Genomic DNA, 257,079 nt, shown 5'->3' with positions numbered 1-257,079 from the left:
TTAACCTCGTTGTGGTTAATGAGATCTGTGGGCGAAGTGCGGGTTTGCATTTCACTTCTCACCGTATAATCGTTTCACCAACGCCAACCAATCACATTGCGCCATTGTGACGCAACGACAACCACACTGCAATATAATTGGTTCGCTGCGTCTCACTTCGAATCGATTCGATAGTGAGAAGTGAAATGCAAACCCGCAATTCGCCCTCAGATAGGTATTCTTTTACGAGTTTGTTTTGTTTTTACACGTTTTTATTTACTGTCATCTGTCCCGATGTATGTCTGTCTGTAATCAAATCGTACAAGTAAAATTTCACCTACTTTCGCTTGTTTTACAGAGTTGAAGTTTTTCCCGTCGCTTCAGTGTTAATGACAATGCTTTATTAAGATAAACACGACCTGATAATGCAGCCAGAATCGGCTTCCATTGAGGGAACTTGTTAGCGGTTTACTGCACGAACATGATTACGATTCTCTGACAATAATAAAAGCTTGTGTCAAAAATGTCATTTTTTTTAAAGCTAGACACTTTAGTACTTAAAGTACATATATATTTAACAAATGTACGAATTTAAAGTTGTAGATTTCAACAATAAATGTTCAATTGAAGTACAGCATTTGAATTCGTAGTAGTTCGCTAGAATAATTATGTACCCAAACCTCATTTCAATCACAATGCAGCTTTGCAGAATTAGTGTTGTAGCAATGGTTCCCTATATTATCGATATCGATAGTTTTTTTTTCAGACAACACTGAACGGCCAACACTAAGCACTAAGCTTGTGTTCCAACTCCGATTGACACAAACACTTAAACGGACACAACACACCCAGAACCGCAAACAAATATTTATATACAAATATCTTTAATATAGATCACAGGGGAAAATGCGCCTGCGTTGGAAATCGAACTCAGGAGCTCCAGATAGCGGTTTTATAATTTCAGTATTTTTAATTCACTTGAACAATAATCGAAGTTTGAAGCAGAAGGGGCTATAAAGATTGTGTATCACTTTTGATCCTGAGTGCTTCTGTCATATTCTTATAAACTGAGAACTAAACCTATTGAATTCTTAATACGTCATTTAAACCTAAGAAATAGTACAAATGGCTTCATTGGTGTATAACAATTAGCACTGTTAAGGCTGTTGTTTATTACTGATGAGACAGATCTATGAATGTCTGTCTAATGTCTGACCAATCTGGTAATCAGAACGATAAATGTGGAGGCGACTATCGACAGCCCACGATAAGGGTAAACAAACGATGACTTCCAAGCACGTTCCCATCACTACTCTAAAGCGCTATCAGGAGTTACTAAAACTAGTTTATTTTGAGCAAAGACTAACAAACATTATATTAATGACGCGGTGAATGGGGCACAGACAATGGGAGCGCTGTTTTGCCGGCTTAACTTACATCTCGACGTCGCGGATAGTATGTAAATGAAATGAATAAAATGATGGATGATCCAACTTCCTATGTTTATAATTAATTATTTTATTTCAAGGAAATTTGGCCGGCTTAGATAGTAGCGACCATAGATACACGCGAAAAGACAATACCTGCTTTCTGTTTTCTTTCTCATAATTAATCATGTGAATTTCTTGTAGGTATGTATGTAACGGTACCTAGGTATTTTAATGATTTCTTTCACCGTTAATTTCTGTTAGATGGACAGAACGGTTTAATTTATCCATTATTTACTAATAGAACTTCATAGTAGAACTAAGCGGACAAATTGTTTGAATTTACTACGTCCGAAATGTAACTTTGATGAAACATTTTAACACTTTTTTTCATAATCGGAGATCGAAACGTTTTATTGAATCTTAAAGTGTACGGAACCATAAACATCTATAAACAAACAAAACTTCGAGCTTATGGGCCATTAAGTAAAAAAGGTACCATTTAAGAAATATTTTTCTAAACAAAGTGGTCTTTAAGAGGCACATTCTGGGAAGGGCGTTCCGAAATTATATTATTATTTTGACGACCTCAACACCGTTTTATATCACGGGTAAGCACAGAGAATTTTCCGAGACACTGTCGGCTATTCTGTCACAAATGAAAGAAAATACAGAAGAAATACAAGATTAAGTAAGATTTCAAGTTTAAGAGTCGGTTGCACCATCATCCTTGACTTTAACTTACGCTAATTTAGAAAGTCTGCGCACGGCTCTACGTTGTATGCGCCTGCGCCAGTATGTTTAAGCGTTGTCGGCGAGGCGTGCAGGTTAAAGTAAACGTTAAAGTTGACTGGTGCAAATTAACCTAAATAGACACATTCCTTTAATCAAATTTTCTAAAGTTATTTAAATGAATGGTCATTAAAATAGAGTCGTAGTTATACGTTGGTAAGAATCATTCAAATTTAAACAAATGCTTTTATTATTAAAATGTTTTAACATCAAAATGATTTTTCATTACGAAAATAAATTAGTAATTTAAAAAGGGTTTGTTAAGAAAAAAAAAACATTCCCCAAATATTATGGGGGTGAAAGTTATTATGATAATCGTGTCTGTCCCGCATTCGTACAGAAATTCTCGCAAGCGAAGTCGCAGGCAAAAGGTAGTTTATTATAAAACTAAGATGTTTTCCAATATTTCCATAATTTACGTACAGCAATTTAGACACTAAGCGTAATAGGTTTGGTAGTTGTTCTAGCCAATTAACTAAGTTCTTATTACGGTACCTTATACAGCTTATTTAAGAATGTTAACTGATATTCAGAACTTATTCGCAGAATTTTCTCTCTCTCACCTGAGCGTTTTACCAGTTTCTTCCTCAGCCATTGAGCGTCGGAGCCCAGGGTCCGCTTTTCTGCTTTTCGTCTCCATTATCGCTAGTTCTCCGATCATTGATTGGCACGCATATCATCTTTGTCGACATATTCGCAGACTTGTGATACTTTGTTACATGTTAATTAGAATTTATTTCATAACTTTATACTAGACCGGCCCCGGCTTGGTTCGAATAACATCATAATTAAAAAGTAGCAGGAGTAACGACTCCTGAAGGTTTCTTCTATCTCTTTGCCAAATTTCATTAAAATAGGCCCAGTAGTTTTCGAGTTTATTTATTACAAAGAAAAATATTTATGTATATAAATTCTAATCATTGTGTAACTGTGGCATTGAAGATCAAACCACAGACAATATTGTAAAGCGATGTCCTAAAAGGCGATATCGGGTGACCCGGGGGACCTTTATAAATTAACTCCAGAAGCTGTAGATTGGTTGGTCAACCTGGATCTTGATAAATATATAGATAGACTACCTTTTGCATGCGGTTTCACCCGCGCTAATTTACCTTCCAAAAAATAATCGAAGTAAAACTTGCAACCCCTATTTCACCCCAAAAGAGCTGGAATTTCCAAAAGTCCTTTCTTAGCGAATAACTCCTAGTCACAATTTATTTTCCTGTCAAATTTTATCTTTATTGGCTTAGTAGTTTTCGAGGTATCGTGACGTGGGAGTGAGTGTTCTTCGCTTTTATATATTAGAACCGCAAAAAAAAACAATATTCCCGAATATTATTGATGCCAGGTGGCCAGTCGAAAAATTACAGCTAAACCTTTAAAAATAAAAGTTTACTTTTAAGCTGATCGCGGACTTTGTAGGCGAAAAACTCGAGGTTGATTTAAAAATAAACATTTAAAAGTATTTTTTACCATTTCGCTTACCTACCTATTACATTGCTAGGAAAATCCTTATAAATATTACCATTTATTATTATCTGAGTACAGAGACTACAATATTCCACTACTTCAACCAAAAGCATTGTTACCTGTATTTGCAGGGCTGGCCATAGAGTGAAGCAATTTCCCGGTGGCAAGTCTAAGAGGGGCGTCACAGTGCTTATGTATCGGTGGCGTCTTCATAGATGTGATTTGCCACTGTGACACACTTAGAAGAAAAAGTGGTTAGGAAGATCAATATCTCACATAGTCATTTTCTTGATTTTCCAGTTCTTGATACGAGCTATATTCTTTCAATCGTAATATTTCTAAAAAGTCCCTCATGGTTTTGTTGAGATCTCCATAGATGATAAAGTGTGTGTTTGCAATTCATGTCGCACTATCGAGTCGATTCGCAGTGAGACGCTAACCAATCACATTGCCGTGAGATTGTCGACGCGTCACAATCTCGCATTGTGATTGGTCAACTGCGTCTCATTGCAAATCGACTTGATAGTAAGATGTTAATTGCAAAACCACACTTCGCATTCAGTGTCATGTTTTATGTGCACGCTCAAACTGTACAATTAGAAGGAAGTCTGGAAGAAGAAGTACACAATGGATGCCGCTCCATTCTAAAACTCATATCGGGCCGGCACTGTGTGTTTCGTACAGTATTAGACACACATATATAAAATACACCTTGTATCTATAGTAAATTAACTACATGCGACCAGAAGATCCTTTCAATCAAAACAGCCCAAGAGAACTCGAGTGGAATAAGTGGGGTATTGTATTAATGTCTGCTATGTTCTGAGTCTGAGGTACGGCAAATTACGAATCTGTGTCCTGAAATTCAGAGGAAGTTGTAACGTTCTAGATAATTCGAATTCGGTATTGAGGTATTAACACCAGTTTCAATGTTGTTTGCAATAAAATGATTTAAATTAATTTGAAAACTGATGCAGTATATATTCCATAGATTAATTTAATCGCTATGTACGATCACTTTTGTTATTTTATGCCATAGATCAAAATAAACATACCCTGTCTCGAGTCACGTTCAAAATATACTTAAAATTTTAAAGATACGGCTGTAATTTCACTACCGGCCGCCTGCCTGCCGTCAACTCTCTTTGGGAATGCTATAGTTACTCTGTCTACGCTATGTGTCCCTTACTTGCCTCGTAAGACATTCATGGAGGATATGGAATGGTCCTATTATAGGGCGGCCTAATATAGCTATTATAGTACAGAAAACATCTGCTGCATACGAGTATAATACATACCACAATCACGTAATCATTGCCGACCCCAAGTTTACTATTTAACACCAATTTAACGTGTCAAATTGAACAATGACAGAATACAGACTTTCAAAGATAAGTCGTGTTTTAACTCCATTGTAAGCACTACATAATTACCAAATAATCTATAATGAACTATAAGAGCAATGTATGATGTCATGTGTTTAATCTTCTTTGTGTCTGGACTGTGGTTTGGATACACCTGTTTGACATTTGATCCGTGAATCATATCAGTTCAATGTCTCTTTGCGGTCATTGCATATGAGCAGTTGAGATGGATAGCTGTACAACTATTCATAAGTTAGGTTTGGAAGACTATATTCACATACGTACATTCATCGGTTAGTATTCTAATATACACTCATGTCATCTATGATATGGTGAGTAATTCTTGGTATAATCCATATGTGCATCCATACGTGCATTGTAAAACTTGTCTACATCGACATCGTTAGAATTGAAAAAAAAAAAAGTTTAAAAAACACATTTAAAAGATTAAATATTCTTTTTTTTAAACTTCTTCTTGCTGGTGTCAAAATATTAATACATATTCGTTTTGTTGCTTAAAATTGCTTAAAGGCATTTGACATGACCTTTAGGATTATTATTATTATTATTTGCGAATGGTTTTTTTCTCATACAACACAAAATGGGACTAAAAATCGAGAGGCAAGCCATCAATCTATTTTTGGACAAAATTGTCGGCTTCGTAGATCCTGGCAATGCCGCCTTCAATAGAGTATAATGGGCAGAGGTTAGTGACGTGCCGCATACTTTGGACCTCCTCGCAGGGACACAGAGGATTATCCGAGAAGTTCCATCTGCACAGCAATTCGGCGCATCTTCCTTGCGAAGTTCGACACCTATTTATTTGCGTCCAGTATTTTCGCGGAAGATCAAAACTAGGAAGGAACTGGCAAGTTCGGGTCGGAGATAAGAGTTTTGTTAACCGCTTCGGAGTTAATCCATCTATCCAACCATTTCTTATTAGGGATCATCCTGACGAACTATGGAAGAGGAGGAGGTCCAAAAGGTAGACGTGATTTTTGCCGTAAATCAGATTTTGTGTGTTCCAGGTCTTCGTGGATAGGAAGTTGCGATCTTTGACTTAATCTGTCGTATTCTTTTCTCAATGCCATCTCCCTCCGCAGGTCTGGTGGCAAGAGATAACAGAGTACTGGCAGCCAGATTGTTGGTGTAGGTTGTACTCGTTAAACCTTTAGGATGATCTGCCGCGTCTAGTTCCAAGTAATCGCATACACACTAATGAACTTAAACTGTCAACCAGTTTGCAGGTTTCGTCACGATGTTTTCTTTCACCGGAAGAATGTGGTGGTCTATGAAAATTACTATCATTAGTCAGATTGGTATAGAAACTTACGTGGCACGAGTAGGATTCGAACTCGGGACCTTTCGTTCACACGGGGATGGTCTTAGCCACTTGACCACTACTTATTTCTTTAATATTTACTTCGAAATAGTTTACACTGCAAATAGGTACTACTTTGAAAAATAATCCGTAAGGTTTTACAGGACTATGTATGATGCTTGCTTTAAAAATACACGGCACATTTGTTTGTTAACTTAAATTCTTTACGGCAAGCATTTCACTTAGTTTACAATTCAAACACCTTAGTTTGCACTGGGGATTTATTTCGTCCCAGTAAAAGTGCAACGTCGACGGTACGCCCACTTAAACTATAAAAAGGGCCACTTTGACTCTGGAGTTCTCGTTAAAATGATAACAATTAAAAATCCTTCGCGTGCTATCAATATAATATCGACAAAAAGATTGGGTTGCACCAGTCAACTTGGACGTTAAGTTTAACCTGCGCCGCGCCGTTTAGATAAAATGGTGTTTAGATAAACTTTGCGCATTTCTGCGCAGGATAAATTTCAGACTAACTTTATTTATATAACTATATATTTTTCTACCAAGGTTCACTGGCAGCATTGCTATTACTAATTCTATTTCTTGTATCTTTGTGTTTTTATATGCAATAAATTTAGGTATATCGAACAAACAAAAAAAGAACCCGAAAATGTTAAAATGTGTGATGTATGTGCGCGGGTAAAATATATGATATTCCAGCAGTACGTAATGCTTCGAGTATGTGACGTTGCTTCAGAGGTCATAAGAGCCATGTCCCATTGCTCAGTCGTGCTCCGTTGCGACGACGCAGCATGGGTTTCGATACTGACGTGCTTTGTCGTCCATCGAAATGTTATTATATAGTTTCTACGTCGTTCTGCATTATCTGTCGACGGACGTCAAAATGACGAAGCCTGCCTGAGCAATAGGTCAATTAGACGATTTTCTAGAGATATTTGTACCTGGTTTAATTAATATATTTTCTTGCTTTGCACACCGTAGCCAGAGAGCTAAACGACTATATTGCCGCGAGGTCCAGAGTTGATGTGGCCGAGTACACTACTAGAAATTTTTCATACGTTTTTACGGTGACTTTACTTTCTTAAAGTTTTGCACTAGCCTGGTTGCAGTAAATATTTAATGTGTTAAAAAGGTTTATTCACACATGACCACATGGAGCTTCACACTTGCATTAGTCAAATGGTTAACTCAAAAACAATATCCGAGGCTTCGCTCCCGTGGGAGTTTCGTGATAAAAATTACCCTATGTGATAAATCAGGTTATATTCTACCTGTGTACCAAAATTCATAACAATCGGTCCAGTAAATTTTGCGTGAAAGAGTAACAAACATGTGATAGACATAAAATCTTCACAAACTTTCGCATTTATAATATTAATAGGATTATGTGAACCTTATGTAAGTATTTTATTATAACTGTACTGGTAACAATAGTAATCTTTTTTATTTGAGATTTAAAAGGAGTTTGACAATTTGAACCCCGTGTGGTCCCATGTGTGAATAACCCTTTATATAGTTTCAAACAGTATATTCCATAGTACGCCTCTCTGCCGTGGTAATAAATGTTATATTGCTTTGCTGATTGGAACTTCTATTTACTTCGATATTTCATGAACAAGTAAACTTTTATTGTTTCTTATAATAACTTTTCCATTCAAATGTGTTCGTAATTTTTATAATACCAATCATTTATTTATTTACAATTATTATTTTAAATTATTAATTTACAATAATTATTAATTTACAATAATTTATTTTAAATTATATTTTTATTACTTTTTTAAAAGTATGGAATCGAATCTCGAAAGCTAATGTTTTACGGCGATATTTAGGTAAAATATTTAGGTGAGAAAAAAATAAGCAAAAACCTACAAGTTTCACGACACTATGCTCCGTCTAAAGACACGATAATGTATCTATATTTATTTATAAAAATATTCTTAATTGTAGTCATACGCATAATATTAAATTGCTACCATTTTATTATCAAATAAGTAAGGGTTATTCATTAAAATCTCAAGTAAGTTTATACAAAGGATATTAATTCTGGTAGAAGACAAGATTGCATTAAAATTTCAAATTGTGCCGCATTGGACTGCAGTATCCTATGCGATAAAGGTAATGTGGTATACTTACATATTTTTTACTAAAAACTTTGATGAAAATCCCCGAAAATAGCACCGTGGGAGTTTTACTAACACACACAACACATTTGTATTAACAACGTTATAATATAATATTCTAACTAAATGACTTTCTGTTCTATTTTTGTAATTTTTCGTCAAATATGCATGCAAAAAATGCATGCTCTAGTTTGAAAAGCGCACTTATATATTTTAACTTTTATAAAGTAATATTTTTTAAATTAATCGATATTTTTTTAAAAGTAAGCATTTCAAGAAATGTTTTTCTTTATCTACAATTTAAATCATGAATGGTCCTATAATTTTTAAATAGGTACCTTTTTCAAGTTGCCATTTACTGAATTGATAAAGGCCAGTTGATAAATTTCGTGGCCAGTTACTAATAAAAAGGCACATATTCTATTTTATTTGATTTGAAAACAAATATCGAATGCCTTGTTTTAATTACACAAGGCATTCGATGATAATTGTTTTATTTAAATCCGAAAGTAAAAAAAAAATCATACCGTATGTCACCAAACTCTTAAAGCGAGTTCTTGGTAGGTTTACTCTAGGTTTTTCCATAAGTTTAAACTAACGTAATCTTATCCTGGCCTCTCTATAATTTTCCTGGTTATTTCCTCAGCCGTTAAACGTCGGAGCACAAGATCCATGGACCATCTCATGGCTTCTCTTCCTATTCGATAAAATAAATACATAGCTGTAGTTTTAAATATTCACCACAGCTGAAATATTAAGTTCATTTCAATGGAGCAGAAATGATCGGATTAATCACACAATTATTATTTTGAATTACTCGGACATGTGAATGAATGAATAATCGGCTTTATGAGGTGGATGGTGAAATTAAATGAAATTTATATTCCAATTTATGTACTCTGAAACTGATCGTATTTTATATTTAAATTACATTTTACGAAGTATTAAATATTATAATTTGAACCGAAACAATTGCAAAAATAAGCAGTTCATCTAAAGGTTAAATAAAAAGATCGAATATCCAATATTCATCCACAATTTATACTAATATTATATTTTACCATAGTTTGACTTTGTCAAAATCAAGTAATGTATTAAGCTGATTGTATGGAGATGGAGAACTGGAGAATGACATATACTTTTTACCGCAGGCGTACAGATAGTCTGCTTAAAATTTTAATTCTAATTTCTGGACACGTTACATAAAGTATATAACATACTACCATTTCTAGTGTATTTAGTCACAAAAGTCACATAAAATGGTAATTTTTTTTCTGATCATACCTAAAATGAATTTTATTTATTGCCTAAAAATACAGTTTCTAACAAAAGGCGGCCTTAATGATAAATTATAATGATTTTAGTCAAAGACAAGGTTTGCCCTTGAAAATATCTCGAACGATATTGATTTTCCAAATTCAATCATAAATCACGAGAACAAATATTAGTCGGTCAATTCAATTTAATCGAATGTGAATGACCAACTTATGTCTGTTTATTTCGAACTAAGTAAACAACTTCGTCTGGTTATAATTTATGATGAATATTCGTAAAGGCAATTGATTTTTGAACTGTCCTAGACTAATAATACGGATTTGAAAATAAAAATCCGTCTTATTGTCACTTTTTCACCTATACAGTTGAACCCTTGTTTCTTTTATCTATGGTTGAACCTATTTTAATGAAATTTGTATGAACATAGCAATAATAATAAAATTTTAAAAAGGTACGAAAAAGCCTCTTCACTGTTGGCTTCGGCCCCTTAAATGCCTCTGTGGACTGTGTCCCTATGGATCCGTGGCTGACCAACATATAACAATAATGATTCAGAAATATACGTTTACTAGCTATTGCCCGCGAATTCGCGCGCAAGATTTTCCCACGGGAACAAGTATTTTCCCGGGATGAAAGGTACGCTATGTTCTTCTCCGCACTTCAAACTACATGTATGCACAATTTCCAGAAGATTGGTTGAGTGGATTTACAAATAAAATGATAATAAAATTAATTTTAGCGTAATTGATGCTCCCTATGCCGACCGAGCCCAAGACTGTCTTCGAACTCGACGCAAGTCTGTATCTCGTAAACAACCTTCCCGGGGACAGCGAGGAAGTATTCCTATTTGCTGAAATTTTTGAACAAATCCTCCATATTGGTCGAAAGATGAAATCAATTGTAGAACATCAAAAAATATATGACGATAAAAATATTGTATTTTATTGAAATCCAGCTCTAAATATTTTCGCAGCTGTAAATTAATTAATTCAATGGCAAAATTAATTATCACCAGAGAAATAATAATCGGTTAAATGTCAACTAACATAAAGCTATCCCGGGTTATGCTGGTTATAAACTAAATTTAAGGTCAACGTGAACAAACATAAGTAACCCCAGCTATTTGCACAGACAATAGTTCTATGCAAATGAGTTTAGACGTAGAATTAATTTAACTCCATTTAGTTATGTCTGAACGCGATTTTACTGGTTTTACTAAAGTCAAATACCTGAAAAGCGTTTATTAAAGTATGGTACCTCTAAATAGGTACCACATTCTTCTCTCACGTGTCTAATAGAAGAAATGAGTACCCTTGGAGCTTTGTTGCCATGCAATCTATATTTGCTACAAATCAGCTTGCGGCAAAAATATTTTTTTGTATGTATGTTTGTAACGCGATAACTTTTAAACCGTAGGTCTAATTTTGATGAAGTTTGAAAGGTATGTAGGATCTGTCAAAATATTTTTTAATTTTGTGGGGCAACATAATCGGTTAAGTAGTTATTGAAACATTCACAATTTTGTAAAAATGTATTGTGTTCGCGAGGTCTAAGTTCGCGGCGAACAACTAGTATAAGTTTCATGTGTAAATAGATAAATCCTTACTAATATTATAAATGCGAAAGTAAGTTTGTGTGAAGAGGTAACTTGACGCTCTATCTACTCAATTAACCTTCTAAAAATTTTGCACACATATAGTACGGAGAAGGACATAGTGACATAGGCCTTTCATTGTGGAAAAAATATTGCTCCCGTGGAAAATCACGCGAACAAAGCCGCGGGCTAAAGCTTGTAAATAAATAAAGTAGCAAGCTATGGTCGAATCCTAGTTGTATCATAAGTTGCTATACCAATCAGAATCTTGTATACGAAACGATTTTGTTTATATATAGTATCGTTACGTATAGAGTATTGGTATTGTTCGGCCACGCGAACGAAGTTGCAGGCATCAGCTGCTAGTTTGTAATATAGTAAAACAATAATCAATAAGAATCGGCTAAAATTATTCCTTAATGTTATTTTTATTAATTTGAATTATATCAAACATTTATTCTGCCAAACGTGACGCGGCCTTCCATTCATTCGGTAAATTAAAAAAACAATCTTCCTTCGACCGGTTATGTACTCGTAATATAATACCTATAGTACACTACCAGTCGTCCCGACCGACTCGGGTAATACCAAAATCTGGGGGCATGGCAGTGCCCCCCCAAGTCGAGCAAAAAAATAAATTATACACTTAAAGCTTCGTCAGGTTTTATTGCATCTATTAGTGAACACCGAACAAAAATCCATTCGATAACTTTTTACGGATATTGTACGTTATAACTGATGAAATAAAATTTTAACCGCCGATGCAAAAAGAGCAAAATATAAGTTTGACCGCTAAGTGTGTCTGACTATCTGTCTGAATGTCTATGTACGTGGCACCATAGCTCATCATCCGATTTGGATGCAGGTTTTTTACTTGATAGCTAATTTTTATGCGGTATTTCTTAGATATGTTTGATCAAAATGGTTCAGCCATTCAAAAATTGTAGCGAAATGAATAATGAAAGTCGGGAGTTTTTTAATTTGTTTAACAAACAAACTTGTTATACTTGAATTGAAGTTTATAAAATACCTCACCCTCATTTGAGCGTTTTGCTTGTTGCTTCCACCGCCACAGAGCGTCCGAGCCCTGGCTTTATACAAGGCCAAACCTACAATATAAAATTATTATGTCGACAATTATTCATTCAGGCGTGGCAATGTTATCAAGCGGTTATTTTTAATCATTCAGACGCGCCCGCCTCGCGTGTTATTACTCCCCTGATAGTACTGCTTGTGTTTTACGTAACACCTACCTATATAATGTACAAGATATATGACTGAATGAAATGAGCCAAGCGAAATTAAACAATATACCAATCATTAATAAGGTTAAAATTGTGCAACTAGGTTTTTATGTAAAATCGTTTATAACATTTTATTACAACAGTGAAATTTTCGGTAAGCGAGGTTTAATTGTAAATATATTTTTATATGGTTATACCTTCAGATATAGTATATACAAAGTCAAGAATTCTTAGGGCGGGTTGCTCCAACTGAGTTTAATTTTAACGTAAATAGAAAAAACGGAAAGTACACCTTTTTATCTTATAATATTTTAATGTCAATAAGCTATGTTTATCATGTTGAATATGTTAGGATCTTACGTGAACTGTTACTGTTTAATAATTTCAAAGTCGATTGCTGAATAATAATGTATTTTATTTTTCTACTTTTTGGGATACACACATAGATAAAAAAATGGATACACACGACAGATTTTTCGGAGACGAAGTTCAGAGTGACAACTTTATAAAAATATTAAAAATTATTTTGTGTTGCCCAGTAACAGAATAAAGAATTCAAATTTCGATTTAACTATCACATGAAAAACGTTAACAGAGTCTAAGGACAGTCGATGTAGGATCTATCACAAATGGAATACAAAGGATCTACATTAAGCCAAGGAGATTTTCGCAGTTCGATTTGCCAAACAGGTGGGTAATTTGTACTTATCTTCAGGATGGAGGCCAGGCCAGGCCTGAGGCCATCAATCTGAGCTAGCTGATAGTAAATGGCCAATGGTAATGGACCCTTTTGAAAGTATTATTACTGTGTTATATTTTATATTGAGCTGGCACTTTTCGCGGTTGGAGTAAAGTTGCTGATGGATAGTCACTGATCAATGATTGCATATTTTAGACTAGGTTTTGACCGCGGCTTCGCTCGCGTTAATCCCCATGGGTACAGTTATTTTTCCGCGATAAAAGTTAGCCTATGTCCTTCTCAATACTTCAATGTATGCAAAATTTCAAGAAGATTGGTTGAGTAGATAGAGCATGAAGAGGTAACAAACAAATTTACTTTCGCATTTATAATATTAGTTAGTGAAGGCCTAATTTCTGAATAAATGATTTGATTTTGATTTGATATAAATACAATTTTTACTTACAATACATTTGCATTATACATTACTTAGCTCATCTGTCTTATTGTATGTGTATTTCTATCTGAAGCGGTGGTGGTGTAATGGTTAAGACGCCCGCCTGTGGATCGAAAAGTCTCAAGTTCGAATCCTACTCGTGCCACATGAGTTTGTATACCAATCTGACTCATGTATAGCAATTTTCATCGACCACCACTTGCTTCCGGTGATGGAAAACATCGTGTGAAAATTTGCCTACTGTTTGATTCTTATTAACTTGTGTGTGAAATGGAGAAGGCAATGGCAAACCACTCCATTAATAATGCCAAGAAAGTTGTTGTGTGTGTTTCATTCCACGTCCACCTCAACTCTCAGCCATGAGTAAAACGACTATGAAGAAGATTTCTATGTAATTTCGCTAATTCTGCGACATACCTAACGTTTTTCTATCTGTTTAATCCCACCTGTCGGTTGCCTGTAAGAAATTGCTTTAGCGATAAGGCCACCATGGTACGTCTGCCACAGAGAAATTTGACCTCCCCACGATTTGAACACCATCTCTTAGGAGGTCAAATTTATCTGTGGCAGACTGTACTTCAGCCTTTTCTTTTATGTTTTTTTTTAAATATTTATTTCACATATAAAGAACAAATATATATAGTACATAATATAAGAATACTGACAAAAACCACAGAGGTCTATGTTTTTATGGTGCAATAAAGAGTTTATTATTATTATTATTTCTATTCATATTAGATTAGATACATTATAGATTAGATTTTGCCCGCGGCTTTGGCCGCGTTTATTTCGTGCGTCGCTCATAATTCATTAATTTTAATATCTCGGGTGCTAAGCAACGAATCGCTGTGAAACCTATATCAGATTTTAAGTTAGACCGTCCGCTATATATCTATGAATTGCATTTTCATATTCCATCGAGTGTTTTTTGCGTGATGCGCGAACGAACATAAAGACAGACAAAAATTGTAAGAACAAGTGGCTTCTGTTAGTCTCTTAAAATTAGTTTGATATTTTTCTTTAATATCTGCTGTGTAGACAAAGCCCTACTTTCAGTTTTAATATAATATGTATTTGTCGGTAACATACAATTTTATAAATACATTAAAATGACACAAAAATTACAAATAAAAAACCTCCTCAAAGGCACCGTGCCCAGATTACTGGCAGCATTTCCTCGCTATATATATGGATATAAATAGTTTATGTATAGTCCCGAGTCCGTGGTGTATTTGTCATTATTTAATTTATAACACATCTGAATTCTGTATGCTTTACCACATAAACTACAGTGCATAAATTAGGCGTTTTATATTGAACTTTTGCCATTTTTTTAAATCTCCACTCTCTTTACATGTCCTGTCTCTGGTCTTTTCCATCTAGCTTTCGTCGAAATTTCTAAGTTCCTCTGATCTTGGACGAGATGCCAATTTTTATAAAAGTAAAATTTTAAATATTGTCTAGTCTAAACCTAGAATTGTCTATGTCCCGGGTCCGTGGTATATTGTCAAAGTTCACAGCACGTCCGTGCAGCATGTGGTGGGGAGTCATTGCCAACTCTCGTTACCCATTGTATTGATCTCATATAACTGGAGTTGTGCACGTCATACTCCAACTTATGGCATGTGGAAGTAAATTGCATAGGAAAGGAAGGAATTTATAATGTGGGCTTTAGAATTTACTAAATCTGCTGTACGAAAGACCAAAAGAGTTATATCAGGTAATTAAAGGCAAATGTTAAAGTAAATTGCATAAGTGTTGTGTATATCAATGTATATAATGTGTGCGTGTGGCTGCGTCCACAATATTAGGTCTTTATTTGAGCTAATAAAGTCAGTGTAATCTCAACAGCACTCACGCGTTAACTGTATACGTAGTAAAAAGGAATAAATTGTTAATATGGGTTTTAGAATTTACAAAATCGACTACAAGAAAAGGTTAATGGAGAGTTACATCAGGCAAATAAAGAAGAAAATGAGCCTCGTGTTAATGGAAATGGAAAAAATTGAAAATAGTCCACCGATAATAGTGTCTTTCAAACATTAACAATGATTAAAAATTGATTGATTAATTAATCAATCAATCAATTGTTAATTAGAATGATGATGATATGACTCGAACGAAAATTGGCTCTTAAAAACTTAATTATGTACGCACGCGTTCGGTTTACTAAATCCAAAAACAGTCTTCTCTCAACTCAATAATTTTTAACAGACCAATCCAACCACACCCTGCACTATGAAAAAGATGAAAAAAATCCCAAGTATAGCGGAGGTACCGTAGAAATTTGTATGTCTTTTTTTTTTTTAAGACTTTATTTGACTACTTTGTCGGCGCGATTAATGTGCATATCCATACAAAATTATATCATTATATTAGTAATAGTTTTTGAGCTATACCGCAGATGGACGGACAGAAAGACATGCCGAAATTATAAGGGTTTCTTGTCTGTAGGACTACGAAACCAAAACAAAACGACAATGTAAATAAATAGACAATACTCAACGACCTCTCAAGTAGGCACTAAACTTGAACTGTGACTTCGATGGACACAAACACAGAAATATAACACTTAGAACCTAGCAAGCATATAAGTAATCATTAATACACCCAGAAATAGTGACACCCAGGTTCAGAAAGGCAAAAAAGATTTTTGAAATATTGAAAATAATATATAATTTTCTAAAACGACTTTTCCAGCACAATCTCAGTAAATACTTTCGGTATTTGCTGGAGCGCGACAGTGATACGTTTAGTTTCGGTCAGCTGACTGCTTCTTGCGAAGCTTTTCTGCGGAATGGACGACAATTCGCAGAAATCTCTAGAACACTAGGAAAACAGGGACACTTTTCACTTTAATTCAACGGCTACTTGAAATGTCTTAAAGTAAAAGCAAGTGTTGCATTTTGGTACAACATTTATGTAGGAAAATTTATATTTTATATACTTACCAGTCTGAAGTTTTTCTTAAGACCCGCTATAACAGTAACAATTATAGTTCTTCATCGTGGTAATATACCTTTGTCCCGTATCCTCATTGAATCATCATGTATCGAGTGTGTTATTGCCAACACTGTTGTCAGATTTATTCAAGTCGCCTAAAGGCATCTGACATGATTTCTTACGACTACCTACCACCGCCCCCCTCGCAATCTAGTGAATTGAATTAAAAGTTCACGATGCTATGCAATGCGATGTCATACGATGCGTTGTAGATTGTTAACAAACACTTAAACACACAAAGATTTAAAATTTAATTTACTAATAAAATATATTTTTGAAACGTGTTAAAAAAGCAACGTATGGTACCTATTAACAACACATGGGATACGCACCCCGGTTTTAATAAATAAATAATAAAATGTAGGCTCAGCTTGTATAACGGCCATTATTTATTAACGAGTGATTAAACAGATTATATATTGTTTTTCCGTGTGCCTTCAAACCCCGATAGGGCAATTTTTGGACGACATAATATTGAATTATTTTTTGGCCGTAATTTTTTAAGATGAATGTTTCGACGTGCGAATTTTTATTTTTATTTTTCATTGATAATTTTTGAAGACGCAAACACAGGTCTCCCAATAATTTTATTTATTTTACGATTGTAAAGAAGAGGTATTATGTAAGTTTATTTGTAGGTAAATTTTAAACTCCTTAACGATTTCTGAAATTATTTTAAGATAAGTCTTATCCTTCCTAGTAATATTATAAATGCGAAAGATTATGAGAATGTATGTGTATATGTTTGTTACTCTTTCACGCAAAATCTACTGGACGGATTGTTATGAAATTTGGTATACGGTTAGAATGTAACCCTAACCTATAAATAACACATAGAGTACTATTTATTTCGAAACTCCCACGCGAGAGAAATACTGAGAATTCACACATTTTGCTAAAATAAAAACACACAAGTATACATATGTATATGAATCGAAAAATGGGCGGCGAGCCAATATGCTAAATTATAAAGATCCATCCATTACATAGTTATATCTAAAAGTTGTGAGTTCGCAATGACCAAGTTGCTGTTTGCGAACATAATTACGTAGTAAGCGGCAGCGATTGGGCGAACTCTGCGTGAAATTGGTACACGCTACTTGGGGAGACCGCCACTGACACGTGGGACTTTAGACAAAAATATTCATTAAAACTACAAATCAACTTTTTTTTTTATATATATATGACGTTTGTGACGCAATAATTTTCGAAACGTTAGTCTGATTTTGATGAAATTTGAAAGGTATGTAGCATCTATCAATAGAATTTTCAGATTCGTGGGGCAACAAAATCGGTTAAGTCGTTTTTGAAATAGTTACAATTTTGTTAACAATTGTTTTTGTCACGGCGAACAACTAGTATTTCTGTTTCACATTTTTTTTCTGACTCGACTATCGCAATGTTGAAATTAAATTGGTAAATGCGATTTAGGAAAGCCCCCAATGATACGAGAGACTTGAGATTTTTTTTTTCTATGTTCTAGCAATATTGGAGTGACTAGTAATAGACTAGTGACTTGGAAATACCACTGACGCTGTTAAATCCACCTAATTATATATTTATGTATATAAACTTTATTTTATATATATATTCACGCTACTATATTACTACACGCAAGACAATTTCTCTTATTTTCTCGCTCCTTTCATTGTAATACATAATATATTTAAAACTTAATATTTACTTTTTTCTCCACAATTTTCAAATTATTTAACTTTTTTAAAGAATCTTATATTTATTTGTATCTAATAAAAGTCGTAAGAACTTGTAGATCAATTAATTTTTGTTCGTACCAAACGTGCCTTACGTGCTACTTAAAAACATTGTCTTCTTTTTGTCAATTCACTAAGAGTTATAACGTTTAAGAAAATTACATTATTAGTAAAAATATGTCTCAAGTCTCAGTGGTATCACAATTACCCCTACATCGGTAGCATGTTGGCGAGTGCCGATCAAACTAACACACTATTTCAAACAAACTTAAGTGTTTCCCCCCTAATTCTTAATTACCATCTTATTCCTCAAGAATAAGGCACATTTTCCTTTGAACTAGTTTCTTATTTATTTTGTTTTAATGCTAGTATTTTGAGTAGGTGAAAACCCCTTAATGCAGTATTACAAACCCATACGTATAACTTGGCATATATTCCGTTATCTGTGCAATTATTAATTACGAAACTATAGGTGTTCGGAATATTTGAGGCAATTTAACAGTTTCCAGTAAATTTCAAGGAATTTGTACTATGTCTTCGTTCAATATCGTTTATCAATAAATCGGTAAATATTATGATTTCAAAGTAGGTTAAATATTTCATCTTAAACAAAACGAATAAAATTTTAAAGAATTCGTTCTTGATCATATCACTGAATTATTTGAGGTATATGTAGATTTCTACTTGTAATTACCATATATATATATATATATATATATATATATATATATATATATATATATATATATATATATATATATATATATATATATATATATATATATATATATATATAAAGATGTTCGTGATATGACTGCTCTTCTTAGGAATACGACTATGTGAAGAGAGAGAAAGTTTTTGTGGAACCTGTCTAAACCATCTTGTTAAATAAATAAGCTAGAAAAGTGTAAGCTAAATTAAATACAAAGTAAAGCTGAACTGGAAATATCCAGAAGGAGTTCAGTTATGTGGCTAGTCTAAATACACAGCGGCAGCCGTAGAATCACGTTGGGTCCGCACACGAATGATGAATATGTATGAGCCTCCAAAGAAATATCTGCTCTGTAAATCTGACATTGTTTTAGCCCTCGTGCCTAAACGTGCTATAAATTCAATTTTCTGCCATAATTAGGGTTCACTTTAGACTTTAGTAACATATTTCGCACGCTTTGAGTGACTGGTGGTTAATAAAATGGATTTATTAAACAATACTAAATTATAATATTCCACGTGGATGTCGAATGTGTGATCGCAAAAGATGTCCCATTTTTGATATTCCCTATTATACAAATGTTGGTAAATGCTCATCGATTTATCGTTTAACAAAATGTTTTAATAATTACATTAATAGTATAGATATTACTTTTGTGACTGTTAGTGCCTTTAAATGAATAATTAAGAGAATTGTTAATGTAAGTGCAGCATTTAGTTTTGGCTAATTTTGTGTAACCATTATAACATATTAACATGTGGTAAGCGGTGTTAAGAGCACAATAATTTATAACATAAGAATTGTCATAGTACTATATATTGCCTTTATATTTATATATATATAACATTTTATTAGCGAAAGATTCAGCAAGAACGTTGTTTTAAATGTGTTATCGATTTCAGACCAGTAATTAGACCTTCACAAGTACTTTTTCATGGGAAATTTTATATTGTACTTTCTGATCTTTATTGAGATCTCATAATCATCGACCTAGCAACTCGGAATAGAGTATAATTTTACCTCACCTACTAAAATAACATAATTCAAGGCAAAATTTTCGTAAACAAACGCTGGCATATATTAAAGTAGATTCATGAAGCATTTTACCTTGTATTTCTAAGGAGGTGGAAAATAATTATTTTCATTTTGCGCCTGTATAAATTCAGACGAGATGGGAGCGGGTGATGAGTTGTAATTATAACTAAGTAATTATATTGTTTCCCAGCTCTGGATGTAACATTTCCATTATATCAAATCGCTCAAAAACTATTTGTATTGAATAAGCTGAAAAAGCACAGAGATAGACGATTTAATTTTCATATCTAGTCTGTTATGATGCATACTATATACCGAAAAATTATGTGACTGATTTTGATGAAATTTAGTAAAAGAAATAATTAAAGTAGATATAAATATTGTTTATAATATATTTTTAATGAAGTGAGTAACTGTTACTCACGCACGTTTCCTCTGTCTCTGTGCCAAATGTCATCAAATCTGTCCCATAATTTTTCACTTTATTCAATACAAACAAAAATATATTTATTGGTTCCGCATCATAACAGACTTGATAAGAAAATGAAGCCAATAAGTTAATAATTATAACTCTCTCTCGCTCTATTAACTTCACATGTTTCCAGTATAGTTAGAAGAACGTAACAACACATTCCCACGGGAATATGATTTCTACTAATAATTATGAATAATGAATAAAATATTGAAATAATTCGCACAAACATTATTATCGCCATTTAAATTTTATTTTCAACAATTTTCTGTTCGTTACAATAATATTTTGTGAAATGTGATTGATAATTTCATTTTGATGATCACGGATTAATAATTCAATCAGTATCAATATCGGTATTTATATTTCAATTACAATTTTACCCGATTTCAGATGTTGGCTTCTGTCCCACCCTCGTCAAAAAGCTGTATTATTAGTATTCGGTTCATTAGCTTCAACATTTGTACAGCCTGCCCCGTAGTTTTGTAATGAATAAAATATATTCATACCAAATTTAGTAACGAAGAGACAGACCTTTGCATTTATTATTAGGTATGTATTATTACTGCATCAATTATACGAATATTGTCTATAACTTGTGAAGGTTCTATCCTTGTAGCAAATTTTAGGAGGAATATTTTTGTCCTTAGTCTCTTAAATATTTGTTTTAAATAAAAAAATATTTATAACTAGCTTTTACCCGTGGCTACGCATGCATGATTTCCCATGGGTGCAGTTATTTTTCGGGATGAAGGTACCCTATGTCCTTCTCTGTACTTCAAACTATATGTGTGCAAAATTTCAAGAATATTTATTTAATAGATAGAGCGAGAAGAGGTAACAAACTAATTTACTTTCGCATTTATAATATTAGGTTAGGAAGTTAAGATTTGGTATTGCAGGCGTATCAACGCCTGCAACACCTATCAACCTATCAAGGTTGTGGTAACCACTTACCATCAGGTGGACTACATGCTTGTTTACCTGCTTGGCAGTATAAAAAAACGTACATGTACGTAAAAATAGAATACCATGTCATATTCTATTTCGTCAAGTTTTCTTTGTAAGACATCTACAGTAATATTTTCCTTAACTTTTGAAATAAAAACATTAAGACTATTCACTTTCTTCAAATTACTGGTGTGTAGATTGACCACACGCAAGTTAGTTTTTGGGATATTCTCAGATTTTGTTGGAACTCGACGAGAAGTCCACTGCTGGACATAAGCCTCCCCCAAAAACTTCCACAATGGCCGATTGGAAGCAGCTTGCTGTTGAGATAATGATTTATTTATTTATATTTTATTTAATTTAAGGAAAACCCACAGTAATTAAAAATGATGATAATTTGATAATTATCGCGGAAACGTTCCGAACTTTAGTGGATTCGACATGTAATTCTGGGTTTTCATTGTGTTAAATAAAATCTCTCATACAAACTACTCAATGTTCGTGCGTTCGAGTCAGCATCTTTCTGCTTTCGGCGATAGTGTAAGCTAGAATGCGCGAGTGTCTGACAATTAAAGAAGTTAATAAGAATGAAATTAATAAATAATTTAGAATATGACGTAAATATCATTTAATTTAGTATATGACATAAAAAAGTGCCTGTGAAGGCCTAATTTGTGAATAAATGATTTGATTTTGATTTTGAAAATTATACTTTTCAAGGCCACCATTTAACATCATCTATATATTAGCTATAATTGACAATAGATTACGAAACCTCTTAAGTCAAACATTTGAAAATATCTTGGAAAAGTACAGAAACTACTTCTTATAGATAATATAATTGAATAATAATGGTGTCCGAGTGAGGTGACCATTGCGCAGAAATTATTTTGGGTTTAATATATGCAGAGATTACTCTGAATGTGATTATATGAAACTACTATTTTTTCAAAACTATATACCTAAATACTTAATGATTAATACTGAAATACAACAAGTAGGAAGCACCGACGCCGTGTGGCTGAGGAACCGGAAAAATGCTCAAATGAAATTTCTAAAAGATTACATAAACCTACAAAGTGAGTGTTTGTAGGTTTTTGTGATGAAAAATATCGAAACAAATTTTATCTTACGTTTGCACTTTTCTGCATAACCTATGTGAATAGTTGCTTTTCTTTCCTATAGCCAGGGATAACAAAATAGGTGTGTATGACTCTACAAAACTGGGTGTAATGTAACTTGTACAGTCAAATTTGACGTTGCCGGCGCATTTTACATTTTAGCCGGCGCTCCGCTGACTACCTACCTATACCTTATATTAAATTTTTCACGCTCTTTTTGTAAAACTCTCAAGTTGAAGAATCTAGAGAAAACTATTGAATGGAGCTCATTACACAACATGACACAACAGAGTACGTGAAAAGAAGTTCCTATTGAAATACATTTTATGTGACACTTGGACTCCAATATTTCATCAATAGAGAGAGATAAAATAAAATTGATTTATTTTCATCAAACCCATGGAGACCTTACTTTTCTTATCTACCTGTATAGCTGAACTCCATTGTCACATCAGCTTTTGTCTTCATACAAAAGGCTTAGCTATAAAATAAAGTCTAAAAATCAGCTCCGTTTAATTATTTCAACCCCTTCTGTTGCCCTTTGTTAGGGGTCGTATTGACATAGCTATCAACTTATCAGTTAGTTTGTCAGTCCTTTCTGTTTGTGAATGGGAAGTTTAAAATTGTATTAGAAATGTTTAGTTAGGTTGAAATATTATGATGATGAAATATTAATAAGCTGTACTTGTTGCTCCGGCCGAAGCTTCCTCCGATAGTAAAGAAGAAGAATTAAACTGTTTAAAAAGTTTAAGATTAATTTTACAGTGACGCTTCGCAGGATCGCAGTTCGAACGGAGACAGGGAGATATCGGTTTTGGTGTCGGCAAATTGTAAATCAGTTTCTAAAATCACCAATATAATATAATTGATAAGAAAAAAATTCAAGATTTCTCCACTCAGAATGTCCTTCTTGATCTAACACGAAAACACCTTATCAATGTCACACTTTGAAGTAAAATTTTACAGGCTCATAAATTACAACATTTTAACATAATCGAACACAACGTATCCCTTTCACGCAAATTTCTGTTTCCTTTTTTTTTTCAAAGATCAAAGGCAATGACAATGAATTCTTTTGATCCCTCTGTGGGGGTTTGAAACTGGAGTTTCCGAGGTAGTTAGTTAGTCGGTTACTGTACTGTGCGGGTAGCCACAAGCTTTGCATTTGACACGTTCCCATTGAAAATTTAAATGCTTCCGAATTGACTTCAGCGGAAATTGGACGACAGTTAGAAGATTCTGTCAACATTTTACACGCACCCGGAAAATAGAATTAGTTTAGATATATACAATACATAAATTTATATTATAAAAAATATTTTTTTTAAGGCTTATACTCGTATGTAGGGTAATAGAAAATAGCGGCCCAAAGCGAAGGTTTCCGTATGCTGACCTCCAAACTTCAATTGGAAGATGGCAACCCATGATGATAATATGTAGGGTGATAATCTTAGGAAATACGTAACCGAATTCCAACATTATTTTACATGTAGGAAACTATTTGTTTGTAACCTAAACATTACTATGATCTATCCAAGTTACAGTCCACATTATTCATGCATATTAATTTGCACATCAGAATAAAAAATATTATGTGTTATACTATAATAAATTTTATTCTGATATGAAATATCCGTTAAATAATTAAAATGTTCAGGAACAACATTATAATTTTTGAAAGGCAAAGACACAAAGAAAAGATTTCGAATAGTTTTGTCCATTTTTGTTGATAGTGAAGTAGTATTTTCATCGAGTAAGATCTTACAAGTCAAGATAGGTATTATATTTTTATGGAAAAATAATAAGGACCGAGTTCCATCCATTGTTTGTATAAAATGTTTTTGTAATCAAAACATTTAGTCTAATATTATTTATCTAATTACTAACGTTCCTTCAGTTTAACTTTTCACTATTTTACCTTGTTCATTACTTTAGCGAATGACAGAGTAGACAGACATCAATAATACAATAAACAAGATATATTTCTGACCCAAATGAATTATTTTTACTCCCACAAAGCCAACACATACAAACCGAATGAAACATCAAAGAATAACATTTGACAATCGCCGTATTTTTTCCCGCCATCTGAGCGCACTCAAAGCAATAGGCGAATTAATTTCTGGAACGTTCCGAATACTCGCACTGAGGGTACTTGACACAAGTGCTGCCCTCTTGATCTATACGCTCTCAACCTGCTTCGCCTATATTAGCCGCAGCTGCTTCGATTAATACGTATTGGTTTAAATACTGTATAATTAATGAGCGTATTTTAAGCCTTTGGACGCACTGGATAATATAGACTTCAATTTTTTCTATATTATAAAGAGGTAATATTATTATAAAGCGGTAAGTATTTGTGAGTGAGGAGGGTAATCTCCGATACTACCGAACAGATTTCAAAAATTCTTTTACCATTAGAAAGGTACATCATCCCAGATTGCTAATATGATATATTTTATCTCAAAATTTCCACGGGAGCGAAGCCCAGGGCAACATCTAATATTATATGTTTTTTTAATAATGACTGCATTAGTTATCATACAATACTGTTATGTTTTTCTATAATTAGGAAAAATACGAGGAGGCATTAAAGGCAAACCTTATGGTTAATTTTTATTCCTACCCTGATACAAAACCCTGTAATTACAAAAATTACATCCTACACATACCCTAGTGAAACTTATATTATATTTAATGTTATCAATAAAAGTAAATGAAAAGGTATTTCATGTGACATTAAATAGTTTCTTATTCCTAATTTTAAAAATCATAAGTGTTTTTTGTTATCTTATTCTTAACATGGCAATTAATGAAAATGCTGTTGGTGTGGACCTAGCTTTATATTCTGCAAATAATGTTTCCATTATTAGCACAATACATAGACTATAAAGATATTTGTAATGCTGATATCTTCTTGAGCATACTGCATCTTATGTGTTTCCACTTAATAGTCCCACAAAATGTTGCAAAGGCGAAAGATTGTGAGTATGTTTGTTACTTATTTTTTATGAAATTTGGTATTGAGATATCTGATACCTACAAATATGCATTTCTGAATAGAGCGCTAAGGGTCCTAAATGAAGTTGCAATTAAAATCGACTTATTTAGTTGTCCATTGACAAAGTTCGCAAGAGCCACGGTGTATATAATGTGTTATTATATTGGGGATATATTGGGAAAAACAATGTGTAACCAAGTCTCTTGCATTGGGAGCACCTGTAATTATAGTGTATGATATAATATATGAAACAAATAAATATCTAAAATAAAAACTTTAGGTAACTCACTGACACAGGGTATTTTTATATCGAAACTACAGGCGATTTTCGTAGGATTTATTCAAAAAGTCTGATAGACAATGTTGCTTTGTAAAATAGATGGCGCTGAGCATAAAAACGTTCCCAAGGTGCAAACCCAATAAGCGCTGGCTTGATGGCATCAAGTGTCTCAACTCTCGACTCTGATTTGCTCGTAAATAATATAGACGTAAACTAAGTAATCAAAAGATTATTTTTTAACGCCACATGGTCGCCCACGTCGTTTTTTCCCCTGCGTTAAAAATATGTCAGTTAATTTGATAGACCGTCTAGTGGGCGGTAAAGAGCACTCACTTAATAAAGTAATCGTTTGATAACAACATTATTGTGTGTAATTTATTGACATCGAAAACGACAAACTCATTTCTCCTTAAGTGTCATTTAGTTACTCTCATCTCGTAATACAAAAAAATATGTATTTCTGTTGATTATTATATATGTATATTCCAAGTTACATTCTACCTATGTATCTAATTTTATAACAATCCGTCCAGAATATTTTGCGTTAAAGATTAACAATCACACATCCTCACCAACTTTCACATTTATATTATTTGTTATTTTTAAAATTATTTTAAAAATATTTACGTTTAATATATTACGTTTTACATTACGTTTAAATATTTACGTTTAAAATATTTACGTTTTTTAATGGCGTCAAGTATGAAAGCAAAGTCTGACATCTATTGATGCCAATGACCTAGCGAAGTGGAGACGGAAATCTAACCCTGGGCTCCAACGGTCAACGGCGGAGGAACAACTATGATAATACTCAAATGAGAGAGTTTATCATAATTATTGTTTGTAATTCAATAACACAAAAAATATATACATATTTCGCAGAGCAAAATCTAGTGGATTCAAATTGATTCCATCGCTTCAAATGAATGAACGCTACGAAACATTTGCTACGAACAGCTACGAAATGCTACGGTCGTAGAGCTCGTAGCATTGGCGTGTCTAACTAACAAATTGTAAGATTAGAATTGTTTTGTTTCGTATGAAATACACTGGCGATATTTTTTTTGTCGTGTCACTGACTGTTCGTGTCAGTGTTTGAGTGTCAAACACTGATAACTGACGAACGTGATCAGTCATTACAATTTTATTAAAATCGTATCGTATCTAAGTGTCCAAATTTGAAAATTTTAAATATTTTGTTATTCAAGAGTATTTACTGTCTCTCTCTGTATCTCTCGTCTGAGCGTTTTCCCGGTTTCTTCCGCAGCCGTTAAGCGTCGGAACCCAAGGTCCGTTTATATCTAAATAAAACAAAAATGGTTAAAAATCTAGTTTATTACTTCTATTATCGATAAAATTATAGGTAAGAATAATGAATAGAAAACATATTTTATACGAAAATTATTATTAGTGTATTTTTATTTAAAAGCTGTTCAAACAATACTAGTCTCTTAATATTCAAAGCTAATCACAGAACGGAACTGCGCGATACATCTAGCTGTACAATTGTACAACTTACTAATGTATTTACAGAGCAAACCGCCTTTAACCTGCTATAACCGGATTTGCACGCATCGATGCGATTTAGTTCTATCGTGTTTACAGAGATGGCGTTGTGCATAATTTCGTCGAGACGACGCGTTGAGTGCATTTGCGAATGATGCTTTTGTTCTATTGAAAGCCTTTTTAGCTTTCCTTTAGCGCTTTGATTTATGTGCTTTTCAGATTTCCAAGCTTTTTTCGAAAATAGTGACGGGTATGAGTTATACTAATAAAACATAGATAAGCAATTCCATTAGTTTTATTAAATTATATGGAATTTTGTGATGATGAATAAAAGTGGATGTTTTTGATCTTTGAAATTACTTGATAAAAGAAAATTCTTCTTTAATTAATACAAAAAAAAAAAAATTTCTTCTATTCTTGTTTTCGAGTGTCAATCTATACTTCCATTACTATTATAAAGAGAAAAGATTTGTATTTCTGTTTGGATGGAATAAACTCAAAAGCTACTTAAATTTTTAAATTCCAGAACTATTAATTGGAATAAAAAATATAGTTCAACCAACAAAATAAGTTCCGCAAATCAACGGCCACTTTTACCTTTACGGCTAACATATTCTAACTACTTAGTATTAAAATGCGAAAGTAAATTTGTTTATTTTTTACCTCTTCACGCTTTACCTGCTCAGCCAATCTTCTTGAAATTACGCATAAACGTAGTTTCAAATACGGAAAAATACATAGGATAATTTTTGTTCGGAAATTTTCACGGGAGCGAAGCCCCGGGGAACAGCTAGAAGAATATAATTTATTTATTTAGCTATCTATTGACATGACCAGAGTTTCAATCGCTTGGGGGGCCATAGATTAAATAATCTAATATATTACTTATAAGATACATTGTGTTATGATGCAATGGCCAAGTCGATCTATTTATTTAAAACCTAAAAGAATTTTAATATTGATATGATAATAACTTAAGACAGAAAAATAAATAAATCGACTTGGTAACATGAATCTCACAACTTTTTACGGTAGAAAAACTGAGCTGCGAGACTTGGGTTTTTTACAGCATGTTTTTGATGGTATTCGGATTTTTTCAAACCTAGATATGGCGCAATGAACATTGCATTGAGCCAAATTTAGTTTCAAATAAAATCTGAACCTTGTGTTACAAATAATTCATATTCGGTATCTAACCCGGCTAACGGCGGTAGTACGTTAATCTCTATCAAATTAGCTGTTTATCTGTGCTCCGTAATTACGGCGGGTATCCTGAAATTAATTTAGCTTGACTAATCACTGTAACCGAACTGGTAACGTATTATATTCAATGCGGAAAGTTAAGCATTAATTGAGCATCAAATTAGAGCCATGATAGTTCAAGTGGTCTAGTGATTTTGACCTTCCCCTAAAGGTCCCCGGTTCGAATCTTATTCGTTCACATGATGTTGTATATCAATCTGTATAGTAGATACCATAGCTCAAAAGAAAAAACCGTATAAGTTCACTAGTGTGTATATATGCGAGTACTTGGCATTAGATGTCGGTTGAGAGTCGTAACAGTTATGTCAGATGCCTTTAGGCGACTCGAATTTAATCTAAAACCAGTGTTACCAATAACACTCACGAAAATAAAGAAGAATCAGATATTAAATTAAAAATTAAATTAAATCTATGCGATTTTCGGGTTGCGCCGTATATTCATTTTATTTCTTCGCCCATTACAAACCACTATATTAATAATGCCATATATATAATGTCATATCATGGCGTTCCTTTTTTACATACTTTTTTTTTGTAATTTTGTGCAATTAAGTTCTTAAATAAATAAATGAACCAAACGGATTTTCGCAAGGATGAGCATAGCATATAAATCTATTGAAAACAAATAATCTGAGCGGCATTATGCATTTAAACTCAATTCTACCTTGCAATGTGTTTTCAAACTATGTTTCAAATTCGGCTGGGACGTCCCGAAGCCAACAATCAACATAAATTTTTAAATTCGATTTTGAACATTCAACTTTGATTTTATGACCGGCTGCCCGCATGACGTTAACTCTCAGGGCTGTTCTTAATCATTAGTAACCTCATACGGGATCCGATTTACGGATATCATATTCTAGGGCGGAAACCACACTTGCAAACGAATCCTACTAATAATATAAATGCGAAAGTTTGTGAGGATGTATGATTGTTACTTTTTCAAGCAAAATCTACTTGACCAATTTGTTATGAAGTTTGATACACGGGTAGAATATAATCTGTAAAAAACATAGGGAACTTTTTCTCGAAATTCCCAGGAGAGCGAAGCCCGAGGCGCAGCTAGTATTATAAATTAGTTCAATCATTAAACGTCGACAAAAGAAATGTCCGCTGTGTGTCCGGATACACATCGTAAAATCGCACAGAAACTTATTGGGGTACAACTTTATTGTTAATATCGCGACATCGCTGATCCCTCATAAAAATATGTATCGGTATTGTAAGAAAAATATGACAAGCAACTTATGTTAACGCAGCAAGAAACCGACAAACGAATATGGACTTTAGAAACATGGGTTTAAGAAGAATTTGAGAGTAATATTCCGTGTTATATTATTAGGGATGTCTAGTTCACATTGTGTAAAGGGGCGTGAAATAGTTGAGCGCCCATATAAGTTTGTACAGAATGTTAGGTGTCAAGTCCGGGTTTGTATTGAATTTTTGTCATTTTGGTACAATACTTTTTACTCACTTTGAAAATAAGGAATTATTTCCAAATACGAGCATTTGGAACATAGAAAAATATATTTTTCTCTATATATATTTAACTCTTTTCTTTATGTACCTAATGTGTTTATGGGCAATAAAGTTCATTTATTATTATTATTTTAAGAGTTCTTTTTATAAGAGCGTATTCCCATTGTTCAGTCGCGCTCCGTCGCAAGTTGACATCCGTCGACTGATCAACGCAGAAGAACTAAACATTTTATGAAATTTCGACGCATAGCATAATTATCATGTCGAGTTTGTTATTACTAACACTGGTGTCAGATTTTATTCAAGGCGCCTAAAGGCATCTGACAAGACGTTTACGATTGCTTACACAGCAGATATTCGCATACACACTAGTGAACTAAACTGTCCACGAGTATACAGATTTCCTCACAAAGTTTTCCTTCATCGGAAGCAGGTGGTGGTGGTGAGGAAGGTTTAATTTATTATGTATTTACCCGAGCCAAGCCAGGACGAGCCGCTAGTTTACAATTTAAATATTTTGATAAACTGACAGCCATAGAAAAAAGAAATATGCTGACAGCAATATATAACATTTTAATACATCATTAGCATATAGGTAAAACAAAGTCATAGTGGTGGTAGCGGCGAATTTGCAATGGTTGCTATGTCGATGTGCTGTAGACTGTACAAAGCAAACATCCACGATTACAATTAACACCCACCTTGTTTCTATCAAACAGTGGAATGCCTTAATTAGAATTGTTTCAGTGTTACGATCGAATCGCTGCTATAGCTTTAATTTCTCCTTTTGATATATTTAATCGACTGAAAACCGTCTGTAATTCAAATGATCCTTTGTTTCGATTCTCGATACGCATTGGATATTTATTAGGATTCTGTTGAGGCAAAGGAAACGTTGTTTGTTTGCTTTGTCATTATATTTTTTATTTGCAATTGATATTTTTATTGACGACGATCGGTGGCGTAGTGGTAAAGCGCTTGCCTCTGAACCGAGAATACCGAGAAGTCCCGGGTTCGACTCGGCCATGATGTAAAATGATCTTTTTCTGATTGGCCCGAGTCTTGGATGTTTATCTATGTATTGTATTGTTGTATTTGTTATAAAATATAGTATCGTCGAGTTACACAAGTCTCTAACTTACTTTGGGGCTAGCTCAATCTGTGTGATTTGTCCTAATATATATATATATATTTATTTTTCTGATGCCAAGTTATGTTTATCTGGTGGCACGGCCGTGACCCTTCTCCCAAGTCATGCAGATGGCCAAGTCGATCGTAAAAATGTAAAAGATTTTGAATATTGATATGATAATAACTTACGTAATGACTTAAGACAGAAAGTACTAAAGTAGGGACTAAATCAATTAACCGACTTGGTATTACATAAATATCACAACTTTTTACGGTAGAAAAACTGAGCTGCGAGACTTGGTGTTTTCTATAGCACGTTTTTGATGGCATCTATTTAACAGTTCATATAAACCGTGAACAGGTATTAAATAGGAAAATCATTATAAAGTGATGCTTATTTTATGATGCCGACTTGACAAGTTAAAAAAATAGCATAACAAACTTCACCGCAGCCTATTCGAGAAAAAGCGCTAATTAACATAAGTGGGCCTTGTAAGTGTTTTATTTTAACTTATTGCACGAATTTATTTATATTTATATCATAATATAAATATTATGTACGATATTTCTTTTTATGTTACCGAGCAAGCAAACAGTCATCCGCCTCATGGGAAGTGGTCACCGCACCCTAGGAATTCCTTGGCACCTGCAACAAAAGGTTTCATGTAACTATATATATAATATTATTATTGTATATATTATACAATATATATAATATATAGACCACCAATTTAATATTTTTACGCACCTTTTGAATATAAACTAGTTGTTCGCCGCGAACTTAGACCTCGCGAACACAATAAATTTTTGATGAGTTTTTACAAAATTGTGAATATTAATTACTACTTAACCGATTTTGTTGCCCCACGAACTTAAAAATTCTATGGACAGATACTACATACTTTTTAAATTTCATCAAAATCAGACCAAGGGTTCGAAAGTTATCGCGTTACAAACAAACATACATACTCTTGTGGCAAAAATACATTTTTTAAATGTATGTAATTAAAAAAATATATTTTTGCCCCGAGTTGATTTTTAGACTTAAATTACAGGTATTAGTAAGAAGTATTAGTAAATTAATTACAGGTATTAGTGTTGATTTGTAAATTACAGATATTAGGGTACTGCGCAACGACTGAGTTTTGATTGAGCAAACATTCTTGTCATTACATATGAAAACATACACGAAGAAAAGCCATTTCATTTAATCCTATCACGCGTCTTGCCATCATCAATTCACACTATCTGAATATTGCAATGCAGGATAAGATAAAACACCCATCGGGCTATTTCACCGTTTAAAAAGGCGTGCCTGTTTAGTCTGGCCCTGGGCGAAATTTCTTCAGCGCGCCCTACAAGTATTCGTAATATCTAAATGTGAATGTGTATCGTGACATGAACAAAAAAGGTCGTTTGTTAATTAACAAATTGATAAAAAAATTAACTGAGGAAACCTCGGCTCCTAACCTAAGGCGACAGGTGATACAGACCGCAAAATATTAGAACCCGATTACTCAAGTACTGTAGGCACCGTGGTTGAAGCAGTCCAATTAATAAAAATTGTTTTTTTTTTATGTGTAAGTGAGAACGTTGATGAAAATCATACTAAATCTATTATAAAAATTCCTATTCTTATGTGATTTAAACTTCGGACTCAATGAATCTATTCCGATATAGTACAGACGCTATGTACGTACCACGAAGCATTATAATATGCTATGTATACTACCAACTACCGCGTGCCTGTCGTTTTCATAGAAAGCGAAAAAGACAGCAATCATTCGTCGTAGCAAGAAATCTTGGCCACAAATAATGGCTCAGTATGAATTGACTGGAACCGAAATCCAAATTTAAATTTTGTTTTTTATTTATTTAGAATTCACATCGTTACGGTATATAGATAAATTTATGACTAAAATAATTTATGGCCAAATAATGAATTCACCGGGACTTATCATATCAAATGTCTCGCTGTCTCAATTCCCTAAATAGCTGAAGCGCCCTTTTGTATCCAACGCCCTGATCTAATGCCCAAACTCGCCCACCCGTTACGCCGGTACTGTAAGAGGGGCAGTGATTTATGTTAGGTGCCAGGCGATTACCATCGAAGAGGCTTCCCGTTGGCTTCTGTGCATTTCAATTACTACGCCCGAGGGTCTCCCACTGAATAATGTATGTCCACTTTGATTGAAACGTTCTGATCAGTGTTGCTCTTAATTTTTTAGTGTTTCGGACAATTAAACAGCGAAATGGTTGGGAAATTTTAAACGTTAATTAAATTTTTGATACTTAAAACAATCAAATCGAACACCATGCATTGCGGAAGAACAAAAAAATATCATCACTATTTTTATTTTATACCAGGCGCGCCCGAGGCTTCGCTCCGTAGGAATTTCAGGATAAAAATTACCACCAGTAAGTTATTCCAGAATGTATTCTACCCGTGTATCGAAATTCATAACAATCGGTCTAGTAGATTTTGCGTGAAAGTGTTACAAACATAAATACATACTTTCGCATTTATCATTTTAGTAGGATGTCATGCAGTAGATTATATATTATTAGAAAGAAAAAAAAACATTGTAAGAAACAATAATGGTAAGCCGATCTGGTATGATAGGGACCAACACTGTTCAAATGAGTTTCTCTCGGCATTTCTTCTCAGCAGTGGTCGTTCCGAAATGCCAGTAGTTTGTAGCTTGTGAGAAATAACTATAAATATAAAGATTGACGAGAAAAAGTGCCTGTGAAGGTCTAATTTCTGAATAAATGATTTGAATTTGAATTAGATATTTTGGTTTTACTTTTTTAGGCAAATTCAGCTCACAGCTTTCTTTATATTTATAAAGAAAAGAAAAAGCTAAAATGGTTATTCTAGACTTTAGATAAATGTGTATCGGACTTTAAAATTGCTGTTAAAACATTTAACAAACATACACATCGCAACCCACGTTCGAGCTTAAAACGTCGAAGATATGGCGTGCGCGTCGGGACCGGAAGTCGCGACGGATGTGGGGGAGCGACGACAAATAGTACTTCCGGTTGAACTTAACAATGTACGAATGTACGACGGTGGAGGTGGAAGTCTTACTAGACTCCGTATTTGAATTAGCGTAGAAACGGGAAATAAATTAGAGTTTTTTAGACTTTATTGACCAAGCGAGCGAAGCTAGCGAAATCTACATATCAACTTTAGCAAAAATATTTTTTGTTTGTGTTTATGTATGTATGTATATATGTATGTATGTGTGCCTGAGTGTGTGTTTGTGTGTGTGTGTGTATGTACATATGTATGTTTGTAACATGATAACTTTCAAACCGGTTGTTCTGATTTTGATGACATTGAAAAGGTATGTAGGATCTGTCAATAGAATTTTTATGTTCATGAGGTAAAAAAATCGGTTAAGTCGTTTTTGAAATATTCACAATTTTGTAAAAATATATTGTGTTCGCGAGGACTAAGTTCGCGGCGAATAAACTGTATGGTATATACCTGTCTCTCTCTCTCTCCACCATTCTCGCTTGTTCTCGGTTGCTATAACCTACGTAGTATAGTATATAGTCCGCGTAAAAATTAAACGACAAAATTGTATACATTTTGTGGATTCCATTGTATTCTGTTGTTGCCGATTAGTTGTCCTTACCTGACCGAGGAATGGAACTGCTCTATTTTTAGGCGGAAACCACAAGGCTGATGTATCTATCTTCACCTGAGAATATACATTTAAGTTATTGGTGGAGATTTTTGATTAAGCTGAATAACAAAAAACAGGCAAGGTAAAATGAAAGTTTTACTTAAAAATAAGTATATAGTATAATTTAAAAAAATATCGGTACTTCCATACTAATACAATAAATATCTTGAATATTATAAATGCAAAAGTCTGTCTGTTTCGCTTTCACGGCTAAACTGTAGTTCAGACCGCCGTTCAAACATAGACAACAATTTTCTCAAAAATCAACCGACAAGAGACTTTATTTGGGGGTGAAAATACATGCGGATGCCGCGAGAAAAATCTAGTTAGTTATTTTTGAGATCAACTTTAAATAATCATAAATAATTCTAGAGAGGACAATTAAGGGAAACCTGTTAAAAACCTTTATTAAATCATCAAAATGATATTGAATACGCCACGGTTTTTTTCCCTAAAACAAACTCGTTTCGGGCCGATTCTCATTGAATTTTGTCACAAAATGCGTACAAAATTCAGTCAGCATATTCAAGCGATAAGTGTAGCCGTTCAGAGGATATTCGGGCCAATAAGTGTAGTGGCCGTCCTGCTACTTTTTTTTGCAGTGGGGACGTTAAATGCCTGTTGATAATGATGTTGATCCAAGGCGGCACTTAGTTTTTCCGTAATTTTTCCGTGTTTTTATGTTAATTTACCGTAATTTCATCATTGAATACTTTGGCAGCCCGTAAGTTTTTACTTAACAATTTATTGCAAAAATGTTATGTATATGTTCCCTGTGGTAACTTTTTACGACGATTAAAGATTAGTAGGTCTTTAGTCGTTTCGCACCGCATGGGATTCGAACAACAGTGTGAATCGACCAAGAGCCCTTTGTATGGGTTCTTTCACACCACGGTGATTTTTGAATATTTCATCCATCCATCGCGAATCATTGAGACACATTGAATAAAAAATTGGTATCTTGTAGCCGGCTTTAGCGTATTACAGCTATACCACATTGTTACGTTGCGCTCCGTGCGACAACGCAGCACGTTTTAACTCGGTTGTTTTCCATCGTGCGTTGACGTATGTCGAATCTTTATGCAGTTTCTGCGTTATCCGCAAGTTGTCCGTCGACGGATGTCAACGGGATGGAGGACGACAGAGCGCAACGTACCAATGGGGCATGGCTCTTAGAGCGCGGTTTCATTGCTCCATTATTGCATCGGCGTCGACACATTAATGCAGAACAACGCAGAATCTGTATGAAGTTTTGATACCTGTCTCACATAGAAAAAACAACTTAAATGGATTTATTATCCATGTCACACTTGCTTTTAACTTAATTATAACTTTTAACTTTAGTTCCAACTGTTAACTAATTCCGGTCGAATCCAGATTTTTTAAAATATCATTATTATTTTTAAGAACATCGAAAACTGTTGATACGCGCGTGAATGACAAGTTACAGCGACGCTTTAGTAGCTCGTCTGCAACCACCAAATATCTAGGGCCATTTCAAATTTCAATTTGCCATATTTACGTTGACCATATGGCATGATACGTATAAACCGACATGTTGAATCGAATCGTGTTGACGTTTCGGAAAATAGACCAGTCTCTGATTTTGCGCGCAAATTGGAGAGGCGAATTTCGAATTCTGTCGATCTTATTGGCAAATAGCACGGAAGCTATACAATTCTATTTCGGATCGGCTATCTTGGAAACAACGAATTGCGTACACGTTAAATCAACATTTTGAGAAAATATCATGTAGAAATTGTAGGTACTAAACTTACTAAACTTAGTAGGCAGGTAGGTTTTGAACGCCGCCATGGGCTGTCATATGCACAGTAATCAATTTAATTGTCCTATTTTAAAAATAAGTAAAGTACTGGTACAATGTTAATTTTATAAATGTTTAATAAAAAATAATAATTCTTTAGTCAAAATCGTGAAATTCACCCGCGTATGCGTATTCTAAAGTGAACTTAATTTTATGTGTGTACGACGCTCATAAAATATTTTTGCCAATATCCCGGTTCTAAGCAACGTATCGAGATGAAACCTATACCAGATTTTAAGTTAGACCATATGCTATAGAAAAGTGAAACCTGCGGAAAATTCCATCCAGCAGTTTATGCGTGATGCGTGAACAAACATACAAACAGACAGGCAATAATTCTAAAATTGTTTTGGCTTTTAAATACTTAATATCTCCTACGTACAGTACAGACAAAGCCCAATCACTATTATATGTATAGATTATCTATATAGGAATTTGAATGCCTGTTGATGATGATGTTGATCTAAGTTCGCACTTAGTGTTGTTAATGATTAGATGACTTAATTTACATAATTTTATTGCCATTGGCAACTTTTGTAATTGTAATACTTTTACAGCCCGCTAGTGTTTACTTAAAACTACGTTTCAAAAATGTAACTTGAAGGATATACGTTCCCATTGGTAACTTGCTAGTTATACTATTTGTATTGTTATTATTGTGGCGTACTTGTAATATAACACCATATGAATAATTTAGCAGATATTTTGGTATATTTTGGTTACACCTTAGACAAGACAAAATAAACATTTTGAATTATGAATTAAACAACAAAATAAAATTAAAAATAAATAAATTATGAGACACTACATTTCCTCCTGTGGAGGTTATACGAGCAACTAAGAGACACATTGGTCTTGGCAGCTCGTGACAGGCAACAATATCACTTCTAAGTAGGATTAACGTAAGTCATGTTGTAAAATCACAAAAAATCTTCAATAATAGCAAAATTAAAAATCTTATTTTTTACCTCTGGATTCACGGCGTCACAGGTCCAAAATGCAACCGAGAACACGCAAGATGAGAGAGAGGTAGCTATTCGAGGATCCGGTTTCAAAGACAGTTTCCGATAAATGAACATGTTAAACTCGAGCGACGATGAATGTTCAAGAGCTCTAGTTACTAGACATTCCTACCAATAAATCAGTTCGTTAGACATCTTAGGTAATATCACAATTCACATTGTAGCTCGTATAATTCCACTTTAAATAGATTATAAGATAATTTAAGGTGGGTTGCACCAGTCAAGTTTGACGTTAAATTTAACCTGCATGGAAAAATGCAAAGTACTCCATTTTCTCTAAACGACGGCGGCGCTCAGGTATAAGTTTATGTCAAATGTTACTGATGCAAATTACCCTTATTGTTGTAGTAAATGATTTAGAGTTAGGTTGCACAGATTATTAACCGTTGAGGTGTTTTATTGTTCAGAGCCAATCCTGGGTGCACAATAGTCATGTTAAAAAAAGAACAGAAATAATGAGCATCATAAGAATGCATTCTCACATTGAACTGAAAAGACGTGAATAATTTTAGCACATTATGTGTGACGTGGAAATGTAGGTCAAATTTTGGACAGTAGAAACTAAAGAAAAGCTTGTAAATGGTATCAATTTTACAGATTTTCACCCTCGTTGTTCGTTATTTATGGATAAAGGGTTTAAATATAACAAAGGCATCTTCATGCCGCACTGTGAACACACTCCGAGCGTCGCATAGTTCCCACAAGTTATCGTAGACATTCCACAACTGTTTGCTTGTTACACATTCCATGCTTATGCATATCGATGCTTTGATATTTATGTCGTCTCTCTCTCTCTCTCATCCTAGGGTTCCAGGTTTCATCCCTGGTACCGGAAGTAAAAAAAAAAAACTTTAAATATCCCGTCGTAGTTCATAAGGTCAGAAAATTGAAAAAAATGTGTACAGTCTAAATAAAATAAATATATTTAGGATCATTACGATAATTCATAGATTTGAACAATGCAGCTGGATCTCAACACGAAGATTTAAAGTTGGTTGGAAACTCCATTTTCAAAAAGTATGAAATTATAAAAATATATTTAACCACCATAAAAAACATTTATAAAGAAGTCACCACCGTAAACGTAATATTTCATGTAGTTATCGAACAAACATAGCTTTCTTAGCGAACATTTTAGCAAGTTGAGACGTCATAATACACTACAGTCTCTAATATACTCTTAATTTACTAGTTCTCTCAGTCGTCTTCGCGTGTTCCCGTTTGCATTCGGGGCTATGATGCCTCGAAGTCCAGAGTAAGCTTAAAAATAAATCTTAAATTGTGAATATTTGGCTATGATTTTGCAACCGGTCGCCTGCCTGACGATAATCCTCCTTGGGAATGCTATTTTTGCTTAGCTACCAAGGCTATGTGTCCCATAGTCAAATTATTATTACCATAACCATATTTATAGGTAGACGCGGCCACATGGCCACACAAACAATACTGATTACTTTATAATAATAAAATAGGATTTGTTAGCATTTCTGATTAGCCAGTGATTACCCAAACAAATTACAAAACCCCGACTTTCAATATTCAATTCGTTACAACTTTTGAACGGCTGAACAGATTTTCATAATACGTGGCTAAAAACACTCGGGATAAAATTCTCTATGACACAAAAAAAAAACTTATCGATAATCGGTTCATCCGTTTGGGAGTTACGATGTCACTGACAGATACACAGACAGACACGTCAAACTTTTAACACCCCTCTTTTTGCGTCGGGGGTACATCTATCGATAAACAATTTGCTACATACCTTAATATTAGGTAAATAGCTAACAAACAGATGTACACACTAGTAGGATACCGGTCGGTTTGATATTAGTCTCAAGCACTAGACCCGAGCGAGTGATATTGAGGAAACTGTCAAACGTTACTAACGTTAACCTGAAGAGAATTAGACGACCTGAGGTAAGCCTCAATCTTGTACTATAAATAGATACCTATCTATTATAGGCTAACATACCTATGTTAGCTTTGTACCATTTAATTCTTACAGGCGAATGGCGGACATAGAACACTAGCAGCCATTACCGGCTTCGCTTGAGTATGACTTAATTAAAAAAGAACCAAGCATATGTTTCTCCTGAAGGCTTCGTCTGTCTCAATTCAAAATTTCATCTGAATCTGTATGCAATAGTTTTTGAAGTTACTATTAAAATTAGTTTAAAAGCATATGCATACATATATATGTATAAAGCATAGCTATTTAACTAATTTTGATAGTGTCATGTAAAAAAAAACATTTTAGGAATATATATATACAAATGGGTAAAAATGGTGTTAAAAGAAAACCTCAAGCTTACATGTAACAGGACTGTAAATTTCCTACTAAATATAATAAAAAAGAAAGTTTGTGAGGATGTATGTGTGTACTACTAAAGCAACTTCTACTGTTGTTTGTTGTTGTTCTACTGTTTTTTTTTCACGCAAAATCTACTGGACCGATTGTTATTGAAATTTGGTATACGGGTACAATATATAACCTGGATAATACGTAAGGTACTTTGTATCTCGAAATCCCACGGGAGCGAAGCCTCGAGGCACAACTCGTTTATATACCTATATATAGGTAAATACATAAATGTATAAAATGGTTGCTATCAAAATGCAAACATTGAATGTATCAATATTAACTCATGAATAAACATAATTATTCATTATAAAATTTATAAGTAACATTAATTTTATTCCCAAATGAGCAAATATCCAAACCAATATTTGCTTACCGTACTGACACTTCGTTTGATCCGTAACCCAATATTATACAACACAATCGCTTCATTTACGATGAAAACCATCGTGTTTACATATCCTCATAACCATACAACGACTTTGTTTATGTGTATGGAAAATACAGGTATGGTAACATTAATATCATCCAATTTAATCACAATTATCACGATAATCGACTGAGCCTTCGAAATGGAATAATTACTCATCGCGTGACCTATATTGTCGTGTACCTTTCAAATGGGGAGAGCTATTGCCTCTCTAAAATTGCGCAGTGGTAAAGTTCTTGCCACTGAACCGAGAGGTCCCGGGTTCGATCCTCGGTCGGGTCATGATGGAAAATGATCTTTTTCTGATTGGCCCGGGTCTTGTATGTTTATCTATATGTTTGTTATAAAATATAGTATCGGTGAGTTAATATCCCATAACACAAGTCTCGAACTTACTCTGGGGCTAGCTCAATCTGTGTGATTTGTCCTAATATATCTATTTATTTATTTACTTATTTATAAAGTTGAAACTTGCACTTGTTTTTGCTGCCATTTATTTTTATTTATTTATTTATTTATTATGTACATTCCTTGATTTTTAACTGATAATAAAATATTCATGTTAGAACTTAATGTAACTTTTACATATATAGTAATCTGATATTGTAATCTGTTCTATCTATAATCTATGCAGACAAACAGTTAATTAATATTCGTATATTGGGTGTCCCCTTTGAACTATAACTATTGTTCCATATTGTCGACCGCAGTACTACAGAAAATTAATATTTGATATTATTATATTACTATTGCTGATTAGGTGTTAAACCTTATCAGCAATTTGTCGATTTTTGAGAAAAAATGTAGCCACGCTTATACGTTGTCTCTATTAAAAACAAAACTGATTTAAGGAACTCGAGAGGTAATAATATATTTTTATTGTGTATATAATATTTTTATTTATTCAATACTATGGCTTCGCTAGGATATAAACATAATAATTTATACAACTAAATCTTCCTCAGGAACCATACTATTTATTGGTGAAAACCGCATGAAAATCCGTGCAGTCGGAGTTTATCGCGAACAGAGAGACAGACGGACGCGGCAAATGATTTTGTTTTATAATATGAAAGGATAACGATACATATATGTAATCAAACATGCCTTAATATTAATTTATAAATTACTTACTAATTAAATATACCAGAGACTATTTGATTTTGAACTTGAATAAAAAGAGACAGAGACATTTTATGAAACAAGATAACAGGAAATGAAGAAATCGTCAAAAAACATATCGCCCATTCGTAAAAAATAACGCAAGTCTAGAACTTACACTTTAAATAAAATTACATATTATATATAATCAATAAGATCGGCTTAGCAATTTTCGAACGTTATACATTCTAAACATCATAATCACAACAAAAAAGAGATCTGATAACTTTAAGGCGTATGCTGGGTTGCACCGTTAACTTTGACATTAACTTTAACGTGCGCAGAAAAACGCAAAGTACGCCATTTTGTCTAAACGTCTGCGACGCGCCTGTTAAAATCAACAGTTAATAAGATTGTACTTAGTTTTATAGTTAAATCGTAGAAAAAATATGATGATATGATAAGTAGAAAATAAGATGTAAACACCATATTAATAATGAAATGACAAGCTTCAGCCAGTAGTTTGTAGCTATTTGAGAAATGCGATGTAATTTAAAGTTAACCAAAAAATTGCACGTGAATCATAACTAATATATTATTATTATAATATATTAGTTATGATTCACGTGCAATTTTTTCGCGTTATTACGCGAAAGTAAGTTTTTATCACTACACGCTATATCTACTCAACCAATCTTGGTTGCATATATTTAGATTTAAGTATAGAGATATCTATTATATAGATTGCCTTTATACCGGAATAATAACTGTTCCTGTGGGGAATATACGCAGGCGAAGCCGCGGGCAAAAGCTAGTTTCTGCATAAATGCTTTGTCTTAAACTTGACTTTTAAAAAATGAACAAAATATTTTATGCATCAAACCTACCTTTTATATATTTTTTATTTTGTATAGCTCCACTGAAATGAGCAATGCAATTTCCTTTAGATCATTCGGGAAAATCTGGACATTACGGTCAAAACATCCACTGTATTGTTCAGTAGTTAATTTATTTTCTGTGTTAAAAGAGCACCAATATCCATACTCTAGTCTTATAAATGCCACTTTCACGGCTAAACCGCTGGACCGATTTTGATGAAATTTGGCATGCATATCTTTAAAGACCCACATGCAAACATAGGCTACTTTTGTTGCAAAAATCAACCATGTCTGATCCGTTTTCTCAAAGAAATGTTCTCCTCACAAATTATTGTGAGAGTTTAAAATAAGTACTTATATCTATCTACACGATTGCTTAACTTCTCTTAATTGTCTATTAATACAAACATCGCTCTTTCATCTTTGCGTTTTCACGATTGCATTCTGGGTTGTGGCGCCGCAAATTCAACAGTCTGGATTTTAATTTGCGAGGTTAAAAGGTAGGACACAACTATGGTTAAGTATTCTCGCATTCAATCGCCAGAGTTTAAGAAATACCTACTAAATATATGTTCGCTCAGTAAATAAAGTAAATCATTAAAAGAATCCGCATTCAGCGCCCGTTGCAAACAACGTGTCTACGAAAGCTGATGCAAATACTGCGAACTTAATTTCTGCGGATTTGCGGAGAGATGGACGCGAGAGTAATGTGTGAACTGTTCTGTGATGCGCGTTACTACGAATACTCGATGTATTTTCAAAAATTTCAGAAAAAATGGCTCGACTACCCATTATCATACTTTTATCGTACTTGTTTCCAAAATTTCACGGGAATCGGTTGAGAAATGCGACATCTAGACTAGAACATACAGAAATGCATTTTTTGGCCATGCCGAAACGGAGACTTCACTCGATTCGCTCGCTCGGTCAATTAGTAATACTAAACTACTAGTACTACCCGAAATGAGTCCTGGCCTCCAACATAAGGGCATGCCAACGTGATCGGTTCCGCGGTAGCACCCGCCAATCGCCACCAACTTACCTCAGATATCTGCCAATACTGGTGTTAGATTTGATTTAAGTCTACTAAAAGACTTTCACGAGTATCACTGATATTAGAATGAACAAATCTAACGTCAATTTTACGATCGAATGATCGGGAATTTATAAGGATTAATTCGTACCAATGGTAAGGCCCAATCCTTTGTTCTGAGCAATGTTTGAGATCCGCCGCGATATTTGCACCGTTGCAGCTAGATATGTTCGGAATGTGGAGCGGCTTGTGCGCAATCGCTTGTGACGATACATTCAGAGCATCTTGGTTTGAAACGGTGGTAGTCAAATGGTTAAGTTACTGTGGATCGAAAGGTCCCAGGTTCGAATTCTAAATGTGCCACATGAGTTTGTACAATCAGGCTCATGTATATATAGTTTTCATCGACCACCACTTGCTTCCACTGAAAGGAAATATTTAGAGTAAATCTGCACTCTATTTGATTTTATCATGTTGTGTGCAAAATTAAGATGGCAATGGCAAACTACTTTATTATTATTGCAAAGAAAGTCATTGTGTGTGATTTATTTTACAAAGGTACTTTGATAACCTGGTGGGCTTTGATAACCTTCAGGCGTCATCTATCCACCATCTTCTTTCTCACAATTTTCCTTCATTTAGGATCGAAGAGTTCGAGTATGTCTTATTTTTACATTCGCATAAAAAACGCAAAATATACGTCATGTTGCAATTTGTCTAAACGACGGCGGCGCGCGTGTTAAAGTTAACATCAAAGTTGACTTGTGCAATCAAGTCGTTATATGACAACCTAACATCAAAAACCATGAGTAGATTAAACTCATTCATTATCACATCATATACGAATATTTTTTGTCGATTATGTATTATGTAACTTCCGTGTCTACGACTTATTTTAGCAATCGTATAAATTTTTTATTTACTCTTCGACTGCTACCTTAACAGTCGGTCTAAACCTGTTTCCTTCCGCTCGTTTGCTCTGTGACAACTTTAAATCTCATAGGCGAGGTCCCCACTTGTTGACAGAGTAAATATGTTTAACTCAGTTCGCCCTGACTTCTGAATATTCAAATTGCTTTCAATAATGTTATTTCTAGAGCACCATTTGGAGATACACGAAGCATATTGGTTGATTCCAATTTTAACGCCATATTTGGACTCTGGAATTAGTTTTAAGATACATGGTCTAAAAACCTTTATAAAAATAATAATAAATGAATACCTAAAGTTGTAATAAAAATAATTCCAACGTGAAGATAAAAGTTTGTTCCTTATCTTTGAAACAGTCTGTATTTCTTTGCAGTTTAGGTGCGTTGCACCAGTCAACTTTGGCGTTATCTTTATCCTTGCGCAGAAAAACACAAAGTGTGCCATTTTATCTGAATGCCGCGGTGCAACAGGTTAAATTCAACGTCCGAGTTGACTGGTTAACTTTTTATATGTTGTCTGAAATGTTTCTGAAGTGAAAACTTCTTTAGCGACGTTGTGAACTTTTTGTGATGGGTAAAAAATGTTAAACTCGTGTCAGTGGGCGAAGTGCGGGTTTGCATTTCACTTCTCACCATCGAATCGATTCGAACCAATCACATTGCGCCATTGTGACGCAACAACTGCGATTGGTTCGCTGCGTCTCACTTCGAATCGCTTCGATGGCGAGAAGTTAAATGCAAACCCGCACTAAGCCCTTGCAGAACTATTAATATTAAAGTTTTCACTTCTTCCGGCTCTGCCGGAGTACAAACCGTTTTATTTTTATGCAGCAATCTTACTGTAATGCAAAATAAAGTGACGTTTTGACAGTAATTAGTAGAATTGGCAGAAATCTAATTACGTCAAGATGTCCATTCTCGGAGACCGTAATCATATGAAAATTGAATGTGCATGCATTAGTCAGGGAACAGTTCTCCTACTAGATTATCTGGGTAAATGAAATTATGGAATGCTTACCTTGTATTTTAAAACTAGCTGACTGAGCTATGACTCCACTGAATTATAAATATGAAAGAGTTTTTGTTTGTTTGTTACTTAGTTATGCCAAACGCTGGACAGATTTTATTAAAGACTAGCGGTCCGCTTCGCTTGGGTAAAACCATAATAACAAGCCTATGCCACTTCTGAAGGTTTTGTCTATATCTGTGCCAAATTTCATCAAAATCAATCCAGTAGTTTTTGAGTTTATTCCTTACAAACAAAAATACAAATCTTAATCTTAGTGTACTTTATGTATTTAAAGCATTTAATCTCAAACGTTGCTTAGATCCCGAGATATCTATAATAGTTACGAGGAGACGTACGAAATAAACGCGAGCGAAGCTGCGAGTAAAAGTTAGTTAAAAAGTTAGCTAAAATCCTCAAAAGATATTACGAGAAATTCTGAAATAAAAGAGCTCTCAGCTATAATTTTGTTTAATCTCCACTTATTAGCTTCAATTGGAAGCCAAGCACTCGAGTCGTTTAGTTGCTTAGCTAAAGTATCCAATATTGATCGTATTCCATTTACTAGATACTATTCTCTGCTATGCAGTTACAGACTAGCGATTTATTTTTAAAATGCAATTTAAAAATTCATGAATCCCTTTGTTTGATATTCTACACTTTGTGCTGCACTTTTATTATCAATTTCAATTACCTATGCTCGTAATGGTTGCAAATTTTTTTATAATCCATTTTATAATGATGTTGACGAGATTTTAAAATTACCTACGTGACATGGTGACTGATTTAATTCAAATTCACATGAGTTAAAAGTAAAATTAAAGAATACGAATATAATGATGTCATACAATTATAATAGTTACGATACACGCGAAAAATAAAAAATCTTATCTTTTTTCGATGTAAAAAGGCTATGTATCTAAATTTTTTGACTCAAGCTTTTGTTGTCGTCATAGAGATTTTGGTACAATCAAAGTGTGACAAAAAATCTTGCCCGAGCAGTAAACCGTTGAGGAGTTTCCTTGTCAGGTCTTGTTCTTGGGTGCACCATCAGGTCATGCTTACCATAATAATGCATTGTCATAAAAACTGAAGCTACGTAGAAAGCTAGGGCAAGCGGAAGTACCTAGGTAAAAAAACTTGTAATAAAAAACTGTTGATCGATCATAAGGTTTTTATTATTCCGAAATTCCCACGTGAGCGAAGCCACGGGGCGCAGTTAGTTACACATAAAAATAATAAATCTTTTCTCTTTATAATATTAACATGTACGTAGTACACATTTAATCAGTTCGAAGTGAGACGCAGCGAACCAATGACATTGCAGTGTGGTTGTCGTGGCGTCACAATGGCGCAATGTGATTGGTTCGCAGCGTCTCACTTCGAATAGATTCGATGGTGAGAAGTGAAATACTACCGCACTTCGCCCACAGATTGTCTAACTTCACGCCGTTATGTACATAATAAAAACTCAAATGTGACGTGAACACCATTCATTTGATTTTTCAATTAAAAACTCAAAGGGTGAAACAAAGGTGACAAGTAAACAAAGGTTAGACGCCGCGCTTTTTACAACGCTTTCATAATTTCCTTATTTGCGAATGCCAACTTATTTTAAAAGCCAGTTCACGACAAAGAATATGTAACGACATTCAGAAAGTACACTTCTAAATATATCTAAACACAATAACAATTTTATCAATTAATTTCACTTATTTATTGGCGAAATTTTAAAAGTAATATTATAAAAAATATGCTACTTTAGATGAAGAATTTTATTAAGTGTTTTAGTTTTCTTTTGGACACATTTGCCATCGTTTAACATGGATTTTTTCAGTCAACGTTTCGTCATCGTAAATTAATGAAATTTAAAATTAATGGCATGGCATTGATTGTTTTATATCAATTTAGGGCCAGCAAACGAAATCGAAACTTACCTTGGCATGAGCATTCAAATTCCATTATTTATTTCTTATCAAGTGTTTTATTGCAATTGGTGTCCCTGGTTTTATTCAATTCGCTTAAATAATATCTGCCATGAGTTTGTATAATATCTCCATTAGTGGCAACAGACGAATAGAAGCATACACATTGATGCACTTAAATATCTACTAGCCTACAGGGTTCTTCACGATGTTTTTATTCACCGAAAGCAAATGTTGTTCTGTGAAAATTTATATTTATTAGAAACAATACAATCACAGATATCAGAAACTATATAGTAAACGATAAATTATTATTTGAATACTGGCAACTTACCTTTGCTAATATGATTCAGATTAAATTCTACACATTACATTGAGCATGAAAGTAATTCAAAATTGGACCATACACCGCAATTGGCTATATTCCGTAGACGTCATATTAGGCGTTCCATACCCCTCGTGGGGTTTTATCGCGACCGTCGTCCCTCTACTTCGCAGTGGCCCCTCGGCCCCTCTTGGTCCCGACAAAGCATGGGTCGAGCCCGATGTTATTTACATAAAAATGGGACATTCTTTTTTCGAATTCGTGAGCGTATTATTCTGTGCGCACGACACCGCGTAGGTTTAGGTGTTGACGGATATAATTTTACGGACATTTGTACCTTTGTTTACGTATTTATGTTTTTCACGTCACGTCTTGTGAGTAAAACAGAGCCAAGAGATATGTTTTCTGTTTTCAAATGCTTATGAGTTGTAATTAAATGATTTATCTCCTATGCATAGTACATTAGATAATCTACCACCCGGCGCTTCGATATTTCTTCGAGCTGTTTTAAGTTACATTCTTTTCATGTTTCAAATATCATCGACATCAGCTGTTTAGTTGATTTCTAGCGTATTTGAGCAATAAACATTCTGACATACACCCAATCTTTCGCAAATATCATATTATTATTAGAAAAAGGCATACATAGTGGGTTAAAGTAAGTTGTTTTTGTATATTTTATAGTTAGCAACAACACACTCGATGAATTTAAAATAGTTAATGAAGTGAAATCTGGTTATACATTAAATTTTACCAATACCGCAAAATTCATTGACTAGTCAATCACTGAAAATTAATTGACTTGTATATAGGCTCTTCATTTACGAAAACAACACCATTATTTGCAGCGTATCATATAACGAAATGTAAATTATAAAAAAATTATAAATAAATATATTAGGACAAACATTACACACATTGAGCTAGCCCCAAAGTAAATTCTAGACTTGTGTTATGGGATACTAACTTAACGATACAAATATTTTATAACATATACATATATAGATAACATCCGAGACCCGGGCCAATTAGAAAAATATCATTTTCCATCATGACCCGACCGGGGATCGAACTCGGGATCTCTCGGTTCAGAGGCAAGCACTTTCCTACTGCGTCACCGAGGTCGTCAAATAATTCAAATGAAACCCTTTGCGTGTTAAAAATAAAAGAAGACTAAAAAGCCTTTATGTAACACTGGGATAAATTCACTCTCCTATATGGCAATACCATAATGGACTCGACAAATACGACAACGAACAAAATTGAATTTGCACTGGTTGAGAGTCCCGATGTCTCAAGGGAAAAATCGAAAGCCCCAGTTGACCTGATTGGCTCAATTCTCGGGCGAGATGGTAACATTTCGCGAACATTTCGATAATCGCAATACAATGAGGTTATTATTTTTTGTCTTTTCAACTTATTTTTTAATTTAAGTCTTTTGCAAAAAATAAATTTTTGACTCAACGTCGATGGTGATCCTATTGTGTTTATGGCGTGTGGTTCCGCCTTAGAATAGGACTACTCTATACTTCCCGTGGATGTCGTTTGAGACAACTAAGGAACACACAGCTTAGGCAGCTTGAACACAGCGGTCGAATCGCTCCTAGAAGTACCCATTTACGGAATCAGTAGAATAAAAAAAGAACTATGTTATTTGAGTATTATATTGATATTTTTCCAAAGATTTGACGTTCTTAAAACATTTAGTTGCACTTATTATTTCGATATTAGTTATATAATGTTTATATATGTACCCACCGAATGTGTGCATTTTCCATGAGTGCAATGTAATCCCCATGACAACATAATTACTTTATTTATTAACCATTTTATCGCCGTCCATAATTTACACGGAGCAAAACGAGTCCCTTTATTATTCCCGGGTTAGTGATAAAAACTTACCGTTTACACTTCGTTCACACGAGCGTTAAAAAGCTCCCGGCAGCGTTGGCGCATTTTTAACGCTTTCGACGCAAATAACATTCGACATTCAACTCGCCGTCCAAGACAGCTTGCCGTATGTCGAATACACTGTTTAATAAATAGATTTTATTCCATTTAATACTAGTCTGGGAGTGAAATAAAACATATAATGTGATAGATGCTATTCCTCCTAGGAAGATTGCAAAGTGAATATAAGAAAGGACTATAAAATGGTGATTCTTTTCAAAGGCGATTAGCTAACAACATGTCACTTTTTAATCTCCATTCCAACAATACCACACCGAACAGCTGAATGTGATCTTCTAACTTTGCAACTTAATAAACTATTAATAACGTTATTCCTTATAGGACATACGACGACGGCGATTTAGTGTCAATTTTTTAAATGAATTTACTATTTTAGTTTTAATTTTTTAATTTTAACTTATGTTGCAAATACTTTTATTATTTTAGTATATATTTTACTTTAAAAAAGTAACTATGTAATACTTTTTAATAAATCTCCCATTAATTTTATTACGAATTTATGACTTATGCTGAGATAATTAATATATATTTATATATATTGGCTAAATATCTATTGTTAACATATGTTTTTAAGATTAGACTGAGGGTTTGTGAATTAAAAAGTCTTTGTATCTATTTCAAAGCATTTAAACACGCGTTGAAACGCGTATATACGCCCATGCGAATAAGGGGTTATAATTTTGTCAGTGTAGTCCCTAGCTATACGACGAGGTCAATGTTGTATAGTATACAAGTCGTTTCTTACAGTTTCAAATAACTTTTCATTAAATTGTCGTATATGAAACGATGGATAACCATCATATCACGAACTATAAACCTTTGTAGTTAAAAGCTCGAAGCCTTTGTCACTGTCAATTTTGGAGAAAAGCGCTGTCAGACAAACACAACAGTTCAAGTTATTCGGATTATATGCTTAAATGTTTACAAAAAATAAAAGCTGAAAATTAGAATCAAATATGTTTTAAGTGTTATAATAATTTTGAATAAAAAACTTAAAGTTAATAAATACTTAACAAAAATAGATTTTTAATATCGCCCTCTTCTTCTTGTACAGTCCTTCTTCAGATATTTCGACTGAGTGTTAAAAATGTTAACTGGTGCAAAGTGCCCTTGGATACGCAGCTCCAAAGTCCAGTCGCTGACTAGCCAACGAGTCGCGCTCACACACTATATGCTTCATAGACTTCTCTGCTTCCACACATACCCTACACCGAGGGCTTTCAACAAGTTTCAGCTTGAAGAGGTAGCCATGACATTCAAAGTGTCAGAGCTCCAATTAGCAATCTTGTGTGTGTTCGTTTACAGATCTTTTTGTTTAATATTTATTGTTGACCGTTGAGCGTTGTCGATTTATATAAAAATAATAATAAATAAAAAAAGAAACAAAAATGAAAGCCATTATTTACAATTCAACAAAATGCCTAAAAACTCTTCCATTCAGCGAGAAACGACCCACGTGGGATGCTGTTGTACCTAGATCATAAAATTGTTGTCTAAGCCTACTAATGAAAACGAAGTGACCGTTGAGAGCAGTCCGATTGCAGGTGCCGCCTTGGGAATCGAACCTGGACCCTCATAAATATGGATCTAGCGGATCTAACTCAGCTGCAAGTTTAATGGTCACTGATGACTTTTTAAAATTTTATATTTTTTAAGATATTTTTTTTTTCCTTTTTTTTTAGCTATTTAATTCCCACAGCTGGGCGAAAACCTCGCTAACTTCTTCCACGCATTCCAAGTATTCGGTGTTCTCTTGACATTTCTTGTCGAATATTTTTAAGTCCGACCATATTGTCCTAAGCCATAAAAAAGTAAAATAAAATGTGAAAGAAATCAAATAAATATCTAAAATTGATAAATCAAACGCGAAAATTGATAAACGAAAAAGCTAAGAGCACTCACAATTAAATTCTCTTTCGAATACAAAAAACAAGATCAAAATCGATTCAGCCGTTTGGCTGATACTATCGTACATTTATAACTTAGAAAATTCAAATCGCAAAATTTTAGGACGTTTATCAATCAAAGCGTCATTCATTGTAATGAATGCACCTTTACGTGCTGTTGATTAAAATTTAACAACCATTATAATCAATAGTCATACAAAAATTACTTATTAGTATAAATTTAGACAGTAATGAAAGCAACCAATCCGAATCATGTGTATATTAATATTTCAATTCGATCAGTCACACGGCTGTTTACGTTAAATTCTAAAATGCAATTTACCCTGGCAACAGAGCCACAGTAAGAATGAATACAGTATGGTAACTTGATATTTTCTTCTCTTCAAAAATATAGATATAACACAACCTCACAACCCATTGGTTATAGTTATATCTATACATATAATTAAACTGTAAGTGGGCTATGTTTGTTCGTGCAACACTTGAATCTACTAGATGGAATTTAATGTGGTTTTTACAGTAGTATTGTGGATGGTCTAACTTAAAATCTGGTATAGGTTTAAGCGCGATATGTTGCTTTAGTACGTTACTTAATAATGGTGCACGTAAACAAAGTTTAGTAAAACTAGTTATATGAATATTATGTAAGTGGAGCAAATGAAACTAATTGTCTGTTGCACCATAGAAAGAGCAGGGCAATGGTGTATAAGATACAACGGGAACATTTTTTATAATTCTTGTTATGTCTGACTTGAATATACATCTTGAGATCTTGTAGCCAGTTTAGGTGATAAAACATGACTTTGTAAATGCGGTGGAATATGTAAAGTGATTTAAAAAATTGATTAAGTATTACAGACAGTCAGAAAAACAGATATACATAATATAACATCTGTATGAACCCTTATAAATACGCACAGAAACTTATTGTTTGTTTGTTTGTTTCTTTGTAAACTCTTTATTGCACGAAGAAAACATATACAAAGAAAGCAGTAAAATAAAGAAAGAACGTGTACAAAGGCGGACTTATCCCATAAAGGGATAACTTCCAGTCAACCAAGTATTTGAAAGGAAATAATTCAACGCACACAGCGTAAGATAAACGTGCAATGTGAAGAAAATAGAAGTACACGAAACATCAAGTAACAACAAACAATAAATTACTTAAATAAGTATACTTTATTAAAACTACACACAATAAGTATAAACATAAAATAATAAAAATATAATAAAACCATATATAAATACTAAATTACAATATAAATATAATACTTACTATTACTTATCAACATATTACTAAAAATGTAGAGACAAAGAATTTATCACGACCCTGACAAATCTCACTGACGTATAGAACAAGTGAAGCTAAGGTCGACCTTTGTTGTTAGCGTACTGGAATTTCTTGTATTTACACTATGGCATGGGGGAAAGCGGGGTGTGGGGGACACTCCATTAGAATTTATGATACATGGAGGGCCAGACAGTAATTAAAAGAGGCCACAGAGGGAAATAACAGTCTGAAATGTTGTGAAGTTATAACATTAGTGAGCTGCTACTTTGAAACTACAATATTTTGTTTTGGGTTCAATAATGGTTGGACTTTTAACGATTTTTTCCCCTGTATGATGTTTTAGTAAAGAAATAATCGCTTCGCTCGGGTACAAATATTATAAATTATACGCCTATACAGGAATCACCCATTTATTGGTGAAACCGCACGAAGATCCTTGCGGTAGTTTTTGCGTTTATTGTGAATATACAGACAGACATACGCGGCAGAGGACTTTGATTTATAATACGTAAGGATAAGGATAGAAGTACATGAAAATATTAAAGTTGAAAAAAAAATCTTTTGTTATAGGATCATTCTGTGTGTGATGGTAAACGAAATAATATTTTACCCATACTACCTAAGGACTAAAACCAAAAACAAAATAAAAATTTATAATTTGATATCAGAAATCGAATTCGAGACATACAGCATAGTGGATCACACAATTTATTTTATTTTTATTTTATTTTAATGGAAGATTATCGGGTAAACAGGTAATGTAATAACAAAAATAGCAACTATTAGCCATTTACAAATTTTCAATTATAGAAACTATTCAAACAATAATAAAACCGACATATTAAATAAATGCTAGATTTAGACATACACTAACACTAAAACATATAGACGAACAACCGACGAATCAGTTTTTTTAAATATTTTTTATACCCAAAATCAACGAACATATTAAAAAAAATCCCTCATTTGAAAAATGCATTATAAATAATAATTTTATAGCCACCGTTCAGAACAGTCAACAGTTCGTGGTGGTTTTAGGCTTAAAATCATAACGATAAACAAACAACCAAATTTAAATTGCACAAAATTTAAAGGAAGGTATAGAAGGTGGTGGTGTAATGGTTAAGACCTGTGGCCTGTGGCCTGTGGATCGAAAAGTCCCAGGTTCGAATCCTACTCGTGTCACATGAGTTTGTATACCAATCTGACTCATGTATAGTAGTTTTCATTGACCACCACTTGCTTCCGGTGAAGGAAAACATCGTGAGGAAACCCTGCACACCGGTTGATTCTTATTAACTTGTGTGTGAAATAAAGAAGGCAATGGCAAACCACTCCATTTGTAATGCCAAAAAAGTTGTTGTGTGTGTTTCATTCCACGTAATAACCACGACCCTCAGCCATGTGGAATACGACTATGAAGAAGAAGTGAAATATGCCGAAATCCCGAATCTGACTGGACCAAACCTAATTTACAGCTGACTATGTATCTGGGGAATCGAGCGCCGGCGCTGCCCGGAGTGTATGTAAAATTACATAATTATGTTATACCTACGCTATATTGGGTTCAATTTTCATAGAATAAAATACACGAATCTTCACCGAATATTGAATATTGTTTATTTTCGAAACTAACAAAACAAAAAAAAGGCAGTCTACAAGTAAGTACAGAATACATGTGCCCGAGAAAAATATTTAAACATAACTGTGTGGGCCGACGTGAACGCACAACGAGCAAACTGGTTCAACTGACTCCTCATCATCACCATATCGAGTGTGTCTACGCCAGTACACCACAACACTAGGCACGTCCCGCCCGCGACCCCTCGCGCGGCAGCCAATGGCTATCGAACACGACAATTTAAATTTTATTCCTGCGCGCGCACTACAAATCTAGTTTTTTCTATTGTTTTCGATTTGTATTCGATTCGATTTCTGTTTTTCATTATATCAATTTACAAATTGATGAACAAAGAAAAATATAATTATCTAATTCTTAGCTCCAAATATTTTATTTTAACTACCTATTAGTTCCGTAACGAACAGAGTGTGTTATTACTAACACTGGTGTCAGTATTTATTCAAGTCGCCTAAAGGCATCTGGCATGACTTTTACAGAAAGATACATTGTACAACGGCGGACTTGTCCCATGTAGGGATCTCTTATAGTCAACCGGCGATAGGTTGAGAGGACGTGTATACAGTAGCAGGCTAGTCAGAAATAATAACGTACAACATAAACAGAGAAGACTATAAATTGTAAGAAAATAAACAAATATACTTAGGAAAAGTAAAATACATTATATATAAATAACATAAATATTAACAATTTTAAAAAAATACATAAAATAGGTTATTTGTTGTTCATAAACCATTTGAAATTAATTGATTAAAATAATTGTTTTTGTGTTAAAATATATAAGTAAAAACAGAAGGAATAGCTATTATAAAATTTACGACCAATATGGTTACGCTTACTAAGCAACTGTACCACATGTTATACGATGAAGCAACTCAACGAGGACAACGACCGAACAATGAGACATGCCAATATATCTTATTTCGTTAGGTATATATATTGTTATAAAAATGATATTTTTTTAATTATACTCATTTAGCTTATTCTGTTATATCATTCTTCTGAAAACCTGTAATTTCAACAAATCATTCAGTTTCCGCGCGGTCCAATCGAATTGCGATTCTATTGTCGTTCAATTGTTTTTATTATCTCCAGGATCAAAGGTTTGTAAATTTATTCTACAACTGTACTTTTTATTACCATGATGAATTCCAATAACGTTCAATATTCAGCTTGATTAAAGGGGTAATTAAGTTACTTTTACAATGCACTTTCCTGTGTCGCGCTTGGAAAAATCAGGCTTATTAAATTCTAGAGGAATATGATGTTAAAATACGTTTTATTTTTACGGTGAAAATTAATCGTGTCGCAATAATTGACAAGGACGAATCAGCGCCATGCAGATAGTATCATATCGTAATTAATTATTTGTGTAATTTATTACGTGATTTTTTGATGATAATCATATACGAGTAAATTCGAAGCATTTTTTCATCAGAAAAACAGTTCTCATATATTATATGTATCTTCGTCTGGGTAAAATAATATTCTCAAATAAGACGTTCAATTTTTATTTTGATGTCGAAAAAAAAAAGTACTTAATTTATTGTATAGATTTTTTATTTCTCTTTAGTCTATCTGGTAAGGTCTAGGCCAAGGTTTAGGTCGAACTAAGAAGTGGGACATAATATTAGTCGACTTTTTTTCTTATTTGATGATCAATGATATTTTTACTTCTTCTTCATAGTCGTATTCCTCATGGCTGAGGGTCTTGGTCATTACGTGGAATGAAACACACACAACAACATTCTTGGTATTATTAATGGAGCGGTTTGCCATTGCTTTCTCCATAACAATAACACACAAGTTAATAATAATCAACCAGTGTGCAGGTTTCCTCACGATGTTTTTCTTCACCGGAAGCAAGAGGTCTATGAAAACTACTATATGAGTCAGTTTGGTATACAAACTCATGTGGCACGAGTAGGATTCGAACCTGGGATCTTTCGATCCACAGGCGGGCGTCTTAACCATTACACCACCATCGCTTCTTTTACCACCGCTATTTTTACTTACCTAAATTTAATTAATTTAAAGGGTAAAGTTTTTTCGGATATTTTACAAATTTTAAACCACTAAAGAATTACTTATTATAAAGTACACAATCCATAAGAGGAATCTCTCAAATCGCTGACCGCAAAAGAACCCACAACGAGTATAAGCAATTAAGATCCTTTTATAGCGATCGTATGGCCCTTTTTATTACGGAACGTTTAAATAATTTTATTAGATTGAGTCTCCGGAATGACCCATTTTCTTTTAAACAACCTTACTTTGCATTTGAGTCGTTTGCGAGATTTGTGAAATTGTTCAAGACTAACCACTTTGTGGGAGCAACTGATCTTTAAACAATGTCTGTTGTTTGTTTTTTATGTTTTATTTTTATATGTATATAAATATTTTTAAGTGAAAGCTTTTTAGCGGCATTTTGTGATGGGTAAAAAATGTTAAACTCGTGTCGGGACACGAGACCCGAGGGGTTAGTGCGGGTTTGCATTTCACTTCTCGCCGTCGAATCGATTCGAAGTGAGACGCAGCCAACCAATCACAATGCAGTGTGGTTGTCGTTGCGTCACAATGACGTACTGAGATGCAAGCTGCAAAATGCTGCTGCAAACGCACAATTCGCCCCCTTCAAATTACTTACAAAAGACTGGAATTTGGACGCTTTGAAAAAGAGAATGATTGGTAAGAAATGTAATGCAAACCCACAATAAGTCCACTGATCGAAAATTCGTGAGACGTCAAAAATGCTTATTAAAGTTTTCACTTCTGCCGGCATTCCCGGAGTGCAACCCGTTTCGTTTATATTTGAGAAAAAAACGTTAATGTTTTTATCTCAAAAATCGAGACAGACACACTTTCCCATTTATAATATTGTACTGAATAAAGATTTATTCGTTAAGCAAACAAGAAATAATAATTCTAAAATTAATATGGCTAGTACTCTCTCGTGTTTCGTGAGAACTTGTTGAAATTAATGAGGGTAGTCGTTAACGCGCCGATCGAAAATATTTCATTAAGAAGAGATAATGGCGACTCTTGCCAAAGAGTTTTATCATTATTTTGCTGAGGATTATTTCAATTAAGTATTAGATAGATCGGTAAAAATATAATTAAACAAAAAAATAATTAATAGAAAAAATTACTAAAAGATGAAAGCCAACTTGTCGATCACAATAAATCATTTTATTTTGTACAGAAAAATAGATAGCATAATTTGGAGACTTTTAAAAATACTTATCATTGACTTAATAACTAAAATAGTTCAATACGTGATATCTTCAATCTAACACTAGTTTCAGACAGTGGAATGCTCAAAAAATAAGCGTAAGATAAATTAATTACGTCTTAAGTATTTTTAATTTGAATTTTGTTTTACTTTCACGAACCTAACAATGCTTCAATCCATTAATCTTTACAACAATAAAAAAGTCTTCTCATTATATTTACATACAAAGTAAAAACGAAATGACTTGTTGTTGCAGAATATCTCACTTGCTAAGGACAGAGCCGCAGCATGCATTTGTCTCTAGTTTCATAGCGCCCGCAGTGACGTCACCACCGTGAAATATGCGATAAAACGTACATTTCTTTTCTAATCACAAGTTTATTTGATATTTCTTAAAATGTATAATTTAAACCAGCTTTCAATGTAAATTGTGTGAAAAATACTGTACTTCTATTTATTATTATTTACAGTCATTGGTAACTACTATTTGAAATCGGATCAATTAAAAAAAAAAAGTTGAACAATTGTATGCGGTACTTATAAAACACAATTTTAGCATAAACACAAATCTGTGTAACAGGCAGTCACTAGATTTATATCGTAGAACTGTAAAATGGTGGATTAATTCGCAAACAGCGATGTGAAAACAACTGGCCATAATATGTAAATACCTAGATATAATGTCCGATTTCAGTCCCAAGGATTTTAAGGAAAACTTGCTGTGACATTGAAAGGGAAGTAAAAATGGTTCTCCATACAATCTCACAAATATTATTATCTTTATAATTGTATGTTAGATAATCTAAGTATTATAATATGTACAGACATATTATAATATTTAGATTATCTAAAATTATACATTGGAGATATTAAATAATGTATTATGGGTGTCTTTGTAGGACAATAAGAGCCAAAACACTTTTTTAGAATTTTTGTCAATATTGTAAATTTGTTTTTTTAATGTAAAATTCCATCTGACATAGAATCATTCTATACAATACAAGGCAAAGTGAGTTTGAATTTCACTTCTCACTATAGAGTCGATTCGCAGTGAGATACAGCTACTAACCAATCACATTGCGATGTGGCCTGTCGTCGCGTATCAATGGCGCACTGAGATTGGTTAGTTGAAATGCAAACGCACAATTCGCCCCCTTCTATTACTTACAAAAGACTGGAATTGGACACTTTGAAAAAGACCATAACGACTTGGTTCGTGAAAAATATTTCAATACGCTGGTGGCATAATTTACGATCAACCTGTGTGAAGATTACGTAACCGCAATATTGGATTTTTAGGATGTAGGAAACGTATTGACTTTTAGCCCGACTTTCCTTAAGAAGTTATGTATTAATGAAAGCCATTTGAGTTTTGTCCTAAATTTTGCTGTACTTCTTTCTTTCATTTGAGCGTTTTCCCGGTCGCATCTCAACTGCTGAACGTCGGAGCCCAGGGACCGCTTTCCTACTTTTGCGTCTTCAGTTTGCACGGTCGTCGGCATCCCTGGGTATGAGGGGACGCATATATGACGACATCAAGCCAGCGTTTCTTGTGTTTGCCTCTTCTGTAGGACATTTGTTCCCAACGTAATTGGCCGTAATACTAACTAGTAGTTGTTGTACTACTAAGTTAGGATTGTATTCAAATTATCTAGTAGAAGATAAATTTAAATTAAAAACAAAACGCAAATATTTCTATTATACATATGAAACTCTTTGAACCTTTTGATCCATCAAAGATGTCTCTCTTTAATGACTACAGAATTGTAATTATTTTTGATTTGGCAAACGAAAAGGAATACGGATATGTATACTCGTGTATCGAATGTTTTCGCGATATTTTAATTTTGTTTGTTTTATCCGTATTTCGAATAAAATCATTTCAGTATTTATACATATGTATTACTTGATTTACATAATATTTAGCGTAAAATAGATATAACTGATGAAAAAGGATGTCTAATAGTAAATTTTAATGGACGTATATATTTTTAATGTTGAGTAAATGAAAAACAATCAAGCTTACATTACAGTATTTGTACGAGCAATGCAGTCACACACTCACTCGTCTTCGCGTGTCCGTGGTCGCATTCAGGGCTATGACGTCGCGAAGCCCAGTCAGCGTAAAAATAAGCCTTAAAATGTTTAAGATTTGGCTGTCATTTTACAACCGGCCGCCTGATGTTAAGCCTCCTTGGGAATGATATTGTTGCCTATCAGTTGCGATGGCTTTGTATCCCTTAGTCGCCCTGTATGACATTCACGATAAAATATGGCGGAACAACACGCCAGATCACGAGAATACTATACAGAAAAACTTTCCCAAAATTTCCACGGTGACACGGCACTGGTAAGAAATTAGTTCATAAATATTTCCGCCACCACCACAGAGTAAACAACCGTTCGTAGAGGTTGTAAAGCATGAACTAATTTGTCAAAGTTCTCGGCAGAAACAGTGAGAACAGATGGGACAGTTTTGTTGCGGACTCAGCGTTTGATGCTCACTTTATAGTTTTTGGTTATTTGTATTATGAAACTTATAAGTAACTGATTGCGTTATAATAAAAATAGTCACATAATCAAATTAATCAAATAAGTATCAAACATATATATTACATTCAGAGGATTATATTATAATATAAATGTTTGGTACATTTTGATTTTTTTAAACTGTGCTTTTTTGCAGCTAAAATAATTATTGTCAACATTTCCAAAACAGATATACTATTTATGTGTGAAGAATAAGAACGCATTTTTGACACTGGTAAAATAAAGAAAACAACCCCGAAACATATTATTTCATATTAATGGATATTAAATAAAATATTATATTTACTCGGTTTTGATGAATGATGATGGGTCATTGAAGTATATTTTCAACTTTCAACGTCTCCCCTTTCCGCTTCCTAAAACACCTATCCCAAACGGTATCCCGCATATATTCTGTCAGTAAGGCTGGCGCGCCACCTTTTTCTCGATAAGCCACTCCGTCGGTGGTGGAGTCTTTGAAATAGCTTAATAGCTTTATAAAATTTACTTGATGATTTTTTATTTATTTTGTTTGTTTAGTAACAGTGTCTGTGGCAATACAAATAAATGTTATGTAATATTTTATTGCATCTAGAAGTTAAATATATATGTCTTTTATGTAGCCGAGTCGATTTTAATAAAAATGGTATTATAAGTTTGATACCTAATTTGCGAACAATAACGGGAATGTTTTTCACAACCAGTCGCGATAGTGCGGCGGCAAATTGTACAAACTTGTGCAATTGAAACTCCAATATTATAATCTCGGTTGCACCGCCGGCTGTTTTTGCCACTGAGCGACCATTAACAGTTTGTATCTCCACCGAACACGCGCTGTTAGGCCTCATTCACATTGACTGGAAAATTGCTAATGTTGCTATTTTGAAGTGAGCATGTGTGGATTTAGCATTATTGTCTCGAAATCTACACAGTTAAGGAACAATTGACCGGACATAACACGTTGAAATGTACGGTGCAGCCGAATGCTCACTGAATAGTATCCACGAACTTGTGGCCAAAGATCAGGTGGACAAAAATTACGATGAGAGGATGACATTGCAGAGGATCGCCGAAAAATATAGATCTATATTATTGGATAGCCGTTAGCGATAGCGATAGCAATACTTTACTATATAGGATAGCCAAGACTTCCAGCAGAAAATAGTTAATAAGTTTTTTACAAAATTTAATAAAATAGGACATTTTTGACACAAGGTTTTATTGTTGTCAGAGAGATCTCTGTAAACAAAAAATTAAGTATCTCATAGTTTTTAAATTTAACAGTAACTTATGAAATGTGAATAAACAGGAACAAGAAATTACAGCGGCAAAGTATGCTAGGTATAGCAAAAAATGTTGCTATATAAAGATCTGCTATCTTTAACAGAGCTACAATTAACCCATAATATCCCAGGAAATCCAATAATAATAATAAAAACAGGAATAAAAACTAAAAACAGCAGTCGTTTGGCCGGCGCTAATCGTGACAGAAACCTATACAGTAAACTAATCCCAGCGACACACTGGGATTTAGGCTCAGTGTAGATCAGTGCGGTCGTACAAGGGATTTGTGAAATTTATTCGTCCGACCCGAGCGCTGGTTCGCGTCCCATTGGAAAGTCATAAAATACTAGACGAGGCATTAAGTTTTATGAGACAACATCAGTCTACATAAAAACTTCGATATCAAAGTTTTCCAAACAGATATTGGAACATTGGGAACGATAATATTTTATTGTCGAAATGAGTACTTGGAGCATGCTCATTGAAAGAAGATATACAACTTATCTATGGTGAAATAGTATTATAAATATCATACCTTTTATAGCAAGCCATGCAAGAATGAAAATCTACAGATTACATGTAAACGTGATGACATGAAACTAGAAACTTATAAAGGGCTTATCAAGGACGATATACATGCTGAGGAAGGCCGTGCGAAGTGTGGAGAAGAAAAAATACGAAAGCGCACTCTGGACTTTGACGCCTTATCGGCCAAGGAAGAAACCAAAAAGTGCTCAACTGAGTGGGAGAAACATAATATATACTTATATTTTGACGATTATCACATTGTAATAAAATTGTTTTTATGTAATCCTTACAAAAAAGATTCAGGCTAGGCACGTGCCTGTAATTTATAGTAGAAAACCTTATCACTGAGATCATAGAAACTTGGTATACGAGTACATATGGTACTTAAAAGTTCTGTAAAATAAGGTCATAAGGTCTCATCCAGAAATTATAATCTGCTTCACTCAGTCCCAAAACAACCATTGAGCGTTCGCCATACAGCCCACGTCTTGTCAATATACCCTGGACACTCTATGCAGTGGTTGTAGCAGATATTTTGCCGTGAATTTGTATAGTTGATGTGTTGTTGAATGTACATATTTGATAACAATGACGTCTCGGATTCCCAGAAAAAGATTAGTATTGCTTTCACAAGGCCGTAGACCCGGATCAGTATAGTATCATTCTATTTCTTCTTTTCTTTCTTTTGCTTTTATTCCAATTTGTTTTGGGTCAGCACCTCCAGTAATTTTGTTCCACGCCATATGATAGTAGTTTAATAATAGTTTGTCTGGTTTGTTTATTTTAGTTTATTTTCTGGAGTAGATTACAGCAAACTTTAGCTGGATCATGCTTGGAACCTAAGCGTCATAATTTTTCTGTTTATATTATTCTCATGTGTAATAACGGATTTTAATATCGTGCGGATTGAGGCGAGTAGTTCAAAGTACTAGCCAATAACCGCGCGAAGTAGACGCTAAAAAGAAGGAAAGAGGACCTTGATCTCCGAAGCTTCACCGCTGAGGAAGCAACCGGGAAAACGATCAGATGAGACCAGATTATTGTAATCCTTGTTGGATTTTATTGTGGTTTTCACAGCTGTGTGAAAAATTTGGTATCATCGCTTAGAACCTGAGATATTGACAATACTTATTTAAAAAAAAAGCGTACGTCAAAATCTAGAACAAATAAATATAAAATTTAAGTATGCACTAGTTAAATAAAAACACAATGTCATATGTAGCTGTAAACACATAAAATGTCCCATTACTCCAAATTTCAAAAAAGGGTACATTACCAAAATCCACGTCAGATGTGTACCCATATCTCATTACGGGCCATACGTACGCAGGTCACGACTTCTATCCACAGTCACTCACTCCATCTGATCTTCATATATCACTCGATCTCAATTGAATATATACGAACTGAATCAGAATCGCATTTTTATTTCTAAAAACGCATTTTCAATAGTCGTTAGCGCGGGCTACCGTGTTATGGATATAAATGGATTATTTGTTACTCCTTAGTAGGCAATAGACATGGGAAGCTATTGCAACTTTCCATCTATAATATGCCTGTAAATAAATAAATAAATATATTAGGACAAATCACACAGAATGAGCTAGCCCCAAAGTAAGTTCTAGACTTGTGGTATGGGATACTAACTCAACGATACTATATTTTATAACATATACATATATAGATAAACATCCAAGACCCGGGCCGATCAGAAAAAGATCATTTTCCATCAAGACCCGACCGGGGATCGAACCCGGACCTCTCGGTTCTGTGGCAAGAACTTTATTACCACTGCGCCACCGAGGTCGTCAAATGTAAAACCTGACGTCAACCCTTGTCCTTTAAAATATTTTTCTTATGACCCCAACGAATACACATACACAAGATATACAACGTTTTTAAATAATAAATATAATCTAGTAAATGAAATTTAGATGTAAAATGATTTTAGGATTTGTTACATAGGTACATTTTGTATTCAAATATCTGCGATTAGTTTTAAGGGGATTGAAAATGTTTGAAGTCAATTGCGATAAAGTGATGGGTTCCCGTATGGCACAATGATTTTTAAGCATAACATTTATAAATAACTATTTGAAGCATAACTAACCTAACCTAAAAGTATATTATGCCACATTTACCGTAAAACAATTATGCCAAACTATTTTATGCTAAAACCGCTATCCCAAATAACAATAGGACAAAACAAATTATGAGGAAAAAAGGGACTCCACTTGAGAGACTTGTTTGTTAACTTGACTTGACTTGTTAATTACATTGAGGTTGCAAAGAAAGACTGGATTGAATGAAAACGATCCACAAAACGAAATAGTGATAGCCATTTTCAATTTTGGCTCGTCGGCACTGTAATATTTATGGCCAGTATCTATATCAGAGTTAGAAATTTTGGCATGGCAACCCCATTCTGGCAGTGTACAGCCGTAAACTTTAATTTTATGACTGACAGATATTGCTCATGTTAACTTTAGCGCTTTATTCATACACATAATAATGTTTGTATCATCATCGGTTTGATCGCTTTGAGGGTCACGTAATTTTTATTCGGTGAGCGGTGGTGGTGTGATGGTTAAGACGCCCGCCTGTGGATCGAAAGGTCTCAGGTTCGAATCCTACTCGTGCCACATAAGTTTGTATAACAATCTGACTCATGTATAGTAGTTTTCATCGACCACCACTTGCTTCCGGTGAAGGAAAACATTGTGAGGAAACCTGCACACTGGTTGATTATTAACTTGTATGTGAAATGGAGAAGGCAATGGCTAACCCCTGCATTTGTTTCATTCCACGTAATGACCACGACCCTCAGCCATGAGGAATACGACTATGAAGAAATTTCGATTCTAATATTTTAAACTAAGCAGTCGCCATTTAAGTCCGGTTAATATAATTTATGTAGTCATGTGGACAAAGCTTAAAAACACTAAAGAGTTTAGTAACTTGTGTTCTCCTCCCAGGCAAATAAGTGAACTGAAAGGGTTTTGATTAAATAAAAGAAATAATGTTATGGCTAGTAGACTAGGTAACTTTTTGGTGGCCCATTGCTGAGCAAAGACAGCCCCTTCTCTTTCTGCTTCCATAATTCTCAATCTATGCGGTATGTATTGCACGTACAAGACAATAATGTATAAATTCTAGAAATACTCGGTATTAATAATTTAAAACTCGGAAGACACTATTAGTCGCACACTAGCGTGACATCGTCACATTTTATATTTTTTCCATTTCATAGCGAAAAATAAAAAAATATCTTGTAAAATTATGCAAATCTAGTGTATTTGACGCAAAACCATACATTCTTGCTGCCCTCCATTTGAAAATTTCATTAACAATATTTGAAAATGAATTCCTTAACTCTAAAGCGCCAATTTGAAACAACAGAAATAAAGGGGTACGAATATTACAGAAAAGATGTTTTCTGTAACGAAAGTAATTCGACGCGAATTTAATTCACAGAGAGAGAATTTTTCAAAGTGAAAATATTCAGCGACGCGTTACGGAAAATTGTTCATTTTTTTTCTTAAAAAAAACATAACAGGCGCATTCTTCGCCTCTGCACCGCTGTCAGAGATTAAAAATTGTATAGAGGATTATCTCGTTTGAAATCCATTAGCTCTGTCGGTATTAGTTTTCTGCATTAAATCTATGCAATAAAAACATTTTTGTGCATATTATAAAAGAAAACTTGACAAAATAAGAAGTTTATATCAAAATTGAATTATAACGGTACTCTTTACCCTATATATTCAATTTGACATTAAGAGGGACGTACAACCAATTTTGACGTTAATTTTAACCTGCACCAAAAAACACAAAGTATGCAATCTTGTTTAAATGTAGGCAGGTTAAAGTAAACACTAAAATTGTTTGGTGCAACTCATCCTAAATTATTTTGATTGTAGAACGATGGAAAGCAACGAATTCCGCAGATCCTTCCACATCATTAATTTCGTTAATATTTAAATGTTCGCATGTTGCAAAGTTTTAAATCAGACCACTTTAGTCTGTGACATTTTCTAATTGTCTCTCTTTCATTTGTTAATCTAATTGCTAATGAAACCAGATACAAAATGTGTTGTTTGTAAAGTGTTAACTTTTTTTTTAATCATAGATTGCAGAAGACAAAGTAGGACTCGACGTGGACAAATTCAAATCATTTATTCAGAAATTAGACCTTCACAGGCACTTTTTCTCGTCAATTTTTATATTTATAGTTATTTCTCACAAGCTATAAACTACTGGCATTTCGGAACGACCACTGCTGAGAAGAAATGCTGAAAGAAACTCATTTGAACAGTGTTGGTCCCTATCATGCCAGATCGGCTTACCATTATTGTTTCTTACAATGTTTTTTTTTTCTAATAATATATAAAAGTACATAATGTACATAGTCAAAAGGTTTATCAAAACAGGTTATGATTGTGAGTGCTGATTATAATATATAGATAGATGTGAAACACAATTAACTTACATGAAAATATATGAGAAACGAGATGACCAGTTCCCTCTGGCAGCACCCGTTCACGAGTTGATGCATGGGACAACCATCGCGCAGCTCAACCATAATAGAGGGAACCTCACGACCCAGCCCGCGACGCCACCACCAGATTGACTATTTGAGTGAGCATGACACACTCGATTCAACTGACCTGGGACTCGACTCCATTCAACTTTTCATGACTGAGAAACCACAAAAACGCTAAGACAAAAGACGGCACTTGGCGGAAAATAATATGGCGGTAGAAGAAGATTCTACCGGACAGATGTCGTTGCCGTAGCTTGCTGAGTCAGTCGCCCAGTGACCACGGAACTTTGTAACAAGGTCCGAAACTTCTGGGAAATAAAAAAGGTATGTGCGCGTTTAATACCTGTCGTTTAATATATAAAAGATGAGAGTTTATCTGTAAACTTTATAATTGAATTCCTCTCCTGTCGGAATGTTTTAAATGCACTTTTGTTATCCTGTGAAATTTTAGCATAACAACATCTAAATTAGTTTCGTTGTATGAATATTTCAAGTCACGGTATTTTCACGAGCATCATTACTTTTATTATTATCAAAATAATTATTGACCTTTACTGGTTTTGAATATAATATTTTATTTATATATTAATATTTATTGTACCCAAGTAAATCAACAAACTGCGAACTAAAATCGATATGCTTTTTCTGATAACTATTACGAGATCATGAGTGAAGTGTTTGTAAGTATATCATCAGGAAAAATATGTTAATTTCTAAATATCTGAAAATTTAGTTTGACATTATTAGGTTTATCAGCTCGATATAATAAATAAAAAAAATACGCTGAGATGCAACATGTGTAATATATTTGACTATTCCAAATTTGACCAAAAACCATACCATGCGGTTAAGCCGTGAAAACGTGACAGATTGACAGACTTTCACATTTGTGATGTGAGTATGGATGTTGATAAATTATTATTATCAAATAACATTACATATCACGAACAGCTGAATAGCCAGATAAATGAGTTTAATATTTGAATAACTGAGTGTGTAAGATACTTAAACCTAATTAATCTCAAAAATCGCACTATTTCTCAGGGCTAAACAGAATAGACTACAATATTGTTTACCACGCTCGCTTGGCCAGGCTTCACACGGAGTCATATAAAGATGTAAATTTTAATTAATAAATTTTCTAAATAACAGTGACTACTGCATCGACTACACTGGCAAGAGTAAACAAATGTCTGGCTATGCCGCCCCGAGGGGCAAACTCAACAAATCTCGGCTTGATGTCGTCAATAATGATTTGCGTGCAAACTGTCTGACAACTAGGAATTCCGACGACAATGAAAAAGTTGGAAAGCGGGCCATTGGCAGTGACGCTTAACGGCTGCGGAAGAAACCGGAGAAACGTTCAGGTGTGTGTGTGAGAGAGAGAGAGAGCTTAGAAACACAGAGAGACGGAGGGATACACGTAAGAATAATAACAATCGAGAAAATGTGCGCGTGTTACAAATAGGTATCTACCTATTTGTAACACGCGTTCGTTTTGTAAAACGAAAGACTGCGAAAAAAATCAAGCACTGAATTTCAGAAATAGCCATTAGCATAACACTTGTTCCGCAATTAATTCGAGCGACATCTTATTTTAACCTAAATAACCGTTTTTATTTTAATATTAAGGCTGAATTTCCTTTGATTTATAATGTTATTAATCATGCTGAAATATCAGCTGGCCCAATTATCTCTCGTTGAATTTTCCGTACTTTTATTCGGTTTCATCCGCGCATGCACGATTTTTAAACTCAATACAATTTTGGTCATGTTTATATTTCTATCTGGCTTTATATATAATGCACTATACTACAATATATCGGGCATAATAAGAGAACTTCGTCGCAAATAAATTGTTGGAAATATTTTTTTCAGTTGATTTTTGTGGTTTAATGGTCGTCGACATACCGGGCTGTAACATTGGAAATAATATCTACAATTCTCGAACTTTGAGTGCCAACTCAATTTAGTGATATTTTCGTAATTTATTTATTTGATCCTACCGGTAAAGACTATTAAAAAAATCATTGTCATAAAAAATTAAGAATTATTTTAAAGCAAAAAGTTACAATTCAATTTTATTTTAAAAAAATCGATATTTTTCAAGTTCATGAAATTGTCGTTACGTTTTCTTTTAGGTCAAAATGTTGCCAAAATTTAGCAACTAGACCTTTATCCATTAAAATCAAGTAAAACATCAAAATTCTATTTTCATCTTAGTTACTCTGTAAACTTATGCATTCTAAAATACTGCGCTTTATTGAAAGGAAAAAGGAAATGTTCGCTAGAATCGACGCACGCACTGTGGCTGACGTCACATTTGTTTCAGGTATGAGTTCGTTCATACGTCACGACACGATTTTTTTATATTATTTGCTTCCAATCTGGTCTGTGAGTGAAAGAAAATATAGAGTGTGCCAGCTGTTTCTGGTTCCAACAGGATCGATGAAAAATACAGATTTTAGTCCCCAAAATGGTCAACGTTTGAATAGAAAGTATTTATTTCAGGAATATAATTATATAAGAAATTGTTTACATGTATTAATTATCTATAAATTAAATGGCATTTTAGGTTCAATTTAGGTTTGCTGCTTAGTGCTTTAAAGAACACCTATTACTTGTTATTATTACAACACTATTGGCACCAAGGATTTAGAAAGGGACCCGCACACTTGGCACGGAAATTCCTAGCTTTGTGCCGTCAACTATGTCAAAGTTTTGAAATGTCAACGATCTAATGACGCAATGTAAAGCTTGGCGTTTACTCGTGAAATTTTGACGAACTAAACTATTTAGATATCGCTAATAGTACAATAAGTCTTTTCGATTAAATTTATATAAACACTCGTCGTCTAAATCATTTATCGAATCGCACCCTATAAAACAACCTTCAGATCTATAGCCCGTGCTACATTGCGCGTTCATTTTTCCTCATCACAACACAGTAAGTGCTCGGTTGAAGAGTTCCCGTGATTTCCCCTGATAGTGACAGATCATGCCTGTTTTGCCGGCTGAAACAACAGATTTTATATTGCAATGACGTTTAAAAATTGCACGATTCCCGTTTTTGATTACTTACTGCGAACGAAACAGTGTCCTTTGGGACTGTTTCCTCTTCCGGTATTGTCCGAAATTTTCCAGAAATAACTCCGCTTTTTTAATTTGAATATACAATGTGTGATTCATATATAAATACTTTTACAACATTTGTTTATGGTATAGAATACATATAAAATGTTAGCAATATATTATTCTTAAAACTATACTTGTAAAATATATCTGTAACTATGCCAGCAATAACAATGAGAATTTCATAGCGTTAATAACGCACTAACATCAATTATTATCGTCACTATTGCACTTTATAACATTTTACAGTGACAGAAAGAGACAAACCATATTAGCTTAAGGTATGTTTTACGTTTAGTATATAAATACTTTTCAAATGAAATACAAAATTAATCACTTTACACAAACAAATCTGTGATCTGAAATTATACGAATAATTTGTTATATAAAATTCATAATAGTGGTTCAGAATCAATGAAATAGTATTAAACAAAAAACAATTGCAATTAATTAGCTCCAGTATTCCGAGCCTATAAAATTTCACTACAATTTTAGCAATGGCGTTATTCAATATGAACCGTTTTTGAATTTTAATTGTTAAATGCGGACATTGAAATTTATTTCATTTTCTATTTTTAATATTTAACAGTTGGACGTTTAGGTTCATGGATGTAGGATCCTTCTAAACACGATCGATCTCATGATTCTTAACCGGTACTTAGGCACTATTTAGCCGCAAACCTTCGCATTTTCAGCAACTTATTTTATTTCATGCAAAAAAAAAACCATAATAAAAGAATTTTAGTATAAAAGATTACATTTCATAGTGTTCAAAACCGGATCTACCAAAACGAATCGTTGGAAGTAATTTTCGCTGAAAGATAGACAGCATCTGCAAACATCAAGCGAATTTCGCCGGAATTTTAGATTTCAACCAACCAAAATGTCCAAGCTCACGTATATTGAAATCCTATGGACCTTTTCCAAAGAGTCCCGTCGCTTTTCAATTTGTCCGTCTGGTGTTAATCGTGCAAACAGTCCGGCGTCAATATTCATTTGGCTTGAGAATCGTTTAGTTACTGAAAGGAATCAATTTGCAAGAAGACAATTGCATGGATTTACTCGCTTTAAAATGTAAGATTAACGTTTTGCATAGCGAATTTACCTTCGATGTTGATGTTGGTTGGTTGTGTCTATTACTCATTATTATGTGTGACGTATTTGTTTTTATTTTAGATGGCGGAATTAGAGTACAATTACCTATCTACCTATCGAAATTAGGTGACGGTGAGGGCGATAACACAGTTGAAAATAAACAATTTTATATTTATTTACTTTTAGATTTCTCGGTCATTTATTATTTGATAGTAATACAACAACAACGACAATAGAAAAACACTTATGAAATAAAGAAGCTAATTACAGGTCATAAACAAAGTGACAAAGTTGAACAAGTTTTTGATATACTTGTTTTATATATTTAGGTAGGTAAAAACACAATAAATTATACATCGAAACTATCCACAGAAATAACACTATCTATAGGTGAAAACCGAATGAAAATCCTTGCAGTAGTTTGAGTTGACTTTGTTTTGTAATATGTAAGGATGTTGTTAAAATTTTTAGTTTTATTGTGATTATGCAAAACAAAATTAAAATAGTAGAATTTATTCCTGATCCCAATGGAATTGAATCCTCTTGCAGTGTTATGGCTCCGTTCGGTCCCGTTTCATTACCGCAGTATCGGACACGTGTGATTGCTATTGGAAACAGTTAGCTTTGTAGTTTTCGTCTGACTATTTCCGACCCGGGGATTCACTCCCATGGGAATATCATGATAATAATTTAATTATAGATATCTGAAGAAGATGTTGCAAGATTAAGCAATAAATATCTTCATTCATTCACTTCCAAATTTTCACATACACATATTTATTATATGTCTGTCTTGCACGGATTTTCATGCGGTTTTCATCAACAGATAGTTTGATTACTAAGGAATGTTTAGGTGTATCATTTATTAAGTTTTTACCCGAACGACGCCGGGACGGGGTGCTAGTTAGTTATTTGTTATCTCATCTAACATATTATAATTTTGAATCGAATTTAAATTTGTAGTGTTAGGCGGAACAATCTCGATTAAATTTTGGCAATCGAGTTACGCACTGCACTAGTGGAGACAGCGCGCGACGTGTCCCATCCCTATAATTTTATGCAGTGTGACGTTTGTGTCTCGCGGTTACTGCCCGGGGTTTTAAAAGTGTATTAGAATTTTGATTTAGAATAAATGTCTTCAGATTAAGTATATTCCCATTGTTTTAATATTCTTATCAGTTCAGAAGTGCGATTTCCACGAACACAGACAATAATACTTTGTAAGTAGTAATACGAAACCGAAAAAAAAAAATGGCGTGTTAAAGTTTTACTAACTTGGTGTTGGAAAAGTTCTTTGTTCTATTTCTAACTAGCAATATCGGATGCTTATTACTATAAAATACCAATAAACTAACATAGTTCGTGCACGTTTGTTGTGTGTTTGTATGTGAACTTTGTGTACCTACGAAAGAAACAAGTTTGCCGAGTGACGCCGGAGTTGTTGGATGCCGATTTCTTGGCTAGAGATAGCTGGAACTAAGCCGCCAGAGCTTGGTTGTCGAGTCCTGAGGTCGAGGTGTATGCTTGGCATGCAGGCATTCCGCTTATTCGTCCATAGTACAGTTACCTGCCTTGCAGTTACTTGGTGAGGTCTTTCCATGTTGTATATTATACTTTTTCTATTTTGAGTGACTTTTAATAAATGAATAATTAATAGTGAAAAGACACTGATAATGTGTATATGAACAGAATTTCTAAATAATTATTTTTATGGTGACTGATATTAATTGAACAGATTTTAATAACTTTTGAAACTTGATTTCTATTTTCATTTCACAGTGCTGCATATAAATTTGACTTTTGTATATCATATTATGAGATGTGTGTGTACTGAACTAAACTATATTTTATCTGAGTGATTTACTTTAATAAATAACATTTAACAATGGGTCGGTCTAAGCATAAGAAGCGTAGACATAGTGTAAGTTCATCTTCTTCGGATGAAGGAAACAGGGTATCTAAAAGTGAGATGAAAGATAAAGATAGAAGAATAAAGAATTTGGAAGGGTTGGTAAAGCAGTTAAGAAAGAAAAGAAAAGATTGTGATAAAAGTGGAACGCCACCGTTGCCTGAGGAGTTCACTACTACTACTAATGACATGCAACCAGTTGTACGATATGTAGGGCGTAACGACTTTGTTCCTGAGTTTAACCCACAAACGACATCTGTGTCTGTTGAACACTGGATCCGTAACTTAGAAAGTACAGCCAAAATGCACGGATGGGATGAGCGTACTCTGATCTGTAATTGTACCTCAAAATTGAATGATTATGCTAAGGGGTGGTACGAGCAACAAGCCTCTTATGACATTAGTTGGAAGGAGTGGAAAGAGAAGTTAATCAAGGCATTCCCATTCACTAAGAATAAATTGTCACAGATTAGAGAACTTGTAAACAGAGTCAAACGACCTGATGAAGATCCAATTGAGTTTTACTATACTAAATTAGGTATAGGCATGTCGTGTCATCTAAGTGATGAAGTTATTACTGAAGCCGTTATTGGGACCCTTGGTAACAAATTATTGGAAGTTGGTGCTAAATCAGCTGGTTGCCGTGACACTAGCTCTCTGTTGCAGTACTTGGCTAGCATAAACTCTGCTGGTCTGAATAATGAGAACAACCAGCCAAGCACTTCCAAGAATAGCGACCAAAGATCAAATAAACATACAAAATGTTTTTCTTGTGGCAAGATGGGTCACAAAGCTAGTAGATGCTTCAGAAATAAAAATAAGAAGCCAGAGATTGTTCAGAATCACAATAAGAATAAGGATGATAGAGAGAAATGTTCATTTTGTCATCGTGTGGGACATGTTGAAGCTGATTGTTACAAGAAAAGATATCAAAAACATTGCACATATTGCAATATCAAAGGTCACACATTAGATGAATGCAGAAAACGACCAAAATCTAATTCCGAGTCAAACGCAGTACGTAAAATTCAGACCGTATGCAGTGATCTTTCTGACAAAAAATATTTCAAAACTGTGTTGATTGATGGAAATGCTGCTAATGCTTTTATAGACTTTGGTAGCTCTTGTAATACAATGAGGGAGAGTTATTGCAAAGAGCACAATTTTAATTGCATTCCCGGAGATGACATTGTAATAAAAGGGTATGGTGATGGTCTTACTTTACCAAAAGGGATTACTACAGCTGTGTTGACAGTAGACGGACTAGACAAGGAAACTCAGTTCTATATAGTACCAAACCAAGTTCAAGATTTTGACATTTTGGTAGGTCAACCGTTTACTGAAGCCGATGATATTGTTGTAGTTAAAACTGCTACTCAACTTAATGTTCTCAAAAAGGATATGACGTTAGGGCTGACGGAGCTTTGTGAAGACCTTGAAAAGGTGCGTTTATATCCACTAGCTGATGTTATGCTCAATCCTGGTTTGAATAAAGTCCCTGTTAGGACTGAACCATTGATTAACGGAATCATGAAAGTTAGGCATAGTGAACAGAGACAGCCACTGTATGAAAGAGATGTACTGAGTGAAAAAGTAGAATGCGAAGATGGATCGACTGTTATTAAACTGATAAACAAGACTGATGGTCAAATTACACTTAAAAGTGAAGAATGTGTAGCTCGAGCGGAGATAAAGGATATAGAAGACGAAACTGCGAATGCGCCTAAAATAGGTGATCATTTGACGACCAATGAACAAAAAGAGGTAGATGCTCTTCTTGAGGAACATAGTGAATGTTTTGCTAGCAATGGAATGGAGTTAGGAAATTGTAGTATTGAAATGAGTATTAAATTGACGGAAGATAAGGTGATTAACTACAAGCCCTATCGAATGTCGTTTCACGAGAGAGAGATAGTGAGGGATATTGTGGCAGAACTACTTAATTCAGGAATAGTGGAGAAATCTACTTCGCCGTATGCAAGCCCTGTGCTACTAGTGAAGAAGAAAGATGGAGGTTATCGAATGTGTGTAGACTATCGCGCACTTAATAAGATAACGGAAAAAGAGAGATACCCCTTACCTGTTATTCAGGACCTTTTGGATAGACTGGTTGACAAAACAATGTTTTGCTGTTTGGATCTGGCCAATGGGTATCACCAAATTAAAATATCGGAAGACTCCAGACCGTACACTGCCTTTGTAACACCGGATGGTCACTTCCAGTATCGAATGATGAGTTTTGGTCTCTGTAATGCTCCAGCGGTGTTTCAGCGGGCCATGAATGAAATACTTGCCCCTGTAATTCATGATTGCGCCGAGGTTTACATCGATGATGTGATCATATGGGGAGATGACTTTTCAAGTTGCCTGAATAATCTTCGTAAAGTTTTGGAGCTGATTGATGCTGCTGGCGTCAAATTAAAGCGCAGCAAGTGCTCCTTCCTTACTGACAGAGTCGAGTATTTAGGGCATGAAATACACAAAGGAGAGATACGTCCTTCTTCTCACAAAGTGGCAGCTGTTTCAAACTTCAGAACTCCAAGTAATGTGCACGAGCTTCGTCAGTTCTTGGGATTGGCAAGCTACTTTCGCAAATTTATAAAAGGATTTGCTTCTATTGCGAAACCTCTAACCTTGCTGACCAAGAAGGCGACTGAGTGGAGATGGGGTTCTGAGCAAACTAAAGCTGTGGAGACGTTAAAAGGAGTACTTACCTCTGATCCTGTCCTCGCCATTTACAGTCCCAAACGTGAAACAGAAATTCATACCGATGCCTCAAAATTAGGTCTAGGTGGAGTGTTGTTGCAAAAACATGACGATGGTGAATGGAAAGCAGTAGCTTACTCAAGCAGACAAACTAGTGCTACTGAAGTTAAATATCACAGTTTTGAACTGGAAGCTTTAGCTGTTGTATTCAGTATTCAGAAATTCAAGGTGTACGTAACAGGTATAAAATTTCGAGTTGTGACGGATTGTTCTGCTCTCCGATTGGCTTGGTCTAAAAGGGATTTATCACCACGCATAGCACGTTGGTGGCTTGATTTACAAGAATATAATTTCGATGTGGAGCATCGACCTGGAACGTCAATGACACACGTAGACGCTCTCAGTCGCAACCCAATCTCAATTCAACACATTGAGGAGAAAGATTTTATTAATACTTTACAAGACGCCGATGCAGAGATCCAATCCACGATAACAAATTTGCAATTGGAGTTGGATGCTTATAAGCACAAAAAGGATGGGTTGGCTAAAGACTATAAGGTGGTTAATGGTTTATTATGTCGTGTGGTAAATGGAACTTATAGGCCTGTTCTACCTAAAAATGCCAGATGGCATATCATGAAATCTTACCATGATAATAATGGTCATTTGGGTGTCGAGAAGTGTCTTGATGCTATACAAGCGAAATATTGGTTTCCGAAAATGAGGAAGAATGTAGAAAAATATGTTACCAGTTGTATTGGGTGCCAATTTACTAAGAAACCGACAGGCAAGCTACCTGGCCTATTGCATCCTATTACAAGAGCTGCTGTACCTTTTGACACGCTACATGTTGACCACTTAGGGCCATTTTGCAAAAGTAATGGCAAGGCCTACATATTTGCTGTTATAGATGGCTTTACAAAGTTTGTATGGTTAGAAGCTGTAGCAAGTGCCAATGCCAAGGGTGCAATAGCTGCATTGAATAAGTTGAGCCAAGTGTTTGGTTATCCCGCAAGAATAGTAAGCGATAGAGGCACGGCTTTTACAGGGCGAGAATTCGAAAATTATTGCGATGGCCTTGGGATAAAGCATGTATTAAATGCCGTTGCCACTCCACGTGCAAACGGGCAAGTTGAACGCCTCAATCGTACCATTTTGAGTTCGCTAACCGCTCATATGGGTGAAGAGCAAAAAGGCTGGGATAATTATTTGCCTAAGGTGCAATTAGGCATTAATTCTACTGTGAGTCAGGGGACTGGCAAATCGCCCCTGGAGTTACTATGTGGATTGAGGCCACGGTTGGCTGGAGACCTACAAGGAGCAACTTACGCACCATCGGATATAGTCCAGAATAGAGAGGACGCGATTCAGAAAATTTCTGATAACGCATCACAAATGAAAGTTCGCTTTGATAAGAGTCGTCGTGCTACACCACCGATAGCAGTTGGAAGTCTAGTGATGGTTGAGCGAAAGATTTTAAAACCTGGGCTGTCTAGTGGCAAACTGGTGCCAAGATATGCAGGACCCTATAAGGTAACTGCTGCTATGCCAAATGATCGCTACGAAGTGACTTCAGCCGCGAAAGGTAAAAAGGCTTATAAGAATATCGTAGCACGTGATAAGTTAAAGATGTGGCATGATCGGTGTGAGTTATCATCAGATGATGACCTGGTACAAGAATCTTAAAGAAAAAAAAAAAAAAAAACAGTAATAAATAACAATAAATATATATTTCATGCCTGCCTACGGGGCCTGGCGATGGTTACTCAAAGTTAATACCCACTCAATAGTATGCCTTCGGGGCCTGACAATAACATATTTGCCTTTGGGGCCTTATATTGGTTGATGTGCTTGCCTTAAGGGCCTTAGCAATGTTATCATAATTCATGATTGCCTAAGGGGCCCAGATCAGAACTATCATGGTAATTGTATGCTTGCCTTCGGGGTCATAGCAGTACTATAATAATTTGAGCTTGCCTTAGGGGCCTTAGCACTGTCTTCAGAATTCATGCTTGCCTTCGGGGCCTCAGCAGTAACATTTAAATTCATGCTTGCCTTCGGGGCCTCAGCAGTAACATTTAAATTCATGCTTGCCTTCGGGGCCTCAGCAGTGACATTTAAATTCACGCTTGCCTTCGGGGCCTCAGCAGTTATAACTAAATCTGTGCTTGCCTTCAGGGCCTTAGCATTGTCGTTTGAAATTTTGCTTGCCTTGACGGCCACAGCAAAATATTCACATTTGTGCTTGCCTTGGGGCCATAGCAAGTATTTCACCTGCACCTGTACCAGTGTCAGCGAGCATCGTGTCTGATGGGATGATGTGCGCCGCACCCTGTTGGCGACAACCGTTCCTTCGGGGACCGAAGGACTGCAGGATGGCCGAGCTGTTAGGCGGAACAATCTCGATTAAATTTTGGCAATCGAGTTACGCACTGCACTAGTGGAGACAGCGCGCGACGTGTCCCATCCCTATAATTTTATGCAGTGTGACGTTTGTGTCTCGCGGTTACTGCCCGGGGTTTTAAAAGTGTATTAGAATTTCGATTTAGAATAAATGTCTTCAGATTAAGTATATTCCCATTGTTTTAATATTCTTATCAGTAGATAGATTTTTTTACAACATTTATTTATGCAATAAACCTAAATGTATTATTTGAGTCAATTTGTATCAGACGTGATTTTTAGTGCATTCAAAGGTCGAAAAGCTAAAAAAGCCGACGAATTAAAACCGATACCCAGTAAACCTGGATATTCACTCTAGCGCTTTGGCAGTGAGCTATTGCCTTGGTATTGGATAGAAGCAAAAAAAAGAAAAATAGATTGCCAAAAAATATTTTTGCTTTATTAAAGTCCTATTTTAATAAAGCAAAGGCAATTAAAAAATATTTCTCTACGCCTATATTATTTGTCAAATAGGCGGGACATTTTTTTTTATTTGTAGTTTTAAATACATTTTAAATTTGTTATGAGTTTTATTTCGTTTTGTTATTTGTTATATTATTAGTACAGAAACATGTTTAAAATTTGTGGTAAAAGTATTTTAATATTAAATAGTAATATCTATTGCCCGCGACTTCGCCCGCGTGAATTTCTCTTCGAAAGTGGAACAGGCATGATTTTCATACAAACTTTCACCCCCTATTATAGTCATTTGGGGGTTAATTTTTGAAAAAAAGTAGCCTATGTTTGAAAGGCAGTCTTTAACTACATGCATATTGAACTTAAAAACATAAAAATCGATTCAGCGGTTTAGCCGTAAAAGTGGAACAGACAGTCACATAGACAGAATTTCAGACGGGGCTCTATTTAGTTATTTGTTATCTCGTGTAAAACATTATAATTTCCAAAAAATACACGTGAGGTCCAACAGAAATATAAACTTCAGAATTGTGACAACCGTGTAATGATCAAAAAGTTAAGCCAAAAAAACTTTACGTATTTTGAAGAACTATATAATTTCATGAGCGACACACGATAGCGCGTTCTAAAACTGGATATCGCCATCTAGTGACACACATATTCAGCTTAAATATTGGCGTTTAAACAACTTGATTAAATTTTACTGTAGATTCGAATGAACCAAAATCTAGACCATTGCAATTCTAGACTGTGCAAATTTGGAAAGCAAATGACAGCATGGTCATTTATCTACACGAACAAACGGTTTAGTGTACTTAGGCAAATTGATGCAGAATTCCCAAAGACGTTTGACGTCAGTCATAAAATCACAGGAATTTTCAAATTCAAACCATTAAAATATTAAATCGAAAATTTACTTAACTTTAACGCAGAATGTTCTCCAAAGACGTTGATTGACAAATATAGGTCTTAATTTGATAAGCATATCTTATCTTCTTGAATTTTAACATAAGAGCTAAAATAGAATAAAATGTAATTTATTTGCAAAACTCATTATACAGATATAAGTCTCTCTCTTTCTCATCTGATCGTTCTCCGGTTTCTTCCTTGGCTGTTAAGCATAGAAATCCAGCTTTTCCTTAGAAGTCGAGAAGGTTATTCGTCATCCCTTGTACTAATGATACTTACGTACCTACAAATTATGTCTTCCTTGGCCACATATGTAAAAGGAAAATACTTATGCAAAAAATCTGCACATTTCTAAAATATCAAAATATTTTTTCAAAATTGTATCTATTTTTTGTACATTTTTCCAAGCTCCGATTTGTTCTCTCTCTCGCTCACTCTCATCCTCGTGTTTCTCTATTTCATTCGCGGTCACTGAAATCTGAAGTCTGTGTTTTATCAAAAAATATATTAACTGTATAATTTGAAAGAAACATTAATAAAATTATTTTTATTGACATAAATTCTCTTTGGGAAAACTGCTGTTGCCTGTCAACTGGTTTATACATATTGTATAACATGTTGTCTAATTTTACTGCGTTACTATAAAATAATTATTATGACTTGATTATGCACCTCACTGTAATGAAATTTTTAAACCCCGGGTTCATACGTTGCTGTGACGCCAAAGTCCAGAGTCAACGTGAAAATAAACAATAATTTTGAAGATACGGCTCTCATTAAATTTGTCCATTATTATTATGTCTGTCCGCGGACAGACGGCGGCGACCATTACCATTGAATATCGACAAGATATTTATCGTGTACAGATAGAATGAGCAAACATTTGAATTTATTCTCAAACTCAATCAGCTCGCCGTATCGCCGATACCTCGAGCAAGTACAAACTTGTTTGCAGCGCAAAAAGTTTTCTTAGATCACGTAACACAGCAGGTACCTGGGGGTCTTTTTGCTATTTTCCAATATCGCCAGACCTTTGTGTATAATACACATTTTCTGATTATTTTAAAAAAAAAATCCCTTGAGGTGAAAACTCATTTTAAATTTCTAATATAATGAAAATCAAATGTTTACAGTATCGCAGTATATTCCATCAAGTGAAGTTACAAGCGAAAGAACTCGTTAGTTGTTATCATATTTAGTGTTCCATCACCAATACCTAGATAATTATTAAATTTATTCTCTATTATTATATATCTATTTGTATCATTTCATGATTTTTCTGTATTAACTTCAGGGAAATAGGTAAGTTCTGTAACGATTGGGATCGCTTATTAATTAAAATATAATAATTATTAAATGACATGTAATACTTTTTGGCGTCAAAACATACATCAAATAAACTTTTGTTGGTTTTTCTATTATTTGTTCGAAACGCAATAAAATGGTTATTAAAATGTACTGAAGGAGTATCATTACAGTACCTACCTACATATAATCTCACGTGATCTTGAAGGAGTCTATTAGCTATGTTTTAAAATTCTCAAGTTCGAATCCTATACAGACTTTTATAAGCAAGCAGAGGTCTATGAAAAGCACCAAAGGCTAGTTAGTGCACATTGTACTACTGTTCTTTCCTTCCTTCCGTGATTATCAGAATTATAACATATACGAGAAATTATACCATGTACGTATACCGTACACCGTTACGTGTGCAACGTTGAAAATCTATACAATCTTGCTGTGCACGTGTGGGATATGCAATTGGTATGCACCGAACTTTATTCATGGTTATTCAAACTCTCTCTCTCATCTCCGCTTAAAGTCTGGAATTAGCGTACAAAATAACCTTAAAATTTTTAAAACTTCGACTGTGATTTTACAATCGTCCACCTGCCTGACGTCAACCTTCCTTTAGAATAACGTTTTCTATCAGCTACTTAGACTATGTGTCTCATAATCACCTAGTACAAAATTCATGGCAGAAATGGACTGATCATATTCCACGACAGAACCACATGCTTTTGTATGCTAGTTTGGTATACAAACTCATGCGGCACGAATAGGAAATAGGTTTTTAACCTGGAACCTTTCTATCATAGCTACTGCCTAGCTAGCTAGCTAGCATACTACCACCATTCCTTCAAGATCGTGTGAGATTATTGTAAATAAGTACTTACATATTCCCTTACACAAGTTATACAGAAAAATCACAAAATATATTCTTATTTAGAGCAATCAATGAAGCCTTTTTTCTCTCCCATTGTTTGTGCAAACAAAAGGTACTGTTGTTTTTGTTTGCTGTAGACCATTGTGATTTCTTATCGACGAGCCAGATACAGTGCGAATAAAGGTACGTACACACGATCACAATAAGGGTACCTGTACATGATCACAATAAAAATTCGCTGCCCTATTTATAAGGATTAATAGTTATTGTTATATCCGTTTATGAGCAATATAATTGATTGGTTCCGAATTTTCGATTTTTTTTGTTCGGCGAATTTGGTGATCCGAGGAAATTCTCTATATGTTAGTAAAAATCTATCTGAGCATATTCTGGCTTCTTTCTAAGTCATTGGGCATAGGAGTCCCCAGCTCGCTTTCCTTCTTTTTCGTCTCCTATTCGCACGGTCGTTGGCATCCTTAGTTGTCAGACCAAAGAAAAGTTTTGTAGTTTTGAGACTTTTATTTACAGAATGAACAAAGGTCGATAGCCTGTTCCAGTCCCTTACTCAGTACTGCGTTAGTGCTTGCGATAGGGTGTGAGATGCGGGAGAGTTTATTAATATTATAATGCGATAGTTTCTGAGATACATCCTCAGAAACTATCGCATTTATAATATTAATATGTTTATTTGTTTCTCTTTCACGTAAAATGTACGGATTGTCATGAAATTTGGTACAAGGGTAGAATATTACCTGAAATAACACATAGGGTAATTATTATCACGGGAGCGAGACCCCGGGGCGCAGCTAGTATTATAAATGCAAAAGTTTGTGAGTGCATATGTTTATTACAAGAACCTAACCTGGACACTTGGATTGTTCATTTATTTAATAACATCAAATGTAATTGTTTATATAGCAGCTAATTTACGATTACTATATAAATAAACATATAAATAAATATATTAGGACAAATCACACAGATTGAGCTAGCCCCAAAGTAAGTTCGAGACTTGTATTATGGGATACTAACTCAACGATACTATATTAGCATTTATAATAAACAAATACATATGTAGATAAACATCCAAAATCATCCCGGGCCAATCAGAAAATGATCATTTTCCATTATGACCCGACTAGGAATCGAACCCAGGACCTCTCGGTTCAGTGGCAAGAACTTTACCACTGCGCCACCGAGGTCATCACCGAGGTACACCGACGTCGGTACTTTGCTTCACTGGTTATTTGTGACATTTTTATAACTGCTGCAACTGTTATCTTAAATGCATTTATTGAGAACCACGTGTATTTTCATACTCCATTATAGTAATTTGGGACAGATTTTTGAACATATACAGCCTTTGTTTGAACGGGGTATTTAACTGCCTCCCTACAAAATTGGAACAGACAGACAGATACACAGACAAAGTCTCTCTGACTTTCGTATTTAAAATATTAGTATAGAATTATGGATAGTATGGATTGCTTATTTTATTATTTTTTATTCACTTACTTTTATGAACGAGCTTTTCCGTGGAGCGATTAAAAGCACGCACTGAACCGGCTTTGGCATAAATGTATAGTTTACAGAAAAGCTAAGTCGTGTTTACCTGATTCGAGATATTTTTAATTTATTTCGAGATATCTTTCGAGATTGTAATTCATCGATGTGATAAATACCCACAAACAATCGAAAATAGCTAGCATATAAAACATCACTTGATTTATAAGTGAACCCATGTGTCTACGCAGCCAGTCACACCTTCAAATTCTTACTCAACAAGTTTATTTGTTAGACAAATTAAAAAACCCACAAATTTCAATATTCATGTCACTACAACTTCTGAAGGGCTGAACCAATTTTAATTAAATATATCTAAGAACCACCGCATAAGAATTAGCTATCATATAAAAAAACTGCGATGTACACAGACAGACATACACACTTAGCGGTCAAACTTATAACACCCCTCTTTTTGCGTCGTGTAGTGGTCTACAGTTTAGATAAATGAATTCTTTATTACATCATTAACAAACTGCTCATAAATTATATCAAGGTATTCAAACATAAATTAATAAAAATGTGTTGAAAAAAAAATACTATAATTTCCGTAACCTTACAATTTTATTCCACATACAGTCTATACGTGCCAGTGAAATTGACAGGAAGGGCAGCGCAATTACATATGCACACTGGCGCAGGGGTCGTGGCACGCAACGCTCGCTGCCTCGCCGACCGTTGGCTAATTCGGGTGAAACTGGTTCAAGCGAGATATTACCGCCTCGCATCGGTTATTACAAGAACGAGCCGGATAGCCTGCAGCGAATTCCCGAAACGTGTTTGCACATGAATAGCCATCGGGAGTATTGAAGAATTTTCATCATTCATTTTCGGTGTTAGTTTCATATTCAACCATAATACATATTTTAGAGACCAAAAACAATATGAAGAGTTATTTAGAACTTCTTGAATCAAATGTCTCTATCAAAGAACATAATTATTAATAATAAAAAATGATTTCACTCAAAAACAAACAAAAATTTATCAAAAGCATGTAATTTACAAAAGTATACAAACACGACCCAGCGTCGCTTATCTTTAGTCGTTTAATTATTATGAATGTTTTGTCCAAAAAAACGCCAAGTCCTGCTATTGTCTTAGAGATTACGCTTTTCACTCGACCCCATAAACAAGAGCAATCTCATCACAGAACGTGATGTCCGCCCATTAAATTCGTGCACCTTACAATGAGACTATAGCATAACGCAATGAGGATCAGAAGGATAGCTATCTTAATAAGTACCATAACTGTTCTTAATCATACAGCTTTATAGTAGTGACAATCGATTTATTTTCAAATAATTCATAGTTTTTTATTGCTCTCATTTATTTCTAATTATTTGTCTCTAAAACTTTTTCTCGACCGTCTACATACTGAACTTTCACCAATAGTTTAGCAAATAGTCTTTGTTATAATTTTAAAAATGATATTGATGGTACGCGATGGCGACAGTCGAATGCCCATAGAAATGACATTAATAAGCACACTACATGGTACGAGTGAGCCTTTGAATTTGAGACTAGGTTCTGTTTAACACGGCGTGATACAGTTTATGTACAGCATTTATCGACCAGTACATTTATCATAACACCAGTTCTACTGAGTTAACAATTTCGGCCACTATTTAATTAATTGCCTTTATAAAGTCTGTACTTAACAAAAAACAGTACAGTTTACTTTCCGTTCTACTTTACCTGTGGCAAATGGCTCGGATAAAAATTCTTATCACGAACAACAATGACCACGCGACGGGAGTTGACAATCTTGGTCTACGCTTTGACTGTTTTTTTTTTTTAGTTAACGACGCACCTCTGTCCCAAAATTAGTGGATTGATTCCCCAACTCCTCACCCTTTTCAGTTGACCGAATGCTCTTTGAAGTTGTGTTTATTCTGGATCCTTTTTTCATTACTACTGCGAAAATGTAACGAACGGTTAAATGGATTGATTGAAATTTTCCGTCGAATGCGGTGAATGATTGCAAACCATTATTACTTTGTGGCAAGTGCGTGATTGATGTATGTATTGTTATTATCAATTTCAGTATTATCACGTTTTGTAAATATGCTCAATGCGTTATTGTTTTTTTTTAACGCTCAATAGATGACGAGCCTATTAATGAAGCCTAGTTGTATTATTGGCACATTGATGTCTCATTTTGGCCATTATTTAAATTGTACAGTCGTGTTTGATGGCGCTCAATTAACACACATATTCTATATTACCTATGTTCCATAATTAAATAAAGGCTTTTGTTGTAAAATTTGATTTAGTTCCTACTGTTAAACGAGGTACGTACTGAAAATATTTTATTTAATTTTAAATGCGGTAATAAAGTAGGGCATTTCGATATGAAAAGATTATTTTCTATGAGTAAAGGGATGGTCCCACTTAACAGATAAATAAATAACATCAAGTTGCTGACAAGCAAATTTATTTATTTCCAGAAATTTTACACATATCCGCTTAATATTTACGATATGTAAAGAAGTCTTTAAAAATTACCAAAATCACATTAATATAACATAAAAAAACTTATTACAAACAGTACAGATTGATATTATTTACAATTTAGGTAATATTTACATAAGAATTTATCAAATTATTTGTAAGAAATTTAAATTTAAAAAATAATCGCAAAATAGTAGGCAAATTTAGACTTGTAATTTAAAAAAAAAGTTTGATTTGTTGTCTCTGTCTCCAAAAATCTGTTTAAATTTTTATAATTTTTTAATTGAATTTATAAATGAATTTAATAATGTTAAATTAAAAACAATTAAATTAAAATTTTAAGAAACAGCCGAGAACAAGTCTATTCTTATTGTTTTTTATATTATTTTACAATTTACATTATTAAAAAAAATCTTTCAGAATAATATAGTTTTTCTCTTAGTGCCATATTTCATATCCACTTGAGTCCTTAGTTGCTAATCAGAATTATTTACAAATATATAAACAGTTAAAAGTTATATAACATTACTAACGATATTTTTATAGCATCACAGTGATTCATTATTTTAATAAATTAAATTTATTTTGAGTTAATAAGAAAGGGTTGATTTCATACATTTGAATTATTAAACCAGGTCTTTTATGGTATCACATCGGTGGTAGAAAAACGTTTTCTCTTTTTTGTATGGCCGAGTGGACGTTCCTTTAAATTTAAGGAATGCGAGAATATATAAATACTTTTTAGAACCCAAATAGTTATATAATTAAATGTTATTTATGACTGTGTGTCTCCCGAATAGAATAAAATAAAATAAATCTTTAAAATTGATTTCATGTCATACTTTTATATGATGACGAATCAACCCTTTTACATAGATAAATTTGGATCATTTTGATCCTCGTAATAATAATTTATATTAATGACATTTTAATTTTTACAATAAGAGTTGAGAAATTTGTGATTTCACTACGTAGAGGATTAAACAAAAATGTATATATTTTTCAATAAATATAATTTCTAATAAATGATAAAAATACATAAAATTTTACTAATTGCATAGAAATATGTAAGGATTTTCATTTTTTATTGTCCTATGTTCCTTTTTAGAGTAGGTATTTCATACAGCTGACAAATTAAAACAATATTGCCATTTTAATAAAGCGCAATATTTTTTATTATTATTGTATTATTAAAATAATACATTTTAGTATTTTGCAATTTTTTAATGTATTACATAATACTTATGTAAAAAGTAACTTATTTTTGTTAATATTATTTGAGAGCAAATTTACAAATCAGTTCATCAAATGTATTTTAAAATGTTTTCTTTTAATATCTAGGTCCATTCACATGGCAGACTGATCGTGCAACTAATATTTATATATAACAATGGTCATGTTTGTGGATTAAAATCAAACTTATTCATGAAATATATATATAATGTATAATTGAACACATTTATGATTAGGTATCTATATACAGAATAATAACAGTGCCACTGATTGATCTGAAAGTCTAGAAATATGTTTACAATTTTGTGGAAGTGTCTCTATACTTATATTATATGTATGTATGTATATATTTATGTACATCTTTCGAATCCAACTTTATTTCATAGGAAATGCTGTGTCAACAGTCTTCAATTTATTTAATTCGATGTTGTTTTATTAAAAATTAGAAATATCAAAATATATACAGAAAATACTGGTATTGGAAAAATAAATTTGTTTAAATATTATCCTGTACAGATTTTAATATTGAATAGAAAAAGAAACTGATATTTAAGCGAATAAAATCAAAAATGACAAAGTAATTATTATGTACCGACGTTTTTTCGTGTTACGAAAAATTCTCCAAATAACATAACCTATGTTAATTTATCAAATATTGCTTCACATGCAGCATACAACTTAAAATTGTATTGCATCATACCGTATCATACAAGTATTTGTGTGCTTAGACATAGTGTCGCGCCTGACCGCCATTTCACGCTATACGAAATATCATATACATACCCAAACGATTATCTAGCATATCTACAGTCAGTCTAGACACAGCTTTCTCTAGCGTTAGCTAACAGCGGCGTCCGCGTCGTCACAACCTCTCTCCGTCGAGATAGAGTGCCGCTCGTCACGCTCCGGCGGTCGTCTGCGAGCGTTCCGATGCTCTGGAAGAGAATATTTCCATTATTTCTGTGATATTATACTAATCGTTCCGAAATGCTCGTAATCTGTAGCTTTTTGAGAAACAATGTAAATTTCAATATCACTTGAAAAAGTACATTGAACGTCTAATATCTGAATATATGCTTTGACACTTTGAAAACTAGTAATTAAACTAATCATTTCCAAAAAACTTAATTCCCAGATCGGAAACATATTGTTCTAGCATACTAACGCTTTGTTCAGTAGCAGTTGAAAGACAATTTTAATCACTTTCTAATAAAATATAATGTTGTAATCTGACAGTTAAACTAACAATAAGTTCAATAAATCTGCCTGACGCTATTTGCTATTTAGTCTTGTTAAATATTTGTGAAACACAATTTGTAAAACTATCTGTTTGATAAGTCACGTATAGGCTATACACATCACATATCACATTGGACATTGGAACACAGGTAGACGAAGGGGGTGGGGTCTTAGTGATTTGAGGAGCTTATAGTCGACTCTGACTTACCTGAGCATCAGAAGCGGGAGTGTTTGGCGTGTGAGGTGTGTTCGACCTCACGTCATGTTGCAAGCTGTGGGTACTTCTAGAAGAGCCCACTGGTGGGGAAACCACTGAGCCGTAGGGGGGAGGCTCGGGAGGTCGCTCTAGGTCTCGTGCGCAGTTGTAGTCTAAGAATGAAAAACTTTGTATGTAAATAAATAAATTTTATAATTACCAAAAAAATAGGTCATCGCGTTTCATTCATCTTGTATCGAACCTATTATAACGGGCGAATACAAGAGTTGATTTAATAAATGGATAACATAGTTTTATTAACAATGTGCTTAAATTATGCTCAGCCTCGTTGCTTCGTTACGCTGCGATGACACAGAGCATTAACTCTTCATCTTTTGACATTGACGTACGCCGACCAAGTGAAGTTTTATATATTTATTTATTTCATATATACATATAGTTGTCATACAATACAGCTTTGATGCGTTGACGGAGCCCAGTGAAATGAAGCATTGAGACTTTACTAAAGAGAGATGTTCCGGAGAGAAGATTTAGACAGACAAAAAGACAGATAAAAAGTAGATTATCGTAGCTTAAAAGTTCTATATCCTATTAGCCCAGTTCTCATTTGGATTAGTGTTAAGTGCGAGTGCTAAGATCAGGCATTAAAGGTGAGTTGCACCATCAACTTTGACCTTGATTTTAACGTGCGCGCCGTTGACGTTTAGACAAAATGGCGTACATTGCGTAATTCTACGCACGTTAAAGTTAACATCGAAGTTGACAGTGCAACCTACCCTAAGTACACAATGTTAACAGACACTGGTTAATATAGCGTATAAGTATATTTCTCCAATCCGCAATGGGCCCGAATGTTGGGACATGGCCCAAACTCCTGTGCCCCAGCACTTACCGCTTTTACTTACCGCTTGCACATACACTAATCAAAATGCGAATACATCTAAACCACCGCTAATTTAGCACTCCACAGATAAGAAAGCAATAAATACCTTTGCCAAGAGGTACGACGTCCGGATTCTTGTCATCCGGCTGTATGGGCGAGTGGTTTGTGCTATGAATTGAGCCTTTGTATGCTTTCACAGTCTGCAACGGAGCTAAAAATAGAAAACACATGCATTTTTATAGAATACTGGCCATTTTTTTTTTGGTTGTGGCTTTTTTAGGACGTTTCTCGTTTGTTTTTTAAACGTAGGCAAATTTTGGAGATTTTGTTATTTAAAAAAATACGTTTTCTTTTCTAAAATCGCAATTTTAGATATGACAATAAAATTCTAGAAGCTTTTTGCCATTTAATTTGAAAATAAGACGAGTTTGAAAGAAATATAAATAAATAAAAAATATATAAGGACAAATTACACAGATTGATCTAGCCCCAAAGTAAGTTCGAGACTTGTGTTATGGGATACTAACTCAACGATACTATAACAAATACATATATAGACAAACATCCAAGACCCGGGCCAATCAGAAAAAGATCATTTTCCATCATGACCCGACCGGGGATCGAACCCGGGACCTCTCGGTTCAGAGGCAAACACTTTACCGCTGCGCCTCCGAGGTCGTCGAATATAAATAAAAGAGGGCCGAAATCCATACTGACTATTATAATTTGTAATTAAAGTATTTCCAACAATGACTACACCCCTAAGCTAAATTTGCACGGCATCTTGTTTATTGCTTTATGTGAAAATTTCGGAGTTCTATCGAGTTTCGTTTGAGTTGCCGATGATAATATTTGACGAGTACCTAACAAACAACAAGTCGTAGTGACTTCTGACTTTATAACTTTTGTTTACTTTGACTGAATCAAAATCACTAGAAGTTTAATTTTATAAATATATTAAATTGTTTAAAACTGATAATTTTTAAACAATTTAATATATTCATAAAATTAATTTTTTTCGGTTAAATCCATTGATAGGTAGATAAAATAAAACAGAAGTTATTTTCAGCATTTGTGATGTTTTCGATAAATCTTTTTAATTTTTTTGTTTAAAAATGTCTAATACATAGAGAGAAAAAACATATTTTTACATATAAAAATACTGTTACCTGCTGATTAAATTAGAAACAAGATAAAACAAATAGAAACAACAAAGAAAAAAAAATATAGGCGTATGTATAAATATTCTCATATTACCTAATATGAGAATATAAGCCTCATACGAAACCTAAATTTATTTAATAATGACGTAAGAAGTCGCAAGTCACGTGAAAAATTGAAAGTTAACTCGGGTTAGTCAATCCAGTTGTTCTATTAGTACGGTATTGCATAATGTTTTTTACCAACGTGTTTTTACAAAAATGTCACTTTTGACACAAGGTTTTATTGTTGTCTCAAGAGAGATCTAATTGCATTCAATGTGTGACAAAAAATCAGCTCCGTGCAGTAAACCGGTGAGGAGTTCCCACGTCTGAAGCTGTGTCTGGGTGCACCATCAGGTCATGTTTATCATAATAATGTATTATCATGCAAACTAAACGCGTGTAAATTTTCAGCTCAATCGGACAAAAATATCTGCTTCAAAATTGAGTTGTAAGATCCCACCCAACATAATTGCAAGTTAAATAAAAGCTTGTAAACAATCTAATCTCTGAATACTACACGCCGTTTTTGAGTTACAGGTTGTTGTCAATTCTGATAAATCAACAAATGTCTACAAATCTACTTAAAAATACATTTTTTGTATGCATGTATGTTCGTAACGCGATGACTTACTTATCTGTATGTCTGTTCACACATCACGTAAAACTACTAGATGGAATTTGATGCGGTTTTCACAGATTAGAACAGCTTAGAAGTATTGACAAAAATAATTTATGAGCGGACGCACATTATAAACGCTACATTCATACGGGATCGAGAAATAAATAATATTAGGACGAATCACACAGATTGAGCTAGCCCCAAAGTAAGTTCGAGATCGATTGTGATATGGTACACTAAGTCAATGTGATATGGTATAACTAAACAATACCATATTTTCTAACAAATATATATAGATAAACATCCAAGACCCGGGCCAATCAGAAAACTATCATTTTCCATCATGACCCGACCGGTGATCGAATCCGAAACCTCTCGGTTCAGAAGTTAGCACTTCACCACTGCGCCACCGAAGCCGTCAGAAATAATCAAACCACAATAAGTCACATAACTCTTGCAAGAAATAAAACACGTTATAAAATGATATCTGCTAAGAAATTCAATAGGGCGCACGCTTCCTCAGGTTATATAATAAACATCACAAAACCCATTTACCCAGCACGTCACGTTTCACATAGCTTACTATTTTCGTCTTTGTCCAAACTGTATAAAACAAGAAGGACGCAATTTCACGTCAGCGCGCGGTATAAAATTTCGACATGGAATTTACTAACACGTTTATACGTGACCTGGGAGTTTTGGCTTCAATATTATGAGATAAAACACTACGTAACATTGAAATCTAGAAATATTATTATCAGCATTTTAAAGTTTATTAATTCTACAAATTTTCGCCTTCGTTCTGTACATGATTTGTTCTCATACGGTCGGCAGATCCTAGGTTGTCTGTTTATTCAATTGGGCTTTTATCAAGCCATTTGATATGGTGAACCATTACAAAGTAAGGAAGCTGGGTTAATCGAATAATATTTAACTATCAACTAATTAAATGTGAAAGCTTGTGACTGATGCTTGTTACAATTAAAAATCAACTAATAAGAATTCGATATAAGATGTCGGGGTATAATTGATGAGAATTCACACACAAAGGAGTGATTGCACCATCAACTTTGAAAACGCAAAGTATGCTATTTTGCTAACAAATTTACAAATTTTCAATCGGCTAATAAATTTAACATCAAATTTGACGATGCCACCCATAATCTAATTGGAATTATGAGATCAAAGCACAGACTTATATATTAACCTCAGATCAAAGCCTACATGACAAAACAAAGGACAAAACTTTTCTTTACACATTAAAAAAATAAAGACAAAAATTGGAAAAGGGCTATAAACATGCGATTTTTCTTTAGCTAAATTAGGCCTTTGAGAAATTCTTATAGCTCTGTCTACCCCGTAATGATTAAAGTGGTAATATTCCACGTGTATCTTCTATATTATATTGGCATTAGATTTAGAATCGACAAATTCGCTGGAGACGTACCGTGACAAACACCTATAAAAATATATCGACACGGAATGTATGACCTAAAGCTATTATCGTATCTAGAATTGGCGTAGTTTTTCGAAATGCGAAATATTTTGTCTACAATTTTATTCCGTTACGTGAACGTAAAACGGTAATATATTTACATCAAATATTCCGTTTACAGACCCAAATAGGTTCGGAAAATGTTGCTGATGTTTTATTTTAGCTACATAAAACTTTAACTTATTTTTATAGATACTAGATCAAAATGTTCACCGAGTCGTCACCGAGTGAGTCACAAAAAGCTCTTAAACCCCGGTATTATATTATGTGTGTTCATTATTATTATTGTTTAATTTCAAGAAGTTTACTCATCCATTTTATTTATCAACAAAGTTATATTATCGGTGGAGAGTTTTCTGTCTCTATCTATCTTTAGTTATTGTCTTGTTAATAGTCATAACTCTTTTTCTTCTCTGTTTCTTTCCTACTTTTTTCCTCACTTTGCATGATCTACGGCATTCTTAGTTATCGGAGCAACGGACACGCATATCATTCTTGATCGCGTCAATCCAGGCACTTCTTAGGTTTTCCCCGTCAGCCAGAACCGCCTGGACATAGCCAGATTGGCCAGATTTGTTTGTTAATTTATGCAAAATATAACTTTGGCTAATTTCAGAAATTTAAAATTTATTGCACTCATAAATATATTTCATGATAATAGGTATAATTGAAGCTGTGGTGGTGTAATGGTTAAGACGCCCGCCTGTGGATCGAAAGGACTCAGGTTCGTATCCTACTCGTGTCATACGAATTTGTATACCAATCTGTATCTCACATATAGTAGTTTTCATAGACCACCACTTGCATCCGGTGAAGGAAAACATCGTGAGGAAAACCTGCACACTGATGGGCAGTTTAGTTCCCTAGTGTATATAATATGCGACTACCTATCGCAGATGGCGCTAAGTAGTTGTAAAAGTCATGTCAGATGACTTTAGGCGACTTAAATAAAATCTGACACCAGTGTTAGCCAATAGTACACTCGATATGATGATGAAGATGATGATAGGTAGATATAATTTAAAGCGTTGTCTGTCAGTTTACATTTGGTTAATAAAACACCTAAATACAGTATTTTAAACCGAATTCAACACATGAAAATCTCTATAACAAACACACTCATATTCATAAATAATCTACAAGAAATTCAAAATACACTGCGCGGTATCTAGGAGTCGTGACACGAAACTTAATAAAAATGTCGTAGAGAAGTGACGAAACGTCTGCAATTTCAGTGAGAATGCAGCATAAATCAGAATCGAAATGCAGCCCCGACGCGGATGGGTGCTCAAGAATTCCAGACACGCCGCAGAACTGCCTGTATGGGGTCTAAGGCCGTTCGCAAGCATGGCGGCTTTTAAACGGCGGCTTTTTAAGCGTGTATATATATGAAAACTTTTAAGTGTATATTGTGTGTAAAAAAATGCGGTGACGTAGTATAAATAAGTAACGGAAGTAATTTATTTTGAAACTTGATGTTAAAATTGGAGTTTACAGTAGGAAATATTATTGTATCCCAATAGCAGAAAATAAGATTTCTCATGAAAACCATCTAAACCGTTTTAACTCGAAATTATATACTAGTGGCCCGCCCCGGCTTCGCTCGGGTAAAATTATAATTTAAAAAGTAGCCTATATCATTCCTGAAGGTTTCTCTATCTATCTATCTCTAAAATCTATCTATCGCCAAATTTCATCAAAACCGGTCCAGTAGTTTCTGAGTTTATTCATTACAAACAAAAATAGAAATCTTTTCTCTTTAATATTAGTATGGATAGGACATTACTTTTTACTCCAAAAAATCTATAAATCGCACAAAGTTAACAAATTTGATTCAATTTAATATACGTACATTGATAATATAGTAAACTGACGCAATCTCAATACAATTGTCCGATCATAGTTCGCCTTAAAAAAGCGTATTTGTTCAAGCCTGAAAAGGTCGAGGGCGTGACAGCTAAGTTACCTTTTTTATTCCTCCTTTGAATTCGCTTACACGATTTCAAATGCCCTCTAACATATCTATATGTAAAAATAAAACGCTCTGTCTGTATAAGACTTTTAGCTATAAAGCTGATGTAATTTCACTTTATTTGAGGTCTAGACGTCTATAAGTACTAAAGAATAAACTATTTCGTATCCTATTGTATATTGTATATTCCAACCTAAAAGGTAAAGTTCAATGTTTTTAAATGCTTTTAAAAAATCGTATAAAATATTGAAGAATATTGCTTGCTAGAAATTCAGAACATTGCGTTGCTACAAAAGGTATTGAGTGAAAAACGGTGTGTAATAAAAATATACTAGAAATTCAATAAAACACTTGCATTTTACGTAGTTTTACAAGAAAACATAGTTTTTAATTTGATACAATTCAATCTGTTAAAGCATAGTTTATTACTTTAAAATTGAGAATATTAACTGGCAAAAATGATTATAAACTTAATGCGCGTTATCCGCCTCACAGAGACCACGATTTTAATGTTAACTCGTGCGTAAACGTATTAAAAATGAAAATAAACAGCTCGCACGAAAAGTGAGCTCTGGGCTCTGACGATATGGTGTCTGTGGAAAAAACAGGGAAAACGGTGAAACTTATTTCAGCGATCAGAGATAGCAGGAATTAGTTTTCTAGGCTTCGGCCTAGAAAACTAATTCCTGCTATCTTGGGGTGGAAACGTTCTAGAATTTAGACCGTTAATGAATACAGGAAGACGCTGGACGTAACCTGTTTCCAACAAGCCTTTATTAACAAAAACATATGGGTACTTCTTTAACTGATATGCTGTACGCAATAATTATGTTACGGGAAATATGGAAATACTCGTACGTGAAGACAATTGTAAAAGGACGCTAGATGTAGGCTGCTTACATCCCTACTCCAGGATACAGTCCTTAATTGGTTGTACATTCCTACTTTTTCTCTCTACACAATCGTACCACCAACAATAAAATTTGGACCCTTCTTTCGAGACAGTCTTCTTCCACGACAAGACTATACCGTACAACCTGTTTAGTACTTTGGAGCTGGGACACTTCTTAAACTTGAGGTTTTAAAGTCAGTAAATCTACATAATTCTTATTAACTTTATCATCACCATTCATGTTCATATCTCTTTTCTTCTAAGCAGCTTGGAGGAGATTGCATTGCAATGAAGTCGCCTAACGTACATCTTATATTTTTAGTTGTCCCATTATTTAAATTGTATTTTCAATCCTGAGTATTTTTACAAGCTTTTATTTAGTTTCACCTGTCTTCAATCAAATCTTGCAAGTAATCTAACTTGCAAGGTTTGATAGAAGACAGGTGAAACTAAACTTCCAGTTGACCCACAAAGGAAATTTTCCACGTCGCTTCAGTTTTCATGACAATGTATTATTTTGATAGGCATGAACTGATGGTGCAGCTCGGATCTGCTCCAAACTAGTGAACCACCTCAACCGTTCACAGCACGGTTATGGGTTTTTTGTCAGGCGTTAAATGCCATAAGTTCTCTCTGACGTCAATAAAATCTTGGGGCAAAAATTATTTTTTTGTAAAAAACTTGTTACTGACTTACTCGTAGGTACTTGCTTTTAAAACTATTACGAAAATGACCAACCCTCATACTGCATCGGCTGGTGATGGCGCCTCCTTGCCAGCAGTGCTATGACAGTCACCACAGCCAGTGTTCCGCCGGTACCAGCGATAATCCCCAAAGCCCAACTCGTGTCCATAGTGCTCGAGTTTATTGTCTTTGCTTCTGTTGAAATAATTTTGAATATAATCTTTTTATCTTTACTATTCTTTTTATTTGCTGATATATGATATAAAATAAGCAATGTTCAGCAAGTATTAATTTTTGATATATCTTTCACAGTCAAATAAAATGTATCGATTTGGGTCAATTATTAGATGCTAGCAACTAATAATTCCGAAACAGTTTCGAAGACTTAAAAAATGAAGGATATATTGCTTCAATTAATTCTTAAAAGGAAAATCAATTACGAAGTTTGCAACGATTACCTTATATATGAAAAGGACAGAAAACAATGTAGTGAGAAGGATATCAAATTTGAATGGGATGGAAATATAGCAGAGGGAGGTGGAAAAGGAAATAAAAGGAGTGCATTCGGCAGGATATAGTTAAGAGAAGAAAGTAACATATCGGTTAACATTAGACAGGGGAAAGTGGAGGAGAGTGACATATGTGCTGACCTTACGTCATGCAATAGGTGAGTGATGATTTCAACAATAATTAATATTACCTGTATGCAACGCAAGCCTTGACAAGGTATTCACCCTCAAAGTGGTTATTTCTGATCTGCCCCTTGCATTATGTGCATAGAAGATTAGTTTTAACGTCTTCCCGGAGCCAAGCCCCCGTAGTTTCCACACTGGCGTGGGAGTTGACGTGTTAGCTATTAGACTGCCAGATTCGTATGCTTCCACGAAGTATATTGTGTGGAGACCGCCGTCGTAACCTGGTAAGAAAATCATCACAATTTTATCAGAATATAAGTATGGATATACTTATACTCCAAATTAAAACTTCTAAGGAAAGGAAGCTATTTTTGACTGCGGACAGAGTAGTGAGGGAATTTATATTCCCTCACTACTCTGTCCGCAAATTGCCAAATCTTATGATTTGGCTTATAATTGACAGAGAGTGCAAACAACAAAGAATGAAAACAATGTGGTAAATTACTAGACCGGTCCTGAATTGAACTATATAAAAAAATCTGTCGGCCAATTTGGTAATGAATAGTGACAGTTGAAATATTCTCGAATGGAGATAAAAATTACAATATCACTGACATTTAATGCTCTTCTTACTAGCAACAATCTTAGTCAAGTCTAACGATTCAGAGATGAACATTTTAAATATGTTTAAACAGTCGTCGGTCTGGCTTCACAGCGGGCAGCAGTGTATGCCGATAAGGTTCTATCTGCTTTACAGTTAAGTTTGTGGCCTCAATCAATTTGAATAAAACCTCAAATACGTCTTACATAACTTATTTCTCAACTCAATAGAAGTATGAATCAGATTCAATGAAGAGTCGCAATAAAGCGTATTCATCATGGACTGAGACAAAAGGTAAACAAACCTTAAACAAAAAAACATTATTTCTCGTTATTCCTTTGTTAATTTTGTTCTTATTTTCTATTAATGTTAATTTTTTTGTTGTTGTTGTGGAGTCATGTTTCTTGCTAAAATTTTTGGTATGTTTATATCTCTTTTTTTTATCTTTTGTCTCAGTTCAAGATGTTATTAAATAAATGTGGGCTATCAGCAAGAAATAGTGCCCGTGGTTTATTAATATGTATGCTGAGGTGGACCACAGGCTAAAAAAAGATCCTGTGATCCAACCAGTGAACTTAGTAGGTGTACCAGTGACGGCTAAAACGACATGAATATCATTAACTTACCAGCCACACATCTAAGTTCCACCGAATCATCAGTCAGATTAAGAGATGTGCAGTTGAACGGCGGGTCCGGCCTCACGGCAGGCAGCAATGTGTACCGACAAGGTTCTATCTGCTGGCCCGCTAAATTCGTAGCCCTACAGGAGAGCGAGCCGTAGTCTGCTTCTGATGCAGGAGTGTAAGTCAGGATAGAGCGACCGGCACTGTCGATCGTGTATTTTCCCTTTGAAAAAAGAATATGCATATAACAAAATTATACCTACAGTCGACCGCGTAAGAAGTTACTGTGAAAATATATTTATGCCGCGATAACAGAGACGAGTTTGCAATGATTTTGTGTAAGTTTGATGTGCTGTTGACTGTACAGTTTTTCATACACGCTACGTTAACAATTTTTCTATAAATAATATTTGGACGTATATATTATAAAAATTAAAATAATAAAATACTAGTTATTTATTAAGAAAAATAAAGAATAAGAAATTAAAAATAATATACCAATTATATGCATGATAAAATCATAGCTACTTTTTTTAAATATTGCTGCAATGTACGTGTTTATAGAAACCTATATTTTAATTTTATTAGCATCAATAAAACGAGAAATTAAAAAAAACAAATAAAATATCCATGCCAGATTGAATTTATAACTAAGTTCCTAATTTGAATATAGCGTGCTTCTCTGTTTTGATGAATAAGCCTGATTATTTAAAAACAAATATATACGACTAGCTGTTTTCCGCAACTTCGGCCGTGATAAAATATACCGGGTACATTTGTCATTACAAACTTTCATCCATTTCTTTTTTCTATAAGTAGAAATCATAAAAAAAGTAGAGTTTGGTTTTAACTCGAGTCTATATTATACTATTTGCATACCAAATTCCATCAAAATCGGTTCAGCGGTTTAGCTGTGAAAGTGTGACAGACAGACTTTTGCATTATTAATATTAAATAGGGATATCAACATTTTTATTGTATGAAAATTATTATAATTATTTTAAGATTACTTTATAAGAATTATTTTAAGATTACTCAACCTCGACAACCTCGGTGGCGCAGTGGTAAAGTGCTTGCCTCTGAACCGAGAGGTCCCGGGTTCGATCCCCGGTCGGGTCATGATGGAAAATGATCTTTTTCTGATTGGCCCGGGTCTTGGATGTTTATCTATATATGTATTTGTTATAAAATATAGTATCGTTGAGTTAGTATCCCATAACACAAGTCTCGAACTTATTTTGGGGCTAGCTCAATCTGTGTGATTTGTCCTAATATTTATATTTATATTTATTTATATATTTATATTACTTTTATAATCAAAAAAACATTTTATTATTCTTTTATTAAAGTATTGTTTAATTACAGAGATAACAGAGATCAAAATTCAAGAGATTTTTTTTAAGTAAATAAAAAATAACAAACTATTTTAAATATGTACCAAATCGACGAAGTCGCCAAACTCGAATACACGAAAATTAATATTTTTTTAAACTTTAATTGAGCACTGATCTCTAAAAATCAACCATAGACCTAGGTCAACCTTAGACATTACAGATAAGTCTATGGTCGGCCTAAAACTCTTTTGTAATCGCCTTAACACCTTGCAAATTTACTAGTTTAATTCTTGGTTAAGGTGTGGATCCATTGGAATTGCTCAACAGGTCGTAAGGTCCGTACCAGAGATGGGCTTACACTAAGCTTATCGGTAAAACTGAACCAGTGTGGTCACAGGCCCACGTCGATGTGGTTTAACCTTTTTGCACTACTGCAGTACATACAGATTCAATTCAAATTCAAAATTCTTTATTCAGTTTAGGATATATTATCCTAAACTGTGACCACACTGGTTAAGTTTGTAAGTAATTTTTTGACGTCAATAAGTTATGTATATACATCACTTACGAAGACGTCAAAAAATTACTTAAACTAAGGTCTACTACCGACTTCCAAAACGCAGGTGAAGAAGAAGCGGCGCAACAAACTTCACCGCAGCCTCTCCAAGGACGTCAATTAATTAACAAATATAGATCTTGTAGATATATTAAAAATTAAGAGGACAGGAAGTACTTGACTTATTGAATTTTGAACTTAACTTCTTGTACACTTTTATTTTCAATTACCTATAATATTTTTTATTCAACTTCTCTCTCGTCTCCGCATGGGCTGAGACCCCGCCCGGGCTCGGCGTAACAAATAACGTTGAAATTTTGAAGATTTTGCTGTGATTTTACACCCGGCCGACTTCCTAACGCCAACCCTCCTTGGGAATGTCATTGCCTATCGGCTATAAGTCCTGGGAGTGGGAGGGAGTATATGAAGTGGTCCTATTCTAGGGCGAAATCACGCGCCATTTTTTTAAAACGTATCTTAATGTAAATAAACCTGTGTCAATTTGTATGCGGTACTAGTGAATAATCTGTCTACACAGAATATATACCTCTGTGCCATATACAATGGGTTTACGACAGGACAAAATGTTTACACAGGGTTTACGCCCGGGCACAACCCTATCTAGTCCTTACCGGGTCCAACTCGATAGTCCCCAATGAATTGTTGAGCGTCCATTGAAAGTTCTTCGGTGGGGGGAAGGCATTAACCTCGCACGTCACTTTGGCAGCCTCGTTGAAAGCCGCCCCGACTATTGCTGTCATTGTGTTTGTGCACACCGGTTTGTCTGTTGAGGAAAATGTATAAATTTAGAGTGGGTTGCATCAACGAAACCTGCGTAGAAAAACGTTAAGTACCTACGACATTTTGTTAAAATGTCGGCGGCGGCGAGCAGATTAAAGGCAACGTCAAATTTGACTGGTGCAACGCACCTTAGTCACCGGAAAAGTTTTAATGTGATGTTTTTTCGAAAAATTTTAATTTAAAAAAAAATCACACCAAATTCTTTTTCCAACAAAGATCAATAAAAAGAAAAAATATAATATATTTCCGAAGATGTAAAAAAAAAACACATTTTTGGGAACATGTTTGTCAAAAATTTAAATTCTTAGTTACAGTTACGTTACAATGTAAGAAATAGACTAAATAATTACCGTTCCCTATAAACTACTTCTTTTATGATTATAGAGTAAGTAATTACAGCTTATTATTCGAATAAGTAAATTTCAGTACAAAATGTGTTTAAATACGATATTACAAAGTAATCTAATTGTTATAATAACGCCCATAATCGTAAGTAAAAACCTTGAACCTTATTAAGTCACGCTATGCTCGCGTTAGAATTTAATGATATACCTAATAGTAAGGATGGAGAGGTACATCATTCGTTATTTTTGGACTTGGAATACCGTTAATAATTTAGTTACGTTATCGCTGTCAAATTGAGGTATTGTTAGGCTGGAACTCGACCAATTATGCGATATGCTATGCTAAGCGATGTTAAGTTTCAAACAAATAAAAGAAATTCGTTTCTCAAAAATTACTAAACTGGTTTAGGTCAGTATCAATACTGTTTGTTCAATCAAACATTTAAAACAAAGGTGGTTTGATAAGTCTATGACTTTAAGGTTAAATACACTTCTACAATAAACTTCTTTCTAAATTTATTTTTGTTTCACATTTGGTAACTCACAACAAAGCTAACGCTGTTCTTTTTCAAATTTAGCGCGAAAATAAAGTTTACAGAATCGAAAAGTTTAGTTAACTTCTATGAAAATGGAGAAAAGCTAGTTTCGCATTTAAACACATTTATTTTTCTTAAGCATCGTACATAATTCTATTCGTTGCATGAAATTTTGCTTCACACATTGGCAACAACGGTAAATTTACCGTTAAAATAGGTTTTCGTTGTCTTAAAGTTATCATGAAAATTATTTTTATCTGTGCTCAAGTATTCAAGTGCTCAAGGCGTGATATCGATTATATAACGTTAATTGGTAACATTACCTTTTATAACGTTATCAGTTGTATCATTACATATAACGTTACCTACATAGTGAATTTGGTAACGTTAACATGCCCCGCATTATTTTGTACTTTTAACTGTTTTTGTGCGTAGCCACGTTATTTTATGACTTGAAACTTTGTGCTTTGCCGTTCCTAGGTGAGCTAGGTAACATAATAAACAATATTTTTCTTATAATTGTATTTGCAAAAAAAAAGTTTTTACGTATTCCAATAAGAAATAATCACGATAAAAACCTCGTGTAACAAAAAAAAAACAACAAAACATACGAGATCCATTCGCAGGGTTAATTTCAAACGATACATCAAGGGATTAACCCTTCCCATTTGTTATTTCGATATCGACGTGCTAGAGTTATAGAATGAAAAGTATACAGAAATATTTTTTTATACTTTTTCTTATATAAAATCATAGGCGAATCTTAGAAATATTAGTTTTTACACTGAGTTTGGGCTGAATGAGTCAGCCCTGAATGAACACGCGAATATGAGAGAACCAGGTTATTGTCGATAGAGTATTATCCAATGTATTATGTTGCCATAGATTTTACATCACTGTACAACACAAGCTTTGCCTTGACTTGTATCACATATATCGATGACCTTCTTGGCTTTCCCTCTTCTATCTTCAAATTCCATTAAAAAACTAAATTGCTGTGTTATTTTTATTTTGTGCCAGATACATGCGTTGATTCGTCCGAATGTTTACATTTTCCCAGTAAAAAATATACGTGATTTTTACGCACAAACACACCTATTCTCCTGTCAGTGCAGCATTGTAATAAAACCGTTGTGGTTTTTTCAGAATTCTCGTAATCTTTAGTAGGTATGTATGCCTGTTATTTGATATGTGCTGTGTGTTATTGATGTGTGTGATGGATCAAAGTGCTTAGATTAAATAATGCCGAAGGGAAATTTTATTTAAATGGCTGTGTGATCTTTGTTTATTTATCCTGTTCGTCTTCAAAAGATACAGTTGTTGCGTATTTTTATTGAATTGATATGGAGTGAAACTATACTTTAATATTCTATTTTCGACTCGAGATAGCAAATATTAATTTAAATAAAATAGTTAGTCCACTTTGACGTTAACTTTAAGCTGCGAGTAACGTAAAATACGCTAACGTACTTTAAACTTGACTGGTGCAACCGACTTACACCTAAAGTGCGTCGGAATTTCTAAAACCCGTGCTCGTATAGTTGACACTACTCTCAAATTTGTAATTCTGATGACGAGCGAAGTTGTGAAACGCTTGAATATCGGAAGGTTCATATGTAGATCCACTCCACATGCTTTGAGCGATAAATTGTACGCGAGGTCGCTATGAATATCATAGAATAGATTTCTCATTTAGTTCTTGTTTTGCAACTTTCGATACAAATATTTTTATTGTCCGTCAATTTTTTTTTCTAATATGCAGATACTGTGTATTTCTCATGTAAATACAAAACCAATCGTAATGTTAACATTTTTATTTTGATTTCGATGCAAAACCCTACTTTTGCCATGATTTCGGAAGAAATCATGGCAAAATGCTAATAGAAAATTTCATAAAATAAAATAATTTACGTTTTACGTTATGGTACATACATTAAAATTAGGTTTGTCATGATGCCGCACAATGGGCCCTTTCGCACTATGTCCTCTCGTACATTGCCCCTTTCGCAAAATGTCCCCGTGGTAACAGAGTGGCACTTAGTCGTAGAATGTATACATTTTGCCTTGTTATAATTCTTGTAACGAATATTTTATTTGCTTCTGTCTACTGAAATGAATTCCTTCCTAAGTTGAAGCAACTATTTACGTAAAAACTTCGCTTTTTCATTTCGTTAATAATAAACTCCACGTCTCCGGAAATTAAGCCTAATGGGCTTCGAACGAAAACTTTTACTTCGTACTTTGTAATGTGTTTAATACTTTCTTCATATTGCTTATAGTAAATACTAGCTTTTCCTCGCTGTGTGAATTTAAATGAAAGAATAGACGAAAGATGACGACCTCGGTGGCGCAGTGGTAAAGTGCTTGCCTCTGAACCGAGAGGTCCCGGGTTCGATCTCCGGTCGGGTCATGATGGAAAATGATCATTTTCTGATTGGCCCGGGTCTTGGATGTTTATCTATATATGTATTTGTTATAAAATATAGTATCGTTGAGTTAGTATCCCATAACACAAGTCTCGAACTTACTTTTGGCTTAGCTCAATCTGTGTGTTTTGTCCTAATATATTTATTTATTTATATTTATTTAATATTAGTTAGGATTCACTCAGGTAAAAAAAAAACACCTAAACCTTCTTTGGTGCGGTTTGAAGCGGTGGTGGCGTAATGGTTCAGACACCCGCCTGTGGATCGAAAGGTCCCAAGTTCGAATCCTACTCGTGTCACATGAGTTTGTATACCAATCTTTGGTTAGTTTTCATAGACCGCCACTTGCTTCCGGTGAAGGAAAACATCGTGAGGAAACACTGGTTGATTATTATTAACTTGTGTGTGAAATGGAGAAGGCAAAGGCAAACCACTCCATTAATAATGCCAAAAAAGTTGTTGTGTGTGTTTCATTCCACGTAATGACCACGGCTTTCAGCCATGAGAAATACGACTATGAAGAGAAACCTTCTTTAGGAATCACACCGTCTATTGTTAAAACCGCATGAATATCAGAAATACTATTTGAGTTTTTCGTTCACTCGATTAGTATTTTTATCAAATCTGTCAAGTAGATTTCGAGTGAGATACAATTTTTCTTTGTTATCATATAGAAAATAAATGATAATGATTTATATTAAAAAAAAACAAAACTCATTGCACTATCAAAAGTACCTATAGCTTCATCAAATATTTATTTAGAACATTAAAAAAAAACTTATATGTCTTTGTCTAGAGAGTTAGAATCTTTGAAAATAAAGGAAGACTATTTTTTTGCCGAAACATCATCCATAATCGTACGATAATAATAAAATACGAATTTGTTACACTTGGTTGGGCACTCTATATGGAAATTCTTACGATTGGATATTCGATAGTGTTGTAAAAATATGCCTGTGTCTTATCAAACGCGTCTTCCTTGTTTTTTGTTTCACTCTAATTTCATAAACATTGTAAAAAAAAGAAGTTTTTTTAAAATGACATTTTTAACACAAGATTTTATTGTTGTCAGAGAGATCCAATTGCATTCAATGCGTGACAAAAAAAAACATGTCAGTAGACGACAAATTTCCTTATATTAAATTCGATTATAAAAATGCTTTCAAAGATATGACAAACATAAAATCACACATTTTTGAACTTGTCCAAACGCTCCATGACATGTGTCGTTATTTCTATGCGTCATTTAGCATCGAGTCACATCTATGTTGATGTATGTATGTGTGTTCTATGTATCACTTGATAATAATATCCTCAAAAAAACTGTTTTTAATAACACTTTCGCATTAGCTGTAGCCAATTGCTACAGCAAAGACGTTTATTGTGATGACTTCTTCATGACTGCTGGTACTTACAAATAACTTGCAGCGAGACTGGAGGAGATTTCCCATCGCCTTCCACGTTGGAAGCTATACAAGCGTACTTTCCGGCCTGGTCTCTCGCCACTCCTTGCAGAGCCAGATGAGCTGACCCGGCAATCACCCCGGCTCTTTGGTTGTGTATCATTAACTCGCCCTGAATTGAATTATATTTTAGGCTAATATCTTACTACTAATATAATAAGAGTGGGTCGTATCGTCATTTTGACGTTAAATTAATCGTGCGCGCAGAAAAGCTAAAAGTCTGCTATTTTGTCTGAACGTCAGCGGAGCACGAGTTAAAATCAACCTCAAATTTTACAGTGCAACTCACCCTAATACTTTCGTTATCTCGTTTTTGTTAGTGAAGTTGTAGTCATTCAAATAAATAAAATAAAATTGCTATAAAATTAACTAGAGTACAAAAAATCAATAGGAAGGGGTAACATTACTTAAAATATTACTTCGAATTTAAGGAATCGTAGGATATTAATAGAAATATATTTTGCAAAAATTCTGATTTTGATAACTCTTTTTAGGTACGTATAGATAATCTGATGAAAAACACATTTACTTTATATTTCATGGAGAGGTCAAATTAGGTATTAATGTATTAAAATACTTTAAAGTTGCATCAGTCAATTTTGCAAACGCAAAATACGCCATAAAGTCAGCGACGCGCAGGTTAAAGTTAACGTCAAATTTGACTGGTGCAACCCACTATACTGTCTACAAGTAAATAACAGTAGACGTAAAGACGTGATGTAGTGTTGTACGCAAACAGCTTTAAAGAACGAAACTCTAACAACTCACGTTGTGTTCCCAGACAACTTTGTAAGCTGGCGGATTAGCGCGGACCACACACTCGAAGTACACATCGTCCCCTTCCTCGATGTCGTTTGGGTTCAGTTTGGACCCCAATTGCAGGGACACTATGGGAACGTCTGTTGACAACATATATTTATCTATAATATTCACATTGTCAAGTCAAGACAACGGTACTAAGTATATTCTATATCAATACATATTTCGATTTTTCAATATAATTAACTATATATATATTTGGATGAAGATACAGTTTGAATTCACCATTACGGTAATGTAATGAAAATTACTACAATTTTAAGGATATATTTTTTCAGCTGCAATTCGTTTGTATATATAAATATTTTGTTATTTACTTGTATTAACTCAACATTATGTTTCTTCTTTATCTTCTCTTTCTTCTTTATCTTTATGTAGTAAAATAAGTTAACATATTATCTGATCACAAAAATATAACAGTATAGCGTGCAGGCTCCGACCCTGGATATCAATACATCCCTGTGCACCCCGCGTACCCCTCGTACTTGTCGCACCTCGCGGTCGCGTGCGCCGGCCTGCGTCCGCCGCCCGCCAGTGCGTCCGTAACTGTTCCGCGGGGAACTTGCGTCTCTTGTTCACATTTTTTTAAACGTTAAAACAGTAAATTATGCTAACTGTTACAGTTGATCAAATTCCAGCAATTAAATAATACTCACAATGCAAATTTAACTTCATAGTGGTCTCCAAAACTGTGTGCTCCAACTTGATATGAGAGGCCCTACATTTGATTACCCTTCCATCGTTCTCCATTCGAGGGGTCCACCTGAGAAATGATATTGTCTCGTTCTTGTCTTCGGAGTTCTGAAACCAATCATAGCTTAGTTGGGTTATGTTTATTTCTAAGTAGAATAAGAATGAATACAGGGATGAAAACTTTATTTAATTGCAACATTGATAAGACAAAAGTACAGACCAATTAAAACTAGATTAATAATATTTTTAATTTATCATTATTCAAAAAAAGGAATGTTATTAGATTTCTTTTTTTATGTTGCACTTTGATGAATGAATAAATGATGATGAATTAAAAATATTATTAATGTAGTTTAAAATGGTCTACATTTTTGTCTGATCAATGTTGCTATAATAAAAAAAGTTATAGATATTTGATGTAATTAAAAAAATATATAAATTTTACAAAATTACACATTTTGCCGTTTTATGCAAAATATTTTCGATCGTTCCTACGAGATCAATTGTCCAAATCCATAATGTTAAAGTAGTTCATAATATTATGCAGGCATGAAAAAGTAGCATCAAAAAATTGGTATGAAAAATGTGGCATGAAAAAAGAGAGGCTTATACTTTAGAAGTGGGTTGATGTGATGCTGAAAATGATGACGATGTGTCCCACTGTTGGGCAAAGGCTTCCCGTTCCTATAGCATAGATAAATTTGCTAATAGAAACAATATAGCAATGCTACTCATCAAATAAAGCACAGTGAATCTCAAAATTATTATAGCTTTAAATGTCTCGGGTTATTCACATTTTCTTTTGAAGTTGTACTTTGGCAGAAGATTGATGTTTTCAACATCTGTAGAAAATATTTCCAGTTGCTTTTACTTACAGCTTAATATTCAAATAGTTTTCTACTTGATTAATGATTTTAATTAAGTTATATTACAGTTTATTAGGCAAGGGTTTGTTCTATTAAATTTAGATATTGATAAAATGTCCTCGACAAATTTTACGTAAAAGTCCAATTTAAATACATTTGAGTATTTTAATCGCAGGTAAAAATTGTTCAGCTCAATTTATGACATACTATTCTCTATTTCTTGTTCATCTAAGTTGTAGACTGCCTACCTTAATTAGTAACACAATTCGTTATTTTCACAAAAAAAAAAAACACGAGCTACTTCGTAGACATAGACATAATATTTTGATACACGTTTTGATTTGAAAACACGTTTTAACTGTTGTACAACATATCATTTTAAATATATTTTTTTAAATTCTAGTTAATTTAAAAGAAAACTGTTTAGTTAAACTAATGTTTATGAATTAACTGCCACTAAATAGCAGTGTTATAAAAGTCACGTAAGATGCGTTTAGACGACTTGAATAAGATCTGATACCACCGTTAACTCACTCGATAATTATATCAAACCATTCATTCAGAAATTAGATCATCACTTCACTATTTCACGTCATATTAGAAAAATAATTCATATTTACCAAAGCTATTAACATTTTGGATTGAAATGAAGGAAGGAATCTTACCTTCTGTAGAACATTAGCATCCATAGGCTTATCATCTAACAACCAAGTGATCGACGCAGGAGGTCTCGCACCCACTGCCCTACAGGCCAGCTCTGCTTCTTGTCCAACCGATATAGGCTGTTCCCTTGCCAGAATTTCTACTAGTAGTGGTCGCACTGTAAGAAAATACCTTTGTCATTAGTTATTCTATTATGTTTTAAATAAGGTCAATGACAACGCGTGGCATACTATCGAACACCGTTTGAATAGCGATTACGACTCGGCAAGAAGAAGTAGTTCCTCTATTAATTCCTTTGATGGGACTGATACTTTTTGTCCTTTAAGGAATAAATGAATAACTTTAAGAAATAAATGAATAACTTTAAGGAATAAATGAATAACTTTAAGGAATAAATGAATAACTTTAAGGAATAAATGAATAACTTTAAGGAATAAATTAATAACTTTAAGGAATAAATTAATAACTTTAAGGAATAAATGGACTAAAGGAATACTTGACATATTAGTCCCTGTCAACATGGACAAGCTTTAAATGAAGAAATTTGTAATTATCGAATTCAATGCATTCTTGATGAGTATCAAGAATGCATTGAATTTGTGAGTTACTATAGTTGAACTAGATTTGGTTTTTCGAAACCGAAAGAAAAATGTAGAATATGCTGTAAATTTTATATTCTTTTATATACTATTGAGTTACGATTCCTGTAAGCTCGAATTCAGCTAAATGGAGCCTACGAGTTTTGTAACTCTTGGCTCTGTCTACCCCGTAAGAGATAAAATCTTGATACTGTATGTATACTTCTTTACGTAGGAAAATGTGTCGCATATTATTGAAGGTTGAAACTTAGAGGTGTACATTTGAGAAATTGTACATTTTTAGAAACTTTAAATATTTATTGTCTACAATCGATCAACAAACCATTTGTTTTTATCAAAATAATCAGGGGGCTACCATGAAACATAAAACACGTAGTACGTCATTGCGTCCACACGTTCTCTTTTTTTTACACGATATGGGAAAAAGAGACAGCATATGGACGTTAGTAACGTGCTACGTGTTTGTGTGTTCCATGATAGACCTTTAGATCTTCTTTTTTCAGTTTTATTCTTTACAGCTGAGGGTTGTAGCCAATAAGTGGAATATAACACACACAACTTCGTAGATAAATGAAGGAAAGAGGAAAAATAAGTGGGGTTCGAATCTGGGAACTTTTGGTTCATTGGTGGGCATCACGGGCGTCTTATCCACTTAGAGTCAAGTTGCTTGTAACGTCATGCTCCATTGTGCTTCACTTAATTTCACTTTTTAATTTTATGACTCCAACGCTTGTTTACCAATGTGAAGGTTGAGAAAAACATTGTCATTATCACTTAGAATTATAATCAGTTAGCCATTCTACAGCAGCAATTGACAGGTATTGTATTCCATAGATTTTGACATTGACATACGTCAAATTTCGATACAATTTCTACATTGGACGTCTGTAGAATTTTTAACCGATTATAATTCTTAGTAATAATTACAGTGTCTTTCTCAACCTTGACATTGGCAAAATCATCGTTTGGCCAAACGATGGAGCCATAAAGTGAAGTGAAGTACATTGTACGTCGAGGGACGTCCAAAAAAGCGGAACACGACAGAGCAAATGGAGCCGCGCTTTACCCACCCTCGCTTCAATAACAATAACAGATACGGTTCATTTTAACCAAAATCATCAAACAAGTCCAAGATCCATTAGAGCTAACTACATTACCTAATTTTACCGCCACCCTTATAATCCATAAATCAATATCCCAGTGTCCCCGAAAGACAACAATGCCTTATAAAGTACAGAGAGAAATAAAAGCGGCTAATGGAAATACATTAACAGTTCAAAAGTGTAATAACAAAAATACGACTAAACGGTCGAAACGGGCGTTTGGCGTGTGATTCACATCAGGTTTAAGCATTACATCCACTAAACTTAGTTGAACTATGCACGCTTAGCTTAATCTAGCAATTTGAGCGTGTTCCCGTACTCCGTTACGATGACGCGGTACGAGGATTGGACACTGACATGCGTTGACGTACGTTGAAACTTCAACAGTTTTTACTGTTATGATAGTTGAGTTTGTTGTTATAATTTCATGCTTTTTGAAAGTGGACTTTTTAACGAACTTCTCTTAAAATCCAGCTGAGTTGTTACATTCTATTTTTTACAATTCTCTGACCTTATTTACGTGTATACACATTTTGTTACAAGTTAATAGTGGGTAGCAACAGTAAAGCACTACTAGTTAAAAACTGTGTTATGTGCAGGGTAGGACCACAGTCCTACCTGTTGTATTTTAGTTATGCTAGCCAAGTTATTTTAAGATTGGTGGAGGTTCAGCTTTGTGAAATAATGAAGAATAATTTCCTGCAGCGCTGTCGGACAATGTAGTCGCAAATAAGAACTAATGGTAGTTATGCCACAAAAGAATTTGGTGGCGTATAAGCTGTCATATTTGAGATAATCCCGGGGATCTAGGCTAATCGCGCGGATTTATGTGGATTCCCCGCAATAACCGAGAATGAAATGTTTAATGCGGATATTATGAAAGTTTTGCTACTTGTACAGGTATTGCCTACTGATTAATAACGTCGTCGAAGCGAAGTTAAGAAAACGTAATATTTCGTAGCTTTTGTGCACCACTCTAGAAATTTCGGACTAAAATAACCGTTTATTGGCTGTACATGCATTGTTCTTAAAATAGCAAAATATTGTATGATAAACAAAATCAGTTATACTCGTATTGCAATTGGGCAATAATTGCAGAATTTGAGTAAGGAAAATGATTTTTTTATGGAATTTTTTTTCGAAGTATAATGGTCATAATTGGTTAAAAAACGCCCAATATTGACATAAAACACCGCGCCCTCATTTACTTTCTAATCTTCATAGATAGACAAATATTATATATAAAGAAGAAAATTTGATATATAATAAAGAAAATTATAACTAAAGCCGACAAAAGCTAGAAATATGTACGTACTATTATGTTCGTCATATATCACGTATACTCGTTAAGATGACATAGTGCGTCACCTTTCGCACTGTCATGACGCGGTTAGTTACACAAATACTTAGTGTACAGTCGACACCGCATATCAAGAATTAAATCTGCACGGACCTCTATGCTGTGGTGATAGTGAAGAATTTGCAATGAATTTGGACAGGTTGATGTTGTGTCGACTGTATATTTGTATTTTCTGCTATATTAAGGTTTTCTCGCCAATTCCTATGGTTCATTAGAGTAGATTTATAAGTATTAGGTAATATAAGTTGAATATATGTTACGTGTGTACACAGTTTTCGGATCAGGAAGTTTTAAAAGCCAAATGTTTTTGGGTGTACACAGGTCGGTATTAATTCTCAAATAAAAATTACATTTATATTTTTTTTTATTCAGCACAATTTTTCAGATTATTCTTTTAATTGAAATTGTATCGACTAATAGTAGTAATGAATAAAAGTTTTATTTAAAATTTCTAAAATTAGCAGTTTTATCTCTAATTGAAAATAATTGTAGAAATGTCTTCTTTCATCGTAATTGAAGCAAATCGTTTCCAACCTTTATAAATAACCAACTAAAATCTTCAATGTCGAAAATTGCTTCCGATACCAAAATTAAAAGCAATTATTACCAGAAATAGACGCTTTTATCCATCAAAGTGTATGGTCTCTATTCTAAATAGCCTTACAAAAGCAACAATAGTATATTGTGACACATTGTGGGGTATTCGTCACAATGGCGTCATGATCGAATTCCACTGGCATATTTTATCCTAACGTGTCCCTTCTATTGTGGTATATCCTATGAAAGGTGAGCCGTCATACACTATTGTAAAACAACCTTTCACCTTAGAACACCTAAGAATTCGAGGTTACGTAATCTATACTTATAATAAAACTGTAACTGAACTATGTCTATACATAGGAGATATTTAGGGGAAAAAATAGGAGAGGACTATTTAGGGTCAGTAGTAAAGAATTCTTTTAACACTTACATTATAATATTTTTGAAAATGTCTAATATTGATTTTTTTGAGTTGAGATTACAATATACTGCGATACATATGATTTAAGAAAAAAAGTACTGTCTGTATATCCCTGTGTACGCTTAGCTCCTTAAAAAAAACAACGCAATTTGATGCTGTTTTTTTAAATAGATACGAATGATTCAAGAAAAAGGTTTATATGTATATTATAGTGATATTCTAAGATCTTTTACAACAAAATACTGACAAACATAGGCTCCCATATCTTCCACTCTCTATAATAAAAATATTACGGTAAATTTTAATCAAAATTGAATAGAAATTAAAAACATGAAATCAGCGTCAAAAAGGAACATAGAACCAAATCTAAAACACCATTTTGAAAGGTCAAATTCTAAAATTTATTCAGAACTACTGATGTATGCGTTCAACTTTGCAGTATGAAGTTCTAGTTCGCTTTAACAGTCGCTGACGCTTCGCCCCTAACGCCATTCTGCTGACGGAAGCCGACGTTTCATGAGTTATTATTCAATAACTTAGTTCTCGTCACTGTGACACATAGTTCACATGTGACGAGTAAAATGGGCGAGTTAACTTGCGATTCGACTTGGCTTGCTATTCATGACAAACTTTTTATTTTATAATAGTTTAAAATGGGTTCAAATGTGATGAAGTTGTCTCGCGATTTAACTTTATTTATTACATATGATATCTTCAAAATGGTGAAAAAGAATTATTAGAACTTTCTTACTCAAACACGTCGTCAATGCAATATATAAAGCTTTTAATAATAGTTACTTATTTTGACATTTCAACTTAGCTTGCAAGGAGCTAAGTTGAAATGTCTTATTCTTTGATATTCAAATGTTAAATCAATAAGTTCATTATTCGACTTAGGATTCTTCACATCACTTGACGTCAAAAATTAACTTAAAACTAAGTGGACTTAGCTTTAAGTTTTTTTTTTTTTTTTCAATTTTGAATATTTTTTTTGTAGTCAAAGTATAAAAGTAAAAAATATTTTTCACTGTGTTTTGAAGAGTATATATCACTAGAGTTTTACACGATTTTCACCACAAGTTGTAAGGTAATTTGTAACGCCACGCATTATGATCTCTTTAGTCATATCGCGTGCGCGCTATGTGTATACACATTTTGTTACAAGTTAATAGTGGGTAGCAACAGTAAAGCACTACTAGTTAAAAACTGTGTTATGTGCAGGGTAGGACCACAGTCCTACCTGTTGTATTTTAGTTATGCTAGCCAAGTTATTTTAAGATTGGTGGAGGTTCAGCTTTGTGAAATAATGAAGAATAATTTCCTGCAGCGCTGTCGGACAATGTAGTCGCAAATAAGAACTAATGGTAGTTATGCCACAAAAGAATTTGGTGGCGTATAAGCTGTCATATTTGAGATAATCCCGGGGATCTAGGCTAATCGCGCGGATTTGTGTGGATTCCCCGCAATAACCGAGAATGAAATGTTTAATGCGGATATTATGAAAGTTTTGCTACTTGTACAGGTATTGCCTACTGATTAATAACGTCGTCGAAGCGAAGTTAAGAAAACGTAATATTTCGTAGCCTTAGTGCACCACTCTAGAAATTTCGGGCTAAAATAACCGTTTATTGGCTGTACATGCATTGTTCTTAAAATAGCAAAATATTGTATGATAAACAAAATCAGTTATACTCGTATTGCAATTGGGCAATAATTGCAGAATTTGAGTAAGGAAAATGATTTTTTTATGGAATTTTTTTTCGAAGTATAATGGTCATAATTGGTTGATAAACGCCCAATGTTGACATAAAACACCGCGCCCTCATTTACTTTCTAATCTTCATAGATAGACAAATATTATATATATAGAAGAAAATTTGATATATAATAAAGAAAATTACAACTAAAGCCGACAAAAGCTAGAAATATATACGTACTATTATGATCGTCATATATCACGTACACTCGTTAAGATGACATAGTGCGTCACCTTTCGCACTGTCATGACGCGGTTAGTTACACAAATACTTAGTGTACAGTCGACACCGCATATCAAGAATTAAATCTGCACGGACCTCTATGCTGTGGTGATAGTGAAGAATTTGCAATGAATTTGGTGAGGTTGATGTTGTGTCGACTGTATATTTGTATTTTCTGCTATATTAAGGTTTTCTCGCCAATTCCTATGGTTCATTAGAGTAGATTTATAAGTATTAGGTAATATAAGTTGAATATATATTACGTGTGTACACAGTTTTCGGATCAGGAAGTTTTAAAAGCCAAATGTTTTGTTTAAAACAGGTCGGTATTAATTCTCAAATAAAAATTACATTTATATTTTTTTTATTCAGCACAATTTTTCAGATTATTCTTTTAATTGAAATTGTATCGACTAATAGTAGTAATGAATAAAAGTTTTATTTAAAATTTCTAAAATTAGCAGTTTTATCTCTAATTGAAAATAATTGTAGAAATGTCTTCTTTCATCGTAATTGAAGCAAATCGTTTCCAACCTTTATAAATAACCAACTAAAATCTTCAATGTCGAAAATTGCTTCCGATACCAAAATTAAAAGCAATTATTACCAGAAATAGACGCTTTTATCCATCAAAGTGTATGGTCTCTATTCTAAATAGCCTTACAAAAGCAACAATAGTATATTGTGACACATTGTGGTGTATTCATCACAATGGCGTCATGATCGAATTCCACTGGCATATTTTATCCTAACGTGTCCCTTCTATTGTGGTATATCCTATGAAAGGTGAGCCGTCATACACTATTGTAAAACAACCTTTCACCTTAGAACACCTAAGAATTCGAGGTTACGTAATCTATACTTATAATAAAACTGTAACTGAACTATGTCTATACATAGGAGATATTTAGGGGAAAAAATAGGAGAGGACTATTTAGGGTCAGTAGTAAAGAATTCTTTTAACACTTACATTATAATATTTTTGAAAATGTCTAATATTGATTTTTTTGAGTTGAGATTACAATATACTGCGTTGATTTAAGAAAAAAAGTACTGTCTATATGTCCCTGTGTACGCTTAGCTCCTTAAAAAAAACAACGCAATTTGATGCTGTTTTTTTAAATAGATAGAATGATTCAAGAAAAAGGTTTATACGTATATTATAGTGATATTCTAAGATCTTCTACAACAAAATACTGACAAACATAGGCTCCCATATCTTCCACTCTCTATAATAAAAATATTACGGTAAATTTTAATCAAAATTGAATAGAAATTAAAAACATGAAATCAGCGTCAAAAAGGAACATAGAACCAAATCTAAAACACCATTTTGAAAGGTCAAATTCTAAAATTTATTCAGAACTACTGATGTATGCGTTCAACTTTGCAGTATGAAGTTCTAGTTCGCTTTAACAGTCGCTGACGCTTCGCCCCTAACGCCATTCTGCTGACGGAAGCCGACGTTTCATGAGTTATTATTCAATAACTTAGTTCTCGTCACTGTGACACATAGTTCACATGTGACGAGTAAAATGGGCGAGTTAACTTGCGATTCGACTTGGCTTGCTATTCATGACAAACTTTTTATTTTATAATAGTTTAAAATGGGTTCAAATGTGATGAAGTTGTCTCGCGATTTAACTTTATTTATTACATATGATATCTTCAAAATGGTGAAAAAGAATTATTAGAACTTTCTTACACAAACACGTCGTCAATGCAATATATAAAGCTTTTAATAATAGTTACTTATTTTGACATTTCAACTTAGCTTGCAAGGAACTAAGTTCAAATGTCTTATTTTTTGATATTCAAATGTTAAATCAATAAGTTCTTTTTTCGACTTAGGATTCTTCACATCACTTGACGTCAAAAATTAACTTAAAACTAAGTGGACTTTGCTTTAAGTTTTTTTTTTTCAATTTTGAATATTTTTTTTGTAGTCAAAGTATAAAAGTAAAAAATATTTTTCACTGTGTTTTGAAGAGTTCACTAGAGTTTTACACGATTTTCACCACAAGTTGTAAGGTAAATTGTAACGCCACGCATTATGACCTCTTTAGTCATATCGCGTGCGCGCTGGCATGATTGTTATTTCTGTCAGTCTAAATTCAAAATTTTAAATTATTGTTCCACTTGATATTTTGAAATCACATTTTGACTCATTCATTACTATAACGATATCGGCACGTACCACAGTACGGTATATCTATAATTATTTATAGACCCTTGAAGGGTAAGTATTTTAATATGTTTCGTAAAAGTGTTCTAAATTTTACAGTGATTTAGTGCTATAGTTTATATTTTGTTTTTATTGTTCACAGGTCTGTATTTTATTTATTAATTATATTATTATATAACTGTCTGCCTTTGCCTATTCCTACTCCCACCCTACCTGAGATTACCCTACCACCTAACAAAGTATTTTGTTTACTGTGGGAAATTGCATTGATTATGGATACTTACAGGCTAGTTGCTAAACACATGTGATTGAATAATAATATTTGGTACTAGTTTCGCCAAATTTCGGGAAATTCAAATCATGTAATACCACAAAACGAAATCTGTGCATGTCTGATTACTTCTATTCATATTACGATGAAAGAGAGAGATGTAACTCGTCAATTCAACTCGCCCAGTGTGAACATCGTCTAACTATGAATATAAAGCGGTATGTTGATATTGTATGCCTACTTAATAACACAAATGAGATTGGTACGTGGGAGATATATCAAGCGTTACAGGGTCTACTGACATATTTGTTTCATGTATTTATACAGATATGCAAATATTGCTTTTGGTAAATGGTGTTATGTTAACCATCATTATTTGTTTTACGGAGAAAAAGGAAATGTTTTCTGTATTCATTTATATTCACATGATATGAAAATTCAAATGTAATCTATAGTCGAAGTAAATATTTTTACAAGAAATAAACTTGCAATGTTAGGTTGGATTGCAACTCAATTTTAAAGCTCAATTTTATATATATTAAATATATAAATATCCATTCGTGGGCCATTCAGAAAAAGATCATTTTCCATCATGACCCGACCGGGGATCGAACCCGGGACCTCTCGGTTCAGAGGCAAGCACTTTACCACTGCGCCACCGAGGTTGTCAAAATTGACTGGTAGAGGATGCTTAACTAAATAAATAAATAAAGAAATACTCACAGTACAATTGTATTTGCACGTTGACCCTCATAGGCTGCACCATGACCGTATTGTCAGCAGAACACGTGTAAACAGCTTCATAGTAATCCCTGGTCAATTTGGCTATCCTCAACTCTAGAAGACTTAGTCTGGACCCATCTTCTACCGGCTCTAAGGTGGCTATGACTTTGTCGTTCCGCCACCACCGTACACGTGGCATGGGTTTACCTGGATAATGTTAAAAAGTTATCTTGAATATGTACCTATTTAGGTAAATAATTTACTTGGTCAATGCTATCGTTATCATACTAATAAAAGTAGGCTTCCTTGCACCTTCCAATTTTTCAGTAATTATTTAAAAAAATATATGCCTGTTTCGCCGCTTTCTGCTGTTTCTGTTATGTATCTGATAGTATATATTATGTAACATATCAACCAGCGTTAAAATTGTGTTTCAAAAGTTTCCAAGAAGGCAGACTTATCCATTAGTTAATTTGTCTGTCAAATTACAATAAGATATTTTATAAAAAAGCGGTGAAAAATGACATAAATTATGTAAAAAAATGTCTAATGTCGAAAAGTGTCCAATTAGATGATTTACTTTAAGGCCGTGTACACCGAATTTATACAATGTGTGCAAAAAAAACTTACGAGTTACAATTCTACATGACACGACTTTGTTAATAATATGTTCTTATATATATTAGAAGTATGTCATTTTACAGTTTAATAAAAAAAATATTAGGAAAAAATCATAGCTAATAACAGTTTTACCTCCACTTACAACACAGGTGAGTTTGAGACTAGTATTTTCTATATAAGGTCCGGCTACTCCTATGACTTCTTTGTCTAGTTCGTCGAATATTTTCGGTTTCTCTGGTAATTCTGTAAAAAATAATTATTTGAATAACGACGAAATTCCGCGGCCACACGTAAATTAAATTTACAAGATATTTGCTCATAAAGGTCACTTATTTCACCAATTTCAATATAATATTGTATGTCATTACGCATTTGTGTTTTATTGTAATGTAAAACGAACAAGTATTTTTTTTAATTCACGGTGTATCAAGATGCTCCATCTACAAACTAACGATACTTTTTTAAATTTTAGCAAAGAGTTTTTATGTCAGAAGAGTGGTCAACATTTTATGAATAAAATTAACTTTGTCCTTCATAGTCGTATACCTCATGGTTATATTGGCATGGCTATTCATGGTTATTACATGGAATGAAATACACATAACAACTTTCTTGGCATTATTAATGGAGTGGTTTGCCATTGCCTTCTCCATTTCACACACAAGTTAATAAGAATCAACCAGTGTGCAGGTGTCCTCACGATGTTTTCTTTCACCGGATTAACTACTTTAACAAGCAATTAAGGATTTATTTATTTTCTGAGTTTTTAATTCCTCGCAAATATGTTAAAAAATGTCGTATGACACGTGCGCTTTGAAAATTACAGCCAATTGCTAGCCCGAGCCGTAGGCGAGGATTACAAGAAAGCAGAGGCTGTAATTGTCAACTTATCGCACTTATATCATAATGTATTATTAGGAAAGTTTTTTATAGCTGTGGTTATTAGAGAAAAATAAAATACGACAGCAGCACTTTCAAATCAGAAATTCTTTATTATCTTTCATCTCCGCTTCCTGTCCGTTTATATACGGGGCTGTGACGCCGCGAAGCACCGAGTCAGCATAAAAAGAAAATATTTATTACACCAGTACATGCACGACCACCACGAGAAAAGGTACCTAATGGAGGGCATCCATACGAATATTAAAACGCAAGTCTGTCTGTCTGTCTGTTCCGCTATCACGGCTAAAACGCTGGACCAATTTTGATAATATTTGGTATGCATATAGTTATAGACCCCCTTTTAAATGTAGGCTACTTTTTTTTTCCAAAAATCAACTCCCAAATTACTATAATAGGGGGTGAAAGTTTGTAAGAAAATGGTCTGTCCCGCTTTCGCAGATAAATTCACGCGGGCGACTATAATATAAATGTGCAAGTGAAACGACTGCGACTTTCCTACATAAGACGCATTTTCTCGTGACATAATACTCAATAAATATGCACAATTCTAAAACATATTTAGAACCGGAAAACAAGCTATGGCCACAGATACAAGACAATCCAGAAATTTAGCTATCTATCATACGGAAGCACAGACTAGAATGGTTTCATTTAAAATTTATCGATAACTATTTCGAGTTGCGACTACAAACTTCCAATGCGCCACTCTGAACACTCCATAAACTACCAGCAATTTGTATGTAACGTTTAGTTTGCAGAATTAAATGATTTGTACATTTGAAAGATTAACATATAATTAAAACTCGTTGTTTTATCACAAAAATGAAGCGTAAGAACAGAGGAAAAGTAAACAGGTTATTTTGATAAAATAAAAAAATCGATTAATTTGTTTCTATCTTTTCAATGTTTAGTCACTTTGGGGCTAACTCAATCTGTGTCATTTGTACCTATATATTTATTTATTTAACGTGTTTAATATGTACACCATGATTTAGCTCTCAACAACATTTCGGGAAGTTAAAATTAGAATTTTTCATGTCTCACCGAAAGTTTTAGAGATTAGCGTGTTCAAATAAACACAGCGTTCAATGGATCAGGATTTGATGTAGTAAATTCACAAATGTAGGTGATTTATGTGAACGTGACGTAATGCCGATCAACATGGATAAATCTGTGTTTGTACGAAAATAGTGCGTGCTCCGACGACTATTGGTTTAGCTTAAAGTTATCCTATAAAAAAAATTGTGTCACCGGCCTATCCACTGAAGTGTTCCATTTAGCGCACCACTTTGAATCAAACCTTAGTTATGGATTCCGAAAATTGCACCACAATGAGGAATACATTTCTATTGTTAATGTGTATTAGAAATTAAATCCTTATACCTATTTATTTTCCCTATACAACGAGATTGGTTAAACCCATATGAAACTCGTGGCCGTACCTCGAGTGTCATGTAATTGTAGTATGGTGATAATTTTATTATTTATTTTTTTAAATTGATAATTAATTAATTACTCATTACTCATCTTAGTAAACTAGAAGAGGATAATAAGCTAATTTGTGATTATTTAACTTAAAAACGCATGGTATCTACCTAAGTATCCAATTTGGCATAAAAAACAATTATGCCTATATGTATGTAAAGAAAAAAATATGCCTAAACCTATGAATTTTCAGTTAATATTAACTTTAGAACTTGAAATAATAATTGTACAATTTGATGAGGTAATAAAACATGAGATAAATTACACCAATAAAGTTGAAATTGGCCAAGCGCCAAAATGCAATATGTGGCGTGGTGGTTGAGCAAAATGGTTACTTTATAGGGTATACAGATTTAGGCTGGGTTCTTTATTAGCTGTAGTAGCAAACCATTAATCACCCATACAAATTCGCACTAGTATAAATTCGAGAGTTTTATTAGCCGCTTCGGAATTCGTTGATTGGATTTCGATTGACTGCGAGTGAATAATTGTTAATAAATAAATGAATACATATAGAGGCTTGCAATACTATATTTATTACGAGCAGCCCGTCCCAGCTTCGCTCGGGTAAAACTATAATAAAACTTTAACAGAAATTACCCTATAGGTAATCAGATTTAAGTAATTCAAAATAACTGAAGTTCAGGATTCGAACCATCAACAGTAACAACGTGAATTCAATGGTGTTTACCGTTGGGCTGTCTACTCATATCTTTAGTTGAAATTTTGAATGGGATTATTCGTTAGTTCTTTTCACGAAACAACAAATAATCCCATCTCGAACAGTCGCTATCCTATTGTTGTTCAATTGTTATTTTTATCCCCAGGATCGAAGGGATTAAATGAAACAGAGGTCTAATAATAAAATTGGATAAAATAAATTAACATCACATCGAACATACCAAAGATGGCCGTCGAAAATTCTCAGGGCAAAACGGAACGTATACCATTCGTTCGGAATGTTTCCCTAATAAATATTTCATAGCTCCTAAAACCTTATTCCATCATACACAAGTCTGGGAGATGTGACCAATAAACCTACACTATTTGGCTTGGTAGCGGCAAACATAAATTGTAACCAGGTGACTTTACCAATAAAGTATAAACGAACACGCTTTTGCGAAACGGAAAAATATTGCTTCATTACATAATTCTTTATTTTCTCCCTTAACATTTAGTAGGTGGATATCAAATTATATTGTTAAATTTCTTTATTTGAAAAGGACAGGTATACTGGTATATTTAACAATCAACAATGTATGACTCAATATTTTAATGTAATGCGTGTGTTATTTTAAAAGAACTGTGAACATTTTAGAATAGAATGATCTCCGAATGAAAACATTCATTCAAATCTCGAGGTTATTGTACTTCATTTTGTTCTTTTATTTCGTGCTGGTCAATTCTGAATACTTTACTCATCTTACATATTTTTTTCATTCACAGAAATTATTCCGAATTTCGCGAGATTAAAATATAAAAAACTTTTCAGTTAATTAATTGTAAAATTTAACAAAAGGGAATAGTTTTTTTTTCATTTCCACCCATATCAAAATTGTGACTTTGGTTTCTATTTTACAGTCAACAATTTCATGACTCCATATGCTAGAGAAAATTATGTAGAAGCTCACACACCATAATTTATTTATATAGCTCATCTGTACAATAAAATTCAGAATTTTATTGGACTAAAATATATTTTAAAATTTTTATACGATTGCCATAATTGAAAACAAATGATACGAGAAAAATATCTACTACTACTACGTACTTTAAAACACAATTTGCACAATGAAAAGTTACGCTAGAGGCGTCCGCATACGCGTGGGCCAGGTTAGTCCATAGTAAGTATGAATACAACCACAATTTGCGCAATGAAAAGTTACGCTAGAGGCGTCCGCATACGCGTGGGTCAGGTTAGTCCATACAACACGAATCACCCTAAACTCCTCGAAAGTCCTCAGTGATAAAAGGCACGCACGTTGGGATAGCCATAATTGAGTTACCCTACATTAAACTTTTTTCCTCCAGAGTCTGGACCGTATATTGCTAAAATAAAGCCAGCAGAGATGTCCCGACACGAAATTACTTTGACCCGGCTGTAATCTTATCGGGACATTGTGATTTTCAGGATGAGGCGTTTTATATTCCAGTTGATTATATTGAAGAGGGGGTAATGATTTACGTACTGGGGCAGGTTAAATAGAACTATACTATTGGCTATAGACGCCTTATGGGTGGCCCTCATTGAGATAAAGCGGAGCGGTGCGACGGGAAAATATCAGAATAGATCATACATTTGAAATTTTCGTGTAGCGTCGCATCGCGTCGCTTTGTCTCCTATTTAACATGCCCCAGTAAAATTACGTGACTTTCAACATTAACTGACGAATAGGCAAGTTGACATAAAATTACTTGCGGACGTAAAAAATATCTGGGTCATTTATTACTGACACAAAGGCAATCTATTGGAGAAAAGTAACATCAAAGCGTACAAAATTATGTTTACTTTTTCCAACGATTCGTTCAAAAAAAAACAATAATTCTTTATATTAAATTTCGGATGATATACGTCACTACCGCCGACTTCCAAAGCACAGGTGAAGAAGAAGCGGCGCAACAAACTTTACCGCATGCTTTTCGTTTTTTTTTGTTAGAATTAAGATGTTTATTGCAATAAAAATACATCTTTTGCTGAAAAATATACATATATATCCTACTTATGTTATTCCACACGGCACCAAATGTATTCATTTTAGTGTCGTTTATATTACTAATGTGATTTGTGTGCCTTTTGGTGCCCTAAAGAAGAGCATAAGTATTTTTAAATATATCAAGATTTCAATATCTTCAGTAAATCTTTTAAGTTTTAAATTAAACATTAGCTTTTTATGTGTTTGAAGATCTTTCGACTTTCGTTATTTTAATTTGATCAATGAAATCAAATGGTAAGTTAAAGTTAGTTAACCTAACTAATTTTCACAAACTTTACAGACTAAAATATTTTGCTTGCAAACCTTTTATTGTTTTGTTTAAATTAACGATTTAAATTATTTTCAATGAAAACTCTCAAGCTGATTGTAGTGTACATTTAAAACAACTTAAACGTATAAATATTTCATAAATACCTATGCTCCAACTTTTATTACAAATGCCATGCCTAAATCAGTAAAATGAAATAAAAAGTAAATTCGATCTGCATCCGCAAAAAATGTAAGACACGACAAAACGCTTGTTCACGACAAAGACACGACACGACAAAACACAACATACTATGTAATATCATCGACATCGATCACCGATAATGACGCTGAGCATGTCATTAATGTTAAATGTACTCGTGTCATATGACGTTTTTCAATAAACAATTTGTCTCGTCTAAACGTTTTCCTGGTTTCTGTCATAGAGCGTTGTTGCTTTCGTACTGTTTCTCCTTCACTTAGAAATAGTCTAAGATCAGTCCAATTCCAGAGTTTCACGTTTGTTACGAAGTTGTGGGCAAAAGCTAGTTTAATATAAAATTTCACGTGAACTTTTTCACGTCTGCCTGTGAAGGACGAATTTCTGAATAATTGATTTTAATTTTAATTACAAATAAACTTTTCACAGACCCTAGACGATGGTGATACATCTAATTAGGACTTTTAACAAAGGATTAGATTAAGCACGCAAGAAGCACTTGATCCGAGCACCCTTTAATCCTTATAAATTCGGGTCAACATTTATCTCCTTGTGATGCGAGAGTTTAAGTAATCCCCGTTAAAAGAAATTACGCTCTTGTTAAATTCTCTCGTTTAAATTAAATTCGAAAAATTCGATAAAGTATGTTTATCATTACAGTATTTCAAGTGGTAGGTAAATTATATTTCTATCAAAAAAAACTTATAATAAACAAGAACTATTTTTGCCGACCGAAAATCATGATAATCTTTTTTATAAAGTCGCTTGTCATTATATAAGTTCGCTTTTTTCATTCTTTATAATTCCAGTACATATACTTTTGTGTTTTTTGTATGCAATAAAGTTACTTCAAACAATTTACCTATAACATCGAGCATGATCTTGTGGTTCCTCGTTGGCGATACTTTAAAATCGACGCGGCACCTATACATTGCTCGGTCTGATGCCAACACGTCGAAAATACGCAGTGCAGATGGCGCCTTCTCATTCCATTTCGCTCTGCCAGCGAGAGCCTCATCAGCCCAGTGTGCGGATGCGGCGTTGACCCGACCATCGTAGCTGTAACAAGAAATAAGTTTTAAATTTTAAAAATCGAGTATGACATGATGAGACATATTGTGGAAGAGTCGCATACACACTAGTAAAGTCTGAAAAAGTAGTCTAAAATATAACCTGGAATAACACATAGAACACTTTTTATGCCGAAAGTCCCACGGAAGCGAAGCCACGGGACGTAGCTAGTGGAAAAAAGTTATTGTATTATTAACATACAGGTTGAAGTGTGAATTACGTACAAAAGTTCCTTATTCCAATAGCTTTTGAAAGTCCAAAACCTTATCTAAGTTATTGAACCCAATCTAATATACATACGGTACAAAATACTATTTACTTATACAAGAGAAACATTGAAAGTATAAATAGTGTTGCAAAGCGAAATTTCAAATAGAACAGAATATTGGCGAATCACAAAGACTTAATCACTATTAAACGTATCATCAAAAAATCATGTCTTTAGAAAAATTACCGTACTTAAAAAATTGCGTGACCTTTTCTCATAAATAAGGCAAAATAGGCCACACATAATCACATAATAAATCCACACATACGATTACGTCGTGGTAAGTGGTTCCGTATCAAGTTGAAATTGTTTTATACTAAAAAGCTGTGTATATTTTGGACTATAACTTATTTTTATAGATTTATTACAAGGGCAACGAATGTGCACATTGAACAGCAAAAATTTAAGAGGAAGTGACATTTGTAATGTCTTGCCAGTGTCAGAAAAAAAATTGTTAATTTACCATAAACAATTTATATTACATGTTATCTTAAATTAGATGGAGTTTTTGCATCCCCCGGAGGAAGTATGGCGAGTCTCAAGGATCGCATAGCCAAAACAGTAACAGCTCAAAGGGCTCCCAGGTGGGAACGAACCTCGGCTTTGGACGTTACTCGAAAAATGGCTAGAGCGGTATATTGCTCAAGGTGCCTGAAGGGCTTATTGAGAGAAGAGCCCTGGTGCCGCTGGGTGGTACCGAGTGAACGCTGAAGATGTCCTATTCCCTCGCACTCGATTCCGGCGAGTGCGGTTTCTGCTATTCGAAATACCCTGGGCCCTGCGATTATCTCGTGAGTTTTCGAAAGGGGGATTAGCAACCGTAATGGGTCGTCTGGATCTGTAAGAAGCTTCAACTCACCAGTTCGGCTCTATAGGCGTGTTCGAGGGGTGTGGGGGGTGAGGTGACATTTACTTATACATGCATACACCACATCACGGTAAGTTACGAACAAGTGGCATGTGATCCCGCCCTGTAATAGCACCATGCCATATCCTCCCGTAGATGTGTATACATAGAGGCATTAATTACAGGTACAATGAAATGTTTTGAAAAACAGCTGTGATTCTAGTATTTCACGATAATTTGTTATTCTACTAATTGAATAGTTAATGCGGTTAGATCGGTTAAATCTATATACGGAATACATTCATCTGCTCATTTACATAATTAAATATGCTTCAGGCATTGTCAAAATCCACGCTGTTTTTGTCAACAAAAGGCTTCATTTCAAAACAGTATTGTTTTTTTTTTTCTAAGAAAAATATTTAGATATGGCCAGGTATTCTGTTGATAATAATTTTAATCATATCACGTACTAATTAAATAAATAGCAACACTACTAATGACGTTTCTACACTCGAAACTAGATGGCACTGACAAAAGTTTCTCATAATCTCTGTAGTATTTTTCTTTGAGATTCCAAAGAACTGGGCAAGCGAAACAAAGTTTCAGTGTAACACGACTTTTCTTAACAAATAGCTCCCTAAGGCTATCATGATACAGACATTAATCCTCTAAGTGTAAACTTCTGGAGGAACATTCAAGTACATTCTCCCACGGAACTCTAAAAAATAGGCAATTATTCACGAACATTAGCACAACATTTCAAAGTCGTTGACATCGTTTATGTACTTCAAGCATAATTATTGTGTGCGAGACTGTACCATTTATTTAATTCCTTGTTGAATATTCAAGTCTGTATGGTGTTCGTATTTGTTTGTTTTACTCGTAAGTACAACGTGTGTATTTGATTATCTTCAATTTTTTCACTGGATTCCATTCCATTGATAGTGCCAAAAAAGTGTGTTTCATTCCACGTAATGACCACGACCCTCAGCTATGAGGAATATACGACTAAGTAGAAAGTTGCTTATTTCATATTTATTTTGCTAAACACAATGTTGTATATTGAATATGAAAATGGTGTTCCTTCAACTCGTTGGTCGCTATCATCAATCAACTTCGATTTAAGGTCTCTAGGATCTATAGAAAATATATAATATTCGTCATAATTCGTCATAGAGCCGTGACGGGCCAGATCCAACAATTTCTATGATAAAGTATCGTGACACAAATGTGCATAGAGCTTGTTCGTATTTTTTTTGACTCTGAACATTACTAAATTATTCCTTATTTGGAAACAATTGTAATTTAATTAAGAGAAAAATTTTAACCTTCAATTCTGATTTCGGACCATCGGTACATTCAGGTATTCGATTTTGGCCTATTAAAAAAAAATCATTATCAGATTATACCTAAAAAAATATCTCTCTATCTCGCGTTTTGGTAGGTAACTCATATTGAAATAAATTATTCTGATTTCTGTCAGATCTAATTAAAGAATATTTACCAGACGCTGACAGTGAAATAAATTTAATTGTTCATAATTTTCAATGATTTAACTAAACAACAAAATGGTTTCCTATTTCATGATGTTCAGTGAAGTGTTAACTTCACTTAACAAAAACCCTCAAATTGAAAATTAGTGGATAAAATCTTTAATTAAACTTTTACATAAACGGAAAATGGAAGTACCTCATAAATGGCTATGAATAAAAATTAATTACTAACGGTGGTGAGTTAGCGGTTTGAGAAACGAGCTACTTTACCACGTAAGGGCCGAAACTACAGGGACTGTGCTAAGCTGTGCTATGTCAAAGCATTCATTCAGAATTTAACTTTTACAGCCATTTTTTCACTTCAAATCAAATTAATCTTAAATTATATAATATTTTTTTAAAAATTCCAAAATATTGACATTTCGCTACTGCATCATGCTGTGCTGTGTATTTATTTATGTGGAATTTCGTTTAACAAAAGTTTCGATATTCCATTAGTTAATAGTTTTGATCCCGCAGGCGTCCCACCCAACTGGGGGCAACTAATCCAGCAGAATTTCGTAATTTTTAACACAAGTTGAGGATTGTTCGAACCTAAGCTTAAGTTAGCACAGCATAGCAGAGCACTAATCGAGTTCCGTCCTAAGTACTGGTTTTTGCTTGTCATTCAGCTAATGTTCATAATATTCGGTCTTTTGTCTGCATACAAGAGGGAAATGAACATGTTTCGTGTTGCCAAATTTACTCCTCTTATATTGATCAGGGTTCCGCAGACATAAGCATTCTATGTAAAAACGGATTGCACCAACTTTGACGTTAATTTAATACTAATCTGCGCGCCGCCGTTATTTAGAAAAAATGCCTTGTTTGAGTTTTCATTGCAGGTTAAGATTAACGTCAAAGTTGTTATGAACGCACCCAAAGCATTGCATATCAGTGTAGTACTAATTACAATATAGTACCATTTTTCTTGATCGCTCATAATTTGTCCAACAACTATGTAATATAAATATGCAAATAGAAAATAATATTCCCAATGTATTTAATCCGAAACACTCAGAATCGATATAACTTATCAGTGAAATGCAGAAAGCGGGACATAACATTTTACTCGGCAATATAAAATTAATTCGCTGGCAACTTATTGAAACTCCTCGTTTATTGGGTAAATCGATTCCTAAAAATTAATCGAAGACAAATATTGTTCAAGCACTGTTGGCTATGATAAGATTGAGTTGCGCCGTCAAATTCGACGGACGGAGCGCCGCTGACGTTTAATCCAAAATGGCGTACTTCGAGTTTGTCTGCGCACGTTAAAGTTAATATAAAAATTGATGGTGCAACCCACCATAAGACTGTTCAATACATTTTGAAAGAAAATTCTGACAATCCAATCGGTGAAAATAATGATCAATTTATTTATAGGTTGGTTTGAATGACCGCTTCTACATTTACTATTGAGTTTTTATACAATTTTTGACGATACACTTGAATCGAGTCTGTTCTATTAAAGAAATTCCGTGGCGATATGAATGGAACTAGTATTAGCAAACCGCCCACTTTGTTATAAACGTTGATTAAATATTTAAAATTCACGAACTAACCTATCAGACAAACCTTAAAGCTATTTTTAAAATGCAGCGCTTTTGTGAAATTCTAACCGAGGCTGGTTAAGAATGCATCACTGCATGGGTTAGTACGGCCGCCATCATCGAACCAATAAATATAGGATTTATCGACTCCAGGGTAACATAATTTTTAACCCCCGACGCAAAAAGAGGAGTGTCGTAAGGTTGACCGCTAAGTATGTCTGTCTGTGTACGTGGCACCGTAGCTCATCAAACGCGATTTTGATGCGAATGTTTTTTTCGATAGCTAATTATTATGTAGTGGTTTTTAGATATGTTTGATCAAAATTGGTTCAGTCGTTCAAAAGTTGTAGCAAAATGAATATTGAAAGTAGTTTTTTTTTTTAATTTGTCTAACAAATAAACTTATTTTTTTTTTACTGAAATAGAGAATCAGACCTAAACCTCTATCATTTGACTGTAGTTGGTTTCTTCCTCAGCCATAAATTGTTTGAGCCTGGTCTTCTTTACTTCTTCAATTAAAATCATGTTTATCGAGTGCTTTTGGTAATAATGGTATCAGCTTTTATTAAAGTCGACTAATAGATGTCAGACATTAACGACCTAATAAGTATTTCAATTCAGTGGTAAGTAGATAGAGTGAATTTCAACGATTTTGAACACGCTAGTTTGCTCGTTATTGGTGAATGTTCTCATGTCGAAATTAATTGGGCGCTTATATGAACAAGATAGTCAATTAGTGGGTGTGTTTCTTCATCTGAGGCAAGGTCGGTTGCCTATAAAGTCTACTTTATGAGTGAGATAAAAACCCATGCGACACAAGTTGCATTCGAATCTGAGACATTGCGTTTACAGGCGGGCAGGCACTATACCAAGCTAAATAATTTAATAATCTCATGAGATTTCGACACCTAAATTAAATATAAAATAAATAGATATATTAGGACAAATCACACAGATTGAGCTAGCCCCAAAGCAAGTTCGAGACTTGTTTTATGGGATACTAAATCAACGATACTATATTTTATAACAAATAGATAAACATCCAAGTCCCGGGCCAATCAGAATAAAATCATTTTCCATCTTGACCCGACCGGGGATCGAACCCGGGTCCGGGGCAAGCATTTTACCACTGCGCCACCGAGGCCGTCAAAATGTAGGTTCTAAATAAATACGAGTATAAGAGAAACCTCTCGACTCCACGTATATAGGTAATACTCGTAAACAATATGCCCAATATGCATATTCTGCCCGTTTATTAATTTTCATCGAAATCCATCCAGTATTCAAATTACACAAAACTTTCGCATTTATAAAAAAAATATAAAACAAATTTATAGAGGGTTTTATCCTTTTCACTATAACTTTTTATTATCAAATATACATTTCAGCACATGGCTGTTTGTTAGCCACTGAAAAACAAAAGGTTTTCATTGTAATAAATCAATGATAAGGGCCGACAATTATCTGTAATAGCTCTTTCAAGATAAAAGCCGTTATTTCGCTGGAAACCTTAGGAACGGCTCGTTTATAGGGAAATATGTTTTAAATAAACCCCGATTACCTTCCTTAGGGAAGGAAAAGTGCAAAGAAAAATATTTCGCTTACGATAAATTGGATTTAAGTTACTTTTTGATATGTTCTTACAATCTTGTAGTTACACAGATTTGACTCAAGCCATTATTGTAGACATAGAGAATTTGTTGCATACGAGTAATAACTCATGTCCGTGCACTAAACCGTTCAGGAGTTTCCTTATTGGGAGCAAACCCTGAATGCACTATAAGGTCATGCTTATCATAATAATTCATTGTTATGGAAATTGAAAAAAGTTCAAATAAAGTCATAATTATATGTTTTTCCGCTTGTTCTAATAGTAGAACAATCGGAACTGTCTGACTGCGACCATGACGAATACGAGGTCGTTGAAACGTCATAAAAAGGATGGAGGGAGGAGAAGACGTTAATATAATCATTGTAACTGTAAATAAAAGCTTTCGAAAAGAAAATTAGGTACTTGTTAATTTCTTAATTTTCTCATTAATTATCAAAAAGAGCAACTAAGTAATATCCAAAAGTTTACAATGGAATTAATGTAAATCATAGTTATATAAATAAAAAAAACTATGCTTTTTTGATAAACGCTTCGACGATCTATGTAATACTCACACACAAAGTATTTCCAGTCGGTATAAAAATCAAACATTGAAAAAAAAAATAGGATCTACAAAAATTAAAACACTTTACGGCAAATGTTAATTCACACACTCAAAACATCTACTTATTTTTAAAAACAATGGGAAAGGATTGAAAACACCATGGTAGAGAGCAGTATATTGGGGCATTCCGTTCAGTACACCATTTGGAATAGCACCTTAACAATTACGTTTCGCGCAAGTTTGTATATTACTTCAATTCTTCAAAACTATAAACCATTTAACTTTAGGTGCTTTTGAAGGAATACGTCGTATTTCAAATTGGTGCGCTGAGCGGAATACCTCCAATGACTCTAATTATTTTCCAATGTCTTTATTAGTAGGTGTGCTTCATAAAAAAATCATACCAATAGCCGGGAGGGTGAAACTGTGCAATTATAAACACAAGTGTTCGTAAAAGAAATTAATCCAAGCTTATTACGACCGACGACTTTTGACGACCTCTGTGGCGGAGTGGTAATGTGCTTGCCTCTGAGCTTGAGAGAGAGGTCCCGGGTTCGATCCCCGGTCGGGCCATGATGGAAAATGATCTTTTTCTGATTGGCTCGGGTCTTGAATGTTTATCTATATGTGTATTTGTTATAAAATATAGTATCGTTGAGTTAGTATCCCATAACACAACTCTCGAAGCTACGTTGGGGTTAGCTCAATCTGAGTAATTTGTCTGTAATATATTTATGTTATTTATTTATTTACACTTCCATACTAATATTTCATCTATCTACTAATATACTGTCAGTCTGTCTTTCTATCTGTTTCTCTATTCCGCTTTCACGGAACTTTTCACTTAAACCGATTTTTAAGAGATTTAATTTTTAAAATATAATTTACTAGACGCTTCCGTGGGAATTTAGTGAGGATAAAAAGCAACCATTTTAGGTTATATTCTACCCGTGTACCAAATTTTATAAAAATTCGTCCAGGAGATTTTGCGTGAAAGGGTAACAAACGTACATAGTCACAAACTTTTGTATTTTTAATATTAATAGGATATTTTGTAGTAAAGATTATAAAGCCTTTATAAAACTTGTTCTATCCTATAAATATTCAGTGTTGGAAGCTAATTCAAACGCGTCATACTACCATGCATAGTAGATGCCTGCTTGAGCAATTCATAAAATATGCAAGAATTCAGAAATTGTTGGCTGAGACATGATTCGACATATTATATCAGTCAGTGGCTTGCGTTAGATTTTTAAAGGAACATACATTTTAGAATTATTATCATTATTAATGTCATTTGTAGTATTTTTATACTTAAGATGATGGAAATTCTGACATTGGTGGACAGTTAGTTCCTTCACTAGTATATATCCGACTATCTGCCACTAGATGGCTGGGTAGGTAGCTGTAATAGTCATGTCAGATGCCTTTAGGCGACTTGAATAAATCTGACAACAGTGTTGGCAATAACACTACTACAACAATAACAGTTGTCTAGACAACGTTGATGTTTTATATATCAAGCGATGAACATTCATTGTACTGATAAATAATCTTTTATTAATACCGACCCGGGTCCCACCACAAAACATTTCTCTTGTGCCGTTATTGAGAATGATATGCAGTAAACATTTCAAATAAAGCCAAAGGTTTTTTGGCGCGTAGGTATTTTAATTTGTGATCTACCGCAAATAATTACTATGCATTTACTATTTTACCGGTAATTCCTCTCTAAAACCAAGTTTCAACCGCTAAATTAAACTTCGAACACTAAATTTAACTAAATCAATACAAATTCTATATATTTCAATTCTAGAACATTGCCATAAAGTTTACAAAAGCACTTAGGGAACCATATTATTTTGTAGCAAACTCGAGTCGCGGGCGTTGCACGCAACCGGCGCTTATTACGGAAAAAGCGAAAAATAAAAGACATTTTACACTACAACGTGCTCCAATACAAAAAGCAATTTACATTTCCTCAAGAAACCTCTGAGTCGAGGTTTACGTTGAAAAGCTTCAAACATCAGCTGTTTGATGTATGTAAGTGGCACATTTTTCATTGAATTTTCAATGTGTGATTGTTAACTTCTAAGTTTTTATACAGGCAAATAATGATTATTGGGCTCGGAAGCGGACCCTGGGTTCCGACGCTCAACGGAAACAACTGGTGAGAGTAAGAGACAAAAAAGAAATGTTAATAATATTAATCCAATATTAATATAACATAAAAAAAATGTTTGTTAGTATGTCCGAGTTACAAATTAGCCCTTAAAAATACGATCAAACCCTGATATTTAGTTTCCTTATACTCAATCCACAGTAGGATAAAGGTTCTATTAAAATAGGATCGCTCATATCCTCCCATAGCTTAAGGTTGCCTCTAGGTTAGTAAATATATAAATAAATATATAAGGACAAATCACATAGATTGAGTTAGCCCCAAAGTAAGTTCGAGACTTGCCTTCTGGGATACTAACTCAACGATATTAAAATTTATAACAAATTCATAAATAGATAAACATCCAAGATCCGGGGCAATCGGAAAAAGATCATTTTCCATCATGACCCGATCGGGGATCGAACCCGGGACATCACGGTTTAGAGGCAAGCGCTTTACCTCTGCGCCACCGAATTCGTCGAACAGTATAGAGGCATATACATTTATTTCCATCCTCACCTGTATATAGGTACATCATTCTTGTACCAGACGACAAGTAGCAATGTGTCGAGAGGCTGCTGCGAGTGAGTGTCACAAGGCAAGATGGCCTCGCCGCCCGACACCGCTGACACCGGCACGGCGTCTAGAGACTCCGCTTTGACACTCGGCCGGAGACCTGTTGACAATGCGGGCTTAAATGTAGCTTGAATTTCGAATTTTACTACCATTTATTTTGGTCTATCTGTGTGGAGTTAAATCAAAAATTTCTTAATCGACTCAGGATGATATACACTTAACTTATTAACGTACAAATTTGTGCTTAAAAACTAAATCAACTGCCGAATTTCAAAGCGCAGAAGACAACAAACGTCACTGCAGTATTTTCTGAAACGACGTAAATTTATAGAAGCGGAGCTAATAACTAATATAAATTACTTGTTTTAACGTATAGTAAAAACAAATACTAACATTATGCCATAAAAATATATACGTATTACTTTGTTTCACTAATTTTATGTAATAAAAAGCATCGACGAATATAGGTATGTAATTGATCGATGATAAAAATACACTATGTTATTTGTGACAATATTTATCCGGTTTACGGGCGAGAGTTAAAATTTTTCCGTCAGTCAAAAGGATTGTAAAACTAAAGGTTGATAAATCTCATTTTATAAACTATTTTTGAAAATTTCTTTAATTATTTAAAATTAAACGGCTACCCTGTTTCCGATTGAACGGATACAATGATGAAAAATTCGCATATATTAATCAAATTATAATACATTATTCGCGGTACAGTATTGAGTTTCAGTTCGTTTAATTTACGAGTATCTGAATATATAAAATTGGTAAGTAATATGGTGTTCAAACAAAAATTGAATTTTATTTTTTCATAAAAAGACTACTAATGACATCATAATTAAAATCATCATCTGTGACAAGAATAATTTTCGAAGCGATAAAAATTGTAAAACCATTTTTCTAAAACTAAAATTTAAACTATAAAAAAAAATAAAAAAAAAACTAAAATAAAACTTAAACTATACAAAAAAATCTGTAATGCCATGATTGAAAAGTTAAATAAATTAATGTAATATTATTTTATATAAAAGATATTTCATTATTGAGTTTCTTTTGATTAACTGTAAAGTAACTTTTAGTTTCAAGTTCGTTGATAACTACCAGATTTAAACAATATGAATTTAATATTTTAAACTACACACAAAATAGATCCTAATCACAATTTTAATAGAAACAGCTATATAAAATGGACTTATGGTCTGAATAAACAAATTTTATTATTATTATATATAATAAAGATTAATTAAATTAAATACTCAATTTCGCAAACCATTTAAACATTATATTTATACTCTAAATCTGCCGTCAATAGGACAATTGCAGTAAGAAGGGTCTAGCTGATTTCGAGAAATACGCGGTTAAAGCCTTGGTACGAAAATCTTCAATAACTCCTATGTTTGAACCAAAAAAATACATTAATTTTGTTATACTAAGTATCTCCTAGAAGCATCTGTTAAGGAATACTCAGCATATAAACAGGAAGTGGGTTCTTTACTGCATATATGCTAAGTTTCCATACAAGTTTTTTATTATTTAAAATTTATTTTTTTATGATACAAGCAGTACCGCACTGTTTTTCAGATCAGACCACCCATTTAGTAAATATTGGCACTCTGCTATTTATCCCTATAAAACAGTATATCTTCTTAGTGTTTATTTGCTCGGTCCATGCCCAATTTATGTATGTAAATTACTTAACATTAGTAAGTGTTATAGATGTCATACTGTACTTATGCCTAGAGTCTCTGAATAACAACTTTTGTCGTAAGTGTATCCACTGTAATCATGTTTTGTAATGTAAAAAAAATGCTTGACTTACTGCAAAACTTTGGATCTAAAATACATATAAACAAATGGGTAAGTTACGAATGTAGATCTCGTTATCGTGATCATGGCTGTATATATAACTCGGTTTTGGCATAATTCGACTTACTACAATTATCCTATTGACAGCAGAAGTACTGTTGATATTTCGATCGCGTCTAGATATTAAGCAGACGACACTTGGCTTTATATTTCACAAAGGTATGTTTCAAATGCTCTTTAAATTCTCAGAACTACAAATGCATTCTCAATAACATTCAATGAAATAAGAATAAAATGCTTTTACGTGATGAGGCGTGTTTAATCGCCGATATTAAAATTGAATATTTATGTCGCTAGATGGCGATATCTAGTTTTAGAACGCGCTATAGTGTGTCGCTCAAGTAATTATATAGAGCATATAGTATTTTTTTGATTTCGCTTTTACACGGTTGTCACAATTCTGAAGATTATATTTCTGTTGGAGCTCGCGTGTATTTTTGACAATCAGCTGCAGAGATTTTTGGATAAAGTCGAGTAACTTTTATTAGATACAAATATTTGTCTGGATCTGAAAATAAAAGTAACTGTACAATAACGTCATAGGTAGTAAAAAAAAAATTATTTCGGCCGAAGCGTTACATAAAGTAGTCTTGACAAAAATGTTTACTCACAAAGCCACAAAAAAGGCCAAAATACATAATATTATCTGCAAATATATTTTACTTAAATTCGTCAAAAACCTTTTTTCTTATAATAATGCAGTTTATATTTTATCTTGCTTAAAGGATTCAGAAATTTATATCTTCCAAGTAATCTTCATGGTTTATTCCCATTTGATCTAAATGTTACGCTATTCCCGAATAAATTAATGTACTTTTAAATAGTCTAATCTAAACCTTCCTCAACAACAGCTAGACCGAAGTGGAGAGGTCACAGGTTAATTAACCCCGTTCTAGGTTACATTTGAATTGGTAATTCTAATCTGATTCATGTTACATACGTGTTTAAAGTGTCACTTTTTAGTGAAAAAGTGTATACGTATAATTACATAATACAGTAAAAACAAACATATAATTTACAATACAACTAATATTATAATATTATTGTAATTATTTAAATAAAACTAAATATTGATAACTGATATTATATAACCAAAAATGCACCATAGGGTTCCCAGGTACCATTACCTATGTAATTCTACCACCTAAATTCGCTAAATAAACCAAATGACAAGAAGAAGGAGAATTGCAGCATTTTTCTAATTCATGAAGACATTAATCTCCTAACAGCATTACAAACTAATGGCAAGCAATACTGTCAAATATAAACTGCCAATCCTACTCGAATGAAGAAGAAGAATTAGCAGCGAATCTCTGAGACGTAAGAGAACAAATTTCTATCAGAGTAACAAACCAATTGCGAGGGAAAGACAAACGACGCGATTAACATCCCGCGTTCCACACCTTTTAAATGGCCGGGAAATAAATTTATTTGGTGAAAAACTATGTGTACCGTCAGCAGCACATCAAGCTACTTAAATTAATTGCAAACTCGCGTCTATTATCGCGGTATAAAGATCCACGCAGGCTAACTTTACGTGCGGTCGACTGTACCTGAACTGTCTATTTAGATCGTTTGCTGTTAAGTGATGTTCCATGTTCGGATAAATCGATATGATCGAATCGACTGTTGACGAGTATTTTACATTTGGATATGAATTTTTTTGGATGGCGGACGAGTAAGCCTGTCATTTGGTGGTGATCACTGCTGTCCAGATACAACAAGCGTTTCCTTGAAAGATGTCACGGTAATCATATTTCATAATTATAATGATTATCACTTCATAGTATGAAGTGATGACGACCACGGTGGCGCAGTGCTTGCCTCAGAACCGAGAGGTTCCGGGTTCGATCCCGGTCGGGTGGAAAATGATCTTTTTCTGATTGGCCCGGGTCTTGGATGTTTATTATATATTTATATATATCGAACTTACTTTGGGGCTACCTCAATCTTTGTGATTTGTCCTAATATATTTAAATATATTAATATATAGTATAAACGAAGTCGCTACCCGCTGTCTGTCTGTCCTAATATATACTTAGATCTTTAAAAATACACAACGGATTTTGATGCGGGTTTAATCCCTGAGGAAAGTTCACTCGAGCGAAGCCAGCACGTACCGCTAGTAATAATATAGTTTATTTGTAAAACATTGATCTCAATCTCACGTTAAGATTCTACGGCTTCATTTTGTAAGTAATAATACTATTTGAATTTAAAAAATATCCAGTTGTTTTTACCCAAATGAAATTGCATTATCAAGAAATGAATCCATACTTACTGGAAAAAATGTTATTGCAGTTTTCGACGAATTGAAACATAACTTATATGGGAGACTTTAAACCTATGATTAATGAATAAAAATTGAAAATAAATTTATTGGAGACAAATGAATGCGCTGGGAACAATCGGAATTCTCGAAATATAATTTGCTCTAGCGCAGCGCATTTTCTTCAGTATTTTGTTTTATGCTCATTCATCTTCTGGCTTCCTGGGGGAGACTGACTACCACCCAACAGATTTTAGTTGCTGTTTGATAGTTTCATTCCCAACATTTAAACTCAGTTCTATGCTGTGAAAGGAAATTTTGCGTATAAAAATGGTTTACTTTGTTGACATAATTGTCACGAATATATGCACTTCATTGAGGAAGTTTTAAAATTGAATAAACTTTATAGAGCTTCTCAAATAAAGCGTGTCCTTTAAGATGTCTTAAAATGTCTGATGGAAAATATTTGCGAGCATTTTCTGAAATTCCCTTTTTCTATTTTACGCTTTTTAAAATTTAATCCATCGAGATAGTAGATAATAGAGACAATTGAACAATAATAGGATCGCAGTTCAATCGGGCCGTGCGTAAACTGAGTAGTTAATGGATTAACGTTGATCCAGAGTATGATAACCTGTCAAAAGGGCATGCTCTGAAAAGAAATGTAATATTTGTATGTTACATTTCAAATTGCATTTCCATATACAAAAGAAATTTCAGCGAAAACTGTTAATTATTCTTTTTTTACAATTTGACCTTGCACATGAAAATAATAAAGTTGTTTGATCAAAACGATGAGAGATTTTTATAATAGAATAGTTTATATAAAGTTCACCGCGAACTTAGACTTTAGGCCTCGCGAACAAAATATTTTTTTACAAAATTTTGAATATATCAAAAATTTGAATGACTGGACCGATTTTGTTGCCCCACAAACTTACATACATACATACAAAAAAAATATTTTTGCCCCAAGTTGCTTTGTAGACCTCACTCGGTTCGCTCGCTCGGCAAATTATTTTATATCAGTTTAAAATAGATACATATTCACTATTAGCACAACTGAATTTATATAATGCATGAACATTTTTATTTAGCAAAACTAATAATAAATAATACCGCTATTTTTTCTCTTCATTCAAATAAAGAACACTTTTAGCAACCGGGAATCGAAGTATTCTCGCCAGCCAGTGACAAATGGGTCGATTACAAGCCAAATCTCCGAGGAGATGGGGCAACTAACGAGGGAATGCATCAAAAGATTTTCTTCACCAACTCACATCTTAGTTATTGGCTAACAGTATCTTTCGTTGAGTTATTTGAAAATTGAGAATTTAAGGGAACTCGTGAAACTACCTGTTACATTATGTCTCTGTAACTCAGTGTACTTCGGAAAACGCAGCGATTTAAAGTACTTCCTTATATTATTACACAAAGTCGTTGTCGTGTATGGCTGTGTGTCTTCATGAACACGATAAACTCAAAAACTACCAGGCGATTCCTGAGAAAGATTTAGGTATATAATTTAATATGATTTCAACGGAGCAAGCCGAGACATTTAGCATTAAGACCACCTAGCACCTACAAATTGTATGTTGTATATAAAATACAAAAAACTACAAGAGTAACAATTTCCTAATTTTCAATTCTCTGACCATAACTCAAGTCAGAATGTATTATTTTGGGTTGCCAAGGAAATGCCAAGCTCTTCCTTTGGGGTCACGCCTTGAGGCAATAAACAAAGATGATTTAGATTCGAACCTCTTTGGACGCAAACTGACGGGGAATCGGATACGAGGTGAAACATTGCTTAGGTGAGAATATAACAAATCTGTTTCACCGTTAAGATAACAATATTCCATTCATGCTTTGTTACCGTGATTGTTGAATTTTAATAAAAGTGATATTTTCTTTAAGTGAACATGAACACTTTACGCTCTAACATTACGGATATTGAAAATGTGCCCGTGAATGTCGTTTCTGAGTCAGATTTTGATAAGAAATCCTTCTTATAGGCAGGTGCTGTTTGTACATCCATGTCCTACCGAAACAGAGCAGATTGGATACAATAGCATTCCCAAAAACAGAGCAGATAGTACACCTTCATTTGATATTTATCTCAGGCAAATTTCATTGTTCTGTGTGTATCAATTGATAACTATTGTTACTATAAACTTTTATTTATGTACCTTTATTTCAAAGATATGTAAAAGCTAAGACTTTTTCTACCAATCGGTGATGCATAGAAATAATAATATTTTTGGTGTAAGTGAAAATCTTTACACTATTATTAATAGAATTAAAATTCCTTTGTAGTCCGATAAATCGAAACAATAAGAAAAAAAAATCGTGTCGTTCGATTACAAGGACCTTGCAATTGCATTCCTTGCAATCGGATTAATAGAACCAACTGGAAAAAAGTTACAATTACAGTCGAATAAAAGGAAGTCGGACCACTAAAGATATATCTCACAGAACCCCATTCCCTAATATGCTAACGTGAGAAAGAAATTCCCCGTTTCCTGTAGGTCTGAGACTTTACGAGCAAACATCGGGAACAACTGTTCCCGTGGGACGTGACATGAGACGTGATAGACAGCTGCGCCTGGCACATGTGTTTTTCAATAGGCCATAACCCGAAATTACATTTTTATCCGACAACGAATATTCGGAGCCTTTCTAGAAACTAGATCTCAATGCCACGTTGCGGCGTACCACGATGTTGTGCTCCGTTGATTGTATCTTGACTTGGCTCCATATATAGTATCTTGACGTGCGTCAACGTCAATGTAAAATTTGTCGACGGCGACGGACGTCAAAACAACAGGGTATAATTGAATTATGGGGCCGCGTTATTTTTGATAGAATTTAGGTCAAATACCTGTATCATTTAACTCTAGTTCAGAATGATAAAAACACTGGTGACGAAAGTTGAAAACGTCTTATAAAGTTTTACTTTAGTCACGAAATGAACAGAGGCTTATATGTGTGTCTATGTGTATATAAATCGCATGTCGAAAACCAGCCTTTTCTTCCGAGTTCACCTACAACGATACGTGACGAGAAGGAGGGAGGCAAGTGGGGTTCAGTAGGGGTTTAGGGGTCCTTGAGAGCACGTAACATAGAAATTGTGACTCCATCGATATTATTACGACGAAAATTTGATATGAATAAGTAAAACACGTGCCACTTCTTGAGTCATCTTTGACCCGAGTAATGTATGTTACCGGCCAAACCCGATTCAAGGATAAACTAGTTTTGCCTAAGCTAAACTAATTCTTCCAACAAGCGATAAGATAAACTAGTATAGCCTAGGCCAAACTCTTCTTCTTCATAGTCGTATTCCTCATGGCTGAGGGTCGTTGTTATTACGTGGAATGAAACACACACAACAACTTTCTTGGCATTATTAATGGAGTGGTTCGCCATTGCCTTCTCCATTTCACACACAATAATAACATTTCTCTAAGAGTAAATTTTTAAGTTTCGCTTTAAACAATTCGGGTTTATATAATAAGGTTAATATTTTGTTGCAATTGGTGGAGATGAGTCATATTTATAAATTATTTTGTCTTCTAGTTAGTTTACATCATCTGCAGCCCTCCGTGACCCACTGCTGGGCATAGGCCTCCTTCCGTCTCCGCCAACCATCTCTGTCCTGAGCCATCCCTATCCAGTTGTTGCCAGCAATTTCCTTTACATCGTCTACCTACGCTTTTAGTTTACATACGAGTACATAATACTACTTCCTACTAATATCTAAAATGCGAAAGATTATTAGGATGTATGCGTGCATGTTTGTTACTCTTTCATGCGAAATTTACTGGAAGGATTGTTATGAAATTTGGTTCACGAGTAGAATGTAACCTAAAATGGTTGTTTTTTTATCCTCACTAAATTCCCACGGAAGCGACTAGTAAATTATATTTTAAGAGCTGCTACCTTGCTACCTTAGAAGCCCCGGGCTTCTAAGGTAGCAAGGTAGCAGCATCTAGTAAGGTACTACAAACAAACAATTAAGTAAATAATTATATAAATAATAATATGGTATAAATAGCAAACCCAAAAAGTGCTAGTTTCATGTGGTTAATATACTTAAATGCCAATGGTCTTACATCTACGAATGCCAAAAACCGTGCGCAATAAAAAAAATACGGAAAGTGGACTCTGGGCTCCGACAGTCAACAGAAGAGGAAGAAACCGGCAAAACACTCAGATAAGAGAGAGCGATTGCGACTTTCCATATTTTTGGTGGTACTGGTAATGCACATATTACGTGATAAGACGAGTACAAAATCAGAATAAAAAATTAACATGATTTTTTTATTTATACACAACAATAAGAAAATATTATTATATATTATCTAATTTGTTTTTCAGGCACTGAAAATCACCGGCTATTTTCATATAAATATTATAATATATTGTAATAATATATTATATATTGTAATAATATATAATATATTGTAATAATAATATATTGTATTTTACCAGTCCGATATAAATAAAATATTGACAATAAGTCCAATTTATATTCAAATCAAATATTTAGACATTCAAAATGGAAGTATCCTACCTTTGACCTTTGGTTGATAAATTACACATTGAATAAACCTCATAAATTGGCTGACAGAACCTGTCACTGATAAGAATGACAGCCTCCATGAAAAATGTTTTATTATATCTCTATAATTACATATTATTAAGCCTGATACAATATTTTCATATTATATGTAATATAATATCATTTTTATAGAAGAAAATTAAAACAAATTATAATTAATTACACTCCTTGCCTATCTCTTACTAGGTGAACGATCCCAGAATTTGACGAGCGACCACTTCTCTAGTGCTTGCGCTGGCGTCACTAACCAAGAAATAAAAAAATACATTCCATTTCCGTAGATTTTGCATTACATTAGCAACATTAATTGTCCAGGATTAATATTTTACTGGCCACCGATAAAAAAAGTCATTGTTGTATTCCTAATTTAAATATTTTTTCAAATGTTGATAGATACAAATATTTCCCGCCGATTGCTTGCTATTTTGCAAATTAAATAATATCCATTTAGTTTACCGCTACATAATAGTTTTATTTGTTGCTGACCAAAGAATTTGGTCAATAGTATTCCCAAGCATAGTTGAAGTCAGGCACACAGCCACACTTCCCTTCACTCAGATTAGAAAGAGAGAGAGAGAGAGAGCAATAAAATGAAACGCCTTTCATACGCAACATAAAGCCATGAAAATGTATGTTTGTGACAAACTACCTCCAAAACAAAGCGATTAAGACAATCTCAATTTCATTACATGTTATCACGATGTGCAGCATTCTGAGACGAAATCACCTCATTGTCCCGCCCTCTCCCTTACTTTGCCGTACTAAATTATTTTCCCTAATTATACTACGTGCCTATTAGTCTCTTGAGACTAAATGGAGGGAGGGAATGTCGAGTTTTAGAGTTAGAACTTGTGGGGTACAATATCTTTGTTAGCTTTTTACGTGATCGTCCAATAAGTAAATAAATTTGTACAAAACACACAGATTGAGATAGCTCACACAGTAAGTTCCAGACTTGTATTATGGGATACTAACTCAACGATACTATATTTTATAACAAATACATATATAGATAAACATCCAAGACCCGGGCCAATCAGAAAAAGATCATTTTCCATCATGACCCAATCTGAGATCGAGCTCGGGACCTCTCGGTTCAGAGGCATGCCCTTTACCACTGCACCACCGAGGCCGTCAATAAGGTTATGTTGTGTTCTTACTTCCTAGTTGTGTTGGTATCTCCTGTATGTAATAACGTCATCCTGAGCACGAAAAGATAATAAAAGTGTAGAAACAAAACTTGCATTTTCCTTGCTATTCTTCCTATTCGTTGGCCCGCTCCTGATTGCTGAAGGGATGATGTCAGAGATGAGTTGAAAAGTAGTAGCATTAATCGTACAAGGGGATGCAACATTTGCTAATAAAAAATTTGCCGGTTACTACGGATTTTATTATTAAAAACGATCGTAAGAAAAGCAGCAGTGAACCAATCGGACGCGAGGGAAACGTAAAATGGATCTGGATGATCTCGCACGGCGCCAATTCCAAAAAGCAGTGTAAGGACATTTTTTTATTGGACAGGAACTTTTATAGTGAAACGTGATGCGAAGGGTTTTGAGAATTTCGTCGCCTTTAATATAAGACCGTCGGGTCATCCGCGAAAAAAACTAAAGAATTCGCCTTTAACATAAGACCATTGCGTTATCCGCGAAAAAAACGAAAGAAGAATTCAGATTCAGATTTTAGATACCTACTAGCTGCGCCCTGGGATTTCGCTCCCGTAGAAATTTCGGGATAAAAAATACCCTTTGTATTATTTCAGGTTATATTCAACCCCTGTACCAAATTTCATAACCATCGGTCCAAGATTTTGCGTGAAAGAGTAACAAACAAACATACATACACACATCCTCACAAACTATGACTCAAATAATATTTTCTGCTAACAATAAATTTGATATTAATGTACACTGCTAAGAAAACCGCCTTTTCAAACAGAATCATAGAAAATTAGATCAATGTTAAAAAGTTTAAATCTACAATCTATTGGTTAGTTCCAAATATGGTCTCATTGTTATTAGCAGCGGCGGTTTCCAAACAAAAAAAAAATACTGCTTTCCAAGGTCATTGCAACGGGCAAATTTATAATAAAATACAACAACACAGTCAACTTTGTAATACCTTAAAGAAAAAACATAAATCGAACATTTTATTATCAAACACAATCAATGCGGTTGCCAATTCTTCGGCCAGAATCAATTTCAAAAGAAAAGAAAAAACACGGAACAGCCTCCCGTTGGGGTATTATGTAATCTGTGCTCCCGTAGACTTAACCGAAAATAGGTAATAAAATGCTTGACCTTTTCTTATTTTCCTTTTATATGCTTCAAGAGAGGAACCCTAAGCTGTTTAAAGCTCGTGTTCCACCGCTAACAATTAGCGAGAAGCTATTAGAAAATATAGTTAGTGTTATTTGATGAAACAATCAAAATTGCTGTCTTAACTTTTTTAAATTCTTTTTCACTACCTCCCAACAAAATATAATATTCATAAATATAATAAATACTATACAAATTTGCCAACACTTGTGAAATTTTTAACGATATCTGTTTCATGTTCAGGCTATCTGGTGTGTTATCACCAAGCAGTGAAACAGGCTTTTAATATTAGTGACATGTGCTAGGTCCTAACTGAGTGAGCAGCCTTGCAAAAGCCACATGAGGTAAATCCTAGATGTGAACGTGACCTCGAAGCGTGGAATGTAATCCTCGTTTAAGTATGACACAGCCTCGGCCTCAGGCTGGATAAGGGTATAAATATATGCAATAAACAATCCAACACGATTCGGAAAATCTAAAGAAAAGAGTTTTTTTTATCGTTGTTTGCTAAAATTAGCCGATTTACACAATGCCTATCGTGCGAAGTGAGAGGGAGGATTGCCTAAAAATTGAAAGTATTGACCATATTCGATGTTTCCTCTTTTTATTCTACCTGCTATTATTATTAAGTTTCAAACTCCGAAACTAGAGAAAATATAGTTTTGTCTGTACGTATTTCTGCCTGAAAATAAACACATGCGAGTTAGTGCGAAATACAAAGCGAGTTTTATGGTTTTTCTTTGGATTCCCGGACGTTTACTCTCAACATTCGCTTGAGGCATACTGCAGAAATAATACTGAACTGCATCTGGCTAAAACGAATATTAAAATTGAAAATTGCTTCTAGTTTTAACTGTTTGAAGTGAAATGCCATTATTCAATGCGTGAATGAAAGAGAGAATCTTTCATTCTTGCGTATTCCCAGTTCGCAGTTACATTCAAGGCGCTTGCGACGCCCAAAGTCCGCGCAGTTCGCGTAAATTTAGAAGACTTAATTTTGATTTCATGACAGGGTGCATATCTGGCTTGAGCCCTTTTTGCGAATTATGTTGTTGTCAAGGCTCTATGTCCCTTAATCTCTTCTTAGAATACCCACGGGAAGATATGGAATATTATTTCAGGGCGGGAAATTACCACGTGTAGCCCTCACCATACATGCTACAGGAAAGTGTTATAAAGTGAAAAAAATCTGTTAGTTAGCAATTATTTGGGTGCAATTAAAACTGTAACTGTTAGTTTAAACAGGTATAAGTTTAATAATTTTGATATAATAAGTATAATAAAATATTTAATGTTATAATTATATCTCGTTTGCCCGTATTCCCGGCCAATTATTTAGCTTTCATTCTTTTACCTTTTTCATTTCTTACGGTCTTTAGCATGCTTAAGGCCATAAAACTTTGAAGAAATCAATCCAAAAATGTTTGGATTAACCCCGATAAAAACTGGAGGAGTTATGCAATGAATAGAGATGTATAGCGAAGTAAAGGGGAACCTTCGCCCAGCAGTGGGTCACTATAGGCTATTAAAAAAATCATTTTGCTTAAAAAAACTTAAGAATCGAAGAAAATGAGTCGCCAGCATTAGAACAGGTGCCTTCGTCCGAGCCCATTTATAAAAAGGTGTAACTCGAAATCTCTGCCAACGAATTGTCACTTTTTATCCCGGGACAGTACTGCAATCACTCGGTCCACTGAACGGGTTAATTAATGAAATCTATTAACTTCTCTTCTCCTTAGGGACTAAAATCGCTTGCGTATTTTTTGCTCGGTCATCCTGCCTGGACGTTTTCCAACTGGCCGAAATGCTACGGTTTTTACTCAGGATTGTGAGTGCTCAGTGCGCTTTCGGGTATTATTTATCTTGTGGCCTGAAATTTATGTCCCATTGTTTTTATTGGGTTAAAATATTTATTTTTAATTCTGAATTTCGAAAGAATATCGATGCAGTTGTATAATTTATAATTCAAAAGCATATTTTATCTATACTATTGGTCAAATCTTATTCGTCGAAATAGAAGTATAATTCAGACACTTGAAGATCAAAAATCACGTACATGTTTTACAAATAAAATTTAAATGTCATAATATATTAATTATTATAATAAAAATAAAAATTATATATAAATATATAAAATAAAAAAACAATAAAATAAAAATTAGGAGATCATGTATGGAGTGGCAAAATTGTCGGGAGGATCCATGCGTTTTTATGAGTCAAATAGGAGTTAATTGTGTAATACGCTTTATCCATTAATTTTTTCTTAACATAAGTTCGTGAGCTCAAGCCAGATATGTACCAGGTCATGAAACCAAAATCGAGTCTTCTAAATTGACGCGAACTGCGGGCTTTGGGCGTCGCAAGCGCCGTGAACGTAACTGGGTACTGGGAATACGCAAGAATGAAAGATTCTCTCTTTCATTCACGCAATGAATTATAGCAGCAAAATTACACATGTTGATAATGTATAATAGATTTTAAATTATTCATGTAAGCAAAAATATGGCCCACATTTAGAATGAATCATCAAAATGTACATTAAATACTTTTCCCCATTGCTACTTGTACCTCTTAGCTAATAATACAATCAAAACATGGATCCTTTACGGGATATATCCCATTAGTATGTAGCAAATGTAAAAAAACTGTAATTTATTTTTTGCCGAATAATGTTATTCTTTCTTTCTGTGGCTCACGACATAATTCTCATATACGAAAGCCATTTTTAATTCGGGCCACAATCTAAATAAACGAAATACGGTGTGTACGTATTTAGGAATTTATCGTTTTGCCGTATTCAGGTTTTAGCGACGCCACACCGAGGTTTAGTTGGGAGGGATTCAGAATTGATTGCGTGTTACTCCAATAGAATGTACATGCTTTTGCGAGTTTTTTTTATATTACCAAAACAAGCATACGGCCCACATTGTGGTGACAGTTTTTTTTTTTTTTTTAAATTGAAATTGACATTTATTTATAATCATTAATATATATATATATTAATGATTATTTGATTGATTAGATCTCTGTCGTGGTGACTTTTAGAGGTTTGCAACACTTATGTAGCTAAATACAATGGTACACAATATGGTCTCACGCAATTACCTACATTGTGGCCTAGGATCTTTTGCCACAATACCCTATATTTACAATGCCTCTCTGACCTTTCAAACCGGAATAAAACGCAAGCACTATAATTGGATTTTTTTTAATTAAAAAAAAAAGAAATAAAACAAAAATATCAAACGACTGCAATTTTGTTAAAAGGTTATCCCGAATGAAAAAACACGTGGGCATAACGCAAATATTGTTACGTATTTTATTGAACTATATTAAAATTTATTCAATTTGTCGTACGCAATAAAATTTGTTGTTTTATGTTTTATTTGTATGCAATACTCCACTCAAAATAGATTTTGTAATTACAGGAAGCTGCCCTGGTATTTATTTAAAAAAAAAAAACGAAACTGTTGTATGTTTAAATTTGAATTTAAAATAAAAAGTAATTAAAGAAAACACACGCCAACTTTTTTTTAATAGCCTATATTATGTGTCCCACTACTGGGCAAAGGCTTCCCCTTTTGTCTTCCAAAGTCTCCATCAAGCAATACACCAATAGGATAACAAGAAAATGCTTGATGATGATAAAAACCAAATATTGTAGAATAGATAATTTTATTTCTTTTAAATTTCCGTCTGAATTAAAACTAGATTTGTTTTTATATTCTTGTGTTTCAAAACTCTGTGGTATTAAAATACATCTATTTTCAAAGGGTTGTATTGTATGCGAGATATAATTGAATATTCCGTTCTAATCAATTTTGACATAATTTGATATATTATGGTATTGATAATGTTATTATGAGCGCGTAATATCGTAACATATTATTAAATTCCTTGGCATATTAAATTCTGTAATCAGATTTAGTTAACAGATCTTCATTGCGCACAATACTTAGCAGAAACACTATGTTTTAATATACTTCTACAAAAATTTTATGATCCAAATGAATTAGGTTTAACTCAAACCAAAATAATGAATATTTCATTATTAAAAAATCCCAATAACAAGTAAAAAATTTCGCATCACAACAAAAAAAAAAATTTTTATTGACCTAATATCTTTTGCCATAAATAAAAGAAATATATTATATGGCTTTTGCCTTCTATTAGTCCTATAAAGAACCTCCAATAATTATTTTTATTTAATATCTCCTATATACAGACATAGCATACAGTTTTATTATATGCATAAATATTTAGTCAAAGGACAACCTGACTGACAACTGTACGCTGGTGAAAATATCTACTGAAAAAAATAAAAATAAAATAGAAAACGTTTCGCGTTATTCTATGTAAATATTGTGTGAATAAAGGCTTTTTTTATAATTTAAAAATATATTTATACAACAAAAAGTTTACAGAAGAGTGTCCACAACATGCTTCGTCAAGAAAACTTCTTCTAAATATAACACAACAGTATAATTGTGCCAAAAGCGTATTTAAAAATACCAGTCGAGAATAAACACAGATACGTGTGGCACCGGGGCATGTAATTTATACTCGCGTGCCCACTTTGATCGGGGGCTCTGAGATAATGTAAATGGAAACGGTTGGAGGTAATTAAAAATTATGTCTTTCGTGTGCAGATATGAAATTGGCGATTAGCTTATAAAAAACTAGAGTTCTGTCCCGGCTTCGCTCGGGTAAAATCATATTAAAAAGTAGCCTATGTCGCTTCAGAAGGTTTCGTCTATCTCTGTGCCAATTTTTATCGAAATCGGCTCCGTAGTTTTTGAGGTTATCAGTTAGAAACAAAAAAAAAATCAAAAATGCAAATCTTCTGTCTTTATAATATTAATATTGATTCTATGGAATGTTAGAATATTCAAAACGTAAGTAGCACGCGGTATTTAAAGCGGAATACAGTATTTTTTTAAACAAGTAGTAGGTAGATATGCAAGATAGAAAAGCGAAGCATTTGAGATCAGGCATAGTGTTGTATACTCTATTTTTCTCTTCGATTGTGTTTAAATTGAGAACAAGATTACAAATAAGCATTTTAATATTCGTAGATGTCATAGTCTGTTCATATTGGGCAATTAAATTACTGGCCAGTTATAAGCTAATTAGACAGAGAATTTACTTTTTTATGAACGTTTTAATTTTGTATTAGATCTTATTTTTGTTATTATCTACTTTCTCAAGATCCATCCAATCATAATGTCAACTTAAGTTTCGTAGCAGTGCTACGAAAATATTTTAGCAGTGCTACGACAACAGAAATATGTCAATATATGCGTAGCTCTCAAATCAAAAATCAAATCAAATCATTTATTCAGAAATTAGACCTTCACAGGCACTTTTTCTCGTCAATATTTATAGTTATTTCTCACAAGCTACAAACTACTGGCATTTCGGAACGACCACTGCTGAGAAGAAATGCCGAAAGAAACTCATTTGAACAGTGTTGGTCCCTATCATGCCAGATCGGTTTACCATTATTGTTTCTTACAATGTGATCCGAGTGCTGATTATAATATATATATATATCGATGTCGGCTCTACGAGCACCTCTCATGAATTGCTTTCATAAAGATCTGAAAGAACTTATGGCACCATTTGACATAAGTCATACTCGGACTCGGCAGAAGTTCGTACACAGTTCCATCTGTACATAGATTTTTTCCATTTCTTAATATTCGATTAACTACGCAAGTACGTATGCTTTTAGTATTTTGCTTTACATACACTTGGTAATATAGTAAATGTAAAAGTTAATTTACAGCCAGTTGCCAATTTGCCAGTAGTTTATAGCTTGTGAGAAATAACTTATAAATATAAAAATTGACGGGAAAAAGTGAAGTGAAGGTCTAATTTCGGAATAAATAATTTTAATTTCAGTTTAAATAAAACTGTGCTTCAATTTGTAATTGGTACTCATTTTTATATGATCGACAATTTAAAATGATGCCACGGTTATACAGACACATGTGGAATAACCCGGCACAATGCTGGAGGTATAAATATTCATGGTTGAGAGGAGAACCGCAGCGGCATGTTAACGTGGCGGCTTAAACGCTTATATCATGGCCCAAGTTATAAGCGTAAGCATATATTTATAGTGCTTTATACATTTTTTTTTTACAAAATTACATTTTTGCCAAAGTTTTTATGATTTAAAACGTCGACGAACTCGTTTGTTAAGAGTCGAATCTAGATGCACCATTAGGTTATGTTTATCATAATAACGTATTGATGGAAATTAAAGCAACTAAAGAACTTTATTAGAAAGATCTTATAGGTTTCTTCTTTTCATTTAATTCTTATAGTTTGTGGACAATTCTAATTGCTATTATTGGTCACAATGGCAGTACAAAAACGATATACAACAAAATCCATTTATTACTTATATTATATAGGGAAAAAATATAAATCCTTTCTAGCGAAATCCTATAACTAGTGTCGCATTTTTTGTTATCAGTCTATTTTATGCCCCACTGCTGGGCAAAGGCCTCTTCTTTTTGCCTTAACATTCCACGATCCAATGCGGTTTCCCGCCCTTCTACCAAGTAGTACATATTTTTTTTTGTTTTCGCTATTTCATAAAAGAGTTTGATAAAAATGTACTTGTAAAGGTGGCGCTAGTGTGCAGTTTGTGGATCCGATATTTAACTTGGACCAGCCGGCAATAAGGGCGGAGTAACACGGCGTGTATTCCACTCGAAGCACCGACTGTTTTACTAAGTAGATAGCAGAGACACTTGTATACCTACCTCATTACAAACCGCGATTTTTTGATACATACCACTGATTTTTTATTTATACATGAAAAAACTCGATTGCCATTTAATTTCCATAAAAGTGTATAGTAAACATGCGAATTTAACTTAATTTTGTGATCACCTGAAAACTCTCAAAATAAAATTATGTACAATAAAAAATATTATACACTTCTTAATGATACAAAAATATATGCAACTTCCACTTATCTACCCAAATTCAATGATTCCGGGAAATCACATTAATGTAAAGAATATTTCCCTCATAACAACATTTTTCCTGAAGGTTGACTGCTAGATAATAATTTTGCCTATGTGCAGACTTATCTACCCTCTGTACCGTCATAGTTGATGTTTGAATAAATAAAAGAAAACATACCTAGCATTCATTATTAGCGGGATCGTAGGGCGCAATAAATAACAGAGCATAAGTAGCAAAAAGCCGTCCAAGATCACAGATAGTGTACACAATTTTCCGTGACAGTGCTCCTTGTTGCTTCGCGTGACTGTGTTTCTGGATGAGCGTGGCTTCGCTTACGGCGCGGCCAATTTGTGCTGTGTTGGCCACACGTCCTGTGAACTTTTCGTACTTTTTGTTTAGTTTTTTTTTTTTTTGTAATATTGCCATAACAGTGTAAATATCAGTACATTGATAATTAACGTGAGAAATAGACATCGACGTGGCGGGCTGAGCCTTCTTAGAATTAGGACTTGTATAAGACTGAAACTAAAGTTGACTTTTTCGATAATCACACTTAAATGGCCTGTAGTTTCATAAATGACAATCTACCAAGGTCAATGTTGAGGTCAAAAGCATTAAACTAACAATTCTAATGTATCCATACTTAACAATTAAGTAAAAAGAAATAGTTATTATTTTCTAAATAATTTTTTATATATTTTTTGGTAGTAAACAAGAATCTTAATAAATTATGTTAGTATTAGTACAAGATACATATAAATGAAAGCAATGAAATTTAATAATCGGAACCAAAAAAAATATTTGTGATGCAGAGAACATTTGGCATAAATAAAAATAATTTATTTCAGACGTATTCTATCCATATGATATGGCATAGAACTAACTATTGCATAATTTCGTAAGAAAAATATATTTATTTTTAAGGTAAATCTTAACCTTCCTCTTAACCTCAGTAAACTCGGTCAGGAAAATATTAATTCATTTGTGAATAATTCGACCCTAAAACAACCGGTTCAGCATGAACTGCATGAATTTCAACCTTTTAAATTATTAAGTGGTTGAAATTTTATTCTCATACAAATACCTGATTTACATATCTACTTAAATCGCCAAACTCCATAAAAAATCTTACTATGATTAAAAATAAAATGGCTTCTTTTTCTTCCAGCAGAAAACGTGGTCACAATACAGACCTCGCGACAGACACCTATCTGATGAACTTAAGAACCCACACGAAATTGCTTCTAGCTCAATGAGTTTATTGCATTCATTCTACTAAACTATACAGAGGATAATACAAAATTCAACTTATAAAAAAATATTTGTTTTTGCAACTCTAAATTATAATATTCATAAGTACAGATAATCCCACAGCAATCTAATCAAATTAATTGCAAAATTGTCGATATTTCCACTGCGTAAGGAATATGCGGTCACATTTTATTATCGCACCTTTTGTCATCGACAGGGTTTCATTCATTCACCTCGGAGCCAAAAGTGTCGGGTACAGTTCACTTTAAAAGGTCTCTCGCGTACTCTGAGTTTGTGGAAGGAGCTCCTAGCCATGGTTATTCCCAGAGACTACAACATGAACTACTTCAAAGATGGCGTGAAAACATTTATTCAGAACCGGCAACGCGCGTTTGTGTTGCAGGCGTTTCTAGGATGCGGTGACCACTTACCATCAGGTGAGCCGCATGCCGGTTTGCTTGCTCAGTTGTTTAAAAAAATATATTTGTTGTGCAATTGACTGTCAATTTTTATGACCACTTATCATATCTATTTAAACTCTCCTTAAATAATAAGTTAAGAGGTCATTCTTTTAAACTATGCCACACATCAGTTAAGAAGAAACTGAAGAAATAATTTCTAGCAAATCGTGTCAAATCAGCTTAATTAAGGTGCTAGTGTGTTATAAAATAAATAAATATAATCGGTGAAAATCATGTAAAAATCCGATTCGATGTCCAATTAACAGACGCGTCAGAGGATTTTCTATATGTCAATATGAAAATACATAAAACTCGTCCTGAATTAGACACAGTATAACAAAATCAAATTTCGGCTATAAAACAGAATTAATAGCACCATTTTAGTTACATATTGCATTAAGGCAGCTTACAATTATGGTTAAATATATCATTTTTATGCCCATTTAAATCCTTATATGGTTCCTTAAGTCATTTAAAATAATTTCAAATTTGCAATTATTTTAACTGACTTAAAGTACCTTTTGTCAGTTACTCAGATGTTTCATTTAACGCACACGTCTACCCCTGACATAATAAATATCAAGTCAGTACCGTGGCACATTCGTATTAATGCTTAATTTGACAGTCTCGTTCATAATGCCTTTACAACGTAGCTACATTCCCTTTGTACCGTAAATCTATTTTCAACAGACTTGAAATTTTTCAACACTTAGTGTTTTTTGGCGTTTTATGTCACAATTGTTTGACGACAATTGTCTCGAATTGTTGACCGAACCTGAGACCGCCATTATAGTAGTTCGGCGTACTATAATGGCGGGTCTCAGGTTCGGTCCCCGGTCAGCTTTATTTTTCAGATTGACCTGGATATTGAACGTTTATCTAGGTATATAATTAATATTGTTATAAACTACCTATATGCACTTTAATACTTTGGGGCTAATTCAATCTGTGTGATTTAATCATATATATAGATTCGTGTATGTCGTATAATAAATAAATGTACGGATCACACACGTGCGAGGCGATTTTTACCCTGGAAAAACTAATAATATCCGTGAGAAATTCATGCAGGCGGAGCTGCGAGCAAAAGCTAGTTCAGTATAAGTACACTTACTTCCCCTTTTAAAATAAATATTAAATTGTTGATAAAAGCCGGTAAACACAAAAGCGATTGAAAAAACTAAGTTGGTTATATCTCTTCCGCTTATTATCCGAGTGTAATGAATCGGGGGAGAGAGGAATCCTAAAAACTAACTAACTGACTCAAAAAGCTTATCTAAACAAATAACTACGGTATACGAGTCAGGAAACGAACCTGCGTCGGAAGGAAAACGCATTACCAACCATCCGGACCCATTCGCTTGACAAATTAAACCGCTGAGTTTTACTCTATGGAAAATTATAGAATACCAAGTTTGAAAACAGAATTTGTGGGTGAAGCTTAGATGGGAACCACTACTACAAGAACATTTCTATTGATTGTGATTTCTATGACAGAAATACCATGTATCATTGACCCTTGAAAATATCTGTGAAGGTCTAATTCCGATTAAATATTTTGGCTTTGTCTTGGTTTTGGCCTTCATTCTAAAATAAAACGATTATATCACTAATCTTTTGCTAATAAATCTGTCTACTAATCAAAAGTTAATGTGTAAATTTTAGCAAAAATTTGCTAAAATCTACACACATCGATCTCTGTACAAATTGCTCTTCACCTAGGTTTGAATTTAGAACCTCTATGATTTGAAGAAAATGCATTTTTTAATTGATGACTATCATACTGGCTGAATATGATTTATGGCTCTTTTATAATCTGTCCAAATGATAGATAAGGTTTAATTTAAAAAACATACATCTACTCGTATATACATTTTCGAATTCACATGACTATTCATGCAAATCAAAAAAAATAAAGTAAAGATTATTTTATGCCAGTATTGAAATTGATTCCAAAAGGTAATCTTCGTTATAAAAACAAAAGAAGGATACTTGACAACGTCTGTCAGCGTATAAAACGTCCACACGATCTTTAGCACGTACACAATCAAATTTACTAAGTAATAATTAAGGGAGAAGAGGTACTTATTTGAAGACATAGAAATTAACATTGATTAGAAATCTAATATGACCTTATGTAAAATAAATAAATCAGGAGCTTCTCTCATATACATCAATTTAAATCCATATGGTGTACAATTTCATCTGAAAGTGTTTTCGGTTTTCGTGGCTCTGATGCCTCAAAGCCCTTGAAGCCTTTAAGACGTCACAGTCTTCAAAAATATTTGCTATTTTTTCAAGGGATACACCCTTGAAAAAATAGCAAAAGATTCAACTATATTTTCGGCTGTCAAGCGTTTACCTTATTTGGAAATGCTATTGATGCCACTCAACTCAACTTTTTTATTTCTTAGTCGTCTCGTACAACATCATACTCAAAGCATTCAAACGTAGACCTTCATTTTACAAACAAATAATTTAATTGAAAATTCTCAATATTACAATCATATACAGATAATCAATTATTCAGAAATAAGAACTTTACAGGTACTCTTTCACCTCATGTATATCTCTCAAAGCTACAAACTACTAGAAGATATAGAGTGAAAACCACACACCGCAAACTGTAACAATTTATATGCTACTTTATACCTAGTTAATCAAAGGGCTCGGTTCACCCATTAGGACGTGATTGATTAAAGGTGACAGGGTTTGTGTTACCAACGCAGCCTCTTTGTTGGTACTAATTAAAACGTGTTACGTAAGCAACTCTCATTCCAAAAGCAGGAGGAATAAACAATACGAACACTACTAATAGATACATGCATAAGTTTTGGTATTAGATTGTTTAATTGATAATTATTAGACAGCCGCTTTATTGGTAGTAATTAAAACGTGTTACGTAAGTAACTTTGTTTCCAAAAGTAGGAGGGAATGCACAATACAGATACTAGTAGGTAATATTCACAATTTACTAAAAAAATATTATGTTCGTAGTATCATATAATCATAATCAGATTGTAATTATAACTAGTTGTTCGACGCGAACTTAAATCTGGCGAATCCGCAATATTTTTTTTACAAAATTGTGAATATTTCAAAAACGGCTTAACCGATGTTGTTGCCCAACGAACTTAAAAATTCTATTGGCAGATCCTGCATACCTTTAAAATTTCATCAAAATCGGATTAAAGGTTCGAAAGTTATCGCGTTCCAAATACACATACAAAAAATGAATTTTTGCCCCAAGTAAAATGGAAGAACTCGCTCGCTCGGTCAATCCTGAACCTTTACAGATAAATATGAGTCAACTTCGTGTAGTTTCTTACTATCCAACTAGTTAAATTACATATCTTACTAAGTCTGTTTTTTGCTACTGCCAAAAATTAAAATTATATATAGCTTGTGCTATACAGGGCTATAAATTTCAGTGTCAGCGATAACTCAAAGTAAGTTTATTTTACTAAATGTGTAATAATATATTTTACTTTTTTAATAATAAGTCAAATATATTATTACACATATAAATAACACTTGCAAGTTACTTATTCACTTAAATACTTTTAAATCGTTGGACACAAAGTCTCACATATAAATAGAAAATATAGAATTCTAACAGAAATTGCTAAAATGTTTTCTTATTTTCCCAAGAAATAGTTACTTAAATAAGTTGGACTTCTGAGCGTATAAAACTAGTTAGATTCTAAGAATTTTTCGCGATTCTAATCTACTTCATTCCATCATAGATTTATATTAGCTTAGATACTGCGTCTCGTCGTAGTTGTAATGATGCCGAGTCGTGGATGTGTTATGAGGTAATTGAGAGAATGTCAAAGAAATAAAAGGATTATAAAAGCTTTCATAGCTGACAGACAACGCCAGAATTCATATAGGCAGGTCTTACCACTGTTGAATTTAAAAAGTTTATTTTTAAATACACCCTTGACTTAATAACACACAACTGAACAGGATGAATCCAGGAGCCAGGAGCATGTTGTAATGAAAGAGACCACTTCGTCACGTCGTCGCCAAATCGTATTTTATTGGCTTACTATTTAATATTTATGTAAGATACAAAATATCTAAATCACCACAGAAACAACTCTAAATACCAAAAACAAATACTTTATCCCTTAATAAATATCGACAGGATGCGAATTGGCAATTGTTTAATTTATTCAAGGGGGGCCTAAAATTTCCATTTGAAACGTTAGGCGCGTCTTTATAATTGGGAATGCTGTTTACTCCGCATACTTACGAGTGTTGCTTTTGAATAATGGATTTTGTGCGCTGATTCGCTCACTGTGGTCTGATGTGACGATTGGCTTATTGGGGTGGAGGGGATAAGATGAAAATTAGAATATTTTATTAACTATAGTGGTGTGTAGTCCTGCCTTAAAATGCCACACCATCATCCCCCGTTATAGTATCGTATAAGGTGACTAATGGATGAAACAAGCTGCAGACTACAACAAATGGCAGATACATCATCAAAAAATCACAGCCTAATCTTCAAAATTTGTTAAAGGTTTTTTTTTATCCTTCTTTCTTTTTTATCGTGTAAGTTATTGCTAACACTGGTTTCAGATTTCAATCAAGTCGCCTATTGGCATCTAACATGACTTTTGGCACTATCTACTTTTTACTCTGACTCCGGGTTTCGCGGCCATAGCCCCAGGATGGTGAAAGGATATGAGAGAGTGAGAGAGAGTATACCCAAACTATCCGAAAAGGTGCAAACAAACAGAAGGTAGGAAACTAGGAACTAATCAAAACGCAACCCTGTCTAAAATGCAAATCACTACCGTAATCAACTGAATGTAGTTCTGCTTCGAATCAGTCCCTTCGTTGTGTTAACTTCTCACTAATTTTGTGGAAATATTCATAAGGTTTCCAAGAGAATATTTTAAAGTTGGGCGGTCAACTTCTTGGGATACTGATGTAGTATTTTACTAAAGTGTTCAGTTTGATTAAACTAAAACAACAAATGCAGCAAATTACTAAATTTCAAATATAGGTCGTAAGCTGTAGGTGTCATAGGATAGGCAAGCAAGTATATATACGAGTACATTCTAAAATTATTTTTATTATACCGAAAATACTTCCTTTTTTACTAATCTCTGTTCTTAATAAGATCAGGTAGATAAAAACAAAACCACTTTTAATACTTTATAGATACACATTGACAAAGAAAGTTATTTGTTCCAAGACCCAGTTCATTTCCGTAACACATTACACAGAAACCTCAAACTATGCGTGTGTTCTCAGGTGTTCTCACTCGATTCAATTTGCTTAGTACCAAAGCACCAACTTCTGGAGATTCCTGCATGAACTTCTGAGTCAAACATGGCTCAACTTTGTAGTTTCCGAGTTATGAATACCTAAGAATAATTGTTTAGAATCTTCCCGTTGATGAGATTGAAATCCTAGTAGTATTATAAATGCGAAAGTTTGTGTTTGTGTTTATGTTATGTTTGTTACTCTTTCACGCAAAGTCTACTGGACAGATTGTTATAAAATTTGGTACACGTGTAGAATATAACATGCAATAAATACATAGAGTACGTTTTATCCCGGAAACCCCACGGGAGCGAAGCCCCGGGGCGCTGCTAGGACAAATAAAATAGATTGTGTTTGCCCCAAAGTAAGTTCGAGTCTTGTGTTACGGGATACATTTTGTTAGATTAGCAATAAGGCAAAAAGGCATACAACCTACCCGATGGTAAAGCTAGTGAAAATATTAAGAAAATATCAATATAATGAAATCAAATTAAGAACCTGTCTACTTAAAACTTCGCAACTCACGCCTACTTATGTAAAATTCAAATCGAATAACCGTAACACATGAATTCAAAACTGAGTTTACCTTCGACAAGTTCCGACCAAATGTCGCATAAGACTAAGTACACACGGCACGTTTCGATAACTTAAGCCCACGAATTAATTCAAATATCACATTGAGATTTAGCGGCGCGAGCGTGTGCGCGGCCCTTATCTCGTTACAAAATTCCAAGCCGACATTCTATGCGAAAATTTCCATAACTAATCGTTCACATTAGTCTAGTGTTCAACACTATTGGTTATGTTGGAATTTGGATACAGATGCATTACTTCTATATTATACAATACTAGCTTTTACCTGCGGCTTTGCCCGCGCGATTTCCCACGGGAGCAGTTATTTTTCTGAGATAAAGGTCTCCATACTATTATAAATATGCGAAGTCTCAAGAAGATTGGTTGAGTAGATAATATTTGAAGAGATAACAAAAAATAACAAATTTACTTTCGCATTATAATATTAGTTGGACACTTTAATGGACGGATCCATGTCTTGGAAAATTTCCAAATAAATCATTTGTAATAACCGTATATGCTATTTCAGCATATTTTAGTCGTTTACCAAATTTTATCGCAATCTCTTAGACAATCAGTGACGAGACTCCGCAATTATTGTTATAAAAAAATATTTTGTGTATAAAATTTTAATTTATATAATTTTAAACTATAATCACTACAAAATAAGTCCCCCTTTAAATATTCTTCCGTGTTCATACAAGAAAAAATTAAGTTGAATATTAATAAATTCAGATAAGCAATTTGCCACTTTACTTTACCAGTATGAACCTGCTTTCTTGTTCATTTATCTTTCACTGTCACTCTACTACAGAATTAAGGCTGACAGCTAACATAGAAGCGCAAACACATATTTTTTTTGTAGAGGTTGATAATTGATAATAATAGAAGTTGATAATTCATTGCAAACCTCAATGGTGTAAAAATATTTATTTTGTAATAAATTTATTATATATTTAAAATTTCCTTAAATCCTATCTAATATTATAAATGAGAAAGAATTTTGTTTGTTAAGTCTTCACGCTCCATCTACTCAACCAATCTACTTTAAATTTTGCATATATGTGGTTTGAAGTATGGAGAAGGTCTTTATGTATCTTTTACCCCGGAAAAATAACGGTCCCCGTCGGAAATATACGCGGGGGAAGCCGCGTGTAAAATCTAGTTTTAGCATAAAGATGGAAATATATTTTCTATTCCATATTGTACCAACGTCAAATCGGAAGTACAACAGATATCTAATTAAAATTTTGTACGTATTCAGGCGAATTTTGATCTTGTATTAAAGAAATAAGGGTGTAAAAAAAAACGATAATAAACTTCCAGAAGAGATTAAACCTTGCGCTTCGAAATTCCTATTTAGGTGTGACATATGCCGCAATACACAATCCTTCTTCAAATTCTAAATTCTTTATTCAATATGGGATGATATACATCACTTATTGACGTCAACAAAATTACTTCAACTAAGTCTACTATCTTCTTAATTCAAACATAGTAGATTTCTTTTTGTGATTGCACTTCAATTTACCTTATATTCACAATTCTATGAACACAACACAAGTGACACGAAACGTGTTACTTGTTTTCGAATACAGATGTGACTACTTGTGTGACACGAACTTGCCAATTAAGTATTCGGCAACGAGCAGGCAAAGTTTCAGTTTAATATTTGTCTATAATTTGACGCACCGTCTGAAGGCAATATTAATTTTAAATGATAAATGGGTGTGATTAAGTTGCGTAATTACTCCGCACTAAATACAAACTGAGCGTATATCTACTAAAATAGAAACTTACAATTATCATCTTATCACGAGAGATATTTTTATATATTATTAGAAGAAAAAGAAAACATTGTAAGAAACAATAATGGTAAGCCCTTCTGGCATGATAGGGACCGACACTGTTCAAGTAAGTTTCTTTCAGCATTTCTTCTCAGCAGTGGTCGTTCCGAAATGCTAGTAGTTTGTAGCTTGTGAGAAATAACTATAAATAATAATGAGAAAACGTCCCTGTGAAGGTCTAATTTCTGAATAAATGATTTGAATTTTAATTTGAGACCTGGAGGCCTCAGTTAATCAGTCAGTATGAATTTGCGATACAGATCGGTTTAGATCCCAAACTGGATTTATATATGTACACTATTTACCCTCAAAAATCCATATAGCAAAACTAGGAGCTAAAGTAATGTTATAAATTCGCGAAGAAAGAACAAAAATGATTCTAAGAGGTCAATATAACCGGCCATTTAGTGCCAAACTGGGATGTTCGATTCTGATCACGTACAAAGCAAATATTTTCAGATTTCCAGCAGCGGTGCGGTCCGATCGTCTAAACAGCTTCGCCATCATTTCTGTATTTCCACGAGGAAACGTTAGTGTTTTCAATTTAAAATCTATTTTTTATGGCGTTGAACCTTTTATTTTCTTTGCTTTACTCGGTTCTATGATAAACGTTTTTATATTAAGGGTGAGTTGCACCAGTCAAATTTGACGTTGACTTTAACCTGCGCAGAATAATGGAAAACACGCCATTTTATTCTAAACGTCGGTGGCGCGTAAAGTCAACATCAAAGTGGACTGGTGCAACTCACCCTAAGTGATTTGAATTGCTTGGCGCTCAACTTGTATTTAAGCTTTTTTCTTAATTTTAAATAATGTTTCAAGCAATCGCTTAACATTTCCGTTTCGAAGAAAAACATTGGAACGCTCCGATTCTTCATTAAAAGTTCAGGTACTTAATGAGTGTTTGATTACTATGACTACTGCAGAACCCGTATTATAATATTATAAACGCAAAAATCTATTTGTTATAAATATCGTGCTATCACGGACTAACCGCTAGGCCGAATTTGATGAAAGTTGATTATATATTTAGTTATTGACCCGAGGTCAAACATAGGCTACAGCGGGTGCAGCATCTGTTTAAAACTAAGATTATCTTATAGATTATGACATTATCATCGAAATAGTACTTTATGATATCACTATATTTAAGAGCTAGGCTCTTGTTTGTGGAACTCCACAGACAAGAATTCCTTCCATTGTTCTCTCTCTCTGTCTTTCATCTGAGCATTTCCCGGTTGCTTCATTATTAGGCAAGAAAAGCCGAGAGCAATATCTGGTATGACAATATTATCAGACACGGCGAAATCTCCTAACATTAAAACTTACAAAGGTCATTTCGTAATAACATAGTTTTTTATTTAACATAATTCCACTCATCTTATGAAAATGTATGATATCAATGTATAATCAATCAATGAAGTGGTTTCAGATGAATGAAGAAAAGATATGAGTTTTCATCAGACGAACACGAATCAACGCTTTGTGTAGTTAATAAACAGTTTTCAGTTTATATTGAAAAGCCCCTATTCGAAACCCAAGGCTACAAATTTAAACCCAACTGTTATTTCGATCGTTATTCACACGCAACGCTCGACTTTCGTGTGACTTCACAGATGCCACGTCACGGAATGACTAAAATAACGAGTGTACATAATTCGGCTATTCTCACCTATATAAAAACTTTATGCATTGGTCGCGCAATCATGCAACAGAATTGTAAGGAGCCGCAGCGCAGGCGGCGCGGTGTCTGAATTTTCGTACACGTCAATAGTGTGCGGTTCAGCTTTAAAATAATCCATATCCTCTCGTAGATATTGCGAGTTGTTTAGAAGCTTTGACAAAATAAACTAAAGTATTCCCTCAGGGAGTTGACATCAGGTAGATTTTTATGCGTCAAACCAATTGGTGGTATTCTCATGCTACTAAGAGCACGTTCAGATGAAAGCTAGTATACTAGCTGTGTCCGCAATACTCGTATCGTTTGCATTGCATTTTTACTTGCATGAATAAAATTAGCTAATTTATTATCAGGATGTATTTTCCTCTTCGTATCCTAATCTAAGATGATAAGATAATTGTATCATCACTTTTATCGAATGCTTTATTCATATTATACGAGTAGTGTGTAAACCTACAAAAAAGGAAAATTAGGTTTACTTTAAGAAACACTAGTTACCGTGTTTGTACAAAGAAGTAATAAATGTTTTTCTGCTCACTCTTTATTTTATGGCCTGACCTCGAAAGGTGTAATGTTCGAAAATTTGTTGGATAATAATGCTACATTTTCATTTGCAACCGGCGATAAAAGCGAGGAGGTTCTCAAAACGACGCGCATATTTTTTTTATATGCACGATCCCGCATAACTTTAATGTTGTTTATGGTTTTAAGGGTATCATGGGTGGTTTGAAATAAAAAAATAACTTAGTTATGATCCTGTTTGCGCTCCAGTAATTTTGAGAAGTGCACATTTTGCGAAGTTATCATTTTGAGAAGTGACCATTTTGAGAAATTCACGTTTTGCGATGTGTATTCTGAGAAGTTCATATCGGGTAAAATCATAATAAATTATACAACTTAACCCTTGTCAGAACTCACACTATCTATTGAATAATTTGTGTAGTATGCATCAAAATCCGTTGCGTAGTTTTAAAGATCTAAGCATGCATAGGGATAGATAGACGCGATGCGAATTTGTATGTGTAATTAATAAATATATCCTTTTCTATATACACACATATCTGAATTATCTAGTTTGAGCACCGTACAAGCACAGGTGGAGGTCACAAACGTACTACCTCTCAATGCGCAATGTTGAAATCTAACACATATTGTATTCTAGTTGTATGTAATGGAAACAGATGGTATTCTGCAATGGATCACGGGGCAACATCTCTTTGATATAACCCGACCGTGTTTCAGGTTGAATCGAGCTAGATTTTCATCAAATTAATCATCCTACTTGTATTGTTATGCGTATCGTCATCATCATAGTCGTATTCCTCATGGCCGAGGGTCGTGGTCATTACGTGGAATTAAACACACACAACTTTCTTGGCATCAGAAAATGGAGTGGTTTGCCATTTGCCTTCTCCATTTCACACACAGGTTAATAATCAACTAGTGTGCAGGTTTTCTCATGAGATTTCCTTCACCGGAAGTGAAGGTGAAGCAAGTGGTTGGTCGATGAAAACTACTTATACATATGAGTCAGATTTGTATACAAACTCATGTGGCACGAATAGGATTCGAACCTGGGACCTTTCGATCCACAGGCGGGCGTCTTAACCATTACACCACCACCGTCATATGCGTCAAATCGTAAATAGGTGCTGCCACTGGTCAGCTCGATTTTCATATGTTTTATTTGCTTTTTTATCAGCACTCGATCACAATCATAACCATGATGTTTGTATACTTTTAGATCATGTAATTTGTAGGTAAATAACTATTAGAAAAAAAAAATGCAAGACACAATAATGGTAAGCCCTTCTAGCATGATAAGGACCAAACAACACTGTTACTTTAAGTTTTCGGCTTTCTTCTCAGCAGTGGTCGTTCCGAAATGTTAGTTGTGTGTAGCTTTTTAAAAAATAAAAATATAAGTATGCAATATAAAATTTGACGTGAAAAGTGGCTGTGAAAATCTAGTTTTTGAATGAATTATTTGATTTGATTAAAAGTGTGAAAGTATACAGTGGGCGAAGTACGGGTTAGCATTTCACTTCTCACCATCGAATCGATTCGAAATGAGACACAGCGAGCCAATCACATTGCGTTATGTGACGCGACGACAACCACACTGCGATGTCATTGATTCGCTGCGTTACACTTCGAATCGATTCGATGGTGAGAAATTAAAATGCAAACCCGCCCTTCACCCTCAGCTGAGTGAATGTATTTGTTACTCTAGTATATTAATCGACTAAACGGAGTGGAGATCCTTGGTACAGCAGTAAGATGTTAAGGGAAGTAACTGAAAGAATTATTTATTATATTATTTAAGATTAATGAAACTGAGCATGTGGTTCCACCCTAAAATAGGACATAACCTTTCATAGATATCGTATTAAACGGGACACATAGTTTTGACAGCCTAAAGGCAACAACAGCATTCCCATAGAGGACTGACGTTAAACATCTGTTTGTAAAATCATTAGGTCGGTTGTAAAATTATCAAAACTTTAATTCTCTTTTTAGCCTGATCTGAGGCATTGCGACACAAGTTTGAATGCAAATAACTTTGATAGCGCGATTTAGGATTATTCCATCAATTTTTAGTAGATGTCGCCACCAGCCACCACAGAAATAGGAAATATACCAGAAAGGTGTAATCTTTACATCATTACGTGACTCGTCAGCCACGTCGGTCGATTACAGAAAAGGTAAGTAATTGGGCCGATTCGGGAGCGAGCAATATACTGAGATGTTTACATTTCCTATTTTTTGTTTGCTTGTTTGTTTCTGGCCTAAAAGGGACCTGTTATGCGACAAGCTCTAGCCATGATGAAAAGGTTTCTGAGTAATAACTCATGAAACTGATATTTTAATGCCGAGTGATGAATATTTCTGATATTTCAGTACAAACAATTTTTTTTTAATCAGTCATATATGACTGATAAAAAAAATATTTATATTACAAAATTATAATATTCACTGCGATAAAAGTTATAGATATTTGTACCTAATTGTTATAAAATAGCCAATGTGTCAGCTTTTAGAATAGGAGACCACGAACCCACCCTAAGCCACAGGAACACGATCTGGCATGATAGGGACCAACACTGTTCAAATGAGTTTCTTGCGGCATTTCTTCTCAGCAGTGGTCGTTCCGAAATGCCAGTAGTTTGTAGCTTATGAGAAATAACTATAAATATAAAGATTGACGAGAAAAAGTGCCTGTGAAGGTCTAATTTCTGAATAAATGATTTGAATTTGAATTTGGAAAACCACAAATGAGATTAAGTCGATACCCGAAGACATGCATCATACGACAAACAGAGATAATGATATTAAAAAATGGTGTACCATCTTCATTTAAGGAATAAAATTAATGACCAAATATTCAAAACCATATTCAACTGCGTTTCTAGAATATTCCAGAACTGAATTTTAAAATTTAACCTCCAGTCACTTCGTTGGAAATATTACCATGTTTATTTGAAATGCTGCAGTCGCGCACCACTGTGCACTGGCCATTGCTTACACGTTGTTAGTTTACAATGCAAATGCGAACACAATATAGACAACACGACGCCGTCTGCTCTCGGTCTTAGATAAGGCTTCATGCCCACTGCTGTAAAGTTAGAATTCAAATATCATTATTTTTAGGTGGGTATTGAATACAGTTTTAATTGTCTACTAGCTTTTGTCCAGAACATTTCTTATTTCCAGGATGAATGGTACTTTATGTCCTTCTTCGTCATATTAGAATTAAATTTTTTGCTTTACGCATTTTTTATGTTAAAGATGTTTACTCGGCTATTTTATTCAATTTTGACGTTAACTTTGATCTGCGTACAGCAACGTGATGTCAAAATTGACTGGAGCAACCGAGGAGTTTTGTCAATATGAATAACATCTTTTAATTTTTTAATTTCATTTTTTTATCAATGTTTAAATAATCAGATTTTTTCAGAAATACATCTGCACCGGCATTGTGCCGCTATGAAATTAGATAACCTCGCAAATGGGTTGGAGTCAATTTTAAAATATGAAAATGCAACGAGAATGGAGTGCAGTACACGAGCAACCTTAATTCTATGCATACATTTACTCTTTTCACTTCAGTTTGTCGGCGCCGTGGGAAGGGAACTAATAAGAAAACCTTCGCTGGAAAACGCTGTTTTTTGCATTTGACATCTTGAGCTGAACCACTATGCATTTGCTGGGACAATACGCCTGGGGTTTAATTAAGATCGTCGGGAATTGGTATTTTATGCACATTTTCAATGGCACTTATATTTTGCGTCTTCTCATATTTCTCAATATTCTTTAGCTGTTTTTAATAATATTCTTTAGCCGTTTTTAATTATACAATTAAATGGCAGAAACACATGTAACATATAGTTACAGACATTTCTGCCATTTAATTGTATTCTGTTTTTGATTGTAATGATATATATATATATGTAAGTCGTAAACACATATATATATATGTGTTTACGACTGTGCGAAATAAAAAAGGGTATTACTCAGAACGTTTCGACCGCTGCGGCCGCGCTGTTATTACAATCCGTCAATTTTTTTGAGGAAGGAATCATTTCCAAATCAATCATTCAATAAAATTGGCATTATGACAATATAAATTAATTATTTTAAAGTCACTAAAACTAATTCTTGTCTTGGTTGAAACTTAAAAATTGTAATGACAGCGCGGCGGCATCGGTCAAAACGCCTTGAGAACAACAAACGTAAGAATGCGAAACCTGGGCTTCAACGCTAAACGACTAAGGAAGGAATCCAGAAAACGTTTAGAAACGAAATTAGAGAAAGAGTATATAAGTATATATGTATGATAGGCATACAGTGCATACGAGTATGTCTTAAGGACCTAATAAAACCAGAACGATTCCTGTTTGATCTATCTGTACTATTATTATAAAGAGGTAAGCGTTTGTGAGTTTGTATGTTTGAGGCGGGTAATCTCCGCAACTACCGAACCGATTTCAAAAATTCTTTCACCATTAGAAAGGTACATTATCTAAGACTGCAATAGGCTAAATTTATCTCTAAATTCCCACTGGAGCGAAGCCCCGGGCAACATCTACATTATATAACAACATATAACAATTTCGTCCGCTAAATAAAATGTATTGGAATAAATTAATAAATTTACTTCCTCTAATGATCAACACGTTTATTCTAAATAACTTCAGGTTTACGTTAACAGCAAAACTAATAATTAACCAAAATTAAGAGCTTTAGCTTTGAGTTTATCAAAATCCGTATATTGAGTGGTTTGAACTTAATCCGGATAGAATAGTTATAAAGTTGTTATTATTCTAATGTACGGATTTGTATGTTTGCTTTCTTATTTATTAATATCGTTACTAGCCGCGTCCCAGGGTTTTGCTTCCCTGAGAATATTCAGATAAAAATATAGTTTAAAACAAATGTACACATTTTCTATTTCTATATATAATTATATAATGCCTAAAAATATATATTACAAAAATCTGATAAATATTTAAACAATCTGTTAAAATAGCTTATTAAACGAAATTGAATTCGTCGTATAAAAATCTTTTTATTTTAGCTAAAAATTATATTAAAGTTATTCGTAATAATATAATTATTCCTTGACAGCAGCACGTCAAATTGGCTATAACCTAACCTAAAATATATATATATATATATATATATACGCTTGTCAGGAATTGTTTGCAGTTTTAGTTTTTAGGATGATAATATTGTGATATAATACTGAGATAATACTTTAAAAGGATACATATTGTGATTGTGTACCGTTGTATTTAGCTAAATAAATATTACTATATTTCATATATATTCTCATAACAAGTTCAAATATGGCATAAGGTACAATAGTACAACTTCGTATCATAATACCAGTAGTGATATTGTGCAAAGGGTATAAAATGTCTTAACTGATAGGTAATTACAGCATTCCCAAAGAGGGTTGATGATAACCAGGTGGCCGGTCGTAAAGTCACTAAATAATCTTCAAAATTCAAAGATACATCTCAGAAACCAAGAGCATGCACACTCCTATGAAAGTGAGAGATACCAGATTAAAAAATTAATAAGTAAAATGCATGGAGGAGATAGGAGAAGGTTTTGCCCAGCAGTGGGACTTAAGTAGCTAGGAAAAAGAAATATATAAAATGTAATAACTAACCATTTTGACGATGCTTGTAGGGTATAGACATATGTAAAATTGTTTATTGCATCAAACAATTTAACAGATCTTCTTGTCAAGTCGGAATGGCTATAATATTATTTTCGACCAATATGTGGCTACGCTTAGGGCTCTATCGTTCCAAGACGGTAATATTTTTCAAGATTAATTAAATGATTTCTGTTTAATAAAAAGAATACAAAATTTGCAATCGCAAACAAAATTCTATTCAGCGGAAGAGCACGCTCAATATGACGGCTCGTTTCACGCTCCGGTGCGGCTATGGCGTGCCTAGAGGACACGGCTACATCATAAGTTGCGTTTAACGGAGCGGTAATGAGAATGGAACGGGTGTGCGAATAAATATTGTCACAGAAATTATTACAGCGCAAAAAAAAATCACTTTTAATTATTAGACCAAGAATTATATAAATGGATAACAATATTTTAAGTAATATTTCGTAACTCGTATAGCGTCAAATTGACACTAACACCACAGAAACGGGCACAACACACCCAGAACCGCAGACAAATATTTGTACTTATTTTCAGGCAAATATTTGTACCTGTGATCACAGGTACAAATATTTGCCTGGAAATCGAACCCAAGACCTCCAGATGCCACGGAGGTCGTCATGTGTATATAGTAGTTTTGGTAAAAATTTACTGTTTTTCAAATTATTTATTTTCTCTTTTAATACGGTACTTAAGATGAATTGCAACAATCAACTCTGACGTTGGCTTTGCGTTTACGTTTTTCTGTGCAGGTTAAAATTAATTGGTGCCAACCCATCCTTACTTGCCAGAACCGACTACCTACGTCAATATCTTCAAATACAGATTAAAAATATAGCTACCCATTATACACGAATCAGATGGAACCGCGAGTTTAGATCATATAATCGGAACTAACTGTACAGTCCCAATTCTCAAAAGTAATTTGGAAGATTTTCACCAATCTCGATATTACACGCCCTGTGGCGTTACTCTTTGTGAAACATTTTAATGGGACAAAGCAATTCCGAGTCGTTTGTCCGTGACAATGATTTCGGATCGGTCTATTGAAATTGTAATTGGCTTGGATGTTCAAATATTAAATACGCCCTAGTTTACCTTTGAGGCAATGGGAGCCCGACAATAATAGATGTCAGCCGTTGATTGACTGATTTTAACCAATTCATTATGCACGAGATCAACTCAACGACAACGGCAACGAAAGTGATTTGCTTGGAGAAAGGAAAGGAGTTAAATAAAGAGACACTATTAATAAACCATTCTCAAGTCAACACCATCCAAGTATTAGTTATGTTTATATTATTACTAGCGGCCCTTCCGGGCTTCGCTCGGGTAAAAACATAATAAATTATACATCTAAACCCTTCCTCAGGAACTACAATATCTATTGGTGAAAACCACATGCAAATCCGTACCGTAGTTTTTGAGTTTAATGCGAACAAACATAGACGGAAGCGACAGAGAACTTTGTTTCATAATATGTAAGCATTATTATAATGTTGTTGTTAATTGTGTCGATTTCAATAAATTACGTAATACGTGCGCCAGGCTTTTGTGGCAGAGCAACCTTTTTTTCTTTCTTTTTCTTCTTCTTTTTGTCTTTCTAGTTTTCTTATTGTGATAAGCTCACCTTTTCCATTTTTCTGGTGTAGTCTTTTTTCGTTGTGAGCAAAGTTATTTAAATAAAATGTTTATTCGTATATAACTCCAGCGCTAGACTATTCTCCAACTAGATTTAAAAATAAATATATTCACAATAACAATGCAAGTTAAATATCTGGGATTATTACTATTAGGATCTGAAGTAGCGACGATTCCACTTTCACAGAAACAGAGTAGAGAGGCGACCTTAGTGAAAAATAAAACCCTCATACATTTTAACGTCAATATTGAGTTTCCTATCACACGCATTGCGTGAACAGTTTCTAAACTTTTCCCCGTAGTAATGAGACTGACATTACGGTAACAAGCTGCGTTTTTACAAGGAATTTTGTTTTCGTGTAGGTATATTCTGTTCATTTTTCACCCTAGGATGGGGATGTGAGTTGGCGTGATAAGCTGTCTGTCTGTCGTGTATGTGGAGAATCGTTATTGTGGTATTACGTAAGAATATGGAAAGAAGGAGATGTGAGATACAAAAATATAATATTTTATATATAGTGAAGGAAGGTAACAGATAATATTTTTAATGTCCAATTGTACTTTAACAAATTGTATTTTTGTGGAATACAGCTTAAAAAATATGGCAAGAAAACCTGGACATTATTTCATAATTTATCAGCTGGTGTGTGAAATGGAAAAGGCAATGGCAAACCACTTCATTAATATTTCCCATGAGGTCGTTGCATATATTAAATTCCACATAATAGCCACGACCTTCATTATTTTTATGGAAAAATAGCATATGTAATTATTATTATATGGTCTTACAACTAGCTAGACATGTAGAAGATCATGTTACGTGGAGAAGAAAAAGTTGGAAACCTTACCTGAGAAACGGCTAACTGATGATCTTTGGCTGAGAAAAAGAGAACATGCTATTATTTGAAATGAAAGGCATAATATAACGTGCCTCGGATGAAGGTTATATCAATTTAATTGCTTTTCCTGATTACGTATTCAGTTCAATGTAAGAAAATTTTACCTTCCTATCTGTGACGAATGGGAGATAATATTTTTTTAATAAATGTTATTTTCGTGTCCCAAAGTTAAAATTTGAAAGGTCAGTGTATTTTTTTTTCGCTGAAAGAATATCTGTAGCACATTAAATGTGCATTTATAATATAAATGTTTTCTACTAAATTCGTGTATCTGTTTTTATATTTATCAGTAATCTAGGTAGAAAGTACTCCTGTCACAAGCGTACTTTAAAGGGTACGTTGAACCTACTCAGACAGCTTTAGATTACATCGTGTTATTTTTTTAAATTTCATTTTTCATACGAGTTAATTGCAAGAACGTATATTTTTTCAGCTGTTCGATTCAATTTGTATGAAATATTATAAAAACATATGTATTTATTTGAAGTATAAAATACTAGCTGCGCCCACGGGCTTCGCTTCCGTGGGAATTTCGGGATAAAAGTACCCCATGTATTATTCTTACTTTTTAGTTTTATACGATTCATATCAATAATTACGTTTAGAATGTCGAAGAAATTATAAACATGGAATGAAATCACATTGAGATTTCCTAATTAAATAGCATTTTCTTAAGAATGCGTAGTATTACATCAATTTTACTTCCCAACCTTAAACTACTTAATCTATACTGGTACAATATAATTTTTACTAATGATTGATTTCGGAAACTTTACCTTTTCACTATTATTTTTTCAAGATCTTTATATAACTTAGTTGGCGAATAAATAATAACAGTGATGTAATGATTCCATTGGATCCGTTCCATTGGATCGCAAGAAGTACACGAAAATAAAACAATAAAAAATAATAGACACGAGATAAACCTAAATAGTCGCGAAAGGATGTGGATGTCACTGCAGCGTAAGGTAAAATTATAGCCCAGTTAAATCTCGGAATGCCTCGGGACTCGGGGCTTAGCAGTGTCGTCGGTTACCGTACATTCATAAGGATTAGTCCGTCCCTGGCGCCCTACTTTTGAAATATTTTGTAAGAGAATAGTGATGATACTTAGTGAGGTAACGATGAGAAATTATTAGTATCCTTCAATGATTCTTCAATATTATTCGCTGTATAGTGCTTATTCGTTAAAAAAATTGATAATATAGATAGGTTAACATTTGTGATCGGTCATATCAAAAGGGACCTTATGGCGCCCGGTACTAACGCGATTGTTGCAGTTGTTTTGTATTGTGGAATAAAGGCAATAAAGACCTTAACGCCAGTCACCATAAGGTTGATTTAGACGACCACATTTTTTTTGGATTCAGTAATTAATAAAACACAGATACAGACAGTTCCAGTCAATCCCTTACGGGGTAAACAGAGCCAAGAATTACGGAAGTCAAGGGGGACACTTATGCAGGTACATAAGCCCATGGTATGGTTGGTTTATTAAATAAGTGACAAGACTAAAAATAAAGATTTAAAATGTACAGCGGCTTGATCGCCATACAGAAGAATATCTTCTGCATGGCGATCAAATTGTACCTATAATTCGCTTCCAGTTGAGATAAGAGAGACATTAATTTATTTGATTCAAGCATACACTACTTTACTGGTTCTTTTAGATAAATGTTTTTATGAAAATAAGGCTTCTATAATAATAACTCCAGAAACGTCGATCTTTTTATGGATTTCGTCGCCCCTTCTTGTTTTCCGTATAAAAAGCTAGTATGACTACTATATAGTCGACTTTACGCCGATAATCGCACGTTATTAAACCGCATCTTCATACACAACCGTATGTTGTACATATTTTAAATTAAATGGGAAATACATTGTCAACCTTGACCAATCTTGTATTAGTCAAATAGATGATTTCCATACTAAGAAATCCACAATGAAGTCAAAATGCAGACTTTATTTCGAAATCGTAGAATGTCACAAGAAAAATCTCAGCCCGAGCAAAATATTGGTATGAAACGATTTCGAAAAATACCGTTAAAGCATACAGCATTTGCGGCTAAGCTTTCTTCAAATAACAGCAATGTAGCACCGAAAATATTTATTTTACTTTAAGTTTTCTAGCTTCTTGTAAGGAGACATGACAAAAATAATAAATTTTCCGCACCAAGGCTTTAAGTCTACAACTTACAGCCTGTTCCAGTGTTATAGCCCACTAAATCAAGTGTTTATTTTTAACAACCCCAGCTAGAATAGAATAAGTAGTTTAGGAATTTCTAGAAATATATACATAGTACTTGATTACCTCTATGTTTTTGTAATTGCATGTTAGTATTGAGTGATTTATGAATCCATTTTTACACTAGCGACCCAGCCCGTCTTCGCTCGAATAGAACCATAAAAAAGTAACCAATGTTATGAACTTGAACGTTTCGTCTATATTTTCGCGAAATATAATCAAAATCGGTCCAGTTTTTGAGTTTATTCAATACAAACAAAAATACAAATATTTTTTTATATAATATTACTACGGATATGGATGGAAGTGTGGATTAGAAACTAGAGTTCATTCTTACGGAGTTGACAGAGTCAAGAGTGAATAGCTGCGTCATGCGACAATGACGAATTTGCATCGACTTGGTTGTGTATTAAAAATACAATTATGATTTTTACGTTTCTTAATGTCTTAATGTGATTGTTATATGATTTTTTTTCTTCCTTTTATAAATACTGTAATAGGATACACACATATGTACCGTTGTATTAAAATAACAAATAAAAAATGACATTATTTGTAAGTGACAGCGACTTCAAAATAATAAAAATTTTTATCTAAAAAATCTCTCTTGATTTTCTTGTCGGCCTTCGATAAGGAACAACGCGACAACTAACGAGGAATAGAAGTGGTTGGAAACAAAGAGGGGAGACTTTTGCCCAGCAGTGGGACCTGAGAGCTTCTATATTTTATTTCCGTAAAATAATTTTATTCGGTACGTCTCTAGCGCAAAATAATTAAAACTTTGCAAGTCAAGTATCAGCCAAGTCAATTACAGCTTACAAATACGATACTTAGAGTCCTACAAAACTTTGGTACTAGACGTTTTTCACACAACAAAGGCGATAAACCTGTATGCCTACGGCCCGCATCGAAGAAACATTATATATCTGAATATTTTTTAATTTCTATTGATCTGTGTGTCGAAGGAATTTGCCAGAATTTTCTAGATGACTATTTATTGGGCGCGAACTAGACCTCGCGAACACAATATTTTTTTTTACAAAATTGTGAATAAGTATTTCAAGAACGACTTAACCGCTTTAGTTGCCCCACGAACTTATAAATTTTAGTGACATAAAATATAAATTTCATCAAAATCAGTTATCGCGTTACAAGCATACATATACATACATATTACAAAAAATGTATTTTTGCCCTAAGTTGATTTGTAGACTTCGCTTGCTTCGCTCGCACAGTCAATCATAATTTTTGAAATCGTTGTAAATTTTGATTTGAGATTGAGATTGTGATGAATACGGATCATACGAGTAAGTAGAACAGAGACCTTTGTATTTTCATCTTGGCATTATACCGATTTTTTATTTTTCTTTGCACGTCAATATTTATAATAGAACTAATATTCAAAAGTAAAACAAATATATAAGAACAAGACACAGTGTTTGAAACTAAAAATATTAAAGTTGGAACTATTTTGAGCCGATAATTTTAACATTTCGCTTAGACTGTGCCACAAAACATTCTCATAGAAAAAATATAACACATTTATAAATCGTATCCCACTTTTTTATTTGAAGGTCACGCGATACCATGCGCCCCATTTTATTGTTCGGAGAGTACTTCTCAAAAGGCCCGATTTTTCTAGTAACAGTAACTTGCGACTTTGCGATTTGTCGCATGTCACACATATTAGAAAAAAAGTATCTTAAGTACACTTGTAAAAAAGTTGTCGAAGTTTAGATTTAATGTGAATTTAAGATCGTAAAATTGTGTACCTACACATACCTATACATTTATTTAAGGTCTACCTTTATGATGATAGATGGGTCAGGTTTATCTGAAGTCGACTGTATATAAACAAACAATGGATAGTATAAACATGAAGTCGTTACTTACAAAATTTTTGTAGAACTCTGAGAGTAGAGTTGAAAAAAAAGGCAGACAAGCATGAACGAAAAACGAATTAATTTTATACGAATAAAATTAGTACATTTATTAATTTATATAATTAATTTTTCTAAGGAAACTTACTACGGACGCAAGCACATGCTACATATACGAGTACCTTGTAGTACAAATATCTTCTCCTAGCAATAGGAGAACTGAAAATGAAGAATCGCGCGTCTACAACCGTCCAAAATCGGTTGCGTGTGGCGTCGTATGTATTTTGCATGTGAAAGCGCTACTCGACTGAGCCTAGCGGCAAAAAGGTGCGTGCGATCTTTGGCGGATACACAGCGAAATTTATGAGGCATATAGTATAATAATTTTTATTAGATAACGCCTGTAGGTCAGAGCCGCGGCCTTGCTATAGTAAAAATGCCTACTTGAAACTATGTGGAATGCATGCGATAAGGAAAGAAAGTATAGTGGCTGACTTTTTAAAATTCTACTTTGCTTTTAAGAATTGTCATTTAAGAGCAGTAAAATTTTTAAAAAGTCACTTTATACTGTAAAACTAAACATAGCTTTACAATATAAAGTGACTTTATATTGTAAAACTATGTTTCACTTTATACTGTAAAACTAAACATAGTTTTACAATATAAAGTGACTTTATATTGTAAAACTATGTTTCACTTTATACTGTAAAACTAAACATAGTTTTACAGTATAAAGTGACTTTACCTCACTAGATAAAATTACACTTACTTACTTCTATATATTGGCAAATTAAATACTTTCATATAGAGGTTTAAAAATATGCCGAAGTAAGAGAACGAACGAAGATCCATGCACTATTGGTCAGCCGTGCTCGTCGCTGCTCCGTTGCGCTCCGTTGTTTTCTATATTTTTGGACACTGATGTGCTTTGGCGTACTTCAAATCTCCATACAATGTCCACGTTGTTCCGTGTTGATACGACAACGGACGTCAACATGAAGGAGGACGACGCGGAAGACAACGGAGCGCAACGGTGTAATGGGGCATGGCTCTAATACTAACAAAATATTATTTATTACAAAAAATATTATGACTACAACCACATCATACCATGACCATTTATCTTAAGTACATACCTTACCTACCTACATATGTTACCTCATTTTACTATTCGCATTTTCTGCTTCATGTATAGTCTATTACGTTGAAACTATATTTTTCTTTCCACTGGAAAAGTGTAGACGGAAAACATATTGCGCAATTTCCAAGCAAATTCTTTCAAATCTGTTAGTGGCTTAGTACATAGTTTTAAAAATATCTGTATTCTTGTCATTCCTTCTTTTCTATGAACCTATAGGTTCATATTAACTGAACCTATAGGTTCAGTTAATAAATTAGTTCATACTACAAAAGCACTTTGTGAATATTAATGCATGTTAACTGACAACATTAATATATCCACACTAATCCATACTTACTTATATTATAAAGAGAAGAGATTTGTATTTTTTTCTGTAATGAATAAACTCAAACATTGCATCAATTTTGATGAAATTTGGCACAGAGATAGACGATACGTTCAGGAGTAACGTAGGTATTTTTTTATAATTTTACCCGAGCGAAATATGGTCGGGTCGCAGTATATTATAAAATAATAGTTCTAGAACATAAGGCGAGTAATTTTAAAACTGTTTCTTAAGTAACAGCAAAATAACGTTATTTCTAAAATAAAATCACGAAATTTGCAGTAAACTAAAATAAGCCCTCATATACCTGATTTAATATAAGTAAAACTGAATAGTAGAACCCTGGTTAAGTACCTGATCTAGAGTTATTGCTTTAAAAGTTTAAAATTTTATAGCTGAAACGGCAGTAAGACGTATTTTATAGAACAGAACATTAAACTCGTGAAAATGGTTGTTCATTTTTCAATTTATAGTAATTTCATATTTCAAGAACTTAAAATATGATTTTAGTATTTCATAATTTCTGTAATAAACGTCTGGGTAATGCGGCGAAATTACAAATATATATATATTTAAAAAATCCCACTCATATATGATTGACACAGTATGTTAACTCTTTTCATTTAACTCTTTCGTTTTCCAGTTCACTTAAAGGGAGTCTTAATACTTTATTTTACGCAATCCATCAACATTTTTAAAATCTTACAGAGATTGAAATTATGGTCAGTGATTTACCTACATATGAGGTACTAGCTGCACCCCAGGTCTTCACTGCCATGGGAATTTTGGGATAAAAAGTACCCTATGTGTTATTCTAGGTTATATTGTACGCGTGTACCAGATTTCATAACAATCGGTCCAGTAGATTTTGCGTGAAAGAGTAACAAACATACACACATACATCCTCACAAATTTACGCATATATTTTATAATATTAGTAGGATGATGTACCAATAAATGAATACCCACATTGATTATTTCAAAAACCTTAAAAAAAATCCTTTGTATAATATGATGCTAATTTTTGTTTTATACTATTACTAGCTTTTGCCCGCGGCTTCGCACGCGTAAATTTCAGTTCTTAGAAATGTATCTAATTTTGCTACAGGACCCAGATGTTCTCATCCGGGATTCTAAGGCATTTTTGATTCATAATTAATTTTTCAATTATCCTACGGGAACCTAATCATTTACCGGGATGAAATGTATCTAAGATGTTAACTCGGTATATAAGGTACCTACATACCAAATTTCAAGCAAATCGGTCCAGTAGATTCCGAGTGATGCGCGTTCAGACAGACAGACAGACAGACAAAAATTTCCAAAACTATATTTTCATCATCTATATCAGTAACTAAGTATATTCCATGAAGAATTTAAAAAAATATCCAATGTACAAATTTGGCCTTTGTTCAATTATGTATATTGATGATGATTATCACATAATATAAAACAAAGTCGCTTCCCGCTATCTGTCTGTCCCTATGTATTAGATCTTTAAACCTACGCAAAAAATTTGATGCGAGATAGTGGATCAAGAGGAAGGTATATAGGTAATACACATGAATAATATTGCACCCGTGCGAAGCTGGGGTGGGTCACTAGTATTTTTATATAACGCCAACTAACTTTAGGCAGCTGTCTCAATGTATGTTTTAATTTACACGTATTTACAAATATTTTTCTTTTTATATTTAGGTATTATATATTTTTCTTTATATGTAAAATATTCTTTCATTAATTTTTCGATCAAAGACAAAGATTTAAGTGAATTCAGCACATGAAGTTAGATACAAACAAAATAAGAATCCATCCGCTCTGAATGCTCGACGGCTCTCGACTGCACAACTCCTCTTAATTGAAAAACCTTTTAAAGTACTTTCTGTTCTGTTTAGAATAGCTTTAGGTACTTTAGATATATGGAAGAACTGTAAAGAGAGCAGTCATGAAAGAGTAGTATAAAATCAGACATCTATCAAATTATTAAAATTGAATTTTCAAATGTTTTCGCAAAGATAAACTTAAGCGTAACTTAAAATGTTCAAAAATATATAGTTACAATTATTGATAAAATCGAATCGAATCATAACAGCTACTTATATTATGTGAGATTTGTATGTGGCCAATTTAATTGCTTATTGTAATACAATTGTTGTAATCTAAAACGTTCTAGTAGTTAGTAAGGTAGGGGTTAGGTTTGTCTGCCTCCGACTGTACTTTAGCTGAAACACATTAGGTGAAACACTAAAAGTAATCATGTTTGAACGATATTACTGAGTTAAAGTACAACAATACTGCAAAATGCTGGCAATTTAGACGATAATTCTGTCTGTACGTCTGACTTTTACTCGAAATGCTGTTTGTTGATAGAAACTTTTATAGCATTTATTTCACTTAGGATTTCAGCAAGTTACATTCAACACTTGCAAAAATGGATTGAAGTAATCACGCTAATGAAAACAAGCCACGCCGCCGTCTCGTAAATATTCAACGGATATTCTAGACCGGGACACACTGGCGATAAGGTTGTACAACATAAATAAAGAACGGAACAATTCTTCAAGACAAATGTGCGTGTGTGCTCTATTTCTTCGACCTGGAATAAGGACTAAACTGGTGGCCAATTTGTAAATGTATCATATTTTTAGTTACGGCAGTAGGTTTTTATTTTATATAAATTTTTTGACGACCTCGGTGGCGCAGTGGTAAAGTTCTAGCCACTGAACGGAGAGGTCCTGGGTTCGATCCCCGGTCGGGTCATGATGGAAAATGATCTTTTTCTGATTGATCCGGGTCTTGGATGTTTATCTATAATATGTATTTGTTATAAAATATAGTATCGTTGAGTTGGTATCCCATAACACAAGTCTCGAACTTACTTTGGGGCTAGCTCAATCTGTGTGATTTGTCCTAATATATATATATATATATTTATAAATAAATATATTAGGACAAATCACACAGATTGAGCTAGCCTTTATCACTCAGGAACTTTACCACTGCGCCACCGGTCGTCAGAAATATTATTATATTGGACTCATCAAAACCTTTAATTAATTCGATCTTTGATCAACTGCTGCAAGATAGGTTTTGAATTAAAAATGGGGATTTTCATAAAAAAATTGAATTCGTTATATCATTAATGAAGCAACATTTGACGACCTCTCGGTGGTAAAGTGCTTGCCTCTGAACCGAGAGGTCCCGGGTTCGATCCCCGGTCGGTTCATGATGGAAAATTATCTTTTTCTGATTGGCCCGGGTCTTGGATGTTTATCTATATATGTATTTGTTATAAAATATAGTATCGATGAGTTAGTAACCCATAACACAAGTCTCAATCTGTGTGATTTGTCCTAATATATTTATTTATTTATAACATATAGCAATGAAATTGTTCTAACTTTGAACCAGGGATATTGACAATTATTTGTAAGACGCAGGAAATAAACGCGGGCGAAGTTGCAGGCAAAAGCTAGTTTTATAACAGAATAGATGTGTTTTTTTTAATTACAAGCTCTGTATTCCCGTATGTAGTATCACCTTATTTTATCGCGCTATTCAAAGTAAACTTTTATACTGCAAGCGTTAAAGAACTAAAATGGTAATTTTTCAATTATTCGGAGTAAAGTTTTTTAACTGTGCTTTATTTTATTCTGCATTGTGGGGGAAAAGTTTGTATTCATATTTCTTTTTATCAGTGCGCGTTTACAAGATACCAAGTTTGTAGACTAAATTTTATTTATTGGCATGGAAAGTTTACAATTCGTTGTATGGTTTACAATTCGTTGTTTCTTTGTTTTGTGACCAATGCGTGGAAACTTTTTCTTCAGTTTATTTACCTATATTTTATCAACGGACATAAAAATACCAGTTAATCATACTTGTAAAGTTGTAACAAGTACTATTTACTTTTGTTTTACAAATAAATATTTACATTTGTTTTCGTCACGAACAGAACGTGTATATTTAAGGCATTCTAGCCAGTTTCCTAAATATGGTTCCTCTATTTATTGTCGTAACTTATTAAAAAAATTATTCGTTGCACATTTTTTAAACCAAAGTCAACTCGACATAGAAAAGATATGAATACCACTGGTCTGAGTGCTAAAAGTGGCAAAGTGCATGCGAAAAGGATAAATAAAGCTAGGAAAGTAGCGCATAACGGCTGAGAAAGTAACCGACTAAATGCTTAGATGAGAGATAAAATTGTGTAATATAATTTGTTTCAGCTTTTGTAACAACATTTGATAATCTATTTGATAAGATTAATTATAGCTATCGTAATCAGGGCTGACGCATCGTCATTTTTTAAGTCTATCGGGATTAAATATTTATTACATAAGACGTCGTCAACCAGTTTAATATTTTTCGTACAAATGTATTGTACGAAAAATATTAAACTGGTTTTGTAGAAGCTTGATAAAATCATCAACAACTATTTGAACATTCCCACTGCCGGGGCACTGTCCTTCCTTACGAATGAATAAGGAGGTTGGCCCATAACCCAACATCCCGCATGTTGTGTTAGCGGGTTTTAATGACTGCAAATACAACCGGAACAAACGGCTTTACGTGCCTTCCGAAGCACAGTGGAGATCAAGATGATTTTGGTCACCCATCCAATGACCGACCCTTGTGAGAGTGTCTTAACCGCCACTATCACAGGCCGAGCGCGCTAACCACTGCGCCATTGAGCTAAGAAATTTGGTATAATTCTTATAGTAATATTTCGTAAAAAAATATTGTTTTAATAAATTACTTCAATATTAGATCTCTCGAACTAAGTACATAAATACATATTTATCTACTTACATACATATTTATGTACTTAGTTCGAGAGATCTAGCAGTTATAAAGAAGATAATTAAAAAAAATTCAAACAATACATTTTTCTAGGTTTCAAAAGTGAACCGAATAAACAAATGGTTGCGAACACATTACCTATATTGTTTTTGCTATCAAAACAGTGGTTCTTTTGAGATGTATTGGGTTAATTAATTAATTAATTAAAACGCTTTTATGCGTGAAAGAAAGATGAAGTGCAAAGCGTGGGCAAAACCCTGCGGCTTCATTGCTTATGGAACTTCGTGCATATTTTTCTTAACACGGGTCTTGTATATACGTGTAATTGTTTTTAAAATAATATCCACCAACAAAAAAATATTTTTTTTACAAAAATATAATTTTTAATACAAGCATTTATTATTGTCAGAGAGATCTTATATCGATGTGTGACAAAAAAAACATGTCCGTTCTGTAAACCGCTGAAGAGTTCCTATGACTGGAACCATTCCTAGGTACAGCATCAGGTCATGCTTATCATAATAATGGATTGACATCCAAAGTAAAATTTCAGCTCAATAGGTTGAATCAATCTTGATTTACAAAGACATACAGACATAGCGATATACATACCTACATGTTAAATAAATGCTTGTAAAAACACATTAAAAACACATTTTTCTAAGGCATAATTTGGTCATCTATGATTCTAAGCCTTTCTAGAATATTCTAGACAGTTTCTAAGTCCATATATTAAAATTTTCTCATAATCATAAGATCATTTCGAAATTCTCAAAAGAAAATCAAGAACGTTCTTATCCACCGAAAGCGCTTGTAAACCTTTGAATCATAAATGAGTACATTTGGTTTTGCTCACAATGTTTTAGAAGTTTAATTGGTGCTGTAATTGGAAATGTACGTGTACAGTCAATAGCACATCAACCTACCTAAATTCACTGCAAATTCGCCACTATTACCGCGCCATAAAGGTACATACAGAGTGACTTGTGCTGTATCTCCGTTCAATTTTCACCTTTTTGGCCCACTACAAAAGCTTTAGTAAATTATTAATAACCCGACACTTGACCTTGAGTCTGCTAACACATGTCATGGCAACTCGCGACACATTTTTTAGACAGTTTTGATTAATAACTAACATATTTAGGGTTTGTGTAAGTTAATTTGCACATTTAATAATTTTTTGTTTTTAATTGTTTACACAAAATTTTTATCTTGCATGAAAATCACTACTTGTCAATAATCATTATAATAAGTATCACAAACATAGATAAAAGAAATTATGGTCGCAAATATCAAAAATCTTGGCTAATATGAATGCACGACCACAACATTAATTTAAATGACAAAGGTCCAAGATCCTGTTCAGCTCGCTATATCGTGGGTGGTAAAAATATGTCACTTAATTATTTTGCCCATGGACCTTTTAATAAAGCGTCATCCGACATGTTTTCCACTTAATAATTAAACTGTTGGAGTATGTGATAGACCCTAAGCCCTTTTCGGTGTGATATATTAATATTCGTGTACTCGAAAGCTATGCTATCTTTTATCATTATTACCTATGTTATGTGATTAATTGCTCAAGTGTTTTATTTACTTAGTTGTGAACATGGGCGTAAATAATTTGGGTAGAATTTGTAATTATTCATATTAATAGATGTGGGTCTGCAGGATTCGTATCACAATCCTGCATATATTTTTTCTCTCATCTCTTTATGCTCCCGGTTTTGTTTCTGTTTGTGAAGCCGCGAAGACTGGGATCGGCATAAAAAACACCCTTACAATTTTAAAAATTTGGCTGTGATTTAGCAACCGGCTACGTTCCTGACATCAACCCTTTTTGGGAATGCTATTGTCGCTTATCAGCTGCCTAGAGTGTGTTAGTCGCCTCGAGGATATGGAGTGGTCATATTCTCGGGCGACAAACTAGGATAAACTGCACGTAGTATTCTAGGACGGAACCACACGCTACACACCATAGTTTATATTAATCTATTTTCCAAAGATATATGCGAAAACTAACTAAAGCAGAATATTAAGTAAAGGTTACACGCGCAATCGCATGTGAACGAGCATCGTTTCGTCAACATTCCGGGTACATTCCAAATATTTACTCAGGATTTTGAGCCTTCTAAACGACAAAATCGCTAACTTCTCCAACTTATTGTGAAGAAAACTCCCAACAGTATCGTGGTAAGGGATTCGGCTATCATTAATTACTCAACCTTCAATGGGAACGCAGAGAAAAATAAAATAATAACAAAACTCTTTTATGTGACACAAAAAATAAAGCAGATAATAAAATATTTTCATTTTCTGATTTTATGTGATATTTTAACAAAGTGCCATTCGTCAAAACTAGGCATCCGGAAAATCAATTTCATCGCTACAATAAAAAAGCGAACATAACTGGATCTGTTTAATCAATTGTTTTCCATCTAGACAACTAAAAATGCCCAGATTCAAGGCTAAAAATAATTAACGTTGAAATTTTGATCACCACTCGAGCTTAACCGCAATACCTTCTAAATTAATCCACAAATTAATATCTAACTCTGAACCCCTGTTACACGGGGCCACGTATCTTGACCCTGCTACATGACCCACAAAATTGAACACATTCCCGTACAACCATTACTGGCTTATTAAATAACATACTGACAGCGATAACGAAATGTTTGCTTAAGGTAAATCCGACCTATACGTGAGATTCACCTGCCTAAATAGTTGATCGGCAAAACTCGACAAACGTATCGACAATGCCAACTCTATAAACGTAATTTTGTATTAACTAATATATCTATATTTTTACAATAAGCTCGGTACATAGAAAAATACGAATTACAAAAGATTTTTTTAGTTCAATGTAAAGTAATAATTTCACTTAATTGATTGTTAAAAATAGTGTAGTGTAGTGTTGAATACTATTCTACTAATATTATGAATGGGAAAGTCTGAGAATGTATATGTTTGTAAATCTACTGGACTCATTGTTATTAAATTTGAAACACGGTACATAACCTGGAATAACACATAGGGTACTTTTATCCCAAAATTTCCACGGGAGTGAAGCCTCGGGCCGCAGCTAACATTATTATAGAAAGGTGGGCCACTAACAAGAAAAATTGCATGTAGTTCACCCAGGTGAACTTAACAGGTAAACTACGACCAACGCCCGCTAGTTTCAGACAAATGAAGAAATTGGATGAGATGTCATCAGGTGATTATAGAGCATACCCGATTTCATCCAACCGTGTCGATTGTCACCAATCGAATCAAGTGTTTAATCAATCCTTATAAAGATCCGATATATGACGAGAACATGGAAACCGTGCATCTGAGCAAGCATTTTGGTTTAAAATTTTGGATCGGCGTTGAAATCAATACGTTTTTAATTCGTGTACTTTTGTGTTTATAAATAACGCATATTGAGGTATCCTGTATTTTAACCCGAGACTTGTGCTTCAATATTTAATAACGGAAATTGGTAATTAATAAAACTGATTTATTTGTGTTGGTTTTCATGATTCGGTAGTTTTCCAAATAAATAAAATACGTGCATATAACAAAAATATGTATTAAGCACAATAAAATAACAAACACAATATTTATTTACGAAATATTTAATAGTCATTTTAATAAAAATAAACTTTTTATAGCAAGAGTAAGAAAATGTTTGTCAGTTTGTCTCAATCAGTTTACCAATTTATATGTAAATTCCATTCATTAAAATCTATAAATATAAATCTAACTTAAACATATTTTCTGAAAACGATTATTTAAGACAATTTGATTGCAATTAAAAAAAAATATTGGCCATGTCACATTTTTTTATTGGCCATGTCATCATACTTGCCTATGCAAGTATGATGACATGGCCAATTGAAAACTTTTTGAATATAAAAATGAATAAAAAAAATATGGAAAATCACAAAGATTGTGTTAGCCAGCTATTAAGTTCGATACTTGTGTTATGAGATTAACTCAAAAATGCTATATTTTACGACATATACTTAAATAGATAAACATCCAAAAACCTGGTAAATTTGAAAAAGATTATATCCCATTTTGACCTGACCGAAATGGGGATCGAACTTGGGACCTCCAGTGTACAAATGTAGAAAAATATGTAGTGTACCAATTCCCCGAAACGGTTAAATCCGTCAAACAAATTAATACCTTCTCATATCAATAGATCCCTATGGATTGTTCAAAGATCTAATTCAGCTATCACAATATTTGTTTATAAACAACTTCAACAAAGTTATATAATATTCGACCTAATAGCGTAATGTTATAGAGCTCAATATCGAATTAACTTACAAACGATTCATTTAATGAGAGGGTCAAGCGTTTTCCTTTAGTCTACCAAGATTTATTGTTTCTAAAGATTTTCTTGTTTCCGGCACTCGTGTACTGTACTTAATATTATTTTCATCATTAAATTTGAATCGGTGGTGGTGTATTGGTTAATACGCCCGCTTGTGGATCGAAAAGTCTCAGGTTCGTATCTTACTCGTGCCACATGAGTTTGTATACCACTCTGACTCATGTATAGTAGTTTTCATCGACCATCACTTGCTTCAGGTGAAGGAAAATATCCTGAAGAAACCTACACACTGGTGGACAGTTTAGTTCACTAGTGTGTATACAACTACCCGCCACTAGATGGCGATAAGTAGTCGTAAAAGTCATGTGAGATACCTTTATGCGACTTGAATAAAATAAATCTTATACCAGTGTTAGCAATAATATACTCGATATGATGATGATCGTTAAATCATAGGTGATTATCATTTAATCATAGGTGTATATGACTCGAGAAAAGGTACCTACATTATGGATATGTGCCTACATAATGGTAGGTATGTGTTTTTATTCTTGATTTGAAGTAATTTTGAGGAGGTATTCCTCGAAGCGCACTTGTTTTGAGCACACCCGTCGAAGTGCCATAGAATTTCGTTCTTCGAAACGCACTATTTTTAGTTATTCCTCGAAGCGCACTTTTTTGGCTTTTAGGAATATCTCATTATAAGAAGCAGATTAGAGAAATATACACATAATGTCATATTTTCTTTTAGCGTTTCTTTTAGCGTGTTTTCGCTGTGTGAATTACAGCTCTTTCTCTCTCTCTCTCTTGTTGTCTCTTCGGAGCTGTGATGCCCCAAAGCCCAGAGAAAGCGTAATAAATTGCCATTCAATTTGGAACATTTGACTATAATTTTTGACTATGATTTTACAAAAAAGTGTTTGGGAATGCTGTCGTTGCCTATCAGATGTTAAAGCTGTATCCCTTAGTCGCCTCGTACGAGATCCACTGGAGGATATGGAGTGATTCTATTCTCGGGCGGCACCACACACCGCTCTGTGAATTACTGCTATTAAACTTATGTTCTTTTTTATGGTGCCAACTATATTGTATGCGAAATTTCAAGATGGTGGCAATTAAACTTACTTTTGAAGTTATTAATATTATATAAGGACGCTAGAAATAGAGTAGCTAAGATTAGGATAGGATGAGTTTCACTGTCAGTGTAAATAGAATAATAAAATTAGGTACTAACAATGGAAAGTTCAATTAAAATCAATTTTATATTTTAAAAAAATCATGACATACTTTTCGATATTAAATATGCTATTCATATTCACGAGCACATTAAAAGCCACCAAGCCTAAAATTGGCTCAACTTTAAAAATATGAAAACTGATATTTTTATTATCCAATTTAAATGATAAGGTTCTGTAGACTCGAGTAAAACATAAGGAAAAACCTAATAATGTTGAATTCGGAAGTCGACTGAGCATAACGCCTTCAATTGTGTTTTGGCCGTAAAAAGATGTCTATAAATAAGATAAAAATATGTAAAAACGATCGTAAATGGAATCATATTGTACTGATATAGATTTGATGTATCTATATCAGTACAATATATAAAACTCTTCTGTTACTGAGCGAGTGAGTGACTGACTGATTGACAGACAAAGTACAGCCGAAACTACTGAGCGTAAGAAGCTGAAATTTGCCATGTACGTTCCCTGGGAAGTGAAGGTGAGTACTCGTACTAATAGAGGATTTTTGGAAATTCTGCTCCGAAGGGGGAGAAAGGAGTGAAAAACTTTTATATGAAAGTTCTACACCGTTGAAGTTAGTGACTTGAAAATTTGGTTGTTTACAACACACTAATAAAAAGTGTTTCAAATTTTTGAAAATTAAACCCCTTTGAAAGGGGGGTGAAATATTGTATGGAACTTAATACAAATTTCAAAATAAAAAGCTGAAAATTGGTAAACATACTCTTCATCATTTTTCTTAAAGAATGACCGAGATTTTGCTAAAAAATTTCACGCGCGCGGCTGCGGCTCACGACTTTTTTAAACACAGCTCATATAGAATTATTAGGCATGTTTACTGTACCTATATTGATTGTACACAGAAGATGAAACGATTGCGGATCCGTCTGTGATCGAAAGATCCCACATTCGAATCCTACTGGATGAGTTTGTATACCAATCTGATTCATAGTTTTAATTAACAGACATGCATAAAGAATTATGTTGTTGTTAATAAATGTGTTTAGTTATTAATTAAATTGTTTATTAGTACTTTTATACATATCATTATCTGAATATTTTATAAGTACTTTCTATTGACTTATGCGCAGCCAGTCGTAATATCGGACATTGAACCCAATTTCCCAAGCAGACCAGAACTATTAAGACAACATTACGTAAGTACTACAAAATGACGTCACAAACCTGCAATATTGACACTGGCGAACAGAACCGTCCATAGGGATAGGAGACGCGGACATCTACAGCACTCCATTGTACCCGACCAGTCGCAAAATATACGGAACACGTCACGAACTAACGAATTATATTTCCAAGGTAATCACTTTGCATCTTGAAACCCTGTAACAAACAAAAGAAGTAAGTAATTAATACATTTTTGTACAATACATATGTCTAAAGTTACACAAGTAATTGGACGTTCAAAAAACAAAATATGTACAAATAACAAATAACAAAATATGTATAAATAAAGTTTTTTTTCATTTATTGTTCGAAATCCAACTGTAAAGTTAACAAGATAATTGACGCCTTTAGAGAAAAGGCAGCAGACAAGTTTATTGCGCTGCTTCTTTTACACCTGCGATTCACAAGTCGGCTGTGGACTTAGCTCTAAATAAATATTTGAAGTCATTGTTGATATATGTTTTAAAATTAATTGGAAAACTTACAAAAATCAAATTGTTGGAACAAAAACTATAAATAAAAATAATCTTCCAATGCGCCACAGGGCGCAACGTGCCCAAAACACTAGCAGCATTTCCTCGTTGTATTGCGAATATCCTAAGTTAAATAAAGAACGTTTAATTAGAATTACGTAATTTTTGACAACGACCATTATATTGGTTGTATCAAATCTTGTTCCGCTTTGCACAGATTTGGTAGAGTCCTAGCTTATCGAGCACTGTCGTCATTGTATTAATGTAGTAATGTTATTACAAAAGTACGCGGATTTATCAGGATTATTTTGGGAATTACATTTGACAGGCGCCAAATTTCTTTTCGTTGCAATAATCTGGTGAACTAAGAACAAAACCAATAAACAGAAAGTTATAAAAGTTATGAGCTAATAGAATGGAGCCATATGAAAAAAGTTTATTTCATTTATCTTTACCATACTTTAGGCATTAGAAAGACTTGTGTAATTACCAGTTGTTTGATATATGATAGGAAAGATTTTTATTTATCTGATGAAAAAGTGAAATAGAAAGCTTAAAGTGCATCCAAATTAAGCTAGCCAAAATTCACTTACATTCAAAAATAATTATAAGTTTTGTTTTATTTTTTTTTTTGTGCAAGTGCTAAGTGCTGATAAAGTGAGATTTTTTTTCTAAACCACTCACTTTTTTCTGAACATTTTAGTAAAACACTTTAGTTTAACGGTTTAGGTACAGGTATTTTCGTATACGGAGTGTTTATTTCTAAATCTGTTATTTTGTTGTTTAATAAAAAATATTTTCTCACATCTCAGTTGCTGTAGCGGCATAATGGATTAATCAAGACGCCTAACGGCCCCCGACATGACTTTACTACTACTGCCACCTAGCGGCACTAATTTAAATAATAACTGAGTGACAGCATCTAATAATGTAAATTACGATCGGGTCATTTTCCCGTAATTTTGCGTGTTGGACATTTTACGCCTCCGTGGACGCGGAAGGGCAATAAGAAATCTTTAGGCAGACATAGACGGCATTTTAGTAAGACGGATGGATCCTGTCAGCTTGAGCTCTGGAAATATGAAGATTGATGATCAGACAAACACGTGGGAATCGGCCTGGCCGGAACTGGACTGAAACTGCGTCGAATTTTCACTGCAGTTTTTTTTTAAATTGAAATGAGAATTTCTATTACGCTCTGATGATCATATCGATTGTGTTATTACTAACACTGATGTCAGATTTTATTCAAGTCGCTATGACTTTTACCACTACTTAGCGCCATCTAGCGGCAGGTACCACTGATGGACAGTTTTTCATTAGTGTATATGCAACATAAATAAAATGAAAAAAACTGTCCACCAGTGAGAAGGTTTCCTTTCCTCACGATGTTTTTCTTCCCCGAAAGCAGGTGTTGATCTATGAAAACTACTATATATTATAAGTCATATTGGTATACTAACTCTAGTATATGGCACGAGTAGGATACGCACCCGAGACATACATATGTCGCTCTTATAAAAAAATCTAAAGGTCACATACAATAATTATACATTCTACAATAAACGTTCACATGTCCACAGGCCGAGGTGTCGTACTCTGTGGCTGTGCTTTGGACAGGGTTCCAAATTCAACAAGTGAAAGTGTGAGTGAGTATTTTTTTTTTAATCATGTCTGAGGCCGTAATAAACTATTAGGATTTTTATTTCAATTTTATTGAACCAAGGAATGCCTTGAAAACCATTTTTTATTTAATGGTAATTTTTCAGTTTGAATTTGCGCGCGGAAACCCTAGAGCCGAATTCTGTTCAAATAGGACAGAAACTCTCGCACTTTGAAACAGTCCGTCTATTGTCTATGTCTGAAGACCCGTTTTATCTATTGACCCTGTGTACTAATAAAGGCTTTATATCAAGATATTATGTTCGCGTGATCGTGTATTTGTTTTGATGAATATATGTTAGCGCTGATGGATTGCGGGGGATATCGAGTTCTTTATTCTATTTCCCAAAAGTTTGTTGATTATTTTTGACAAAATATATACCACAAATATTGCAAATGCGAAAGTATGTGAGGATGTACGTACGCGTGTTATACTTGTTACTCTTTCACGCAAAATCTACCGGACGGATTATTAAGAAATTTGGTTCGGGTAGAATATAACCTGAAATAACACATAGGGTAGGTATTTATCCCGAAATTCAGACGGTAGCGAAGCCACGGAGCGCATCGAGTATGATATAAAGTTTGGATAGATTTTTACACGACATATATTATAAAAGCTGACATATATATTAGTAATCAACTACGAAGTAAAAGAACATATTTACCATCACATATTGCAACTTAAATAAAAGCTTGCACGGTTTTCTTAGTCTTTGGTAAAGATCGAGAAGAATATGTTATTGCAAGCACTGTGGTCAGATTTTAATAAATTCCCCCTAAAGGTATCTGACACATATTAGACTACCTACCGCCATCTATTCTATATATTATTGACGACCTCGGTGGCGCAGTGGTAAAGTTGCCTTTGAACCGAGAGGTCCCGGGTTCGACCTCTATGTGTACCTATATGTTATAAAATATAGTATCGTTGAGTTAGTATCCCATAACACAAGTCTAGAACTTACTTTGGGGCTAGCTCAACCTGTGTAATTTGTCCTAATATATTCATTTATTTATTCTCTTCATCTATGTTTATAATAGTTTCACATACTCCCCGCTCCGGAAGAAGTATACTTAAAATAAACATCTATCTGTCTGTCAGGTTCGACGGCAGTAATGCCCAAAGATTTTACCAAGGTTCCATTTACTCTGAAAGGACTTTAAAATACTAGTTTAGGTTTTGGAGTGCTGCCAATAGTAATGGCCTCTATTTATGTGGTGCTTTCAGGTTTCCGATTCGCACATACGATAGTATCTCTGCCGTGTTGGCGGGTTGGTTCTTTACGTTTTTATTTTTGAGATAAAAAATATAAAAATGTGGTAATGTCGCGTTATTTTTGAGATATGAGAGGAAAATATTTAATTTACCGAATTCTTCTTTAAGTACTAGTTACCAAAAAGCTATAGAAAAATCTTCCCTTGTTACTGGTTATGTAAATTTAGTTACCAAAGAAGGCGAAGGCCAGACAAATGTAAGATAACACTTTATTATTATTATTATTATTATATAGTATAGAAGACAATAATGAGGTCTATAACATGGCAATTTTTGTGGCTTTTTGTCAGGTCTAAATAAAAATTTGTCTATTATATCGACTCACGAAGAATAAATAAAGAAAATCTCAGCCAGTTTGCATGTTTCCTCGTTTTCCTTTAATCAAAACTGGTAGACTGGTATCTAAAATTATACAAGTAGGTCTTCATCTTAAACAAAATTTACAATTTACGGCCGTTTAATGTTTTTCACAACTATTACATCATTCCTCAGTCCATTTTCACCTTATAAATCATAATACACCGCAACTTTGCCATTATCCTACCTACAAAGAACATCATCCTGTTATATTACGTTTAATGTATATCTTAAATAACCGTATGGTGCAAGATACAAGATTCAGAACATTTGGATGTAACTTAATATTTCCATCGTTCCATATTTACAAAACGTTCCCACGGAAAAATTGTTCGTTTTAATAGTTATATTGAAAAAAAGTGGCGGGGCTTAATATTTTATAGAAGAATGCAAAGGCAAGAAAGAATCCGTTGGCTCGGCCACGTGAAGAGGATGGGAGAAGATTGCGCATTTAAAAGAACGTAGAATGGATGACCAAGAAGGAAATGACATATCGGTCGTTTCACTACCGCTAGTAACAAGTACTGATTGCCTTCCAAAGAGAGAGTAGTCAAGAAGTTGGGCAGGATAGAAAACAGTGGAAAATTTTAATATCGGAAACTTCTTTTATTATCTTTGGTGAACCTGCGAAAAAAGTTAATTTAATAGTTATAACGATTAATACACGTTATTTCGCTAAATATTGCAATGTTCGCTAAATTTAGACCACAGATGTTTTCATTTACATAAACTTTATAAAATAGATCACAAATGTTAATATGACAAAAAACAATGAGCGTACTGGTAACATTCAAACAATTCTAATTTAACCAAAGTTTATCACATAATTTTGCTAATATTTCAGTCATTAAGAATTCAAAGCACTTTACAACTTATTTAACCGTCGCATTTCCGATCGTCGCTCGTAAATTAGACCAGCGTATTAAGGCGATGTTAAAAATTCAGGAAAAAGCGGTGCTTCCCAACTGCTACCCTCCAGGGCACACTTAGCGGGTGAGCCGAGGGGATGTGATGAAAATTCTTAATGATTCTGAGAAAACAACGGCCAATGAAGAAGTGGAATTTTAAGTTGAAGTCCTTGATGTCTTCGTCTTCTTATTAGAATAATAGACAGGTTTTTTTTAGCTAGACTAGCGGCACGTACCGGCTTCGCATTAAACACCTAAACCTTCGCCAGGTATCACATTGTCTATAGGTGGAAACCGCATCAAAATCCGTAATTTTATCGCGAACAGACAGAGAGACAGACGTGATAGTGGACTTTGTGTTATAATATATCCTTACATATTATAAAACAATAGAATCTTCTTTGTAGTATGTTTAGTGTGAAAGTTGTATCAGAGCACATCTTTATTGTAATTCTGCCTGCTTGATGTCAAGTCTGTTTGGGAATGCTATTGCTGCCTATCGCTGCTAAGGTAAGGTATTCCTTAGTCGCCTCGTATGATATTCAAAGAATGATATGTAGTGTTCCTGTTATAAGGCATCTGCCTTCGCTCGCTTGCGGCAATGATTTAGTATTTATGATAGAATCCCAGTCACAAAATTTGGATTTAAAAACTTTATATATTGACCTAAATAATTCTTGAACTAAGTACTTTGCATCAAGCATTCAATCAACATAAACGACTTAAAACTGGCACAATAATGCAATACAATATCGAAAGATCTCAAAATGGTAACGTATAAACGTAAAACCGCAGCGCAAATTATAGAAATGCAAAATTGCAAATATCCCGTCGACTATAATATTCCCGGCGCGAATTGATGAAGAGATATCCCGGTCTGCTTAATAATTCATTTGGGAACGGAAAGAAATCATCGCACTTTTATTGTCTTGGCGTTATTGAATTGCGCAAGTGCCGAAGCGCAGAACTGCATCTCAAAGACAAATAATTGCTGGATTTCCAAAGGGAATACGAAATTTAATGCGCGCTCCGCAAAAACGGTTCGATTCAAAATTCGAAAACAAATTGAAGGAATATTTTAAAGAGTCCGTTTGTGTTGGTAGTTTCGCGGGTAGTTGGAGATTACTGTGGTGCATTACTTTTTATTTACATTTTTATTGTCGTTGTCTACTGAGCTAAGAATAAACTGTGCCCCTCAGGGAGTTGGTTCTTTAAATGAACGCTTTTTAAATGAAAAGTAATTTTACCAACATTTAAAATATCAAAAGAGGCCATTTTAAATTGCGGACGTCTTGCTCCCATGACTGACTACGTTATGGTCGTTTTATCAACTTTTATATTTTGCACTGAGGCCCACACTAAATTCAATTAGAATACCAATTTAAATTTAAATACTTTGTATGTATTACTGGTGATATATGTTAGTATCTTATATTACTTGATCAAATAGAGTAGGTACCTAAAAAAGTTACAATTTCAGACTAAAGTTATAACATGGATCTAAGCAAGCGTTTAACATATTATATTTGTGGTAAAAAAATCTATAGATACACCACTCCCAACTGTAAAGTAATAATTCCAAAACTGAGGTAGAATACAGTGCATCTAGTATGGACTTAATATTTGTCAATACAAAAGACAAGTAAGTTCTTAAAGCCAATAGATAAAATTCCCTAACAATCAACTAGAAACGTAAATTCAGTAAAAAACGTAATTGAACCCATCAAACTTATCTAAACGCGATACCTGCATAAAATACATTGATGTCAAAACCTTTTTCAGAGCTGAATAATCTCAAAGTAGAATCTCCTCAGACTATCTATGCATTTAATCCACTTTCTCTTTTTATCTCAAGACGGGGAAAAGGGAAAAAAGGTCCGTGTCCTTTGTCTGACCCCAGATAAGGATGCCTTTTTGTCTTAACGTTTATTAAACAAAAATACACCTGTTCAGACGTCAGCGTTTGCCCAGATTTCATTAAATTCAATGGACGGTGAGGTAATTGGAGTTTTTGTCCCGTTTTATCCCGATTGTGAGTCTGCGTCCATGTGAAAGTATAAAAGTCGGGACCGTGTGGACTCTGAAATGAAATTGTATAAAAAACTTTAGCTGTGTTAGTTTGCTAAATAAAAGGTTTACGTACAGAGCATAGGATTTCGCATTGGAATTTTCGGAAACTATGTTACAACTGAAAAGTTTGTTTTTTTTTTTTTTAATTTTATGTTACACTGTAATTATATACTACACTGGTAGTAGGCAAGTACACCTACATTTTAATTATACGATTTTTATAACAAAGCGTTTTAATAATTAAGTTTATCAAAACCACAATGAATCGTGTTTTAATAGACGAATCTATTTTGAATGTAACATTACTTAATCTATTCATAAAAATATGTCCTAAACTCAAATTTTAACATAATTTTCAACATGACAAAATAATTGGAGGTAATTAAAAGGTACATATTTCGAACTCAGGTGCTCCGTCGGGTAATTCCGAATTACCCAAATATTCGTAAATGCGTAAGTGCTCGAGGCACCTGCGGTTGGCAGGGCTCATTTGTTCCACCGATGCCCTATTCTTACATACTCCATACTTTACACCTTCAGGAAACCTATGTACTGTAGATCAATTGGGCATGGGACTATTTTACCCGAATGCAAAGGAAGCACGCGTATCTTGTATATATGTATTTATTACCTCATATTTCCAAAACCGCTGAATGGATTTACATAATTGATATATCGTTACGTTCGTCTTAGCTGCTAGAGTGGTATTATATAGTTGATGTTAAAAAAAAACATGGCGGCTGTACAACGCCATTGGTGAAAAACGGTTCTTTTTTCGAATCTACAATATGGATATCAAGTTAAAGGATACTTAAGGAGGCGGATTTTTGTTCAATTTGAAGATTTTGGAATAATCATAGAAATATTAATATAAACACAACCTATTATATTAATTTATTTTCAAATATTGAGAATATATACACTCGTTGTATTGTTAACAACCACAAGTTCTTACAATAAACAATAAGGTCGAGAATTAAAACCTCAAATGGAGCTCGCAAGGCAGACTTACCTCTGAATAATACAGGTGGAACAACCAAAATCGGGCTTAATCCCAACACAGACTTCACATTAGTCGAGTGCGAGCGATATCGAATCGGTAATGAATCGAGCAAAATCATGACAAAAAAATCAATAAATCATTTTTTTCATTGTGGGTCACAGAGTCACAGATTAACAAAATATGATAAACGTACTAAATATAATTTAAATACAAAATAAAAAATAATGTGAAATCTATTTTTTATGTTGTAATTTTCTTTGACAAGAAAGTGATTTTGTAAAAACGGGACGGGAAATTTGCGACAGTGAAGCCAAGAAAGCTAAATAAATACTACAAACGCTGATTAAAGGCACATATTATACGCATAAAAAGGTTTGCAGGCAGTATTTCAAAAGAAAAATCTGGCTGATATACATTAAAATGGGTTACGTTGACATATGTATGATGTTAGGAGATGTACAGATATTTATAAAAGTATGCTTGACATGACTTCTATATAACCACATCTTTCATTTGATATCTCACTGGTTAAAAAAAATACTCTGGCTCAAAACGAATTAAACACAATAGCTGGTTAAAGGACCCCTGTTTTTGACTTGTTGTTTAGCTTCAATAAGCTCGTATATCAACTAGACAAATGTGAATAAAGTGGAACAATCTAAATAAAGGCAACAACAGTTTCTGGTAGAATTTGTTAGAAAATCAAAGCGATTATGCAGCGGGCGTGCGTCTGACGTCCCATTTACTTCGAGACAGAGAAAGCAAATGAGAAGATGAGATGTTACGGGTTTAGTAGTGAAATACTACCATTGTGTAGCACAGATACCGATATGCGATGCCGTTTTACAGTTTATTTAAACAGTATTGGGATTCTAAAATCTTCAATTTATTTATTTTTAAAATTTCATACAATACGTCTTCTCTTTGACAGTGAGTTTTCACTTATGACAGTGAGTTTTTAAAATATTGTAGAAGCATAGATCTACTTTAGTATTTAATATATGCACTAATTATGACTATTACGTGAGTCGCAGCACCGAATAAAACCGAGGAATTGTGACTATGATAGAGAGTACTAATATAATATCGCCGTCATCCGTCTCAGATACGGAATGAAGTTTCCTGAAGTGAGTACATGAAATTAATGCCAACATTAAATTTTAATCCAACAAAGTATGCTCCCAGTAGGGACCGGAGCTGAGTTATAAATTGCTTAGCGAACTGTGCACAATTTTTACGAAATTTATCTACATCATTAATTATTTCAACTTATGATTCTAAAACATCGAAGTCACAAGATCTCACTGAGGGCAACATATTGTCATATAAACTAACAATCTGCCAAAATCAGTTGAGAGAGAGTATATCCAGAACAAACCATAAGTTAAACATTTTGCTTCAAACACCAAAATCTCACACACCTCGCGTGAATATGAAACAAATCACCAATATTTCCTAACAAGGGCCTAAAAACCCGTGTCCCGGTTGTCGACGTCGAGCAATTTGCTTGACTTATCCATCAAACTGAACGCTTCCCGTAATGGACTGTTTACAGAGCTCCCAGCTTTTTTGAATCCACCCAGATGTGATTAGAGGAAGGATTTAGGGTTTGGCACTTGAAGGGAAAGGGTGAATCTCGAATATGTTTTACTTTTGCGATGCGAATTTCCCTGGGTGAGAGGTGATTTTTTGATATGTTTTCGCGATAAGATTCAACGGTGAATTATGTTATTAGATACTGGGGGATTGCTTCTGTATTCAGCTCAGTTCTTGAGGAAAATTTATTGATATATACTTAATAATTATTAAATTCCCAATCGAGTGTACTTAATAGATAAAATCTACTTAAATACTGAGTTCTGTACGCGAAGTGCGGTAGATCGATTTCGATCGGTACGCGAGGTGCATAGAATCGATTCGAAATGAGACACAGCGAACCAATCACATTGCGCCATTGTGACGCAACGACAACCACACTGCAATGTCATTGGTTCGCTGCGTCACACTTCGAATCTATTCGATGGTGAGAAGTGAAAATGCAAACCCGCACTTCACCTTCTGTTCTGGTGACAAATTTTATCAGAATCCACCAATATTTTGTCGCGATTCTATTATTTATATAGCGTGTTAATTGCCAACACTGATGTCAGATTTTATTTAAGTAACTAAAGGTAACTGTATAGTTGCAAGTAATCGCATACACACTAACCAGATTGACGCAATTAAGATATAAATAAAACTATGAACCATCCCTACTTTCGAAGAATTTTCTAGGTTAATAAAATATCAATTACTACCTACTTTTAATTAATGTGCCAATTTATTTTCTTTTTACGACATAAAATTAAGGAAATGCTTTTAAAAAGTCTGTTTTCTTTAAAATATTCATAAAGATTGTCAATTTCCTGTACAAGCGATTATATAATTGAGTGGAGTGGATCTACAAAATACTTTGTTTTTACTTAATATTTTTAATAAGCGCGGTTCGAAATAAGTAACATTTTCTTTTACATGGAATCCCTAATAGACCTACAATTCCTACCTGGCTCTTATTGTGACACTTATTCGTTCCATAAGGGCCTGGGCTTATAGCTCTCGTCTTCCTCCAGGACGTTGTAATGTTGAAATAAAACAAGAAAGTACCTATTATAATTGTCTATAATACAATATGGTCACAGTTGACTTAACGGATTTTAGCGGCCACCGTTTTCGATTTAGTCAATTGTGACTACATTGTGTAATACAAAAGTATAGTACAATCAAATAAAATTCTTTATATAATGAGGCATAATCTGTATAAATATTTTTCTAATTTTCGCTAAGAAATAAAAGAAATTAATAAAAATGTGAGGTGACGCTTTATGACCCTGCACACTAGACGCCTTACGCCTTAAGAAGAATAAGCACATATATCTCGTACAGAATATTATTACGTAGATTCACATCTCGTGGAACTAACGAGCCTTCTTACTTATTCAGCGAATAGTCTTGTCTTGGCTCTGAGCCGAAATTTCGGCAAATTTTTTATTATCTTATGTCGGCAAAACGACAACGAATTACCCTACTGTGTGCTATTGCAAATTTATTGAAATTTTTAAAACACATTTTTTCACGGTCGTGATGCCCCGAAACCCCAGGTAACGTAAAAAATAATCAGTTTTGATTTTACGAACGGCTACCTGCTTAACGTCAACCCTCTGTGGTTATGGTGTTGTTACTTATAAGCTTCTTGTCCCTTAGTCACCTTGTGTTACATCCAAGGTAGGATATGAATATATAATTTAGTAATAGCCCATCTAGGCATAACTAAACGCCTCAACAGATCATAAGCATGACTTGAGGCTATTTAGAACCCCAAATTGCCTATCAGAGCAAAGCCATGTGGCACAACTAGTATTGCAGAATGCATAATTATTTAATCATAATTATGCACTTGGATAATTAAAAATACTTAAATAATATTTACAAGTCGGGCAGAATCAGGTCAAGAAAAATCGATTTTATACTTCACGTAACACGGAACGGTTTACTAAACACTCCTATTTTGAACAATCACCATGTACGTATTATAGGCCATAATAATTTACTTACGTAACCAGCTTATAATGAAGCTATTTGATTACATAAAATATAATCCAAGGTATGTTAAGACATAAATGTACCTGTGATGTATGTATTATAGCATTGGCTACACTTGGTTTGTTGTAATTCTTACTTACACAAGACATGAGTAATGCAAAAAAACTGAAGTACATATTAAGGGGAAAGACACTGCTCGCCACGACACAGGGAATCCTAGTGTGACGGGCAGTGATTCTGTTGCTTGAGATAATGCATATTTTCAGTACGAAATAAATATTTCTTTTATCTTCTTATTTCTTATAAACTATTGTTTGATTTGAAATATAAACTAAAATTAATAAAGTTTAAAATTTGATAGACCAAAACACTGCTCTGTTTGGTCAAATTATAAAAAAAAAAAACTTAAATATTTTATTGAGTTTACCAGAGCAGCTGCTCTGGTAAACCCCTAAAAATAATTAAGTTTTTTTTTAAGTTTCTCTTGCACTGATTCTGACTGATCTTGCACTGCTAAACTAACTAAAGAAACTAACTGCTCTGGTAAAACAAAAAAAGGAAACATATTTTGGAAAGTACTACTTTTTGTTAAATTCATAGGCTTTCAGAGACCATTCCAATATGAATGGCTCATATAAATATGAAATAAATTAATAATATGATTATTATACATTTAAAAATTACATTTTGTTTATGTAAAGGAATTATAAAATTATAATGTTCATATCCAAGTGTTATGTAAAGGAATTATAAAATTAAAATGTTGATATCCAAATGGAGTATTCATTTCTGTGATGTTTCATTTATAATTTCCATAATTTTATTTCATACATAAAACAATTTTCATCGGAACATTAAAAACAAACAACGCATTACAACCTTCCTTTAAAATAACTTTTCATTAGCCAAAATGATGCGTTTTAGCGAACCTATGTTATTCTCGGCAGCTTATTAAAATATAAGCGAGTAACTTTGTTTCATACGAGTTACGTGTGGCTTAACTATTGTTTATTTAATGGAAGCTCGCTCGGGTTATGCTTGTGTTACAGACATTCCAAAATACGTGGTAAAAAGGTTTAAATAAATAAGTGTAAACAGATTTTCTGTCAGAAATATCGTCGAACAGATTTCTCGCCTGTAAATTTGTAATACCAATTATTAAACGTTTTATCTACCTACTTTGTTCTTGACATTATTCTTGTCGTGGGCACTAATAGACATGATTATAAAGACGAGCACAAAACAACCAGAATTGGGGCCAAAGGTGTGTACTTTGTTAAAAAAATTGCTGTATTCTCGTTCGTTTAGTGCAAACAAATAACTCTTGCGAAGTAAAACTGCAAAGTTTAATACACGAACAATTTTATAACCATGGAATATGTTCTGCTTTATTAAGCTACAAATAGGATATTTTATAGTTTCCTTGGCTCGAAGATACAGAGAATAATATGAAAATCTTACTATTGCTTATGTGAATCCGTTTTGTTCCAAAACTCGGTATGTACCTAGATATTATGCCTTCCGAATAGTGATTATAGAACGTAATCATGTCTTTAAACACTAAATATGTTTTATTTGCATAAATAAATAAGTACAGGTGTTATAATTATATAAAAGTATGACTCTTATTACTTAATACAGTCCATGTTTCAAAAAACAATTACTTTATAGACATGGTAAGCACATAACCAACCAACGCATTTACAATCCATTAATTTGCATTTACAATGCATTGGATTGATTGATGCATTTACAATGCATCAATCAATCCATCCATACTACACTATTTATATTAATAACAATAATGTGAATGCAAAAGTCTGTCTTTAGAATAAACATAGTAAAGTTAATGACCCCATTATTTCGGGCGGATCCACTGGCAAAAAGCTAAATTAAAATAATTAATGTAAAATCAACTATGTCACAAAATTTAAAAAAAAAAACAATTATGAAATATCGGTTACTATGAATTTTATTGCCATCATTTATTTTCTATGAAGGCCGGATTCTGTATAATTGACAAGGAACTTGTTCATATCATGTCGTGGTTGTTAGTTTTCCACTTATTTAAAAACCACAATAACGTGAAAGTCTGTCTGTTTTTTGTTTCCTACATCCACGGCTAGATTGCACTGGCCGATTTTGAAGAAATATGGAGTTAATGACCCGAAGTCTAGCATAAACTACCGCGGGTGGAGTTGTGGGCAAAGGATTGTGCATGATATAAAATACGATATATCTATATTGTGTTCCAAAATCTCGTTTACAGAAGACGTCGTTCGTCATATGTGTGCGGCAGGACGGCGGGAGTATTAATGAACCAAGCTACCACGTGGGGCGTAAAGAAGAGCGTATCGTATGGAAATGAACTCGATAAATATGGATCGCGCCGGTAAAATGCTGATGGATTTATGATATTACACGGCCAGCCTTCTGTGCATATTATATATTGGCGTCCCGTGGTTTTCTTTTCGGGCAAATTTACGTGGATTTATAGCTACGAGTACGTCTATGCCACGTTGAAAATAAAAAAAAAACAAACTGAGGTTGACCCTGAAATTTTAAACATAATTATTTTAAAAAACCATTTTAATGGTTATAGACCCTTAAAATGTTTTTTTTAATATCTATTGTAGGCATTTTTTACAATATCGCCCATGGCGATTTTCTTTTATTATTTTCAGCCAAATTTACGTGGATTTGTAGGTACATCTACAATGTCACATTGAAAATATTAATATGTTACTGAGGTTGAATTTTTACATCCCTCATATAATTCACAGTTCAAGATTACAATACGATACCTAACAGCTCAAGGTGGAAAATATCTTTATCATATTGATCTGGGTGTTGGATATGTTTATCTATATATGTATTTATTGTAGAATAGTTAGCATCCCATAACACAAGTCTCGTCCTTACTTTGGGGCCAACTCAATCAGTGTGATTTGTCTCTATATATTATTACTTATGTATAATATATAAATGCAATTGGAAATATTTCTTATATCAATAAAACCACAACAACACCAGTGTTTTATTTCCCATATACCTATGTAATAAATTAATTATTTATCATAAAAAAATAACTGAATTACAAATTGTTGTAAAAATTTGTTCTTCATTCTCCATTTCTTTTTGGTTAGGCATTCGCAAAATCGTTAGAAAGAAAACACAATAAAACTTCATTAAAATCTCATCAGTATACGAGACCTGCTATTCTGTGAAACAAGGAAAAAAATGTGCAATTTTAGATTTAATAAATGAAATATAAACATCTTAGTGCACCTACGATAATAAATCATATAAAAATCATCATATAATAAATAGGCACTAGGCAGTAGGTAGCAAAGTAAGTTTATTGTAAAACTTAAGGTCTTATTGGGTCTGTTCTTATTATTTTATTTAATGTTTATAATTTTATCACGGCCACCCTCTTGCCTCGCAAGCTTGATAGTAATGTTTACGCGTCAAAGTGTTCGAGGAATTTTAAAATTTATGACAGTAGATCCAAATGTGCCAGCGCATGCGAAATACATCGAAAGAGATTCCAAACAAAGCGTAGCTGCGTTACAATAGTATGTTTATCATGCTCAAGCTGCAGAATTTCATGAAATTTGGTATCAGGATTGCTGATATCTTGGATATTAATACATAGGTTAATTTTTATTCCGAAAGTATGCAATTCCCGTAGGATATTACAACCGACCTGCCTGACGTCAACCCTCTTTGGGAATGCTAGTGTTACCTATCAGCAGCCTACGCTAAGTGTCCCTTAGTCGTCTTGTACGACATCCGCGGAAGGATATAGAGTGGTTCTCTTCTAGGGCGGAACCACACACCGCCATTTTCGGTTATAAAAGTGAAAAGCACCGTAAAATTCGACGTTGATTTTCACCGGCGGCGCGCCGTTGACGTTTAAACAAAATGGCGTACACTGCGTGTTTTACTGCGCACGTTAAAGTTGATGGTGCAACCCACCCTAAGTAAAAGTGTTCATTGCGAAAAAATCAATGAGTAAATGCAAAAATTGTCACATTGTATTTTAACCTCAGCATTTTAAAACTGTATTAACTGAACATCTGAACATTTTGAGGTTTTGTGACTCCGTTCACAAATTCCAGTTGATCAGGTTACAGTAATTTGTGTACAGTGAAAGGAATTACATTTGTACAGTCGAATGCATGTGACATACTCTGCATGGACCACTGTGCGGTGCAAATGGTTGCCGAAACACGGATGATGATAGATAGACCTTTGCCCTAATGAAACTAATACACCTCTCTCATTATGTTTGGAGCCCTAACACCCCAAACTCAAAGTTCGCTTAAAAAAACATAAAATTTTGAAGATTTGTTTATGATTTTACAACTGAACTCCTGTCTGACGTAAACTCTCCTTAGGAATGCTATTGTTACCTATCATTTACCCAGGCTATGTGTTCCTTAGTTGTCTAGCACAATATCTATAGAAGCATATGGAGTCCTCTTCAAAGGAATCACACCAAAAAATATTCAATACAAAAAATCACTGATTATTATAATAACATATTTTTTTACATATGTCAGTTTTGCCACAAGCTTTTATTGTCGTCAGAAAGATCTTGTGGCATTTAACGCCTAACAAAAAACCCATGTCCGTGCTGTATACTGTAGAGGAGTTCCCTAGTTGGCAGCCGCGCCTGGGTGCACCTTCAGGTCATGCTTATCATAATAATGCATTGTCATGGAAACTAAAGCGACGTGGGAAATTCAAACTACATAAGACAACCGGAAGTAGAAAAGATCTAACTTGCAAGATTTGATAACAGACAGATAACGGGACAGGTGAAACTAAATAAAAGTTTGTAAAATAAAAAAGCATCTTTATTCCAAAATGGTATCGAATACCATTATTGTAGACTATCGATCGGCAACACTATCGGTAAATTCAGATGTATATATGAAAGTTTATTTAGTTAACTGTGCGCTCTATGCGAGTTATAATTGCGAAATATATTCCAGTGCAAACATATCCTTATTATCATTATCGTTAACTTGCTTTCGCAATTTGGCTTGCATTATGGCAAATCGCACATTCGCACTAAATATGTTTGTATTAACGTTGTGTGTGGTCCCGCCATAGAATAGGACCATTCCAGTGTCGTACGAGGCGACCAAGGGACTCATATTCTCGTTGGTAGGTGATAGACAACAAAAACATTACTAAAAAGGGTTAACGTCAGGCAGGCGACCGATGGTAAAAACCACACTATTTTTTTGTTCTGACTACGGGCATCACAGCGTCAAATGTAATACGAGAGAATGATAAAGAATTATTGTTTGTATGTGAAACAACTCGACCAAAACACACCATGCATTAATTTGGGTTTAGCTAATTATATTGTTGTCATAAAGTTTTCTATTCATTGGGGAGAATCCCTATCATTACTTTTACTTAATGAACCCATGGGACTGGATTGTTTGTCATCTACTTTTCATATTGGTCGGAGTGAGTCGGATTGGTACCTATACATACTTATATGGGACGAGTAGGATTCAAACCTAGGACCTTTCAATCACAGGCGGACGACCTTAACCACTTGACAACCACCGCTTCGACGGACAGTCCATTGACGGTCCTCGCGAGATGAAAGAATTCGGAGTATATACAATTTAACACACCAATTTTCTATACTAACTTATAATCCATACGTCAAACCGTCTATTTGTAAAATGACAACCACCTCATATAATCATACAGCAAGACAGAACTGAAACAAGAGTTTGTTTCAGCGACGAGCGACGAGCAAAATGCTCTTGAAATACTAATTTCGTTTGATTTAATTTGAAATACTAATTTCTTGAAATATTAGTTTCATATTGCTCGTGTGTAATATTATATGGAAAAAAAATGTGGCAGAATAAAGTTCATAGATTTCATCTGTCACTACGTAATGTACTTGAGATTAGTGAGTGATATACTGAAACATTTTTCGCGCACTATCCTGAGGTTGACGTATCATGACAACGTGAACAAAGGTCCCATACACGGTGCCATTCAAACTGTGTCGTTGATTTATTGTGTTGAAACCCTTCGTATATTTCCGTTGTCTGGATCTGCGCTTGGAAATCTGAAAAATCTCATTTTACTAAGTTGTGAGTAGTTGTGTGTGGTTTGTCTTTGTGTAATTTTAAACTGGTTTTTTATTTTATCCTTATTGATCTAGTAGTGAAAATAACTAATAAACATATTCTTGTTGAGATAGAATATGCCAGCTGTTTGAACTTCCGCGCAGATTGTAAAATTCAATCAAGGGAAACAGCTATAAACTAGAGATTCTTCCCGTTGGATTGAATGAAGAATTGGCACCTAGGTACCTTAATAATAATATTTTGTCATTAAATCGCTCGCCTTACAGTACATTTTTGATAATTTTGTATTTATAAATAATATTAGCATTTTTCTCTATATATTTTTTTTTTATTTCCCGCTCCAATCATTCGATTATATGGTTAAAAATTTACACAAAAAACACCATCTAGGCCATTCAACTGGACAGTCCAATCATGCTAATGAAAGCGAAACGGTACCCCCCATTTACTGCGCACATTCGGGGAGGCTATTTTCTTAACGGTGGAATAAATTTCACGGCACAAATTGTATCACACGCAATATCGTTGGGTTTACATAATACCTACCAGATTTGATATTAGCTAAAAATTAGGTCGAGTGCCCATTGGAACTTCAACATTCGACCCATAAGATGAAAGTGCCAGATCGAACTTTTAAATATTTAGACATGTTTGGTCATAATAAATACAAGTTCCACACAAACAGACAGCACTACAGTTTTAACTTGAAAATTTGCGCGATTTTCAAAAGGTTATATACACTTTGCAACTCCATAGCGGCGCCGTTATGTAATAATCTATTTCGCCATTTATTTCATTCGTCTTTCCACGGACATCTTTCTTTGTCATTGTCAAAACATTACGAAACTTTGAGTGAGAATTCATTTATATCTTCTAAATTTTCAAGAGCACTGATTAGTTTTAATTTGTGATTAATTTGAGTTCAATTTCGGCTTGACAAGTCTTTACGGAAACGGGTATAAAATAAACATAAAATTGGAAAAGTAAATGAAAGAAACTGCATTTGTTTGCAGAAAACTTTTGGCAATACTATCTGTTCCATCTCACTGCTGGGCAAAGGCATTCTCTCTTCATAATCGTATTCCTCATGGCTGAGGATCGTGATCATAGCGAGGAATACACACAACGACTTTTTTGGCGTTGCCTTCTCCGTTTCACACACAGGTATGAGGTCTGCAAGCAACTAGATTGCAGTGTTGTTTCTCACAATGTTTTCCTTCATCGGAAGCAGGCAGTGGTCTATAAAACTACTATACATGAATCAGATCGGTATACAATTTAATGTGGCATGAGGAGGATTCAAACCTTTTGTTTCACAGGCGGGCGTCATAAACATTACCCTCAATTTTTTCTCGTATCTAAAAGATTGTTTGGTTTAAGGTCATAGGTCATAAGGCAACGGCGCCCATGGTTCGTTTTCCTTCGTATTCTATACTTTGAACGCTTTCATGCGATTCGATTTGTTAATAATATTTCTAAAAATCAACTTTAGTTTAAACTTACTCATTGACAAGATACCATCGAGATGAACATAAAAAAGTATATATTTTTTTTTGTGAGTAAAAACAGCCAGTATTAAAAATAAAATTAAGTACATTTTTAAAGCATCGCCAAATGTTCAATTCACGATAACGTTACATTGTTTCATTAAATTCAAATTTCCGTATAAAAATCATAAGAAAACACGGCCAAGCAGAACGGACAACTGTGGCCCGTACAGGCCTCCTAAACTTTTATTAATAAAAGAATAAGTAACTGAGAAATTCCTTCAAACATTCGACGACGTGGGAATAATAAGAAAGTAAGAAAAATTGACGATGGCAGGCCCCAGAAGTTAAACCGTTGGGTTTAACAGCGCGGCCACGAAATATACGTCACTAACAACGTCTGATATTTTTAAACTATTGAGAATAATATGTACAGTATATTATATTTGACATTTTTTATGTAGCTCTCTGGTCCCACTGCTGGGCATAAGCTTCCCCTCTTTGCTTCCAACCACTTCTATTCCTCGCCAGTTGTTGCCAATCCTTATCGAAGGCCGACAGTTCGTCGGACCATCGCACCTTCGGCTTGCCTTGCGATCTTTTCCCATCAGGTGTATTTAACATAAGAAATTAAAAGTATTATGATTAAAGTTGACTGTCATTGCAACCGAAAGGGATACAGGTATGAGAAAGAAAGAGAAGTAATAAGGATTTCCTTTTCTATTACAGTCTGTTACATCGACAAATTTGTATTTCGTATTCATCTTGCATTTTAGAGAAAAGCAGTAAAATTTCAATTTTTTTATTTTGAAAACAATTATGTAGTAGTGATTTTGATTTTTTTTTCGAATCTGGCCAATATATTTTTTTAAATATTAATTATGATTTAATTTTATTTGAATGTTTGTATTGGTTTCTAATAAATTCAATAGAGTAATATGGCGGTTATGCATAAGATATTATTTTCGTGGCCACGTAAGAAGGGACTAGAAGGGTCCAAATAGGAGTTCGTGGAAAATATTGTAATAAAATGCAATCTCTGTTGGCATAGTTAATATTTTTCACAGATTTTGTTTACATTTTTTTACTTTTATTTCACGTTGATTGAATCATGAAACTTTATTTTAATTTACGAGTTTTATGCCTTGCAGACCTTATTATATATTTGTGCAGGTTAGTTAATATTTGAGAAATTTACTTAAGGCTCCGTGCGGCAAAAAGTACTACTTACTTCACACGACACTGTGTCCACCCTGTAAATTATCTCAACACAAAAAACAAACTCATAATTTTTTTTTCCTTTTTAAGTTAAAGAAGGACATATAAAGAAACATACTTTCACATATATAACATATGTATGGTTAGTAGAATTTAGTAAGGAGAAAGTCGCGGTTTAATAATTTTTGAGTTTTTTTCACGTCCGCATCTGTCTATTTCTAAACTTTCTTCGTAAACCGCGCAACGGAATTTAGACAACTTTCCCGAAGGTTTATAAATAGATAAATATCCCGTGCGAATTCGGGCAAGATCGCTAGTGTTAAATAAAATATAAATAGTAAATTCCTCTTATAGGCAGCGTGCCATGGTAAGTTTAATTAAAAGGGGTTCCAACTTTCAATCAGGGTTGATGTACGAGTAGCATTTTATAAATGAATGTAACATACTGAAACAGTGGTCTTTAAGCCTGAAATGAATGGCTAGGCTTGCGTGTAACCACGACCTAGCTGCAAGGGGCGGGCATGGTTGGGCGATCGCTCAGGGGTTCTAGACACAAAGGGGCGCCTCAGGTTCGCGAATTATCTCAACTTCACTATTTATTTTTGGCCATAACTGCATAGTTAATTTAGTTCTGATTTTATAACATTGCTTTAACCTTCTTAGGGAATGCAGTTGTTAACTATCATCTTGAATGTAAATTTTATATCTCTTTTCCACCTGTTACAATAACCATGGAACATATGGCGGTACTAAGTATTCAGGTATTACCCCCGGCCACAAGAGATTGCATAATTGACCGACGACCCTGTTACTTTGCGCTCTTTTTTATTATTTTTGAGGTCAAACAACACACGGCCACCTTTTTTGTTTTAAATTTAAGATGTATGAAAAAGAGCGTGACTATGCGAATATATTAGATGCGATTGATTTTTTAGATTAAACTACTATTGGCAAACAGCTCGCGAAATTTTTCGGCTTAGATACAATGCTGCGTTTTCTTACTCGTTTTTTTGTAAAAAAAGCTCTCATACTAAATGCGTAATTTACGTTCATTCGCCTTGGCATCTGGCTGGTCTATAGCATTATAGTATCAAAGTTGGCACTACGAGGGCGCGCCCCCATAGTTATGCCCAGAGCACTTGCAGTGCTATTGCCGGAACTGGCCATCAGTTGATTGGGGTCAAACCTTACTGCTGATATAAAAAGAACTTCTAGTAGTAAAATAAATTATTTGATTGCGAAAATAGCTACTACTTCAAAGAGTTGAAAAGTTATAATTTTTTTTACCAAGGGATACATAGCCTACAAGGTAGCATGTAGGCAACAATAACATTCTCAAGGAGGGTTGTGGTCAGGCGACCGGTTGTAAAATAACAGCTGAATTCATCAAAATTCTAATGTAATTTTATACGCTGATCCCAATTTCGGAATAGTACCTTAAGTTAAACGGTTACTGTAATTAACACACATTTTCCACACACAACTATGTCTTCATATTTGCGCCGAAAAATATCCTTTAAATAAGATCAAAATCGGTTCAGCCGTTTGGTTGCTACGATGCCCCGGACAGATACACAGGCACGATAAACTTATAACTCCCCTCATTCTGTCGTCGGGGGTTAAAAATAGGAATAAGGAACAGCACAGAGTTGGGAAAGTGGAAGGAAGTAATTCAATTTACAAGACATTAAACTCGAGAAACTACAGTCGCAGTTTAAACTGAAACAAAAAATCAACAGTTTCTACGTCTACAAATGTTAAAGCTCTTGAAATAATTGGCCATCGCCGTCTATTTTAACAGTCCAAGCGTAAAAAATATTGTTTCTGTACAAAAGAACGAACATAAAATGTTACAGTATAAATAGACTCTTAAGGCGCGAACTAATGTCGCCATGACATTTTAATCAATTCCTTGGCGAAAAATGATCTTGACAAATTATGCCACAATATTCAAGTGTGTTATTGCTAACACAGGTGTCAGATTTTATTCAAGTCGCCTAAAGACATCTGACATGACTTTCACGACTACTTACCGCCATCTAGTGACGGGTAATCGCCAAACTTACGCGTTAATTAGAAAGTATTATAATTTTTCATTAATTCATTACACAACCAAATCCACAATGTACAAATAGAAATCGGTGGCCACCAAAATCCGTTTATGCAACTGTAACCATAATTGTATCATAAAAAACGTTATTACTTTCTACTAAATTTCTTCAACTAGTGTGGCGTAATCTGTAATTTATTTTTCGCTAATAGTTTAATTAAATTGATAAATGCGCTAGTGTGCATCTAATAGCGCCTTAAATTATCTGGTATTGACTGAAGCTTAATTTATCTCATAAGCGTCTTGAAAATTTCCTAATGGGTTTACACGAAACTCCTAGAAAATTAGCTAATTTAACAAAGCATTAATTCGTTGAAGTCTACAAAGAAACATCGTATGTACAAAAGCAAAGGCGGCTTACAAAACAATATAATAACAAGTATATCCAAAGCAATTACTTTTTAATAGGCCTTTTAATATGTCTCTAACAAAATTTTGCATCCAGTGAAATTATTATTATCTCAAGGATGTTAATTGCGAAAATGGCTTCGATGGTATGGTCATGAGGAAAATAACATTGTAAGAAAGGTTAAGGATTTTAAATTAAATAATAAATATATTAGGACAAACCACACAGATTGAGCTAGCCCCCAAGGTAAGTTCGAGACTTGTGTTATGGGATACTAACTCAACGATACTATATTTTATAACAAATACATATATAGATAAACATCCAAGACCCGGGCCAATCAGAAAAAGATCGTTTTCCATTATGACCCGACCGGGGATCGAACCCGGGACCTCTCGGTTCAATGGCAAGAACTTTACCACTGCGCCACCGAGGTGGACATAAAAATTGATTAGGAAAAGAAATAGGGAGAAGTGGAGAAGACTGACATGCTGTACCGACCCCACATACAGTATGATGGAATAGGTAGGTAAGATGTTGATATTAATTGTGATAGCACAATATAAACAACTACAATATTAAAGGGCCGGACTCGACCGAAGCTGTACTGTACGGAGATACATTTCAATCAACCAATGGAATTCATCATTTATGTCTATTGGTTGTTCAATGCTCAGTTAAGTATCTGTCCAATTTCGTATAAAATGAAATTCTATTTGTTGTTAGAAACTTAGTTTTGGTTAGCATGGCATAGCTTAGCATTGGTCGAGTTACAGTCTAAACCAAAGTATGAAAGTTTGACTGTGACGATAATAGCATAAATTATTATCAGCTCTTGAGTAAGCAAAACTTTAAAGCTATAAAAACTTCTTTATTTTGTCATAGCTTCATTCCGGATTATTTCTAGATCCTCAGTGTTTCGTGTCAGCTCAATAGAGGTATTTATCAAAATCAGTAGCCGTCAATCTGTAACTCTGATTTCCAACATGAACTGCGATTGGAAATTCCAAACACACATTGCTTTTCGTCAAACGGCACTCTATACGCCAAAATTCCTATTGACTGAAACCAATACATTGCTTATTATGTACGGCTACACGTAATCAACGAACTCAGATGCGAGGCGAATCAAAGTACATTGCATAGTTTCTATGTGAGCATTTTTATTACCACAAAGAAACAGAGGCAAACAGTTTCCCGATAGTGCTATAGCTATGGCATAATAAATGTATTGGTTTCAAACAGTGGAAAATGTCAAACTTAGATATTTAATGTAAATTATTTAATATTAGATTAATTTCATATTTATATATTTTAATATTTGATCAATTAGATGTGTTTGTATAATATGAAAGCCGTGAAAAATACAGTTACTTTTCACGATGATTGACTATGAGAGACTATGATTATATTTTTTGTAAAAAAATATGTAATTTTAATTAATGTAATATACATTAAAAAATTACATATTTTGTTGAAATCATTAAGTGTTGAAAAATACATATCCATATCAGCCATTTTAATATCCCTCATCCTTTCTTCACGGATAAAGCAGACGTCTATTGCACCGCTCGCACCCAACAAGATAAGGTTCATTGAAAAATGAGCTTTAAAGTCTCTTATGTGTACGCATATTTTACATTGACACTAAATTAGCGGATAGCTCGCTGTCAGTTCTCTCCATTCCTAATAAATGTTAGCAGATAAGTTATCTGTAACGATGGCAAAAAGCCTTTTATTCTCACCTCAGAAAAGTGTAAAAGAAACTATCATACTTTTTGAGATAAGCCACGCGCTTTTCGTGGCAGCATTGCAAAAACAGGAGTGTAACAAAAAATATATTCGTTCACATTCTCATTCGAGAGAACCATAAATTAAGTTCGCTTGGCGGCCGCACCCCTCATGGGGTACTTGTAATAGAGTTACCTATTTAATAGTTTATTCAACCTTATCTTAAAGCTTATCAAATCTTTGATTGTTTGCGTGTTTCAACGATGATTAAACAATATATGATTACATATATGGCAATATATGAATACATATATATTCATATATGGTAATATATGAATACTTATCCTACACAATGTTTTGATTTCATTATTAAGGTATTTAAAGATAATACATAGATAAATCCATGGTACATCCGATGTAGTATCGATATAGTTACTACAGAATATAATACGAAAATATGTTGTGAAAGAGTAACAAACACCTACTGGTACCACACGACTTCGTATAAAATAAAAAAAAGGTACTAATACAACTGTGGACGTTCTGTAAAGCAACCACTAATACTTATTCTATGATCCTTGTCGCACTCAGATTAAATTTCTCCGGGACACGGGTGAGAGTCAAAACGACGTGTAAAGTCAAGGGGTTTTTGAGCACCTCTCAAGGAGCGGAGGACGTCTTGACAGAAAATGTCATTACTTGGTGTCACCCACACGGGTTTGACCCGGCTGGTGTGACATCGCGATTAGGTCAATAGATTCGAGTGATGTATAAAATACCCGCCGTTGAATTTCGATTGGAGATTTGAGTGGATGTGATATTTTTCACGATGATAATGTAGTCGTATATTTTAATATCTGGCACCATTTTATTAGTTGCTAGAGGCTCCGCTCGGACAAAACTATATTTGAAAAAAGTAACTTTTGTAACTTCTGACGGTTTCGTCTATGTCTGTGCCAGATTTCGTCAAAATCGGTTTTGGAGTTAATTCATTACAGATAAAAAACAAATCTTTTCTCTTTATAATATTAGCATGTCATAAATAAATTGATTAGCGCTCCAGGACTAATTATTTTTGGGACATTAATACCATGTGTACTATATCAGGTTTGAATAATTTCATTCATATTTATGTAGTAGAATTCGTGTGGTCTAGAGTAAAAAATATCGGCACACACTCCCAAATAACCATATTTTCGTATTTATGACACTGGTATGATATGGTCGGACGATTTATATGCGACGGATAAAAAGTTACGCAATGAACAGAGATGGATGGCGAAGTACAAGGCGAGGCCTTTGCCCAGCAGTGGGACATCATAGGCTATTTAAAAAGAAAACTGTAATTAGTAGGACTAATAAAAATTTAATGCCAGCACTATCGCCGAACTCGGACAAATGCCGATGCGAATGCATGAACATTGCTTAAATTGTGTAAGTTCTTTTATTTATCGCGATGAAAAACCAGCAATGTATTCCGAATCCACCAAGTTTGCCAAACTTGATGGAACATTTTTGATTGTGCACTCAGCTTATGAAATATATTAGTATGTGGCTTATGAACTATTGTACAAAATTGATATTTATATAACCTGTTGTTACATTTTAAAAATTAATACTACAAATCTTGAAAAATTATATTACTTATCGTAGGAACCTATAACGGGTATAATTTACATAAATAATATACAAAATACAGTGATTATTTCCAAATGTATCAAGAATATTACCATGTTACAGGCTTTTAACATTTTCTTCTATTTTCATGAATCAAGCCTGAATTTGTGCTGACCTGTGCCCTCGTTTCTCGCGACCTCTATGTGTAATAGCTACCGTTATTCAGCGCGTGTCGCATATTTGCTAACTTTTTTTACATTTTTGCGGCCTAATGTACATTTTTAGACTAATGGACGTATAAATAAATATTTTAAAATGGTGTCTTTAAAAAGGTACCTTACTTACATCAATTTCTACATCGCTTCAGTTTCCATGACAATTAATTTTTATGAGGTTGGGTTGCACCGTCAATTTTGACGTTAACATTAACGTGCGCAGAAAAACGCAAAGTACGCCATTTTGTCTAAACGCCAGCAGCGCGCCGGTTAAAATCAATGTGAAATTTAAAGGTGCAGTTCACCCTAAGCATCAGATGGTGCAACCATAAGGCGAATTATGTCACGCGTTAAAAGTAAAATCTTGTAACATAAACTTATTAAATTTCAAATAATTTTTATTTTCATCTCGAGGCTGATACAATACAAGGTTTCGACTTCTACCGATCATACTAATATTACAAATGCGAAAGTTTGTGAGGATGTGATAACTACTCACAATCTTTTGTCTTTATATTTTAGCGGGATGAATAAAAAAAAATATATAAACTTCGTACAGAACCACCGAACTCAGCCAACAAAACACAGAAACGGACTGCAAAAAATACCCAAATTTACTTTCGGATTCTAAAATAAATCGGTAAAGAATTATGAAAATGACTTTGACATCAACTTGTGTGTCGAGGGGCGCGACGACGCGTTGTCGAGGGCGCCTCGGCGGGCTGTGTGCATGACGTGAAGTGCTTTAACAGTGAAGGAAGACGGATTTTAGTAGTCTACATTACATCTCTCTTTCTTTCTTACCAGAGCATTTCCTTTTCCGCCTCAGCCGTAGAACTTAGAGCCCAGAGTTCGCTTTCCTACTTTATCTACCTAGGTACTCGCCTAAGTACTAGCCAGTCAACATATATTACCCACATTCATTGAGAATCTGCCATAATACCAACGCGTGAACTGATATACAGTTGACTCTACTACAACGCGAGTGGGTGTAAAATATATAAATTTTAATTTTAATTTTAAGTTTATTTAAGGTTTTTAAAATTTTACTAACTTAGTGTAATGCGCTACTAACTCTTCTATAGATTTTGATGTCTGAAAATAAAAATAAAATATTTCTTTTTTAAATTTCTACGTTATGAGATTAGCGTTCCAATAAAAATAACATAAAAATAAGCAAAAAATAATTATCACGTCACGTCTTTTGTCATTTGAGAGCAATACAAATTAATTTTCCTTAAAATGGTATTATTATAACAGTATTAAAATCTTTCTCACAATTCTCAACATAAAAATTCAGTTATCCAAAATTGACTTATAAAGATATTCATAAATCATAATTACGATATAAGTAGCTAATAAAAGTATTTTATCCGCGAAATCTTTTTATTTCCAACAAAAAAAGTACCTATTTATACAACAACGCCGAAGAAAATTAATTTATTTCTCTCTAAGGATACTTTTGAGATGTATTTGTCAAAATCCAATGTGATTAATTTGTCCCAAGCGTAGCAAGGGAGGAAATATTTTATCAGTTAAATTTTGCCTAAACTCTGTGATGAAGATAAGACAACATTGGTATACGTTGCAGTACATCATTGTATCAGTTTATGTATGTTTGTATATATGTTGTAAACATGATAAATTTGCCATAAAATATAACTAATAATGGAAATAAAAAAAAGTTTGACTTTATCGTAAATTTAAATAAGTATGTTACTAAAATGACATTTTTAACACAAGCTTTTTATTGTTGTCAGAGAAATCTTATTGCATTCAATGCGTGACAAAAAAATAATAATGCCCGTGCAGTAAACTATTCAGGAGTTCCTTCGTCGGGAGCCGTACCTGTGTGCACCATTAGATCACGCTTAACATAATAATCCATTGTCATGCAAACTCAACGTGTGCTAAAACTTATTGTATCTCAATTCTAGCAACAAACCAACTAAATTTGGCCTTCGAGTTTGGGAACTCTGCTCTGTCTACCCCGCAAGGAATAAAGCCGTGAAAGTATATATTTATGTATATACATATATATATAATATATACTTTTATATGGAACGTTTCGGCATTATAAAACCGTTTCGTGTTATGCTTTGTGTTGTTCACTTCTATTATCCATGACACAACGCTATCTCACATCTATAACAAACAAAAAACTTCCTCAACAAAGCCGAAAAAAGAATTCTAACAAAGGGAAGATTACAAAAATATTTTATTACGCAGATTTGGGAGTTATGCCGCACAGCGCACCGATCTGTATGGACACCGATTCGAAGGACATCTAATGGTTCCGTTTAGAGTACCAGTCAAAATAATAGGTACATAAATGAGTTTATTTTTATATATATCAAACTCAATCTAAATAAATACCAGCCAGTAATGAGACGGGCCTATTCGATTTGAACAATTGCATACCTAGTTAAAATATTTTCAATATTCAATTTGAAAAGGCCTATTTGAATAATTTAAAAAACAAAAAAAATATGTAAATATTTTCAATTGTAAAAAATCAAAAATTACTTTAAGTCTACTGAAAAATAATCAGTGGCGCCTCTTGAATAGGTGCCATTGGAATCGGTGCACTGATGGGAATTCAGATTTGAGTTATGCAAAGAGCTCTATGAAGAATGATATTCGCAGGCTGCGGAGAAAGGTGTTAGAGAGAGTAATATGGCGATGGCACTTTGCAAGTAATGCCCAATTTATTTTGAAGACGTAACATGCATTGCTCGTTCGCATTTCAGAGCCCTTCGTCTTTATGTAAATGTAATTTTACAATATATTTCTTATGAAGAAATCCCTAAAAGGGTTTGCATTTACGATTTTACTCGTGATTGACTTTATTCATGTATATTCGAGAATTCTTTTGTGATTTTATTTCCAGCGATTTGTTTGGGTAGTTCCAATATGCTATCAGAATATATTTTATTGTTTTCCACATAAATGTTTCTTTTTCTATGCATAAAACTTCGGCATTGTATAAATGTTTCAACACAAGTAACAAATAAAAATAAATCGATAGCAATCAACCGGCCCACAGAATTCAATAGTACGACAACAGTGTACAAAAATATAACCGATTTATATACAATACAACACTGCTAAAATAATGTTATGTCAAATTGATTATTTTTCTTTTTATTGTATCGTGGGCAAACGGGCATGCGGTAAGCAAACACCACAGGGACACTGGCAACCCGATACGGGTCACGAATTTTTATGCCAACATATTTATCCCAAAGTATAATATAGAAAAATAAATAATTATGTGAAGAGAAGGGATCTCAGTCGTACGTTGAACGCCCTACGCTGATCTTTGAGGACACACGTAACAAGAAATAAAGGGTTGTGTAGTTCGTCGCAAATACTCGCCTCACGCACATCGGAACTGGAACATATTGTCTAAACACAACTTTCTTCTTGTTATTATACGTAATTGGCCCTTAAGTCTTCGCTATACACTTTACCTTATGAGCTGAGTAAATTGAGTTTCTATTGCATGCGAAGGTGGCAATGATTGGAGTTCCCTAACTTGAGCTACAGATGGATTGACTACAAACTTTTTTTAGTAAGAAATAGGCATGTTTTATCTATGATAATGATGATTATCTCTACTTTAGTCTGTGTTCGTTCATTATATTTGTTTATTAATTAAATAATTACAATAAAAAGAAGCGTTGGTGGTGTAATGGTTAAGATACCCGTCTGTGGATCGAAAGGTTTCAGGTTCGTATCCTACTCGTGCCATATGAGTTTGTATACCATTCTGACTCATTTATAGCTGTTAATAGTAGCACACAAAACATCGTGAGAAAATCTGCACACACAAATCTGATACCAGTGTTAGTAATAACATACTTGATAATAATGATAGTATAAATATCTGCCATACGAGGGTTTAAATAGTTATAGTTTTTTACAGTGATAAGTTTGAGTTGTTAGATTCCATCCGAGACATACGGATATAGCGACCTACATTCGTTAGTAGTTAGTTGAATGTGTAAACCAATTAAAGTTGAGACTGTATAAAAAACAAACAAATAAACAATATGGTGTAGATAATCATCTACACGTGAAAATACTTAGACATATATGATTTTTATTTACTTACTTATTTGTTATGACTTTGTGTTGTGGTGTTTAATTTTTGGCAATGAATGTTCAATGTTCATTCATATGAGAATGTTGACATAAAAGAAATATATCCATGTCAGAAGTAAAAAGCTAAGAAAACCTCAATTAAATTGGATTTATATATTTAAAATATTAGTCATAACATTACATAAAAATGTAGGTACCATTGAAGTATTTATATTAGCTGTAATTACCTAGTTATTATCCTAATACTATAAATGCTAAAGTAAGTTTGTTTGTCTTTTACCTTTACGATCCATCTACTCAAACAATCTTCATAACTTTCATCCCGGAAAAATAAGTATTTATATTAGCTGTAATTACCTAGTTATTATCCTAATACTATAAATGCTAAAGTAAGTTTGTTTATCTTTTACCTTTACGCTCCATCTACTCAAACAATCTTCATGACTTTCATCCCGGAAAAATAAGTATTTATATTAGCTGTAATTACCTAGTTATTATCCTAATACTATAAATGCTAAAGTAAGTTTGTTTATCTTTTACCTTTACGCTCCATCTACTCAAACAATCTTCATGACTTTCATCCCGGAAAAATAAGTATTTATATTAGCTGTAATTACCTAGTTATTATCCTAATACTATAATAAATGCTAAAGTAAGTTTGTTTGTCTTTTACCTTTACGCTCCATCTACTCAAACAATCTTCATGACTTTCATCCCGTAAAAATAAGTATTTATATTAGCTGTAATTACCTAGTTATTATCCTAATACTATAAATGCTAAAGTAAGTTTGTTTATCTTTTACCTTTACGCTCCATCTACTCAAACAATCTTCATGACTTTCATCCCGGAAAAATAAGTATTTATATTAGCTGTAATTACCTAGTTATTATCCTAATACTATAAATGCTAAAGTAAGTTTGTTTGTCTTTTACCTTTACGCTCCATCTACTCAAACAATCTTCATGACTTTCATCCCGGAAAAATAAGTATTTATATTAGCTGTAATTACCTAGTTATTATCCTAATACTATAAATGCTAAAGTAAGTTTGTTTATCTTTTACCTTTACGCTCCATCTACTCAAACAATCTTCATGACTTTCATCCCGGAAAAAGAACTGATTCCGTGGGAAATTTATGCGGATGAAGCCGCGAGCAAAGGTAATTTACTAATAAATTCCTTGACCTCAACCGTTATACCAAATTTTCATACACCTTAATAAAAAGGATAAAAACCATGATTTTAATTAATAGAGGTAATTATGAGATATGGTACTGATAATAGTAAAACTGCTTTAATAACAGGCTGCCTTCACATGAATTAGTAGCCTTACTTTACGAGTACTCCTTATCTACGTAATATATTGATCTCATGGTACCTGTCGGTGATTTATATTTTAAACTAGCTTCTTCCCACAACTCCGCCCGCGTTTAAATCGTGCGAGGCGTCGAAGTAAATTTAAATTGTCAATATCTCCGGTTCTAAGCAACGTATCGCGATGAAACCATATACCAGATTTTAAGTTAGACCATCCGCTATACAACTGTGAATACCTTAATATATTCCAACTCGTAGTTTTTATGTTTTGCGCGAACAAATTTAGCCCATTTACAGTTTTATTATTTTGTATATAGATTTCACAAATGAAGATATTACTAGTTAATTTTGGCTGTGACGGTATTTTAATGAAATTAACTTGATGTCTGAAAATCTGGACAGCTTTTTTCGGTGTTCATATTAGTATAACCGTTATTTTGTGTAAAGTAACCTGTACACTTATCTTGGGCGTATCCAGAGATATTTTCCAGGAGGGGCCTGCGGAGGCATAAGACTCTCTAAAAAGCAGTAGAGAGAAACACTGTTGGGAAGCCACATAATGATTTCTATTTTTTTACAATCATTTTTGTTTGCTCTACTTTTGCTTCGTCGTTGCTGAGTACTATCGTTCCACAGCACTATTAATTTACTCAAACTACTTACACACCCAAATCACTACTTTTCGTTCATTTAACAATAAAAGTTGTATTCAATCATTCCAACTCCAAGTTATCTTCAAAAATCAGAGCGGCATATAATTACGTAACGAAAATCGTTTTTATATTTTGTTAATAGGAGTATATACATAACTTTTCACTTCAATTCTCGCGTATTCTAATTTTTAATCTTATCTATCACAGATCATTCGTGCTATCTATATGAAGCTGGAACTTTAGGAATATATTTTTTTTTAGTTCGCTCTTTACTACTAACGGTCGTAGTTAGATTCGGTCTTAATGATGTTATTTTTTGATTGGTTGCAGGTGTGTTTGTGGTAGAGTGTGATTATTTTATTGTTAGTAAAAATTCTAGAAAATCATAACTTTAAATTTGTTATTGGTTTTTAAATGGCAGGCAAAACAGACGTTTACAGTTTTTTAAATAATTCCCCTGATAATAGTGTTATAACAGACTTACTGTTAATGCAAAAAGAGCCTAAGTTTTATAAAGTATCTTCTGATATTCCACGTGTTAATAAAATATTCCTTAGAATTAGTTTGTTTAAAACAGTTTTGACTTGTGTTGACGAGGGGTCCATCTACAGGGTACACTTTGACAACAAATACTGAGCAAATCCACTTGAGAATTTGAAAGTCGGACAAAATAAAAAAGTTTCTCCATAGTTTTTTACGACAGACAAGCAGCCTTTGGAGGTTTTACTTTGGTAAATAAACAAAATGTTTAAAAAAATATATATATTTCCCATCAAGTTTTCAAGCCTTAAAGCCGGCTCTGTGCGCAATCTCTATTAACATCGAAGATTTCTCAGGAAACAAGTCAGAAATTCTCTCCGAACTATGTCATACGACGCACTGTGATGTTGTGTGTGTCAAGAAACCCATAGGGACGAAACGCAGAGTCGACCATACATTCCTGAAGTTACGCTTATCGCCGAGACCTGCCTAGTGTTCAAGGGAATGGATGGGATGTAAAAAACTAGGCAGACCAGCTGCAGTAACGATATCGCCAAGAACGGATGTCAGTAATGGAGAATTTGTGCTCAAGACCGTGAAGCTTGGAAGAGGCTTGTGGAATGGGCTGTAGAAGAAGAATAAAAATAACATTTATGTTGCCATAATTTTGTATACTAAATCAAATCATTTATTCAGAAATTAGGCCTTCACAGGCACTTTTTCACGTCATATTCTAATGATGTTTACCAAAGCTACAAACTACTAGCATTTCGGAACGACCACTGCTGAAGAAATGCCGAAAGAAACTCATTCAAACAGTGTTGGTCCCTATTATGCCAGAAGGGCTTACCATTTGTTAAATATAAATTTATGTATAATTTTTTATCAGTAATATAACAATGTAAGTACACAATAAAGTACATGGTCAAAAGGTATACTGAAACATATTATGATTGTGATCAAGTACTGATGAAAGGAAAATATAAATATACGGCAGCACCCGTTCACATTGACGCGTGAGTCAGCCATCGCGAAGCTCAACCACAATAGAGGGAACCTCCCGACCCGATCCACGACGCCGCTACCGGTTTGATCATTTGAGTGTGCATGACATACTCGATCTCCATAATCTAACATAATAGATACCTATGTTGCTGTAGCATTAGTTATATACTAAGTGCTGAAATTGTGAAGCGCTAAATAAACGGTTTTTATTATTATTATTCATAAAAATGTTGGATAAACAAGATTTACTCTGAGGGAAAATAATTTTTAATTAAATATTTTGACTTTAACTTTATAAACCCACATCTTTATATAGTAAACAAAATCAATAAAACAAATAATAGATACTTTTTTTTTTCTTTTTAGATAGTAAAAATCTCCAATACATTAATGACTTTCTAAAACTTATCGCCTGAAAAACAGAACTATATGTTTTTGCTCTGTTGATAGTTAACTCAAACAGTTAGTCACGAATTGATAAGGTCAAATTTATATCTTCACCAAGCTCTTTAGTGTAACAATTACTTAAAATTCACCCAACGTCTAACCATAATTGTTTAAAGCCACGAACAGAGTTCAGATTTCCGATAAAGTACAACCTAAACGTATTTTGAATGTTCTCACAGACAATTAAAACTTATTAATCTTGTGTATCATCGATTTACCAATAGAGTGAAACGTAATGTAGAAACTAAGCCTTTGGTTTGAATTTCGCTTCCTAGAGAACATACATGCAATGTCTGTAGTTTGGTACACAAAATTGGCCTACCTGCCAACTGCCCAATGAAGCTCATAAATTCGATTTTGTCTATTGTATTGTATTGGATTTCGCTTCCTAACGAACACACATATATTGCCAGTAGTTTGTTTTTTAGACAAAATATTGTCTGCGTACAAAACTACCGTACAGAGTACAGGATACTACCCAATGGAACTCATAAATGCGAAGTGCCAATTATGCGGAATGCGATCTATAAAAAAAACCGTGTAAATGACAACAAGAACCTTTCCCGATTTAGAACTTATACATGACCTTCTATCCATAGGGCACAGAACATAAGGTTAGCGGATAAAATATAACCACGTGTTTGTACTCAACAAAATAGGTCATTCATAGCCTAAAATGAATTACGAATCGTTACTGTATTATGTTGCTTTGCTGTAACAAAAACCTCGAGGACGCAATTTAAATTACATAAAAAACTGCTTCAAAAAACAAAGCGATCTCGTTAAGTGCCGTTTTTTCTCATACCATCAACTCGGGGACGGCTCTTTCCACACGCAAATACGAAATTACAACCGTCCTGTGATGTGGTCGGTGGCGTACCTATCGGCGGATTAGATGGCGTTGCATCGGGGTATCTAAACAAAGAGTACCCTAGGACTTTATACTACACAATGTTAGAGTTTCTCAGGTAGAAAATTTCTAGATTTTTCAAATATGTATTTTAGTGTAATCTTTTTTGTTTATTATTTTGTAAAGTACAAAATATTCAATATATATTATGTTTTTCTATGCAGTATATCTAGTGAGAACAGATACTAGTGTACTGAGATACAAGCTCTGCTTATTCAGATACCAGTCTCTCACGATCTTGTATTGGTCTCACATGCTTTTATATAATGTCTGGATACTTAAACATTGGCAAACAACATAACCAACAACTTTCTTTTTTCGTGACACATTTTTTGATATGTCGCAGCCATATTGTGAAATACGTGAATACATCAACGTATTACAAAATGGCGTATTTTACAATAAGCTATGTCTGTGATAGATAACAATAAAACTTAAACCATAACTTTAGTAATTTTATTGCGTTCCACATATTTTTCACACCAGAGCCTATGGTTATCTAGCTACGCCACAGATTGTGGTTACCATAGAGTACGTATAAAACAGAGGCGACACAAATAAAATGTCTATTAGCGTATATATGTGACTTTTAAGCCCTTTGATAAAATGATACGGGTCGGCTAATGTGACCGCAGTGCTTATATGGTATTAATGTTATGCCGGAGGCTCGCACGCGAAGATAAGAACGTTTGGAACTATGTAATTTTATGGAAATGCAGCCATGTAAAGGAGAGAACATATCGTTTAACTTGCAATGCAGCGCCATTGAATTTATCTACCTATTTTCAATTAAACATTTTCATAATAAACAAGCTTTTGTACGATTAAAATCTTAAGTAATGTGTTTTTTTTTATAATGCAACTACCATGTTTTTTTATATGAATCTTATCACAATATACTCGTAATATTGGTAATTTTATTGAATTTAGTTTAATTGTTAAGTAAATAATTAAGATCTCCTTTGTAAGGGAGATATTAGGAGCACCTATAACTGAACAACATACACGAAAATAATTATGATTACATAAAGATGAAGCGAGTGAGATTTGTCTGTATCGTGACAAGAGGGAAATCTCTAGTCTCTGCGTACTCCTATCGGAAAAAGGCGCGAAAATAATATGTGAAATTCAGTTATCTGAATAAATGATTATTTATTTATTTTTTATTTATTAATAAATCTATAATTTTTATATAGAGAAGCTCTCGCTTGACAGCTGATGAGTCAGATCCAGAAGGCGTTACTCTTGGAAGGTCCGCATTGTGATTAGATTCCTCCCTTATGGAGTCCTGTCCATAGGTAGCTTGGGTCCTAACCAGTGAAAAAATACATCCACTGGTAGCAGGTACCAGTGGATGTATTTTTTATATTCTTAAATATTTCTTTTTTATATTTAAAAATGTAAAATAATAATAATAAATAAGTGGAATTTGACATACGGGGAAAGTGGGCATTTCTCCGGGAGTGAGAAAGACAATGTTTTACTTCACTCCTATGGTATCAAAGACGTTATATAATCCAAGGATTTATACCACTTCGAGCGCGATGTCATATTTGCATATAAACGGCTTTGCATATGGACGGCTGAGACAAATTAACCCAATATTAAACGCTTTTCTTTGAGGCTTATCTAGAATTAAAACTTTGGATAGAGAATGAGGCGATTGATGGACAAGCTTAGCAGCTGATCCGCTATAAGATATGTCTTCACCGCATGGGATGGACGACCTCGGTGGCGCAGTGGTAAGATTCTTGCCACTGAACCGAGAGGTCCCGGGTTCGATCCCCGGTCGGGTCATGATGGAAAATGATCTTTTTCTGATTGGCTCGGGTCTTGGATGTTTATCTATATATGTATTTATTATATAAAATATAATATCGTTGAGTTAGTATCCCATAACACAAGTCTCGAACTTACTTTGGGGCTAGCTCAATTTGTGTGATTTGTCCTAGTATATTTATTTATTTATTTATTATTAATGCGGTTGTCAGGCAGGTTATAAATTAAAACCGACTCTACAAAATTGTAGGCTTAATTTTTCGTTGATGCCAAGTTCAGTGTAAAAAAATTGTAGATTGGTAAACAATTTTGTAGATTCGGCGGGATAAAAGTCTTGGACCTTGCGGCGGCATCATAACTCCAAATGCAACTAAAGTTACTCAAAGGTAAAAGAAATATCAACCAATCAATTTTCATTGCAACACAGAAACAAAGTATAGCTAGCAAGTTCATGTTCTTTGTAATTTAGAAATTTCATTTTAATTTTCTGGTAATTGTACCTAGATATAATAATAAAGGGGACTAAAAAAGTTGGATAAATTGATATCACCTGGGTGATATGAGTGCGAAGTATATTAAGTATAAATTTGACTACTCGTATGTTCACCCAGATGTTTTCACCGTGATACACAAAGTGGAATAAAATATGGCTTTATGATATGTGATCCTATCACAGCAACTATCAATAACAAAACTCAACGACCTTCATAAAATATCTGTCCATCAATTTGTTACAATCCTTTGTTATTTGTTGTCTATCACAAATTTTGTGTATTCGATTCAAAAATCGATTAGTGAATATGAACCAAACTACTCGAGTCACTAATCGGTTCCATTATCTGATGACAAGGGTCATTCATTGATTGTGTCGGCAATGCAAACTAGATTTTGTCCGCGGTTTGGCCCGCGTTTATTTCCTGCGTCCGCTCATAACTTATTAATTGTCAATATCTCGGGTACTAAGCAACGTATCGAGATGAAACCTATACCAGATTTTAAGTTAGATCGTCTGCTATAAAACTTTGAAAACTGTATCAAATTTTATCCAATAGTTTTTGCGTGATGCGCGAACAAACATACATACAGACAACAATTCTAAAAAAAATGTTTTAGCCTCTATTACTCCCATATATATCACTCATGTACAGACATAGTTCACTTACAGTTTTAATATAGGTATATCGATTTAATAATCGATATACCTATATTATAATAAATAATATATAGTCGTTAGTCCTATTGATGTACAATCATGTGGCATAAGAATTTTGCATATGATTTTTTTATACATACAAATGAATACATGTGAAACATGGTTCACATTTTTTGCGGAGGAGGTGAAATTGGTATAATGATAGTTAGAAGTAATAGTGCAAAATTTCCATTTTTCATGACGTGTCGTATAACGTCACGTGACGTGTCGTATAATTAACTTAAAAGCATACATAAACGGTGTGCTAATCTTAATCAGCACTTTCATATTTTTTTACGCGGTTTTAACAATGACAGAAATTACTTACAATATAGTAAATGACGTAATAATGCATTTTTATACAGTAATTGTAGGTTAGAAAGATAAAGGTATCGCCGTGTATCGATCGATTTAGGTTTCCGTAGTTAGGTAGTTAAGTAGCCGACGTATATACATTAGGCTTAGTATGTTGTAACCATCGATTAAAGAAATATAATATATTAATTATATCTATCGTTGTAACAGTTCATTATTCATCGAGAAATTAAAGTCACAGATTCTAACATGTTCTTCTTATGTACATGTGATTCTTCTATGTTGCATACACACGAGTTGAGAATCGTTTTTTCTTTCGATACATACTGCTTATACGACACCTGCCTACAAAGATATTAAAAGTAATAGAATAAAATATAATTACTAATATACATAAATAATTACAACAACATCCATCAAACATTAACATTAGTTCGTTTTATTTTTTAATATATCTATATTTTTTGCCAGTCTGCACTTATATTTATTTGAAAAAAGAATACTCATTGCTGTCGATGTTGATGTAACACGACGGAATTGTGTTTGGATATGTAAATGACTTTTGTATGCAGCGATGTTCACATTTATTTCGACCGGGTTATAAATAATTCCCAAGAGGCATTAAAGATTTTCATACAATTTTTCCGGCCGGTTTTTGTTCGACTTCTTACTTTCACTTATAAGTTCAAATATGGAATTTTATTCTTTCAGACAGGTGTCGTATAAAATATTTTAACTTCTTTTCTGCCCACTGCTGAGCATAGGAATCTTTTATTTTATGCCAACATTGTCTTTCCAATGCTAATATAATCTACGTACGCTATTTTGGTGATGTCATCTGCCCAGTGAAAGTTTGTATGATATTAATGTCTGTTCCGCGTTAGGGCTCGCGGGAAAGAGCTAGTAAAAAAAGCCCGTCGCTACTTCATTTGGTTAAAAAACATAATATATTATACACTTAATCCTTCCTCAGAAACCGCACTATCTATTGGTGAAAACCGCATGAAAGTCCATGCAGTAGTTTTTGAGTTTATCGCGAACAGACAGACAGACAGACGCGGCAGAGGACTTGTTTTATAATGAGTTACATAAAACAAAATGTGCCAGCTGCTTTTCCACTCGCGCAGATTTTAAAAGTTAATCAATTCAATCTGTAAATTGGAGATCCCCATAGTCTATCAACCGGTCAATATTTAAGTCTCAATTCCACCAATGGAGTTGATTTACCACATACACCTAAATATATGTTTGAGATCCTAAAAACTGCGACTTTTAATTGATATGTCCAATTATATAATTTGCTGTGTGAACTGAAACTATTCCTATTTTTCTAATTTACTCCTCAAAAATTGTCCCAAAATTTATTTGTTCAAGTTACTTGTCCGTCTTTGGGTCACAGATGTACATTGTGTATCGACTCAATAGTTTTGGAGAAAACTAGCTGTGACGGTCGGACACACGAAGAGTCAGTGATGCATGAGCGATTTTTAAGTGTTCCTTTTTTCGTTTTAAAATTACGGAGCTCTAAAATGAGTGCAATAAATTTTCGCGTTCTATTTCCTGATATATCACTGGCAACAAAAGTTGCGCATATCATCATTTTTACTCGACTTCATTATAATCGTGCCGATTCCATTGTGCCGTATCAACAAAAGCTCCTATTTAAAACCCCTATCCGTACAAAATGACCATTTTAAAACAGCAGTCTAATACCTCCTTCGAGTACACTTAGAAATAAAACTTATTTCTACGAGAATAAAATTGAGAATCCTTTATCCAATTCCACATTTTTCTTATCAAATTAATAATGAGAAATAACAGAACCTCCGTATCGGAATGGAGTTATTTTAAATTTGAGCGTTATATAATGGAAATAAAGTTACTTTTAGAATGGAGAATAAAAGTAAATATATCATTTCCAAATGGAGTGTAGTTTCGAGTATGGCAGTTAAGATTTCGCGATAACGTTTTAATATGAGCCGGAAGTCGGCCTCCGCCCCGTTACTGAAGAAAATAGTGCAATTTATTAAAGACTAATATTTGCTTTCTGTTCTCCTTGTGTTGGTATTTACTGTATAAATGGTTATTAGTTAGCTGTACCTACTAATGAACAATGGTGAGGTCTCATAGTAAATGCAAAAATGATTTAATTTAACTTTGTTGTTTGTGGTCCGATCGGCGAGTTCTACTGGTCGATCCATATGACCACACATATGGGTCAAATGGTTGAACTTGATGCTAAAAATATGTTTAATTTCTCATACTCATAGGGATGCAGAATTAATTGCACTCCGATCGGAAAAAGCCCAACGACGAGTGCAAGTAGTAAATTTTGAAAATAGAACTGAATTTAACCACGAACTATTTGGCATGATTAAGAAAAATATTAATTAAAGAAAGAAAATGGTATCGTGTATATTATTAACGGCCAGTATCAAATTCTATCTATTCCTTAGAGGGAAGTAATTTCTATGAGTTTTTCCCGGTCGAAGATAGAATTCTTTATTTGCATTAAACATGACATATAATTATAGTAGAATTCTGTAAGTATTTGCATCAAACGCGATTAGTCTCAGAGTATGAAAAAGATTATTTGCATTTTACAAGTTTTAACTAAACAGTTAAAACTTGAAAAATGCAAATAGTGAATAACTAAAAAGAATACCTAAATATTTTATTAAATCAATATTATTTTAGGAACAACGCTAGATAATTATAATCTAAATTATATTAATCGACCCAACTTCGCTCCTCACAGACATATAACTATTCACAAAAAATCTCAATCTATATTAATATTTTCTTGAAACGTACGTCAGTCATGTCATGTCGTAATAATCCAATAAAAAATCAGTGCCGTAAGTAATTCACACTCCACGGGTAAAAAACATGTACACACTTCATTAATCCACCATTTACATCCTTAAACAAAGTCTTCTGCAGCATCTGACTGTTCGCGATAAACTCAAAAATCCGTGAAATATTACACGGATTTTCATACGGTTTTCGCCAATATATAGTATGATTCCTGAGAAAAAACCTACAATTTATTCTATTTTTACCAAAGCCTTGACAGGCCACAAGTATATACAAAAAAATTGAATTGTTTGTAACATAAATAAACTAAAAACGATTGGAGCAATTTAGTACATAGATAATCTTCAGAAATATTTATTGCAAAAAATAATGCGGACGAACTCTCAGACGGCCGGCAGTTTATATTGAAGCATATTGAATCACATTTATAATTTATATAAGTGGTCCTGAAATAGCTCGTCAGTGTGTTATTTAGTAAGAAAGTATACTCCAAGTAATTAACGTAAGTGAATCACACTCCAAGGGCAAATATAATTAATGTATTTACCTCACTTTATTAATTAGTGAGTATAGACTAGTTGTTTCGCGAATTGGAGCATTGGGGGGTTCATTTATCATGTCTTGTGTTAAGTGTATAAGTATTGGGCACTAGCTGTTGCCCGCGGTGTCGCCCGCGTACATTTTGCAGTTATTTTTCCAGGATGAAAAGTATTCTATGTCCTTCTCCATACTATAAACTACATCTATGCAAAATTTCAACAATATTGCTTGAGTAGATTGAGCGTGAAGAGGTAACAAACAAACTTACTTTCGCATTATAATTCGTGAGATGTTCGCGTGATGTTCTGGTGTTCATAATGATCGCAATTGTTGACACAGTTGAGAATGATTAGGCAAATTTGGAATACATTACTCACAAAAGTTAAGTAGTTGCAATAAAATTAAATTAAAATAGGATAATCAAAAACCTTGTAAATTATTTCAATTCTCTCATAACAAAGTTCTTTCAGTCAAAATGTTTTCCTACAAACATTTTAAAAAATGCTCATTACATCTCTCTCTCATCTATGCATGTTCACGGTGGCTTTCGGGGTTATGAAGCCGCGAAGCCCGGTGTTAAGACCTCAACATTTTTCAGATTCAGCTGTGATTTATAACTAGCCGCCGCCTGCCTGACGTCAACCCTCCTTGGGAATGCTATTATTGCCTATATTGATAGGCAATATTAGCATAGGCATTGGCCTAGGCTGTGTGGCCCTAAATCGGCTCGTCCGACATCCGTACATATGGAGTGGTCCTATTCTAGGGCGGAACCACACGCCACATTCAAATTCAAATTCAAATCATTTATTCAGAAATTAGACCTTCACAGGCATTTTTTCTCGTCAATATTTATAGTTATTTCTCACAAGCTACAAACTACTGGCATTTCGGAACGACCACTGCTGAGAAGAAATGCCGAAAGAAACTCATTTGAACAGTGTTGGTCCCTATCATGCCAGATCGGCCAATTTGACACAGATCAAATTGGTGGATAGTCATATTAGTCATAGTACGAACAAAATTGAGCACTAACTAGCCTATTTAGTTAAAACGCATCATCTTTATATGGGATTCGAATTGGTGCGCTAAACGATATAACTACTTAATTCGAACAGTAACTTCATTTTTTAAATAGCTATAACATGTCCCACTGCTGGGCAAAAGCCTCCCCTCTCTCTTCCCACGTGTTCCTTTCTTTGGCCTTCTCCATCCAATGTCTGTCGAATGCCCTAAGCTCATCCGACCGTCTAGTCCTAAGTCTACCTCCGAACGGTAACTACCGCAAAATTTTACATCTGTCAGCGAAGTGCGGGTTTGCATTTCACATCTCACAATCGAATCGATTCGCAGTGAGACGCAGCGAACCAATCACATTGCGCCATTGTGACGCAACGACAACCACACTGCAATATAATTGGTTCGCTGCGTCTCACTTCGAATCTACTCGATGGTGAGAAGCGAAATACAAACCCACACTAACCCCTCTGTATGTCAGTGGTCATAAAAAGTCACGCGTACACGAAAAAGCGAAAACACAGAAACTCCACTAGCAACCCCTTCCCATATAAAGAGTATTTTATTACTATAAAGAAGAGTTATACGCATATTTATCATTTTTTATGTTACAAGAAAAAACACAGCGGAAATTGCAAGAGAAAATAGGCATTGCGAGTAATAAAATGGTGGCTACATTGGATTATGCCGAGATCAACGCCATACGGATTTGGTTATAACCACGCTGGGGTGTAATACAAATTTTACTTTTTTGTCACTTGCTTATGTGAAATGCTATACAGTTGCTAAGCATTAGGTCAATGAACTTACTTGAAGAAAAAACCGATATAAAACCTTTTATTAACTGTTAACCGATTTTGCTGTAAACAATATTCATTATTTTATATTATTATTTTGTTATAATCAAATCAAAAATAAAAAATTAACTATTTATTCGCTTTCAATAGTGTAATATGTATGATGGTACATGGTGTGAAGCTAATAAATCTATCTATCCATATAAATAGCATGCAAATGTTATTATGTCGATATTGACTTTGTTTATGGGTTAAAAAAAAATTTACTGAAATTAAAACATTTACCTTGGAGCCACTTAGTAAGTCTGTTTCTAAAATTATTGTGTTACATTGTGTGTAGCTTTTTAGACTAATTTATTTTAACAACAACAAGTTAATCTAAATTACTTATTTTAACTAATTTAAAACTTTCGCGTTTCATTATCAAATACTTAAAACAGGTATTAAACGCGCACATACCTTTTCTACTTCGGACGTTTGGTTCAGTCGCTCGGTGACCACGAGTCATTTTTACACGACCCGAAACGTTCGAGGTATAAAAGGTACGTGCGTGCTTAATACCTGTTAAGTAATTAGATAACTGATTTTTATTTCGAAATTAAATAAAATGCTGGTTTAATCGTATAATATTTTGTATCTGTTAACCAAAAATCAGTCAGTACCGACTAAATATTATGTTACGTTGTGAAAACAAGAAAATTACATTGCCACAAATTGTTTATTGAACAAAACACAGCTTTCGCTACGTAAATAACACATCATTCAGTACATTATTTTTGGTACACGAATGTAATTTAAGAATGAGAAATGGCTTTTGGGCGAGGTTTTTGATCGTTTGTTATACGCCAGTTTAGAGATTTTCTTTATTTACTAGCTTTTTCTCGCGGCTTCACTCGCGTGAATTTCTCAGTAATTTTTCCGGGATGAAAGATAGCTTATGTCAAAATTTCAAGGATATTGGTTGAGTATATGTATGTGTAGAGAGTGATATAGAGAGTATGTATAGAGCGTGAAATGGTAACAAACGAACAAATTTATTTTCGCATTTATAACATTAATTAGGATTTTTAATGGTATATTACAAACTACTTATTATGTCCGATACTTCTTTTGTACGAGGTTTCAAATAAGTAAAAATTTATTTTACTTAAAAGCTTCTTGGTAGCAAACAATCTCAACTCAACAAATGTTAGGTATTTGAAAGAATCTTTGTTTATATTTATTTAGTCAGTGTTCTAAGAAAAGCTACTTTTTATTCTATTACGCTTGCTTCTCGTAGTCAAGGACTATGGTTGAAACTTACAATGTTTATATTACAAACTAGTGACCCCTCCCGGCTTCGCTCGGGTAAAACCATAATAAATTGTGCACCTAAACATTCTTCAGGAATCACACTATTGGTGAATAAACCGTACAAAAATCCGTCAAATAGTTTTTGAGTTTTTGAGTTTATAGCGTTCATACAGACAGACGCGACAGGGGAACTTCTTTTTATATATTATGTAAAGATGCGAAAGTTTGAATGAGTGAGTTTGTGTGCAAGGATGTCATTTTGGCAGGAACTTAGCCCCAATACTCTGCTATTATCTTATATTATATTTATTAGATATCTAAGTAGTTTATATACAAATTATATGGACAAAATAAGCCCAGTACTTAAATATATTATACCTATGTACAGATTATGCCACAAACTGCTACACTGGAGGTCCCAGGTTCGAACCCCGGTCAGGTCAAGATGGAAAATGATCTTTTTCAGATTGACCTTGGTCTTGGATGTTTATCTATATTATGCATATGTTATAGAATATAGTATCGTTGAGTTAGTATCCCATAAAACAAGTCTCGAACTTACTTTGAGGCTAACTTTATCTGTGTGATTTGTCGATAAATATGTATTTGTTACCTACACATTTTATAGAACCTATTTATAGAACCTAAATTACATGCAATATAACATAATTAGTAAGGTTCTATGCAAATAATGTGTAATAGCTAAATAACAACACTTTATGGCCACGTTCACATAGCAAGGGCTCTCCCGGCGTCTTAAACGCGCGACAACATACTGGACGACGCAGTGCGACACTAAACATGTTTCAATAAATACGATGACAACATGTAAATATACACTAGATATGAAAAAACGCTTTGCGCTCCCTTGCTGCGTTTGTTGCTCAACTAAGACGCCCGATAAGATCTGTTTATTAGATTTATTCTTGGGTACCTAACCATGGAAGACACGAGTTTGCTTTGTGTAAAACAATATTGAGTTAGGACTAGCGGGATAACATAATCAAAATATAGGTAAGTTGTCTTTCCTCTTACACGGCGTTCCTAGGTGAGCCGTGGAAGGCTGCACGATGTAACGAAACGCTGTGCGTGTACCAATAATTAATATTTACTGCTGAAACGATTTTGTATTGAATTACTTATACTATCTATTCTCAAGTGTTTGTTTGTATTCTCCTATTTTTGTATTGTTGAGTTTTGTTTCGCCTACGGCAATAAATAGGCTGTAGATTACTTATTGCTGTGTACCTCACCAGGCAAATCAACTTAATCCAATGTTCCATTTTAACGTGAAATAACGATAAACACACTTTAATATTCATAGTAATAATTATAAACATAAATAAAAAAAAAATCACTTTATTAAGGTAACTAAGATCCATAAAAATACAAAATAAATATGTCAGTACAAAGTAATATTCAATTATTTATGATATTGGTACGATGTTTTGTTGATACAGTCAGATATTACCGTATATTTTGTCTATATAATTTAAAGTGGAGCAATAAGATCTAATAAACAAGAAAACATATACCTATTAGCTTAATATCATTATATTACAGATCAAGGGAAGTATGGGCTATTAAAGAACCATGTCCTTTAGATTTTACTCATGGGCTACCAACGCGTCTTTTTATTAAAATGTAACTTACAATTTTTTTATTCAGCATATAAATACAACTGATAAACAAAAGCGTTTCCTTTTTCAAATCAATCCTATTACTTTATACTTAAATAATCTTGTATTCGACCCAGAGAAAATAATAATGGCAGACATTCACATACAGTGACAGGGAAAAAAAGAACAATTGAAGCACAGCAATAAACACTTCCACGCTGAAAGAATAGCTCAACACTCAGCGAAGCCCTAAATTACCGGCCTTACGAGTAACAATAAACGGGGAATAAAAACAATTTCATTTTACTGTGCGGTACAGTCGCGAACAAAGGCTGCTCGAACGCTCAACAGTAGGCTACTTTATAAATGTATAACTTGCTATTTACGAACGATTTTCATCCGCGTTGTTGCTTGTGTGTAAAGTAAATTTTAAATAGTTTTGAATAAAGATGACTTTATAAGTATGAACTTATGGGTGTTTTAGTGGCGTGATTAAGCGCAAAATGCAAAACTTTAAAATTTTTATTTATTACATAAAGTAATTAATAATATGTTTAAAGTAGTTTTGAGGTAAAAATACAAATATTTATGAAATCAAGATTTGTGGCTTCAGTTTTTGGTGAGTCGTATATTTAAAATATTGCATTTCTCCATACTTCGCGTGTTGTCGCTCTCTATATGTGCACGCACGGAGTACTGTCGAAAACAAAAGTGTAGTATACAATGTTAAGTAGCGTTTGGTTCGTGCTTATCGCTATGACATGCTTTGTTTTAGGAGTTTAAAATTGTTATTCTTTTTCGTGTTTTGACAGTCAAGATCGTATCAATAAACAGTGTGTTCAGTATTTATTACACATACAGTATACAATGCACGATGTCGATTCTTCATCGTAAGGTATATAGTGTTGACCTGTGAAAACTACTGTAAATGAGTTATATGGGTGTATAAACAAACTTTTGTGTGATCGAGTAAGGTTCGATCATGAGACTATTCGATCACAGACTAGTGGACACCACCGCTTCGCTATATGTGGGGTGATGTAATACCAAATGCACTTGTTTTAGTACATGTTTATTGTCCATCGAGAGCTGAAAACACATTCACAGTTGTAAACTGAAATGTATTGGATTCGAGTAAACATTTTTGTGTCTGAGCGTACATTTCAAAACGCACCGCACCTTCGGCCGCCCACCGAACTGAAGGCCACGGAATCACATGATAGCCGCTTATCGTGTCGCGTCGTGTCGTAGCCGAGCTATCGGAAACTGGCTTTTCCAATTATTCATCGGCTAGTTTCAAACTATTTATTTCTATAGTGTAGTGGGCAATAGATTTATAAGCTTAAGATGAAATTGATTACAATCTATTAAATACAACAACAATACAATAGGTTACAACCTATTGTATAGGCCTAAATAAATAGAACATGTGGGTTGTCTGATGGTAAGCAAACATTGCAGCCCATGGACACTAGTAATCTGATATGGATCACCGGTGCGTTCAATAAATAAATTATATAAAAGTAGCTTTTGCCCACGGCCTCGCCCGCGTTAATTTTCCGGGATGAAAGGTACCTTTTATCCCGGAAACTTCTCCATACTTCAAACTACATGCAAAATTTCGAGAACACAGATTGAGTAGACAGAGCGTGAAGAGGTAACAAACTTACTTTCGAATTTATGGTATTAGGATTACGATCCATTAAAAAAAAACAATATTTATCGTTGTTATTAAAAGAATATTTAGATATTTTCTAAGAAAATGTAATAAAAATGTTGAACTCTGAAGTGCTTCCGCAAAGGCTCCATCGATTTTTCGGAAATTAAGGAAGCAATATAACAGTAGTATGCAAAATAGAAAATATTAGAAAATTGTAATCACCGTTGGGTAGATTGGTGTTTACTCCTAGTTTTCTAGGAATAATCCTTCCCCTTAGAGCCATGCCTCATTGCTTCGTTGCGCTTCGCAGTTGTTGCAACGACTCAGTTTTCTATATGGCTTTGACATTAACGTGCGTTGGTGTACGTTGTAACTACATACAATGTCGTCGTTGTTCTGTTGGTTAGGTAGGTCAATGTGACGGAGGACGACAGGGCGCAACGGAGCAATGGGACATGGTTATTGAGGCTCCGCAAACCTGCCACCATCATATTTTCACAAATTTTACTTTATTTTTTAGTGAAAAATAAAAAATATCAAACAAAGGATTTTGTTACAAAGTATTATTGTTTTCTATCGAACACAATTTACAGTGGTAACAATTTACAAAAAACTTTGGCCACCAACATCTGAGTATATACTACATTGTATTTCTATGAAAACTATAATATTTTCTTATATAGAAACTCATTTGACACGAGCAGGATTCGAACCTGTGGCCTTTCAGTCCACAGGCATCTTGAACACTGGAACGCCACCGCTTCAAAATTTCGCTGCTATATTCAGAGATTATGACCATATTGTTCTATATTGGGACCACTGCGGCTCGCTTGAATATACTATTGTCAAATATATGACTATAGTTAGCTAACTTTTACTATTAACAGAGGACTTGCCGCTGCTTCTGTACTAGTAGATAGTGCTATAATATATATTGGATTTTAGTACAATACTATTTTAACTTGGAGTTAGTTGCACCAGTCAACTTTGACATTGACTTTAAGCTGCGTGCCGACGACGACGTTGAGACAAAATGGCGGCGTACTTCGTAGTTTAAAGTTAACGTCAAAGTTGGCGATGCAATCCACTATCAGCTGTCATAATTGTACTCCTTAAATTTTGGTACAAAAACAAATTTTCCCAACCAACAAAAAATCCCCCATAATATTCGTAATAATGACAAAGTACAGATTCTGATACAACACGAATTTTCAATAAGGAATCACCTAACCCCACAGAATTTAAGCTGGGCTTACACAATGTAAATTCTGTCCCATAAGTTAAGTCCCGTTTTACTTGTGAAGTGTGGTCGCGATCCCCTGCCATCCGAGATAAGTACAGCAAATTGCCGGTATATCTAAACTAATATTGTGTGTTCTAAACTTTATTTATTACTAGAGGATGTTACCCGCGAATTATTTTTTTTAAATATTTGTTTTTATGCACAGTCACGCCATCTATTTTTTAATGCGCCATTGACAATAAGACTTTTTGATTAAAAGAACGTTCCTTCTTTCTACGGCTAATCGCGTATTTACGCTACTTCAATACAAAATTTTACAAAAATTGTCCCAGCCGTTTGAAAAGAAGTAACAAATATACAAATTTTCGCCTTTATAATTTTAGTGGGATAAGCTGCGCACTGGGGCTTCGTTTTTTTTTTATACAGAGATAAAAAAAAAATATTTTCTGAATCTGTCTTTCTTCTTCGAGCGTGTTATTGATATTTCTAAAACGTGTGTAAAATTTTACATGAAATACTTTTTGAAATAACTTTTGTAAATTAGTACTGGAACATATATTGAGTAGTCTACTGTTTTCAGTTATTCAAGGCCAAGTAATGGATTGATTACGTATACACAGCTTTTTTTTGATATTACGCATTGAATATTTTATTGTGTTTGTGGGTAAGCCTGTCGACCCACATTCGATATACTGGAAAAGTTTTCTTGGAAATTAACTTTGGTAGTTTATTCTCTTGTCGATACAATTATTACTTAATCTCGTGATTCAATGTAAATATTTGTATTGTTATCTTTAATAAATGCTTTCAGAGAAAAAAAAACATAAATAAAGAATAGAACCATTATTTCTCGGAAGATAGATAAAAATGTATTCTTTCTGGTCGTTAAAACACAGATGAAGTTTTGGGAGAGATGAAATGAAATATCTATCAAAGACAACGAAAAACCATGTTTCTAGATATTAACAGAAAAACCATGTTTACCACCGAAAACGATAAACCTAAGATTTGATACCGTTGAAACCGAACAAATTCCCTAGCTCACTAAACACAACATTGCTGTAACATAATCCTTTCAAACTCGAAAACCCAGAAATTCAGGATCGCCCACTACGCGATTCCTGTGTGTTTATCTCGCCCACCAAGACCAATAACTAGAGATTTATGCGTTAAGCCGTACGTCGTAAAATGGTACAGCAGTTTTGAACGTATCGATAAGGCACTAACATTGCCGATTAGTGAAGCTAGCTGAAATATTATAGGCCTTATTAGCAGTAAAACTATAAGGATTTTGTTGCATTATTTTTACTACGTTTTAGATAGATAGGATGAAAGGAAAAAGAGAAAGAACAAGACAGAGACACCAGAAAAATAAAAGAAAAAGTGGGCTTCATGTTACCAAGAAGTGAAGCAATTAGCTATGGGGACAGAGCAATGGAAACACCGACATGAGATTCAGTTTGAGCGTTCTAAAAAACGTGTCTACGGCGAATAAAATATCTTCTTTTATTTTTTTTTGCTTGCTTGTTTCCGATACGCCAATTTTTTTTTTGTAAGAACTTTTTTGTGTTTATACCACTTTGCTTTTGGTGAAGGAAAATATCGTGACTCCTCACGCAGGTCTCCACCTGCACACTGATTTAAATAAAGTATGTGGTAACAGTTATCTAATGACATCCGATATACCTAGGTACCTAACTTTAACAATAGGACTAAATAGTTAAATAGTTAGTCATCCTTCTTCACTATTTTCTCTTCCAATAAAAGCAATTGGTAGTCTTTAAATTATAATATAGATATTTTATAATATCACAGACTACCCCTAAAGTTAATTTAGAAACTACCATTATTTTATCGCACCAATTTACTAATATCTCAGGTCTTATTATGGACTGGTAGAGAAGGCCATATGGCTTTAAGGCCACCATTAGTACATGATTTTATTTTATCGAGTAGGATCGAACCGGCCCCAGATATTAACCGTTCGTTTCATCTTTTTTTTTTTAATTTTTTTTCGAAGGTCAGCAAATCATAATCGGAAATGTTCGATTTTTAATCGGTGTTACGAAGTTTAATCGGTGCATTCGATTAAACTTTTTCGATTGTGATTTTCTGTGTTGTGAAAACTTTGTTAAACTAAAAACAAATTGAGAAACTTGTTTAAATAAACTCCGATTGTATTCACGTCAGGCTCTTAGTACTTTCTGATCAAAGATGTTAAGAATTCTGGTCATAACGTTCAACTCATTGACCACTAACGCATATAATTTGAAAAAAAATATATGTTGTGGTGCATTTTCCAAAATAATATTTTTTCTTGTAACATTTTCACAAATTTTTATAGTTTATTCTTTTGTTGAGACATTTTTTTTTGCTCGTGCAATAAATGTTTTCAGAAAAAAAATTAAACTATTATTTCTCAGAAGAAAGATTAGTTATGTGTTTTTCTTGTCGTTAAAACACGGATGAAATTTTGGAAGAGATGAAATGTAAAAGCAAAAAGATTTTAACCGGGAATCATGGTTCATAGCCACTTGTCGCAATATTTTGAATGTATTTCTGCGCTTTATGCATGAAACAGCACTTTTTCTCCGGCCCAATGAATATGTTTCTTTTATGATATATCTGAAGGAAAACGACATAATCTAATATCTGATATCAGATAATACATATTTATTATTATTTTCCAATACAGACAGTTTTTGTTTGACTGCTTATATTTTGTTATGACAAAAATTTTTGTGTTTCAAATTATCGTAATATTTATTCTAATTTCATTGCAAATTTTTATCAGTAGGTATTTGAAAAAAAATCTTGAAAAACTGTAATGAAAAACGCATTTTCTATAGGTTTTGATAATGACGTACGTTTACCTTTCATCCTGGAAAAATAACTGCTCCCGTGGGAAATTCATGCGCGCAAAAACTAGTTTATATTTATAATAAAAAAAAAATCTGCCATTATTAAAATAAAAAATAAATCATCCATTAAAAAAAATAGTTAAATGTTTATTGGGTAATAATATTTTTTTATTTATTATATTTTTTTAATGTCAACAAATTGAACACCCCACGCAACAATCCAAACCTCTTGACAATGTTATATCTATATTTAGTTATTATATATCAGAAAGCCGCGACGGCTGTCGGAGCTTCATCACTTTCCACTTCAGTACACTATGTAATTGACAAATGGACATTTTGCCGTATATCCGAAGGCTAGATAGCAAAAATAACTTTTTGACCTGATTTTTCTAGATATGTTATTTGTATTGAACGAATTTGGCATTCAAAAGGTGATATTTGATTTAAATTTTGAAAAACAATAGTCCGCTTTTCGTTTAAAGATTTTGATCAATATAAAGCGGTAGGTAGTTAAAATGATTCGAAATTACAGTTTTATTATTAACTAATTAGAAGCAGCAGCAGCGGTGGTGTAATGGTTAAGACGCCCGCTTGTGGATCGAAAGGTCCCAGGTTCGAATCCTACTCGTGCCACATGAGTTTGTATACCAATTTGACTCATGTATAGTAGTTTTCATAGACCACCACTTGCTTCCGGTGAAGGAAAACATCGTGAGGAAACCTGCACACTGGTTTATTATTATTAACTTGCGTGTGAAATAGAGAAGGCAATGGCAAACCACTCCATTAATAATGCCAAGAAAGTTGTTGTGTGTGTTTCATTCCACGTAATGACCATGACCCTCAGCCATGAGGAATACGACTATGAAGAAGAACTAATTAGACCAGGCGACGCGTTATGATAGTGAATCTGACACATGTACTAATTTTAAGATTACGCAAACCACGATTTGAATCCGCGAATGAAAACATCGTAAAAAAACCTGCACACTTTTGTGCCGGCTATACAATGTCGGCAAACAGTTCACCAAACGTTGATAGATTCGGCATATAATTACTGGTTTGTTATTGCAGTAAATAAAATATCTCATACAAACTACTCCATTTTCATTAATTCGCGTGGCATCTGTTTGAGTTCGGCGATAGTGAGTATGTCAAGCTCACTAGTATAATATGCGACTGCAATTTTGGACGCATTTTGAGGGTCTATATGTATGTATGTCCATAGGGACAAACATACATACTTGTCTTACTTATTGTATATAGTTTATTGTATAGTTTTTGACGTCCCACTATAATGTTATCTATTGTAAATCTTCATTAAAGAAGTATAGTTAAAGAACTAAAGTTCGAACTTAACTATTTAAGTAGTTAAGTTAGAAGTTTTATTGCTGTTTTCTAAAGACTCATCTAAGCGTTTTTCTGGTGTCCGCTTTTCTACTATTCATATCCACTTCGCACGGTTGTCACGCGTCATCCGTAGTTGTAAGACCTTGGCACGCATATCATCTTGACGACATCAAGCCAGCATTTTTTGGGTTTGCCCCTTTTGCTAGAACACTACTTTTCTAAAGACTGTCATTGCAAATCATAAAATAAAAGACAGTAATGAAAACTGCATCAAAGCGTGTTTTTTTATTGCCGATGTGGTAGAAACACTGTTTTTGACGTTCGTATGATCAGTGGGGACAAAGACCTAGACAAATATTATTTATTTGCAAAAACATGAATTTACTTTTTTTACAATGTGGTGTTAAAAGAAAAACTTAATCCTACATATTTCACCGTCCACGGGCATGCAAATTTAAATGGAGAGCATGCTATCATAACAAGACAAAATCTAACTAAATTAACTAATTTTTATCTGAGTCTATCATTGAAAAATCTTTCAAATTATAATAACATTTCTCAATCAGTATTTAAATTCTGATCTTTATATTGTTGTGTTGACATAAAATGGTTGACGATGATAAATTTTGTCTTTGATAAAAACTAAATTGAAAGTTTAAGAAACGTCCAACTTCGAAGCTCTCATGTACGAGAAAAAAGCTGACGATTTTCAAACGGCTAAACATATGTTTTCCAAATATCGCTAAGAACACAATCAATTCTCTTTCAAATAAAAGAAACAGAACAAAATCGATTCAGTTGTTTGGCTTCTATGATGCCATGAACAAACATACATATATATACACAGACGTTAATGGGTGAATTTCAAGACTGTTTGAAGGCGGCGTGTAGCGTTTCATTAGTATCGCATATGTTTTTTGAATAAAGAATATTTTTTTTTTTTTAATTTTCATAAAATATTGTACCAGTACTTTACTTATTTATAAAATAGGATAATTAAACTGATTACTGTGTATGGTACAATTTAAACACTAATGATAGCCCACGTCGGCGTTCAAAACGCTCGTGAAATGTACCCTAAACTGCCTTCGTCTATTTTGGTAACTACCTTACCAATTACTAACGGAGATTTTTCTTTCGCTGTTTGACAACTAGTTGTGAAAGAAGACTTTTTTACTCATAATTCCCCTCTTTTTGTCGTCGGGGGTTAAAACACAAGCTAAACAACATTGTCGCTATGTAGAAGTATTATAAAATCTTTGAAGCAGCCGCACCTGCTATGAAATGATAATAATGCTGTAAAGCGACCCATAAGTTCCGGAACTTGTAAATTATTACGTGTTACTTGTGCGGTGCATTTAGTTTGCAGTTCGCTAACTAAATAATGAACTCGACGCCGTTACTGTAATGCACTGCAAGAAATTATGCGCGTTGCAGCTAACTTAAGTACTGTGTAATTTTTACCCGTTGAAAAAATGCTCATTTGCCCAATCCTGCTATTCCTACTAACATTATAAATGCGAAAGTTTGTGGATATGTATGTTTGTTTCTTTTTCACGCGAAATCTACTGGATCGATTGTTATGAAATTTGATACACGGGTATTATATAACCTGGAATAACGCATAGGGTACCTTTTATCCCGAAATTCCCACGGGAGCGAAGCCGCGGGGCGCAGCTAGTCCTGTCTAATGTTATAAATGCGAAAGTAAGTTTGTTTGTTTCTTACCTCTTCACGGTCTATCTACTGGACCAATCTTCCTGAAATTTAGTTCATGTAGTTTGAAGTATGGAGAAAGACGTAGGCTTATTAGGCATACCTTTATCCCGGAAAATTAATGCATTATAACTGCGGGCAAAATAGTTTAGAAATTTTAGAGGAAACTACTCCACTTCTAAAATAAACATTTTCAGAAGCAAACAATTAATGGAATCTCCAAAAATGGCCGTCTTATTTCAAGCGAGAATCCATAGATTTTAACTAAACTGTAAATTGTGTAAGCGGTATTTCGGTTTCTGAATGCAATGCTCAGCGATCGGAGTTCATTAGCCAGAAACTTTTATTCCCTTAGTACCTATATTGGCTCGCATTTATTAAAAGTTTTTTTGTTTGGTTAATTATACATATATATATATATATATATATATATATATATATATATATAAGTATATATATTTTCCTTTCATCAGCACTTGATCACAATCATAATATGTTTCAGTATACCTTTTGACCATGGACTTTATTGTGTACTTACATGTTATATTACTGATAAAAAATGGTAAGCCCTTCTGGCATAATAGGGACCAACACTTTCGTCAAGCAAATCCTAACTAATATTATAAATGAGAAAATTTGTTTGTTACCTCTTCAAGCTCTATCTACTCAACCAATCTTCTTGAAATTTTGCACATACATAGTTAGACGTACGGAGAAGGAACTTTCGTCCCAGATTTCGTGGGAAATCACGCGGGTGAAACCGCGGACAAAAGTTAGTTACAAATAAAAACTAAAAATTGTGACGTGAATGAATCATCGACGTACTCGTGATAGAAAAAAAAAACTTATAGCTTAAGAAAAAAAATATTATTCTTCTAACTTTCTCGTAAAAGGGACAGAAAATCTATGGCCAGGGAGAATAAGCGCCTAGAAATTTCCCGGGTTTGGCTTTAAATTGAATTCTGCCTAGAGTGAATGTTGGTGTGTTTTCCTTTTTCTGATAAAACTGTTTCGGCTAGATTTGCATATATTTTTTTCAGGCTCTAAAAATAGGATACTCTATTAGCATTCAATCTTAGATGATTAATTATGAATTTAACACAATTAACTTGCGTTTAAATATGCTAGAAATAATATTCAATTCTCTTTAAAATGTAATGGTCTCTGGAAAAATTTTAGCATGATTAATTACACTTCTACTTTAGTTTTAGATAATGTTATTCTTATCCTATCCTAACTAATATTATAAATGCGAAAGTAAGTTTGTTTGTTGCCTCTTCTAAATGTGTATTTCTAAATGATTAAAAATATACTTAATTAATTATTTAAAATAAGTATTTCTCTAGCAATGTAACTCGCATTTTCGAAAACATCTCATCTAAGGACAAGGTCTAGAAACTCTAGTATGGAAGTCTGACCTATGTCTGATTTTTTTTTCATATTTTCATTGAAACATTTAACAAAAGTAGCTCCGTAAATTCGGTACTTATAGATATGCGATAATAAAAATTAATATGTAGCAATATATTGGCATCAATATTATGATATTGAAGGTATTTCCAAAATTTTCACATTTACTTTATAGCAACTTCATGATTTTATTTTCACGTGTTGAATGCACAAGATCTCTTTGACGACATAAAATGCTTGTATTGAAAATGTCATTAATTCGATTAATGAATTATTTGTTAAGAAAAAATATATAATATGAATAAATAAATCGCCATACTAATGAGAAAGTAATTGAACCTCTTCGGAATTGGACAAGCACATTCAAAACCAACGAGAAGATAGTATACCAAAGTAAAAAAGAAGCTATGTATACAATTTTGACTAAAATAGACACGTGAAACGGTTAGCCAAGCTGTAACATTATGCTAGTATAGCACTTAAGACACTAGACATGAAAAAATATGCCGAAAGATCAAGACAATTTTCTCATTTGGGTGTGTAATTTTTGTTAGTGTTCAACAATTATTATGCAAATATAATAGCTAATTTAAATAAAACAGAGCTAATTTAAAACAAATATTATGTCGAATAGGTTTTTGAAGAAAATCCACTTTCAAAAATTTTTAAAAAGATTCACGAGATGCTAGACAAATTTATATGTACATCGATCCTGAAATTTCTGTAATTTACTCACCAATATCTATAAATCCACAGAACAATAGAAACACTAGAACACACATTACTATTTACAAAGTCTTAAAACTATCCATATCTTTATCGAACATCAAGTTACGATCATTAAAACAACTTCAAACTATTTACAATATACACTGACACTAAGTTCTTGGAGTAATCATTTAGTTTTTAGTTATAAAGTAAGAGTTTCACTGAGTGCGACAGGCAGCGCGCGCGATATGCAGCGAGCGAAGAGATCCGGAAAAAATCGGAAAAATCCGGTAGCAGCTGGTTTGAGCCGGTCGGCGTGTGGCCAATTACTAAAGTCCGCACGCAAGTCCGCGCTAAAGGCAGCACTGCGCATGCTCAGAAGCGATTGACAGAGCCTAGCTTATGTACTAACACTGCACTAGCGAATATTCATAAGTTAGTTTTTAGTTTTGTTTTGATAGATGCCCCTCGTGGGTACGGCTGCACGAAAACATGAGTCGGAAAACGTTTGGGCATATTTTCCTAGTGTAAACATTAAAATTGGCCCGGGCGAAAATGTAAGGACGAAATTCGAATTGATTTAATGTTGCTGTTTTATAATTTTAATATAGCTGTATCGCTGATGGGTTGAAATTGAAATATTTATATTTTGTATGAATGTGTCGTAATTTTATATTATGAAAGTTTATGTTTAATCATATTAATATAAAATCGACGATAGGATGATCAAACTGAACACGTAACTTTTAAAATGTAATTAAGTATTTTTAAAGAGACTGAAATATTACAATCTTTACAATAATTTTAGGACCAAGTATGTCAACATAAAAAATCATATTTAGTATAGAAATTATTTTTTCTGGATCTTTATTTTCAAGCAAGAAATAACAATCAAAATAATAAGCTGATATCTTTTTATGGCATATTTGATGTACCTGCCTAATTTGACATTGAACAGCCCTTCGTAAATGTAATACATGTGTTACAAATAAATACATTTCTATTTCTAACAATGAAGGAAAACAAAACTAAAAGAAAACAATCGTCTTTTGTATTTATTATTATTTTTAGCGCCGCAAAAAAGAAATAAATTCAAGTTAAGCGTTTGCTAAAAATCAAAAACTTTCTATAAACACCAAAACCAATCAATTCATAATCGAAATTCCTCGACTTCTTTGTCAAGGTTGGAGAGGGTTTAATTCCATCTCAATGAGTTTCGGAACTTAACGCGCAGATGAATTTATCACTGACAGCCCTAACAGAGAAAATACGAGCGAATTTTCTCGTTCGCAAACAACGAAAATAAAGGTCCGTATCTATTACTTTCGATTACTTTACTACGAATTCCTGTTAACTTTCTTGTCAAATATTTTCTTACTTTTTGACTTATATGATAGTATATATTCTATACTATTTAAACGTTTATAACTATGTATTCTCTCTTTCTTTTCGAGTGTGTTACTTCTAACACTGTTATATTTTATTTATGTTGCCTAAAGACCTACATACATTTTACTCGCCGTTTTAAAAACGAAATATGTGCTAACGGAAGCAATGGATCAGTACCATTTTAGGAAAAACGTTTTTTTTTAATGAGCAGAGATTGGTTGTGCGCGTAGTTGTTAAATGAGGTTCTCTGTACTTTTTCTGTTGATGGATTATTGGTGCCTATAGGTACGTAAATTATCAACAACCGTAAAATGACATCACTGTCATAAAATTGCAAAGTCTTCTTCTTAGCGTGTCGATTAAGATACAATTTTTGAGGACTAATGCGATGCTACGGATACGGTAATATATCTGGCGTCATACAGATCTTTCAGATTGCAAGTGGTAAGACACGCATGGCATGGCAGTAAGTGAGCCATGGTTAGGTGAGAGGCACCACATTTGCAAATTTTACAATACTACAAAGTATGCTGATGGAATGCTTATTAACTTTTCCTATAATGTAGGCTCCACACTGTCACCGAACTCGGACAGAATCTGATGCCGATACGAATGCATGAACATTGCGTAGAAAGTATGACTGCTAATATTTGCCGAAATGAAAAATCAGCAATGTATATCGAATCCGCCAAAGTTTGGCGAACTGTTTGCCGGCATAGGATAGAAAAAGTGCGATTACAAATGATCAAAAAAAATCTAAGACTGTCATTACGGCGATTTTTGCAACATATTTTTGAATTTTTACGAAAACAAATAAATTTTAAAATTGAAACGTAAACGATATGAACCAAAGCCGAGATAAATTACTAAACACGTAACACAGGCAAATGGACAAAACGCAAATTTTGTATTCTGTGGCAATTTCTCGTTCATAACCGGGGCCTGAATAATAAAGTGCCGTGTGAATGATTACAAAGCAGTTAATTGTGTCTGTTTGGCATTAATTGGTCATCTACATTGGGATAATTCGTGCTTAGAGCATCAAAGTTAAACAGAATTCTTTATTAAATGAAATTGGCCACTAATAAAAAACATTAAAAAAAAAACATTTTTTTAGGAGATTACCCGCCTAAAACATGCAAACTCACAATAACAACCTCTTTATAATACAGTATTAGATGAATAAACTATATGGTCTAATTCTATTAATTTGAACTTATTAAGTACTGCAGTATTTTTTTCCTTTTTGTCCACCTATATTTGAACTAGTAATTAAGAAACACTAATTAAAATGTTGACTGTTTTGGGCTATATTGAGTACTAGGCAATTAAGTTAATGACAAATCAATTAACTTTAGATTATCTTCTTAACCTTTTCGAAGGGTCTTTTATACCTACGTTAAGATGCGATTAAAAAAATAACATTCTACTTTCATAAAAAAAATGCACAGTCACGTTATCGTTATATAAAAACTAGCTAATACTCGCGGCTATGCCCGTGGTATATAACAGTTGTACATAAGGACAAATCACACAGATTGAGCTTGCCCCAAAGTTCGAGACTTGTGTTATGGGATACAACCTCAACGATGCTATATTTTATAACAAATACACATATAGATAAATATCCAAGACCCGGGCCAATAAGAAAAAGATCATTTTCCATCATGACCAAACCGGGGATAGAACCCAGGATCGCTCGGTTCAGAGGCGAGCACTTTACCACTGCGCCACCGAGGTCGTCAATAAATCACCATCTAAACCTTTTTTTGACCGTAGCATGCCTTCCCAACAATCTCCACAAAAAGAAATCATTATTTTCATTGCTCCGTTTGCACGTGAAAGAAGGACAAACACATTTTCATATTTATGATATTAGCGTGGCAGTATGAATCACAGATATCATTAGAATTTAATTTATTATTAAATTATTTAGTGCCATAAATATCAATACGTGTAAATTAAGTATGTACTCGTATCACACATGTTCCACAAAGGATTTGGTTTGTCAGTAATGAGATTATATGCTTTGTTTTGTATTGTTTAGGGTTGTCGGTGATCGAAAATAATGTTTTAATTGGTGGTTGGTTAACGTGCCATATGATTATACTCACTGTATAACATACTTATTGTATTTTCAATTATTAGTTACTGTTGTGTAAGTACCCGTTGTATTTTGTGTATTAATGATAAGTTATGGTGAGTTGCACCGGTCAATTTTGACGTTGACTGTAAGCTGCGCGGCGCTGACGAAACTCCGTGCTTTGCGTTTTCTGTGCAGGTTAAAGTTAATGTCAAAGTTGAATCTAAGACAACATAATTGATTCTAAGATATGTATTCGGTTAAATGAGGATAATAATTTTGTTAATAATTGATCTCCTTGTAGGTGTGTTTGAAGCTCAAAATAATACTACAAAAATCAACAAAAATCGCATTTATCTCCGTTGTAAACTTCTATTTTAGGAAGATTAATACAAAGTTATTTATAAATGAGTAAATAAATTATGTTCAGCACGTAATTGTACATTTTATTAAGCTTAAAACATAACATTTGTAGGTTTTTGAATAATCGCAAATTTAACGTGTAAAATTGCCTGTAACGTTCTCATTTCTATATAACTAAATGCTTTGTTATTAGTTACAGTCAGTATTCTAAATGTATTCCCGTACAGATTTGTCCAATAATTAGACACTGTGTTGAAATTCAGTGACTCAAGTTTTGTTAAATATATGTGTTAGCGTTGCCATAGTTTCATGTCGAAATAGTTAAATAAATATATAAAAATTATGTATATTTTCATATTGTGTATATATTCATAGTACTTTATATTATCTTGAAATAATTTTGTATAATGGTAACACTATTGAATATATTAAACGTCAATGTCATCGAAATAAATATGAGAGGACGGCCGAATGCGAGGGATCGGCGAGCAACGAACGGCAGGCAGTCGGTGTCTAGCATTGGCAGAGGTCGGACTTTCTCGTACAATAATATTGTATTTATAATCTGTGAATGCTGGAGTAAATAGTCATTGGTGAAAATGTGAGTTTAATTTAGTAATATATGTTAAAATATATGACTGTTACATACTAACAAAAGTCAGGATTTCTATTAACAATTTTATGGATTTTATAGTCTGGCAAATAAACATTTATTATTGTTATTTTTATTTGTTAAGCAACGACCCGATTGTTAAATTATTGGATGCATACTTTCGTAATAACGTTAAAGAGAACTATACATTTAAATATGAACGACTTTTTTAACAGTAAAAGATATATATTTCTTCACAAAATATACATACAAGTAACGTAAAACTTAAGCTAGATATTTTGTGAAGACTGGTGCTTGAAATAGGCTGAAACAGCCTGTTACACAAGACACCAGGCCTCTCCTCCTAGATTCGATTTGTTATTTATAAAGTAAGAAGAAACAAATTTTTGATGTTTCATAATCACTTGATCCGCTTAGCTCTGCGCTAATAATCAGCTTGTAATAAGGGTAATAAATAATGATGGAGGCCCTAACTGAATTATTATCAAAAAGCTACCTTTCTTTATTTCAGATATATTTTTAATATATTAACGCCCGTCCCAACTTCGCTCTGGTAATATAACAAATTACACACCTAAATCTTTCTTAGGAATCAACCCATTTTTTTGGTGAAAACTGCATGAAAATCTGTGCAGTAATTTTTGCGTTTATCGCGAAGAGACAGGCAGACGGACGCGGCTGACTTTTATTTTATAATATGTAAGGATTTGACACACAAAATATATAGATAAATGCTTTGAAGAAACACTATTTCTACTATGCTACAATTTATATTGTAATTAGGTAAATTGGAAAAAGATATGAACGTATTTCTTCTAAATAAAAGTGTCGACTCACTGAGGCGTGTAAACTATCAGCCATATAGTATAGTGATTGGTAAATATAGAAAATAGAAACGTCTCAATTACGACACAGTTTAATCACCCAATCGTCTGACTTTATGTGGACACTAAATATATTTAAAGCCGCTGTGATTCCTATAGTGCGCAAAGGGCCTTAACTGCCTTCATTAAAAGAAAAAAATTCTCTTGCCAACAGCAGTATCAGCTCATCGACGTTAAAATTAATCCTACCAGGACATCTTTTAAATCGCTAAAAGCTTCAACATTCATCCCTTTTATCAGAACGATTGTACAAAACCACTCAACCCTTTTAAACCCCAATCCGAAGTGCGTCCGGTCGTTAGCAACATTAATGGAATCTCTAGGTACTCTGCCATGAAAATAACAAGGATCAGTTATTTCGAGACTCAATCTGTTGACAACAAAAATATTATAAGCGTGATTACTAGTTAAGGCACGTGTTCGTATTCCTATGCAAGGGCTCGATTCTCACGCAATCGGAAGTTCATTTCAAGAATTTTCTCCAATTTTTTTAGAATGTTTATCACGGTTAATGAACTCACGAAAAAACACATTTGAAAGAATTAAAAACAATGCATCAATGCATCAATCGATCGACTTTTATCCCATTGTATATTTGCTTAAAACCTTCGAGCAACATATGAGAAAATTGATTATATGAACTTCGATTGCGTGAGAATCGAGCCCCCCTCTGGCTGCACGGTTGATGACTTGACTGTACACACACATTCGTTACAGTTCCATGTAACGAATGTGTGTGTACAGTCAACATCACATCAACCTACTCAAATTCATTGCAAATACGCCGTTATTACAGCCCAATAGAGGTTCGGTTCATGCTGGATTACTTGATGACTGTACGCAGATGTTGTCAGTTCGTTCGTTGGTAAATGTACCAAATAAAAAAAAAAAGTACGAGTACTAGAAGTATGTTGCTCCAGACAGTACAGAGGACTTTGTGCGGCAAACGACATTCTGTGCCAGAGCAGTGCTGGAATGCAGTTACATGACAATGGAATCGCAGCTAATCCGAATTTTGTTTCATGCTGACGCATGCGTCTGCTATAGAGGCACGGAAATATTATTAAACTGGTTTCACTCCGCTAAACTTCTAAATCCTTGTGATATTTGGGATTGAGATTAATAACAATCTGATATGTGGACCTGAAATTTTGATGATAAAAAAAAAGGTTTAAAAGCTCTGGGCGTTGTGTGTTTACATGCTCGGATACAACAATTAATACGCAAGAATGCGAGAGAATGGTTTAGTTTTCATTTTGGTTTCCGTGAAAATTTCATAATGTGAAAAATGGTAATCAATAAGGTTAGCAGTGCTGATGTCTATTTAAAATTTCTCAAAACCTCGCAGTACAATAGTTAAGTATCAAAAATAGAGATTATAATTATATTATCTCATTACAGGGCCACGCCCTCGGAGGCCTGTATTACTTATATAGGTATATAATTTTAATTTCTAACTAGCTTTTCCCTCGGCTTCGCCCGCATCAATTTTCACCCCCTATTATAATAATTTGGGGGAGTATTTTTGAAAAATAAGTAAACATATTTCAAACATAGAACGAGGGTCTTTAACTACATGCATACCAAATAAAAAAGAAAGCGGAACATACAGACAGGCAGACTTTCGCATATATTCATAATATTAGTATACAATATAATTATATAAATGTTTAACCATAAAAAACAATAATAAAAATGTAATGTTTCTTCTAAACAAAATAGCTAGTATCATAAAAGTATATTTTTCGCAAAGATTAATCCGTATGTCCAAAGAGGTTCGGAAAAGGAACACGATGTGTTATTTTAGGTGCTCTGCCGCCGCAGGTGAAGGCGCGATACGGGAATCCAATTTGTATCCATCCCTACGAGGTCGTAATCGAATTATTATACCGACACTTTCTGATAACATATATGTTGCTTTAAACTATTAAAGATATTATATTATATACAGCGTGATGATCCTATTCATCTTTGTGTGTATGTTTCCTCTTGATGTTTTATCTATCTTGTCCTTTATCTCTGTGCCAAATTTCATCAAAATCGGTCTAGTAATTTTTGAGTTTATTCGTTACAAACAAAATTACAAATCTTTTCTCTTTATCATATTAGTATGCATGGATTACCGAATATAAAATAGCCAATTGAATGATCTAAGCTGTATAAATGACCTCAATCACAGTTTGATTCGCAATGAAGTCGACGGATCAGTGGTAATCTGTGATGGAGCCGGTAATCCTGGCGGTTTTTATAAGTCTTCTTTAGACTGATGAGCCACCGATACTGTGATTTGATTTGTTACGTCCTGTATTTGTAGTTCCTGTTTGTCTGTCGAGTAATTTAATTTAAAATCGAGTGAGTGCACTTTATACTCTGTTTATATTGCCTAATTTTGTCGTCTTATCGACAAACTACCTCTCAAGTTGCGGGACAATTTACATACAAACTATATTAAAAAGTAATATATCGGTAATATATCGTCAATGTCATTTTTTCATTAAAACATAAGGTCATATCGTAAATATGTAAGCACAATTTGAGAAACTAATAGTACATACTGCCGATGCAAAACCGATAAAAGTGTTTCTCAGAGCGTTCGACCGCTGCGACCGCGCTGTCATTACAATTTTTATCAAAGATAAGAATTAGTTTTACTATCTGACTTTTAACATAATTAATCTGTACTGTGGTAATGTTATTAATGATTTATTTTGAAAACGATTCCTTCCTCGAGAAAATTGATGGATCGTAATGAGTAACGAATGAGCGCGGCCGCAGCGGTCGAGACGCTCTGAGAACCATCCTAAAGCGAAAAGGGACGCAAATAAATAGCGACGCAAGAAACTATACCGCAACATTTTTTCTTCAAAAACGTTTGTTTTGTAGACAATTAACTCTCTTCTACCGTAATACTATCAGCTATGATGAGTTCTAGAGTAGAAATCCTATACAAATACTAGTAAAAGGCGAAAATAATCTTTCGCGGGTCGACTGGCAGAAATTTCTATAGAAATAAGTAGTGCATATATACTTGGTTTCCTTTGTACGTTTTATATTTACACTGTTATGTTGTGTACATTAATAAATAAATAAAAAAGACACTAGGCTAACACAGTTACGTTAGGCAAACATTGAACAATATGGAATAACAGGCAAGATATTATCAGACTATTATCAAAGGGCTCGCCGTACCGGTGTTTTCTTAGGACGCCGTCGCGAAATTACAAAGCCTGTGTTATTTTAAAAAAAAATTCGCTTTACGTGTCCAGTGCCGTGGAATTGGATTAGTGGAAGCTTGTGTAGGTTTATTTGATTAAATAGTTGGAAAAACGTTATTATAAAAGCAAGTAAATTGTCTATAAATTTGGACACTTTTTTAGTTTATAATATATATAGTAAAAAAACCTCATATTTAAACAAATATAAGCAGAGTATATTTCTTTTAAAGAGAGTGACATCAATTTTCTTATTCTTATTGACAATAGTCGTGCAGGATTACAAACAAGGTTTGTATAGTAGAATACAAAATAAAACCTACAACAGTTTAGGTTTTAAGTGGTTGAGTAATAATATTTCTTCTTTGCGTGTCGCCAGATCAAAGATTATTAAAAACAAATGAAGACCCCCGTAACCTAGTCTTCACCACGATATTTGGAGGATTAGGTTTTTTTCATAGCCGTTTGAGCGTGAAGAAGTAACAAACATACTCAGGAACTTTCGCCTTCATAATATTAGTGGGATGGAATGCGTGACCTAATATTTGAACTTGGCTTTTATTCATAACTACACTAAATTGTGTCAAGTCAAATAACCCTATCTTGGTTAAAGGGAGTGTACCAAATTGTCAATTTGGCCTGACGTTGATTCGCGTAAGCGGCTTATATCTGAGGAGACTCGTAAAACCTAACTGCTTATAACAATAATTTAGTTTACTTTCAAATTTGTTTACATTTTGTTGTGCTATATGGCATTATTTTAGACTAGCTGAGCTTCAGGGCTATGCTTTCAAGGGAATTTTGGAAAATCCACATGTTAAAAATTCAATTTGATTTAAAAAGAATCTCAAAGCACGGTAAACTTCAACTTCTAAGAAAACTTATAATAAAAATACAAACTCAATATCACGCTGTTATTTTTGACGGGGTAGACAGAGCCAAGAGTTGCGAAACTAGGTCACGATAATGACGTTCTTATTAGTGGAATATACTACTAGTTTATAAGAAGAATCTCCAGTTTAAAGATTTTTCTATTGTTCGATAATTCAAATCAGCAAAGAAACAGCCATTGCTATGCTTTTTTCACACCCAAACCAGTACAGAAAAAAAAAACATTCCAAAATTAAATATTGAAATCATAAAGAAATACAAAAAAAGAATTGAGCTATTCCCATTTGCCTAACGAAATGAATCATTTTAATGATGTCCTTAACCGCAGCTACTACAAAAAAAACAATGTAATTGTTCGAAGCTTTAATGTTTTAAAAAAGGGCACTCTAAATCATTAAAACCAAATTAACACTAATAGCACCTAAACCGTCTGTCTGTAGTTTACTATTCAAATATCTATTCCTTCATAGGTCACTAAGGCCATTAATTACATGGAATGAAACAGACGCAACAGCTATCATGGCATTTCTAATGGTTTGCCATTGCTTTCTTCATTTCCTATACCAGCTTATTATTCTCAGTAAGATATAAATCTGTATAAAATAAATGGACAAATCGCACAGATTAAGTTAGCCCCAAAGTAAATTCGAGACTTGTGCTATGCGATACTATGATAAATTGATGACAAGGACCCAGGTCAATTTGAAAAACATCTTTTCCATTTTGACCTGACCGGGGATCGAACCCGGGATCTCCAGTGTAACAGTCCGCCACGATGACCATTAGGCCATAGAGGCCGTGAAATAATCATGGTTGTATTTTTTTTCGATTGTTTTAATATATTAAATATCAAGCAGTCAAACAAGCATGCGGTCCACCTGATATCAAGTGGTCACCGCAGCCTTAGGACAATACAATACAGGTGTGTTATTCGTTATATTTTGTGGTCTAGGATCTTTTCCCACAGTAGTGCTCAGTAATTACACTGCCTCTCTTATAATTCAAACGGGAACACAACAATACATGGTGCTTTTTGACGGCAGAAATAAATGAGAAAGGAGAGAATGAGTCGAGGTGACCCAACGACTTATATACCAAGTAGATACATAGGTACCTGGGCTGTATCAATAAAAATCTATAAAATATTAAATAAATGCTTTATTTTCAAGG

General features: G+C 33.8%; 1 protein-coding gene across 2 annotated transcripts; it reads right to left on the bottom strand.

The window, feature by feature from the left end:
- Window positions 1-85,749: 85,749 nt before the first annotated feature.
- On the bottom strand, window positions 85,750-246,785 carry LOC128669484 (nephrin-like). 2 transcript variants are annotated; one of them, XM_053744352.2, is made up of 17 exons: window positions 246,503-246,785; window positions 189,044-189,199; window positions 133,941-134,097; window positions 124,696-124,892; window positions 118,398-118,508; window positions 117,645-117,851; window positions 108,466-108,620; window positions 106,898-107,042; window positions 106,191-106,321; window positions 105,375-105,534; window positions 100,485-100,636; window positions 97,966-98,185; window positions 96,804-97,019; window positions 96,158-96,298; window positions 89,343-89,447; window positions 88,345-88,505; window positions 85,750-87,832 (listed from the first exon to the last, which is right to left on the bottom strand). In XM_053744352.2, the coding sequence occupies exons 2-17, from the start codon at window positions 189,111-189,113 to the stop codon at window positions 87,713-87,715; spliced, it is 2,448 nt and encodes an 815-aa protein (XP_053600327.1). In that variant the 5' UTR covers window positions 189,114-189,199; window positions 246,503-246,785; the 3' UTR covers window positions 85,750-87,712. The 2 variants fall into 2 exon arrangements, with proteins under 2 accessions (XP_053600327.1, XP_053600328.1); XM_053744353.2 differs by lacking the exons at window positions 133,941-134,097; window positions 189,044-189,199; window positions 246,503-246,785 and adding an exon at window positions 125,364-125,481.
- Window positions 246,786-257,079: the final 10,294 nt, after the last annotated feature.

The sequence above is a fragment of the Plodia interpunctella genome, chromosome 4 (assembly GCF_027563975.2).
Source record: "Plodia interpunctella isolate USDA-ARS_2022_Savannah chromosome 4, ilPloInte3.2, whole genome shotgun sequence".
NCBI lineage: Eukaryota > Metazoa > Arthropoda > Insecta > Lepidoptera > Pyralidae > Plodia > Plodia interpunctella.
This window is presented reverse-complemented; position numbering and strand designations above follow the sequence as displayed.

Bases quoted from the DNA above. Each gene is read 5' to 3' on its own strand.
- LOC128669484 (XM_053744352.2), bottom strand. From the start codon at position 189,113: ATGGAGTGCTGTAGATGTCCGCGTCTCCTATCCCTATGGACGGTTCTG. The intron at 106,322-106,897 runs GTGAGTATTATT...TGTTGTCAACAG, and splicing joins TATGAAGTTAAATTTGCATT to ACGTTCCCATAGTGTCCCTG. The intron at 98,186-100,484 runs GTAAGGACTAGA...CTTTTTTCAAAG, and splicing joins GGACTATCGAGTTGGACCCG to GGAAAATACACGATCGACAG.